This window comes from Neovison vison, chromosome 1 (assembly GCF_020171115.1).
Source record: "Neovison vison isolate M4711 chromosome 1, ASM_NN_V1, whole genome shotgun sequence".
NCBI lineage: Eukaryota > Metazoa > Chordata > Mammalia > Carnivora > Mustelidae > Neogale > Neogale vison.
Genome location: NC_058091.1, coordinates 212,494,017 through 212,782,374, shown reverse-complemented (window position 1 = coordinate 212,782,374; position 288,358 = coordinate 212,494,017). Strand labels below are relative to the sequence as shown.

At 41.4% G+C, this 288,358-nt stretch overlaps 2 protein-coding genes, 1 non-coding gene and 1 pseudogene across 3 annotated transcripts in view; 2 read left to right on the top strand and 2 right to left on the bottom strand.

The window, feature by feature from the left end:
* Window positions 1-113,436, top strand: part of SCAMP1 (secretory carrier membrane protein 1) — a 124,016-nt gene extending 10,580 nt beyond the window's left edge. The window contains exons 2-9 of the mRNA XM_044266615.1: window positions 23,377-23,454; window positions 43,977-44,075; window positions 45,518-45,626; window positions 48,284-48,412; window positions 52,467-52,626; window positions 89,043-89,144; window positions 91,903-92,020; window positions 110,069-113,436. Of these exons, the coding sequence (XP_044122550.1) occupies window positions 23,377-23,454; window positions 43,977-44,075; window positions 45,518-45,626; window positions 48,284-48,412; window positions 52,467-52,626; window positions 89,043-89,144; window positions 91,903-92,020; window positions 110,069-110,233 (960 nt within the window). The 3' untranslated portion in view covers window positions 110,234-113,436. The remainder of the gene's footprint in view (window positions 1-23,376; window positions 23,455-43,976; window positions 44,076-45,517; window positions 45,627-48,283; window positions 48,413-52,466; window positions 52,627-89,042; window positions 89,145-91,902; window positions 92,021-110,068) is intronic.
* A 10,412-nt stretch (window positions 113,437-123,848) lies between these two features.
* On the bottom strand, window positions 123,849-280,556 carry LHFPL2 (LHFPL tetraspan subfamily member 2). The gene is made up of 5 exons (XM_044266555.1): window positions 280,313-280,556; window positions 264,284-264,357; window positions 203,832-203,889; window positions 147,406-148,038; window positions 123,849-127,896 (listed from the first exon to the last, which is right to left on the bottom strand). Exons 4-5 carry the CDS (start codon window positions 147,833-147,835, stop codon window positions 127,640-127,642), a joined length of 687 nt encoding a protein of 228 aa, XP_044122490.1. The 5' UTR covers window positions 147,836-148,038; window positions 203,832-203,889; window positions 264,284-264,357; window positions 280,313-280,556; the 3' UTR covers window positions 123,849-127,639.
* LOC122897002 lies at window positions 210,164-210,243 on the top strand (annotated as a pseudogene).
* On the bottom strand, window positions 266,123-266,224 carry LOC122898270. Its single transcript, XR_006382944.1, has one exon. It is a non-coding gene; the product is annotated as a U6 spliceosomal RNA (small nuclear RNA).
* Window positions 280,557-288,358: the final 7,802 nt, after the last annotated feature.

The window sequence follows — 288,358 nt, the reverse complement described above, 5'->3', positions numbered from 1 at the left end:
TGTTTCCTGTTGCTGAGAGTATTGTCTTTATAAAGTAGAGGTCATATACTGTTCAGGGCCTGGCGCTTCAGGAAGTGTCTCCGGTGTATGCTGTGTGTGCTGTGTTGCTGTGTTTTGCTTGCTCTTTCCCTGAGGTCAGTCCTCTGCAGTGTTTTTCCTTGCCTGCAGTGGGGAGTGTTTGGACATGGGCCAGCATCTGGTAAGTTTTAACTAGGTGTGGTCTGATCTGCTTGCTAAAAGAGACCTGATGCTGTATCCACTCCAGCTGAAGCTGTGCAGAACTCTGTGGTCAGTAGATGTGGTGTGTATGTGTTGGGGGGTGGGGGTTTGTGCTGCTCTTCTGGGGGAGGGGCCTGCTGTGCTGTGACACACTTGCCTGAGAAAAGCGGCACCTGCCGAGTGCACAGGGCCAGGACTTGGTGTAAGTGATTTATGCCACTGTTGGCACTGCTGTTCACTGAAGTTAGTTTATGCTGGTAGGTGGGAGAGAGTAATAGCATCTGCCAACATGTTTGTCCCCAGAGAGGCAAACCACCTCTTTTAGATGTGCTCCAAGAAGGGGGAATCATCTCTCCCAGTGTGTCCTAGGGAATCCTCAGATGGTGTTGTCTGCCCTGGGGTATCTGTACTAGTTCTCCACAGGAGCACTGCATCACTGGCTGGGCTCCACACCCGCCATGCCGTGGTCCTCTAAAATTCTAGTGTTTGAGCCCTGTGTTTGTAAAAACTCACAAAAATCAGCCCTCTCATTTTCCCAGTCACTGGCTTTGGGGAAATGTCTTCTTTCTGTGATCCCCTGTGCACTCTTCTCTCTCGCTCTCTCTCACTTCTCTCCATGACAGTGTTTCCTCCCCTCCGAGGCACCTGTGATCCTCTTCTCCCCCCAGATCATGTCTCCACATCTCCAGCCTTGCATGATGTGGTCTTTTATCTCCCTCTGTTTTTGCAATTCTGTTCTTAGAATGATTTCTTGGGTATCCAAAATGATTTGATATTTATCTAGCTGAGTTTTAGGGACCAGGCAAGCCTGGGGTCCTCCTGCTACTCTGCCATCTTAGTTCCTTTGGGCTTTACCATTTTTAATGAATGATCAGATTACCAGTTAATTATGAGGGCTACAATTCAGGAATGGCCAAACAGAGGAGATGCCCAGGGCAAGGCCTGAGGGGTGAACATCTGGCCTCCAGGCATACCTGTCTCCCAGTACCTCCATAAGTTTGACCTGGAAGCTCTCCAAACCCCATCTCATAGGGTAGGCAGAATGAAGTAAATGATCAAAAACTATTTGGTTTCTATGGCTTTTTTAGTCTTCAGCATTTCTTTTCCTTTACTTTTATGTTAGGAGCCCTTTTACCAGCATCTTCATTTGAACTGTCATGAAAATAATTTCTGAGGATAATCTTCTTAGATAATGTTAACTGTAATGGCTTACTTGTTTTTATCAGCTGTTGTAAAATAATTTTGCTGGATTCAGTTTTTTGTTTTTGTTTTTTGTTTTTTTAGCTCCTGCTTGATTCTAGTGGTTGTGATAGGCTAAATGAAAGAGTTTATGGAATTTGAATAGTTTTTATTGTGTATCAAGAAACTTGGAATAAGTGGAAATATATAATCTGCAAAATAGATTGTTATGTGGATGTTTCTGAGATCCACTCTTGAGTTATTACAGTGTGGCTGTAAAGCTAGAGAGGAAAAAATAGTTTTCACATAGTCAACATTTATTAATTATTTTATGCCCCTTGTTCCATTCAGTTACTCATTTATTCAGTAGATAATGAAGAAATTTATATCCTGAAGTTTATTCATCTAACATGTAGACAAAAATGTTTAGAATGTAAAAAAAAGTAAAATAGTCATCAGACATTAGTTATATAATTTGGCTTTTATAAGTCAGTATAAATACGAATAAGTGCCAGAATGAGTGCAGTTTACTCAAAGGATAGAAAAATTAATAAGTGATAAGAAAACCTTCATACCTTTTAATATGTTTTAACATATTAATATGCTTATTGGTTGGATTGGAAATTCATTTTGGAAATAATGTTTTATGTAGTTTTGAGAAATGGAATCAAATTTTTGTGGCTGGGAAAGGAAAATCTTATAATGGATTTATTCAGAACTCATTCTGTGGATGAAAAAAGCCCAGAGATAGGATGATTGCCAAATGTGAAATAATTTCTTCTTGATTAAAAGCTATTTCATTTTCATTGCTATCTTGCTCAGTATCTTATACCCAGGTGTAGGTGGTACAGAATTGGCATTAGAATTTAAATCTTATTCCTAGTCCATTACTGATGGCACTCTGTTTGCTTGTTGATTGCATTTCTGACACCAAATTCTTGTTTTGTATTGGGACTTTGGACTTGAGGCTCTCATACAGAGACAGCAGAGAGTAGTAGTTAAAGGTTTCTGCTCAAAAGTTCATTTTTTTTTACCCCATGTATCTTTTATTCAGATTCCCTGAAAGTTACCATTTTGACATTTTATCATATTTCTTTATCATTCTTTCCCTCCAACATACACACATACATACACACATATGTGTGTGTATATATGCATATCACACATTTGTATTTTGCAGGCATTTGAGACTAAATCACAGATATGATGCCTCTTTACCCCCCAATACTTCGTATATATTTCCTAAAACACAAGAATATTCTCTTACAAAATCTGCTCAAGAGTTAAAAAAAAAAAAAATCCTACATTTGATCCTGGCTTTGCCACTAACTTGCTGTAAGACCTTGGAATGTTACTTAGCCTCTCCATATGTCTGTTTACCCTTCTGTAAAGCAGGATAATAGGACCTTCCCCATAGGGTTGTTAATCGGATTAGATGATCATATATTTAGCATGTAATAAGTGCTTGATGCATGGTGGCTTTAATTAGATCATAGTAAGTAGAGTTCATAGTAATTCAAGAAATTGATTTAATTACAGTGAACCATATTCTTAGCTTATTAATTTAGAGAAGTTTATTTTTTTTTTAAATTGATGTATAGTTGACACACAATGTTATATTAGTTTCAGGTGTACAACATAGTGATTCTATAAGTCTATGTTACACTTGTGGTGAGCATAGTATTAGCTACCATCTTTCACCATACAACACTATTATAACATGATTGATTACATTTCCTTTGCTGTACTTGCCCAAGACTTACTCATTTCATAAAAGTTTGTGTTCCTTTAGCTTCTTCAAGGGTGCTAGTATTTGTTGGGCCAGTCATAGTTGAGAAGTCAAGGCCAAACATAAGTGGTTTGCCCTAGACCTGACCCTGGTTGTCTGAATTTTAGTGCTTTGTCACTGCAAAGGCTTCCTCCCTAATAACTCCGTTCTTTTATTTTGGGCCTCAAAAATTCTACCCTTTTAAAAATAATCTCTTAAAAATGGGCTACAGTTCACCGCTCTTATTTATGATATTTAAGTTAGAATAATACCAGTGGTATCCTAAGAGTTTAATTGGAGTTGAAAATTGAAAACCTCATCATTAAAATTCATTTATCCTAGATGTCCATCAACAGATGACTGTATAAAGAAGATGTAGTATGTATGTATATATGTATGTATGCATATATATGTATTTACACACACACATACCATGGAATATTATGCAGCCATCAAAAAACAAAAATCTTGCCATTTGCAATGTGGATGGAACTAGAGCAAAAAAAGTCAATCAGAGAGGGAGAATTATATGATCTCACTGATTTAAGGAATTTGAGAAACAAGACAGAGGATCATAGAGGAAGGGAGGAAAAAATGAAACAAGGTGAAACCAGAGAGGGAGACAAACCTTAAGAGACACTTGGTCTCATGAAATAAACTGAGGGTTGCTGGAGTGGAGGGGGAATGGGAGGGATGGGTGATGGGCAGTGAGGAGGAGGACATATGCTATGGTGAGTGCTATGAATGGTGTAAGACTGATGAATCACAGACCTGTACCCTGAAACAAATAATAAATTATATGTTAATAAAAAATTGACCCATAATTCAAGAATGTTATCAAAATTGTTTTTAATATTTATAATAAATGTTATTTTTATTATTTATTTTAAAAGAATAGTTTTCATTTACAGTTAGTTGATGTCAGTCTTGCCTCCTCCGTTTAAAATTTGTGACTGGAGGTTGGACAGCACTAGGAAAGAATTTTGAGTATTTCTTCTGTGGTAGTCTAACATTGCAAACTTTAGCTTTCAACATTTATCTGGGACATAGTAGTAGTAATTTGTGGTCTATGTTATTTTATGGTCATGTCAACTGCATAAGTTCATACTGTCTTCCTCAAGTTGATATTTTTAAAAAGCATGTGTTTAGTTGCCTGTTGTATTTCATCAAATTAAGATGCATCATTATTTTATTTATCATTGTCTCAGTTACCTAATGGTGTATAACAAATAATCCCTAGATTTAGTGGCTTAAAACAACAATTATTTGCTCACTATTCTGTTATTCGAGTTGGACTAAGTTGGGTGGTTTGGTTTTGAATGTTATTGCCTGGAATCACTTATGTCTCTTCAATTATCTGGCAGCTTGACTGGGCTAGATAGTTTAAGATGTCCTCAACTCAAGTATCTGGCAATTATCTGGGGTTGTCTTTGGGGGCAGCAGTTGGTTCTCTTCCACATGGCCTTTCTAATAGGAATAGCATGGACTTTTTACAAAGTGGGAGTAGTGTTCGAAGAGGTCAAGAAGGGATGCTAAAGGCTTCTTGAGTCATTTCTTTTCTGCTACATTGTGTTAGTCAAACAAGACAAAAAGCCAGACTGTATTCAAAAAAGAATGGGAAGGATTAGATTGTACTCCTTGATGGGAGGAGCTTATGTTCCTTCTGATACAGAGCTGAAAAGATACACCCAGCATAAAACGGTGAGACAAGTACAGGATAACCCCAATAGACATTCCCATTCAAGTAGGGGAGGAATGGGAAACAGTTAACAGTTCCTGGTCTGTGGCAAGTCTGAAATCCATCCAGCCCCATTTTTGAGGGTCTCCTAACTGGAACAGTGAGTGTTCTTTGAATAGGGCGCAGTTCTGCTACCTGGAGGTCTTTTCCTTAATCTATTATTTTCTTCTGGTTTTGGTACCACTCTGTGGTAAGTCCTTTTTTACTTATAGAAGTGTTTGCAGCTGAGGAGAAATATTTTCACGGTGCTTTTTATGCACTGAAATTTGGGAGTGCAGAAGCTTCTTTTAATTTTGAAGTATCACTGTTCCTTTTAGTCCAGTGTGGTTCATTTCTCTTAACATTTTTTTGTTAATTTTACCAGGGTTCAAAGGATCCCTTAAAACATATCTGTAATTCATTTTGAGACCATCTTTTTTTACTTAAAGTAGAGTGTTAGTGTGCTCTGCATCAGTACTATTTTTTTTTAATTCTTTTTAAATATATTTAAAAAAATTTTTTTTTATTTGTCAGAGAGAAAGCACACAGGCAGGCAGAGTGGCAGTTGGAGGCCGAGGGAGAAGCAGCCTCCCCGCTGAGCAGGAAGCCTGATGTGGGACTCGATCCTAGTACATTGGGATCACAACCCTAGCCGAAGGCAGCTGCCTAACCAACTGAGCCAGTCAGGTGTCCCTGCATCAGTATTATTTAGCCATGTAGGAAACTTTTGTTCAGCTTGAGCATCTCCTTTGGCTACCGAAGGCTCTCAGGCAGGTTCAGTGGGAGGCTGTTAGTGTAGTGGAGTACCTCTTAGAGATGCTAAATGGCAAAACTAATATTTGAATGTGATTTTATTTTGGTATCGTGATTTTAACAATCTTAATTGAGATGGTGATGGTAAAAATTTTGAAAGTAAACAATTGCTGATATTAAAAATGATTTTTTTTGGCATACAGTTAATATTTAGTAGTGCTGAAATGCAGATCCAGGAAATTTATAGGGTATTTTCTTAAGATAAATCACTGGAGTCATATAGTTTCTGAAAAATTTATATTGGATTAATGAAATAAGTGATGAGTTCTAGCGATGAATCAACAATATTCTGTTCTTGTCCATCCCATAGGTTTTGTCTTCAGTTCCAAGTGTGTATTTAAAGAGTGGTTTGAACAAAACAGGATGTGCCCAAAGAAGTGAGAATGGCCATGGGTCTGGAATCAGGTCTTGGAAGAGTAATTTAAGCTTAAATTACTCTGGGGTGTAGTCTTCTGACAGAAGGCTAAAGAGAAGTATGAGATATTCAGATACTTGAAGGGTCCTTGCTGAGGTGAATAAACCTGTTTTTGCTTCAGGAAAAAAAAGGTTAATTGGCAGAGTTTACATGAAGGTAAACTTTATCCAAAAATTTTTTTAAAAAGATTTTATTAGAGGGGTGCCTGGGTGGCTCAGTGGGTTGAGCCTCTGCCTTCAGCTCGGGTCATGATCTCAGGGTGCTGGGATCGAGCCCCGCATCGGGCTCCCTGCTTGGCGGGGAGCCTGCTTCCCTTCCTCTCTCTCTCTGCCTACTTGTGTTCTCTGTCTGTCAAATAAATAAATAAAATCTTAAAAAAAAAAAAATTTTATTAGAGAGTGAGGGAGAGAGAGAGAGAGAGAGAAGGAGCAGGGGCAGGGGCAGAAGGAAAGGGAGAAGCAAGACCCCTAGTGATCAGGGAGCCGGAAAGGGGGCTCTATCCTGAGACTCCAGGATCATGACCTGAGCAGAAGACTGACATTTAACTGACTGAGCCACCCAAGTGCCCCTAACATAGAGATTTTTAAAGATCTATTAGAATAGCCTGGTGATGCTTTTTTTGGTATGGAGATTTCAGCAGTTGAAGGAATTCAAGCAGGATTTGATATACTAGAGTTGCTAAAGTAGGGTTTTTTGCGTCGCAAGGTTTTTTTTCTTCTTTGAAACCATATAATTGTTGCATTTTTATACCTGTATGGATCATTTTGTGAGTGCGTAAATTCTCTCCTGTTGTAATATATTAGATATTGGGATTGCATCTGATCATAAAAGCTGGAGAGGTGGCTTTATATTTCAGGAGCCTGCTATGCTCTGAGCCTCAGTCCACTGAGGAAGCAGCCCAAGTGGTTGCTTAACATGGTAGATGATCATGTCCTCTGTTGTGTGACCCTTACCATGCTGTCCTTACTTGACGAATCTTAGCAAAGTTACTTGACCCAAGGAAAGCCATTCTCTGAGATGATCAGGAAGAGATAAGATTGCTTGGTGCAAAATTTTGCTCTAACAGTAATGGTGATAGTTAAGTGAACTATCTGTCTCAGGAACTTGAGCTGAAAGCACAGAGAAAAAAAATCCTGTAGTTATGGTGGGAATAACCATGGAATGATAAGGGGAAGGGGCCAAATTAACTAATTATAGAACACTGGAGTACTAAATGACCAGGGTTTTTGAGGTTAATTTTCTATAATTCTTATTTATTATTAGAGCTGCTCTTGAACTACAAGAGAGGTTACCACATTTTGAAGAGTTCTAGTCTTTGAAACATGGCACCCTTTTTCCTGTATGTATCTTTAAAATATCCTCCCTTCCCCCAGCATTCGAGGTGACTTGAGTCTGTTTTTTTCAGTCATAATTGCCAAAACGTTATTGCGAAGTAACATTTATTTGACAAAAGCATGATAGAGTTAAACCTGTATTTAGATCAAATAGAGATCTAAATCTATATTTAGCTTTCCTTGGGCCAAGTAACTTTGCTAAGATTAGTCAAGTGAGGACAGCATGGTAAATGAGAGAATACAGGTCTACATGATATAATTAAAACTGTGCGTAGTTTTTGGTAATAGGTAATGAAAACCCAAACACAAGGAGATGTTTTTAAATCACGAGGGGGGAAATTTCCCAACTTTCAATAAGTGAAGGAACTAAAAGATGATTTGTAAGGGTACCACTTCGTTGTGTCTGTTGTACCACTCAGTTAAGTGTCTGTCTTTAGCTCAGGTCTTGTTCCCAGGTCCTGGGATCAAGCTCAACATTGGGTTCTCTGCTTAGCAGGGAGTCTGCTTCTCCTTTACCTCTTTCCCCGATTGTGGTCTTTCTTTCTCACTCACAGACTCCCTCTCTCTCTCAAATAAGTAAAACTTAAAAAAAAAAAAGTGTAAAGGTTGGTTGGATTTGACTTTGTACCAAGTCCCCTTACCACTTTTATTCCATTTCATCTGTTCCTACCAAGACAGCCTGTAGTGCCAAATAGCTTTTGCCTTCACACTATAGACAAGTGTTAGAGGCCTGTGTTCCCCTTCCTTGTGCAAGAATTGCCACAAGAACTCTTTGTAAACCTGTATGAAGAGAGCAATCCAGCAATCTCTCTGGCATTTGGTTTTGAGTGCTTTTTTTTTTTTAAAGATTTTATTTATTTATTTGACAGAGAGAGAGGGGAGGAAGCAGGCTCCCTGCGGAGCAAAGAGCCCGATGCGGGGCTCCATCCCAGGACCCTGGGATCACGACCCTGAGCCGAAGGCAGAAGCTTTAACCCACCGAGCCACCCAGGTGCCCCTTGAGTGCTTTTAAGAATTAGTAATGCCAGGGGCATTTGGGTGGCTCAGTCGGTTAAGTGGTGTCTTCAGCTCAGGTCATGATCCCGGGGTCCTGGGATCGAGCCCTGCTTCGTGCTCCCTGCTCTGCAGGGAGGCTACTTCTCCCTCTCCCCCACCTGCCACTCCCCTTGCTTGTGCTCTCTCAATCTCTGTCAAATAAAATCTTTAAAAAAAAAAAAAGAATTAGTAATGCCTATTCATTACTATTTGATAGACTTTTGGGTAGTTGCCACTTTTGACTATTAGAAATACTGCTGCTGTAAACATTTCTGCACAAGTTTTCGTTTGACACTTGTTTTTCTTTTTATTATTTTCTTTAAAGATTTTTATTTATTTATTTGACAGAGAGAGACACAGCTAGAGGGGGAACACAAGCAGGGGGAGTGGGAGAGGGAGAAGCAGGGTTCCCTGTGGAGCAGGGAGCCTGACATGGGATTTGATCCCAGGACCCTGGGATCATGACCCTAGCTGAAGGCAGACACTTAAGGACTGAGCCTCCTACGTGCCCTGATGCTTATTTTTTAAATTGAGTATGTAACTAGGAGCAGAATTGCTGGGTCATATGGTAACTATGTTGAATCATTTGAGGAACTGCCAGACTGTTTTCCACACGGGTGCTCTATTGTATATTGCAACCAGCAGCAGATGAGGATTCTGCTTTATCTACACTCTCCTCAACATTTGTAATTATTTGCTTATGATTCTAGCCATCCTAGTGGGTTTGGAATATCTTATTGTGGTTTTGATTTGCATTCCTCTGATGGCTATGTAGTGTTAGAGCTTTTTTTTTTTTTTTTTTAAGATTTTATTTATTTGACAGAGATCACAAGTAGGCAGAGAGGCAGGAAGAGAGAGAGAGGAAGGAAGCAGGCTCCCTGCTGAGCAGAGAGCCCAATGGGGGCTTGATCCCAGGACCCTGGAATCATGACCTGAGCCTAAGGCAGAAGCTTTAACCCACTGAGCCACACAGGGGCCCCGGTGTTGAGATTTTTTATGTGCTTATTGGTCATTTATATATCTTCTTTGGAGAAATATCTATTCAGATCCTTCGCCTATTTTTAAGTTCAGTTTTTTGTCTTTTTTATCACTGAATTGTAAGAGATTTTTATACATTCTTGATACAAGTCTTTTTTTTTTTTTCTTCAAGATTATTATTTATTTATTTGACAGAGAAATACCATGATAGAGGGATAATAAAGGGGGAATGGAAGAGGTAGAATCTGGCTACCTGCTGAGCAGGGAGTCTGACGGCGGGCTTGATCCCAGGACCCTGGGGTCAGTACCTGAGGCAACGACTGAGCCACCCAGGGGCCCCTCGATACAAGTCTTTACTGAAGTATAGTTGACCTTGAAGAACAATGTTTGAACTACATGTTCACTTATCTTTTTTTAAAAGACTTTATTGATTTGACAGAGATCACAAGTAGGCAGAGAGGCAGGCAGAGAGAGGAGGAAGCAGGCTCAATGCTGAGCAGAGAGCCCGATGCGGGGCTTGATCCCAGGACCCTGGGATCATGACGTGAGCCGAAGGCAGAGGCTTTAACCCACTGAATAACCCAGGTGCCCCAGTTCCCTTATCTTAAATTAAATACTATATATATTGTTACTATAAATGTATTTGCCCATCCAAATGATTTTCCTAATGTTTTCTTTTCTCTAGCTTTATTGTAGGAATATAGTATAAAATATGTATAACATACACAATAAGTATTAGTTGACTGTTATCAGTAGGGCTTCTGTTGTTAAGCTGTCAGTTTTGGGGATGTCAAAAGTTACATACTGACTTTCTATTGTCCCTGGGGGTGGGACCAGCCCCCTTAAGTTCCTGCATTGTTCATGTGTCAACTGTAATGATTTGTAGATAATTTCTGTTTTGTCAATGATCTTGTCAATGTCAATGACATTTCTTGTTAATGTTTTTGGAAGCACAAAAGTTATAATTTGGACTGAATCAAAATTTATATTTATTTTCTGGTTTGTGTTTTGATGTTGTATCTAAGAATCCTTTGCCAAATCTGAGGTAATGAAAATTTACCCTTATGTTTTTTCCTTAGAGTTTTATAGTTTTACCTCTTAAATTTATGTTTGTGATTCTTTTTGAGTTAATTTTTGTATATGGTGTGAAGCAAGGTTGGAGTAAGGTTGAACTTCATTCTTTTGAAAATGTGGGTATCCAGTTGTGTTGAACAGATTGTTCTTTTCCCATAGAATGATTTTGGCACCCTCTTCAAAAATTTCTGTATTCTTTCTTAATCTTTATTCTTGCACAAGAAAGACTTTTATCTAAGAAAGCCCTCATACTTTATGCAGAATTGCTCCCAATGACCTGAGTGTCTGTAGAGTATATATAGTAAGCTTGCCTACCTTCCAGAGTTGCCAGAGCTAGTGTTGCAATTGCTTGTAAATCTGTGCTTGCATCAGTATGTTTTTAAATATATAAAAAAAGTTTAATGTAATGGGTTTATACTTGTTTTTGGAATGCAGTTAGGAACACATTTATCAATATTATCAATTTGATACATTTTCTTACATATATTTTATAGAATATAGATGAATTATTGGATTTATTTTTGCAGATAAGCAAAAAATATTAGAGCCTCTTTAACTACTAAACTAGGAATGTATATGATAAGATGCATTTTGAGTATTTTTAAAGTGACTTTACCTAAGCACACAGGGAAACAATAATATTCCAAAGGATGGACACTTTACACAAGGGACTTCCTTCTCTGTTGAGCAGTTAGTATATATGAAGTCTCATGTAGACCCTAGGAAGAAGGTGGAGGGGGGTGGACTCAAAGATAAGGTAGACTTTGATCTTGCCTTTCTTTTTAAAGATTTTATTTATATATTTGACAGAGATCACAAAAGGCAGAGAGGCAGGGAGGGTGGGAAGGGGAGGGGGGAAGCAGGTTCCCTGCTGAGCAGAGAGCCCAATGTGGGGCTCCATCTCAGGACCCTGAGATCATGATCTGAGCTGAATGCAGAAGCTTTAACCCACTGAGCCACCCAGGCACCGCAAGATTTATGTATTTTAGAGAGAGCAAGAGCAAGTGTGGGTCGGTGGGTACAGAGGGAGAGAGTCTTCAAGTAGAATTCATGCTGAGTTTTGGGCTCAATCCCAGGACCTATGAGGTCATGACCTGAATTGAAACCAGGAGTCAGACCCTCTGAGCCACCTGAGCCACCAGGTGCCCCTTCCTTTGGCTATCTTCTAATGGTGGTTAGAATCCTCATGTGGTGATTTGGAATACATGTGGAAAGTGGTGAGAAATGAAAGTAGGAGGTACAGGAAAACAGCATCAGGAATATTGGTTAGAGATGGCCAAGGGCTAGTGTTCTACTATAATGTTACCACCATTTAGCAATTTTCTAAAGCTTTTGAGGCTTGTCTTAGATTGATTTCATCAGTCTTGTGGTTTTATATGGCATAGCACGCTTAATTTTTGGCTCTGAAGTAATCATAAATTTTAGTGAATTGTTTACAGGTCAATGGTGTATTGTAAAAGTGCAAATTGATGTATTCCCCAAGGTTAAAAGAAGTATATTATATACTTGTATTTGATTAAAAATTTTTTAAAAGATTTTATGTATTTATTTGACAGAGAGAGATCACAGGTAGGCAGAGAGGCAGGTGGCGGGGTGTGGGGGGAGCAGGCTCCCTGCTGAGCAGAGAGCCTGATTCAGGGGCTTGATCCCAGGACCCTGAGATTGTGACCTGAGCTGAAGGCAGAGGCTCAACCCACTGAGCCACCCGGGTAACCCTAAAAATCTTTTCTTTATGGAAACGTTTGTGTTTGAGTCTCAGGGGAACTTAATCACCATTTAGCATTGAGTTCGTAAGAAAATGTTCTGTGAAGTACATATTTTACAGACAGGCATTTCTGTATTTTTAGCCTGGTATTAGGGACATTAGAGGAAGGAGTAAATCAAATTTGTGGAGGTTTGTCCTCACTTGTTAAGAGTGGGTTTGGAACCAGGCTATCTCTGTTTGCTTCTCTATCTCTTCCTTGAGTGACCTTAGGCAAATTACTGAATTTTTCTGCCTTCAGTACTTTTTTTTTATATTTCTTATAGGAATATTTCTTTTGAATTAAGGCAAAGATGGGAAGTTCTTAAAATAACAGAGGAAATAATGGTGTAAGATTATCTTTGGTTATAGCATGTGATTATTCTTCTTTTATTTTATCCTTAAATTCCCTATATTTTCTCAGATGAATTTTTATTAACTTTTAAACTTTTTGTTTTAACAGAAATAGTAACAAAAATAAAGCATACAAATTACTGGTTGTATTACCAAGCTTAGACATTTCAGAGGCTGTTATAGATCAGAACATGAACTGAGGGTAATAAGGAAAGGTCATTGTATTTTTATGACTTAAGTTTTGTTTAAATGTTAGAAAGTTTTGCATTTGTTTGCTTAATGTTGATGATTTTTGGAGAGGACATCTGTTTTATTTTATTTATTTATTTATTTTTTATTTTTTATTACATTAAGACCTAATAGTTTTGAAAGCTTATGATTGCTTTTTGAAGTCATGGGACACTAGCAGGAGATGAATCCCTTGTGTCACAATTGGAACTTCAAACATTTTCCTCCCATGGAATATTGTTGTACAGAATGCCTGGCTTTGGTGGTGTTTTGATTTTAAGTACTGGCCTGGGTTTTAAGTACTCTTAACAAGAGTTGGTGGTTAACTTGGTGGTTAACAAGAGAAGTTAATTTAGCCAGATTTTGTTTCATAAGGTAATGTTCTATGAAGTATACATTTATTCTCAGATGGAAAAATTAATTTAAAAGTTCACTGCCCATAATATGACAAAAAAAAACCCCAACAAACAAACAAACAAACAAACAAAACCCAAGACCTTTTAAAATTTGTTCATAGGTCTTCGGGTGTCATGTTTAGTGGTAAATTGTTCTGGTAATTTCAGTATTTGGTATGTTAAAAGATAATGATCAAAAACTCATTAGTCTTTGTGAAGAACTACTGGGTATGATAAATCAACTTTTTCTATACAAAAATCTAACAGTTCACTGAAAAATGAGGGCTGTTTTTGTGGGAAGAGTGCTGTTCGCTGACTACTAGGCTATCATAGTCAAAGGTGATTGAACTTGTAGGTCATTGACAGAAATATGACCAATTATTTTCCTGTTCTTCATGATTACCTTTTTTTCTTCTTAAGTCTCTAGATTTCAGTGCATTAATACTGGGGCACATAGCTGTATTAGCTACCCAGTTTCTCAAATATCAGAAGAAATTTTGGTGATTTAGTATAACAGGAAATTCTGGTGCTCTTTTGATCCCTGATAGCTAATACCCCTACCCCCTCTATCTTGATTTCTTGACTAATGAGTATTTCTCTTTAATGAATGATGTGGTATTTAGATTTTGAAGACTTGGAGATTTATAGCTGGTTGGCAACATTTATTCTAAGAAATATTACATCTGATTATCTTTTTAAAAGACAGTTTTGAGATATAATACATATACTGCACAGTTCACCCACCTAAAGTATACAGTTTAGTGGTTTTTAGAATATTTGCAGTTCTGCAGTCATCACTATCAACTTTATAAACTTTCATCACCACAAAAAGAAACCCCATTGGCAGCAATAATTCTCCATTTTCCTCCAAATTCCACTAGCCCTCGGCAGCCACTAATATGCTTTCTGGGGATTTCTCATAAATGGAATCGTGTACTATGTAGTCTTTGATTGGCAGCTTTTACAGAGCATAATGTATTGAAGGTTTATGCATATTGTAGCATGTATCAGGACTTCATTTCTTTTTGTTAGCAAATAGCAATTTTATTGCATGGATATACAGTATATTTGTCAGTTGATATAAATGAGAGGGTTATTTTCACTTTTTGGCTGTTAGGAATAGTGCTGCTAGGAATATTTGTGTACAAGTTTTTGTGTGGGCCCAGGTCTTCATTCCCTTGGTTATTATATACCTAGGAGTGGAACTGCTAGGTACTTTGGTAACTTCCAAAATGACTGTACCATTTTACATTCCCACCAGCACTTAGTCATTAGTTTTTTCCTTACCACCACTTGTCTCTGTCTTGTTTGTAGCTATTCTAGTAGGTGTGAAGTAGTATCTCATTAAATCTGCTTGGGTGTGATTGCTTCAGTTATTTTAATTTACTAAGTACTGATTTGGGTTCACAAAAATTAGTCTGTGAGTTGCTTTTAGATTTGAGTAAGACTGTCAGGACTTGTAATGAAAATGGCAACCAGTTTTTAAGTCATGATTTACTGAATAATTTCTAGTAATTATTAAGTACTTTTTTCGATCTCTTATAAAAGATTTGCCAAATGTTGTTTGAGTCTTGCCGAGATTTTTAATGGCTTCTTATAGTTCCTTTGGTTTTTAAAGAATAATTGGGGCATTTAGAAATAAGTAATTCTCCAGGTAAGTGGAATTCTCAGTATTTGTTAAATTCATGTGGTTATAGTAGCTCTGAGAAGTACAAAGTAGGAAAAATTAACTCTCTGAAGGCAGGGCCTCTCATAACCTCTAGGTTGGGACTTTTATTTAATCAAGTTGCCTAGTGTATAATATTGGTTGGATTAATTAGAACTATTGAAGAGTATATTAATTAAGTTTTGTGGAGCAATGCCAAGTTTAAGCCAGCCTTTTTCTTTTGAGGAGATATTGTTTTAAACATAAATTTGTTTTCTTTATTACATTTTCTTCTGAGAACTCAGTTTTGGGGTCAGATTTGAATTTGAAAGTTACATGACTTTGGCCAAATTACTTTTAACATGTGTGAGGTGGTAGTGTTAGCAGTGAAGGAAAGGACATAGAATTTAAGTCATATGGCTGTTCTGAGGATTAAATGACATAATTAAATAGTCTAGTAGTGTGCTAAAATAGATGAATTCTCTTTTTCTCCTTGAATCTGTCTTTGCTTTAGCCTTTAGTTTTCACACATGCTTGATAGAATTAAAAATATGCATTTTCTTCTAAATGTTTTTAATATTCAAATTATTGACTTCTAGCATCTCATGTATAAAAAGGTATGAGGTAAGTGAAAAAGTGTAGCAAAAGCCTGCTGCTGTGTTATGTGAAGACAGTGGATTAGGAAGCTTCTGATCAGGTCTCTTGTCTTTTTTTTTTTTTAATATTTTATTTATTAAAAAAAAAGATTTTATTTATTTATTAGTGAGAGTGAGAACGTAAGCAGGAGAGGGAGAAGCAGACTCTCTGATGAGTGGGAAGCCTGATGCAGGACTTGATCCCAGGTCCCTGGGGTCATGACCTGAGCTGAAGGTGGATGCTTAACCAACTGAGCCACCCAGGTGCCGCTCTTGTCATCGTTTGTGATTTTGAAAAACTTACAGGAAACTCGGCTTTAAATATGAGTTTCTTTTTTTCTGTTTGACTAACACAATTGAATTTGTCCACATGGGTGAAAGTGAAATTATAAGCCAATCTTGAATAAATTGCACTGCTTCACTCAGAACTGTCCAGTGGAGGGGTGCCTGGGTGGCTCAAATTAAGCATCCAACTCTTGATTCTGGCTCTGGTCATGATCTTAGGGTCATGAGAGAGAGTCTCCCAACTAGCTTCCCACTCAGCAGGGAGTCTCTTTCTAACTTTTCCCCTACTGGTGTGCTCTCTTATGCTCTTTCTCTAAAATAAATCTTAAAAAAATTATCCAGTAGAAATATAATTTGTGCTATGTATGTAATTTAAAATAACCTAGTAGCCATTTGGGAAAGAACCACGTGAAATTCATTTTAATAATATTTTCTACCCCGGGGCGCCTGGGTGGCTCAGTGGGTTAAGCCGCTGACTTCGGCTCAGGTCATGATCTCGGGGTCCTGGGATCGAGTCCCACGTCGGGCTCTCTGCTCAGCAGGGGGCCTGCTTCCCTTCCCCTCTCTCTGCCTGCCTCTCTGCCTACTGTGATCTCTCTCTGTCAAATAAATAAATAAAATCGTTAAAAAAAATATTTTCTACCCCATACATACAAAATATCTTTTCAATACATAATTAGTATAAAAATCATTAATGAGGGGCACCTGGGTGGCTCAGTGGGTTAAGCCTCTGCCTTCGGCTCAGGTCATGATCCCAGGGTCCTGGGATCGAGCCCCACATCGGACTCTCTGCTCAGCAGGGATCCTGCTTCCCTTCTTCTCTCTGCCTGCCTCTCTGCCTACTTGTGATCTCTGTCTGTCAAATAAATAAATAAAAAATCTTAAAAAAAATAATTAATCAGATACTGTACATTGTTTTGTGCCAGATCTTTGAAATCAGAAACATGGTGTGTTCTATACATACTGCATTTGTATATGTACATATACATATGTATATATATACATCAACATCAGTTTGGATTAGTTATATTTCAAGAGTCATGTATACTAGTGATCGATAAATGTTCATACTTAAATCTTTCTTATTGCAGATTTTATTGAAATATAGTTAGTGGCAGTAAACTGTCTTTACATAGTTTTAGCAGGAACATGAAATGACAGAGAACATTGATATCACCTGTTTCTGTTTTAAAGCATGGAGACATGCTCAGGTTACCTCAGGTAACAGAGATTTATTGAAAGGATTGTTGAGGGAGGAAAGGTATCCAAACAGAGTCCATCTCTGCAGTGGTAGTGAAATAGTCTCTGGAAGCTAACCATGTGTTTCTTCAAATAGCCTCTTCTCCTCCCCCACCATTCACCGCCCTCCCACCAAGGAGTGGAGGTCATTTTCATGTGAAATCAGCGTTTATAAAACATAAAAATTGTACTGTACTGATGTAAGTGAAGGTTAGGGGGCTGATCTCTGCCATCCTCTTTTCCCTCTTCTGCTCTTCTCTTACTTCTTTTTCCTTCACTTTGAGGCCCTTCTGAGATCTTCTGGACAGTGAAAACTTCTGTAACACCAAGTCATTCCTCACCAACTGGAATAGCAGTAACTCTGTTGGCCTTGTTTTTGCTTTGGTCACACATTGGCAACCCTAGTAATTGCCATTCCCCTCAGATTCTGTTCCGCTGTTCCCTTTTCTGGTCACCTTCTTTTTAGCTTCTATTTGTCTTTTTACCCTAACTAGTGTCAGCTTCTTCTGCTGCTACTAATTACCAGTCTTTATGTCTCCTATTCAAGTAGCTCAAGAAATAGCATCTAATTGATCAGCTATTGTCTGATATAGAATCACTTCTGTTGGGGTCTACCAGGCTTCCCCCTCTTCATCTAATTGATCAGCTATTGTCCGATATAGAGTAATTTCTGTTGGGGTCTACCAGGCTTCCCCCAATTTCTAAAAATGGCTGCCTTTGGCACAAAAGCCTATTCCTCACCCTTTAACATGCAGCTGAGATAACAGGGTCACATGACACAAAGGTGAGCAAAGAATGTCTGGTTGCTTTCCTCACAAGGTGTCTGTGGGTATTTTGGCCTATTCACCATATATGATGTACTATACTTTCTTAATATCTCAGTTAATTATAAATGGAAAGCTCTTTTTGTTTTATCTTTAGCTTGGTAGTAGTGGTAATGATAATAGTCTCAACTATCACTGAGGACTTTCTATGTGCAGGAATAGTAGCAATCATTTTATATGTAGCAACTCATGAGCTCTATGATACATTTTACTGGTGAAGGAACTGAATCACATTGATGTATGAATTGCCTTGTTCAAAGTTTACAGCTTTTCTTTAGTGTGAGTGGGATTTGAATATAGGCAGTCAGCTTTTTTCCAAATGGGAAAGACTTAAAATCTATAGCTTAACATTTCAGAGCTTCAGCTGATCAGGACAATATCTATCAGAATTTTCCCCTATTTTACAGATGAGAAAATTGACAGGTTAGGTATCTTGCCTAAGGTCACAGAGTCTAGTCATTGTTAGGAACTCAGAATTTCTAATTCCTAGACTAGTACTCTATTACAGAGCAAGTACCTATGATACGTGAAGTTTTTAGTGTTGATCTTGAAACTCAAACCTGTTAAGTGTCAGCAGATACGGTAAGTGGATACATAATATATGGTTGTACACAATCGTTCATGTAGGCTATTATGTTATTAAACTATTTAGCTTGAAGATAGTGTATATATGGAGAAGAGAAGAATAAGCAAGGTATTGAAGTTGATTAGCTACAAAACTTTTTTATTTACTTCATCTCCTTGCATCTAGCTGAAGTTGAAAGTACTTTTTGCTAGCTTAGAATCTTCCTCAATTGGACATTTCTCCATCATTCCACACATAACCTCTCAGGAGGATGTTATGTGTTATGTGTGGAGTGATGGAGAAATGTCCAATTTAAGGCATGGTGGATGAAATAATTTGAAATATAATGAAGGCACACTACCTTAGAAGGTTTGGTAAAGAACCTCGGATTAAAGATGTAAAATAGCTAATTATGCTACATGTGAAATTTTACTCTCTTTGAAAAAACATTTATTTTTATCAGGCATCTCAATTTTTAAAAATATTTTATTTCTTTATTTGAGAGAGAGAGAATGAGAGGGGAGAAGGTCAGAGGGAGAAGCAGACTCCCCATGGAGCTGGGAGCCCATTGTGGACTTGATCTCAGGACTCTGGGGTCATGACCTGAGCCAAAGGCAGTGGCTTAACCCACTGAGGCACCCAGGCATCTCAATTTTTAATGAAATACGACTATGAAGTAATTGGCTTACTAAGGTGTTAGCAGAGTAGCCTTAGCTTAGGGGTGCCTGGGTGGCTCAGTAGGTTGAGTCTCTGCCTTTGGCTTGGGTCATGATCTCACTGTCCTGGGATCAAGCCCCTAGTTGGGCTCTCTGCTCAACAGGGAACCTGCTTTCCCCCCTCTTTCTGCCTGCCTCTCTGCCTACTTGTGTTCTCTCTCTCTGTCAAATAAATAAATAAAATCTAAAAAAAAAATTATTCATTATTAAATCTTAAGCTTTGTTGTTTTCTTCCAGTTTACAGACTATCACTTCCTTAATACTGTTTACATGTATTAAAACAAATTTGAAAATCATAGTCATGTAGTAATTCAGAGATAGCAGTTTTTCCTAAATCATTCTTGGCAAATCCTGTACATATTCTATTGCTTTGTCACCTAATACTACATTGAGGAGAAATTCCAGACCAACTAGAAGTGAACTCAGTTCAGTTGACACAGTGATTTTGTTAAACTGCCCATTAACTCTCAGCCTGGATTAAACCCTTCTAGAAAAAAAATAAAATAAAAAAAAAAAACCCCTTCTAGAATCTAGAAGGAAACCAAGTACATTTTCATTATGTAGTTAAAAGTAGAAAATTGGAAGAATGATTTCATTCTGCATCTCTTTGGAGCTAAGTTATACCTTAGGTAGGAGTTAAAAAAATTTAATGTGAATTTTAGGACACTTGATAATTTGCTCTGTGTATTTATAAAATGAGAATTTGGACTCCTTGGACTCACTGTATTTTGCTAGTATTTTTTTTTTTTTTTTAAAGATTTTATTTATTTATTTGACAGAGATCACAAGTAGACGGAGAGGCAGGCAGAGAGAAAGAGAGAGAGGGAAGCAGGCTCTCTGCTCGGCAGGGAGCCCGATGTGGGACTCGATCCCAGGACCCTGAGATCATGACCTGAGCCGAAGGCAGCGGTTTAACCCACTGAGCCACCCAGGCGCCCTATTTTGCTAGTATTGAAAGAATGACATCTTTTCATTTTTTTTTTTTTTAAGATTTTATTTATTTGACAGTGAGAGAGGGAACAGAAGCAGAAGGAGTGGGAGAGGGAGAAGCAGGCTTCCCGAGGAGCATGGGGCCTGATGTGGGGCTGTATCCCAGGACCCCGGGATCATGACCTGAGTCAGCAGATGCTTAATGACTGAGCCACCAGACACCCCTGATTTTTTTTATCTTGTTAACCATTTAAGTAAACACATACACATTAATTTTTTTCTTAAATAATAAGAAGTAACATTTTATTTATATTGTTCTGCATCTTTTCCACTTATTCTATGGCAGTGTATAGATGTTCTTATAGTATTTTACAACTGTGTAATGCTCAACTGCATAGCACTTTATCATGTACGTGTACCATAGTTTCTTCAACTATATTCTATTGGTAGACATTTAGGTTGCTTCCAGTCTTTTGCTAAATTCCTAGAAGTGAGATTGTTGGTCAAAGTATAAATATAGAGGGTGTCTTGGTGGCTCAGTGGGTTAAAGCCTCTGCCTTTTGCTTGGGTCATGATCCCAGGGTTCTGGGATCAAGCCCTGCATCCGGCTCTCTGCTCAGTGGGGAGCCTGTTTCCTCCTCTCTCTCTCTCTGCCTGCTTCTCTGCCTACTTGTAATCTCTCTCTGTCAACTACATAAATAAAATCTTAAAAAATATATATATATATAAATATAGATGTAATTTTGCTGACTGTTGCCAACTGTCCCTCCATAGAGTTGTAATAATTTCTCTTTCCATTAGTAATGTAGGAGAATTCTTATTTTTCTTACACTTTTGTCACTTGGCTATGTTAGACTTGTAGATTTTTTCTAGTCTGATAGATGAGAAATACAATGTTAGGGTAGCTTTAACTAGTATTTCCCTTATGAGTAAGATCATCTTTTCCCTTAAATTTTTGAACTAGCTTCATATTTGTTCACTCCCCCACCCGGAGTATTTTTTTTTTCTTTTCTTTCTTTCTTTCTTTTTTTTTTTTTTTTTGGTAAAGATTTTAATTTATTTATTTGACAGAGAGAAGCATAGCCAGAGAGGGAACACAAGCAGGGGGAGTGGAGAGGGAGAAACAGGCTTCCCACTGAGCAGGGAGCCCAATGTGGGGATGGGGGGTTGGGGAGTGGGGGAGTGGTAGATCCCAGGATGCTAGGATCATGGCCTGAGCCAAAGGCAGACACATAATGCCTGAGCCACCCAGGTGTCCCTCAGGGAGTATTTCTTGATTAATACTGTTGTTACTATCCTGAGAATTACTCTTTGGATTTTTTTTTTTTTCTCTTTGGGAGTGACAATTATCACTCAAGCAGTATTACTATGCATGTATGATTAAATAAACAGGACCTAATAATGTATTTTTTGTATTTAAAGAAGTGACCTTCTAGTTTGGGCAAGGGGACTTGTATGAAGATCATCATGAGTCAATGAAATAAATGCTGGTGAAAATAAATGCCAAGCTCTGTTGAAGCACTTAGACTGGAATGCAGTTACTTGGGTATCAGCAATTTTATTAGTTAGCTTGTGAAGTGTTCTTCAGATTATGTCTTTAAGGAAGAGGAGATCACTAGGGTTATCCTACCTTTGTGTATTCCTGCCAGAGGAAGCAATGCCAAGGAGGAATATGGTGCTGAGGACTCCTAGGTCACCTGGTTTTGTGGGTAGGGATAAGAGGTGTGGGCATTGAGACTGCATCTGGACCAATGGGATGTGGTAAGTCTCTACCTGTTGATCCTAAACCCACTTCTTAAAATTATTTTTTATTTTATTTTATTTTTTAAGAAATCTCTGCACCCAGCATGGGGCTCAAACTCAAAACCTTGAGATCAAATATTCGTGTTTCTATTAATTTTCTCCCTGAGGCATACATTGTCTCTTGATAATCTTCCTGCTCCTCACGTTTTTGAATAAACTTGGGAAAAGAATGCTGGGAAGTAGAGTGATTGCATTCCCTCCTTCCCTCCTTTTTGAGCAAGCTTAAAATTTTTACTTTTGTCTGTGCCATACTTGAAATTTATTATTACATCTTCCTTTTTGCCAAGTTTAAGGCTCCTTATGCAGTAGCTTGTTTGACTTGGTAGAGAGTGAAGATCTGTCTAGGGGAAGGACCTTGTGGCAGAGTTTATTAGTCTGGAAAGTTTATTAGTCTGGAAAGCTCGGTGGTCAACTGCTTTGTATCTCATTTTGAGGAATTTGTATTTTGTCTTGGGAGAGCCTCTAAAAAACCTGAAATGGGTGGGGAACTGAGGAGAGGGGTTGGAGGAGGGGAATGACAAGATAAGCTTTTCATTTTGGGAGGTAATTTTGATGACTGTGTTGAGGAAGATGGATTGGAGAAGGTGCAGCATAGGTGAGAGAGCAGTGCTTCTCCAAGCAGAAGCAGCATCACGTGGTAACTTTTTAGAAATAAAGATTCTGATGCCCCATTCCAGAACCCTGGGGGTGGGTGCAGCAATCTGTATTTGGTTCTGATGCATGCCAAAGCTTGGAACTAGGGATTGAAAAGTCTATGAGGCTGTATTAAAGTTTGCAAATGCTTTTTCATGTTAATTATATAGTTGGTTTTTGTTGAGATGTTCATTACGTTTGTGTCTTACATTTATTCACAAGAAAAGTAGATGAACTCTCTAGGATTTGGGGACTTATTTGAAAGCCTAATTCGAAAAGCTGGGATAGTATGGTAAAATATTATAGTTGGAAAAGGAGAAACAGTACAGGACAAAGTAAATGATAGTCAAACAAAACTGTTGGGTAGAATTCAAGTAAGTGGTGCTTAATTTTGGATGTGGTATATGTTGCCTGTATATGACATTGATTTGTAATATGGTGTTTGTATTAGCAGTAGGGAAAACTGATAGAAGATATTTACAAAAAAAAAAAGGGGGGGGCGGGGGCTGGGGGGAACATGAATTCATTGTGGAATCCAAAGGAAAGGATGGTGGGTGTGCCCAAGATTTGCTAAGATGCTGTGCAGTCAGTTCCACATAACTGTCTTCTTTCTTTATATAATAGCAGCTGATTTACATCTAACCCAGTTTTTTCACTGAGGGTATGAGGGCTGTGGGTATAAATTTCAACCTTGTTGGAATGGGACTGAGTAAATCTGATAATCTTCTTTGTTCTCCTCTGTTAGCTTTGCTTGTTGACCAAAAGTACAGATAGAGCAAGTTCTTTGTAACTATCAAAACTGTGCCTTAAAGGGTAAGTAATCTTTTTTTCTCCTTTGAATTTTATTCCAGGACCCATCAGTTACACAAGTGACAAGAAATGTTCCACCAGGACTTGATGAATATAATCCATTCTCGGATTCTAGAACAGTAAGACTATCTTAATTGGACTACTTTTAAATATTGAAATTAAATAGAAATTTTATTTTGGTTATAATTTTTTAGTCAATGGATTAAACTTGTATAAAATAAGCTGTTAGTGTTTAATTTATAATTTAGAAAGTTAAGTTTTTTTAAACAGAAAGGAATATCAGTAATAATTGGAAATTACCATGATGATCCCAATGAAACACTACAATTTTCTTTTATGTTCTACATTGCTATTATTCCCTCTAATAAGTCAATATTACTATAGTTCTTTAAATAGGAGAAGGAACTACTTTTTGGTGTAAGTGGTGTCTTCATGGTAAAGTAGGGGTGATGTTTTCTTATAAAACAGAACATTCTACTCTGTGGTGACAGAATCTCTGGAACTTTACCTGGCTTAGGAACATACTCTCCTCAAAATTTAGTCTTGATTTATGTAGGGGTATGAAAAAAAGCCTTTAGAAACAGGGTTCCTCAATCCTGGGTGCATACTAGAAGCACCTGGAGAATTTTATTACATTTCTCATTAGGACCCTACTCTCTCACTATTAGGGCACTTGTGTTTTTTGTTGTAGCTGTTTTGGTGATTTTATTCACCAAACTGAATTCAAACTGATTTTATTCACTCAAAACTGAGCCAGTTTTGAGAACTATTGAGGTAGGTTCTGTTGAGAATTCTTCCCCAAAATTTCTTTGGCAAATAATTTTGTTACTGTATTTTGAGTCTTCATTGTAATTCATATTCTCAAGAGGTCTCATAGTTTAAACACCATTGACTTTTGAAATATAACTCATTCTGGTAAAGATACTGAAGTTTTTTTTTTTTTTAAAGATTTTATTTATTTATTTGACAGACAGAGATCACAAGCAGGCAGAGAGGCAGGCACAGAGAGAGGAGGAAGCAGGCTCCCTGCTGAGCAGAGAGCCTGATGTGGGGCTCGATCCCAGGACTCTGAGATCATGACCTGAGCCCAAGGCAGTGGCTTAACCCACTGAGCCACCCAGGCGCCCCGATACTGAAGTTCTTAAGTTGCATACTTGGTTTTGCAGATCAGTGTAATTATTGTTACTTGATCATCTCTTCCTGATGTGTGTTTTCCATAGTCTGGAAAATAATTCTCAAAGATATTGTAGGTTTTAGCTTAGAAATTTATTCAGAATGTTTTATATTAACATTTTAGTTTAGGAAGAGCTTTGTACAAAGTAAAAGCATTAAAATAAGAATGAACTTTTACATTTCACTTTATTTCACAGCCCCCCCTTTTTTTATAAAAGATTTTATTTATTTATTTGAAAGAGAAAGAATGAGAGAGGGCGAGCGTGAGAGGGGGAAATCAGAGGGAGAAGAGAACCTCCTGCTGAGCAGGGAGCAATGGCAGGGTCATGACCTGAGCCAGGGTCATGACCTGAGTTGAAGGCAGTTGCTTAACCAACTGAGCCACCCAGGCGCCCTCATAGCCCTTATTTAACAGCCTTTGCTTATGTATAGCAACTACCCCCCAACCTGGGTTTACTAAAGTGTTCATTGAGCAAGTAAATTTCAGATTGAACCACTGGAGATAGTCAATAAGTTGACCAGTTTTGACATGTAAAAATGGCAATTTCATATGATTCAACAATATAGTAAATTTGTGCTATGAATGGAGAGTGCATTTGGTTGTAGTTGAAAGGAAGAAAAAGAAGAGTGTATATTTTATTCCACCATATGTAGTTCTCTTTTTTTTTTTTTTTAAAGATTTTATTTATTTATTTGACAGACAGAGATGACAAGTAGACAGAGATGCAGGCAGAGAGAGAGGAGGAAGCAGGCTCCCTGCTGAGCAGAGAGCCTCATGTGGGGCTCGATCCCAAGACCCTGAGATCATGACCTGAGCCGAAGGCAGAGGCCTTAACCCACTGAGCCACCCAGGTGCCCCTGTAGTTCTCTTAATATGATTTTGTGGATTGGAGATGGGAACCAGACTCATTAAAATTTGTTGGTAAAGAATGAAAAGATGTTTTCATGTAATTTTTTGTAAGATTTTACAAGCAAGAAGTATTGTAAACCTTTTGAAAGTAGCAACTGTAGGTTGTTCTTATCAGTAGTATTAATACTTCATATCAAGATGTCTATTCTGTGTCTTGTGCTTTTACCTATTACTGAATTCCTATTCCAAATGGATATTTTTTATTTCCGTTTTATTGGCAAAGAATCTGAGACACTTGTCATCCATATAGTAAGTGGCAGAATTGATTTAACTGACTCATCTATTTTCTCTAAAACTTTTACCTTTTTACATTTTGCTAGTTCTGTCTTTAGGAAAGTTGCTGAAGAATAGAAGGTACAGTCCTAGTCTACGAAAAATTTCTCACCTAATTGGAATTTAAAACAATTACACAAAGAAGGTCCAGGAAAAATAAAACACAAAAGTGTAAAGTATAGTTTGAAACATAGTTCTTGCAGTCAAGAAAAGATTTTCTGAAAGAGAATAGTCTATGTATGTAGCTAGGCAATATGGACTAAGCCAATTTAAAATGAAACACGGGCGCCTGGGTGGCTCAGTGGGTTAAGCCGCTGCCTTCGGCTCAGGTCATGATCTCAGGGTCCTGGGATCGAGTCCCACATCGGTCTCTCTGCTCGGCAGGGAGCCTGCTTCCTCCTCTCTCTCTCTGCCTGCCTCTCTGCCTACTTGTAATCTTTCTCTGTCAAATAAATAAATAAAATCTTAAAAAAAAAAATGAAACACAGATTTGATAGAGTATCAGAACCAGGGAAATGTAAATTATTGTAACACGTGCATTTTCCACTGAACTTTTTTATATGATTGAAATTGTAATTGAAATAATAAAAAAAAATTCATTTGTTTTCTCTATGGTATCAGAAACTTGCCTTTTTTTCTTTTTTCTTTTTTTTTAATGGTTGTGACTATTTTCCAAAACAGTTTAGGTCTATTTGGATAATTGACTTAAGTGATATGTTAGAACTCAATCTAGATACTGTTTTAGTTGATTAGTGGTATTCATATTTGTTTTAGAAAAATATTAGTGAAAATTAAGCTTCTGAATTGTTGCTTGGTGTGGTGAACTACTTAAGGTCAGGAGAGAAGATCTATCAGCAGATTCAATGAATGTATAAACTATAAGATTTAGAAAAAGTTTCTGTTTTATGTTTCTTACTTAGGTTTCCTTTTATATTTAGTTTTATGTCTGAATGGAACCTAAGGTATTTAATGAAGGCAACAAATAACTTTTTAAAAAAAAGATTTTATTTATTTATTTGACAGACAGAGGATCACAAGTAGGCAGAGAGGCAGGCAGAGAGAGAGGAGGAAACAGGCTCCCCGCTGAGCAGAGTTCCGGATGTGGGGCTTGATCCCAGTACCCTGAGATCATGACCTGAGCTGAAGGCAGAGGCTTTAACCCACTGAGCCACCCTCTAAAAATGAAAACATTTTTAGAAAGAGTTTTCATTTATTTATTCATTTGAGAGAGAGTGCAATGAAAAACACAAGTCTGGGGAGAAGCAGAGGGAAGGGGAAAGCAGGATCAGTGGGATCATGTCCTTTACTGAAGGCAGACACTCAACCAACTGAGCCACCGCAGGCATCCTGTAAGTATTTTAATAATAAATTACATACTCACTTGATGTTACGAATTCAGAGAAAGGAGTTGTCCCAAGATACATGACAATATAGACTGGCTAGTGTGTTGGCAGTATAAAGGAGGGCTCTTGAGCACTTGAAATGTGGCTAGTCTGAATCGAATGTGCTTTAAAATGGAGTGCAGTCTTTTTATTACAAAAATAAAGTTACAAAATAATTTTTTGTGTGAACTCAAAATGCATTTCCTGCTGAAAATTATGTTGAACATGGTGGGTAGGTTTCCTGGCCTACCTTCTAAAATTTAGTGAATAAAATACTAGAAAAATTGGCTTATCCTTGAGAACTGTTATGTATTTATGGGGGAATGCTTTCCTTTGAAACAAGGTAATAGTTTAAAGTGTCTACTACAGCGTGACTGTCACTAGTTTCAGTCACTGGTAATGGCATTTATAGCTTCAAACAGAATTTCTTCTGGTAGGTATTGAAACATAGGAATTAGGGCCACCTGTATGTGTGTGGAGGGGAGTGTAGTGCTCCTTAATATAGATTCTAAGTGACATATCTCAGGACCTAGTACACTGTAACATTTTTATTTTCTTCAGGAATATGTTGCCTCCTTTTCTTTCTGTTCTACCAGTTGTTTCCATATATGATTTCAGTCACGTAAACCAGCAACAGGATCTGTATCTTCTGGATACAGGGGAAAAAATTCTAAGTATTGGCATGGCCATGTTTTTTTTTAAGTTTTAAGTTTTTTAAGTTTTATTTATGACAGAGAGAGTGAGAGAGGAAACACAAGCACAGGGGAACTGGAGAGGGAAAAGCAGGCTGTCAGTAGGGAGCCCGATATGGGGCTCTATCCCAGGACACGGATCATGACCTGAGCCAAAGGCAGACGCTTAATAACTGAGCCACGCAGGTGCCCCACATTTTTTGTTTTTGAAAGGCTAGTTTTTAGAGTAAGCTCTATGCCTAATAGGGGGCTTGAACTCCCCATTCTGACCAACATCAGGTCACATGCTGTACTAAGCCAGCCAGGCACCCCGGCATGCTGATAATTTTGACCATTAGGAAAAGTAAATAATTGGTTTATATAAGAACTGCTTCTAACATAATCCTGGACATTAGTTAGACTGAGAGTCATAAGACCTGGATTCTAAACTAGACCCTACCACTGATAAGTTGGTGACTTTAGGCAAACCACCTAGTGTCTTTGGACATCCTTTTTTTTTTTTTAATGGGTAATGATGGGAGAGGAAGATGTTGAGTTAAATAGTTTTAAGATCAGTTTCTTTTGAAAATGGATGAAACTTTTAGCTCAGGGACTAACTGAATATATTTGTACACAGTAGTTATCTTTAATACTGTAAAAGCATTTTCTACACAGTAATAACTGTATTTTCTCTTGCTCTTCGTTTCTTTTTATATCTTTTCTCCTTTGCTTCTTACTGTCTTGTCTTTATTGGAGCTGATTATCTGTCCCTTATGGAACCAATCTTTGTTTCTCTTTTTATTTAATGTAACTATTGCCTTCTATCGTCCTGTGTAGCCAAGTGTCATTGGCTAGAAACATCTGAGTCTTCTTTGGCTCAAATAGCTTCTTTTCCTATCTGTATTTGCCACATCCTGTCACTTGTATCTTCAGGAGTTATTACCTGTCTTTCTCATTCCTACTAAACCACCCTAATTCAAGTACTCAATGTGAAATAATACAATGGCCTATCTACTTGACCTTTCTCCAGTTTCTCTCCTTTCAGCTTACATTCTACATTCAGTCATTATTATCTTTTTAAAAAAGATTTTATTTATTTATTTGACAGAGAGAGAGAGATCACAAGTAGGTGGAGAGGCAGTCAGAGAAAGAGAGGAGGAAGCAGGCTCCCTTCTGAGCAGAGAGCCCGACTCAGGGCTCAATCCCAGGACCCTGGGATCATGACCTGAGCCAAAGGCAGAGGCTTTAACCCCCTGAGCCACCCAGGTGCCCCACATTCAGTCATTATTATCACTCCCTTGCCTTCCCTTCTCTTCCTTACTTTGACATAATTTCTGGGCTAAAACACAAGTGGTGCTGCTTATATATAGTTCTGTCTACTTCTGCTTTCTACCCTAGCGACTAAATATGGCTGGAGAAAGCGTGCCAGAGGGTCTCACTTTCGGTTACTGACCAGCTCAGTAGAGTACTAGAACACTGAATATTCTGGTTATGTAATTGTCCAGCTTCTTCCTCTCTCCTCATCTGTAAAATCTCTTCCTTTATGCTCACTCTGAGATGATGACCTTGCTTATTTCACTGAGAAACTTGAAGCAGTCCATAGAGATCCACAGACTCTATCACTGCACCTACCTATCAGCATTTTACCATGTTTTCTTCTTGCCTGTTATTTATAGATGAGCTACCTATTTGTGCTTCTGTCTGATGTTATCCTCTCTATTTCATGGTAGATTTCATGCATTCTCACCTTGGAACTTTGCTTAATTGCTCCCTCCTACATCATTAGTTTTTTTCTTCTATTGGATCATATCTTTGTAAAAATATGTTGTGTTTTCTTAGAAAAAAATTGCAAAAGTTTATTTAACAGCTTCATTGAGATAAAATTAATATGTCCATTTAAAGTATATAATTATGGTGCTTTCAGGATTGCCCAACCATTGTCAAATTCTAATTTTAGAATATTTTTGTTTCATCCCAAAAGTTGGACCTTTCAGCCGTCACTTCATGTATCATTTCCCTCTCCAGCTGTAGGCAACTACTAATTTACTTTCTGTCTCTCTAGATTTGTCTTTTCTGGACATTTCATATAAATAGAATTATACAGTATGTGGTCTTCTGTAAATAGTTTCTTTCACTAGGATATTAGGGTAATATTTTAAATATTCAACTGTGTGGTGGTATGTATCATCAGTACTTTATTCCCCTTCTTTTTTGATTTTTATACCACATTTTATTTAGCCATTCATGTGTTGATGGGCAGTTAAGTTGTTTCAGGTTTCTGGCTCCCAGGAGCTTCTATTACTTTTTCTGCAGTCTTGTGTTTCCATTCCTCTTGTAGATAAACACATCACAGTGTAGTTGTAGTGTCATATGTAGCCCAGCCTGGTTTCCAAAGTGGTTGCACCATTTTACATTGTCATTGTTAGTGTGTAAATGTTCCACTTTCTCCACATCCTTGCCAACATTGGCTGTTGTGACTTTGTGCTTAAAACCATCCGAGTGGCTGTGAAGTAATTTCTCCTTGTGGTTCCCTGATGGCTAATAATATTGGCCATTTTTTTCCTGTGTGTATTTTTGTTGTTGTTGTTTTAGAGAAATGTTTAGATCTTTTGCCCATATTTAAAGAATCGTCTTTTTATTCTTATTTATTTATTTTTTAGAATTTTTCTTTTTTTTTAAGATTTTATTTATTTATTTGATAGATCACAAGTAGGTAGAGAGGCAGGCAGAGAAGGGGGAGAGGCAGGCTCCCTGCTGAGCAGAGAGCCCATTGCAGGGCTTGATCCCAGGACCCTGAGATCATGACCTGAGCTGCAGGCAGAGGCTTTAACCCACTGAGCCACCCAGGCGCCCCAAGAATTGTCTTTTTAATAGTGAATCGTGAGCGTTTGTTAAATATTCTAAATACAACTCTCTTATCCAATACGTGATTTGCAAACATTTTCTCTCATTCTGTGAGATGTCTTTTCACTTTATTGATAGTGTTCTTGGCATGGAAGTTTTAATTTTGATGTCACATTTGTTTATTTTTTCTTGGATTCTTGTTATTGGTGTTCTAAGAAACCATTGCCTAACTCAGGGTCCTAAAAGATTTTACCCCTATGTTTTCCTCTAAGAGTTGTACAGTTTTAATACTTACATTTAGGTTAATGATTGATTTTGAGTTAATTTTTGCACATGATATGCGGTAGTTGTTTAACCCCATTCTTTTGCATTGGATACCTGCTTGTTCCATCACCATTCATTGAAAAGACTATTTTTTTTTTTCCTATTGGATTATCGTGGCACTCCGGCTGAAAATCAATTGATAATTTAGGGGTTTATTTTTGGACACTTTTTTCGGTTGATACCAGTGTCTGTCCTTACTCTAATAAATACACTGTCTTGATTACTATAACTCTGTAATAAAACTTAAGATTATTTCCCTGTCCAGTTCATTTATGGCATCTTCTTTCTTGCAAAACTTTTTCTGCTCTCCATTGCTGCAGAAATCTTCTGAAGGATACTCTACTTATTTTAGTTCGTTAGCCCTTTCTCTTGAAAGATAGTTCAGTAAGGGTTTTGCTTCTAACACTCCACCAAAATGTACTTGTCAGGGTAGCCAGTCTTCCATATTGCGAGATTCAATGGTAAATTTTCATTCTTAATCTTAATCAGCAGCATTGAGAGTTGATCACTATCTCATTCTTTTTTTTTTTTTTTTAAGATTTTATTTATTTGACAGAGACAGCATGCATGAGCACAAGAAGAGGGAGCAGCAGAGGGAGAGGAGGAAGCAGGCTCTCCACTGAGCAGGGAGCCTGATGTAGGGCTCAATCCCAGGACCCAGGACTCATGATCTGAGCTGAAGGCAGACACTTAACTGCCTGAGGCACCCAGGCACCTTCATTATCTGATTCTTAGAACATTTTCTTCATTTGGCTTTCAGAGTAGTTCAGTTTTTCCTTCTCAGTCTCCTTTGTTGGCTGTCTCCTCCCTCCTGCATTTTTACCTGCAGTATTGTAGGCCACCTGGAGTTAGGCTTTGCTTCTCTTCTTCATCTGCGTTTGCTCAGATGGTGACTTCATCCAGTTTTATAGCTTTAACTTGTATCTACAGCTTTAGATACGTGTGGGTGACTTCTAAATTTACATCTCCAGTACAGACCTCTCTTCAGAACACCAGGTTCATACTAGATATGTCTACCTGGATGTCTGAAAAGTTGCAAATTCAGTGTCATGAAAATTGAACTGAATCCTTTGATTGTAAACCTGCTCATTTTCAGTCTTTTTCTCTCTATCCTACTAGTTGCTTAGGCCAAAACCTTGGTAGGATTTCACTGTTTGCATTTCCTTGTATCTCATGTCTTTCTGTCCGGAAATCCTGTTGGCTCCCTTAAAAATATATCCAGATCTGATCCTTTTTCTCCATAGCTGCCACTTGGCTTGAGCTGTGATGTGACCTTGCCTGGATTACTGCAGGGGTGATTTCCTAACTACTCTCTCTCCTTCTACCTTTGTCCTGTTTCAGTCCTTTTTCAACTCAGTAATCACATGACCCCTTGAATTTGACCATTTCAGTCTCCTGTCAAGAACTCTTCACTAGCTTTTACATTTTTTTCAAAGTAAAGCCAAGAGTCCTTAAAAGAATCTGGCTCCTAACAACTCTCTATTCTTTATCTCCTCATATTCTTTTCCTCATGTATTCCTGTATCCAGCACACTGGTTTTGGTCATATATGTCAGGCATTCTCCTCACTTTGTACTGACTGTTCATTCCCTCTTCCTAAGATGGTTTTCCCCCAGATACCTACAGGGTTCGACTTCTTCACTTCCTTAAAGTGTTTACTCAGATATTGAGTTCCCTGATCTCCTTTGTAAAATTAAATCCACTCAACCTTTATTCGTGATACCTTTACCCTGTTTTTTTTTTTTTTGTTGTTGTTGTTGTTCCATAACATTTACTGCTTTCTGAGATATTCTAAAAATGTGTTTGTTATGTAAATTGTTTATCTTCCATAGCTAGTATGTAAACTCCATGAGAGGAAGGATGTTTACTTGTTTTCTTCATGAATGTATCTCAAGTGACTATAACTGTTGGATGTTGTAGTTGATCAATAAATATTTGATGTATGTATGAATATGTATGGTCATGCTTCTCTTCCTTCATTTACACTTTTCTACTTGGAAACTCCCACGCATGTATATTCCTTCTTTCCTACTGTAGTACACCTCTTCCACCAAGTATTCTAATCTTTAAAAGCTTGTTTTAAAATGGTTATCTATTCTGATAAAATTATTTGTCTTGATTCTGCCATTAATGTGTGTAATTTTCACCACTCTTAATAACAAGAAAATCTGTGTTAAGCATAGCTACAGTCTGTTCTTGTTTGGTTAGAGACTGAAAAAGTCAATGAAAGTTGCAAAAGTTTTAGGTTTCTTTTGGCAGTCTCTTAAACTTTGTTGCCTTAGAGAGCTGTTTTAAAAATGCACATCTTTTCTTCTCATTCCCCTGAGTTTTTGAACCTGCGTGTCCATAGTGGGGACCAGAGTTTGCATTTTTAAAAGATTTATTTATTTATTTATTATTAGAGCGAGAATGAGTGAGCTGGGGGTTGGGGGCAGAGGAAGAGGGAGAAAGAAAGTCTCAGGCAGACTGCCTTCTGAGCACAGAGCCCAGATACCATGACCTGAGCCAAAATCAAGACTTGGATGCTTAGCCAGTTGAGCCACCCTGGTGCCCCAGGGCCTGCATATTCAATAAGCATCAGGGGTTTCTAGTGCAAGGTATCTATAAACACATTAAGAACGCTTTTGCTTTAGACCCTGAGTAAACTTACGAACTTTGTTGGTTCACAGATGGAAGAGAAAGAACAAGAAAAAACAAGGAGGAATTTTCTTCAATAGGTGTTTAGAATATGGAAGAAAGCCAGAAAGGAGAACATACATTTGTTTGTGCATCAGAAAGATAATTCATGGACCAGTGCCTTGAAGGGATCTTATTTATTTAATAATGAAACATCTTGAGAATTTTCAGTGCAGAGAACTCATTAGTTTACAGAAGAATCTCTATACAATTTATTGCCATGATTGTTACAATGTTTTTTTATTTTTTAAGATTTTATTTATTTATTTGACAGAGAGATCACAAGCAGGCAGAGAGGCAGGCAGAGAGAGAGAGGAGGAAGCAGGCTCCCCGCTGAGCAGAGAGCCTGATGCGAGACTCGATCCCAGGACCCTGAGATCATGACCTGAGCCGAAGGCAGCGGCTTAACCCATTGAGCCACCCAGGCGCCCCTGTTACAATGTTTTTAATTCTGTTGAACTAAAGTATGTTTTGAAATGAAAAATGTTGAACATTTTTTATTTATCTGTTAGCTGTTTAAATGCCTTCTTTGGAGAAACATCTGTTCACATCCTCTGCCCATTTGTTGACTGTTTTTTTTCATTTTTTGAGTGTTGAGTTTGTTGAGTTCTTTATATGTTTTGGATACTAGCCCTTTATTTTTTATTTTTATTTTTATTTTTTTAAAGATTTTATTCATTTATTTGACAGACAGAAATCACAAGTAGGCAGAGAGGCAGGCAGAGAGAGGAAGAAGCAGACTCCCCGCTGAGCAGAGAGCCCGATGCGGGGGCCGATCCCAGAACCCTGGGATCATGACCTGGGCCGAAGGCAGAGGCTTTAACCCACTAAGCCACCCAGGCGCCCCAAGGATACTAGCCCTTTAGTGATAAGACATTTGCAAATATCTTCTCCCATTCCCTTTTAGTTTTGTTGACTATTTCCTTTGCTGTGCAAGAGCTTTTTATCTTGATGAAGTCCCAATTAAAACACTAATTTTTTAAAATTGAGGTTTTTACAATTTTATTTTATTGTATTATTATTATTTTTTTAAGATTTTATTTATTTGACAGAGATTACAAGTAGGCAGAGAGAGAGGAGGAAGCAGGCTCCCTGCTGAGCAGAGAGCCTGATGTGGGGCTTGATCCCAGGACCCTGGGATTATGATCTGAGCCGAAGGCAGAAGCTTTAACCCACGGAGCCACCCAGGCACCCCATAATTTAATTTAATTTAAATATTTTATTTATTTATTTGATAGAGATCAGAAGTAGGCAGAGGCAGGCAGAGAGGGGGAAAGCAGATTCCCCACTGAGCAGAGAGCCTGACACGGGGCTCGATCCCAGGACCCTGAGACCACGACCTGAGCCGAAGACAGAGACCCAACCCACTGACCCACCCAGGCACCCTGGTTTTTACAATTTTAATTCCAGGATACCTAGTATACAGTGTTATGTTAGTTTCAGGTATACAATATAATGATTCCACATTTCTGTACATTGCTCAGTGCTCATCATGATAAGTGTACTCTTTAATATCCCCATCACCTATTTCAAGTATTTTATTGTTTTTGATGCTATTGTGAATGGGTTGGTTTTCTTTTTCCGTTGCTTCATTATGAATGTAAAGGAGTGCAACTGATTTCTATGTGTTTGTTTTTTTTTTTTTCCCTGCAGACTTATCTTTTATTTATTTATTTATTTTTAATTTTTTTTCCAATTTATTTATTTTCAGAAAAACAGTATTCATTATTTTTTCACCACACCCAGTGCTCCATGCAAGCTGTGCCCTCTATAATACCCACCACCTGGTACCCCAACCTCCCACCCCCCGCCACTTCAAACCCCTCAGAGTTGTTTTTCAGAGTCCATAGTCTCTCATGGTTCATCTCCCCTTCCAATTTACCCAAAAGCACATACCCTCCCCAATGTCCATAACCCTACCCCCCTTCTCCCAACCCCCCTCCCCCCAGCAACCCACAGTTTGTTTCGTTATGTGTTGATTTTATATCCTGTCACTTTATAGAAATCATTGATTCCAAAAGTTTTTGATAGACTTTTTAGGATTTTTTGTATGTAAGATCATAACATCAGTAAAAATGATAATTTTATTTCTTCCTTTCCAAATTGGATGCCTTTTGCAGAAATGAAAGTCTCAAGTGGATGGTTTCATTAGTTTTCTTTTTACTATATATGCAAAGGTGAAAAGTAGAAATAGAATTAGGAGCCATCATCAAATAGGTCTTTAAAAATTATGTCTAGGGACGCCTGGTGGCTCAGTGGGTTGGGCCTCTGCCTTCAGCTCAGGTCATGGTCTCGGGGGTTCTGGGATTGAGCCCTGCATTGTGCTCTCTGCTCAGCAGGGAGCCTGCTTCCCTCTCTTTCTCCCTCTGCCTGCCTCTCTGTCTACTTGTGCTCTCTCTGTCAAATAAATAAAAATCTTAAAAAAAAATTGTATCTAGGGCTTTACTTGTTTGGAGATGGCTAATCAAGTAAATTGTGGCTGAAGAAAATACTGGGTCCCAGAATTGGACAATGATCTAGCTAACATCTACAGATTTGAAAAAAATTATTAGGAAAATAGCTAGTGGGTTAATATAACTGCTCCCAGAGATTTGTATCTTTCCAACCTTTCTCATCATTGCTATACTACAAGCAACTATGACCTCACATATATCAAATTACTATCTCTAATCCAGCCTTCATCTTTATCTTATGAATTGATTGTATTTAATGCCTTATTTGTTATTTATTTATTTTTAAAGATTTTTTTTTTTTTTAATTTATTTGACAGATCACAAGTAGGCAGAGAGGCAGGCAGAGAGAGAGAGAGGAGGAGAAGGCAGGCTCCCTGCTGAGCAGAGAGCCCGATGTGAGGCTGGATCCCAGGACCCTGGGATCATGACCTGAGCCGAAGGCAGAGGCTTTAACCACTGAGCCACCCAGGTGCCCCCTTATTTGTTATTTAAAGCAGTAAAGAATTTATAGTAAGTTTTCAACTTGGGTGAATTTTTGGATAATTTCTTATGTAGTTTTTCTGAAGCGTGCTGCCAAACTAACTTTGCCAGTCTTTTTTTTTTTTTTGGTCATTATTCTGTTGTCTCAACATAGTAAACCAAGAGAGTGAAACTTAAGGGCCAATCTTTTCTAGTCAGAGAACAGTTAAGATTGGTCAGCTTGTTTTGCTGCTTCTTAAGAGCTATCGAGTGAGGGGAACAAGAAATTGGAACAGAGAATTTCTAACTTTTGTGATAACAAAAGATTATCATGGAGATTTAAAAAAAAAACCCCAAAGATCTTTTAATCTCACTATCTGGAAATAATCACTATTAATATTTTGATGAATTTAATAAATTTTAAAATTAAAAACTGACATAGTTTTATAACTTCTATCACTTATTATTGGTACATACTTTTCCGGTTTCATTAAATATTTTTTCAAGCCTTTTAAATAGATACTTAAAATGGTCTCCTATGGATAAAACAGTTTATTTTCTTATTTGGACATTTGGGTTATTTCTAACTTTTTGCTTTTGTAAATAATGCTCTGGTAAACATCCTTGGCAGACACACATTTGTGCCTATCTTTGATCATTTCCTTATGATATATTTTTTTAACACTATTTGTGAGTCATAGATTATAAATACTTCTATGGCTATTGTACATAATACTGAATTAAGCTCCAGGATTATTACATGAACAAGTTTATACCTATTATCAATGTGTATAATTTTACACCCATTTTACATCTTTTCCAAAATGTGATGATCTTATGGTAGTAGTGACCAAAAAAATAATTAGAAGCTTACATGTTTTTGGATTACTAATGAGGAGTTAACATTTTTAATATGTTTATTTATTATTATTATTTTTTTAAAGATTTTATTTATTTATTTGACAGACAGAAATCACAAGTAGGCAGAGAGGCAGACAGAGAGGGGGAAGCAGGCTCCCTACTGAGTGGCCTCAATCCCAGGACCCTGAGATCATGACCTGAGCCGAAGGCAGAGGCTTTAAACCACGGAGCCACCCAGGCGCCCATATGTTTATTCTTTTGTATGTATTTTGTAACCTGCTTGTTGAAGGCTTTTTAAAATGCATTTTCCTCAATAACATGTTCATCTGTTTTTTTTTTACTGATTTCTGTGGAATGAAGTGTATTAATCAGTTGACAGTTATATGTGTTACTAGATTTTGCCCTTTAATATTGGTTTTGAAATATGTTATATCATCCAGCTTCTAAGTATTTACTAGATATATTACCTTTTCATTATGATTTCTTTCCCCTCATCCCTTTTAAATATTTAGAATACCTTTGCTCCAACCCTAGATCAAAAAGTCAAAAAGTCATCCACAGATGCTATATCATCTGTGTCCTCTATATTATAGAGCTATGCTATGTTATAGTGTTTTTATAGTTTAACAAAGAATATCCATTTGAGATTTGAGAATGTTACTAGTGAGCTTGAACCATTAATTAATATTTTTATTGACCATTCCTGTTTTCTTCTTTGTGTTGCCTGTTCAGATCTTGTGCTTATTTTCCTATTTGTAGTTTAGAGTTCTATGAATTTGTAACAATTCTTTTTGTATTCTATGTGGCATTATATATGCATTATAACCAATTTTCTCTAGTCTGTGATTTGACTTTTCACTCAATGTTAAGTTTGATTATACAGGTTTCCCCCATTGTTGAAAAGTAGAGCACACCTATGAAAATTTTTGTAAGCCCAGATGATATAAAGTGAAGGGTATTCCCTGCTTTCCCAAACTTGATGTTACACCACTTTACTTTTAGAAAGACCTACATTTGTAGCTGTTTTTGCTAACTTACAGAAATCTGATTTTCTTTGATTTTACGAAAAAAGCTGTCACTGTACTAATATAGGTCTTCTGAAGTGGTATAAAAGAAACTTTCAGAAAGTGGGGGATACCTATAGTTGAACTTGTCTATCTTTATTGTTTGTCTGTTTTCCTCATGTTAACTTAACAAGTACTTAATGAGCATTTACTGTGTTCCAAGCATTGTTTTAGGCACTGGAGTTACATCAATGACAAAATGTGATTTCTAGAGCTCACATTCAAGAAGCTCTTATATACCCTAAGTTCGTAAAAATATTCACCTTTTTTTTTTTCTAGAAGTGTGTAAGTTTTGCTTTTTCATTCGTAGATCATCTACCTGGAATTTATTTTCATGTGGTGTTAAGTAGGAAATCTAGTTTCACTATTTTACATGTGGGTGGTCAGTTTTCCTAACATCATTTATTGACTAATACGTTATTTCTCCACTGTTGTATAGCGAGTGTCCCCTCTCTTGGATATCAAGTTTCTGCATTTGTGTGGGTCTGTTTCTGTGTCTCTTCTGTTTATTGGTATATTTCTTTATCTTTGCCATCTGTACCACCCTCTTAATAACTGTATCTTTACAATAAGCTTTAATATCATAGGTCTGCTCTATTCTTTCTCAAAATTGTTTGACCTATTCTTAGCCCTTGGCTTTTTCATGTGAATTTTATAATTAGTTGTATTCTCCAGTTATTTCTTCTGTTGTGTCTGGCTTCCTTTTCAGGACTGTTACTTGCTGTGTCAGGGTAAAATCCTGATACATTGGTGGGGTGTTCTGGCTTTGACAGTTTCAATCTTCGAACCTCCCTTTGCAGCCACTTGCTCATGTGCTCTCTTTCTCTTTTCCTTTTTTACCCCCTTTCTGTTTTCCTTTTCCTATGGCCATTTAAAAGAATACTTAAAAATATGTATTTTAATTTTTAAAAAATATTTTTATTTAATTTAGGGAGAGAGCAACAATCAGGATGAGGGGCAGAGGGAGAAGCAAGCTCTCTGCTGAGTTGGGAGCCTGGTGCAGGGCTCAGTTCTGGGATTGGGATCATGACTGAGCTGAAGGTAGACGTTTAACTGAATGAGCCACCCAGGTGCCCCTAGAAGTATGTATATTTATTTATTTATTTAAAGATTTTATTTATTTATTTGACAGACAGAGATCACAAGTAGGCAGAGAGGCAGGCAGAGAGAGAGGAGGAAGCAGGCTCCCTGCTGAGCAGAGAGCCCGATGCAGGGCTCGATCCCAGGACCCTGGGATCATGACCTGAGCCGAAGGCAGAGGCTTTAACCCACTGAGCCACCCAGGTGCCCCTAGAAGTATATTTTTTAATTTAAAAAACAAGTAATATATTGGGAGGTAGGTAAATAATAGAAATGTATATAAAGCAAAAGGTGCAGATTTCTCTGATACCAGTTTGCTGAGAGCTTCTAGGTATTTTTCTGGGTGTGTACAAGTATGTGTTTATTATAGCAGAAAAATGGTCATATGCATTCTGTAGTTCACTTTATTTAATTATTTAAAAGGTAGTCTTCTGTAACTCTAAATCATTCCTTTTGATGGCTGCATGTTATGTTATACAGTAATTTAACCAATTCCCCTTTGATGGACTTGTGGGTATCTATTTGCTCTTTGATCCTGAAGCTGCTTTCAAATACTCCTGGATCCAACTGGAAAAGTGGAGGTTTTGCAGTTTATTTTCCATCTCCCTAAGGACTTCCCTCTTAGTCTTTCCAAAGGGTATTAGTGGAGTTCTGTCAAAAGGATTCCTGTTTACTTTTTTTTAAAAAAACCATTTTTAAAAAAATCATGATAAATGTTCTCTTTAATCCCCATCCCCTGTTTCACCCATCCTTCCACCCACCTCCCCTCTGGTAACCATCAGTTTGTTCTTTATGGTAAGGGGTCTGTTTCTTGGTTTATTTCTGTCTTTTTTTAATCTGCTTATTTGTTTCTTAAATTCCACATACAAGTGAGATCATAATATCTTTGTCTCTTTGACTTCACTCAGCATTATACTCTCTCGCTCTATCCATGTTGTTGCAAATGGCAAGATTTCATTCTTTTTTATGGCTGAATAATACTGCAAATACTGCAGTGTGTGTGTGTGTATACACATCTTTATCTATTCATATCTCAGTGGACACTGGGGCTGCTTCCATAATTTGACTATTGTAAATAATGCTGCTATAAATATAGAGGTGCATGTATCCTTTGAATTAGTGTTTAGGTATTTTTTGGTAAATACCCAGTAGTGTGATTTCTGGATTGTAGAGTAGTTCTATTTTTAATTTTTTGAGGAACCTCCAGTTTTCCACAATTGCTGCATGAATTTGCATTCCCACCAACAGTGCAAAAGTGTTCTTTTTTCTTCACATCTTCCTCAAGACTTGTTGTTTCTAACGGTTTTGATTTTAGCCATTCTGACCTATTTGAGGTGGCAACTCATTGTAGTTTTGATTTGCATGTCCCTGACAGTGATTTCAAACACCTTTTCATGTGTCTATTGTCAGTCTGGATGTCTTCTTTGGAGAAATGTCTGTTAATGTTTTCCCATTTTAATCAGATTACTTTGTGTGTGTGTGTGTGTGTGTTGAGTTGTATAAGTTCTTTATGTATTTTAGATGCTGACTCTTGATTGGGTGTGTCATTTGCAAATACCTTCTCCCATTGTGTGGGTTGCCTTTTTGTTTTCTCTGCTCTGCATGATAAATGTTTTTCTGTCCCCTCGCTTAAAATCTGCAAGTGTCTTTCCGTCTGAAATGAGTCTTTTGTAGGCAGCATATACGTGGGTCTTCCTTGTATATCTACTTAGTCACCCTGTGTCTTTTGATTGGAACACTTAGTTCATTTACATTCAAAGTAATTATTAATAGATATGTGTTTATGCCATTTTGTTAACTTGTTTTGTGATTGTTTTTTATAGATTTCCTGATTCTTGCTGACTTTCATGGTTCATTGGCTTTCTTTAGTGATATGCTTGGATCCCTTTCTCTTCAGTCTTTGTATATTTATTACTGGGTTTTGGTTTGTGGTACCATTATATTTGTAACATCTTCTGCATATAGCAGTCTATATTAAGTTGATGGTTACTTAAGTTTAAACTCCTTTGTTCCTTTTCTTCCCACCTTTTACGTATATACTATCATATTTCACATCCTTTTATTTTATGAATCTCTTCAATGATTTTTACAGAAATATTCACTTTTGCTGCTTTTATGCTTTTTACTTTTCATACTCTCACTTGTGGTCTTTATTTATTTTTTTTTGTGGTCTTTATTTTTAACTTTAAAAAATTTAAAAAAATTTTTAAAAATTTCTCTTTAAAATTTCTTAAAGGGCTGGTTTAGTAGTCTGCTTTTTGGAGGAACTCTTCAGTTCTCTGTTCTGAATGATAGTCTTACTGGGTAGAGCATTCTTGGCTGCAGATGTTTCCCTTTTACCACTTTGAATGTATCATGCCGCTTCCTTCTGGTCTGCAAACTTGCTACTGAAAAATTCACTTCGAGCCTTATGGGATTTTCCTTGTATATAACCATTGTCTTTTCTCTTGCTTTAAACACTTTCTTCTTTATTCCTATTTCTTACTATTTTATTTGCTTTGTGTCTTGGTGTGGACCTTCTTGGGTTGAATTTTTGGGGGCTTCTCTCTGCCTTTGGAATCTGGGTATCTGTTACCTTCCCCCCATTAGGGAAGTTTTCAGTTACTATTTCTTCAGGTAAATTTTCTGCCCCACTCTTCTGAGATCCCTGTAATGTGAATGTAACTACATTTGATGGAGTTGCTGGGTTCCCTAATAATATTCTCAATTTGTATACTTTTTTTTTTCTTTGCTCAACTCGGTTTCTTTGTATTACTCTATCTTCCAGGTATTAATTCATTCCTTGGCTGCATCAAGCCTACTGTTTATTACATTAAGTGTATTTTTAATTTCACTTACTGTGTTCTTGCCTCCACTCTTTTCTCCAGTCCAGTGTGTATCTTTGTGATCACTATTTTAAATTTTCTTTCTGGTATCTTTTTTATATCCATTTTACTTTGGTCTCTTGCTGTGGTTTGAGCCTGTTCTTTCACTTGGGAGATGTTTCTCTGTCTTCTCATTTTGTTTGACTTTGTGTCTGTTTCTCTGTGCTAGAGAAATCAGCTACTTACCTTACTCTTAATAATAGCCGTTGAAGAAGAGGGATTATAGTGCCCTGTAGTGCAGTGTCCATGTTCCCCAGGTTATGTTGTGAGTACTCTGCTGTTGAGTTCTGGCATCTTTTCCCTTCAGGCCAGATGTTTGCTAATGCTGTCTTTACCTATTGTGAATAGCAAGGTGTACAGTGGTCTACTTGTGAAACAATACCTGCCACTGCTGGAACTGCAGTCCTGCAAAACAAGCAGGTCACAAGGTGTGGTATTGGCAGGGTGATCTTCTGGGGGAGGGACTCCACAGCACCAGGACTCAGGGGAGCATGGCTGGGAAGGGCTGATCTGCCAAAACACATGTGGCAGGTTTGGTTCGGTGTAAGCAAGTTAAGCAGCATGTGTCCACACAGTGCTGGTTTCCACAGGTGGCTATTATTTATGTTGGGGAGCAAGGGAGGAGAATGTCACCTCCCAGCTCCTTTGTACCTGGAAGGGTCTCCCCATGATCCCTGTCTCCCCAGGCAATGTTCTGAGATGAGCAAATTTCTCTCCTCCTTGTCTGCCCACGGCATTTTTTGAACTGCTGGTTCTGCCTGCATCTGCATAGGTTGTTTTTCATGCTGTCTCTTAAAGATGGGGGACTCTTGTTTCCTAACACCTTCTGGGTTCACCCAGAGCTGAGCATGCTGGTTTTTAAAATTCTAGGTTTTAAGTCCTGGTGGTTTCATGAAATTTCAGAGGCAACTATGGAGATTCATCCTTCCTGTTAGCAGTTTCCCCAGTCTGAAGGTCTGTTTGCCGCTCTTCTCTGTGCCACTGGTGCCTTCTCCACTGTGGCTGACTGTGGTCCCTTTTGCTCCCAGGCTGTGTCTTCGCCCTTCATATCACCTCTGATGTGGACTCTTCCTTGCCTTTCATTGTGGAGTGTGTTCTGGAAGTCCTTGGGCTGTTTCCAGGGTTATTTCCACTGCTGTGGGTGTTATCTAGTTGTATCTGTGGGAGGAGCTGAGTTTAGGGTCCTCCTACTCTGCCATTTTTCCAGCCAACCTTTCCTATTAACTTTTTAGGTGGAAACTTAAACAATGGTGGACGTACCTCTCTTTGGTGGAAAGATTAACAGTTAACCTTGATGTAAATTCTTCGATTTGGCACTATATTTTACTAAAAAGCAATCCTTCAAGGTTTTTGTTTTGTGTTTTCACATGTGGCATCCTCCAAGAGAGTGTTTGTGATCTAGTGGTAGAGGTAGCAGCCAAATTGGAGAGTTGAGGAATGAGTGAGTTTGAGAAAATGGAGATGGAGAGCTGAAGCAGTACTTTACTGCATACTAGCAGAGGAAGAGAGGGGTTCTTGGTGTTTTGTTTTTTATTGGGGTTAGGCCTTTTGAAAGAAGTTAAAATTGGATCTCTGTTATATAATCTGTCCATTTCTTAATTTTCCTAGCCTCCACCAGGCACTGTGAAAATGCCTAATGTACCCAGTACACAACCAGCAATAATGAAACCAACCGAGGAGCATCCAGCTTATACACAGATTGCAAAGGTTAGTTGATGTTATGTGTGTAAATTTGTATTGGAAATTATATTATCAATAACATCTTTAGAGTAGAATTATTTATACGTTGGCTTAACTTTTTTTTTTTTTTTTGCCCTACTTAATTTTTAACTTACTTTTGAGTCTGAGTTAGCTAGTTTTCAAACCTATTAACATAGTTCTTTTTTAGCTTATAGTATTTATTCTTTTATTAACAGTTTTTGAATTTACTTATCCTCTTGAACAATTTGTTTTCTGAAATTTTTGTTGCCTTTTGTTGGTTTCACTCTTTAATGCACGATGCTATTATAGTACCAATAGAAACCATTGGAAAAGGGTTGTAATGGCTAAGCAAAGGACTATGGTAGGAAGTGGCAGGTGGTAAAAATATGAGAATAAAGGAGATGAATTGTATTACATAAGGCAGATTGTATTATGTAATTGTATTGTATTATGTAATTGTATTACATAAAGGCAGATGAAATTACAAACCAGAATTTCTTAATCGTATTCTTCTTTCATCTCATTATCTTCTAAAATAGAAGAGACTGTATATTCTCGCATTGGAAACCTAGGTACCATTCAAACCAATTTTTAAAAAAGATTTATTTATTTATTTGACAGAGAAAGACAGAGAAAGGGAACACAAGCATGGGGAGTGGGAGAGGGAGAGGGAGAAGCAGGTTTTCCGCCAAGCAGAAAGCCGGATGTGGGGCTTGATCGCAGGACCTTAGGATCATGACCTGGGCTGAAGGCAGATGCTTAATGACTGAGCCACCCAGGCACCCCCCAAACCAATTCTTGAGAGGCAATTCAGTGGTCATTTTCTCCCTTTGTCTGTTTTGCCTCAGTTGTTCCCTTTGTTCCTCATTCTCATTTAGCACAGGAGTCACCTTAATTTTATTTTCCCAAATAGGACTCTGACTACTCTTAATGAGAGAATTTTGTCTTGTTCTAAATGTGCCCAGTATTCTCACTGACACTTTTCATAACCAAAAAGCCAAAATCAGTCAAATAGCTCCATAATAATCTTCTGAAACTCTAACCTTGAGTGAATTCCTATAACCTTGAGTGAATTCCTATATAAATTTTTAAAGATTTTATATATTTATTTGACAGCGAGAGACAGAGATAGTGACAGAGATAGCATGAGCAAGGAGGAGAGGAAGAAGCAGGCTCCCCACTGAGCAGGGAGCCTGGTGATAGTGACCACTCAGACGCCCCTGAATTCCTGTAATTTGGAAGAGCATTTGAATGGAGATTCTGACATTGTATGACTTTTGATCTTAGGATCATAGTTCAAACCCCACATTAGGTGTTGAGATGACTAAAAAATTAATAAACTTAAAGTTTCTGGCATTGTAGAGGAAGAGGTAGGGTAGATAGCATAGTCATATAGGATTTTCCAACTCTGACAACCTATTCATTCATTGGTATTTTGTTTGTTTAAGGAACATGCTTTGGCCCAAGCTGAGCTTCTTAAGCGCCAAGAAGAACTAGAAAGAAAAGCTGCAGAATTAGATCGTCGAGAACGGGAAATGCAAAATCTCAGTCAACATGGTAGTATCCAAAGAAGTTTGAAATAAAAATAACGTTTAAACATTTTAAATTATGCCTGTGCTAGCTCTGATTCATTTGGTTTATGGATAAAGCCATGCCATTTTTTCCTGTTCTAGCAAGATCAGACAGCAGATTTCCTACTTGTTACTCTGTAGTTCTCTGATCTTGGCTGATTTGCATGTCTTTTGGTAGATTATAACAGTGTTAGCCTTATCACACAGAAAGTGAATGTGAATATGATAATTTTGGGGTTTGGCCGGGAGCCTTTGATTCTGCACTTGGGCCCTCTTTGAGTCTATTGAAGCCTTAAGAGTACATGGCAGTGTGCCCTAAATTTGACTCTTTTTGTTTAGTCAGCCCAGTTTGTAATTATCTGCCCCTGTCCTCAGAAATACAACCTACTTGTCAAAATATTATTAAAAAATGTGTGGCATGATTCTGTGAAGCCTTGGGTTTCTCAGTTATATCAAATAAATACTGAATTGATCATTTGCTATGAAATCTGTTTAGACTGTGACTACCAAAGGCCACTTACAGGGTGTATCTTAGAGAAAGATAGCAGTATCTGGCTAAGGGGTTAAAGATCTAGACAAGTCATTGTTACTCTGTCTAGGATAGTGATGGAATGACAGGGCTAGGTCAGCAACAATATACTGAACTATTTTTTCCTTATCTTAGATTGTGTATGCCTAAGTCAGAGAACAACAAATACTGCATGATTTCACTCATTTGTGGAGTTTAAGATATAAAACCAATGATCATTGGGAGAAATGAGGGTAAAAAAGAGAGGCAAACTAAGAAACACACTCAACTGTAGAGAACAAATTGCTGGTTACCGGGGGGAGGTGAGTGGGGCTGGGGGTTAAGGAGGGCACTTGCTGTGATGAGCATCAGGTATTCTATGGAAGTATTGAACCATTATAATGTACCATTGAAACTAGTATTACTAGTATGTTAGCTAGCGAATTTAAATAAAAATGAAAAATAAAATTTATATATTCAAAGACTATTAAAAGAAATGTGTAAGCCTAGGGCCTCATGAGGACGCATTCATCCTTGGCTATTTTGTTGGCTTGTGACATCAGAGACAACATCAGTAAAAGGAGAAACTAAAGGTTTATTTGAGATCAGTGTTTCTGTAATACCTATAATAAAATCTGTCCTATGTCCTTAGTATTGACTAATATAAGTTATTTCTATGGGAGATATTTTAGAAGTAAAGATAGTAACAAACAGTGAGAAATTAAGAGTTAGACTTTGTGGTGTGTTACACATGTAAGTACTTATCATCTGTTAACTCACTTAATTGTCAGTATAATTCCCTGAAGGGTGGTATAGTTGTTATTCTCTTGTTATTTCTACTCTTAAATTTATGAAGAAGTGTCAGATTTTATAGATAGATGTCTTCAGATTTTATCAAGTCTTCAAGAATTTAAGGTACCCGGCGCCCCCTAGCCAATAAATGGCTAGGCACTTTTGTTTTCAGATCCCGGTTCTTACATTGCTATTCTCTGCTCTTCTCAGATAGTATGAGACTTGTATGAGAAATGAATACGAAATTTGGGAAGAATTATAAATAGCGCAGACATGTTGGGAAGAATCAGACATAGGTCATTCTTTTTTTCCCACTATAAAGTTTTCTTCTATACAAAGTATATAAAATAGAATTTTCAAAAATTGTGGCATATTATTTCTAAAATGAGAAATGGCCTTTAGGTGTTGTGTTTACCTTCTGGTTTTAATGTTTTGACTTCTTTAACTTTAGTGTTTTTATTGCTTCCACTGCTTCCGAAGCCCTATTTTCAGTTTCATTTCTTTATAAGGACACATTTTCCCTCCTGATAGTTTGAATTTATTTCTCCTGTAGGTTTATTGAAGTGTTATAATTTCTTAGCTTCCTTCTTCTGACTGTTTCATATTTTCTCCTAGTTTTATGGTTTTCTTACATGGATATTTAGAGTGTTAATTGTTCAGACTTTGGGATTTCCAAATCGATTTCTTGGTATTAGTTAATCATGTGTTCCTTCATGGAGTTGGCAGTAGAAAACTCAATATTCAGAAGCTGGTCTTCCCTCTCCACTTGGGCTAGGAATTATATTCAAAGACTTAAGGTCCTGAAGAGGAAATTGTAGATAATTAAAAAATGCATGACTTCTCATGACAGACTCTTGGGACTTTGAGAAATAAGTCTGTTTTCAGGGTAGAGTCACAGGGTATGTCTTTGTGCTCTTTTTTTTTTTTCTTTTGCTTCTTGTATCAACTGTACATATGTGGTTCCTGGTAAACATTATATGACACTGGAAAAATATTTTACCATCTAATGTTTTCTAAAGTGATACTCTGGGGAAATTTTTTTTTTTTTTTTTTTTTTACGATTTTATTTTTAAGTAATCTCTACACCTAAGGTAGGATTTGAACCCACAACCCTAGATCAAGAGTTGCATGCTGTATCGACTGAGCCAGCCATGTGCCCCTACTTTGGGAAAATTTTTAAAAAGGCAGAGCTTGGCTTTCAAAGCTGTACAAATACAGGAATGTAGAGATACAGCATTCAATTTATAAAACATTTATTAAAAGAACAAATAATGTTCTTTGTAATGAAACCAAAAATAAGAATAGCCCATATTGGTCCTAATATATATTTTTTTAATTTGCAGGAAGAAAAAATAATTGGCCACCTCTCCCTGGCAATTTTCCTGTGGGACCTTGTTTTTACCAGGATTTTTCTGTAGACATTCCTGTAGAATTCCAGAAGACAGTAAAAATTATGTACTACTTGTGGATGTGTAAGTATAAAATAAATTGTATATTCAACAGAGTGTATGTTTTATTGTCAAAAACCACCCTTTTTGGAATTCAGATATTAAGGATAGTATCACAAATGGGGTTTTTTGTATGCTCTTAATTTTCAGAATGAAACATATTTAGGTATTGCAGAATTAAACTATGTGACAATCTAAACTGAGGAAAGCATATATGAGAACTGGCATTCTTGAGGAAAGGACTTCTTTGTCACATATATAGTATTTTTTGAGGAAAAAGGAATAGTCATAAAACATTATCTAGGCTATATTTGTTTTGAAAAAATTATTCTATTTTTATGCAATGAAGGCTGTTTAAAAATTCTTTAAAGCATTATGACTTTTTAAAAGGGCCATAAAATAGTATTTTAATTTTCTTAGAGATTTGAGCACAATTTACTTTTTATTTTCAGGTGGTTGATAAGTACCTTTATTATTGGGAGTACCTAGTTAATGTTGGATATTTTACTAAATAGAACATTAGGACATATATTTAGGCTGTGGTGCTTGCATTGTTTTGAGTATAATTACAACTCATGTAATAACTAAAATAAAATGTAAAGCTCTTTAACAGTTTGTTCTATGTACACAGAATTCCAGCTTATTGTCTTTCACTTTTACTCCAAACAGTAGTCTCAGCCCCTTTTAATGTTATTATGTTAGTAGGAGAGGTGTAGCTGTCATAACCTCTCACCTGTGTAACTGCTGGGTAATGAAGAATTTGTAGTGTGCGTTCTTGATGGAGGAAATTTATATGTGTTACTGTATATTTGGGGAGCTGTTTTTTTTCCCCCTCCTAAATAAATGAGACTATTTTCCTCAAAATTATTTGGAGCATTCTTCAAATATGTGAAGCTGCTTTAGAATGTGAGTAGTGATTTCTTATGGATAGTACATTCTTAACTCTTAGTTTTTCTTTGAGATTTTGTTGTTGATCTAGTATCTTGCTAAATCTCCAGTGTAGGTAGTATTGTATATTTTTAACACTAAAGGTTTTGATTTTATATTTGTACATGTAAAAAAGCATATATTTTATTTAATCAATATATAATATGTGCATATATATAGTAATTATTTCTTAATGGGCAGACCTGGCCTAGCATTTTAGGTGTAAGTCCTTTGACCTAGTGGAAAAACAGGCTTTGTATGGGAGAGATAGGGGTTGGAAGAAAATTCTATAAGGAATTGAGTAAATAAAGATTGATTGGGAAAGCTAATTAATTTTAACTGAATGGCTACTTTACTATTGCTAATTGTTTCAAAATAGGTCTGTTTTGTTTTAGAAATATATAACTTTCTGAGGTTTTTAGAATATAGTTTTTCTTAATCCTGTTGCATTGACAGATTTAAAGTATTTAAAGAGGTCTCATTATTTAAAGAAACATTACCTGGAATAAGGTAAGATCTAGTTCTAGCTCAGTGATGTTTCTAAATTTCATAGAATGGAGATTGTTTTAATAAGTTATTTTTAGGAAGTGTCAACCTGTTAATGATTTCAGAGTTGATGAGTGCTTTCACCCTGTAGTAATAATTATGATGAAAAAGAACATTTATTGAGGATTTATTTGTGCCAGGCACAGTACTAATCACTTTATATACATGATGTTATTAACTCCTGACTACACTATGAGCAGGTACTATACTACCCAAGATACGGAAACCAAAGCTTAGAGAATTGGAGTAACTTGTTCAAGAGTACACAACAATTAGGATTTGAGTTGGATAGCTTGGCTCCAGAGCCCAGAGTCTAGATTTCCATGTTGTACAACCTACAGAGTACCAAAATGAAGAAGTAATTTGTGCTTTAAACCCAAATAAGATGAAGATATACTTTCAAAGGTACCTTACTTGAAATAAATAATTTACTCTGTAAAGGAACTGAAGCAATTATAACTATCAACTGTCAAATGAACCTCTTTGAGTGTATTCTTGAATTTTAAAAAAAACCAAGCCATTTAAAGATGAATTAGTGAAGAAGATAATTATACTGTTTAAAATCTGTTTATGTTAGGTGTCTGTGTTGTAATGCAGAGCTTATCAAGAAGAATATTATAGTGATAATTGCAAATTTAGGTCCACTAATAACAGATTTGAGTGCTTAATAAAGCAAATGGAAATTTCCTGTGAAGTTGAGTCATTCAACTTACAAATCATGTAAACAAAATGCCCTAAAAATTTCTTCAGTGTTATATGTACACCTGGAATCCAATTCAAGTAGATTGGAGTGGGATTGATATTAGTAACAGAGAATCATGTGTTTCACATTACCTTGCCTTTCTGGGTATTTTTAGATCTGTGTGTAAGTGGACTGATAGTTTAGTAAGTAGGCCCGGACATTATGCTTTTCTTTGGGGTACAAATAAATTACTTATTGATCATGGTTTTTGGTTACTTGACAACATTTAGAAAGGAATTTGAATAGATTACACAAAATTAAATTGATATTTTTATCAATTGTTGGAGGAATTTTTAATGAACCTTAAATACATATCCATATTTTTCTTTCTTTCCTTAGGCAAATTAGGAGATAAACCTTTAAAAATTCTCTTAAGGTTGAAGTTTGAAGTATAATGTGAATACATAAAACTTTTTCAGGCAGTTGGATCCCATTTAACGTTAAAAAATAATTTCTATTTTATGGTCTTTTGAAATCTGTTTTTAAGCCATTGACAAAAACTACTTTTATTGTGAGGCAAAAGATCGTGAGTAAATTTATTAGTAAACTGGCTTTCGTGAAAGTTAGAAATCCTATTTCTAAATAAATTTAATAAGGAAGAGTCTTCTATGTGTAATATAATGGAATGAAGTTTTAAACGTGGAAGAGCTCCTGTATTATTATAGCTGAAAAATTGAAATGTAGAGGTTGATTAGCTCAATAGTATATTTCTATAACCCAGGTGTTTTCATTCTTCCTCTGGTGCCCTTTCTCTTACTCTCTAGAGTTTGTATATTTAGCTAGTCGTTAAATGAAATTTAGAGGTACCCTATAATGTATGTCTTCATCTTGTTTCGTTAATTACTAGTTTTATTTTATCAGTTGAAAAGATTTTAAAGTTTCTAATGTAAGTTGAGATTTCTGTATTTGGATTTACTAAGTTTTTCATTTATTTTTAATTCAAGTAGGAGTTTGTTGGTATATTTTTCTTGTATTTACATTGAACATTATTTTAACTTTTGAAAAGTATTTATTTCTTTTAATTCAGCCTGTGAATAAATTTTTAAAAAATCCTTTAAAAAGGTTACTAATTATAATGAGTAAGTGTAGTTCTTTAGGATCAAAGTCTAGTTAGATGGTTCTCAGATTTCTGGATATGTAATTATTAACAACATATGAAGAGTTTTCCATTAACTGTGTGCATTAATTAAAAGAAAGTTCTGCCACAGCAGCTGAAATGCATTATTTTCTTTCTTTAAAAGTAAGTTTGATCCTTTACCAAAAAACTGTATTTGTCCCAGCACTTTAAAAAATGATAACCCTATGAGGATGAATAATCCTGAGAGATTGAATATATAGTCCCTGAAATTGCTACTGTATTAGTATTTTTAGTTCAGTGATTCTAATTAATTGCTTAAAAATGTTACAGTGAGATTGCACAGAGCACTTCTCCAGTTTTCTCCTCCTTGTATAGTCCACTCTGGGAGGAGTCAGCAGCTACTCTGTAAAAATGTAATTCAGTGTATAGGCTCTTTTTCCTCCCAAGACTGGTCCTTTTCCCTGCAGGGCCTTGAATCAGGGGCCACATCAAGTATTTTCTTCTCAAGGAGGAATCCCTTAAGGCACTGCTTCTCTGATAATGGCCCATTAGGAGAGTATCAAACGGATTGTTGCTAAACACTGCATAAGTTAGGACTCATTTTCCTGTATATACTGTTTTCAAACCAAATGTGTAAAAAACAGCAATGTTTTTTGAAAGATACTAGCTGGAAGCAAGGGGTAGAATACATTTGCTCTAAAGAAGAATTTTTTCATTTACAGTTTTTGTTGAATGAATTCATAACTTGAATGTAAACATTTCTATTTTGTTTTTTGATTCCACAGTCCACGCTGTAACACTCTTTCTAAATATCTTCGGATGCTTGGCTTGGTTTTGTGTTGATGCTTCAAGAGGGGTTGATTTTGGATTGAGTATCCTGTGGTTCTTGCTTTTTACTCCTTGTTCATTTGTCTGTTGGTACAGACCACTTTACGGAGCTTTCAGGTAAAATGTGTGTACTTTGAAATATACTCTTTAAAACCTGTGAAGTAAATAATTGGTAATTAACCTTAAGGGGGAAATTGATACATTTTTACTAAAATTTTTTTGTTATTGTGTAGCATACATTCTGATAAATTCCTATGTAACATGTCTTTGTAGTAATAAGATTTTGTTTGACTATCGGTCTCGTGCCGGTATTTAGCCAAAGTCACAAAATCTCATTCTTTTTTCCTACTTGAGAAGGAACAAACATGAAAATAGAGAAATGACAGTAGTCTTATATCTTAATATTTGTAGAATAAATATGCCATTTTGTATGATACACTTGACATTAAGGAAAATTTTGCTCTTCATTCCCCTTTCAAACAAAAAAATCACAAATGGTGATTACAGTCTAATTCTTAAATGAACCTAGGTAAGATCAATATAGCTATGATATTTAAAGTGAGTCACTCTCACCTAGCCAGTAGTTATTTTCTGTGTAAATTTTTGGCTCTTCAAATGGTCTTGCATTTGAGAACCATTAAGATTATAAGATAATAATATTTTGCATGATATATTTTAATCATTGGTTAGGATTAATATCTCCTAAATGCGTGTTCTATGAGGTATTAATAAATGTTGCTGAAAAAGGGACTCATTAGCTTAAGTTTGGAAAAAGCTGGACAATAAAGTTAAATTTCTTCAATTCAGGATTGCTTAGATTCTTTTTTTTTTTTTTTTTAAAGATTTTATTTATTTATTTGACAGACAGAGATCACAGGTAGGCAGAGAGGCAGGCAGAGAGAGAGAGGAGGAAGCAGGCTCCCTGTTGAGCAGAGAGCCTGATGCGGGGCTCGATCCCAGCACCCCGGGATCACGACCTGAGCTGAAGGCAGAGGCTTTAAACCACTGAGCCACCCAGGCGCCCCAGGATTGCTTAGATTCTTTTAAGAGCCTCATGTGATTTGTGATTTGACTATGAAACCATTTTTTTTGTGGAACACCTTGTTGGACTATTGTTTTAAGAAGTAAATGTTGGAAGGTGCTGATTTAGATAATAGTTCTCTATGAGTCCATATATTTGATCATTTATCAACTTATTTTTGAGTAATCTTGTTTATGAGTAATGAACCTTTTTCAGCTCTCATGAGTGAGGGGCAGCATTACTAGGAAATAGGTATGTATTGTGCAGATGTTATATTGGGGAAATTAGAGGTCCACATTCAGGTGTTTTTTTTTTTTTTCCATTTCAACATAGAATTTCTTTGATTAATCACAGTGTGTATTCCTTCATCATGGAATTAGGAACCCAGATATGTAAACAGATGAAAAAAAAAAAAAACGGAAGGAAAGGGGCAAAGATGAGGGAATTTGGGGAGAAAAGTGGTCATTCAACAGAAAACAAAATTGGTTAAAATTGTAATGAAGGCAAGAAAATGGATGGAAGGAGGGAAGAATCTTTGGATATATTATAATATGGAGATTAGTTATCAAGGAATGGGGAAGAGGTGTCCCCTTTGGGTGTGGGATGGAGAGGGATAAAAGGGACCTATTTATTCTTTCCATGATCTAGGAAGACAGTTACTGGTGCTCTTTTCCTTGTCATCTAAGCCTGGTATACAAGCTTTTTACATTTTTTTATATCCGGCTTTGGCTTCTGCCTGTCTGCTTCTATCATGTTACTAATATATTTGTAATGATGCTGCTGGGTAGAAATGGGGTTGTTCTTGAGACTTTAAAAGTGACGAGAGGAGGTGCCTGGGTGGCTCAGCTGGTTAAATGGTTAAGCGTCTGCCCTCAGCTCAGGTCATGATCTTGAGATCCTGGGATTTAGCCCCACATTGGGCTTACCTGCTCAGTGGGGAGCTTTCGTCTCTCTTTGTACATCCTCCTCCCCCTCCACCACTTGTCGGGGTGTGTGTGTGCATGTGCGCCTGTGTGTGTGCACTCTCTATTGCTCTCACATACTCCCTCTGCAAATAATTAAAATCTTTAAAAAAACAGTGATCTAAGACTAATGACCTGATTTTAAACCTTCTATAACTAATGTAGCCAAAACAAACCACTAAAAAAGCTAGCTTTTCTGCCTTTTATTACTTAAAGTCACTCGGTTCCTTTTATTTCCTTTCTCTGCCAGTTGAAATAAAAATGCTTTGTGGAACATTTTTACTTCTGTCATTATTAATCTGTAGGTTAAGTGCTTAGCTGCATCTCAGTCCTTTAGAGTTTATCACAAATGATTAATTTTCTGGGTTTCCCTGTTCAGAGCAGAACTGAGAGGAATATTATTTAATGGGGAAAGTTGAAATTAAAGTATGTTACATCATTATTGTTCCTTCTCAGTATGTAACTTTGGCATTTCTTTTATCCACATTGCCACATGTTTCTGAGCCTGTCTTTCTCGCTGTATCTGGTAGTTTGTTAAACCTGTATTGATGACAGCTTTTTCCTTTAAATGTGAAAATCTCAAACACAGATACAGTGGGTGTGATTCTTGATATTAAAAATAGGGCTTTAGGGGCGCCTGGGTGGCTCAGTGGGTTAAAGCCTCTGCCTCCGGCTCAGGTCATGATCCCAGGATCCTGGGATTGAGCCCTACGTCGGGCTCTCTGCTCAGTGGGGAGCCTGCTTCCTCCTCTCTCTCTCTGCCTGCCTCTCTGCCTATTTGTAATCTCTGCCTGTCAAATAAATAAATAAAATCTTAAAAAAAAAATATAGGGCTTTAAATAGCCTTATTCACATAAATGCTTTATTTTAGATCAGTTTTGATAGGGATTACTGCCTTTGAGAAAGGGCAGAGTCAGGATATGCAAGTGTTTCATATTTTGTTTCAAGACTGGTGATTAAGAAATGAAAACAAGCATATGGGGCACCTGGGTGGCTCAGTGGGTTAAAGCCTCTGCCTTTCACTCAGATCGAGATCCCAGAGTCCTGGGATCGAGCCCCACATCGGGCTCTCTGCTCAGCAGGGAGCCTGCTTCCCTTCCTCTCTCTGCCTACCTCTCTGCCTACCTGTGATCTCTGTCTGTGAAATAAATAAAATAAAGAGATGAAAACAAGCATCTGAACATACTATGTAAGTCAATAGAAAATGGGTAGCTAAAACCTTTTTAGGCCAGGTTCACAGGTTTCTTGAGAGAAGTTGCTTTTTAAAGTAGATATTTAGTTTTCATAAATCAGACTCTGGCATGAAGCTAGTATGCTTTTTAAAAGTTTCAGGTTTTCTTGTTTTAAGATTACCTTTCTTATCTATTAATTTTAAAAATATTTGATAGAGACACAGTGAGAGATTTTATTTATTTGACAGGCAGAGATCACAAGTAGGCAGAGAGGCAGGCAGAGAGAGAGGAGGAAGCAGGCTCCACATGGAGCAGAGAGCCCGATGTGGGGCTCGATCCCAAAACACTGGGATCATGACCCGAGCTGAAGGCAGTGGCTTTAACCCACTGAGCTACCCAGGCGCCCCCCTTCCTTACTTATTTTAGAGCAAGAGCGCACAAGCAGAGGGAGAGAAGTAGCCACCTAGGTGCCCCTCACAGTTTTCAAGTTTTACTCTTCTTTGGCTAATGGTGTATTTGGCTCTTCTGCCATAAGATTATTTAAATATCTCCTGAATTTTATTTCTCCAGGTATCCCCCTAGAAGTGAAGAAAGACTAGTAAGCAATAAGGTGCACCTGGGTGGCTCAGTTGTTTAAGCGTCTGGCTTAATTTTGGCTCGGATCGTGATCTCAGGTTTGTGAGATCAAGACCTGCCTCCAGCTTACAGCTCACACTGTGGTTAGGGAGCTTCCTTGAGATTTTCTCTCTCCTTCTCCCTCTACCCTCCCCCTCCCTCAGCCAAAAAAAAAAAAAAAAGAAAAGAAAAAAGAAAAAGAATGGTAAGTAGTAAGAAAAACTTGGCTGGATTGTTTTAGAATAAACTAGTTATTTTTTGGGGCACCTGTGTGGCTCAGTGGGTTAAAGCTTCTGCATTCGGCTCAGGTCATGATCTCAGGGTCCTGGGATCAAGTGCCGCATTGGGCTCTCTGCTCAGCGGAGAGCCTGCTTCCCCCTCTTTCTCTGCCTGCCTCTCTGCCTACTTGTGATTTCTCTCTCTGTGTGTCAAGTAAATAAAATCTTAAAAAAAATTGCATGCATTTATAAAAAAAAAAAGATGGTTTTCAAACTGTGTAAAATACTGTTCTGTATGAGTTATCTTAGTTTTCCACCAAGAAACTGGTTTTACTGTTACACTTATAGGACTTTGTCCTTCATAAGGTTATCCCTCCACCAGAATCTGAAGGACCATGTAGAGAAGTTTCAGATATATGTTTTGTTTTTTTTTTTTTTAAAGATTTTATTTATTTATTTGACAGAGAGAGATCACAAGTAGGCAGAGAGAGAGAGAGGAGGAAGCAGGCTCCCTGCCAAGCAGAGAGCCCAATACAGGACTCGATCCCAGGACCCTGAGATCATGACCTGAGCCAAAGGCAGAGGCATAACCCGCTGAGCCACCCAGGCGCCCAGATATATGTGTTTTTAAAAGTTAAGTTTAATAGCTGTCAAAATTAAGTCTGCACTTGTTATGTTGTCACTTACATATTTTAAAGAGATTATAACTTTGATCTTAATTTTGTGCTTCTGCAAATGACTAAGCATTATGTAAATAATTTAAGATATTAAGTCATTATTATTGAGGCAGTGTTTATTGGAAATAGACCGAAAACGGGTAAGAATCCTGGCTTCTCTGCTTAAAAGTGTTGAGCTCCTAGGAAAATGCAGAACAAAACTACTGCCTCAGTTTGTTGAATGTAAATAGGGGATAATATTTGCAGAGTTGATAAAAGGATTAGAGATAATATATGCAAAATACTATATTTTATAGGTTGTCAGTGATAGCTGGAATTAATGTTTTGGTTTTGTGTTAGATTTTATTATTTACTTTTAGTCCATTAAAATGTTACTTGTTATAAATCATCTTTTGCTGCTTTTAGTTCATTGTCCTCTGGTGCCTCAGTCTAAGCTAGAGGAAATCATAATTTATGCTAGGGTGTATGTATATCCTTGTGTTGAGAGATAAAAATAAACACTAAAAAACCCAGTATGATAATCTAGCCTTTTAATTGGAGGTTTTTTGTCTATATTTAATATAATTACTTATTTATATGGATTTATATCTGCCTTCTATTTTTTTTGAAGAGAAATAATTCTTATATTTAATTATGAAAAGTTTCAAAAATAGCAAAGTTGAAAGAATTTAACATCGAACACCATATATACACTGTCTAAATTCTATCCTAACATATAGATGCTTTATAAGGTAAATTGACATCAGTAACTAGAGCTTAGTATTTGTTTACAGTTTTGATTTATTCTTGTGTGTTTTTTTTGGTGTGTGTAAAATCTAAATTTACAAACTCTGTCAATATATAATGCAGTATTACCATCACCCCAGAAAATTTCTTAGTGCCCCTTTTCTTGAATCATCCAGAGGGTACCTTAATTTTTTTTGTTATTGAATTTATTTTTTAAATTTAAGTTAATTAACATATAATGTATTATTGGTTTTAGAGGTAGAGGTCAATGATTCATCAATCTTATATCATGTATATCATTTTATCATGTACCCTCCTTAATGCCTATCACCCAGTTACCCCATCCCCCCACTTCCCTCTGCTCTGGCATCCCTTGGTTTGTTTCCTAGGATTAAGTATCTCTTATGGTTCATCTCCCCCTCTGGTTTTGTTTTGTTTTATTTTTTCCTCTCTTCCCCTATGATCTTCTGTTTTGTTTCTTAAATTCCACATATGACTGAGATCACATGATAGTTGTCTTTCTCCGATTGACTTATTTTGCTTAGCCTAATACCCTCTAGTACCATCCACATCATTGCAAATGGCAAAATTTCATTTTTTGATGGCAGCATAGTATTCCGTTGTATGTATACCACATCTTCTTTACCCATTCATCTGTTGATGGACATCTGGGCTCTTTCCCTGGTTTGGCTGTTGTTGACATTGCTGCTGTAAACATTGGAGTACAGGTGCCCCTTTGGATCACCACATTTGTATCCTTGGGGTAAATACCCAGTAGTGTAATTGCTGGCTTGTATGGTAGCTCTCTTTACAACTTTCTGAGGAAACTCCACACTGTTTCCCACAGTTCTGCCTTCTATTTATATGTACTACTTACTGTATAAAACATACCGGCTATATACCTTTTTCTTTCTTTGCCTTTTGGATCAATAAGTTATACTTTTTAAATATATTTTACTTTATTTCTCTGTGATTTTTTCTTTTTCTTTTTTTTCTTTTTCTTTTTAAATAAAAATAAATCTTATTTTTAAGATTTATTAGAGCGAGCTTAAGTGTGAACAGGAGGCACCGAGGGAGAGAGTCTTCTGCAGATTTCCTGCTGAGCTCAGAATCTGACTTAGGGATCAAGTCCACAACCCCGAGATCATGACCTGAGCCGAAGGCAGAGGCTTTAACCCACTGAGCCACCCAGGCACCCTAAGCCAAAGCTTTTTATTTGTTGTAGTCTCACTTGTTGGTTTTTGCTTTTGTCACTTTTGCTTTTAGCGTCAGATCCAAATAGTGCCAAGAATGATGTCAGGGGGCTTACCACGTGTATTTTCTTCTATGAGTTGTATGGTTTCAGGTGTTTCATTCAAGTCTTAAATCCAATGTCAATTAGTTTTTGTGTATGATGTAAGATAGTGGTCTAATTTCTATTCTTTTGCGTGTGGCTCTCCAGTTTTCCCAATAGAATTTATTGAAGAGACTCTTACACTCCATTGTACATATTTGGCTCCTTTGTGTGGTACATTAATTGACCAAATATGTATGGATTTTTTTTGGGGCTCTCTGTTCTGTTCAGTTGAACTGTGTTTCTGTCGAATTAATCTTGTATTAATTAGTCTTGTGTTTGTATGCCATGACCATACTGTTTTGATTACTGTAGCTTTGTAATAATAGTTTGAAATCAGGAATTGTGATGCCTCCAGTTTGGTCCTTCTTTCTCAAAATTGCTAAGGTCTTTTGTAGTTCCATACAAATTTTAGGATTGTTCTATTTCTGTGGAAAATACCACTGGAACTTTGATAGGGATTTTTTGAATCTGTAGATTGCTTTGAGGAGCGTGGACATTTTGACAATATTTTTCCAGTCTACAAGCATGATGTATCTTGCCATTTATTTGTGTTTTCAGTTTTATGTGTTTTCAGTTTCTTTAATCAGTGTCTTACAGTTTTCAGTGTAAGGGTCTTTCATTTCCTAAGTTAAATTTATTCCTAGGTATTTTACTCTTTTTTATGCAGTTGCAAGTAAGATTATTTTCTTAATTTCTCTGTTTAATAGTTTGTTGTAAATGTAGAAAAACAAAGAATTTTTGTGTATTGATTTAGTATCCTGTAACTTTACTGAATTTTTTAGTTCTAACAGGTTTTCAGTGGAGTCTGTAGAGTTTTCTATATATAAAATCATGTTATCTGCAGATAATGATAATTTTATTTCTTCCTTCTGTTGTGGATGCCTCTATGATTTCTAGTTCCATATTGAGTAAAAGTGGTGAGAATGGGCATTTTTGTCTTGTTAGAAGAAAAGCTTTCAGCTTTTCACCACTGAATATTATGTTAACTACGGGCTTATCATATGTGACCTTCATTATGTTGAGGTATATTCCTTCTATACCCACTTTGTTAGGAACTTTTTTCTTGAAGATTTGTTTATTTATTTTGGGGGGTGGGAGGGGCAGAGGGAGAGGGACAGAGAGTCTCAATTAGTCTCCACACAGAGCACAATGTGGTGCTTGATCTTAAGACCCTGAGATCATGACCTGAGCTAAAACCAAGAGTCAGATGCTTAACTAATTGCACCATCACCCAGGCACCTCTTTGTTCAGATTTTTAATAAATGTATGTTGAATTTTGTGAAATACTTTTTCTGTATCGAGATGATCATATGATTTTTGTCTTTCATTTTGTTAGCATGCTTTATCACTTTGATATGTGGATATCAAACCATCCCTTCATCCTTGGAATAAATCCCACTTGATCATGGTATATGATCCTTTTCATGTATAGTTGAATTTGGTTTGTTATTTTTTTATAAGATTTTATTTATTTCTGCGAGATAGGGAGAGAGAGCACAAGTGGGGACAGGGTAGAGGGAGAAGCAAACACCCTGCTGAGCAGGGAGCCCAAAGTCGACTTGATCCCAGGACTCTGGGATCATGACTGGAGCCGAAGGCAGACACTTAACCAACTAAGCCACCCAAGTGCTCTGGTTTGCTATTTTTTATTATTAAGCAATTAAAAATAAATTATTTAAACATTTTGCAAACTGGATGAGCCTCAAAAACATTATTCTAAGTAAAAGAATACAGCAAAAGACTACATAGTCTAATTCCATTTCCATAAACTGTCCAGAAAACAGAAATGTGAGAGACATACAACATATCAGTAGTTACCAAGAAGTGGTAATGGGACTGATTGCAAATGAGATCCAGAAAAATTGAGATCCAACTAAATTGATTTAGTTTAGAACTTTTGAAAAAAAGTTCTAAACTGATTATGGTGACGATTGCACAACTCTATAAATTTACTTAAAAAAATCAAACAGACCCACAGAATGATCTTGATCAAAATGTGCACACAAACACATCAACAGAATTTCACTAGAGAATATTTTTTAAAGTGTTACTAGTATACATGATAAAATTGAGAAAAACTAACAAAATTAAGAATTCAGTACACAAGATTCTACTCCCAACAAATTAGATAACAGAAGAAATAAATTCCTGAAACATACCAATTATCAAATCTGAATCATGAACACACAGAAAATCTGAACAGACCATTACTCACAAGGAGACAAATCAGTCCTCGAAAACCTCCCAACAAACAACTCTAGAACCACGTGGCTCTACTAGCGAATTCTAACATTTAAAGAAGAATTAATACCAATCCTTCCAAAAAGTAGCAAACTCTTCTAAAAAAAAAAAGAGAGAGAAGGAAACGCTTTCATATTCACTTTATGAGGCCAACATTATTCTGATACCAAAATCAGACAAGTACATTACAAGAAAATTAGACATCAGTATCCTTGATGAACACAGGATTATTTTGGCTATTTAAGGATTCTTTGACTTCGTTTAAATTTTATAATCAATTTCTCTATTTTGCTAAAAGACAAATATGCCCCTTGGGATTTTGATAGGGCTTGAGTAAAATTTGTAAGCCTCTTTGGGGGGGAGAACTGATATCTTAACTATATTGAGTTTTGTGATCCACGAATATGCGATATTTCTCCATTTATTTAAATACTTTTTTTTTAATTTCTTTCAGCATTGTTCTTAAGTTTTAATTATACAAATTTTTAACTTACTTTGTTGAATTTATTCCCGAGTCCTTTATCTTTTTTATGTCATTCTGAGTGAAATTATTTTCTTAAGATTGTTTGTCATATGCAGTTTGGAAATCCAATGGGACTTTGTATATTGACCTTGTGTTGTTCTACCTTGCTGAACTCCTTCATCAAGTGTAGACTTGAGATTTATCTCCATATGTAGGATTATGTCTTACGCAGATAAAAGGTTTTGTGTTTTAATTTCCTAACTGGATATCTGTGATCAATGTACCTTTCTTTCCTTCCTTTTGTTGATTATACTTCTAGTAAAATGGGAGCAGAAGTAGAAAGTTGAAAGGTATGCTTTGTTCCCCTTTTTAGGGGGAGAGCATTCATCATTAAGTATGATATAGTTCTAGAGTTTTTATAATTGCCTTTTATTGGTTTGAGGAACCTCTCCTTTATTTGTACCTTGTTAAGAGTTTTTAATAATGAATTGTAGTGTATTTTTCCAGATGCTTTTTCTGTGTCGAGATAATCATGTGGTTTATTCCTTTATTAATATGGTACATTACATTGATTGATTATTAGATATTAAACCAACCTTGCATTTGTGGGATAAGTCCTATTTAGTTTTGCGAATCCCTTCTGACAGCTGCAGTGAAGGTGCTGATTTTCATGCCTTATCTTATCATGGTTGAAATGTCATCCCAGCATAGTATAGGGAAGGGAACAGTTTCAGTGAAAATGCTACAGACTCATGCTGTTCTTAACCAGAATAAAACTGTTTCTCAGTTATATGCCAGGGTATTGAAGTGGTTTTTTGTTTTATCCAGCTTTTAAAAATTTTGACTTTTTGGGGCACCTGGGTGGCTCAGTGGGTTAAGCCGCTGCCTTCGGCTCAGGTCATGATCTCAGGGTCCTGGGATCGAGTCCCGCATCGGGCTCTCTGCTCAGCAGGGAGCCTGCTTCCTTCTCTCTCTCTCTCTCTGCCTGCCTCTCTACCTACTTGTGAACTCTCTCTGTCAAATTAAAAAAAAAAAAATTTTTTTTTTGACTTTTTGAGGAGAGGATTTGTTGACTTTGTCACTCTGTCATGTTGGAAATGAATTTCCGCTTCTTGATTTTTAAGTTTCAGGTGTCCGGCAGTCATTTCCTACTATTCATAATGATCTTTCAACTTTTCCATAGCTTGTATGGTCCCCCTTTCACCCTCCTATATTTACTCTGTATCCCTACAGTTCTTCCATTACATGTAAGATAATTTTAGTTTAGGTTGATATTTGAAGTTCCTCGTTTACTGCTGTGTAAATAGTATTTACAACTGGACTTTTTTTTTTGTACAACTGCCATTACTGCAATAAATAGTTGCCTTGTTTTGGGGTCTTCTTTTTACACACACACACACACACACTTCTTTTTTCTGAATCTTTGTGGATTTCCTGGCATAATTAAAAAACGATGCTCAAATATGTTAGGTGGTCTGTTTCGTCATCACTCCCCCTGCTGCCATTAAGACATTCCTTATAGAGTTCTTGTTCCTCCTCTCTTCATTTGAACTGGTTAGTTTCTGTGTAATCCTGTATTTTCTTTTCTTTGTCTTCAGTATTATATTTCTATACCAGGGTCCTGTCTCCTGTCTCCTGTCTCTCCATCTCTTTCTCCCTGTCCCCGCCCTTCTCCTCCCCGCCCCCGCCCCGTCTCTCTCCATTTACTCTGTTGTTGTTGTTGTTTTGTTTTTTGGCCTAGTACATCTTCATCAGCAAAAGGGTATACGAAAAAGTGTTCTTTTTTTGAGTCTTAGCACATATGGGAGTGCTTATTTATTACCACACATTCAGCTCATAGTTCGGTTGGATATAGGTTGGAAATTACAGCTCTCAGAATTTTGAAAGCATCATTTCCTTGGCTTTTAATGTCATTATTTCTATTGAGAAATCTGATACCATTCTGATTCTTAATCTTTTCATGAAGCTCATTTTCTTTTTTCCTTTTCTTGGAAGTGTCTAAGATTTTCTTTTTATCCCTAGGTATCTTTTTCATTTATTGCACTAGTCACTCTTTGATCCTTTTTACTCTAGAGACTTAAAGCCTTAATTTCTGGGAAAATTTATTACATTGTTTCATTGATTTTTTTTTCCCTTTCTGTTTTCATTGTGTTCTTTTTAATTATCTAGCTAATCAGATATTGGGAATCTGGTGTTCTTTTTCTTTCCTTGTATTTTTCATCCTTTTGTTTTATTCTGTTTCCTAGAAATTTTTAAGAATCAGGATGACATTAATCTTCCGAATACTAACACTGAAAACTAGAAGACAGTTGAATAGTGCTGTCATTTTGAAAGAAAGATAATTTCTGAGCTGGAAATTAAATAAACTATGAAATTCAGTGTCTGATAATATGGACAACAGAATTTCACAAAGTATATCTTTCCTGTATCGTTTCTCAGGACTCTACTGGAATAATATCCCTGCCAAAATGAGAGAGTAATGCATGAAAAAGGAAAACATGGGGTCTAGAAAACAGGACTTATAATACAAGAGAGAGGACTACTTTATTCCCAAGATGATGTTGAAGAGTGGTCTCAAGATAGAAGTTAGTGGCCATCCTGAGGCTTTATCAATTCATATTTTAGCCAATCAGAAGATTTTTTTTTTTAAGATTTTATTTTTATTTATTTGACAGAGAGGTAACACAAGCAGGGGGAGTGGGGGAGGGAGAAGCAGGCTTCTCATCGAGCGGGGAGCCCGATGTAGGGCTCGATTCCGGGATGCTGGTATCGTGACCTGAGCTGAAGGCAGATGCTTAATGATTGAGCCACCCAGGCGCCCCTGATCAGAAGATTTTAAGAGAAATATTTTCAAGAAGATAAGATTGATAGAATTTTTAATAAATTTGAATGTGTTAAGAGCAGATTTTCACAAATTAATGGGAGATTAGTATATATGAATGATAGTTGCTAAATCTAGGGAAATCTAAAATGGCTGTGCAGAGTAGAAATTTATTTCCTGTCTCAGCTGTGAATAATGTTTACTTAGTCATAAAAAGTGAGCTAAGATACAGCCATATTTGGAAAATGGAAACAAAGTGTTTATGTACAGGGTGGGGCTAGAGGTAGGGAAGAAGGATTTAAAAGAAAGCAAAAACCTTATTTCTGGAATAGTAAGTTGCTATTTAATGTTCAAAGGAAAAACCAAGTAGTAGTAATATGAGTATACTGCTCAAGGTTATGGAGGTAAGTGTCCAAATAATTGAGAATTAAAAATGATTACATCTAAAGAATGGCAATGGATTGTGGAAGAATTGTGGAGGTGTTAGAAGATAGCTTGTTTTTTTGTTTGTTCGTTTGTTTTTAAAGATTTTATTTATTTATTTGACAGAGATCACAAGTTGGCAGAGAGGCAGGCAGAGAGAGAGAGGAGGAAGCAGGCTCCCTCCTGAGCAGAGAGCCCGATGTGGGGCTCTATCCCAGGACCCCGGGATCATGACCAGAGCCGAAGGCAGAGGCTTTAACTCACTGAGCCACCCAGGCGCCCCAAGATAACTTGTTTTTTTGAAACAACCATGTAGATAAATATTTGACTCTTTAAACTATTAAACATATAAACTCAAATTATTTTAAAAAAACTTTTAAAAATTGCACTATGAAATTAAATAGAAGTTCTTTGAGTGTGGCTAGGACCTTTGAGTAGCCTCTGTAAAGTGGGATGGTAAGAGTTGGACCATTCCATTCATGTGCTGCCTATATTGGTAGGTGTTTGGGTTTTTTTTTTTTAAGATTTTATTTATTTATTTGACAGAGATCACAAGTAGGTAGAGAGGCAGGTAGAGAGAGAGAGAGAGAGAGAGAGAGAGAAGCAGGCTCTCTGCTGAGCAGAGAGCCCAATGCTGGGCTCGATCCCAGGATCCTGAGATCATGACCTGAGCCAAAGGCAGAGGCTTTAACTCACTGAGCCACCCAGGCGCCCCCTGTTTGGGTTTCTTTGGTTTTGGTTTTGGCTTTTGCCTCTTGCAGTGACTTATTTTCCTCAGAAATAATTGTTTCACAATGATTTTTTTACTCTCTAACATGAGATTAATCTGGCTACTGTTATCAGAGTAGGGTGAGAAGGAGACTGGGTATCTTCTTGCCATTCAGACTATGAATGTTCACTGGATTTCTGTTTTCAGTAGGACTGTGGTTCTCAAAGATTCCCTTTGGTTCAGTTTCTCCAGGAAGTAAATGTCCAGGCTTCTGCCTTGGTTTTAGAATGGCACTTGCTCTGTGGGAATGGGGGACAAGAACCTGAGGTCAGATTGCTTTTTATATAGACTTTAAGCCAGTCTTCTTGTCTTTACCTCTACTTGCAGCAATAGCTTGTTTCTAATTTTTGAGGTTTTCTTAGGCTAATACCTTTTCAGGCAGCTTGTTTCTTAACTTTCTCTCTTGTTGACTTGAATTTCAGTTTTGTCTGTTGATCAGTTACTACTTGCCTATTTCCTTTACAGCTTATAAAATTTTGTTTACCATCATCTTCTCTTTGTTTTTGTTTCTGTGGTTTTATTTTTTAAAAAACCCTAAAATGATAAAAATTATTTACTGTCATTTTAGTGGCACTTTGGGAGAGAGTAGAGGTAAAAGTGTATGTTTAACTGGAGATCCAGGTATACTTTATTTTTAATTTTTTATTTTATATTCTAGAACAATTTTTTTAAAAGATTTTATTTGTTTATTTAACAGACAGAGATCACAAGTAGACAGAGAGGCAGGCAGAGAGAGAGAGAGGGAAGCAGGCTCCCTGCTGAGCAGAGAGCCCGATGCAGAACTCGATCCCAGGACCCTGGGATCATGACCTGAGTCGAAGGCAGCGGCTTAACCCACTGAGCCACCCAGGTGCCCCTATTCTAGAACAATTTTAAGTTCACAACCAAACTGGGAATAAGGTGCAGAGATTTCCCATATAACTCTTGCTTACACATACACATAGCTGTCTCTGTTACCTGTATCACCACTAGAGAGGTACATTTGTTAAAATTGACAGACCGACACACATTATTATCACTCCAAGGCTATATTTTATATTAGGGTTCACTCTTGATGTTGTACCTTTTAGAGGTTTGAATTAATATAATAACATATCCACTATATGTATTTCATACAGAGTAGTTTCTCTGCTGTAAAAATCCTACATGTTTTGCCTTTTCATTCTTCCCTCTTCACCACTGCCTGGCAACTACCGACCTTTTTTTTTTTTTTTTTTTAAAAAGATTTTATTTATTTATTTGACAGACAGAGATCACAAGTAGGCAGAGAGGCAGGCAGAGAGAGAGGAGGAAGCAGGCTCCCCGCCGAGCAGAGAGCCCAATGTGGGGCTCGATCCCAGGACCCCGGGATCATGACCTGAGCCAAAGGCAGAGGCTTTAACCCACTGAGCCACCCAGGCGCCCCTACCGATCTTTTTATTATCTCCATAGTTTAGCCTTCTCCAGAAAGTCCTGTTGTTGGAGTCATGTGGTATGTAGCCTTTTCATATTGGCCTCTTTATTAGAAATGTCATCTGTGTCGTCTTTTTTTTTTTTTTTTAAGATTTTATTTATTTATTTGACAGACAGAGATCACAAGCAGGCAGAGACTCAGGCAGAGAGAGAGAGAGAGGAGGAAGCAGGCTCCCTGCTAAGCAGATAACCCGATGCGGGGCTCAATCCCAGGACCCTGGGATCATGACCTGAGCCAGAGGCAGAGGCTTTAACCCACTGAGCCACCCAGGCGCCCTGATCTGTGTCTTTTCCTGACTTGATAACTAATTTCTTTCTAGTGTTGAATAAGATTACTTTGTCTGGATGCACCACAGTTCATTTACTTATTCAGTTACTGAAGGACATCTTTGTTGCTTCTAAGTTTTTGGCAGTTATGAGTAAAACTTCTGTCAACATTTGTGTGTAGGTTTTTGTGTTGATAAAAGTTTTCAACTCCTTCAAGTGAGGAAATCTATGGAAAAGTTGGAAAGAACTGACATCTGGACAGTATTGACTCTTCTATTCATGAAGATGGAATATATCTCCATTTATTTCCTTTATTTCTTTTATCAGAGTTTGTAGTTTTCCTCGTATAGACCTTGTACATATTTTGTTTTCCTTTGTTGGGTGGTATTATAAATGGTATTGTGTTTTTAATTTCAAATTTCACTTGTTCATTGCTGCTGTGTAATGGAGCAATTGATTTTTGTATATTAACATTGTATCCTGCCACTTTGCATTAATTGCTTATTAGTTCTAGGAGGTTTTGTTGATGCTTTCATATTTTCTATGTAGATGATCATGTTATCTGCAAACAAAAAATAGTTTAATTCCTTCTTTCTCAGTCTTTATACCTTTTGTTTGTTTTTCTTGTCCTAGTGCATTAACTTGGACTTTTGGTTTGATTTTGACAAGCTGTGGTGAGAGATTTTCTTGCCTTATTCTTCATCTTAGAAGGAGAGCTTTCTAGTTTCTCACCATGAAATGTGATTGCTAATTGTAGGTTTTTGTAGACAGTTTACTGAGAGCTTATATCATGAATGAGTGTTGGATTTTTCACTGCCTTTTCTCAATCTGTCAGTTCCTGGAGTCCACAATATACATGTACAACTTATCCACATTCACTTTTAAGTAACATATACCACTTCTTGGGAGTACTTTATAATATCAAAATAATCCTGGGGCACCTGGGTGGCTCAGTGGGTTAAAACCTCCACCTTCGGCTCAGGTCGTAGGTCTCAGGGTCCTGGGATCGAGCCTCGCATTCAGCTCTCTGCGTGGTGGGGAGCCTGTTTCCCCTTGTGATCTCTCTCACTGTCAAATAAATAAATAAAATCTTAAAAAAAAAATCCTAATTTCTCCTTCCTTTCCTTTTATCAGTTGCTGTCATTTTTGTTACTTACATGTAAGCATTTATCTACACATAGTTAAGTCTTTTCCCTTCATTTACTCTTTCATGCTCTTCCTTTATGTGGATCTCTTTTTCTGACATTATTTTCCTTTCCTCTGAAAAACTTAACATTTTTTGCAAGGGTGGTCTACTACCAACAAATACCTTCAGTTTTTTTTTTTTTTAGATTTTCTTTATTTATTTGACAGAGAGAGATCACAAGTAGGCAGAGAGGCAGGCAGAGAGAGAAGGAAGCGGGCTCCCTACTGAGCAGAGAGCCCAATGCGGGACTCGATCCCAGGACCCCGAGATCATGACTTGAGCCGAAGGCAGCGGTCCAACCCACTGAGCCACCCAGGCGCCCCAGATACCTTCAGTTTTAGTTGTTTTTTTTTTTTTTTTTAAAGATTTTATTTATTTATTTGACAGAGATCACAAGTAGGCAGAGAGGCAGGCAGAGAGAGAGAGAGAGAGGAGGAAGCAGGTTCCCTGCTGAGCAGAGAGCCCGATGTGGGACTCGATCCCGGTACCCTGAGATCATGACCTGAGCCGAAGGCAGCGGCTTAACCCACTGAGCCACCCAGGCACCCTAGTTTGTTGTTTTAATGTCAGTTTCTCTACTTTACTTTTGAGGAATAATTTTAGAGGGTTCAAAATTCTCGGTTAGTGGCTTTTTTTTTTCCTCTCTCAGCTCTAAATATTTTTTTTTTTGAAGATTTTTTATTTATTTATTTGACAAGGATCACAGTAGGCAGAGAGGCAGGCAGAGAGAGAGAGGAAGGGAAGCAGGCTCCCCGCTGAGCAGAGAGCCCGATGCGGGGCTTGATTCCAGGACTCTGGGATCATGAACCCAGCCGAAGGCAGAGGCTTTAACCCACTGAGCCACCCAGGTGCCCCTCAGCTCTAAATATTTTATTGAACTGTCTACTTCTTTGCATGATTTCTAAGGAGATTTTGGATGTAATTATTATCTTTGTTTCTTTATTGCTAATGTGTTTTTTCCCTCTGGCTTTTTTCAGGATTTTTTCTTTATCTTTGAGATTTTTGATTTGAATGTAATTTTCCTTGATGTACTTCTGTTTGGTGTTCTCTGAACTTCCTGGATCTGTTATTTGGTAATTGTCATTAATTTGGGGGAAATTCTCAGTCATAATTCATTGTAATATTCTCCTGCTTTCTTTTCTTTTGCATTCCTGTTTTGCATATGTTACAACTTTTGTAGTTGTCCCATAGTTCTTGGATATCCTTTAATTTTTTTTCTAAGTCTTTTTCTCTTTGCTTTTTATTTTTGGAGGTTGTTGTTAAGATGTCCTCAAGCTCACATTCTTTTCTCAACCATGTCCAGTCTATTAGTAAGCCCATCAAAGGCAATCTTTATTTGTGCTACAATTAATCGTTTCTGCTTGCTCTTTCTTAGTTTCTCCATCTTTCTGCTTACTTATATTGCTAATTTCATCTTGCATGCTGTCTACTTTATATATTGGAGCCCTTAACATATTAATCATAGTTGTGAAATTGTGAAATTTCTATTTTGATAATTCCAACATTCCAGCTATATCTGACTCTGGTCTGATGCTTGCTGTATTTTTTGCATTTTTGTATACTTTGTAATTTTTACTTGTGCTAAACTTGATGCACTAGGTAAAAGGAACTGCTGTAAATTTTGCCTTTAGTAATATGACTTATGGTTGTGGGGAAGGGGAAATATTCTTAAGTCCTAAGATTAGGTGTCTTTTAGGGAGCCTGTGCCTCTGGACTGTGAGCTTCACTGATGCTGCTGCTTCTTCTTCTTCTTCTTTTTTTTTTTAAATTTATTTGACAGACAGAAATCACAAGTAGGCAGAGAGGCAGGCAGAGAGAGGGGTGGAAGGCAGGCTCCCTGCTGAGCAGAGAGCCCGATGTAGTGCTTGATCCCAGGACCCTGAGATCATGACCTGAGCTGAAGGCAGAGGCTTAACCCACTGAGCCACCCAGGTGCCCCTTCACTGATGCTTCTTAAGATCCCTACCCCCTTAGATGGGACAGAATGGCTAGAATTGGCCAGAATTGGGTATTTCCCTTTCCTAATGTGGGTTAGGCTCTAGTAAAGCCCTCTGCAAATTAGGCACTGGTTAGTTTCTGCTGAGGGCAGACCTTGTTAAGAACAGAGTGCTCAGGAGAATTTCCAAATGGTTCCTTTTCTTCTCCTCCTGCCACAAGCATGAGGGGATTTTCCCCAGTTTTCACTGGTAGAACCAGGTTGGGTTGTTGGTAAAACAAACATGTGGGGCTCCTCCATGACTAGGTCTCCTTGGAGATTTTAACTCCAAGAGTTTGTTCACCTCTAGCAATTCAATTACAGTTGAGATTTTTCTACCCTGGCATTGGTTCCTGCAGAGATTTCTGCTCATATAAGGTTTGATCTTCTGTATTTACCTGTCTCTCCAGTTTTGGGGTAGCAGTTTGCTCTGTGACCTCACTTTCTTTGGGATTTAAGAAGAGTTGCTGATTTTTCAGTTTGTTTGGCTTTTTAGTTGTTAGGATGGATTGACTATTTCTAACTTGCTTCCAGGTATACTTTTTAAAAGTAAGCTGTCTCTGGGCATTAGACAGAGTTTTGTTTTGTTATATTTGTTTTGTTTCTTTCTAATATCCATGGGGATATTACACCTTTTACATTGGATTATTTCGCTCATTGGGATTAGATATTAAATACAATTGAAATATAACACCATTTTAACATCTTGAGAAACATATTTTAATAAAGAATGAGCCAGAAAGTTAAATTTAGCTTTTTCTGTAAACATTTGGATGCATCTATCCCTTTGAATTAGTGTTTTCGTATTCTTTGGGTAAATACCTAATAGTGTAATTGCTGGATCATGGGGTAGTTTTATTTTTAACTTTTTGAGGAACCTCCATACTGTTTTCCAGAGTGGCTGTGCCAGTTTTCTTTCCCACCAAGAGTGCAAGAGCATTCTGCTTTCTCGGCATCTTTGCCAACACCTGTTGTTTCATGTGTTGTTGATTTTAGCCATTCTGACAGGTGTGAGGTAATATCTCATTGTAGTTTTGTATTTCCCTGAGAAGTGATATTGAGCATCTTTTCTTGTGCCTTTTGGTCATCTACATATCTTCTTTGGAGGAATATCTGTTCATGTCTTCTGCCTTTTTTTTTTTTTTTAAAGATTTATTAGAGAACGAGAGGGCACAAGCAGGGGGAGCAGCAGAGGGAGAGGGAAAAGCAGGCTCCCCATTGAGTAGGGAGCCTGTGTGGGGCTCCATCCCAGGACCCTGGGATCATGACCTGATCCAACGCATATACTTATTGCATATGTTACAACAGGTGTGTTGAATTTTGTAAGTTCTTTATGTATAGCCTGGACTATGGGAATAAAAGTGTTTCTCTCTGTAAAACCAGTTGGAATAGAATCCTATGTTTAGAGACACTCAGAGGAGTTCTCTTGCTGAAAGTAAGCTCTTATAGAGGGAGAAGGCAGGAATCTGTGGATGTAGAAGAGCAGACGACGATGATGGCTAGAGGGGAGGTGAAGCTTTGGGAAGTGATAGGGACACCCTCCAAATTCAGGAGGTTTTGCTAGTCCTCTAATAGAAGCAGAAAGCAAATTATTTGCCCCCCGACAATAGCAGTGCTGACCAGACCAGTGGGAGACATGAGCAGTGTAAATACATAAAGATAGTGGTAGGGTCATAGAAGGTGGCAGTGAACAAAGAAGGGCTCAGAAGATCAGTAAACCATGATGAAAATAGGGCAGGAGCAACAGTACAATGATTAAGAGGAAAAGCTCAAGTAAGAAGAATACTCAGACTTATCCTGTGCCCATGGAAACAGAAATAGCTGAATGACTCTTTGGGCCAACTTTCAAGCCATAATCATATGTAGAGCAAAAGGAGTTGTGCAGAAGCCTTTATTTTGATGACATCCCAATAGTTTATTTTTGCTTTTGTTTCCCAACTTGTCTCAGGAGACCTATCTAGAAGGAAATTGCTGTGCCCAGTGCTAAAGAGGTTACCTGCTGCCTCTGTTCTCCTCTAGGATTTTTATGGTTTTAGGTCTCAAATGTAGGTCTTAAATTCATGTTGAATTTATTTTTGTGTATGGTATAAGAAAGTGGTCCAGTTTCATTCTTTTGCGTGTTGCTCTCCATTTTTTCCAACACCAGTTGTTGAAGAGACTGTTTTTCCCATTGGATATTCTTTCCTGCTCTGTTGAAGATTAATTGACCATACAGTTACGGGTTCATTTCTGGGTTTTCTCTCCTTTCCTATTGATCTGCGTGTCTATTTTTGTTCTAGTACCATAGTGTATTGGTTACTATAGCTTTGTAATATAACTTGAAGTTCAGAATTTTGATGCCTCCAGCTTTGCTTTTCTTTTTTAAAGATTTCTTTGGCTATTCAAGGTCTTATTTGAGTGTTTTTCTTTTTTGACACCAGAGTGAAGTATGACATTAAACTTATCTGATGGAAAGATAATATTCTTTCTGTACCTGATGAAGAACCTATTGTTCATCATATTTTCTTACATCTGTATGTGAATATATGGTGCTTTATAGTCTATGAGTCATGTTTAATATTTACAAGCATTTGAATGGGTGGGTAGTTGCTGAAATGTTCCACCTAGGCCTTCAGACTAAATAGGGCTCATGAGTTCGTTCCTAATTTGTTACATTTACATTATTATTTAATTTGTGGTGAATCCAAGTATTTCAGTGATCTCCACTCAGTGAGTTAATTTGTTTTAGAATATTGACTAGCAATGCTTATTTCTTGAATAGTTTTTTTTAACCCAAGATAGTTAAGAACTTACTATTCATTATAAAGGTCTCTGCCAGCTAAATGTTGAGAGTATGGAGAAAAATGACCTGTTACTTTTTATGCAGCTTATTTCATAGTAGTTTTTGTAGGTGTGATGTTAAAACACTTGAGTCTCTTTCAGGGATCTCAAGGTTATCTTTTTCTAACTATAGGTGTGGAGTTAATTTTCTTAATTTTCAACCAAAAAAACATACCTTGTAACAGATTGAGTACAGAAGCTATTTTGAAAACTCATATAGAATGTAGCAGTGCTAAGGATTTTAAAACTCTGAAAGGAACATCTCTTTTGTGTGCCCTTGAAAGAATGTATATTCTGCTTTAGATGGGAAGAATGTTATGTAAATATAAGTGTGCTCATGTTGGTTAATAGTGTTGCTCCAGTCTTCTGTAACCGCCCTAATTTTTTGTCTACTTGTTTTGTTAATTCCCAAGAGTGATAGGTTGAAATTTCCAATTTATTTGTGGATTTTCCGATTTCTTCTTTTAGTTCTACTGGTTTTTGTTTCATGTAGTTTGATACTGTCTTGTTTGGTAGATACATATTTATGATATATATCATTAATATATATGTGATTTATATATATAACATATATATAAAACATATATATATATATATATATATAAAGATTTTATTTATTTACTTGACAGAGATACAACGAGAGGGGGAACACAAGCAGGGGGAGTGGGAGAGGGAGAAGCCAACTTCCTGCTGAGCAGGGAGCCGGATGCAGGGCTCCATCCCAGGACTCCAGGATCATGACCTGAATGGAAGGCAGCTGCTTAGCTAGCTAAGCCACCCAGGCGGCCTGCTTTTCATTTTTCTTTTTAAAATTCCCATCCCTATTTCTGTCTCCTTAAAATTATTTTGTCCGAAGAATTCTCTTTAGTATTTCTTTTAATATAGGCATACTGATAACCAGTTCTCTGTGTTTTGCCTGAAAAAAAAAAAATCTTTATTTTCCATTCATTTTATTAAAGATACCTTCACTGGATGTAGAATTCTTGCTTCACAGTTTTGTTTATTCAGTATATTCAGTACTTGAAACACATTATTTTATGTTCTGGCTTGTAAATGTTTTCATAAGTCTTCCTGTAATTCTTATTCTTTTTTTTTTTTTTTTTTTTTTTTAATGTGTCTAATGCCCAGTGTGCTCTGGGCATTTTGAATGTGATTATGTGTGGTATGCCTATGTGTATTTGGTGGTATGTGTTTTTTGTTTTGCATCCTTACTGTTCCATAATGTTCTTGGATCTGTGGTTTGGAGTCTATTGTTAACTTTGGAAAATTCTCAGTCATCATTGTTCAGATAATTGTTTTGCTGCTTTTCTTCCCAGAGTTCTTACTGCACATAATTTGGACTGTTTGATACTGCCTTACATCTTTTGGGTGCTCTGTTACTTTTTTTTTTCATTCTTTTTTATCTCTGCATTTCATTTTGTGTAATTTCTACAAGTTCACCCTCAGATGTTTTGAACGTGTTGATGGAACTTGTCAAAGTTATTCTGTCTGCTCTCATGTTTTTCTTTCTGACATGTCTGTTTGGTTATTTCTTATAGCTCATATATATGTTGAGATTTTTCTTTTGTTCATTCATGTTGTTCATCTTTGTGACTTTAGTCTTGAACATATTATTCATAGTTATTTTAAATTTTTTATAGCACTAACATCTAAGCTATATCTGAGTTTTTTGATTGTTTTGTCTCTTGTTAGTATGTTTTCTCTTGTTTCTTTTTATACCTTACAATTTCTTATTCAAATCTGGATACATTTTGGGGCACCTGGCTGGATCAGTTGGACAGAGATTTATCTCTTGATTTTGGGATCATGAGTTTGAGCCCCATGTTGAGTACAGCAATTCCTAAAAAAAAAAAAAAAAAGAAGAAAAGAAAATTAAAAACTGAGTATGTACCAAAGACAATATGTAGTAATATCATAGATAGTAAGTATCAAAGAGACTGAGATAAATAGGGTTTACGTATGGAAACAGGCATGTCTTTTCCGTTAGTAGGGTTTTAGTGTATTTATGTGGAGGGGACAGTTCAGGCAATTCAGTCAAGAATTGGTTGAAGTTGGGGATTTTTTTGTTGGTATGGTTTATGATTGCTCACAGGTGTCTCACAGTCTTCAGATTCCTTTGTTACCTTATGTCTGGAGTGAGGCCTAATTTCCCAGAGTCATTTTTTTAGCATCTGCTCCTTTGTATCTCCTCTTTGTGTCTGTCCTTCTGAGAAGGATTTTCTGCACTCTTTTTTTCTCCCCCATGGGAGTGAACTGTTGATTCTGCTTACTAGCCTAATGGCTAGCCTAGTGGTAAGGGGGTGGAGTCTAGTCGAAGACTGGAAGATGCTCTTCTTTCTGGTTCTGATTCAGCCACAGTCTGAGGGTAGGCTTTGTCTCTGTGGTGAGGTGGGTTGGGGTTGGTGGGGTGGTTCAGTTTTACCAATGATCCTCCGCCTCTCCACTCTGTAAGGTGTTTGTAATAGTGTGGACTCTGACATACCTCTGTCCTTCCTACAGTGTTAGAGGATATTTTTTCTGTGCTCTTTCCTTACCTGCTCTCTTTCCCTGTCCTAAGGAAGATGATACTTGCTCTTTTTCTTCTTCCCCCACTGAAGTGTTTTGTGTTGAGGAAAGATAGAGGAATTTACAGGTACTGTTGCTTCTTTCTCTCAGGCTTGTATGTGGAGTGAGGCCTGCCTCCAGGCTTTCTTCTGAGCCCCTAAGGGAGTGTATGGAGAACAGCCTATAGGTGGATGTGAATCCCTCTGTGTTTTGGGTCCTAGGGGTTCATTACTCAAGCCAGTTTTCAGCCTTCAGTAATACATTTTAAGCTTTTGCTGAGTTCTTTCCTGACTTTGTCACTCATGGTCCTCTCTGTAAATAACTGCTAGTTTCTTGTCTGTCCTTGAGTTAGAGTTCTAGTTGGCTGGTTGCCTTTTGGTAAGTTGTAATACAACTGTGATTTTGCACATCATCCAGCTTTTGTTTTATTTTTATGGTTGAGAGCAGTGCTCTTTCTGTTTTTCTATATACTAAGCAGAATCCTTTCCTCACTACATTTTGGTTTTAATTTGAGAGATAGAGGCAAGTTCCTTCTTAGACATGAAACATGACCTTAGACAAGGTGAATCATCTGTCAGTGTATACGTCAATATTGTCTTACATGATAGAAAACATTCTAGATGTTTTATGTATTACACTAAATATCGAAAATGAAAAGGTAATGAAAATGAAATTCACATTTATTTATAGGTATAATAATTCATGCATTGATACTGAGGAAGCAGCAGGATGGTTGCTTTATAGTAGCCTAGCCTATGTGCTAATGAATGAATAATAATATTTTTATTGGCATACAGTATTACAGTCATATTTATAATACTGTATTAGAATTATTTACTAATTTCAAGAACAAAGCATCCATAAAACCAATTCAGAAGAAGGGTTCTCATTGTCCAGGCCTCCTTGTTGTATAACCAAAGGATTGGCAACTGGTGTTTATCTTTTCCCTGGAAGACTTGGAGGTTAAAAGCGTTATAGATAAGAGTGGTCTTGATTATAAACCTGATGGAATTTGCACAAAACTGTAGAGTTAGTCTGTCCCTTTCTTCTTTAAATCCTAGTGCTTGCTTCTTTTCCTTACTAATATATGTCCTTTGTGGCATTTTTTTTTTTTGATAGGGCACTTTCATCTGCCTTAAACACCTATTCTAGCAAATACCTTTACTTCTCAATAATTTTTTTTATTTTTTATTTTTTTATTATTATTTTTTTAAAGGATTTTATTTATTTATTTGACGGAGAGAAATCACAAGTAGGCAGAGAGGCAGGCAGAGAGAGAGAGAGGGAAGCAGGCTCCCTGCTGAGCAGAGAGCCCAATGCGGGACTCGATCCCAGGACTCTGAGATCATGACCTGAGCCCAAGGGAGTGGCTTAACCCACTGAGCCACCCAGGCGCCCTCAATGATTTTTTTTAATGGCATCTGGGATCTCATCTGCTGTCTCTTGGTAGGCAGAAGCTGCTTCTCCTGTTATCTTGACATTTTTTTTTTTTAAAGATTTTATTTATTTATCAGAGAGAGAGAGGGAGAGCGAGCACAGGCAGACAGAATGGCAGGCAGAGGCAGAGGGAGAAGCAGGCTCCCCGCCGAGCAAGGAGCCCGATGTGGGACTCGATCCCAGGACGCTGGGATCATGACCTGAGCCGAAGGCAGCCGCTCAACCAACTGAGCCACCCAGGTGTCCCTATCTTGCTTGACATTTTTAAAGCCAAACCTTTTTCTAAAATTATCAAACAAGGGGCGCCTGGGTGGCTCAGTGGGTTAAAGCCTCTGTCTTCAGCTCAGATCATGATCTCAGGGTCCTGGGATAGAGCCCCATATCCGGCTCTCTGCTCAGCGGGGAGCCTGCTTCCCTTCTCTCTCTGCCTGCCTCTCTGCCTACTTATGATCTCTGTCTGTCAAATAAATAAAATCTTTAAAAAAAAATAAAATAAAATTATCAAACCATCCTTTGCTAGCATCAGATTCTTCAGCTTTAGATCCTTCACTTTCCTTTTGCTTCAAGTTGTTTTACTTCTTGATCATGTTAGATAGATATGCCTTTATTATAGCATTTCCACACCCACAGAAAAGCTGCTTTGCAGTACGAGATAAAAAGGTATTTAGCAAAAAATGAAAGGTCTTTGCACTTGCTAGTGTAGATGCAGTGATGGCTTCATGAATTTCCTTATGCTTTATTCATTTATCTTGAAATGATGGGTAGCTGCAGACCTTTCAACCTGTAGTACATATCAAGCAATTCAACTTTTCCTTGTCATGACTTTTCTATGTTCTTGGAAGCACTTCCAGCATCACTAGAGTCAGTTTGTATGCATCCTATGGTGTTATTCAAGGTTTACTATATTGTACTACACATAATGAAAAATATGCAAGAATTGTGAGAGATTACTTTTTTCATTTATTTATTTACTTCTTTTCAGCGTAACAGAATTTATTGTTTATGCACCACACCCAGTGCTCCATGCAATATGTGCCCTCCATAATACCCACCACCTGTATCCCCCAACCTCCCACCCCCCACCCCTTCAAAACTCTCAGATTATTTTTCAGAGTCCGTAGTCTCTCATGGTTCACCTCCCCTTCCAATTTCCCTCAACTCCCTTCTCCTCTCCATCTCCCCATGTCCTCCATGTTATTTGTTATGCTCCACAGATAAGTGAAACCATATGATAATTGGCTCTCTCTACTTGACTTACTTCACTCAGCATAATCTCTTCCAATCCTGTCCATGTTGATACAAAAGTTGGGCATTCATCCTTTCTGATGGAGGCATAATACTCCGTAGTGTATACGGACCACATCTTCCTTATCCTTTTGTCCATTGAAGGGCATCTTGGTTTTTTCCACAGTTTGGCAACCATGGCCATTGCTGCTATAAACATTGGGGTAGAGATGGCCCTTCTTTTCACTAATCTGTATCTTTGGGGTAAATACCCAGTAGTGCAATTGCAGGGTCATAGGGAAGATCTATTTTTAATTTCTTAAGGACTCTCCACACTGTTTTCCAAAGTGGCTGCACCAACTTGCATTCCCACCAACAGTGTAAGAGGGTTCCCCTTTCTCAACATCCTCTCCAACACATGTTGTTTCCTGTCTTGTTAATTTTGGCCATTCTAACTGGTGGTACAGAGATCACTTTTTACTGCAGTATGCTGCTTACTAGAGAGATAAACTGCTTACCCAGAGATGCTAATGTCACATGGTATTTTAAGCAGTACTGGCAATACATGAACTCACCACAATAGCAACAGGAGGTGGGTATGAAACTATTGCAGTGGCGCAGTATGTACTACAGTTAATTATATGCAGTTATCACTTAATGCCATATCTTTATGTGTCTCTTGACTATAAATGGTATCGTGTACAATCTAGGTGTTGTATGTATAAGTTGTGATAACTTTTTATAATGGATTTGTCATTTACTACCATAAAAATATGCAAAATAATTTTGCTCCTAAAGCAATGTCTTTGGTATTTACGTTTAGTTGTGTTTGTGACCTTTTCTTCTTTTTTTTGGTATTTCTAGGCTACGTGGTTTGTCTTTGTTTTCAAATTGTTGCAAATCTTCAAAAAAAAATTTCCAATACATTTATTGAAAAAAAAAATCCATGTATAAGTGGGCCTACGCAGGCCAAACCTGTGTTGTTCAAGGGTCAAGTGTACTTTCAAATGTGCCTTTTATAGTCCAGCTGAGATGCAGAAGGTGGTGTTAGCTGTAGAGTTTTAAAATCCCTAGCACTTTATTTAATTCTAGAGATTTTCAGTAAATATGTAAATAATTTAAGGTTGGTAAGACAAATGGTTTTAAAATATCTTTTGGTCAGTTCTAGATTCTTTGTTCTCTTAGCTGATTATTTTGCACACACCTGATAATAAGAGAGAACACAAATAAGGTGAGTAGCATTGTTCCTTAAAAGGCGGTAGGTAACCGGTAGGTAAGACACATTTATATATGGTATAGTTAAGAGTAGTTTAGATATAGAACAGAGCAGAATGATACATATGCATGTATTTATTTATGTATATAAGTAGACATATGTAATGTATCTGTAACATACATAATTTATATTAAAATAGGTAAAACCCCTTTAATAAGAGATTCAAGATGAATTGATATTGGTGATAAGGTTTTTAGTTTATTTTTAATAAAAGAGTTATTTGCTTTGGGTAATATTCTATGAGATATATTATTTTTCTCTATGGCATTTTACTATAAGGAAGAAGCAGTACATACTTATTAACTTGCAATATGAAATTAAGATAATTGATTTAGAATTTAAGTGTATGTGAACATTTAAGGAAGTACTTGAAGGGATAAAAGGATGTTTCGAAGTAAATTAAGTAGTTAGGAAACTTGTAGTGTGGAAATAATAGGACTATAGGCATTAATATTAAGTTGTTTAAATGGTTAACTCCTGGCTGATTTTAGCTGTTTATGCTTTCTAAATTGAATGGCAATTCAGTTGTGAAATTTTAGTTGTTAGAAAAATTTTTGCTTAATCAAGTAAAAGTTTTAGTAAATTTCAATCCTTATTTTCTGATTAGCTACAAAATAGTATTTTGTCAGTCGTAACCCCTCAACTCTTCTTAAAAGGGATTATTCTAAAGAACCTAAATTTTTACAAATGGAAAGAAAATTTATAATCTCCCCTTATATAGAAAACACTACATAGAGGATTTGAAGTTAATTTAGAGAGTGGTATCCTATTGATAGATAATTGGCTTTCTTGTGCAAAATGGAACTGAAATAATAGCCTAGGGATAGATTTATCCCATGGTTAAAAACATTAGCTTCACAGTTACACAGATGAGTCTCAGCATTTCTGTTACCAGCTCTGCATTTGGATCACTTAACCTCTCTAAATCTGTTTATTCGTCAGTAAAATGGAGTCAATATTATTACTTCCTCACAGCGGGTATTGTAAACATTAAATGGATAATGCATGTGTTTGCTATGGTCACTGACACATAATGTTCAATAAATGTTAGCTATTATTACAAAATACATAGTTAAATGTAGAGGATAGAACATTAAGTGTAGAGGATATAGACCTTGAAGCCAGGTCTAGGTTTGAAATTTCATTACATGTGAACCTTTTATTATGCGCCTCTGCTTTTGGCATAGCATAGATGGGAGGAAGACAAAGTCTAGGGGGTCTAGACTTTCATCCCATTTTTATGCTTTTTCATTTAGACTAATCTAGTGAGTGGCTTTTAATGGTTTTTCTGTTACAGACTCCATTATGAATCTAAAATTTTTGAGTTCTCTTTTTTTTTTTTTTTTAAGATTTTATTTATTTATTTGACAGAGAGAGATCACAAGTAGGCAGAGAGGCAGGCAGAGAGAGAGGAGGAAGCAGGCTCCCCGATGCGGGACTCGATCCCAGGACCCTGAGATCATGACCTGAGCTGAAGGCAGCGGCTTAACCCACTGAGCCACCCAGGCTTTTTAAAGAAAAATACACATATGCAAAATTTTATGCACAACTTGGATGGGTTTGTGCTGTTTCCTTTAGCTTATCTGTGTAACACCTGTCCTTGGAGAAAGAATTGATTCCAGCACGAAATTATTAGAAGGAAGATGGGGTTGCATCCCAAAGTAACTAAGACAAGGGAACTGTAATTTTGTAGGTTGCTTTTTATTGCAATGTCTTTACGTTTGTAAGAATTTTACATATTACTTTGTTTTCGTAGTAGTAATGAAGTTACCAGTCATGACCCAGAAATGCCCAGGATCTTGTCAAAGGCCAGATATCACTTGTATGAGAAGAATATTCTGTGAACAAAACCGTTTTAGTGTAGTATTGTACTAATGAAGTAGAGGTACCAACAAGACATTTACTGATTGATTACTTACTGTGTGCCTGTACATTCCCTGCTAAGCCCTTTACATCCATTTCATCCATGTAAAAGTAGATTCCACTGTTAATCCCATTTTGTAAATAGAAAATCTCAGATTTAGGCTTAGATTTTGCTTGAGGTTACACAACTTTTAATGGGAGACTTTTGGATTCAAACCCAAGTCTGTCTATAGAGCTACATGCTCTTACCTCCTATACCAAGTTACCGAACGTAAAATGTTTAGTATTTTAGTTAAGTTGTGCTGTCCTCCCTTATCAGGGGAGCTCCTTTATATGTTTTACAAATGTAAAATTTTTGTTTGCTCTTTTGAAATGATGAAATACCTTTTCTTCTTTGGTTCCCCAAACTGTAGTTGTAGTTAATATCTCTGATACTGATAGGTAATGTGAGATAAACTTTTAAGATCATATAAATCTATTTTCTGAGAATTTATTATGAAAATTTAGGGGAGAATTTTTTTTTGTTTTAAGGTGTTGTAACAGGGCACCTGGGTGGCTCAGTTGGCTAAGTATCTGACTCCTGATTTTGGCTCAGGTCATGATCCCTAGGTTGGGATTGCAGGGTTTGAAACTGAGTCTTGTGTGGCGCTCTGCACTGGGTGTGGAGCCTGCTTAAGATTCTCACTCTCTGGGGACCGTGGGTGGCTCGTTGGTTGAGCATCTGGCTCTTGATTTCGGTTCAGGCTGTGATCTCATGGGTTGTGGGATTGAGCCTTATGGTTGGGCTGTACACTCGGGGGAAATCTGCTTGGGATTCTCTTCTGTCCCTCTGCCCCTCCTCTGCTTGTGTGCTTGCTCACTCTCTTTTTCTCTCTCAAATAAATACTTCTTAAAAAAAAAAAAAGGTATGTTGTAACTTGGCAGTGTATTATTTCAAGACATTAAGCCAAAACCAACTGGCTTATTTGAGATTCAGTTTTCTAGTAGACTTTGATCTGGAAGAGCTAGGATGGCAAGTAGTAGAAAGCTTTTATTATTTGATTCTGATGAGGAAATAGATTCTGTAGGTGAGTTCAGTTATAAAACATATTCACAATACCATAAATAGTTTATTGTAAACTGAATTGGATTATAATTTAAAAGTGCTTAGCTTAAATCAGTTGATAGCAGTTTTTTCAAGTGTATTTGTACTTTTTCTTCTTTGGCTTAAAATAGCTATATACAAGCTGGGTTATTTGAACAGTTTATTTCCTAATCTTTCGTATTATATAAGACCTACTGCTTTTGGTTCTGGGTGCCAATTGAAGTCCTTCTACACCCCTGATGATGTTTTTTTCTCCTGGACTTCTCATTTTGGCTCTGTCCCTTTACAGCCCTCCACCTGGGTGTCTTCTGGCAGCCTTATCTGACTTTTCCCTCAGTCATCTCAAAAGAACTTGGTATTCATCTGATAATTATATTGGTCAAATTTGTTAATTTACACTTTATAGAGTTTTCCTTTCTTCTGTGTATGGGAAGTTATTTATACTTAATATTGACTTTAAAACTGTGATTAGCTCAATTTTTTGAATATGAATTTTTAATAATTTTTAGGTTTTTGGCTGGGAATGTAACCCTGTATTGGAAAATTATTTTCACAGGATAGACTCACATGTTTAAATGTCACTTTGATATAAAGAGTTATATTTTCAGTGACTGCTTGTTTAGTTAAAAATGAGGCAACCTGGGGCACCTGGGTGGCTCAGTGGGTTGACCTTTTGATTTCAGCTCAGATTGTGGTATCAGGGTTGTGGGATTGAGACCCATATTGCATCAGGCTCTCTGCTCAGTGGGGAGTCTACTTGGGATTCTTTCTCTCTCTTTCCCTCACTCCCCCCTCTTCCCCTCCCCCTATTCTCACTTTCTCTTACTTTCCCTTTCTTTCTCTTAAATAAATCTTTTTTAAAAATGAGGCAATTTTTTAAAAATTGAGTTTGACTAATATTGCATTTGTAATAATTTGGATAGGTTATATAGAAGATTTGTGTATTCTTGGAGGTAAGAGTTTAGGTAGTTAACTAATTGCTGGTGTATGGAGTTTATATCTCAGGGAAATATGCAGTGTCTTAAAATAATCATATTTATTTGGTAGGTGTACAATGACATGAATTTTACTGTCTCCTTGTCCACAAACAGAAGAATTGGTTAATCACATAAAAGAAACAAGATATATTGAGAAAGGTATCTAGTCTGTTCGAAAAGTAGAAGTAGACTAAATGGGTTTCAAAGACTTTGGGGTTTTATTTGATCAATTTAGAATGCTAACTTTACTTTTATATGTGCTAACTGTATGTATAAAAGAGAAAGGTGAACCAGTTTTAACATTCTTCAGTTTGTATCTAAAAGCAGTATTTTAGAAATACTTGCTTTTTAGTAGGACTTTTTTCATTGGACTTGAAAACATTCTGTATTTTCTAATAGATTTCTTAACCAGAGGTGGTTATTAGGCAGTTGTAGTTTCTAGAATTTATCTGTGAGTTTGGAACCAAGAAAGAGCCTTCTTAGGGAACTGAAATCACTGTTGTGAAGCCTTTAGACATTATGTAGGAAGCTTTTATTTCAGAGTATATATTCCATATATAATTTTAACCATTTGATAATATGGTTTCTTGGTACACAGGTAATGATGTAAAAACTTAAGAACAAGAAAATTGTAAGTTAGAACCTTTTTCTACTAAAGGGATAGGGAAATATATTTCAGGAGTACCTATTTAAAAAGAGTAAAGAAATTGATTTATTAAAAATAGTATTTGTTTACCATGTATTAGCCTGGAGAAATGAAGCATACATGGGATTTCTATTTGGTATTAATAAAAATAGAATTTTATATTGTGAACTTTTTGTTGCTTGTTTGTATTTTGTTGGTGAAGTTTTCTAAGTTTTATGGTCAGTAAGTAATACCAACTTTGGTGTAATTAATATATTACTGATAAATTACTGTGAAAGGTGGAACCATTTGATTTAAATCTAGTATAGAAAACATTATTCATGAACTATTAAAGTCTGCCTTCTTGCACTTGGGAGAAATGGGTGATTCTAAAGGAAGGAGAATACAAAATGAGCAGAGATCAAATGCTTAAGCAAATAGATTCTAAAAGGCTAAAACTGAAATAATGGTAGTATTTAATTTTAACCTAAAGAATAAAATAAATATCCACGAGTCCATACTGATAGAAACAAATGATGAATAAACAGATGGAGCTGAAAGGACAAATCTTAACACAGAATTCCAAATAATAATTGTGGATTCTACTCTTGAGGGGTAGAGCTTAATTGTCCTCTATTTTAGTGTGGGGTAGACTTAGCAACTCATCTTGAAAGCTGAGTACATGTTTTCCAGGCAGAAAAGAGGACTGTACTGGGCATTTTAGACATAGTGTAAATAAAAGCATTGGAATAGCAAAGCATGTTCTTCCAGTTTCTGTTACGAAGATATACGTATGCTGGGTTACATTATTTGGATTTCATCCTGTTTTGGTGGGTCAGACATTAGAGGATACAAGACTTCCTGACAGACTGAGAAGTAATATAGATTAGAGAAGAAACAGAAATAGAAGTGAATAATATTATAGAAGCCAAGGTCAAAGAGTGTTTAAGGAAGATCTTTAGTGTGAGATTCCTTTAAAAAAAAAATACCCACATACACACACACACAATAAAGACAGACTTGAGAAATTTGGTTTGGAAATTCATAGACTGCCTGTGACTTTGAAGTACCTCTGGAGGAATAGGTGAGGAAAGGCTAAGTTAAAGTGGGTTGAGAAGTGAATAAGAAGAGGGAAGTAGAGGAAATCAAGACTTCTTATTGAAGTAGGCGGAAGTCTAGCATGGGAGATACGGTTAAAGGAGGGCTAGTTGAAGATGAGAACTGTGTTTATACACTGAGAAGATCTTAGTGGGAGAAGTTAAGTAACTACTTAAGGAGAGTGTTCCAGAGGAACTAGAAATGATGGACTGAAGATTTTTATGCAAGTGTTAATTTTGAAATGAGTGATACTGCCTCCTCACAGATAAACAATAAGGAAGGTTGGCGGTATATATAAATTTGGAAAGTCATTATATGGAGAAGAAAGTTGAGGTTTCTTTCTATGGCTTCTGTTTTTATCTCTGGGGAAGAAAACCGTTTTGAGTCTGAGAAAGTTGAAATGTTAAAGGACCTTGAAAAATGTGTTTTGGGGTTGGAATGGTCACTGCAATGAAAAGAAAAGGGAATAAATTTGGAGTGGTTGAAAATCTTGCCAAACAAATCAAAATGCAATAGTTTGTTAAAAGGATACCATGTTATAATCAAGTGGGTAGAGCTTTTCCAGGAATTCAATTTTTAACATCTAAAAATTAATTAGCATAATTCACCATATTATAAATTAAAAGAGAAAAACAGTATGATTATCTTAATGTAGAAGAAACATTTAACAAAATACAATACTCAATCACTCATAATGAAAATACTCAGTAAATTTAGAAAAAAGAGAACTTTAGCAGCACCTGGGTGGCACAGTTGGTTAAGTGTCCAACTCTTGGTTTTGGCTGAGGTCCTGATCTCACATTGTGGGATCAAGCCCCATGTGGGCTCTGCCCTCAGCATGCAGTCTGCTTGATACTCTTTCTCCCTCTCCTTCTGTCCTTCTGCCCCTCCCCCCGTGTGTGGTCTTTCTCCCTTTCTCTAAAATAAATAAATACATCTTTAAAAAAGGAGAGCACTTTCTAAACTTGATAAAGAGCATCTATGAAAAACTGTAACAGCTAACACAATACTGAATAGTGAAGACTGAGTCTTTCTACCTAAGATCAAGAGCAAGATAAGGATGTTCATTCTCAACACTTCCATTGTAATGGACGTTCTCTCCAATAATAAAGAGGCAAGAAAAAAAAAAAAAAGAAAAGGCACCTAGCCTAAAAAGGAAAAAGTAACACTGTTTTTATTTGCAGGTCATTTGGCCATTAGTGTAGAAAATATAAATGGAGAAATATACCTTGTTAATAGTTGGGAAGACTTGATGTTACTGTGATATGAATTCTCTCAAAATGGATCTGTAAATGCAATGCATTTCCAATAAAAATCCCAGCAGGTTGTTTTTATAGAATCAAATAAGATGATTCTAAAAGGCATATAGAAATGTAAAAGCCTAGAATAACCAAAACAACTTTGAAAAAGGGCAAAAAATTTGGAGAGCTAACATTACTTAATTTGAAGACTTAATAGAAAACCCCAGTAATTATAATAGTGTGATACTGACATATAGGTAGACAGGTAGAACAATGGGACGGAAGAGAGTATCCAGAAATAAATCCACCCATATACAGATTACTGATTTTTTAAAAAGATGCAGTGGTAATGTTGTGCAGAATGGACAGTCTTTTAAAGAAATGATGCTGTATAAATGAGAAACTTTAATCCATACCTCATACTATATTTTAAAGAATTAACTCAGAAAGGAACATTGATTTAAATGCAAAGCTGAAAGTATAAAACTATTAAAAAACATGAAAAAGAATCTTTGTGTTCTCTGCTTTGTCAAAGATTTCTCAGATAAATCAAGAACCATAAAAGAACAAATTCACAAATCGGAGTTCATAAAAAGGCAAAACTTTTGCTATTTAAAAGACATTCTGCAAAGAATGAAAGGATAAGCTGGAGACTGGGAGAAAAATCCTGCCAAACATATATCTGATAAAGGACTGATACATGCAAGCGCACAAAACCTAACAATAAGAGAAAAAAACAGTTAAAACATTGGGAAAATATTTTAAAAAATTTTTAACAGTTCACCACAGATGATGGATGGCAAAAGGCAATGAAAAAGTGCTCAACATTAGCTATTAAGATAATGTAAATTCAAATAAAACGAGATAGTAGTATATACCTGCTAGAATGGCTACAATTTAAAGGACTGACCATACCAAGTGTTGGTGAGATGTGGAGGAACTGGCATACTCCTACAGTGCCACTGGGACTATAAAATAGAATAACTCCATTGGAAAAGTATGGCAGTTTCTTAAAAAGTTAAACGTATACCTATCATGTGATGTAGCCATTCTACTTTTAGTTACCCAAGAGAAAAGGAAATTTATGTTCATGGGAAGACTTATACGTGAATATTAATAGCACCTTTATTTGTAATAGTAAAAAAAACTAGGGGTGCCTGGGTGGCTTAGTGGGTTAAAGCCTCTGCCTTCGGCTCAGGTCATGATCTCAGGGTCCTGGGATTGAGTCCTGCATAAGGCTCTCTGCTCAGCAGGGAGCCTGCTTCCTCATTTCTCTGCCTGCCTCTCTGCCTACTTGTGATCTCTGTCTGTCAAATAAATAAATAAAATCTTTAAAAAAAATAGTAAAAAAACTACAAATGACCTAACAGTCTATCTATAGGTGAATGAATTGACAGGCTGTGGTTTATCTGTACAGTAGATTACTACTCAGTGAAAAGGAATGAAACTCTTGATATGTTGCAAGAAAATGAGCAAATCTCAAAATAATTGTGCTGAGTGAAAGAAGGCAGACAGGAAAGTATATACTGTATGATCTCATTTATTTAGAATTCTAAACTATGAAAACTATAGTGACAGAAAGCAGCGGGTGGGATAAAAAGGGAGGGATTATCAAGGTGGACAAGGAGACTTAATATTTTGATTGAAATAGATGCATGAGTATATATATATATATATGTCAAACCTTATCAAATTGTGTATTTAAATAGTTGCAGTTTATTGTATGTTAATTAAACTCAACGAAATTGTTTAATAATTTAGAAGAAAACAAAAACTTTTTTGCCAAGGTATTTGTGATATAGTTGTAATGTGAAAGGACAAAAAAATGAGTTAAAATATTATTGAGTATTTGGAAAAAGGGATCACATACATTATCTTGATAGCCTTAAATAGTTGCCAGTGGTATTTTTAAAAATACTGTTATTTCTCAGTCTTTGAATGTCTTTCTTCATGTAATATAAAGTTACTGAGAAAAATGACACTACTCTTCTCTTTTCCCCCTCCTTTTTTTTTTTTTAAGGAGTGACAGTTCATTCAGATTCTTTGTATTCTTCTTCGTCTATATTTGTCAGTTTGCTGTTCATGTACTCCAAGCTGCAGGATTTCACAATTGGGGCAACTGGTAAGTCATTTACTTTAATTACTTTAGTTTTAATCTGTTTCTCTAGTATCTCTACGTAATTTTGGCTTCCTAAAAATAGTTGACATAGAAAAGCCAGATCAGCAAAAGTAAACAAATGTGAAAATGGTAAAAAATGCAATTTAAAAAATGTCAAAGGCATAACCTTTGGGCAAACCATTCTGAAAATTATGTTGTTGTTTTTAAAAATAGCATATTGTTGGGGCATCTGGGTGGCTCAGTGGGTTAGGCCACTGCCTTCGGCTCAGGTCATGATCTCAGGGTCCTGGGATTGAGCCCCGCATCGGGCTCTCTGCTCAGCGGTGAGCCTGCTTCCTCCTCTCTCTCTCTGCCTGACTTTCTGCCTACTTGTGATCTCTCTCTGTCAAATAAATAAATAAAATCTTAAAAAAAAATCTGTAAATATTAAAAAAAAATAGCATATTGTATCTAGTTTAAATGAAATGTGTATGTAACGGGCACTAAGAGGAAAAGTAAAAAGAATACTGAGGAACTGTCAAATAGCTGGGCCAAGGATTGTGAAAGGGAGAGAAAAGAACTTCTAGGACTTAAGGAAAAAGGTATCTATTATGTGTAAAGCACTATTTAGGTATTGTGACATTTATTTCCATACACACACAAATAACACACATATGCACATGGACACTTATCTTTGGAAAATGGGATCAGTGCAATGTTCACTCTGTGGGAGACACTCAGAAACTGAAACTAAATTATTTAGACTCAGGTTAGGAGATAATGGCAGATTGGTATCTCTCTTCATACACTTTGGAGCAAACATTCCTTGAATGAAATGGTGGGTAAAGAATACACATCTCTGAAATTAACCCTCCTCTTTTCGATTTTAATTGAGTTGCATACAGTTGAATTTTTATAAGCAAAAGCATGTACGAGGCAACTTTGCTGCAGTGTTTACAAAAATTTAAGGATGTAACTAGAGTAGAGAGGACTTAAATTTTGTGTGCTAGTTCTGAATCAGAGTGGAGAATGGCAGTCAGACTATAGGTAGCTTTGTGGATCCTCTAATGGTCATGCGTACATGCAGAGAATTTATATGGATACTTTAAATTAGTTCTAAAAAAAATACATTCTCATTTCAAATAGTGTATTTAGTCTTTGGCATATGAGGGAAAGGAAATGTTTTAAATGTTTAATTAAAAAATATACTGCCTATGTTAACAGAAACAGTTTTTTTATTTTTATGAAATTGAAGTAATTTCTTTTGCTTTTTAGCTCAAATTTAGAAAAATGTGTTAAAATTGAGCATAACATTGTGTAGTGGCTTCAAAGCAAAGGAGACTGCTAGTGAGAGGGCATTTAGGATGACCTGTTTTAAGATACCTAGACCACATAGGATTCAGCAGATTTTTAAAAAAATTTTAAAAATTTTGTTTATTTTGGGATAATTGCAGGTTCACATAGTTACAAGAAATAATACTGTTTACCCAGTTTTTCCTGTTGGTAACACCTTGCAAAACCGTGGTGTAATGTCAAAACCAGGATCTTGACATTCGTAGAGCAAAGATAAAGAACCTTTGCATCACCAGAGAATCTCCCATGTTGCCCTTTTATAGCACATTCACTTCCTCCTGTCCTCATTTACTTCTTAACCCAGCAGTCACTTAATCTGTTCATCATTTCTATTATTTTGTCATTTCAAGAGTGTTATAGAAATGGAATCATAGGGTATGTAATTTTTGTCTTTTTTTGCTTGGTGTAGTTCTCCAGAGATTCATCTCGGTTGTGTGTGTATCAATAGTTTGTTCATTTTTATTCCTGAGTAAAACTGTAGATGTACCACAGTTTGTTTAATCATTTACCATTTGAAGGACTCTGGACTGTTTCTAATTTTAGGCTATTATAAATAAAGCCTCTGTAAACATTTGTGAACAAATTTTGTGTGAACATCCATTTTCACTTCTCTGTGATGAATACCCAAGAGTAGAATTGTTGGTTCATATGGAAGTTGCACATGTAATCCTTTTTAAGAAACTAACAAACTGTTTTTCAGAATGACCCTGCCAGGTTATATCCGCACCAACAATTTATGAGTGACTCCGTCTCCACATCCTGACCAGGATTGGTGTTACCATTTTTAAAAATTTAGCCATTCTGATAGATGTGTAGTGATAGCTCACTGAAGTTTTTAAGTTGTATTTCTCCAATGACTCATAATGTTGAACTTCTTTTCTTGTGATTATTTGCCTCTTTATATCCCCTTGATGAAACATATATTCATGTCTTTTGCCCATTTTCTAATGGAATTTTTATTTTCCTAACCGTTGAGCTTTGTAAGTTCTTTATATATTCTGGATGCTAATTGTTGGTTGGGTATACAGTTCGCAAATATTTTCTTTCGTAATTAAACAGAATTTAAAAAGAACTGAAAGTAATAGTGAGCACATTTGCTTAAAAAAAAACTAAAATCTGGCGGTACACACTTAAGGCTCTGGTACTTAGTGTTGGATTTGAATTCAGACTATGCCATTTATTAGCTGTGTGACTTTGAGCAAGTTATGAGTATCTCTGACTTAGGTGCTCATCTGCAAAATAAGGATTGAAAACAGCATCTATCTTATGGAGTTGTAAAAATTAAGTGAGTAAATATAAATATGAATAACTTGAAAATTGCTGGCTTATAAGTGCTGAAAATGTATTGGTTACTATTTTTTTTTTTTTTAAAGCAGTCATTCACTTACTTGTCTAATCACACTTTTTTTTTTTTGTAATTACTTCTTAGTGGTTGGATTTCATCCCTTACTGGTCTCAACCAAAGTATTCCTGTTGGAATTATGATGATAATCATAGCAGCACTTTTCACAGCATCAGCGGTCATCTCACTAGTTATGTTTAAAAAGGTAAGTGAATTTTACATCTATAAATCTTTATACTTAATCACATTCAGTTCCCATCTTCCCATTTTGCTCTTAATTCAGTGTAACCTTAAGCTGTTCTGTTGTTGTTCTTGAGCAACTGTGCTCTCTGAGGATTGCCTTTTACAATTGTAAGTTAAGCATAAAGAAAACTTTATCACATTTTTAACTTCCTGTGAAAAGGAAATATTTATAAATCCTATTAGCTCAAGGTTTTTTTTGATAGTCAACCTCACTTAAAATTTTTCTAATTTCTTTTTTTGAATATAAAGCATATTAGCCTGATTAATACATAGAAGTAAATTTGTGTGGAATGTGTGTTTTGTTTGTATTTAAAATTGAAAGACATGAAATTATGACTATAAGCTGATGACAGGGGGCACCTGGGTGGCTCAGTGGGTTAAGCTGCTGCCTTCGGCTCAGATCGAGTCCCGCATCGGGCTCTCTGCTCAGCAGGGAGCCTGCTTCCTCCTCTCTCTCTCTGCCTGCCTCTCTGCCTACTTGTGATCTCTCTCTGTCAAATAAATAAATAAAATCTTTAAAAAACAAAAACAAAAAAAAAATTTTAAGCTGATGACAGATTTGGGCGGAATTATAACATGAATTTGTTTTTAGTGACTGCCCAGTTATCTTAGCTGTATTTCTCTGTATAAGATTTCCATGGCTGTTTTCATAGCCTTAAAAAAATAAATACATAGGGTGAGAGAGAAATCAATGGTTTCATTTGTTTATATGAAGTTTTTAAAAAAATATTTTATTTATTTATTTGACAGAGATCACAAGTAGGCAGAGAGGCAGGCAGAGAGAGAGGAGGAAGCAGGTGCCCTGCTGAGCAGAGAGCCCTATGTGGGGCTCGATCCATCATGACCTGAGCCGAAGGCAGAGGCTTTAACCCATTGAGCCACCCAGGCGCCCCTGTTTATATACAGTTTTATTGTGTCTCAGATAGATAGTTTTGATATTTTGCGTGTGTTCAAATGGAGATTCTACATGATGCAGAAACCATGGGGATAACCCCTGTGTTTTAAGATGATAAAGACCTTTTGGTGGGTTTCACTTTAAAGAAGATGATTCCTTAGAACAGGTTTTTCTTTATTTTTTACTGCCTGGTAACTTGAGAATATGTACAAGGAATACTTAGAAGTAACTGACTGTACCTTATATTTAAGAACACTTTGCGCTCTTGAAACATTTCACTTGTGCATCTGCCTTTTATCGTCTCAAAACTCTGAAGACTACATTGTGTTCTTTCTGTCTGTATTTTGCTACTCATTTTCTCTCAAAAGCTATTACTTCTTTTCTGAACTGCACACATGTACTATAGAAACTCAGCTTCCCAAAGTTACTAAATTCTGTAGCCTTTTTACAGTTACCTTTTTCCTTCAACTCTGCAGTCTTCTACACTACAGGTGGCTCCTCTTCCTCAGTCTTTGTACCTGTGTTCCGATTCTCCTGCCTTTGAGGCTGTTCTTTTTCTTCATTTCTTTGTCCAACTCCTGTGTACAGGTCTTCTTAAATGAAATCAGGTCTCTGCTCTTTGTGCTATATAATCTTTTTCCTTGGAGATTTTAATTTCTCCAAGTTTTAAGTTCCTTCTCTTCTCTATCATGGGTGACCTAGAATCTTGGAGTTGGAAGACATAATGCTTTGCATAAAAATTTACTTGCTTGGTCTGGTGAGTGTTTAGGTCAAGAAATATTTATTAAGACCACAGATTATATGATTTCATTTATACGAAGTGTCCCAAACAGGCAAGTCTCTAGAGCTAGAAAGTAGATTGTTGGTTGCCTTCAGTTAGGGTTAGGGCAGAGAAGGTTGCTGATGGTTAGGAAATTTCTGTTTGTGGTGATGAAAATTTCTAAAATTAGATTTATAGATGATATATTCACAACACTATAAATAAATACCAAACCCCATTGAATTCTATACTTCAAAAGGGTAAATAGTTTATTGTGCAAATTTTATCTCAGGGAAGCTGTTTTTGAAAAAGGAACATTTGTTAAGTACCTACTATGAATTTGGTGATGCTAAGTATTTTCTGATTATTCCACTTAAACTTATTTCAGCACTTTGACTGCTTTTGTCAGTGTTTTCATTAATTTTAAGTCACTTTCCTAGATAATTTCTTAGAATCTTTTTCATCTTTTTCTTCCCTTCCATTCCCAGCTTCAGCTAGCCCAGAATTGTTTTGTAAATCATTCATACTCCCAACTTCCTTCAGTCCATTTTGTTTGTAGTTACTGTGTTAATATAAAAAACCCTAAACCCAGCACTCTGAAGATTTTTTTTTGAAGATTTTATTTATTTATTTGACAGAGAGAGATCACAAGTAGGCAAAGAGGCAGGCAGAGAGAAAGGGGAGGAAGCAGGTTCCCTGCGGAGCAGAGAGCCTGATGTGGGGCTCGATCCCAGGACTCTGGGATCATGACCTGAGCCAAAGGCAGAGGCTTTAACCCACTGAGCCACCCAGGCGCCCCACTCTGAAGATTTTTGAAGTGGACTGGATTGGGAATGGGATTTTGGTGGTTGTGGGAAGTAGGCTACTAGTGACCTTTTACTGCTCCTGGATCCAAACTTTCTCCTGTAGCCAAACTATTTCTAAGTTTCTTTATATATATCACCAATGTTCTTTTGTCCCTGTTTTTGTTCCTGCTGGGCCTCTTGACTCCTGGGTTGCTTCATCTTCTTTGCCAGTTGAAGACCTACGAGTGTTCTTTCAAGATATAGCTCAAATCTTCGTACGTCTTTCACAGAATCTTTCTCATTACCCATGTCTACAGGACTTAAATTTTGTGTGCTAGGTCATCATCTGTTTTCTTGGGCAACATACTGTAGGCATTACTCATTGAAGCATCTGGGCACAAGCCACTTTATATAGCTTACATTCTGGGTACCAACTTGTTAAAATTCCTCTGGGTGAACATGTCTTTTAGCATTGGAATTAGGAGAGCAAGAGCTTTGGAACCATACACTCAGGTTGAAATTCTGGTGCCTTGACTTAGTGCTTCGTGAGTTGAGGCAGTCTTCTGTAACCACTCAGGTTCAGTGCCATCACCTGCCCTCTAAGCTCCATGAGAGCAGAGACCTAGTCTGTTTTCTTTGAGGTTATATTTCCTACATCTAGAACAGTGACTGACAGAAATAGGCATGTGATAAGCATTCAAAGTATTTGTTGAATGAAGGAAGGAATGGAAATAATAACCATGTCCATAGTGCTGGGGTGAGGACTGAGTGAGACAAGGAACATAGATTCCAGAGCAAAGGGCTTTCTCAATTAAAATTAACTGTTTGTTTTTTTTTTTTTTTTTTTCTGGTCTTCTTGAGCCCTTTATCAGTTATTGCAGGATCTGGTTGAGTGTCCACTTTTATTTAGTAGATGCTTGTGTCAATCGGTGTTGTATGAGAGAAACAGAATGAAGAGATTTATTGAAAGGAATTGGCTTATGTGGTTGTGAGAGCTTGCTTGGTCAGTCTAAAATCCATCAGACAGGCAGTCAGGCAGGGTTTGAAAATCTCAAGTAGAAGCTGAAGTCCAGTCCAAGGTGGGATTTCTTCTTCTTCAGAGAAACCTCAGTTCTGTTCTTAAAGCCTTTCAACTGATTGGATCAGGCCTACCCAGATAACTCAGAACACTCTCATTTTCTTAAAGTCATCTGATTAATAATCACTTGCACAAAATACCTTTACAGCAACATCTAGGTTAGTGTTTGATCCGTAGACTATAGCCAGCCAGAGAAACGTGACCATGACAACATCTCTTTGAACATTTCTTTAATTAGCCCATATGTATCATTGGGGGGTGCTTTATTAAACTAGAAATGTAATAAATTCAGAGTACAGTGGAGGGTTTTGTGATATGCTGCAGATTCCATTCACTTCTTAACCATTTATGAGCATGTGTTTTTTTTTTTTTAATTTTATTTATTTGAGAGAGAGAGACAGTGAGAGAGAGAATGAGCGAGGAGAAGGTCAGAGAGCGAAGCAGACTCCCCATGGAGCTGGGAGCCTGATGTGGGACTCGATCCCGGGACTCCAGGATCACGCCCTGAGCCGGAGGCAGTCGTCCAACCAACTGCGCCACCTAGGCGTCCCATGAGCATGTGTTTTGTGTCAAATACTGTGTTATATATGAGCTCAAGGAACTCACATTTTGGCCTGAAAGAGAAACAAGTGGCTAGGTACCACAGTTCATTGATTTAGTAGTTATTTATAGGGATAAGTATAGGGATCATAGAGGAGAGACACCTAAGTTTGCTGATCTTTTTAGTAGTGAGGGTTTTTTTTTTTTTAAGGTTTTATTTATTTATGAGAGAGAAAGAAAGAGGCAGACAGAGAGAGGGAGAAGCAGGCTTCCTGCTGAGCAGAGAGCCTGCCACGGGGCTGGATCCCAGGGCCCTGGGATCATTGACCCAAGCCAAAGGCAGATGCCTAACTGACTGAGCCACCCAGACGCCCCTGAGGTTTTTAAAAATACTATCTTAGCTGAGATAGCATGATGAACAAGAGTTATCTAAGTAAAAGAAGGGAGAGGATAAGTAGATACCAGGTAGCAGGAATACTGTTTTCTTATCTAGTTGCAGGAAATAATGTTGTATATTGGGGGAATTAAAAATAGCTCAGAATAGATGGGAGATAAACCTGGTACATGAGTTGGGTGGGGAGAAATGTAGGGTGTTGCTTGTGGAGGACAGGGAAAGAGGAGCTGTGCCCATAAGTTACATTCTGTAGAGTCTTGTAAACTGGGAAAGCTTATTAAGAAGTTGGGCTTTCTCTAGAGTGGTGGTGAGCCAAAGAAGAGGTTTAAAGAGGAAAGTAATTGAATTGGTCAATTTGAGCTTTAGAAAGTGTGTTCTCAAATAGACTTGGTATTTGTGGGGCAGAGATGTGGTACTTGGAGAAATGAAGCCTGGGAGACAAGGTAGGAAGCTGGTGAGTAATGAAGTGGCAGTGTGAAGTCACTATAGTCAAGGGAAAATGAGCAGGTAGTGATTGATTGGACCTGGGCCTAGGATTGGAGGTTGAGGGAAAACTCAAGGATTACACAGAGCTTTTTAGATGGTGAGTCATTCAGGAAGAAGAATATAGGCATCAGGGCACCGGGCTGGGTCATTTGCTAGAGCACACAACTCTTACTTTTAGAGTTGTGAATTCAAGCTCCACATTGGGAATGGAGCCTAGATACATACATACCTATGTACATAAATATTATATATGTAAGTATATATTATATGTATATCTCCAGATATGTATATGGAGAGGGAGAGAGAAGATATATGAGTTGGGAGCAAAGGAAAGAGCTTTAGGCTAATTTCTGGACTTGGGAAGTAATGACTTCTTGTTGTAAATGAAGCCTGGAAAGTGGGTGTGGTAGTGAGGTGAGGGTAGAACACACTGCAGATCTGCTGAGGAAAGAAAGTGGAGGGACTTTTAACTGGTGGGTGATGGAGGCGTGCGTGGCATAGATGATTAATACAGTCAGAGTGTGGAGACCGTGTTTATTCTCCCACTGCTGTGTACCTGGCTGCTATGTGCAGCACTCTCAAGTCTCTTACGGTACGCTTTTCCCCCAGGTACACAATTCTGTAAGATCCAGCCCATGAAAGGAAGAGTTTTAGAGCTGTGCTGATTGAAGGCCAGGCATTCAAAAGAAATATGACTGCTTCCTAAATAAATGTGTTAGTATGGGAATTGTGCAGCATACTCTTTTTTTGGTTGACTATTTTTTTTTTTAAACCTCATTGTTGAAGACATTACCAATTAACTCCTTTTATATATGTTCACTGTCAGTCAGTGCAGTTCAAGTCCCTGAACTTCTCTGAATCTCATATTCTAATGAAATAGAAATTTAGATGAGATGATTTTCTATATGACTTTATGAAGTACAATAAATGGGGATAATATAATAAGCTAAAATATAATTTGAGCTCAGATTTCATACTTGCAGTGGCAAGTATTTCTCTCTCTCGCTCTTTTTTTTTTTTTTAAAGGATTTTATTTATTTATTTGAGAGAGAATGGGAGCACAAGCATGGGGAGTGGCATAGTCAGAGAGAGAAGCAGCTCCCTGCTGAGCAGGGATCCTGAAATGGGCTCGATCCCGGACCCTAGGGTCATGACCTGAGCTGAAGGCAGACACTTAACTGACTGAGCCATGCAGGTGCCTCGATTTCTCTTACTTTTGATTGAAATTGAGATCCAGTAAAAACACCAGACAAACTGCTGAAAAAGTACTGGCTATTTCTTCTGTGCGTATGTAGCCATAGTTGCTAGCCACTAGGGGTCAGGCTCTTCATAAACAGTTAATGCCCTCCAAAAGTTCCCAGTGCACACTATTTGACTCTAGAATTGTTGCATTTTGTTAGACTATTCTGTGTCTCCAGCCCCAGCTAAACATGCTTGGTGGTTGCATATTTATTTCAATTTATAATGAATACAATTTTGAGAATTCTTTTGGCATTCTGATTTGGCCTTGCATAATTGGAGTAAGAAAGCATTGAAGTCCCCAGTATGAGTGCTATGGTATCTTTGTTTCCTCCTAGTGTCATTTTGTAGTTGACATTTGAAAAAATTGAAATGTTAGAATATCTGTCTCTTCACAGATAAGGGAACAGTTTACCTCTTACCTTTCACAGATTTCTTTAACTTTCACTTTGATTGTTTCTAGAAGTTACTTATTTTTTAAAAAGGTCTTCTTTCTTTAGTAACCAAATAGAATTAAGTAATAGTTTTGGACTAAGGGGTGGGTATTTTCAATGGGTCATAGCGAGGAATCCAGAAATTTCCTTCTTTTAATTGGTATATAAGAGCCAAAATAACTTAGTATGGAAGAGATAAATAGATGATACATAATTTGTATTCCTTTGGGGACTTACTTTTGAATAATTTTTCTGATGAAATTTAAGAAACTGTTCATAGATTTGTGTTCACATTAACAAAGTAATTACTAACTGTTTTTTAAAGCATTTCAAAAGAATTTTAGAAAAAACTTACTTCGGGGTGCCTGAGTGGCTCAGTCGGTTAAGCCTTTGCCTTCAGCTTGGGTCCCTGCTCAGCTCAGAGTCTGCTTCTCCTTTTGCCTCTTTCCCTATCCGCTCTTGTGTTTTCTCTCTCTCTCTCTCTCTCTCTGTCACTCTGTCCCAATAAATAAAATCTTTCAAAAACAAAAAAAGAAAAAACTTATTGCACTTAGAAAAAACAAGTTTACCAGGGTGCCTGGTGGCTCAGTCAGTTAAGTGTCTGCTTTCGGCTCAGATCATGATCCTGGAGTCCTGGGATTGAACCCCACATGGGGCTCCCTGCTCAATCGGGAGTCTGCTTCTCCTTCTCCCACTCCTCCTGCTCATGCTCTCTCTGTCTCTCTTACTCTCTCAAATAGATAAAATCTTAAACACACACACACACGTTTCCCTAAATGCTTCAAAAATTTTTTAAATGGCAATCTGTCCCTTATGAAAATACTTTTTTTTTCTTAAAGATTTTATTTATTTATTTGACAGATTGAGATCACAAGTAGGCAGAGAGGCAAGCAGAGGGGGTGGGGCAGGCTCACTGCTGAGCAGAGATCCCGATGCGGGGCTCGATCCCAGGACCCTGAGATCATGACCTGAGCCGAAGGCAGAGGCTTCAACCCACTGAGCCACCCAGGTGCCCCCATTATGAAAATACTTTTGTGTAAGACTATAGAATTTGGGTATTGGTCCAGAATAATGACAAGTCTCATTGATCATTAAATTGGTGTTTTAGTAAATGCTTTGTAAACATAACCTTACATTTAAGTAATAGTCTTCTTAGATTAAAAGTGATGCTTTCACTTTCCTTGAAAGCACTGCTATTGTTCACTCCCTCTTTTCTTTCTTCTTTTCTTCTTTTTCATTTCTTTCTTTCTTTCTGCTTTATTTGGTTCTAGGACAGAATGCTGATAATTTTACTACACTTTTTTTATAGTCACAAATAGGTATACTTCTTTTATCTCTGTCTTTCTCTGAATCATCCAACACTATAATTTTTCCTAATTACAAATTAATTTCAGATGATTCACACTGCCTATTAAAATGCAGGTCCACATACTAGTTCTCTTCATCTAAGGGATACATAGTAGGTACAGTGATACCTTTGAATCCCTAGAAAATTGGCACTCTAAGTTGTTTATATACTGTCCTCAAGTGGCATCCTTAGTATATTCACTTTTTTCTGATCGCACCCTATTTTTATTTTGTTATTCTTTTCTATAAGTAGTTAATAGATCCTGAATCAAGATTGATATGTCTAAATGATTGAAAACCATCTTTACTTAGGCATGTTCAAATTTGTTGGCTCTGCTAATATTTATAATGCTATATACATATGATATTTAATCTAAGTAATCTTTATATGTTAATTTTTAACAAATCATGTCCAGTGATCATTCATATATTATGTAATTACCCATTTAAAATATACAATTCATAGGTTTTTGATATTAGTTTTTCAAAATGTAGCTATATATATTTGTATATATATATATAAAAATAATATAAATTTGCCATTTTAATCATTTTTAAATGTTCAATTCAGTGGCATTAATTAAATTCATATTTCTGTATGTATAAATAACTGTAACCGTTATTTAAGACTTTTTTTATCATGCCAAGCAGTGCTCTGCAGTCATACAACAATTGCTCTCCATTTCCCCCTACACCCAGCCTGTGGTAAGCTCTCATCTCCTTTCTGCCCCAATGAATCTGACTAGTCTAGATATTTCATATAAGTGGAATTGTTCACTATTTTACTTTTGTATATGGATTATTTCACTTACATGAAGTTTTCAGGGTTTGTCATGTTGTATGTATCAGTATTTCCTTCCCTTTTCATAGCTGAATAATATTCCATTACATGTATATACTGTATTGCTTTTATTAATCTGTGGATGGGCACTTGGGTTGTTCCCACCTTTTGGCGATTGTAAGTAATGCTGCTCTGAATATTGGTGCACGGGAACCCATGTTAATCTCTTTGCTTCAGATTCTTTTGGGTTATACTTAAGAGGAATTACTTGGGGGTCAAATGGTAATTCAGCAATCAGTTTTTTGAGTAACTACCAAACTATTTTCTGCAGTGGCTGTAAATTCCTGTAAGCATTGTGTACTTACTAATTTCTCCACATCCTTGCCAGTATTTGTAATTTTCCATTTTTTCTGATAATAGCCATCTGAGTAGGTGTGAAGTATAGTATGATCACTTTTAATTTTTCAAATTTTTTTTTTCCAAAACTGAAATCACTTAAGTATGGTACAAATGATTACATATAGATTCAGGGTTTCCACAAATAGATTTATGCTGTCTTCTAAACTTATTTATTACAGAGATAGGTATTCATATTTTGTATCATCTGTATAAAATCATGTGTATGTATTAATATAAATTTAAATCCTAAAAAAGGCAGAGCACTCAACATTGAGACTTAAAATCAATGAAATGAAATATAAATAAGGAGTTAAAAATAAATAAGCATAATAATATTTTTAACATTCGTTGAGGACATTAAAATTTTTTCTGTTCTAAATACTTTTTATTTTTCTATTAACTGAATTATAGTTGACATACAATAGTATATTAGTTTCGGGTATACAACATAGTGATTCGACATTTATAAACATTATGGGGGCTCCTGGCTGGCTCAAGTGGTTAAGTGTTGGACTCATGATTTCAGCTTAGGTCGTGATCTCAGGGTTATGAGATTGAGCCCCACTTTGGCCTCTGAGCTGCATGTAATGCCTGCTTAAGATTCTCTCCCTCTCTTTCTGCCCCACCCCCTGCTCACATGCACGTTACATGTTCTCTCTCTCTTGAAAAAAAATTAAAATAAACATGATGAAATACTTTTCATGATAAGTAGTTACCATCTGTCACCATAAAAGGTTATACAATATTATTGACTATTTCCTATGCTGTCCTTTATATCCCTATGATTTCTTTATTTTGTAATTGGAAGTTAGTACCTCTTCATCCCTTTCACCTATTTTTCCCATCCCTTCACTCTGTACCACCCCTCCCACTCTCCACCCCCCACCCCCAAAAGCCATCATTTTGTACTCTGTATTTGAGTCTCTTTTGGGTTTTTTGTTGCCCGCTAATTTGTTTTGTTTTGTTTTGTTTTTTTAGGTTCTGCATGTAAGTGAAATCATATGGTATTTGTCTTTCTGAGTTCTTTCACTTAGTGTAATACCTTCTAGGTCCACCCATGTTGTTGAAAGTGACAAGATCTCATTCTTCTTTTGGATGAGTAATAATGCATTGTATATATATACCACGTCTTCTTTATCCATTCATTTGTCAGCAGATACTTAGATTTCTTCTATATCTTGGCTCTTGTAAATAATACAACAGCAATGACAGGCATTCATTAATCTTTCCCAATAAGTGTTTTTGTTTTCCTTGGGTAAATAACCAGAAGTGGAATGACTTAGTGTTTTGAGGAATCTCTATACTGTCTTCCAAAAGTTGCTATACCAATTTACATGCCCACCAATAGTTCAGCAAGGTTCCCTTTCCCCCACATTTTTGTCAACACTTGTTATTTCTCGTCTTTTCAAGGATAGCCTTTGTGACTGGTGTGAGGTGATATCTCATTGTGGTTTTGATTTGTATTTGGTGATTAGTGATATTGAGCATCTTTTCATATAGCTGTTGGCTATTTGTTGTCTTTGGGAAAATGTCTATTCAGGTTCTTCTGCCTATTTTTTTAATTGATTTTTTTTTTTTAGTTGTATTGATTCTTTGTATATTTTGGATATTAGCCTCTTATCATTTGTATTATTTGCACATATCTTCTCCCATTCAGTAGATATTGCCTTTTTATTTTGTTGGTTTCCTTCACTGAGGAAAAGCTTTTTAGTTTGATGTAGTCCCATTTGTTTATTTTTGTTTTTATTACACTTTCCTAAGGAGACATATCCAAGAAAATATTACTAAGATTAATGTCCAAGAGTTTACCTGTGTTTTCCTTTAGGAGTTTTATGGTTTCAAGTCTTATATATTATGTGTTTAATCCATTTTGAATTTATTTTTATATATGGTGAAAGAAAGTGGTCCACTTTCATTCTTTTGCATGTGACTGTCCAGTTTTACCAACACCATTTATTGAAGAGACTGTCTTTTCCTCACTATATATTCTTGCCTTCTCTGTCACAGATTAAGTAACCATATAAAAATGGGTTTATTTCTGGGCTCTGTATGATGTTCCATTATTCTATGTGTCTCTTTTTGCACCAGTACTGTACTGTTTTGATTACCATAGCTTTGTAGTAGAGCTTGGATCTGGAATTGTGATACTTACAGTATCACAAGTTTCTTTCTCAAGTTTGCTTTGTCTATTTGGGTTCTTTTGTGGTTCTGTATAAATGTTAGGATTATTTTGATTCTGTAAAAAACACTGTTGGTATTCTGATAGGGATTGCATTGAATTTTTTTAATTGCTTTGGATAGTTTGGACATTTTAACAGTATTCTTCAAGTCCCTGAGCATGTTCTATCTTTACATTTGTTTGTATCAGCATCATTTCATTTCCTCTGTGTCTTACTGTTTTCATTATATGGGTCTTTTACCTCCTTGATTAAGTTTATTCCTAGGGTTTTTTTTTTTTGTTTTTTTGTTTTTGTGTAATAGTAAATGGAATTACGTTTTTAATTCTCTTTCTGCTAGTTTATTATTAGTGTATAAATTTCCATATATTAATTTTCTGTCTTGCAACTTCACTGCATTCATTTAATCTAACAGTTTTTTGGTGGAGTCTTTAGGATTTTCTATATATATTACCATGTTATTTGTGAATAGTAACAGAATGGATGCCTTTTTTTTCTTTTGCTTGCCTGATTTTTGTGGCTGGGACTTCCAGTACTGTGTGAAATAAAAAAGAGAGGAATGGACATCCTTGTATTGTTACTCATCTTAGAGGAAAAGTTTTCACTTTTTCACCACTGAGTATGATGTTAACTGCAGGTTTGTCTTATATGGCCTTTATTATGTTGAAGTATACTCTCTCTTTACCCACTTTGTTGAGAGTTTTTAATATGAATGATGTTGGATTTTGTGAAGTGATTTCTCTGCATCTATTGAGATAATCATATGATTTTTATCGTTCATTTTGTTAATCTGGTGTATCGTGTTGATTGATTTGAAGATACTGAACCATCTTTGATCTTGGGAATAAATCTTACATGGTCATGGTGAAGATCCTTTTAATGTATTGCTGAATCTGGTTTGCTAATTTTTTTTTGAGGATTTTTGCCTTTATGTTCATCAGGAATATTGGCCTGTAATTTTCTTTTTTTTTTGTAATGTCTTTGGTTTTAGGTACCAAATGAGTAATGCTGACCTTATAAAATGAATCTGGAAGCATTCCTTCTCCTCAGTTTTTCAGACTTTTTGAGAAGACTAAGTATTAGCTCTTTCTTAAATGTTTGATAGAACTCATCTGTGAAGCCACCTGGTCCTCAACTTTTGTTTGTTGGGAGTTTTTTATTATTGGTTCATTTTCATTACTAGTAATCAGTCTGTGTCTGTTCAGATCTTCTCTTTCTTCCTGATTTAGTCTTGGAAGATTTGTATGTTTTTAGGAGTTTATCCATTTCATCTAGGTTGTCCCGTTCGTTGGCATTTAATTTTTCATAGTAGTCTTAACAATCCCTTCTATTTCTGTAGTGTTGGATATAATTTGTCCTCTTTTGTATTTTATTTTTTTTAAATATTTTATTTATTTATTTGACAGAGAGAGAAAGAGAATAAGCAGGGGGAACAGCTGAGGGAGAAGGAGAAGCAGGCTCCCTGCTGAGCAGGGAGCCCGATATGGGACTCAATCCCAAGTGCCCGGGATCATGACCTGAGCCAAAGGCAGACACTTAACTGTGCTACGCAGGCATCCTGTTTCTGATTTTATTTATTTGAATCCTCTTTTTTGCTTGATGTGTCTGGTAAAGATTTATCAATTTTGTTTATCTTTTCAAAGAATCAGTTCTTGGTTTCATAGATTTTTTTTCCTTGTTTTTGTCTCTACTGTGTCTGTTTCTAGTCTAATCTTAATATTTCCTTGATTCTACTAACTTTGGGCATTGTTACTGGGCTGGTTTTTAGTGCCTTTACGTGTAAGGTTAAATGGTTTGAGACTTTTTTGGTTTCCTTGAGGTAGGCTTGAATAGCTTTAAACTTTTTTTTGAGGTTTTCTTTTGCTTTGTCTGAAAGATTTTGAACTGCTTTGTTTCCATTTTCATTTGTCTGAATGTATTTTTTTTAATTTCCTTTTTGATTTCTTTGTTGACACAATGGTTGTTTGGTAGCATGTTTAGCCTCTGTGTATTTGTGTTTTTGCCTAGTTTTTGTAATTGATTTCTAGTTTAAAACCATTGTAGTCAGAAAAGATACTTGATATGATTTCAGTTTTCTTAAATTTATTGAGATTTGTTTTATGGCTTAATATGTAAGCCTGGAGAATGTTCCATGTATACTTGAAGAGAATGTGTGTTCTGCTGTTCTTGATGAGGTGTTCTGTGTATATTCAGTCCATCTAGCCTAATGTGTCCTTAAAGCCATTCGTTCCTTGATTGATTTTCTGCCTGAATGATCTATCTATTGATGTAAGTGGATTTGTTAAAAGTTCCCTAGTATGTTCACTTTTAAAACAGCCTGTATGTGCAATTTACTTTGTAACACAGTTACAGCCAGCTATAGCAGTGTTGTACTTCTTTGGTAACTTTGTAAGTAGGGTAATTTGGGGCCATTTGTTTAATCCCTAACAGATAAGTAATTAATTATATAGTGGCTTCTACTGCAAGTCACTATGTTTTTTTTGTTTTTTGTTGTTTTTTTTTGTTTTGTTTTGTTTTGTTTTTTAAAGTAAACTCTGCACTCAGTGTGGAGCTTGAACTAATGACCCCAAGATCAAGAGCTGCATGCTCTATGACTGAGCCAAACAGGTGCCCCGACAAGTTACTGTGTCTTACAGGGGTTATGGTAGTGAGTGGAAATTAGCCTTTTCCTTCAAGGAACCAAAGTCATGTGTCATATAAGACATGTATACCTACAAGCCCTACAAAAGAAAAAGCATGCTATGCATGGTATTAGAGGTGCTCATAATAGGGAGAGCCAGAGCTAGATCAGGCAGAAAAAGGACAGCAGTAAAGAGATAGGCCTTGAAGGATGAGTGTAATTTCAATAGTGTGAAACTAGACCATTAATTCAGGAGGTTCCCAAAGGGGTATCTGACCCCGATCTATGGGCAGTTCACAGATGGTTTATAGGAAATGGTTTAATTGAAAACGTTAGACTAAGAGATTGATTTTTTTCTTTAAAATTCAAAACAAGAATCAAAATTTCAAAAATTCATTTCTTTGTTTTTTTCCCCTAATTTTTAAAAAAGTTAAAATAATTCTGGCATAGCAGGCATCTTATATTTATAAAAGCATTATTTCTTGAAATTGTATTCTGTAAGCTTTGATGGAAATGTGTGTTTGGACTATTTTAAGTACTATACCATGGTTCTTTACTTTTCATAGTATATAGTACATAATTTTTTGTGTCATATACTATCACAGTATATACTGGAATATTTTTGAAGATACACTAAGGAAGCAAGATTCCCTTCTGGAGTTGTGTGTTGGCTATGACACTTCTACAAATATTTAAAAATAAATTTTAATTTTTGTTACATATTTACATAATTCTCATTTGATCCTTAGGAAAACACTGAGAGACAGGGCAACAAATACTCTCGTTTCATGGGAAGTAAACTTGAGGGTTTTTTTTGTTTTTTGTTTCTTAAAAAATATTTATTTATTTGAGAGTGAGACAGAGCATGAGAGGGGGGTGGGTCAGAGGGAGGAGAAGACTCCCCACTGAGTGGGGAGCCCGAAGTGGTCCTGGATCCTGGGATTCCCAAGGCAAATGCTCAACCCTTCAAGCAACTGAGCCACCCAGGTACCCCTAAACTTGAGGTTTTGAGTGGTGACCAGCCCGGTGGAAGGTAGTGGAAACCGTAGATACAAAATCTAGTGTTCTTTGTGTGTTGCTCCTAGAACTAAGTATTTAGGTTAATGCAGTTCTCATAACTGGAAGGATAGCAAGTACTTAAGCTGTTTGGTTTTTAAAAATTATAATACTTTATCTTAAAGCTTTGTCTCTGATTTTATAAGGAATGTGAGCTATCAGTAGGTATCACTCCTGAAACATATCAGGGAAATGATGAGCTTTTTGAGATGGTGATACTTAAAATTAGCCTGTCATGTTGTTGGAGCACTGAGGAAAGAATCACCCTTTTCACATGGATATAATGGATTTCATACAGCATTTGAGCATTATACACTGAATACATACGTAATCTTTTCCCTCTAGGTGGCCCTCTGAGTCTGTATAGATTTGGACTACTGAGAAATGTGTGCTCTTCTACCTTTATTTTGCCCTGCTTTGGGGCCATGCATTACATTTATAAAGTAATGAAATAAGAAATCTATTGGATATGTAACAGCAGGCACTCAGTTTAAAACACATTTGGGAAAGGAAATAACAAAGCAAGTTAGAACAAATATTTGTTTATTACATGCCCAAAAACTTTGGGGGAAGGAGGAGAGACAGACAAGTGAACTGTAGTGCCTTTGCACTGTAACAGGGTCTAATAAGTAAAGGTTTATTATATTTCTACAACATACTTCATTTTCTTGGACCTAATCATATGAACTCTGTTTTGAGACCATTTTCTTGAACAAAGGAGTGGTCAATTATCTGTATCTTTTATGTTCCAGAAAATGTGGTTTTAAAAATGGATTAGGGCACTTGGGTGGCTAAGTCTGTTGAGCATCTTGCTCTAGGTTTTGGCTCAAGTCACCATCTCAGGGTTGTGGGATGGAGGCCTGCATTGGGCTCTGTTTAGCGAGGAGTCTGCTTGAGATTCTCTCTCTCCCTCTGCCCCTACTCCCACTCACTTGCTCTCTCTTAAATAATAATTTTTAAATAATTTTTATTGTTATTTAAATTTAAATTTATTTAAATTTTATTTAAATTTAATATATTATTTTTATTTAAATTTTAAATAATTTTTTAAAAGAATTAAAATAATTACTTATGATTCTGAAAATTCCCAACATGAAGAAATGCTTTTGAAGATGTTGATCACAATTACAGAGCAGGAAGTGATCATGTGATGGAATGATGTTTGACAAATTGCACTATTATGAAAATTAATATTTCAGATCTCTTTGTGTTTATAAGCAAGGATCAGCAATTTTGTTTGGAACCATTTTTGTGTGTCATAACACACAAAGTTTGAGTAATCCATAAAGATTATCCCTGGAGAGAGAAGGGAATACAAAAGAGATGTATTATAACATTCAGTTAACCAACAAGGAAAAAAGTCATTTTCTCATCATTCTCTCAAAGTATTAAAAGAATTAAATTATGATAGTGCTATAGTACCAGAAGAAAAGAATTTTAGGGTTTATCTAAAGTGTACTTGTCATTGCTCTCTTTTATTCCCTGACCCTTTTACACTTTGTCCCCTGTAAGATGGCTTTTGCCTTCACCACTATGTTAGAAGAACTTAGGGCTGTCTGGATATTTTTTCATCTTCCACCCTGGGCAGCTCTTCATTCTTTAATGTGGCTTTCTTCCCATGGCACCTGTGGAAAAAGTCTTTGGCTTTTCCCATTCCTCTTTTAATTATTCCTTGTTATTGTAGGCACCTCCTAAATATTGGTATCTTAACAGACTTTATTTGGTCCTTGACATTTTTTCTTTTTTTCCTCCATGGACCATTTTATTTATTTATGTCAGACAGAGTTGTGGCTGTCACTGATGTGGCATTGATTTTCAAGTTCTTGTTTCCTGCCCATTCCTCTCTTGAGCTCCAAACCAAATCTTCACCTGCCCACTGTACCAGTTCTAGAGTAGGTATCCAGTAAACATCTGTGGAATGAATGTACAAATATTTAGAACTTAGCGTCTCCTTTCCCTTCTAAGCCAACCTGTCTTGTCTACTCTCTGTTTTATTGAAACAACTTCAGTGTATCTAAGCTTGACTTGAAAATCTTTGATTCATTCTCCTTTTCCTCATTCCATATTTACCACACAATATCAGTTCCTATCCAGGATTGGGAAAAAGACTGACTTGGGTGCTGCCCCAATGTTCTAAACCTGCTTTAATTGCATTTCAGGCAAGCTTCATTTAGACCTCATCAAAATGCAGTATAAGTTCCCTTTGTCTCTTCCTGCCTCTCCCAAGTTTGTAGGCATGTAATTAATAAATATTCTAATTTGTTTTATTATTTCTTTTCCCAAACTTACATTAAATTGGCTGATGTTATATTGTTGCACTTCATAGTTTATGCATCTTGAAACGTATGCTAATTGAGTGTTTTTTAACCTTACTCTTGCAAATAAATCCCGAAGATTTAAGTGATAAATCAGTATGGGTGGACAGTTCCCAAAAGTTTTTCCGTGTAAATCCTTTAGAACTTCACTGTACACAAAAAGTAAAATGGTATACAGAGTGAGAGAGGATAGCAGAAGTATCTTTTTAAGAACATGAGTAGTGCTTGATATATTAAATGATAAAATCATTTCATTTTATTGTAATAGGGTTAGTAGTTTATATGTAACCAACATAGAAATAGATAAGGTATTATTCTTTTTGAATTGTCTTTGGTAGTAAATTAATAAATTCTGAATGTCTCTTGTGTTTAAACCATTCTCTGTAATATCTTAAATAAGCAGGTACAGTGGGAAACATAACCTTTTGCACTTGGTTAAGAAGTTTTAAAATTTATTTTTGGTTTGGCAAAAGCATAAGTACCTCTTCTGCATTGGGGATAAAATGGAAAAGACTGTGTTAGGAAAATACTTTAATACAATATGGTATGCCAGTGTGGTTGGTGGCTGATGTTCTTGACCTTAGGAATCGTGACTACAGTCTAGTCCTTTTCTCTCTGGATAAGGTTGAGATTAATGGAAGAGTTGCTGAAAATGACTGTATAGATTACCACTTACCTTGTCCCACTTTTTTGTGCCTCCATAGGTACATGGACTATACCGCACAACAGGTGCTAGTTTTGAGAAAGCCCAACAAGAATTTGCAACAGGTGTGATGTCCAACAAAACTGTCCAGACTGCAGCTGCAAATGCAGCTTCAAGTGCAGCAACTAGTGCGGCTCAGAATGCTTTCAAGGGTAACCAGATTTAGAGAGCCCTCCGAAAACACACTGGTACCTTCTGACTGTACTTTTCTCTAGTTACTGTATTCTATAAATATTTTTATGTTCAAAACAGTACACACGGCATGTATATTTCCTGTTCACTTGTGCATGGGCTAAAACCAGAAAAACTTTCTTGTCTTATTACTTACCTAGCAATTTAATATTTTGGTGCCCCCTGCAGAAAAAAATATCACATGCTAAATAAATATTCTCCATATTTTTTGGAGGATGAATGTTCAGCAAATTATTTCAGTGTTGACACACTGAAATTAATATGGTACTTAAGATTAAAAATACATTTAGTACTAGCTGCAGTCTTTCTTTCAAGAATCTTAGACTTAAGGATTACATATTGGAGCATTAAAGTGATACTTCATTCTGTTTTCCCCATTTATATTGGAAGAAATAGGCCATCAGGGACTTAGGGATTTTAAAAATTGGCTTGCTTTTTAGCAGTTTTAGTCACCAGTGAAGAGCCTGTGTGCATTTTGTAGTAGATCATGTAAATTTTATCCTTTTATTTTTGTTCCTTTTTTTTTAGAGTAGTTGATATTTTGATAGCAATCTCTGATCTTGCATGGGCACCACATTTCTTAAAAGAATTAGTATTTTGGCTTCTGCACTGCTTATGGTTGTAGGATTAGGGAGTGCTGATAGAATCAAAGAAGTGGTTTTCTGCAATAGTTTTTTTTTTTTTTAAATAAAAATTTATCAGGATGCAAAGTGAGAACATAATGTGCAGTGCATTATCCAAAAAAGGGTAGATAATAAATGGAATAGAATGTAGTAATGATAATACTGGTTTTTTTTTTAATTTTCAGTATTCGTATCATAGTAGAATATTACTGTATGGAAGCTTTGGTATATTCTTGTGGCTACTCATTTTAACTGAATTGAGATTGTGTTTGGCAGCTCTTTTTTGGGGAGTGTGTAATTTTTAACAGAGGTATTAAAGTCTAGACTAACTCCTTGTCCAAAAAGAACATACAGTATTTCAGGGAATTTTTCTTTTAGCCTCTCATCTGTAGTGGGATTAAAAGAAAAAGACGCTGTTGGTTCACATATACTTGAATCCCTAACGAACCTCAGTCTTTCAATTTTTGAGACAGACTGAATATATTAAAAATTTTCAGCAATAGAAGAAACATTTAACCTGCACCAAACAGGAAAATACAAATATAGATAAATGCATTAATTATGACTACAACCATATTAAAATTGTTATTATGTACCATAGGATATAATTCTTACAGTATACTTGGTTTGAAACTTTGAATCATTTTTAATACTGATTAAATGACTCAAAGACATTTGTAAAGTCATTATATACTGTGTTTTGGAAGTCATTAGCTACTTAAGGTTGCAGAATAATCACTGATTTATTCAACTGGACTTTAAATAAGGATGGTCTATTGGATTATATTATTTGAGACTGCAGAACCTTTTTAAAAAGAGTCAAATGGGCATAAATGGTTAAATCACTTTAATTGTTTTCCCCAAATCTGGAGATGAATGAATTTCATGATGGGGTGGGATGATGAGTTCTCACCATTTATGAGATAAACTTTGTGTGATACTAGGTCACATGGATTCATCTAGATGGTGTTCACATTTGGTTTATTTGGGATTTATTGAAGTAATATACTTAGAAGATATTTCCTTTATTCTAATTAAAATAGGATTCAGAATATAAAGTTAAAGCTGTTTTTATGAATATTTCTGATCAGTGGTAATCTCCCTGTTTTCTCAAATAAGCCAGGTCAAGTTTGTCAGATTCTATAATCTTACTGAAAATCTGATTTATCACAGCGTGCTTTACTGAGTGTGTATTTTACAAACATTCAAAACATTAACCAAAATATAATAGGAGTACTTATGTTCATCATTAATTTATATCTCAAGTCCAAATATTTCTCTTTTTTTTTTTTCAACTACAAATGAATATAGAGACTTGAAAAATACTGAGATACTTTCCTTCAAAAATAGGAAGGCTTCTGTCTTGTAGAAGTCCCCAAAGGTAGCATTGTTAAGTAGCAAATAATTAAAAACAATAGTACCTTTTGGTGTGTGGATAGAGATGTTTTAAAATCTATTTCCTTGGGTTCATACACATTTATGAGAGAAAATTGTTTTTTAAAAACAAATGTGCATTAAAATGATGGCAATACTAACAGTTTGATAAGGTATAGGGCTTTTAAATTCTTACATTCTTTATTCTCCTAACAATAATGGGTAAATGGTCACATTTTCCAGCAAGAGATTGACATTTGTTAATATTTTATATTCAGTACTAACGTTACCCAGTATCACAGTCATGAATTGGTCTTCATTGGTGTAAGCATTCATGTCTTTTTTCAGTTTGTAATATTAAATTGTGGCTATTTTATTTCAAACTAAAATTTGAACACTGGAAAATCATTGCTCGGTGATTTGTAATTTGGGACTTGGATTATTTATCTAGGGATGTATGTATATTTTGTCAGTGAGTAATATTGCGCTGCCATCATAATGAGCGTCATGGTTCTCTATAAATGCCCTCCATCTGTCCCTCTAATGTTGCATGTTTTCAGTGGTTTGGAAGTTTTGTATATTTATTGTATTAACACAGAGTGTCATAAAATAAAATGCTGTTTACTGGATGTTAGTTTGTCTAATTTTAAATATGATATTAGCATTTCAGAGGTAGAGATTATGCTGTGGGCTTAATGTATATAGAAATGTCACATTTAATTTTTAAAGAATCTTTGTATCATTCTATCATGTGCTGAACAAAATAAATAATATAAAAGGCTTCATTAAAAACAGCAACATGAAATGACAATTTTTCTGTTGGATTAGACTTTTTAGGTGGTAGAACATGAGCTTCACTCATATTTTGATCACTTTAGGGTCAAAATACACATACCATCTAGAAGTTAGTGAGATTCAAAATGGAAAACCTGTTTGGTGGCTCAGATTTTTCCTGTGTGTTAAAATGGATGCCTCTGTACTAGTATTGTATTGATTAGCTTAAACTTGTGTTCTGTTTCCTAACCTAGCTACCTGTTGCTATTTTATGTACTGATGAAGGTACCTATTTGTGTATTATTTGATTTTTCACTTGGGTTATCTAAAGAGGATGTAAAAATCTAAAATGTTCTTGGTGAATCTTATTTTGAGCAATATGTGTTAAATTAAAATAGGAACAGCATTTTTCATTTTCTGGGTGTTATCTAAATGAGTTTGGATTTTCATTGGATATATCTTCTATAAATCGTGTTGAACTAATATATAGTTGACATTTTATGGGGAATTTATGTTAAATTGAGTTTATTAGTTTCTATAATTTATTTGTGCTAGTATAATGCTCTCATAGCTATTGCTGTATCTTTTTCTGAAAATGCTGACACATTAACATTTAATTTTATATCTTTACTGGTAAAAATCTATGTATCTATGTTCAAACTGCCAAGTTTGTAACAGTTTTGCACATTTCCCCCCGTTGGAATTACTGTGGCCATCAAACACCATTTCACTGTATTTCCTTACATTTTTCTTTTAAAGAAAATGTTTAGAGGGATTTTTTAATTCCATGTGATTAAGACCTTTAGAAGTGAAATAAAAGTGGTTAATGTAAAAATAATGGTTAAAAATAAAAAAATGCCTTACTTTGATAGATTTTCAAGTACCATAGTATAAATTATTTAGAGTAGTATAACACATTAGAGTTGTTTTAAATACTTGTTTATTAAACTAAAAAGTTATATCTCAGTGGTCAAATATTATGGAAAGTGAAGTGTTTCCACTAGAATTTTAGGGTACAATTTATAAAACAGCAAGCTTTTTGTATTGATGGATGTTTTAAAAACCTTACGTTAGGGCTTTGTCACAGTACATAGAGAGCTAGAAAGAAATCGATAGAAATTTCCTAAGCCAGACATTGCCACTAATCTGTACTAGATAAATATCTTTAAAGCTTCTAGGAAAATAGGGAAAGATGGATCTCTAGTGTTCTTACCCTTCCTTTTGTCTTCATATTTACAGTTATGTACAGTTTAAGTTTGTGGTTTTGGTAATACAAAGCCTTAAACCTATAGAATTTTCTTTAGCACTATTTATATTTTCAAATGGCAAGGGAGATGGGAGCCACCATGTATCAGTGTAATGAGTGTTAAATTTTATGTTTATCTAAACTTTGATTTATTTTTCAGCTTATTTATAATTTTTTTTTTTTTTTTACACTTAAGTGATGGTTACACCCCATGTAGGGCTTGAACTTAGGAGCCGGAGATCAAGAGTAACATGCTCTGCAGCCTGAGCCAGCCAGGTGACCTATCAGCTTAGATCTTTCTGGGTTTGTATAGCTGATTGTGTAGTTAAAACCTTCCTGCTGCTAAAAATTTTATCTTTTCTCTAATAGGACAAAAAAAAGTTCATCCTCTTCAACCTAATAATGTTTCATTTACTGTATAAAGTACTCTGAATATTATTTCCTCTACATTTATACAGACAATTTGTAGACTCAGCATGCAAAATTTTTTTTTTTAATTCTTAGTTATTTATAGCCCTTACATGGAATCCTAGAATTCCTCTAGAACTCATTTAATATTTTGGAGGCCAGTGATTCTCAAGATAAATCACAGTTGTGAGTAGTTGTTACTGGCGGCAGTTTATAGTATTCTTCAGCTTTATTATTCTTCGGATTTATTCTTCACCAAAAATCACTGTCCTTTAGCTGGTCATAGTAGTTCTTACGATATTATAGTCTACACAGAAAGTCAGTCCACTGGTCATATTCCTCAGACTAATTTTTTCTAGTTTGAAAGTCATATATACCTGTTAGAAAACAATTAGAAAATAATGAACGAGGAAAAAAATACGTAATTCTATCATCTAAGGATATCACTGCCAATATTGTATTTTTCCATCCTTTTTTCTATGCATACATTTTTGATAGAACCATGGGGTATAATACTGTGGATTTTTAATCCAGTTCTCCCTTATGTAGCATTATGTCATAATGGCCTAATAGTTTTAGCTTCTACAATTTTTTAATTTATAAAATTAATACACACTTGATAAATTTTAGAAAATATTTATAAACAAAAGAAGATAAAGTTCTTCATAATTTTATACCAATAAATAACTGCTATTAAAATTTGGCTTATATGTTTCTATTAATTTTCTAGGAAGACAACTTTTATCCAAAAATTAAAAAGTAAGTTTCCCTTCCACATTCTTGTATTAGGTGCTGTGGGGATGTTTATCTAGCTCTCATATACCTCATCTCTTTGGGCCCCTTAGACCACACTGGTATAAGATGTCATCTAGTCATAGCCGATGTATACTTGGCTCATTAAATGATTAAAATGCCCAAGTAGAATGAAGCATATAAAAAATAGCCTAATAGCTTTCCATTTCCTGTATGAGGTCCAGCAGCTTACCCATATTTTGTCCCATTATCCCAGTAATACTCTTACTTTATTTTTTCTCTGAGCTGTCTTGAGTTGGTCTCCTATTACTTTTAAAAGGAGAATTTAATGGCTTGTAATCTTTTTTCAACTATGATGACTATATGTTGAACTTTTTTTCATAGTCTCAATATATTTCTATAACATTTAATACTTGTATATCTACCCTTATATGCATGTATCATGTTATTAAATTTTAATTTATATAAATTATACAAAATTTTAATTAAATAATCAAAATTTTATTGAGGCATAATTAAAATAGTTTCAGGTATACAACATAATGATTCAGTATTTGTGTACACTGTGAAATGATCACCACACTAAGTCTACTTACCATCACCATACATAGTTAGACTTTTTTTCTTGTGAAAAAAGAGGATATTTAAGATTTATTCTCTTAGCAACTTTCAGATATTCAGTACAGTATTACTAACTGTAGTCACCGTACTGTACATTACATCCCTGTGACTTACTTATTTTAATACTGGAAGTTTGTACCTTTGACTCCCTTCACCCATTTCACCTACCCTCTATACTCTTCTCCTCTGGCAACTACCAGTTGGTTCTCTATCTCTGTATCTATGAGTTTGGGTTTTATTGTTTATTTTGTTTTGAAAAAAAAATTTTTTTAGATTCTGCATATAAGTGAGATCATACAGTATTTGCCTTTCTCTGATTTATTTCACTTAACATAACGTGTTCTAGGTCCATGAATTATACTGCAATGGGAAGATTCCACTTGGGGGGGGCTGAGTAATATTTCAATATTCCAAATGCACATATTGCCGGTATTTTCTCCCATTCAGTAGGCTGCGTTTTCACTTTGTTGATGATTTCCTTTGCTGTGCACAGGCTTTTTAGTTTGTGTAGACCCACTTGCTTATTTTTGCTTTATTGCCTTTGCTTTTGGAGTCAGATTCAAAACATTGCCAAAGTCAGTGTGAAGGAGCTTACTACCAATATTTTCTTCTAGGAGTTTTATGGTTCCAGGTCTCACATTCAGTTCTCTAGTCCATTAATTTTTGTGTATAGTGTAAAATAGTGGTCCAGTTTCATTCTTTTGCATGTGGCTGTTCAGTTTTCTCAACAGCATTTATTGAAGAAACTGTTCTTGACCCATTAATGTCTTTGCCTCCTTTGTCATAGATTAATTGGCCATATATGTGTGAGTTTATTTCTGGGCTCTCCGTTGTGTTCTGTTGATCTGTCTGCTTTTATGCTATTATCATACTGTTTTGATTGCTGTAGCTCTATAATAGAGTTTGAAATCAGGGAGTATGATGCCTCCAGTTTTGTTCTTGAGTTTTCTTTGGTTATTCAGAGTCTTTTGTGGTTCCATACAGACTTTCCTATTGTTCATTTCTTTGAAAAATGTCATTCGAATTTTGATAGGGATTGCATTGAATCTGTAGATGGCTTTGAGTAGTATGGACTTTTTTTTTTTAATTTTTATTTTATTTGAGTGCGCATGAGCAGGGGAAGGGCTTGTGGGAGGGGGAGAAGCAGATGCCCCACTGAGCGGAGCCCAATGTGGAGCTCAATCCCAGGATCCTGGGATGATGACTTAAGCCAAAGGCAGACTCTTAACCAACTGAGCCAACCAGGTACCCCTCGTGTGGACATTTAAGCATTATTAATTTTTCTAATCCACGAGCAGAGACTATCTTCCTACCTGATTGTGTCATCTCTGATTTCTTTCATCAGTGTCTTACTCTATTTTTTTTAATGTAATTGTAAATGGAATTGTTTCCTTGATTTCTTTTTGTGATAGATTGTTGTTAGTATATAGAAACACAATGGATCTTTGTATATTGACTTTGTATCCTGCGATTTTACTGAATTCATTTATTCTAACATTTTTCTTAATGTTAATTAAGTGAAGTTAATAATGTGAAGTCTTAAGGGTTTTCTATATACAAAATCATGTCATCCACAGATAGTGAGTTTTATTTCTTCCTTTCCAGTTTGGGTATCTTTATTTCTTTTTCTTGTCCTCTTGGTTTGGATAAGATTTCCAGTAGTGTTTCGGATAAGAATGGTGAGAGTGGCATCCTTATCTTATTCTTGAACTTAGAGGGAAAGCTTTCAGCTTTTCACTACTGAGTATGATGTTAGCTGTGGGCTTGTCATGTATCACCTTGTCATCTTATTACCTTTATTATAGAGGGTATGTTCCCTCTATACTTACTTTGTTGAGAGTTTTTCTCATAAATGAATATCGAATTTTGTGAAATGTTTTTCTGCATCTATTGAGATGATCATATGATTTTTATCATTCATTTTGTTAATGTGGTATATGAGATTGATTTGTGTTGGTTGAACCATCTTTGCATCCCTGGAATAAATCTTACTTCATCATGGTGTATGATTCTTTTAACGTATTGTTAAATTTGGTTTCCTAGTATTTTTTGATGACTTTTGCATTTCTGTTTATCAGGGATATTGTCCTGTGATTTTCTTTTCTTGTGGTGTCCTTATCTAAGATTCATTAGGGTAATGCTGGCCTCCTAAAATAAATTTGGAATCATTCTCTCCTTTTCAGTTTTTGTTTTCATTTTCTTTTCTTTCTTTCTTTTTTTTTTTTTTTCTGAAGAGTTTGAGAATGATCAGTATTAATTCTTTGAATGTTAGGTAGAATTCACCCATAAAGCCATCTTGTACTATGCTTTGATTTGTTGGTGGTTTTGATCACTGATGCACTTTCCTTACTAGTAATTAGTCTATTCAGATTCTCTGTTTTATTTATGATTCATTCTTTGAAGGTTGTATGTCACTAGGAATTTATCCATTTCTTCTAGGTTATCCATTTTATCTGCATATAATTGTTTATAATAGTCTCTTAACATCTTTGTATTTCTGAGGTTATCTTTGTAAAGTCTTCTGATTTTATGTATTTGAGCCCTCTTTTTTTCTTGATAAGTCTAGCTAAAGGTTTGTCAATTTATGTTTATATTTTGAAAGAACCAGTTCTTAGTTCCTTTCTTTTTAGTCTCTGTTTCATTTATATCTTCTCTTATTATTTTTTCCTCCTTCTACCTTTGGGCTTTGTTTTATTCTTCTTTTTCTAGTTCCTTGAGGTATGAAATCAGATAGTTTGAGATTTTTTTGTTACTTAGGGTAGGCCCATATTACTATGAACCTCTCTCAGAACTTTTTTTGCTGCATCACATACATTCTGGTGTATTGTGTTTGCATTTTTGTTTATCTCAGTATATTTTTTGTTTCTCTTTTGATTTTTTATTAACCCATTGGTTCAGTTGTATGTTTAATCTCCACACTTTTGTGAGTTTTCAGTTTTATTCTTGTAATTGGTTTCTAGTTTCATATCATAGTGGTTGGAAAAGATGCTTGATATGAATTGTTCTCTTAAATTTATTAAGAATTGTTTTTTTTTTTTTAAAGATTTTATTTATTTATTTGACAGAGAGAAATCACAAGTAGATGGAGAGGCAGGCAGAGAGAGAGAAGAAGGAAAGCAGGCTCCCTGCTGAGCAGAGAGCCCGATGTGGGACTTGATCCCAGGACCCTGAGATCATGACCTGAGCCGAAGGCAGCGGCCCAACCTACTGAGCCACCCAGGCGCCCCAAGAATTGTTTTTTGTAACCTTACATATGATCTGTCCTGGAGAATGTTTCATGTGTACTTGAGAAGAATGTGTTTTCTGCTGCTTTTGGATGGAATGCTCTCTATATATCTGTCTAGTAAGTCCATCTGGTCTAATGTATCATTCAAGGCCAGTGTTTAATGATTTTCTATATGGATGATCTAATCATTGAATGTCCTCCTGTAATGTCCTGCTATTATTATATTACATGTGTTTTGTCTCTCTTTTCCTTTAGATCTGTTAGTAATTTGCTTTATATATTTAGATGCTTGTGTGTTGGGTGCATAAACATTTGTAAATATTATGTCCTCTTGTTGGATTGACCCATTTATCATTATGTAATGTCCTCCTTTGTCTTTATTTAGTGTCTTTATTTTAAAGTCTATCCTGTTTCATGTATTATTATGCCAGTTTTCTTTTGGTTATTTTTACATGGGAGATATTTTTATACCTTCACTTTCAGTCTGTGTGTGTCCTTACATCTGAAGTGAATCTCTTGTAGACAGCATAAAATTGGGTTTTGTTTTTTTATTCCAACATTCAGCCACTCTTAAATCTTTTGATTAAAGAGTTCAGTCCATTTACATTCAAAGTAATTACTGATATTTATATACTTATTGCCATTTTGCTAATTGTTTTTAGTTCTTACTGTTATTCCATGAAGTTCTGATTTTCAGGTTTATGTATTAGTAATTTATCAGGGAATGTACTGTTTAAGTTTGGGACTTTTGTTCTTTCTCTAGGACAAATTGCTGGGTCAAAGCGTAAGCATTTTTTTTTTTTTTAAATAAACTGTACCCCTGGTGTGGGGCTTGAACTTGAAACTCTAAGATCGAGTCACATGCTCTACCAACTGAGCCTGCCAGGTGTCCAAAACAACCATATTTTTAAAGGCCTTTGATGTGCACTGCTAGATTGTTCCAGAAAATTTTATCAATTTATGCCCCATCCATGTTGTCTGAAATGGCTTCTCTATCCACACTCTGCAAATATTGCATGTTCCTTTTCTAAAGGAACATGTTTGCCACCATTAGGTTTTGATAACTAATTGGGTTTGTTTTCTTAGATTCTGGTGTCCCATAGATGATGGGCTAAGTCAACACTAACGTTTTTATCTTTTTGGTTTTGCTAAATAGGAGTATACCACGTATACTGCATCCACAGAGAAATCTTCTTCCTGAAAGCACTAAGTTATAGATGATTAGGATGGAAAAAGAAATGGTGGTCTCAGGTAGCCAATCCATTGAGCCTCTCTTGGTAAATTCAGATTGGCTTTAGCAACTACTTATGTTATTCTTTATAAGTTTTTAGCACAACTCTTAATCTGTGAGAATAAATGACAGTCTGGGCAGACAGAACTTTCTCTTTAATTTTCTTCCAGTAACTTTCACTTATTGAGAACTTTATACCAGAGAGTGTACTATCTCACTTAATCATCACACCAAACCTATGCTGTAATTTCTTTTATGGGCCCCATTTTTATAAATGATTAGAACATTATCCCAGTCATTCAGTGAGCAGTGGTGAAGGAGCAGCTAGACCCATGTCCTCTGACTCCTGCTACGTATGGGGTTGCCTCTGCCCCATCATACCCATGGTATCACTTCAACTCTGTTCCCTTTCCATCTTTCTACATTCATATCCAAAATTCATATCCATAATTCATATCTATCCTTTAGGGACAGTGGACCCAAGGAAAAAAATCAGTACCCAAGAAAATAAAGTACAGTTTGTATTTGAAGTCTCTATACCAAGGCCTAGCTCTACAGCGTGTGGGTGAGTACCTGCCATACCATTACCAAATAGTCTTTGGCATTTGTGTGTATGTTTGGAGAAACTTTAGTTGAAGTCATATCTTTATTAGATTAACTATTAGGTTAAGAAAGTAGGCTTTTTAGCTAATAAGAGCTGTTTATCCTGGATGAGGGATTATTCATAGTAAAATAATAACTATCCAGTCATCGTCTGTTTAACCACAGTCATATATCCTAACCTGATGACTTTTTAGTGGCACTTCCAGGATTGAGTTGAGACAGGGTGTCACCATCAAAGGTAGGAAAAATGAGGTCTTTCTCTGAAAGGGAGGAAAGAGCAGTTTTCATCCGTAATCATCTTACGGTGTGTGGTCTTTTTGGAGTTGTACATAGAAGTTATTCTAAGATCATCTTTTTTTTTTTAAGATTTTATTTATTTATTTGTCAGAGAGAGAGGGAGAGAGAGCGAGCACAGGTGGACAGAATGGCAGGCAGAGGCAGAGGGAGAAGCAGGCTCCCTGCCGAGCAAGGAGCCTGATGTGGGACTCGATCCCAGGACGCTGGGATCATGACCTGAGCCGAAGGCAGCTGCTTAACCAACTGAGCCACCCAGGCGTCCCTGTACTGGCCATCTTTTCATCATGTTCAGTTTAGGTACAAGGAAACTACCACTGTTTGAGAGTACTTGAGACTTGCGTGTCAGACCCATCTTTGAGCTTGACTTTGCCACTTACTAGCTTTTTAATCTAGGGCAAATTCAGTTTAGTTTGGTTACTTGAGTAGCAACTTATCTGTAACATGAGGATAGTTTTCTGTTCATTGGGTTTTGATGAATAAATGAATTAAGTGCTTAACACAGTATGTGCACAGAGAAAGTACACAGTAATTAAGAACTCTGTCTGTCGTGCATACTGATGACTTCCTCATCTCTTGGTCTAACCTGGTCTTCTCTCCACAGTATATTCTAGGTTGCACACATGACTTCTGGCAGCCTAAGCTGAACCTTTCCACCTTTATACTGTTTCTGCTCCTCTTTGATTTCTGATGTTGGGGTGATACCATCACTTTCCACCCAGTCTGCCCAAGCTAAATACCTGGGAATCATTCTGGATTCTTTGTTCTCTTTTCCTTCCCTCCCACCCTCAATAACACCCTTCCCCCCACTCCCCACTTCTAACTAGTCACCAAACTCTCCATTCTTTTTCCACAGCATCTCTAATTTATCTCATGGTCTTCACCATCAAGATGGTGAAGCTTTTTTCAAGTTTTCTTGAGAACAGGTCTTAGTGGTTTCCCCCAGAGGCACTTGGTTGACTGCCTGCCTTGTAGGTGTTAGATTTTTCAGGATATCTGACTATAAAAAGCCAAAAAGCTGCTAATATCTTCATGTTACTTGATTGGCTTTTCCTTCCCATGTGGTTTTACTGCTTCCTTTTACTTATTTATGCTTTTATCTACATCCTGTGTACCTCAGCTTAAAGACTTATCGTGCAGAACTCTCCATGGTGAGGAAGAAGCTGCAAGAAGAAGATAGTAGGAGGGACAGCAGCTAGATGGCCTCAGCCAAATGATTAAGCTGCTTGATAGGGACTCTGAAAGAAAAGACAATTACTGGTTCTTGCTGCTTTGAAGAGTAGGCTACATGTTGGTTTTGATGCCATTATTCTTTAGTGTTTGAGAGTTGAAAAGGTAGTGAATTAATGGAAACTACTTAAAATACATGTCCACTTAAATAACCCACTTAAAATACATGTCCAGTTTTTCAATAGTCAAGACTGTTCTTAAGTGGTTGTATGTTAGGAAAGACTAAGGAGAGCTAGGAGTAAGTTGAATGCAGTGTTCCAGGGAATATCAGTCATGGCAAGTTGATCCAATAGCAGAATTGCCAAGTAAAAACTAGGGATGAAATGGGAAGCACATGTGAGGGTTCTCTAGCCTCTGCTGACATGTAAAGCCAGGGTCCCTTCTCTTTTGGTTTAAAGATGTGATAGCTGAAAAAGCAAGTGAAAATTTCTGATTTTGCTTGGACTACCTATATTGTAATTCTTTCAGAAACTTTTTCTTTTGTGATTTGAATAGTTTTGTCAGCTTTTAGTTTGGGTTTCTATTAGAAACTTAGCAGGTGTCAGGTATCTTTAGAAGACAAAGCATAAAAGTAGTTTCAGAGGTTACAGGCCCTTGAAAGAGCCATTTTTGTTTATTCTGTCAGGTAAGTGCTTTATGTGATATGCAGAGTTGAACAAGAGTTTATGAGAAGTCTTAATAGTGTCCTCTTCGAGTGTCTAAAGTAGAATTCTGCTTCTCAGTGAGGCTTTCTATGGGGAGGATTACCTTCAGGAAAGATGGATGTGCACCTGCCCCACAACTGGCTTTTAATTTTGGTATTTTTGTTGGAAGAGATTGTGCCCTTAGCTGACTTTTTTCTTTGTCATTATACATATTCCTTTTAAAAGTGTTTTTAATACTTGGAAGCATTTTCATAGTTCTTAAATTTACTGCAAAATTAAGATATTTGTATAATATTTGAGAGTTCTTCCCTCCCCATTTTATGTTGATGCTTCTCCAAGAAAGAAATAGGTACTTAATCTCGAAGTTAAAGCTAACCTTAAGATATATAGATACAGATATATAACTAATGAATGGAATAGTTAAAATACCTGAACATTTCCCCCATCATTAATATTATATATCAGTTAGTGTTTAACATAAAAGTTGACTTGTAGGTGTTTTCTTGAGAAAATTATGTAATTCTGTTGAAACCAATATACTTAGACTTGAAAAAAATCAGAATGAGTTTCCAAAATCTGGTTTAATTCCAATCTGGGGAGGGGAGGGCATTGTGAAATACATATGCACAGGAACCTAATCAATGCTAGACAAACAACGTATTTAGTTTACAATATAATAGGATAACCATAAATTTGAAGGCTCAAATTGAGTCCATTAGCGGTAAATACAGTTTTCTATTTGGCTCAAGTGGCTACTGAATATCAAGTGATGCTGAGTTCCTCCAAAGCACCTAATGACCCCCCGGCCTTGGAAGGAGTTTCACCACAGTCTCAGAAGAAATCCCAGTCATAAAGGCCTTTAACGCTTTTGGCCCTTGGGAGTCATTGCTGCCCAAATAAAAATGCAGGCCAGGGATTTCTAGTGGCCACATGTTATTGCACAGAGAGGTCTGTTCTAAACCAGACTCTTATGGCGAAGAAGGTGTGAGATCAGCCCTTAAATAGTGGTCTAGCATTAACGTGGTCTATCAAAGCATGTTAAGAAAAAGCTCCTTAGTGATTATGTACCAGCTACTAGTTTTGCACTAACAGAAAAGGTAATGTGGCAGCTTCACATTTCATATGAAAGACTAGCATTAACTGGGCCTGGTGCTGGCTTAATTTTCACATAAATCTAGTGATTATTTTAATTTAGACCCAGGAATCAATGATTTCATACCAGTCTTGTCTTCACATCGGTTTGTGTAGCATTTAAATTGTTATGGGTTAATGACTAGAGAAGGCAAAAATGTTTAACTCTCCTTTGCCAAAACAGAAACAATCCCTGTTCTGACTCCTGTCCAGTTTCCAAAAAAACAAAACATACATACACCTGTTATTGCACATCTTTCACACAGACTTGTGTATGTATAATATACATATATATATTTTAAATATGCTACACATAAAAAAAGGCTATGGCACTTTACATGTTTAACAAAGATCATTACACCACAGATGTTTGAAAACTATACAAAAATCCTTACACAATGTAACAATTGTTGAATTAGCACACAGGTTTAAAAAAAATCCACAGAATCCAAGGCAAGTATTTTTGCCTTCTTGGAGTTCATTGAGAAGCCCAACCTGTCACAAAACTTTAAGCGCAGATGCAGGCAAAAATAAATAAGACTTTTCTGGTAGTATTAATGGTCCAGGTGTATTAAATTTTTGGATTGAGGTGATTAGGTGATTGATATTTATTAGGAAAATGTGGTTCAACAATCAGTCCAATTATTTAACATATGTCTAATACATTCCTCATATTCAGTGGTTTTTAAACAGCGATACAGTTTTGGTGTAGACTAGCACGATTTTAAGGTTTCATTTTTTCCAAAGCCTGGCTAACGGATGGAAGGTTTAAAAGGTCCAACATTAGTTCTTACTCTGTCTCTGCTACAGAAATTCCATCTCTGCTCTGCTTTTAATTCAATCCGTGTTTAAGTACTTTGTAGGAGTTTGGGGTGATATGTGTGCATGTGCTTTGTTGTCTGTAGCATTCGGAATAATGGAATAAAAACACTGTCGGGTGAATTCCTTCTGGCCAAGAGAAGTAACGTTTTCACTTGTGACTACTGTTTTATCAGGTGTTCTGGAGCTACACCACCACCTTAGCCAAAGAGCAGTCTGGGAATGAAGATGATGGCCATTCTCAGAAGGTCCTCAGAGCTTAGGACTTTAACTTGTCTGTGAAAAGGGAGTCAGAGAACCCATTTCCTAACATTGATTTTGGAGCCAGTCTGCTGATGAAAGGAATCCCCCTTGGCTGCTGTTTTTTGGAATGAAAATTATTGCTAAGGGTTAAAAAGTAGTGACTTTGGGCATTGGAAGTGGTTAGAGCATAAAAATACACAGCAGGGATAGGAACTCTGTCCTTCGGCTTCCATACCCTATTTCTGTGTGGTGTTAGGATTAATGTTTCCTGAGCCCCTACAGTAGGCCGCTATGAGGCTATTTACTCCTTCTCTTTTCAAAACAAAACAAGGTTGTAGGACTTAAATCTTGCTAATTCTGAACTTCGGTCTAAGAATGGTGAACCAATTAAGGCCTGGCTCTACACCACCACCCCTCTTGCCCTTAGCTCTTAATCTGTGTGATAAGATGGTTTGTGGTATAGGCCAAAGGCCAGAAGGGAATAAAACTTCAGTTGCCCCATTCCATCCACACATAAAGCAACTGTTTGTTTTGCACCAAGGCATGGTTTTAGACTCAGCCTGGATATGATTCACTATGGGCAGTGTTGTAAAATCTGAATCTGGTTTCTGTGCCTGGTGGCCCTTAGCATACAATACCTTACCCAAAGAAGGTACTAAGTCATTATTTGTTAAGCTTTCAACACACAGCAAGCTCTCAGGGAACAGATTCATAAGCCCAAATAGTCCCGTACTTTTAATTCTTCCAGAAATCTCAGAGGTCCACTCCACTTGCTTACACTATGTGAAGGAGTGTTTCTGTATCATTCTGCAATTCGGAAGCTCTGGTAATACCAGCTAGGTTCTTGCCACTGAGATCATTCCAAAGTAAATCTGAGGTGGTGGCTAATTCCATTTTTCTGAATCAATTTTACTGGCAATTCATAGAAACCAGATTTTAAGTTCCTGAATCCCTTTTAATAATGGTGTTCCATTCTTTTTGTAAATAGGCATAGACAGGTGCTAGGCACTCTTGTTTTTGCATTAAAATTTCTACTCTGTACTTCTCTGGGTATGAAGGTTTGATGCAACTCACCTACTGAAGTAATTTAATGCTGCAGTCTGCTTTCAGAAATAACACTAGTAACTGGAGAAACTTAACTCTCATGACTAGCTCCTTTTTTCCTGCAAAGGTCATTCTGCACTGCTGGGGTTGGAAATACAGCTGACTACCCCATGGTTACCAAACAGTGGGAGAAGGTCTCCCCACAAGTGCTGAGATTCTGGTAAGTTCTCCCAGTGAACATCTGAATGAGCCACAGTTGGCTTGGAGACCTCTGTTCCTGGAATGAGGAAACAGGGTGAGGTTTCCTTTTGGCAGTCAAAGCTCGATCCTAACCCTAGGAGGAAAAACACAGAATCTCCTTTAGACAAGGAGACTGGACCAGTACTGGTGCTAGCCTGACTGCTGGGCAGTGCAATGAATTTGTCTTCCCTAGCAGGACTTTTGACTTTCATTCCCATGATCCTATCGGTCCTTATTCTTCCCTTACTCAGATTTCTAAAATCTTGGAGAGACAGTTCAGTCAGTCCAACCTTACCCCGGAATTCAGCCTAGAGCACACTCCACAATGGGATTCCACACTGACCTGCTGACCCCTCTGGTCATATTATGCCCTCGAGCACATAAGCTATCCCCCGTAAGTATGCAATCTTCATTTTAGTCTCAGAAGAACAACTAGGAGGAGACCAAAACTCCAACCCCAAAACCTTTCTGAGGCAAGGATGCTTACAGACATGCACCCTGGTGGCAGAAATAATCTCAGAATAAACTGCATATGTAGCTCTGGCCTCCTGTTACCAGACGAACTGCTGCCTCGATGGTTTAGATCATTCTCCTTTATGAGCCCCGGAGAAGATGGAGTCGGACAGACTTGTCAACTGTGTGTCAGGGTTTGTGCAGTAGTTTCGTATTCCACCTCCGAGAGTTTGAACTGCAGCCCTCGAGTGCAATCACTTAGCTGGACGTTGCCCGGCACTGGTCCTGTTAAGGCTTGGGGCTGTGGAATGTAGGCTTTGGTAGATAAAGGCTAGTTCTTCACCTGACTCAGACGATGAAACCAGAGGAGTACTGTTTCACAAGGTTACCCAGGAAGAAAATGGCATGTAGGTCTCTTCCAAACTAAAGGAGGCAGATAAGGTTTTTCCCCTCTTCGATTTCTTCCTGTACTTTGTCACTGGAGGTTGCAATTTCTGCTTGGGCGGAGAAGACAGCACAGATGAAGGTGAGGACCGTGCCCCCGATGGCGGTGTAAAAGGCCCAGCCCAAGGAGCAGTCTCCGGGCTTATAGGCTGACGCATAGTGTCCACAGTAGCTTACGGCCTTTGGGCAGCCCCAGCCGGCTGGGTAGAGTATCAGACCCAGGATCAGGAACAAGCCTGTGAGGCAGGAGAGAAAACAGGTGAAACCCCCTGGCTTTACGGTATACAGCAAGTAACTGGAGAGGCTGGAACTGCTCCTCCTCCTTCCCCCAGGCAGAGGCTGGCAAACTAAGGCCCCTACAAGTGAAATGTGGACTGGGCTCTATAAAGTTGTTTTTCTTTTAAGATTTTATTGGAGAGCAAGCAAATGAGCACAAGCTTGGCAGGGGGCAGCTCTGAGGTAAGGAATCTAAGCTCTTGCCACTTATGAAGTGGGTGACCTTAGGAAAGTTTCTTAACTTGTCTGGGTATGATTCTTCACCTGTAAAACTGGCTACTCCTTAACTCCTGAAATGGTTGTGGATATTAAAATGGGTAAAAACATATATAGTCTGTAACAGTAACAGCCATAACAAAACTGGAACATAGCCTAGCAACTGGTAATAGGTTAAAGCCTTTGGCAGACCACTCCCATATATAAACACAAGCAATTTAAAGTTTACCATTTATGAGTAAGCAAATCAGGTCTCTTTTAAGGGTATATTTTAGTAATTTGGGGAGAGGGGAAAACCCAAACTACAATTTAATACCCTTGGAAAAATAAACTCTTCTCCATCTGAACCTATCTTACTCAGCTGGGGAGATCTATATCTACTCAGCTAATTCTTCTGTATTTCTAAGGCCTATGATAAAGCTCAATTAATTCCCATCTCCCTCCCTAGGAAACCTCACCTAGACAAGGTAAATGGCCCTTTGGTAGTCTCCGCCCTCAGCTCCTCAGTTACCACCCTGGAAACAGTGAGGTAGCATCCCTGGGACTTCCAGAAGGATTGAGAGGCACTCTCTGAATCTGTCAAGCTCTGGTGCCTGTCCCAGTCAAGGGAGCATTAGCTGCTTGTCCCTTTAAAAGCCCAGAGTGTTGGGTGCCTGGGTGGCTCAGCTGGTTAAGCATCTACCTTCAGCTCGGGTCATGATCTCAGGGTCCTGGGATTGAGTCCCAAGTCGGGCTCCCTGCTCAGCAGGGAGCCTGCTTCTCCCTCTGCCTCTGCCACTACCCCCTGCTTGTGCTCTCTCTCAAATAAATAATACTTTTTAAAAAGATCAGAGGATTCATATTTAAATTGTCTCCAATTAAATATTAATTGTACATGGGGTGCTGGGTGGCTCAGTGGGTTAAAGCCTCTGCCTTCGGCTCAGGTCATCATCTCAGGGTCCTGGAATCGAGCCCCGCATCGGGCTCTCTGCTCAGCAGGGAGCCTGCTTCCTCCTCTCTCTCTCCCTGCCTCTCTCTGTCAAATAAATAAATAAAATCTTAAAAAAAAATTAACTGTACATATCATTTGTATTATGTGACTTAAGCCGAATAAGTAAAATGAATGTGTTTTTTTTTTTAAAGATTTTTACTTATTTATTTGACAGAGATCACAAGTAGGCAAAGAGGCAGAGAGAGAAGGGGAAGCAGGCTCCCCACTGAGCAGAGAGCCCGATGCGAGGCTCGATCCCAGGACCCCGAGATCGTGATCTGAGCTGAAGGCAGAGGCTTAACCCACTGAGCCACCCAGGTGCCCCGAAAATTAATGTGTTTTAATATGATTGGGACCAAAGACAGAAAGCATGGAGTATGTGCTCCCCCAGCAGCTCTGCTCCCCAAGCTGGGATCTAGCTAGTCATAGGACATTCAGAATAGCTTAATTTGGCTGTCTCAGACTCTTCCGGGAAGTAGGCAGTTTTAAAATAAATAATATCATCCTTATGTTCACAGCATCAGATTGCTTTTCACAGCATTGTCATGAATGTTCACTCCAGCACCACTGCTCAGCACCCCTGGCTGTCCCCCTTTCTAATAGCTCAGCCAAGGTTCCTGAGGTGCTTCAGCCCATCTGAAAATCCTGTGGTAGCTACTGGCCAATTAATTTGTGAATAAGGACAGCAGGGAGACTTTCAATAACCTAGAGTTTGTCCAAAGCTTCAGCTTGAGTATTTATAAGCCCACAGGGCAGTCCATGTGGGAGGGTAATAAAATGTGGGCTAGTATGTCTGCAAGGCCCAGTGGACATGATCTGTGTTGACACACAGGCAGCCAACCTAGACAAACACCAAGACTGCCTTCTCCAAATCTGCAGAGGGTCAGTGGGTCAGAGGGAGGAAACTGTCCCTGTCTACCTTGCCCTAGCTGGTCACCTCTCCTCCCAGCACTCAGCAGTTGTCATTAACACCACTGATACCATGAAAATGCAAGACCTACGTCTCAGTGAGAGAAAGAAAACAGTGGGCCTACAGGTGAGCAAAAATAATTTCAAAATATTTTTCATCTTTCTAGTATTTAGACAAAGGCTATCTACTGAAGGAATTCCAGTAAGTTTAACAATTCAGGTTTTCCTCTCCAGCAACTGCAGGAGTCCTTACCTGGTAATGTCCTGATTCCACTGCTCTCGGGCCCAGTGCAGCTTACGAGCAGCCTGGGCAGTGGTAGTTCCTGGGCCCTAATAAGCATTCCTTAGTCGTCAAACACTACCTGAACAGAGTATTTTTGCTTCTTAGTAAAAGTGGGAAGAGAAAAAAACCATTAAATTTCCCCAACTCAGGGTAAAATCCAATCTTTTCTTTGTCTCATGCCCTTCAAAGCCCTATGATCCGCTCGTTATTAGCTACGCAAACTCCCCTCTGCCGTTCTCCCCTTGCTCTCCACTCCTGCCTTCTGCTAGCTAGGGGACTTTTCCTTGCACACAGTACCAGCCGCACTCGGGCCTTTGCTCTTTCTCTCACCTGCAGTACTTTCCCTCCAGACAGCTTTTAGGCCACACTCAAATGCCACGTCGTAGGGCATTCCATTCCACTCTACTTAAAATTCAATCACCTACTTCCTCCCCCTTTCCTTGCTTTATTTCTCCTTAGCATTTATGACCAACAGAATGTATTTGAGTCATATGAAACTTGCAATATTTGACCATTTTTGACCTATAAAAATGGACAGATCCTGTAGTTCAACCTCCTGTTTTACATCTTTGGTTATCCATCTCCACCCTAGACTTGAAACTCCATGAGAGCAGGGATTTTTGTATTATGCATTTACCACTCTAATGCTAGTACTCAGAGGAGGGCTTGGAACATAGTTAAACCCATAATAAATCTCCCATTTATGATGGGTTTATGATATAAACCCAACATAAATAAAATCTCCAAACTACAGTGTCCCCCGTGAAAACCAGTAAAATAACTTGACAGATACCAATCAGTGAGAATGAAATTTGTCAGAAGGTAAAGAAGTAGAGACTCTTAGCTGGCTGGTTTAGCCTGTCACACTGTCCTGTTCCAGGGCTCTGATTCCCAGTGTTTAGAAGCAAACTTAGGCCCTGAATTCCAAGTAGGATTAATGACACCAACTCATGAGACAAAACTGAAGTCTTAAATAGGCATGTCAAACAACAGGCATTATAGTCAGACATACCAAGTCTGCTACAAACTTAGCATGGTTTCTCTGGTTCTCAGTCTGCAGTATACTTAGGGACTCTCAGCTGGAGACCAAAGGGAAGGTGAAGTGTGCTCTGGATTAAATTTCACAAAGAAGCCAAGCCAGAAAATGGTCTGATCTTCCTATGTACTTATTTAAAAGTAGTTTCTAAAGTTAGGCCAGCCTGTAGTGAATGGTCTCTGGGGTCTTTCCACCACCTTGCCCTAATGCAGTATTGTTTTGGGAGGGGGACATCATTGACAAAGTAAGCGACTCGGCCAGTAAGCTTTGACTTTTCTGACGGGCATCTCTTCCCATGTGCCTGATTAAGCAACAGTTGGCCCAGCTAGGAGGAAGGAAAGCAGGGAGAGTGATACTGGCCACAGCCCAAAGAAAATCATCACCAGCGAAAGAAACAGTGACTCAGAGCTGTAATAACCTCTGCCATGGGTCTACTTGATGGGATGGCACCCCAGAAGATAACCTCTGCTCATCATGGAGTCACGTGGGCATGACCACCTTACCTGGGAAAGAAAAAAAATGAAGAACTGATAGTTACTTGGACTACTTGAGATGCCACCACCGGCTGGAGAGACAGTCCTGTTGACCTCGATGAGGCTGGCCATGTGAGTTAGATACCAGCTATCACAATGCAATGCCCACTGTGTCTCTGTGCAGTTTTAATAACATTTTCCCCTGCCTGGGTGGAGCTTTCAGACTCAACCCCAGATTCTCTGCAGTTCAGTCTTACTGTACAGGAATCTTCAGCCTCTGTGGACAACCTAAGCATGTGGTATGGATTTAACTCAAATAATTAGACTCCATGAGCTCCAAAAGGGCAGAAACTATGTCTTATAGCATTTCCAGTGTCTAAAACTTAGAAGGTTCCAAAAAAAAAAAAAGTACCAAGAAAGATAAAGTCTTAGTCCTCTTGCTTTGTGGTCCACATTTATTGACTCCTGTAATTAGACCACAGAATTGTACATCTTAGGTTATTTTCTTGCTACTGCTCTGGAATGAAGTAATGTCATCAAATCTAAGTTTTAAGCAAATCCCTTAGGTAGGAAGATAAACCTCTCCGTGATCCTGCCAAGCACCCAATTTTATAAAGACTATGAGTTTCTGAATACAACACATAGTATTTTACTTGGTCTGAAGATGACCATCTCAAGCCTCATGAGATGCCAGGCATGGGGGGAGTCAAGTCTGAACCACAGCTCTTCAGTCTGTGAAGGAAATGAGGAAAGGCTCCATGGCCGTTTCACAGTGTTTTCCTGGCTGTTAGAGCATCACCTCCTTCCCTCCAGATCAACCACGCAATCATCACTCTTTCACCTCCGGCTGGCCAAGGGAATGGACGCACAGTTTCTTGTCTTTTGTGGGTCACCCACCAGGAGTACAGAAGGAGGCCGTTTTTCCTGGCCTGAAAATGTGAGAACTAAAGTCTGGTTCCTGTCCCAAAGAATAATAAGTGGTCTTTGGACATCAAATTCCTATTTCCTGGGACACCTGGATGGCTCAGTCAGTTGAGCATCCGCCTTGGATTCAGGTCATCATCCTAGTGTCCTGGGCCCCACATCTGGCTCCTTGCTCAGCAGGGAGTCTCCTCCTCCCTGCTCATGATCTCTCTCTCTCAAATAAAATAAATAAAATCTTTTTTTAAAAAAAAATCTTATTTCCTCTTCAGACAGGCTTTCAGACCAAATAGCAAAGACTAACTAGACCTCAGTTTGCAAAGCACTCTTCTAAAGACACAAATAAAACAAGGCCAGCTGATACTGCTACTATCATCCTGTGGAGAAGCTTCCATTGAGGGACCCAACACTCAGCCTTCACTAGATTATAATCGAGAAGCTCACTCTAAAGCTATCAGATATCCTCATCTCTTTGGAGAGTGAGTGCACAGCAGACAGCTGACAGCAGGCTTAATAGTTTCTGATAAATTTGGGTTTTATTCCAGTAATTCAATTCGGTAATTCCATGAGGTGAGTCCCCTGACTGTATACTGTTTGCCTTCCCTGGGTGCCAAGCACAGCAGTAAGTGGCCACAGCGGGGGTGCAGGAGTGGCTTCATGTGGGGTTTCACAGGCTTTAAACACACAAAGGCTAGTAACACTCAAGGATTCTGGTCACACAATCCCCATTCCCTGAACACGGGGTTCTTATTCATGCTGACCCCTGGGGAATTCATCTACCTGGAATTTTCCCCCCTCAAGTCAGGTGTCCCCTCCATGAGAAACACTTGTCACCACTTCCTGCCAGAATGGTCTTCTGTGTGCTTCCACTACCCTGTCTCTCTTCAGTTCTTCATCACACTGTTACTTTTGTAGACTTACTCAACAACTGTTTACTGAGTTACCTAAGTGCCAGTCATTATACTCCGCTCTGAGATGGAGCAGTACCCTAGTAGGACTCTGAGCCCCTTGAGGGCAGAAAACTTGATTTCCCTTAGTCTACATGGCAGTTTTGTCTTAGCACTTACCATACACCTGATGGGTGTGTCACAGTTAACTTTGGATAACAGAGGTCAAGAGTTCAATTCATTTCTTTGAAATAGCCACTGACTCATTTAGGAACCCAGCAGAACCCCTTGCTGATTCCCTTCAGGTCTACCCTGTGACTCACAGATCTGGGATGTGGACCTAGCTTAGCCTGCACTCCAGTTTTTGTTGAGCCGGCTCAGTTCACTAAAGCACAATGCCAGGAGGCTGCCCCAGCCACCACGCCCCCCCCCTCCACCTCGTTCCCTTGCTCCAGGAAGCCATCTCTCCAACAGGAAGTAAAGCAAATCAGATGAGAGAGGGACTGGCTTCTAGTATCCCAGTCCCATTCTAGGACACAGCTCAAAGAGCACTCCAGGCTCACTGGGAGTGGTACGTTCAATCAGCAAGTTCAAAAGAAAAGAATACTAAGTATAGGCTTAGAAGAAAACGAAGACAGGACAGTCCTCCTTGCAAGCATGTCAGAGCATCCACCAGTGTTCTAGGGGGGATGCTGTGTTGGCTTTTCCTTCTCAGTATCCTTTGCTGTCATTAACTTTCTGGTATCTTAGCACTGGAGTGCCCAGGGCTCAATCCTTGTCCTCTTCTCTGTATTCTTACTGATCACACTTGGTCCCACAGCTTTAAACACTCCAGGCTGACATCGCCTGCACTCTGATACCCAGATCCGCTATCCAGTTGCCTGCTTAAACTCCACTTGGATGTCTAACGAGGTACTTGAAAATTACATCCAAACCTAACTCCTGCTTGCCGCTACCCACTTCAGTCTTGTCTTTGCCCTGAGCACTTCATGTCAGCAAGTGGGAGTTATATACTCTTATACCCTTTCAGGACAAAAACCTTAGAGTAATTTTTGACTCCTCTCTTTCCCTCAGAGCCCACATTACTCTCACCAGCAAGGCCTTCATTCTAACTGTTTCCTGGGCCTGCAAAGCTCCTCCTGATTCCCATATGGTTGACTCCTTTATCTCCATCAAGTCTTTAAATCGGTTCTCCCTGAATCCTACCCTGACTATCCTATTTACTCTTATAACTTGTCCTCTTACCATCCCAGCATACCTCACCTCTCTTACCCTGGCTACACCTTTTCTTTATTCCATAGTCCCCACCACCTTTTGATATAATAACTTATTTAGTTCACAGTCTGTCTCCACCATCTTCAGTGTAAACTCCATAAGGAGGAAGAACTTTGTCAGTTATTCTTTATGTATCCCAGTTGCTTAAAACAATCTAGGACATGTAATAGGTGCTTAGTAATATTTGTTGGGTGAATGGAAGGACAGGGCACTGTGATGTAGCTGTTACGCTTTAAAGGAAATCAAGGTAACACACATGCCAAGTTATTAAACTGGTTGGAGGAAGAAGCTTTGTTCCTGTGGGGCCTTCCCAGGCCGCCAGTTGGGAGGGCAGCAGGGCAGGGGCAGACGTGCAGAAGTTCAGGAAAAATGGCAGGTGACAGAAAACAGAGAGGTACAAGGGTAAATGAAGAAGGAGGGGGACCATGGTATTTGCAAAAGAGGGAAGGGTGGTGTCCAGAAGCAGCAGGAGACTGGACAATGGAAAGACCAACGGAACATGCCAGCCTTGGAGGCAGAGAACGCAGAAATGCTCTCGGGCCCAGGGAAGGCCCCCTCCCAGCAGCAGCCCCGAAGGCAGGGGCGCCAATGAGCACCTGGTGCGTGCGGTCTGCATTTGGGGAGGGGAATACCATGTGCAGAGACATAGCTCTCGGGCGGAGCCCACCATGTGGCAGAGCGAGTGATGTACACAGTGGTTTACAACTAATGCAGGGATGCTAGTTAACATTTATCTGTACACTACAGCTCTCTTCATCTAAATTTCAGTTTTTCCCCAAGTCCTCTTTTATGCTGACAGCTGGAAGTCATTTTGGCAGTCCTTAATAGCTGCTGGTAGGTCATCAACTGTTGTTAGGTGGAGCCACTTCTCTTTCCCAGCACCCCCAGGCACACCTTGTCAGACCGCCTCCAGGTCCCACCCACGGAACTGGTCATCACTCTGTTCCCGCCCCAGTCGTCATGCTATGAACCTACATACGCCTCACGTGCAGGGACTTGGTGAGGCATTCTGTAGCAATCATTCTCAGTCATAACACAAGGCTAAACCAGGTTCTCTCTAATCTTTTAAGAAAGAAGAAATGTACTTTTTATTTAAAATTTTTACCTGTGAAATTCTAAGGAGCAAGTACAACTATCTGAAAAACTTGATTAGAATAGTGAGAGTAAAAACCAGAAATCTTAACTGTGACATAAAATCCATTTGTCCCATAAAGGATCAGCAACTGTTTGAGCTCAGAGGGACTCCCATTCAACGGGGAACTTGTTAATGGTTGTGAGAAGTATGTTTCCTACTCCCTGGCTTCTATGCCTCCATCCTTATCCCAAATCCACACTCAGGGTCTACACCACAGTCCTCTACACGGGTTGTGTTGTGGGCTGACTTCACACGTCAATTTTGATTCCTATCTTCTTTCTAGCCTTTACATCTTCACAAGAACCTTTTGGAAAGGTCTTCTATGACAAAAATGCTAGATTCTAAGTAAAGACGACATGGAGCTAAAGCTATAAATGCCTTCTCCCAAGTTCCATTCACAACTAATACCTTAAACCTGGAAGGTTATACAGATGATTAGAACCTTTTAATGGTCAGAGTAACTTAAACTAACAGTGGCAACCCCTGATGCTTCCTGAGCACTACAATGTGCCAGGCACTGGGGAAGCCCTTTAAATTTAGTTGGTTCAGTCCTTTTCACAAGCTTTGGAGGTTGGTACTATTCCTCTGACCACCTGATGGATGAGGAAGCTGACGCCCGCAGGGATCCAGTGAGGCCCCACACTGATCTGAGCCGGGCGGGAGGGCTCCCGAAGCCACTCCCGAGCCATTGTGCTCAGTTGCTGCTGCTTCACTGCGAACCGGACACCAGCTTTTAAGGCAAAGGCATCTGTGCGGTCCAGTGCTGTGAGGGGACAAAGGGAGGGAAAGGCTGCACCAAAATAAAAGGTCACCTATTGTTCACTCAGGCTGGTTTGCTAATGCCACAGCAAGACAACAACGAGTAAAGAAGTTCTATCCACACCTCTTTCACTACAGTCCAAATGTCACCGGCCTCCTCACTTCACTACATATGCCACTGTGGAATGGCTGCCCCTGGCTAAAGAAATTTCTAAAAAGAAAACCTAGGGAACAGGTCAGAACAATTTCAGGTTTGCTAGGATGTCCTCTTCTGCAGGATGCGGACCATCTGGGAGCAGAAAACTGCAAGCAAGCCTGAAACCTACTGTACTAGAGGGAAAAAATGTAAGCCATATAATCCACATACATTTTTGCCTTTGTTCAGATTCTGTGTGAATGGGAACTGTCTAAAATTGCACATCCACAAGCAAACATACCCTGTGTTCTTACCAAAAGCATTCCCAGACAGCCCCCAAATTACATCCTCCACCAGCAGCTCAGGCCACTGTGCTACCATCTCACTCCCTTCAAGTGGCTTTTCTTAATTCACAGAACACACCAATGATCTCCGTTTCTTGCCACCCCCCTCCCCGCCACCTCCTCCTGCATCCTTCTGCCATTAACTATGCAGCACGGCCGTAAGTCCCTCAGGTGTTTGGGAGAGATGTGCCTGTCTCACATCGCACATCAGGGATATCGCCCTGAGTCTGTGCCATTGGGCTGGAGTGACACTTTGCTTATGACAACTGCAGACACCAAGATGGTGGCTCTCAAGGCCCGTCCCTCCACCCAAGGAGAGTCCTGGGCTGACATCTCCCAAGCTGCAATGCCATCTGGCGATGGTATTCCAGCCTGCTTGACTTCTCAGATGCCAGGCAGGCCACTGTCCTCAGTACCAAAACATCAGGTTCACCATTCAGAGTCAGGAATATTTCAGAAGTAATACAACAAAGTATTAGTTATAACATGAATCAAGGATTTCTGCCCAAGAACTGCCATCTTTGGCTAATCTATACCTTTGACATCACTTTGCCCATTAAGGATTTTCAATTTATCAATGAAAATTTATGTAAAAGCCAAAAAGAATTTGGTTTTCGTGGCTGCCAGTTAGTTCTGTGGGTAATAGCTCCATTAATCTATTTATGCCGTGTCTGGGAGGGCAGAGGTCATGTCACGATTGAGGCTTAGCAGCACTGGAGAACACTTTACTCTTTTCCAGACACCTAGAAATTTATGGCTGGGCTTGTAGAGATCATCATAACACAGATCGCGTTTTGATCAATAATATACATTGACTGAGGACTTATGTATGTAGGTCATTCTGAACAGCGGAGATAGAAATGTGAAAAAGACACAATCTGCACCCTTGCTTACATTCTAGAAGAGTGATTCCCACGCTTCTGGACTTTGCACACTAGTACAATCACCAGAAAAATTACTAGAAGGCCAATATTTTTTATTTTGCTGATATAAGGACACTGAAAACCATCTTCTCCTTTCCTCATCATTTCATAAAAGGATATTTTAAAGGATATTTTAACACAAAAATGGTGAAGGATGTAATCAGAATCAAAGACAGTTCTTTAAATGGAATGCATTCAGCTCTATGAAATCTCACATTGTCGGGGCGCCTGAGTGGCTCAGTTGGTTGGACGACTGCCTTCGGCTCAGGGCGTGATCCTGGAGTCCCGGGATCGAGTCCCGCATCAGGCTCCCAGCTCCATGGGGAGTCTGCTTCGCTCTCTGACCTTCTCCTCGCTCGTGCTCTCTCTCACTGTCTCTCTCTCTCAAATAAATAAATAAAAATCTTTAAAAAAAAAAAAAAAAAGAAATCTCACATTGTCCCTGTCTTTTCTTCTTTTTGCTGTGGACCGCTGGAGACCTCAGCAGAATGGATGGACCAGGATTCATTCAAAGGCAGTAAATGCTGGGCAAGAGGCCCCTCTGAGGAGAGGGGAGAAGAGGGCAGAGGTGGCCTGTGCCAGGCTGGGGACACCTTTCTAAGAAACAAGTAATAGCGCTGAAGAGTAAGAAGGCTCTTTGGAATTCTCTGTCTCTTTGGAATCCAGAATCTAAACTTGCTTTCGCTGAACCTCATTTCAAAATCTCAAGAGTTGGTGGACAAGCCAGAGTGGGCGCAACTTTGACATCGAGTAACTCTGCTCTGATAGGCAGACCAGGAACTGGAGGGCCGAGGTTCGCTGGTAATCAGAAGTATCTTCGGATGGTACCACATGTCTTTGTTAGGCAGATTATTTCTACATGTCATCTTCATACATGATTAATAACAGAGGTTTTTAACCAACAAGATTTTCTGATGGGAAGGAGAAAAAAAGTGAAGGATCAGGTGTCAAATTTTTTTTTTTTAATGTTTGTATTAATGCTCCTATCATCTCCCCAGAAGAATCTTGTATGGTACTGATTTCCTACTAAAAACACTCCCAGGGAATTATAATTGGCAAGAAAAATACTTTTCCAGGGTCGGGGGTGGACAGCGGATGATAGAACAACATAAAAAGAATTCTTTGGAAGACAATCAGAGCACAATTGTCATAAAAAGACTTTACAACTAAGGCCCCAAGAGGAAGTTTCTGATAGAATTACTCAGAATTAATGACCATCAATTACGAACTGTCTGATGCCCTTAAAATATACAGAGAAACAATCTTTAAGAAAGATGCAGTTTCTCCCTTGTTGAAGCCTCCTGAAGTCTTTCTCAGCAATGATTTATGTTTATATGCAAATTATTTCACTGACAGTATCTAAAGCCTTAACTCTCTAACAGTTAAAATGCATCCCATAAAATAATTTAGCCAGAGTATCCCTTCCTGTGAATTGGTGGTACAGTTTCCTTCTCATTCCAAGTGAGAAGACTTTTTCTTTTTTCTTTTCTTCTTCTTCTTCTTTTTTTTTTTTTTTTGAGAAGCTGTTTTTTAAACTACATGTAACTGGGAAGGATTTAGGAAATCTTTTCTTGATAAATTATTCATCTAACATGCAAAATTAAGATAGAGCTTCTGTTTGACTATAACCAAATTACACTGATCATTCAAAATAAACTTCCAAGATAAATAAAATGCAGTGTGTAGCAGAGTAAAAGACATTTGAAAAAAAAAATCTAGTTTTTGAGCTATGAAATTTTTAGGACAGTAAGCAAACTTCTTGCCTGCTGAAGTCTTAGTCTTAAGGTCCAGATAATCTTAAGATAATCTTAAATAACTCTTCCACTAAAGCAGGTGTCTTTTCAACACAAGACCCTGAGGTTTGAGGTTGGCCTCAAAACTTTCAATACACAGCAACTTGTGCATTTTGGTTTGAAATTCTTAATACTGGCTTTGCCTTCTCAAAGTTTAGTTTAGATTTCATTGGTATTGGGGGTTATCTTTTAAAAAAGAAAGTCATTCATGGGGGGGCCTGGGTGGCTCAGTCAGTTAAGTGTCCAACTCTTGATTTCAGCTCAGGTTATGATCCCGGGGTCCTGGGATCGAGCTCTGCATCAGGTTCCCTGCTCAGTGGGGAGACTGCTTCTCCCTCTTCTTCTGCCCCTCACCCTGCTTGTACGCTCGCCCTCTCTCTCTCAAATAAATAAAATATTTTTAAAAAAATAAAAGATAAAAAAGAGAGTGAGTCCTGGATATTTAATAAAGCTACTGGAAAGCCCATATACAGTAATGGAACTGGTAGCTAGCTCTAGCTGGCTGTGCTGGAGCGCAGTTCTTCATTCCTGGATGTAGATTACTTTCCAAGTGGCATCATAGCTTAGAATACGACCCATGCATTAAGCTCTTAAAGCAGAGTGCCTGCCTGAACTGCTCATGGAAATATTCAGAGCCATACTTAAGTGATTATTTGTTCATGGAATCTGAACCTACATCATCCATGGCTCCATGATAATTTACGTCTGTAATTAAGTGGTTACCATGGCAAACCGCTTTCCACATTTTATTTGCATATCAATGGCTGTTTCTGAATTTTAAGAAAATTTGCAATTTTCTTCTGGACCTTCCAATTGATTCTTTAAAAACAGATCCTGCTCCCTGGATTTACTCAAATCAATGCCTGCACTTGCTTTTAGGGAGTAGTTTTTGATCTAATGATATGGTTGAGTTCTCTGTTCCCTTTATATATAGTCATTTAGATACGTATTTTTGCCTCTCTAGGGTACAGTTTATGAAACAAGGGCTCTCTAATATGGCTGGGAAGCAGAAACTCAAAAGAGACTGGAGACCTGAGTCTACAGGTCTTTGCAATTAGTAGGCATCCCATAAAAGCTCCTTGAACTGGAATTTAATTCTGGCCTACTGTACAACATTTCTTCAGTTTTTACTGAAGGGTAAAAACTAGGGATACTAGGGACTGATGAATTAGTAAATGTGTCATAATTGCTGGTATTCTTTTTTTTTTTTTTTAAGATTTTATTTATTTGACGGACAGAGATCACAAGCAGGCAGAGAGGCAGGCAGAGAGAGGAAAGGAAGCAGAATCCCCGCTGAGCAGAGAGCCTGATGTGGGGCTCGATCCCAGGACCCTGGGATCATGACCCGAGCCGAAGGCAGAGGCTTTAACCTACTGAGCCACCCAGATGCCCCTGCTGGTATACTTAAATAGATTCAGACACAGAACTGTCAGACCTGACCTCTGCGGGGAGCCATTCTCTGTCTGGAGAGCCAGAAATGAAGAGCCTCCCTTTGACAGCCAGAAGCTTCCAGTGCTTTGTTCTAAGAAGGAAAAGCACAGGATGCTTCCTCTATTTTCCTCTTGCTTTTTCTCTGAGGGGATTTTGAAGTTGGGCAATCAGGGTCACACTACCTTCTTGGACAAAGCCAGGTAAGTTTTTCAGGTGTAAAACTATAGGACAAGGTCACTGCAAGAGTTAGGAATCTCTTCCTCTCTCCCTGTGCTTTGCAAGCCCCTGTTCTTATTTTTCTCTTCTGCAGTGGCTGATCTTTCTGGCCCAGAGATGAATGGGTAGAGCAAAGGATAAGTCAAAATACATGCTGAGACCAGGTTGAGTCCTTAATACAAAATACATGCTGAGACCGGCTTGATGCTAAGGTTATTGTTCAGCCTATGAAAAACAGCAACGGCAATACCCAGTCCTAGACAGTGACCATGGCACCTTTCATCAGCCTATCCATACTCCCACATACGTTCTGATTTCTGACAAAGCAATTCTACAAGCAGCAAAGGCAAAACCCTCCAGCTGTCTCGTCTCTCAGATGCTGCTTTTATTCCTTGCCCTTTTTTGCATATTCTTCTCCTTCATCCTCCATCATTGCTCACTTCCCAGAAAGCTGAGCCCGCACACAGCAGGTGGAGCCATGACAACAGAGAGGGAGTCCCATGAGCACACCCTCTCTCCCAGACCAGCAAAGGCAGAGCTCAGCCCCACAGTGATCTATCTGGTCAGACTGGTGGAGCAGCTTGCTGAGGCAATCCTGCTGGATTGAAATGGATAGAGACAGGGCTACGGGGAGCAGAGAGCGTGAGAGCCAGGCAGACATAAAGAAGCAAACAAGCATAGGATGAAGACTGAACAGACAGCAGCAGCCAGGCCCAGCAGCTCATGTGCTAGTCCAACCCTCATAGCAACCCCAGTGGAACAGTCCAAGCCAAAACAAGTCAGCCAAATCCTGAGCTCATTTTAATGGCTTCTGTCCCAAACCTGAGTCACTGGGGATTCCATGGGCTTCTAAGAGAGCCCTACATGCATTTCTAAAAACAAACTGCCTGATGCTGTCATGGAAAACCTGGATCTTTGCGTTCTATGGTTTCATTATGGATTACATCCAGGTCACAACCTAAGGAAGACAGCTGGCAGCGACGACCCTGCTGGCCGGTTACCCAGCTTTTGTAATGAATCCCAGAGGGCTCCGGACTGATGCGTGTTTCTGGCTCTGCCAAGTTCTGGACAAGTCTTCACCTCATGAAGACCAATCAGCCTGTGATTTAGTCTATGGAGGGAGCCTGCAAAGCCACCTGCAGTCAAGGCTCAATGGCAAGGAGCTGCCTCCAGTAAGGAAAGAAACGAGAGACTGTGTGTGTCAGGCGGAAGAGCAGTGAGAGGAAGTTCTTGGTTTTCCTTTCAACTCAACTGCTATCTTCTGCTTTAGAAAAAAATGCCCCAGGGACACCCACAGTCCCCCCAACGCCACTCAGCCCCAACACAAGCAGGCTATGAAGGGGCCAGGAATGGCCCTATACAACATAGTGATGCTTGATACCCAGCAGAACAAGCTCAGTTCCAAAGACTAGAAGAGAAACCACTCTTCCTTAAAATGAGGCAATTCTAGGAAACAAAAAAAATACTAAGTCCTGCCAAGGAAGCAGATAAACTTTAATAACCACAAAGCTGCCACTTACTATTTACTATGTGCCAAGTACTATGCTTAAACCTTTCTTCTCACATATGATCTTATTCAATCCACAGAACAACCCTGAGGTTTGTATTATACGTCATCATGCCCATTTTACAAGTGAGAAAAGAGGTTCAGAGAAGTGAGGTCAAACCGGCTGCTTCACAGCCACCGGAAGGGGAGGTCAGGGCTGATGCCGAGGCAGGTGAAGCCTGACCTCTCAGGCGAGAGAGAGAAGTACTGAACTCCAAAGGCGTCTGTGCTAAGTATTTAGAAAATATGAGAGGGGTGCCTACCAGCAGTCTAGATCTTGAAGGCAAATCCCATATCTGGGTTAACTTAACAGTCAGTAGTTGTATCTTATTATTATTTTTAAGTAATCTACATTCTGAGAGTTCCACTGAAGTATCAAATTCTTTCAGGGGCGCCTGGGTGGCTCAGTGGGTTAAGCCGCTGCCTTCGGCTCAGGTCATGATCTCAGGGTCCTGGGATCGAGCCCTGCATCGGGCTCTCTGCTCAGCAGGGAGCCTGCTTCCCTCTCTTTCTCCCTGCCTGCCTCTCCGTCTACTTGTGATTTCTCTCTGTCAAATAAATAAATAAAATCTTTAAAAAAAAAAATTCTTTCATATCCAGTTCTAAAATCAAAATACCCAGATTTGGATAATTTATGTTACACTTTCTGTAGGCAAACCCAAGGCCCATTTACTCTGTAAAGTTAGTTGTACTAATCGGGGTGTCTGGGTGGCTCAGTGGGTTAAGCCTCTGCCTTCGGCTCAGGTCATGATCCCAGGGTCCTGGGATCGAGCCCTGCATCAGGCTCTCTACTCAGTGGGGAGCCTGCTTACTCCCCTCTTTCTGTGATGGCTGTCAAATAAATAAATTTTTAAAATCTTAAAAAAAAAAAAAGTTGTACTAAGGAATGTGCTTACAGTATCTTGTAATTTTTCACCCAGTTATATTTTACAAAAATGTTACTTTTGCCAAAATGAAAGCTTTAAGAGCAAACACAGTCTGAGTGTATTTCCAAAGAATGCTCTTGTTGCACTGGCAACAGTTCCTTTCTCACCATTTGTTCCGAGAGATCCAGGGCTGAGAACTGGGGGGTAGGGGAGGGAAGACTGATGCTCGCAGCTGCACCGAGTCCTTGGCTGAGGCTGGGGCCGCCCAGATGCTATTACATATTGGCCGACAGGAGAGAAAGCAAGTCAGCTGTTTCAGACACTGGTGGGGCAACTTTCTCAGCCATAGATTCAAGGACCATGGCAGCCATTTATGTTGGTCTGAACTACCCAGCATAGGTCTCCATTCGGAGAGAAAGAGCCCACCAAGCATCCCTTACAGATGCACCCCCCACTCCGAACCATGAGGGAGTCACTGCGTAGTCAGTCTCACCCACGATTTCTGCTCGAGGGGGACGCTGCTAGGCTGGGCCGAGAAACTACTTCTTCCTGTACTTCCATTCTTATCCTCGGATGAGTGGGCTCCAGAGAGGTGGTCTGACTACATAGGAATCTCTATCTCTTGCCAATTCGAAATTTTAAGTAATCTCAGACTTTCTGGGATGCTGTATGTATTCACAGGGAACATAACTGAGAGGGGTGGGGAGAAAGTTCTCTTAGAAAATCTAGACTTGGGATGGACAGGTGACCAACAGACTAACACCTCAGGTATGCTACTATTTTCTTCTTTTCAACCCTTCTTCCCAGAGACCTGATACAGAGAGAGAGAGAGGGAGGGACGGAAGTCAGGAATAATTCATTGGAGTGTATGAATAATTCCTACGACATGCACTGATCTTTGTGCCAAATGAACACTTGTCATTTATGTGAAATAGCAAACAAGAGCACCAAAAGATTTGCTGGACTAATCTTCATTCTTCGAGACTGAGTTCATTAGACTAACACCTTATTAAAAACTGCGTGGGGGCGCCTGGGTGGCTCAGTTGGTTAAACATCCGACTCCTGATTTCAGCTCTGGTCATGATCTCACAGTCAAGGGATTGAGCCCCATGATGGGCTACATGCTGCGCCTGAAGCCTGCTTCAGATTCTCTCCTTCCCTCTCCCTTTGTGCCCCCCCTCCCCAACCACGACCCTTCAAAACCTGCATGTAAATAGTAAGACTGACAGGGTGTCTGTAAGTTGCTTCTGAATGACTAAAAGACAGCTTTAGGTGTTACAGCCCAAGATGCCCCATTCGGGCTATAGAGGGCTACAAGTGTTAGAAGGCACAAGTTTCTCAAGATGAAAAGCATTCTTAGGGATGACAAACCAGGAGTTTTGCCTGCATACCAGAACTTTGATAGTAAATTTCCTCGTAAAGGCATGAATCACCAAGGATGAGGACATACACACAGTAAAGAAAAATTACACAGAAATCCACTTCTGTCTTGTCAACCAAGGCTCTTTGACGGGATTAATAAACTGTGCACACTGCCTTCTCTTCATCCACCTGTTTTTTCTGGCTTTTCAAAAGCCTTTGGTAGTACTTCTCAGCAGAAGTTTTGCTATGCACACAGCATATATACACATTCCTCTGAGGCACTGGGTGTCTCAGTGCAATAAAGTAGGGGCATTTCTCTGACAAGGAAAAGATGAATTTTACTTAACCTATCTGGGAAATAAAATGCCAAGCTGAAGGGGATAAAGTTCAGATTTCAGAAGATTTCAGAATAAAAAAGGGGATAATGAGCTTCACAGAATTAAAAATCTAAAGTAAAAGAAAAAAAATCTAAGATAAGATTATATTTTCCAATCCCCCTATTTTTCACTTGAGGAATGACAAGGCCCAAAGAGGTGGCATATTTATCTCAAGCAAAACTGAAAATCAGAATCCTGACTTCAGAAATTCTATGAATGCCTAGGACTGTCCAAGTCCTTCATCATCTGGCAATTCCTCTCAGAGAGACGGGGGCCCCAGAGGATATTCCGCATGCACACAGGTCAGGACTGTGCAGCAGGCATTCTCTCTCTCTTCTCTAGGCCCTTATCCACCAACCACCACGTATATATGGGGGCTCCCCGAAGATTGGACGAACAGAAAACATTATCTTATCAGCTGTTTGGAAAATAACTTGTTTGATCTGCTGATTTGGAAGCCAGCCCTGCTGAGCTCAAGAGTTTGCTATTAGGCAGACTACAGTGAATTCACTTGGGGTCTGTTTTCTTACAGCCCTGGACACCAGGCTCAGGGCTTATCTTCACTGTCAAAGAGTCCCATGCATAAGCCTTTAGCATTTGCTGAGGGAGGAGTCGCCTGTGGCCTTCAGTTAGGGTTGTGGGTGGATTACCGTTCTCCTGGTAGAGTTGAGATTAACAATACCTTGGTTCTAATTGTTTAAAAAGCTATTTCTTTCCCCCTGAAAAATCAAAGTGAGAGTCTACTCCTTTAGTTTCTTGAGGATATCTTGAAACTGCAGCATCTGTATCTATGTGTGCATACTTCTGCCATCCAGAACAAATCCCTTGAGCCTATACAGACTGACTGATGCCCTCCTGGTTCAGGATCCACCTTCCAAACCCATCCGGGAAAGGCTATGAAAGCGCTGGGGCGCACAGAAGTTATCCTGCGACTCCCTGCCTCCCCTCGGGATCATTGTGAAGGGTGCATACTCTCCTTTCCACCAATTTCTAAAGAGCTCATTAGTGAGAAATTGCCTGAAAGTGGAGCAGTTAGTTTGTATTTTCTGATGTGAATGCACAGAACATTCTGTCAGACTACAGGAGACAGACAATTTAAACCAGAACACTATTAAACACAGAACAGCTGATACTAATAATTCCTTCCCAGCCTGCTTCTTCCTCTCCCAAAGCTGAAATCATCCTGTGGTTGGGATGGGACCGAGCACCCAGCCGGACCCACTGCCCAAGACTGAAGGCCCCACAGTCACATGCCTTCCTTCTTAGCAGAGGGTGCCTGCTGCGGGGGGGGGGGGGGGCTCTCACCCGAATTTCCTCAACGGGATGCACTAACGGGAAAGCACGCTTTTAATTTAATGGTAAAAGCCAAAAAAAAAAAAAAAAAAAAAAGTAGGAGTAGTTACTCTAACAAAACCCATTAACTTCGAACCCAAGGAAATAAGCAATGACGAGAACATGGGGGAGAAAGATCAGGCGACAGTGCAACAGGGAAAAGGGAGAAAGCCAGTCTGACCGGACAGGAGCCGGCTCTTCCCAACCGGCAGGGAACGAGGGGTAGGGGGCGCGCCGCACACGCAGGGCAGGGCCCCGGTCCCTCTCCCGCAGGCTTACCTGCGATCCCTTGCAGCAGCCCGCACACGTTGAAAATACTTTTCTTCATGATGCTCTGCACACACATGGTGAAGACGGACACCAAGGCCACCGTGCAGAGAATGAAGATGCCCACGGCCAAGAAGATAGCGGTGGCCTGCCAGAAGCCGCTGGCGATCTCGCCGAAGCTCTCGGCGTAGGGCCCGCACAGCGTCTCCCGCTGCACGTGCTGCATGCCCGGGTTGCGGATGCAGCGGGCGTAGATGCCCAGGGTCGGGTGGTAGGGCTCCGACGGGCCTCCGCTCCGCTCGTCCGGCTCGGCGCCGCTGCGACTCTTGGCTTTGCCGATGAGCCAGTCGGCGCTCATGAAGGCGATGAGCTCTGCGAAAGCCACCACGATACTCAGGAGGGTCCAGAGCATGGAGCGACAGGTGACAATAACATGACACATATTGGTGTTGCAGGCGGAGAAGTCAGGACTCCACGGGGTGAACAGTAACAGCCGGCGGGTGGGAAGGAGGCTCAGGCGGCCTCAGGAAGCAGTCGCTGCTCCGGGCGCTCGCTCCCGCAGCCGGGGGCTCCTCCTGGCCGGCCTCTGGCAGCGCGGTCCCGGGCCGTCATGCTGCCATGTCCGAGCTCGGAGCGCGGCCTCACCTACGGGAGGGAAGGGAGGAGGGCGGTGAGCGGCCGGCCAGGCTCCGCCCCGCAGCGCGGCCGCCGGGAGCGCCCGGACCCCAAGGCCAAGTGTGCGGCGGCTAGGGCTGCTCCCCGCCCTCCCCAGCCCCGGCCGCCACTCCCTGTCCCAGGGAAGCCCGCTGAGGGAGCGGGTCCCGGTGTCGGAGCAGATGGCCGCCCTTCGCAGAGCAGGTCCCGGCTGCCTTTGTTCCGACTTCTCCCTTCCCGAGCTCTCACACGGTGTGTGGCGTGGCGGTTCCCTTATCTGCCGCCGGCCGGGGTGGGGGCGGGGGGGGGGGTCCTGCACCCGCCCCAGGCGCACCCTTTGGCCCTGGAGCTCCCGCCTCCGCACTCTTGGGACCCGGCTCCCGCTCCAGCATCTCTTACTAGAAAAGGTCAACACCGCGGAGATCCAGATACATCTAGAGAGGGCTGGCAGGCAATGAACCCTGGCAGCAGACGGGCTCTGGTTTTATAAAGCTCACAGGGACCCTCTGCCCGCCGTCTTGGTACTAGATGAAGTAAGTTTTGAAAAACGCGCACCAAAAGCTTTTGCTTAGAGAGAGAGAGAGAGCGCGCGCAGCAACACCCACTTTTATTGCCTGGGAATCAAATTAGTAGCAGAGACCTAAGAGTGAGGGTTTGCTTCACAGGTATATAAGAATATAAAAGTAAACACTGCCATGAAAAATAACAACACACTGTTCCCCAAACTTATTTTTATTCATTTCTCACAGGGTGATTTCTGGACAAAAACACTACCCTAATTAAAACTCATAGAAGAAAAAATAAGAAAGCCTTGAAGAGTTCATGACTTACTCACTTGGGGAAATCATTCAAAACAGAGGCATTAATGACCACTGACTAAGAATCATCATTACCACAGAGTAGACTTGTTGACAACAGAAAATGGCCTAGGAAGAATGCACTCCTTGAACCATCCCAATTCAGCCCCTGTGCCTCTGCTTGAGCCTCCCTTCACCCTAGGTCTGCAACTCAACATGCCCATTGTTTCTGGTCTCACAAGGGCTCATTCTCTTCCCAGGGACAAATGGCTTCATTACCAGAGGGCCTTTGCTCTAACAGCTCAAACCTCCTTGAGAGGGGACTGAGCCCTGAAACAGGGGTACCGTGCTCCTGGGCTGTCCCATCTACTGTCCCCCCTTCTTCAAGGTCAGGAAGAATCACACAGTTCACATCTGACATCTGGACACAAAGCTGTGTCGTGAATGATTAGATACTGTTAACTGAGGTCATGTCAACCTCATGAAAACCACAAAGAGCCCCCTGGTATGCTGGCAGTGAGGTGGGGCAGGGAGTTATTGAAGAGGAAGGCCAGTGGGGAAATAAGGAAGCCCAGAGCCAAAGCTTCGTCACCACTCTATTTGACATGCCAGTGAGAGATTACTATTTATCTCATAAAACATGGCACATTCAAAAATCCTCACATCATTATAGTTACCCAAGATGCTGTTTTAGGAAATTACCTAACATAGCACTAAGAACACAGGCCCTTCATAATTGTCAGTGTGCGCGTGTGCATGCATGTGTGTGTGTGTGTGTGTGTGTAGTGCAGCTCTGCTGAGCACTGGTGAAGGGAGGAGTGGGTTCCACTCTAAGAGTTTTGGGTCCTGTCGGGTCTGGGTTCCAAGCCCAGCTCCACCACGCACTGGCCAAGCGGACGCCTCAGCTTCCTCACCTACCCCCATGACAAGGCTTAGGTATCCTGCTTCACAGTGTTGCTTCGAGAAACTATAACGAATCTGTCAGAGGACCTCGGTGTCTGTAACGATCACCTCCTTTCCCTCAGAAGCCTTTCCCTGAACAAGAGGACACGGGTCAGAAAACAGTGTGACAGCCGGAAGCTGAGGGCAGGTGACAGAAACCTGGCCACCACATGCAGACAAACATTGAGCAGGTGCTATTTAGAGACGAGTGACGTCACTTGCGCCAGCCTCCCAGGTGAGCTTCACGGGTGGGTCCTGGTCTTACTTCCTACTTCCTTAGCGCCTACCCCGCTGCCAAACTCAACTGTGAAATTAGCACTAGGCCGGAAGGAGAACCTACTCGCTCTTCTCATCTCACCCCCAGCCAACCCCAAATACCACCAACTAGAAATGCCTTTTGGGAAAAGAGTTACTAGTGCAAAAAAGCTTTGGAAGAGACTGTTGAGCCCGAGACGATCATTCCGAATGAGAATAATTAACAAGCCAGTGATGACTCCCGCGAGGTCCCACATGGCGTGCCCACCTGCCTGGCCACCAGGCTTGCGCCCACCTGGAACCAGCCAGTGGAAGACCAGCCCGTGAGGAGAAGATGAGGCTTCTACAAAGTCTTTTCATTGATTAGAAAACCAGTTCCCTGATGTGCTAGCCGATCTCGATCCCTGCTCCTCTTCTGTTTAATGGACAATTTTCAACATGAACATAAAACTTCTGTGTTTTTGCGCTCGTATGGAGCCTCAGGGCTCTGCTACAACCTCTCAGGTGACCTGGAGCTTAATGAACACGTCATGTGTCCACTGTCCCGGGCAGCAAGCTCGGCTCAGAGTCAGGCCTGCAGTCAGGTCACCACTTATGAGGACAAAGGATGTGAAACTTCAGGAGGACGGAAGGTGGCACATTGAGGCTGAGCAAAATGGTCCGCGCCAAATCTAGGGCAGAATTATTTAGGGAGCCAAGTGCTTAAGTTCACAAAACATAGTTCTGTCTGTCTGTGCTAAAGCGATCCCCCCTCTACTGCACCAAGTTCTCACATCCATCCGTGGCTGGAAGGAGGCTTTTATTCACCTGTTTCGAAGAGGGAGATAACATGCTTTGGTCTTCCCAGCCTAATAGTTTGCTAATAATTACTACAAGTGGAATGGCCATACTACACAAGGCTGACTGACCGGCTTTCCTGGGAATCCAAGAAAAGTCCTCAGATCGACAGGACAAGAAATGCATCAATGGGCTTCACCAGGTGCCTATGCTCTGTAGAGTGTCCCCGTTTGGCCATGTCACATGTGCAAGGACAGAATCCTGCTGGCACAACATCCATATCAAAGGGGACACAGATCCTCATGACAGATGTTGTGAACCGTGGGGATCCCAGCACAGAGCTCAACACACGTCTGCCGCCGTCCCTCCGACTCCCTGCCTTTTCACAACTCACTCGATAAGACCAGGCCCTCCCTGACGTTCCACGCAGAGGCCGCGACATACACTTCCACTCCAGCACAGCTGACTTTACTGTCATATCCCTGACAGCTGTGGGTCATCTGGACAGTCCTCTGACTTTCAGAAAACGATGCTAGGATTCTCACAACGGTCCCCCATCAGAATGCAGAGCAAGGGGCGACTGACAAACGGCTAGTTTCCTGCAAGCCCTCCTGTTTAAACAAGGGGGCAGGTAGTAGTAGGCTGAGCTCAGTTGGGTTTGTCGCTTCCATCACAGGGGGCTATCTTTGGCAGCTTCCTGATGTCAGCGAGCAGGGAAGGAGGTGTAGGTGGAGCACGACCATCCGGGGCCAGCTGGCCGGGAGACCGCAGCAGATGCCGAGGAGCAGAGGAGCTCTGAGGACCTGACTCTGGCGTGTCACAAGCTAGGCCAAGTGTGCTGCCAGCACTGGAGCCTCAAAGCCTGGGAACGAAGCCGTACCAGAGTTTTCAAGGACACAAGCCTGCTTCTTCACCTTGGTTCTCTTTTACTTTCTTTCTTTCTTTGTTTTTTTTTTTTTTTTTTTTAAGATTTTATTTATTTATTTGACAGAGAGGGAGAGATCACAAGTAGGCAGAGAGGCAGGCAGAGAGAGAGAGAGGAGGAAGCAGGCTCCCTGCTAAGAAGAGAGCCCAGTGCGGGGCTCGATCCCAGGACCCTGGGATCATGACCTGAGCCACCCAGGTGCCCATCTTTTTCTACTTTACTATGAAAACGGGCAAAGATACAAGTTGAAAAGAACAGTCCCTGAACATTCAGCTTCGACGCTCGTATCCAGCCTCATGGTAACACTCAGACGTTTTCTCCTGAATCATGTGAAAACAAGTCACAGATGTCTTGACACTTCAGCCCTAAATCCTGTAGCATACACGTCCTAAAAATAAAGCCATTTACCTACATGACCACAATAAAATTAACACACCCACAAAACCTGACAATACCTTCCTTCTATCCAAAGCCTGGTTCGCACTCAAATGTCCCTATCCTGCCCCATTTTCTGTAGTTTTTTCTTAAAAGCATGACTCAGTCAAGGCTCATGCATTGCATTTGGTTTTGTATCTTGTTTCTTTAGTGAAAAACAATCGTTTCACCCTGAACTCTGTTTGCATTTTTTCCCTTGACACGGAGACACGTTTTTGAAGATACCAGGCCAGCTGCCTTGCAGAACACCCAACAATCTGGATTTGTACATTTCCTCCTGATGTCCTTTAAAGTGTTCTCTATGCCCTGCTTTACAGAAACGAGGGTAAATTTAAAGGCTAGTTTAGAATCAGCTTAAATATTTTTGGTGAGACTCCACCGCGGATGATGCTGTTTATTCCACTGCCTCACATCTGGGAAGAGTAACACTGAGCACACATCAGAATCAGAGTGATCATATACATATGGAGACATACACAAATACGTATATGTGTACATGTATTAATATGTATGTATTTTATGTATAGACAGAGACAGACAGACAACTCCGTGGCCCTGAAGAATCAGAATTTTGGTGAGGGAACATGCAGGAGGGCTGGCTGGACAGGGCTCTGTGTGTTTGAAAGAGCTTCCTAGGAGTTCTGATGGCGATGTTGAGAAGCCCTATCCTAAGCCATGTCCGGGAAGCTTAAAAAGTCCTTTACCAAAGGGATCGTACGTCTAAGGAATATCTGCTGTCTTTCTTTGAAATGGAATCACATTTTAGGTAGGACAGCTGAAAGAACACAGCTCTGCAGGCCTGGGGAGCAGGACAGAGCCTTACAGAGAGGCCGCCCATTCCAGGAGGACTGACCAGAGCCTGGGGATATCGTGATGAGAAGGAAGGGCCATCTTTCCACTGACTTCATAGTGACCCCCTTCCAGAAAGGACGGCCCCGGGCTCTGGCCGCCTCCCTGGGACCTTGCCCTGGCCCAGTCTGTGGGGGGGCAGTGGGCACTGGCGATACCGCACTGGGCAAAGGGCACTACATAGTGTGAGCTGGGATGGCGGGATTTTAAGAGCTTTGAAAACAGACTCCAGATCAAGCCTCAGCTCTACCACTGAACAGCTGTGCGTCCTTGGGCAGGCTATCTGCATTGCCCCTCTGCCCGCCTCAGTTTCCTCCTCTGCAAAAAAAGGGCAGCAATCTCTTCTTCCCAAGGCTGCCAGGAGAAATAAAGGCAAGAGCATAGGCAGAGGAATCAGCAGAGCCTCCTGTTCACTGTGCTCCACGTACCTTAGCTATTATCAATCATTATTAGAGGGCTTAATGATAATTTAACACATTAATTATCATCTCAATCATGTGGTCATAAGACTAAATAATGAATGTACTACAGTGACCCACGTGACTCGAATGACCAGCACGCTTCCGAGCAGACTGCATTTTGCGCCCACGTCACTGGTGCTTTCTTTGGCAGCATGGTCTCCAAACCAGGATCTTCTAGAAGCACAAGAGGATTAGGTGAGTAGAATTTATGTGCTTTTCGCCTTCCAAGGGCTGGAAAGACCCTCCAGGAGGCTGATTCTTGAAGTGTGGTCCCTGGACCACCCCCCATCTCCTAGAGGGAGATGTAGGCCATCTGTTTTTAAAAACATTCAGTCCCTGGTCCCCACATGCTGCATCAAACTTTCTGGAGGTGTTGCCAGCAAGTGTGTTTTTAACAAGCCCCCCAGAGGTTCTCTGCACAGTGATGTCTGAGACCGGGTCAGGGCGGGGGGCAGGGGAAGCCTCATAGTCGGGGAGGTCGCTGGCCCTGGCAGTGACTTGGAGCTGGGGAGGGGGCCAAGGAGAAGAGGCAAGGCGGGGGGGTTCGGGGGGTGGTGGTGGTGTGTGTGTGGGGGGGGCTTGCCCAGCTCAGGAGGACAGAGCCAGACCACCTGTCCTCAGCACAGCTCCTGACGTCACAGAGGTCACCGGGCCAGTGAATCTGCAGGGACCCAAGCTGCTTCCCCACTCACATGCTGTCCAGTGGTCCTTGAAGAACATCCAAGAGCTCAAGCGCCTGGGGCCTTCTCTGCAGAGCCCACCGGCAGCTCTCAGAACTGATGGACCAGGTTGGTCCAAAAAGCTCAGCACCTTGCACGGCTTTCAAAAAAAATTACCTACCAAAGGAGGTTTTGCGAACTCTCATTTGCCCTGGCCACTTCCCCAAACACGCGGCCCATGGAAATGTGATCCTCTTGACAATGTTTAAGAAGAGGCCCCACTGCACTAATCCTTACGCTGGCCTGGCTGGCCTTGGAGTTCCGGTCTCCGTGTGCTCACATCTTCCCGCTCACGGCCACAATTCCTTCCTCGTTCCCTCCCCATCTCTGGTCTGACTCCACTTGGGGAAACTCTTGCCCTGGCTCTCAACCAGGACAATTCTGCCCCCTCCCCCTTGCAGGGGACAAGTGATGAGGTGTGGAGATATTCCAGGCTTGTCACAACTTGGGGTGGGGGTGTGTGTGTGTGCTGCTGGCAGCTAGTGAACCAAGGATGCCGCTGACTGGCCTGCGGGGCACGGGCCAGCAGCCACTGAGAGGCAATGCCAGCAGTGTTTATGGTGAGAACCCCTTTCTGGAGGTTCCTGCACAGAGCAGGCTTGACATTTGTAGGTGCAACATAAAACAGAGTGCGAAAGCCACTGCTTTTTACGAAGATCTAATGAGTAAGCCAAGTTCTACAATCTGGATGGACATTCACAGTATTTACTACATTAAGTATATTTTTATTCGTTTTTCTGAATTTCTGTTTAAGGTCCACGCTAGTTTGTGTGTCCCAAGATGGCAAGCTGACAGGATGTAGATCCCAACTTGCCGGAGTGAACACACTCAGGACAATGCCCTTGACCCTGCCTCTGCAGATCACACACACAAGTCAGCTATTGTTTTCAGGCATCTCTCTCCTGCAAATGGCAGAATGGGGCTCTCGGGAGATGAAGAGCAGGAGGTCACCCGCTCCTGTCTTTTCCTCCCCGAGGGTCTTACACTACCGCAGACAACTGCAAGTGTGGCCACAGGACCTTTAATTCTCTCACATTCCCCACCTCCAGAGCTGGGCTGTCCACACCGTACAAGCTCGGGTGGCCTTGGCCACTCCAAGTGCCGGGAAACCTCAAGGACCTTCCCAAGCAGAACTAGGGAACGCGCAGGCATTCTGGTTACCCCCTCACCCCAGCCTGGCTCCCCCTACCAGATGCCTTCCTCTCCGGCTGACCCTCTTAGCAGTGTCTGGTGCCTGACGGCCCCTCCAGGGCAGCAAGGGCCCACCTCCGAAAGCAAGTGAACCAGCCTTTTCTTTCCTAGGCTTGGAGCACCCAGTGAGCTTGTGCGCACTGTCAAGTGTGTCCTTTAATTCCCTGCTCCTCACAACTCCTTCGTGATGCCCACTCTCACTCCTCCTGTGTCTAATCCATCTGCTTGCTAAGCACCCATTTCTAAAGGTGCCATTTTGATACTTCCTCCTTGAGACAACAGCAGCCAGAGGGAGCAGGTGTACTTGTCTGGTCCTGTTCTCTACATGACTCCTTCTTTAAGAGTTCTGAAGCCCATATACCTTATTTCTTAATTTTATTCCTTGTACAAACTTCACCATCTAAAAATCTTTAGAAAGCACGTCTTTCTTTACGGGTCTTCAACTCTGTCAAACAGGAGGGACCGAAGAATCCACCTCCGAGGCAGATGCTTATGTCTGATCTCTTACATGCTGTAAGCCGGGGCCATCTGCCTGGGGCCTCCACGTACTGTGCGGTCCACATGTCTTTGGTTTGTTTCAGTGGAATTAGAGCTTGCACTTCAAGGGTTGCCTTTTAATGCCACTGTTGTATATCATTTTAAACTAAAGGTGTTTCTCAAGTTCATAATGAATTCTGTGACACCAGGCAAAATGTAAGTCTTAAAGTGAGCTTTTTGAGTTTTTTCAGGATCAATAAGGAAGTAGAGTGTTTTAATGGAGTAAAGTAACAAGGGATGGAAAACAAATAACTTAAAAGAACTTATGCATAAAAATCAAGATATATAACTTCCTTCTTCACGAACACCCAATGAACACCAGAGACTCCAAATGCCCTCTGTTTAAGTGCCTCAACTCTGAGAATAAATAACCCTTAGGAAACAGGCTTCTGGCCTGTCTAAGTGGACAGCTGGGTAGCCTCTCCCAGCACGGGGGAGCATGACGTTCATTCTCACAGCAACTGCAGGCTTTCTAGTCCCTTCCGTACAGAGGCAGAAAGAATCACTGCTGTTCACAAGACACAATGCCATCAGTCAGGTTCCCTTCCAACAGCTTGCGAAAAACCAAACATGATAAACGGAAAGGATTATGCCATCTGTTATTTCTGAGTCTCTCACACAAACCCAGAAAACCCAAGAATCAACTAGAACAAGAGTCCCATTCTGACTGGAAGCTTCTGTGGAAGCTTTTGTTGAAGACTGTATTATTCTTTCCAATACACTCTGTCTGTCCTTGGAGGAGGGCCCTATTTTCCTGCCCCATCCCCATGAAGCCTGACCAGAGCACTGCTTCGACAAACCACTGTGAGAAGTGACACATGCCATTTCTAAGCAGAAGAGTTTAGGAGCTGGTGCTTTGGTCTCCAGCTCGCTTACCTCTCCCCTGAGATCAAAAACCATTCAGACAGAGGCCTCCGCATCAGCCTGGGTCCCTGACAGCATGAAGCACGGGCCCTTGATCCTTGATAAACAGGCAGTGTGGGCCCCAAACCAACCCTGTTGTTGCCAGTGCTGAGCTGTGAGGGGTGTGCTCCTGCTGGAATCCCAGTAGTTGCCTGTCCCAGCACTCCCTGGGGACAGGTTCAATTTCATTTCACCATCCTCTACCATATGCATGGCAAAGAATTTCTGGCAATTAAACAGTTAGAAATGAGAAACACTAAAGCTTGGCCACTGCCTCAGGAGTGCTCACTGTACAATTCAGCGAGGTGAGCTACTCCAATACAGGATTTGCTCTTACTGTATTTATTTTAGGTTAATATATGGAAGTACTAAGAAAAAAGAAAAATTCCCTTGTGAATAAATGAGGACATTTATAAAGTGACTCAGAGGACCAGCTTGAAGACTCACTTCCCACATCAGGCGCTTCCCCGAGGTCTCTTACCAAAGAGCCCTGAATCACTTGGCGCTGCCTCAGCGTTCCCTTCTCTGCTTCTATTTCTTCCACCCAGGGGGGTGGCTCCAGCCACCTCCTTGCAGCCACCAGCCAAGACAAAGGCTAGTCTGCTCCCTTCAAGCAGGAGAGCTCTGTGCAGAGCCTGAGAGGGAGGCTGGGTCAGAGCGCCCTCGGGAGAGCGCTGCAGAAGTGGTCCAAGCCAGGGCATAGGGCTGCCGGGCTGATGTGCACCCTGCGTCAGGGTGGGTCTCTCTAAGGAACTGGAAGCCACAGGGCTGGAGCGAGGCTATCGACTGACTCACGAGACCAGAGATCCTTGAGGGGATCAGAGGGTAGGACTGAGACCCTGAGGCTACAGCTGCTGAACAAGAGGTCAAGGCTACCCAGGATGCAGAGCTGTCGAAGGCGAAAGAGAGAGAGAGAGAAAGAGAGAGGGAGGATCAGGGAGGCATAAGGTGGACACAGTGAGTCCCCAGGGTACAAAGAGCCATGACCACACTTGACATTTTTTCAGGTAATCTCTCCCTTGAGAATCAGAATATTCCTCCTAGGAATGTGGCCATTTTGGAGATGGCATGAGGGTGAAAACCAGTGGCTTCCACGAGGAAGACTTCTAACAACTCTTGAGAATATCTGTCATTTTAAAAATGAAGTTTTTAATATTTCAGTATTGCCTCTTTTTGAACCAAGTCCTTTTTTTTTTTTTTTTTTTTTTAAGTAGGAATATGGTATCATTTTATGAACTGGAAACAGTCACTGATCGTTAAAAACCAGCAAAAACAGTTCTTTCCTTGAACCTCCCACCCTCCCACTGGCACTAGCGTTATTAAGACAAGAAAACCAGGGCGGTTAATGTTCAAGCTGGGCCTCGGTGCCAAGGTTCTGCCAGCCATTAAGGAGGTGATGGTGTGAGCGGAAGTGCCACAGAAAACTCCTCATAGAGGCCAAGGGGATAGCGCAGGTGCATGACTCAGAGAAAGGGCTCCCCCTGTGGACCAAAACTCCACCCAGGAACTTCCTGAAGGGCACAGGGAAGGAGCTGCTCCTCACCGCGGCCAATTCACCCAGAAACCCCTTGAAACAAGCCCATCACAGCTCTACCAGCTGCCATCTGGTCTGTGTGCAAAGCCCTCAGCAGAGTGATGCTATTTCTGTTTAGCCACTAAAAGATATTATCAGTGAACTGGGCCTAAAGATGCAAGACAATCCACATCCTTAAAAACCAAGAGGATAGTCTGGGATTTACCCAAAGACCAAGACAATGCTAGTCACTGCTCACCTTTTCAATGCAGACTTTTCTATTCTCACTGAAGTTACTTCTGTCTCTAACTGGTATTGCTAAACAGCAGTGGAATTTTAAAAAGTTTTTGAAAAGCTGCCTTCGGCTCAGGTCATGATCCCAGCGTCCTGGGATCGAGTCCTGCGTCGGGCTCCTTGCTCTGCGGGGAGCCTGCTTCTCCCTCTGCCTCTGCCTGCCATTCTGTCTGCCTGTGCTTGCTCTCTCGCCCTCTTTCTCTGATACATAAATAAATAAAATCTAAATAAAAAAAAAAGTTTTTGAAAGAGTTGAAAGAAAAGGCCAAAGGCTAGTGTAGTCCACGCTCATATTTCCAAGAGCATCACCGAAAGGCTCACACTCGTTTTGTATTACCTCACTCACATCGACACTGGCTTTCTGCAGCTGAAGATACAATCTGCAGCCCATGGACTGAACTCCTGCCCCCTGCCCCGCAGCCCCAGTCTGGTGTGTACACACCTCCTGAGTGCCAGCGAGCTTGGGCAGGGGATGGACACCAGCATAAGGCTTTACGTACCCAACACACACGCAGTTTAGACTAAGACGTGCAAGGCAGGTGCTCACCAACACGACTGTAACTCTAGGCATCAAAAATCTCCACTCTCTAGAACCTTCCTTCTCTCATATACTTACGACCCATGAAATACTGTGTGATCGCGAATGTGCACACCTATTTGCAATGTCAGATTTTCTGAAACCTCTAAAAAACTCAGCCAGCCAGATCTGTAGACTGCAGCCACACCCAGTTCTTTAACCGCTGTCCAGTTCAGTGACTTCACAGCCAGAGATCAAGCTACCCAGCATTTTTCAACTTTCCCTAATGAGAATGCCAAATTCAAAACCATAAGCAGGTTTAAACTTCCTTCATTTATTAACTGGAGGAATTCCCCAGATATTTAGAATTCAAACTGTTTTGGAAACAGATGGGCTTAAGCATAGCTCCCCAAGGGATACACACACTTTGAGGAAAAGTATGCTCAAATACACAGCTGCCAGCAGCTTCAGGTACTTGCAAAGGGAGAAGAGTCCCGAAATGCAGGCAACAGCTTTGGCCTACACTGCCGGGCTCGCCTAACGACTGAGGAATGTACCAGGCGGAGGAGGAACCAGGAGCTTTCCTCGCTGCACTCTAGGTGGAGACCGTGCAGACTCAAAGTTCAAGATAGGCCGGGCAAACTCCCGAGGTGGGAAGTCCAAACCCTTGTACTTGATCATGTGACCCGGTACTTTCTTTCTGGAAACAGGGATTTACTGTTATAGTTTCTAACAATAGTGAGGCATAGCGAACAGAGAAAATTCAATGGGATGTCTCAGAAAAGAGTATGCGTCGGAAGACCAGGCTGCTTAAAAAAACAAAAGCAAACGTCCTGGAAAGACTGGGAGCAGAAATGGCTTTAGGGTCACTTCTAGAAGACATGCCCCAGCCCTCAGTTCCCCAGCTTCTCCCCTCGAAGGGCTGATGACACAGGGTGGGCCAAGAGGAAGCCTGTCCTGGTTTACACACCTGTCCAGTGCGATGGACACTGGGTGCCACTGTGGGCTCCTGCACCAGAGTCCCCGGCACAGGTCGGCGGCAGAGTATGACTCACTGAGAACCGACAATGCTCTGTGAGAAAAAGGTACAAGGCAAGAGAGCCTGGGGGAATCAGCGGGGGGCGGGGGGGATAGACTGTGTTTGGCTAGGTAATAAAATGGGGCATCCCCAAGATGCTGACACATATTCCGCTGAAGTCGTAAGAAATGACAGACTTCATGACAGTAAACCATTCCCCACAGACCTGATCACCGCAGGCCTCAGGAGTACACACCCTCACCTGGCAGAGAAAGTTCCTTCCCGGCATCCCCACTGCCAAGCTCTCCCGTAAGCAGGGCAGCTAACAGTTCCCGGTTCCAGCATAAAATGGGGGGCTGCACAGTGTTTTGGGGAGGGTCTCTCAGGCTCACGCACAGCAAGAGGGTGGGCTCACCCACTCAGAGCTCCTACAACACCCGTGGCTCGGCCCTTGCAGACCAGTGAGATCCCCTAGAAAGGCAGCACCAGGGAGGGATTCGGTCTGGGGCCAGACTGCCTGGATTTAAATCCTGGTTCTGCCACACCCTAGGTGGTGACTTCAGCAAGCTGTGCCTCTAATGCCTCAGTTTCTGTGACTGCAAAATGGGGTGCCGACAGAACCTACCACAGAGGCTTGTCACGAGGCTCGGCAAGCTGAAAGAAATCACGCGCTCAGACAGTGCTTGGCTCATGCTCCGTGTTCCCGGCACATGGCCCACCCTCCTGAACAGGATCTGCACACCCCTCCCCCCCCCCCCCCCCCCGACCTGCACCAGAACGGCCACTTCTGGGGTTGTGCCTGAGGCATTCCTTTGGCCATTTAGGGCCTCCTGTTCTCAAAAGCCCGCCTGGCGTGCAGCCATTTGCGTCACCTTCAGACAGCAGCCTTTTCCTCGTAAAAGTAGTCGCAGAGCAGGCAGGGTGCAGCAGGGAGCCAGGTCTGCCTTCAACGCCATCACCCTGACCGTGACCAGCCCTGTGCCCGTGGAGAGTGAGGTTCACGTCTCTAAAGTGGGCTGATCAGAGTATCTGCCTCACGAGGTGTCACAAAGGGGGACGAAACCCATGCAGGGAAAGTGAGGCAGAACCGCAAACCCTCACTAGGGCGTAGGAAGCATTATTATTATTATCATCCTATTGGTCAACAGTTATTTTTCTGCTCTCAAAAGGCTCTTTGTCTCCACGAAGCCACCAAAAATGATCTTTGAGCACCAGAAACTCTCTATGGGTTGAAGCTGGTCCAATGGCAAAGTAAAAGATGGGAAAAAAAGCACTGGACGGGAAGCCAGGAAAACACGGGTGCTGGTGTCGGCCCCCGCCTAACTGGCTGTGAACACACAGTTCGCACTGTGTGTTCACTACTCCGGCTTCCGCAGCTCAGGCACAAAGCGACAAGGGTGGGCTTGCAGACCACCACAGTCCTTTCCAGTGCCATAAGGCAATCACTTTAAGCACCAGACCACCTCCTACCACCTTCTCCCAGACCAGGGGCTCCCGTGGAGCAGGCGGCTCCCCGAGTCCAACTCTCCTCTAGTGGGAGGCCAATGGGGGACTGGCAGAGGGGAGACGCGGCAGGAAGGCCAAACACAGTGGTTTAAAGGTGGTAGGAGAGGGGCATGTGGGTGGCTCAGTTGGTTAGACGTCCCGACTCTTGATTTCAGCTCAGGTCATAATCACAGGGTGGGGAGGGCAAGCCCCACTTCCGCCTTCGTGCTCAGCAGGGAGTCTGCTTGGGATTCTGTCTCCCTTTCCCTCTGCCCCTGCACTGGCTCGCGGACAAACAAACAAAAAAACGGCAGAAAAGAAGGTCACATCCAATCACAGTGCTGAGTACACTCGGGGCCGGGGGACATGCTCTTGGGCAGCACACAGGGACTTGTCCAAGGGCCAAGGTTGGAGGGTGTGGACTAGACTGGCTCCCTCTTCTCATTGACTTGTTTTCTCCATTCCATGGAGGAACCCAGCAGCTCTGGCCTTTCATTTACAGCTCCAGAGTATCTCTCTCTCTTGGAAACACAGCAGAGCCGTTCCCACTCCAGTCTTTGGGCTAACAGCTAAACAAATGAGGCCCTCTCCTGTCCTTAGCTTCAGAGAGGGATCCTGTAATCAAAGCCCCCTTATTCAGTTCTGAAAATCCACGGCCATGAAAAGGGTGCTTTCTTTCTTAGGTACTTTTGCTACCCGTCCTAGACAAATGAAACACTTGATCATGAAGAATTTCTTGGCCATACAACAATCAACACGATAGAATACAAAGTTTTCATCGTTTTGAAGTATTTATAAGCTGGTTTCTTACCTATTTTAGGGAGGGTACCAGGTGATTCACCAATGCTCCTTAGTATGAAGTCTCCAGCTGGAGAAGCCAGCAACAGGAGACGCTCCTTTGGAAGGAGTTTAGTTTCAGGCAGGAGTCAAAAGTCACATCCCTTTTATTTCAAAACATAAACCATATGAAACTGTCCTACAAAATTAATGTTTGCTGCTGTTTATTCTCTGTTCTTTGGTGAATTATTAAAGTCAGGCAAAGTAATTCTCCCCTCAGTTATAAATGGCCCCAGAAGGCTGATTTGCATCCATCCAGGGGCACTTATTTCTGATAAGTACTCTTATTAATGATCTAATAAAATGTCTTGTTTTGTTATGATCAACCAAGTGATTCAAATGATGTTTAAAAATTCAGCACTCCAACCCAATAGCCTGGTGATGAAGCTGCTAAGCTGACATTAATTTAAAGTGATTTTTAATTTTCCTTGGTATTATCAGTGAGATCATGGATGGATAAAAAAAAATTTTTTTTTTTTTAAATTTTGGTCCCATTGCTGTCAAAGACAATCTTTTACCAAGGTTCAGTAAAACTGATCTGATTAGAAATGATAATCACAGATCGCAAAGGCCAGGGGTAAGAGGTGCTAGTAAGATAAATTATTTGATAATCACAGATAGCAAAGGCCAGGGATAAGAGGTGCTGGTAAGACAAATTATTTGGTGGTCAACCACAGACATCCTACATTGGCAGGCCGACTGCACAGGCATGGGCAATGAAAATAAAGCCATGTCAACACCAAGAATAACACTCACGAGAAGAACACATTCATTTTCACGCGTCCTAACTTCCTGACCTTTGTTCCCAAATGCCCTACAGCAGAGGTGGCCATTCACAAAGCAAAGGCTAAACCCTATCGTGCCTCCGTGATACGGGAAGGAATAAAAAACGCCCTGCCCATCTGGAAGGCCAGCTACGTGTGGGTGCCATGAAGCTGATGAATGAGTTGGAGACACACACACACACACACACACACACACACACACACACACACACACACCTCCCAACCCTGTGGAGAAACCCAGGGCCCGGAAGCTTAACAAGACAGAAGTAATGGATTTCGGAGGTAATGCTGAACCTGTCTATATTCTGCAAAAATAGCTCTTCCTTCTCCTGGAACCCAGAATAGATGGTTGCCTGATTTTTTTTTTCCTTCACCCTTCTTTGAAAATAATGCTCTTTAATCTCTGCTAAAACTAAAGCACTTAATAAGGAGTCTCATTCTGCCAGCTCCCCAAACCGGAGAAGTCATATTCATATGCTTTTATTTATCCTCTTCTATCACTGGGATTAGCAGCCGGGCTCACTCAAGCTCTCAAGAGGTAAGATGAGACGGTTCCTTCTAGAAACTAACACTGTGTTCAAGGTCTGACGTCCAAGATGTGCAGAGCAACATACTGGGTCACGGAGTAAGGGCAGGATGGGCGGAAGGGGACAGAGAGAGACACTCGCTGCTCTCAAGGGGAATCAAGAAACAGAACACACACGCTCGGGCCACCGAGGGGCAGGACCAGCTCTGAGAACTCACCGTGGTGGACCAGGGTGGGCAGTACTGGACGAGGAGAATCTGGAGAAAACTAGGATAAGGTTTTATCAGGAACATAATGACTGGGAAGGGAATCGAAGGGAAAACTGCAGCTGGAGAAAAAGAAGAGGAGGGTTATTCCTGCTTCTGCCGGACAACCCCAGATGGCTGGAGAAGAACACTTCTGAAAGGAAGGCTGAAGGGCTGGACAGCGTGGACACTCCTCATATTCTGAGCAAAATCGAAGTGGCGGATAACCTTCCTGTTTGGGGGGCCATGGAAGCAGAAATGGTGCCTAAACGGGAGAATGAGGTTTCATCCTGGCCTATCTGCCAGCTATTTAGCATGATGAATTTTAAACAAAAGAATTAAAATTAACCTCTATGTTCTAACAGCCCCCACTTCCCCATTAATTCATCTTTTCACAGACAGGATTATTTGTGAACTTTTCATAATGCTTTCAAGGAACTAGGATGAACTCCGAGTCTGGCTTACGCATCCAAATTCTATCAAGAAACAGACTCGTAGAACACGTTGGGTTTAGGCAGTTTCAAGAGACAAACACGCTCTGTTGGACATCAGGCCTGTAGTGTTTTCGGAGGCTCGAGCGGGATGTCCCTGGCAAGTCTGCTCTGCCCTCACCTGCTTCTGCTCCAGAGCGCGGGGCCCCCCCAGGCCCGAAACACCCACACAGGTGGGACTCGTCAGTCACAGAAGCAGCTTGCATTTGACAAAGTGAGTGCATATTTATATTTGGCTCAGGGAAAAACAAATGACATTAGGGGAGGAGTTTGTAAATATAAAGTGTGATCCCAAAAAGGAATTTGCAACCCCTTCGACAAGCTGTCCCTTCCTGCTAAGTTCTCTAGGAGCTCCTGACCACACAGGACACTTTCAGGAGAGGAAGAAAGAAGGAGACATCAATGAATATGATTGAGAAAACTAGGAACTTTGTATCTTATGTAAGACACAATTTAATTGGGGACCAGAGTCCCCAAATTTCCTCATCAGAAAGAAGAGAAGTTGTACCAGTCTGGTATTCCTCAGAAACCACGCAGCCAAACCCCAGACCAACGGGTGAATTGATCTCGTTTCTGAGAGTGAAAGATCCTGTTCACACACCATCAACATTAACTTTGTCAGTCTGTGCATGTGCCTGGATCTGAGCCATGGCTGGGACACCGAAGCAATTAGTCCTCTTCCTCCACCTGGTCATGGGCTCGTGAGGTGAGGGGTGGGGGTGGGAAAGCCAGCAGGGAACTCAGCCCCAAGCTGTCAGTGAAGAGGGTGCCCCGTGCTCAGGAGGCAGGCGAGGCCACGGAGAACAGTGCTAGCACATTCACTGTTGTGTGACACAAGGGGTGCAGGCAGGAATGGGACAGGAAAGACAGCAGGACCCAACTAGTGAGGGGCTGGACAGGTCTGGGATTTGGAACTTTGTCCTCCACATGATGAAGAGGAATAATTTCACCATCAAAGTGACCAAACCAGATTTGTGAAATGGGAAGGATTTCTTTTAGAAGATCACCTCCAGGATACCTGTAAGGGTTAAGCCCTGAGTGTGTCTGTGTATGCATTTCACTCGCTCGCAGGCAGAGGGGCATGCAGGGTCTGGGGAGAGCTGGTGATCACCAGGACAGTTCCGAGGGGGCGGTGGGGCCCCGGATCTCACAGACTGCCACCAAGAGGCCAGGCAGAGCCTGTGCTCCAGTGACCACCCGCCAGAGGCCACAGAGGAAGCTCGTGCAGCGAGCCAGGGGACAACAGCTCAGAGCCGGGGAGCTCCAGCAGTGAGAGGGGCAGGTCGGAGAGGGAGCGCCAGACGTGGCCTAGCAGAGTGTGGAGAAGAGGAGTCCTGGAGGACTCCCAGATTTCTGCCCAACCACCTGAATGCTTCCATTCCTGGGAGCAAGAACACAGAAAGAGGGACATGCGGGCAAGACTGTGCATCTAGTCTGAGTCAGGAAAAATCTGAAATCTCGGGGGGCATACAGCAGGTGCTGAGAGACAGAGAGACATGGAGCAGTCCGAGGAGGAGGAACGAGGGGAGCATGTGTCCTGGGGAGAAGACCATGTGTCCTCAGCAGGCGCTGAGAGGAGATCTCAGAGCAAGGAGAGTATGGGATGCTGGGAAGGTGCCCTGGGGATCTGAGGAAATGGCCAGAGAGACAAGGAGCAGTCCAAGGGGGAGGAGGGAGGGGACCATGTGTCCTGGGGGTGTGGTGGTCAGCAGAGACCAGAGGCAGACACTCTGCCATTCGTGTCCCACCAAACAAACATTTCATCCTAAAAAGCAGCAAGGAGATGGCTGAGCAGGAAGAGAAAGTGAGTCTCACCCTGGTGTGACTTGCACTTCAGAATGTCGCACACAGCGTATTAGCTACATGCTCAACATGCCAGCTCCAAGCATCTACTTGAGAGAAAAGAAAAGTCCCAAGGAGTAATTTATCTGAGGAGTGATTACAACAAACAGTCAGTACAAGGTCACAATGAGGAAGAATGGGAACAATACAGCCCTGTCCATGCGGCTGGGGGGCTTTGGAGTGGGGGGGGGCTGCAGGGAAGGAAATGAGCTGGACAATGCACAGATGTCTACATTTTCGCTGCCAGCAGCTCAGACAAACAGGAAGACCTTAAACTTCTCCAACTGGGAACGCTCGGTTTTGCCTGATGAGCAGGGGGGCCGAGCACATGACTGGAACACAAAAACAGACGGTTGTGATTAAGGCTGCGCTCCACACAGAACCTATATGCAGCCTCGCTCACCCAGAAACTCGAGCCCAGCTCCCCCTGTGCCCAGACCACGTTCCCGTGGGCCTCCTCCCCGGGCTGGTCCATGGGGCTTGGGGGGTGGGGGGCTGTGAAGTCCTAAGAGCAGTACCGACCCATGGGACCTAACCAGGCCGACATGCTAAATATCACAATTTCAAAATTTCCTGCTGATAACTAGCAGAGAACCTATGTGCATTAGGCTGTAAGCAGGATCTGACAAGAAAATGGCTGGCATAATCATCCACGCGAGGGGCTCTGTGCCACTGACTGTATCACAACACAGGTATAAGAACTGTTAGAAATCCTTCCCATTTCACAAGTTAGGAATCTCACGAAATATTTTTTTCCTTGTAGAAGGTTCTATATTTTTTTCTCCCTCTTGAGTAACTATGCAAACAAGGAATATTTCTTGAAGTAACTGAAGTTTCAGAGCCTCCCTGGGAAGGTGCCCCTTACTGTTAAACAGAAACGCTGTCTGCTCAAACCAAAGCAGGGTTTCTCAAGCTCAGCACCTTTACTATTGGGGGCTAGATAGTTCTTTGTTAGCAGAGCTAGTCCTGCAAGTTGTAGGATGTTGAGCAGGGCCCCTAGCCTCCTCCCACTATATGCCAGTAGCACTCTCCCAGTTGTGACAGTAAAAAGTGTCTTTCGAGACTGCCAAACACCCTGGAGGGATGTGCTCTAGAAGATACCCATTTGTGTTAAGGCCCAAGACCTAGACTGAGATGAGGTTCAAGCCCTAGGTATGGCACATACTAGCAGAATAAAGTAGGGTAAGTAATAACCTCCCTATGCCTCAATTTCCCAGCCATCAAATGGGGTAATACTACCTACTTCACAGAGTTGATATGAAGATTAAATGAGAAAATGCACACAAAATGCTTTGCACAGAGCCCAGCACGTAGCACACACTCAGTAAATGATATCAGCGGCAGTGGTTAAAGAAGAGAGCTGTAGAGCCATGACTTTGGAAGACAGAATTGAGCATGCCACTCATATGGCCATAAGGTAAGACAAACCGCCCACAGGCAGACTCTAAAGACTCTAAAGAGTCTGTATGAGGGCACTTAGGGCAAGTATGCTAGAAATACAGCCACTTATTAATACTAACCTTCTGTGATGGGGGGGGAGAATAAAGAGAAAAGAAATGAAATAGAAAAACTGCTATATACCAAAGACAAATTACCTGACACAACGTGGAAAAGGTAAAACTTCACACCTTTGAAAAATTACCTGCGCCACCAATTCAAATAAAGAGCAATCTGGGGTATGGGTAGAATGGTAAGAATGAGCACCTTAAACAGCTGAAGATGGTGGCCCCTGGGAGACCAAGGGGATGTCCTCAGTCAATGCGGCCAGGAGGACAAACAACAAGGAGGCAGGAGGGTGCCTCCTGGACAAGAGCAGTCTCACAGCTTGTTCCTGTCAGTACCGCGGGGCCTGCTGCCGAGGGTGGCAGAGCCCCCATGGCCTCCCGAGGGTCCACCAGCATCGAGGGCCGCGATGTGGAGCTGCAGACAAGGATCTCGCCTCCTAGACATTCCTTGGCCCTCAGCAGGGCTGGCAGGACTTCACGCTGCCGAGTGGGAACCTTCCTGGATCGGGAGAGGCCTCCCTCAGCCGCTGGCCCCGCAGCCCAGCTCCACCAGCTCTATACACACGCACAAGCACACACACGGACACGAGAGCACCCCTCCTGCTCAGCCAGCATGGCCTCTGCTTCCCAGGCAGGCTGGCTTTGGACGCAAGAATCAGAACGCAAGCACAGAGTCAACCAGCATCCGAGCTTTCTAGGGTTTGGCAATAGTGACTTTATCCAGTAGCTGGAGTCCGAAAGAAGCTGTTCACAACAGTCACCTGACTCACTGAGAACGCAACACTAAATTGGAGATATCTCCTAATTAACCATTCAAAAACACAACCGAGCCTTTCTTTGGGGGACAAAGCCTGCAAGTATGTGCTCAAAGACCTCCTTCACTGCCTGTTTTCTGACCGGGGTTTCCCATGTATCTCAGTGACACACAGTTGTCTACTCTGTCATTCAAATGCACCATGTTTTTTTCTTTTCTCATTAAAGGAAACTGCATAACAGTAGTAGGCTTGTGCGCAGAGTGGAGGGCTGCGCCCATTAACATTCAACAGCGTGCCCACACATGCATCATCTAAGCCTCGGTCTTGTCCACTCAAAAACCCAGTGAAGGCAAGGGCCGTTTTACCCTGATATACTATGATGTTGTTGTCAGCTGAATGCACTCTACGAACCAAATGAGGAAAACAAGACAACCCTCCATTCTTTCCTGAAGGAAGGCCACACAGCGCCCTCCGTTTGACCCCAACATCCAAAGACATCACATGGCATTTACATCCCAGGGTAATTTGTGTAAGATTAAAACTTCTCCAGCACAACTTAAAAAGCAAAATATTTGACCTCAGTACAGTACCCAATGCACAGGAGAGGTTAGAAATGAGAAAAACAGTCAACAAATGGATAGTTAACTTGAAATATCCTAGGCAATTTTGACACACTCCCGAAAGTCGAATGCTAAACTCACTTTGTCAGAATTAATTTGGGAAACATTTAGCCCTGCTTGAAGGAGAACTGGACTTCCCCAGCCAACATTTTGTCAAGTCACCGTTTCCATAGTTTGTTCCTGTCAGTGTTCCATCTGAGTAACTAAGTATTCCTCTCCCGCCTTGGCTGGGAGGACTAACATGGGGCCAAACACCTTGGAGACAGAAAAACAAACGAACCCAGTTACTAGGTTTTAAACTCAGTTCTGTCTGGAAATCAGGAAGCAAGATCAAGCTTCGGGGACGCTCTTAGGCTGATGAGATTTTTTTTCAAAAGTTCAAATGAGAAGTCGTCCAGAGCTCAGAAGTGCAGAAGGCTAAGAAAAGGCCATGAGGATGGCCTCCTGGGGACATCCCGTGGAGGTCGGCCTCCACTGCTGGGGACAGTTTTTGATTCCAAAGGATCAGATATTTGGATCAGTGTTCTGCCTTGCTATTTCCCCTGACTCTTCTGTGTTTGCAAATTTTATGTACGTCTCTGCCTGAACACGGATCTAGAGGGTTAATTTCACTGTATTTCTTAGTGGAGCAAAGGAATGGAAGATTTTAGATTTTACCTCATTCATAGGGAAAGAAAGGAAAAAATGTTGTGAAATGTACAAATGTCCTTATTACAACAGAACTGAAAAATGTCATTCACTGGAAAAATCAGCTATTGGCAACCCCCCACCCCCACCCGGCTCCCTCCCACCCTAGCTTTATTAGTTCACATACGCGAAGCTTACTGAGCTGCCCAGCTACGAATGTGAAGTCACAGTGCTTCCAGATCTGAGTCCTGAAGAGAGCAGACAAAGGACGGGAGCTGGGGTCATGAAGAGTAACATCTAATATTCACTAGTCTCAGCTTTTCTGTCCTCCTGTTCCTCAGTCCTGATAACCCTCTGAATCCGACAGCGGCCAGGACTTTCCACTCGTTTCTGCTGATCTCTGAACCACAACCATCTGTCTAAAACGCGACTTCCCTCTAGGGTACCTGCGCTCCCAGAAACAAAACCCCGAATGTTTGAACCTACGCGCTTCATGTGGTACACCTACCGGGCAGACTGCCTTAACTTGGTTTGCACACTCCCTCCTTGATGCTCTCCGGCTGTTCTTACTGTCCTTTACTGTGCGTTTCAGTTCAGCGTCACGTCGTGCGTGTGCAGCAGACCACGCTGATGGTCCTCACAGAGGGGAACGAGCCATGCTGTGTCTGGCGCGCCCAGCGGCCGGACTCCTGCGTGGCTTCCAGACCCGCATCGCAGACGCAGACCCTAAGCTCTGGGCCGTGTGAGCAAATCAATGAACACAGACGTTTCCACTCAACATCCAAGAGGGAGCTTGGATGAGAGAGATGTACTTCTATTTTAACAGTGTCCTATTAACATAACCTGACAAACTACTTCAGAAATGTGTCCTTCAACTGGACACGACCAACCAAATATTAATTAGCACGGTCCTGTCAAAGGCTAGCACCTTCACACCTGAAAATTACATGTTTAACCGCACACACACACACAAAAAGTTTACTCATACCGATACCTGGAATCCTGTAAGGACTGAAAAGTACTTTTCCTGGTGACCTCATTTAACTGCCACAGCATTCCTGTGAAAGTATGGAAAGAACTGATAAACTCCAGCACTCTTCCCTAAAGCGTGAAGCTTCCAGATGGCCTCGGCCAGGTGCTATATGGTGTGGCTAACCAGGCCTTGGTGCGGAATAGAGCCCTACCTCAGCTGGATGACGAAATGTTCACAGGTTTAAAAGCAGAAAGCATGACACAAGGAGACAGGTGAGAGGATTTGTGACACAAACCACTGAACTTTCAAAATACTATATATTCTCAACAAGGGAAATCATCTGACAGACTGAATCATGAATTTGTGCAGTGCAGAGAATTTACAAAAGCAGCAAGGTATGACTCATAGCCACAAAGTGTTTTGTAACATCCTTGTAAAAATCCGCCTTACAAATGTTGCGGCTCTTCCAAAAGCACTTGTCTTTTTGTTTTAGGTATTCACTCACTTAACAATTTGTCAAAAATAATTTATAAAATCTACCTGAGGTATAATTTCTGGAACTAGAAGAAGAAAGGGAGAAAAAGAAACAAAACCCCAAACAGTGGACTGTTTGGATCCTATTTTGCCTACATCAGCAGTATTACCAAAAAGAGAGATTACCATGTTATTCCTTCTGATGCTACTAAGTCAAGTCATAAGATCTTGTTTTTAAGCACTTTGTTTTTAGTATAATTACTCAAGGGCACCCCAATTCATAGCTCAATACCATCAGTAGGAACTTTCTAAAACTACAAATAATTTTGTCATGAAATTTTATTTTTTAATTTTTTAAAAAAAGATTTTATTTATTTGACAGAGAGAGAGAGAGAGAGAGAGAGAGAGTAGGCAGAGAGGCAGGCAGAGAGAGGGGAGAAGCAGGCTCCCCGCCAAGCAGAGAGCCCAATACGGGGCTCAATCCCAGGACCCTGAGACCATGACCCAAGCTGAAGGCAGAGGCCCAACCCACTGAGCCACCCAGGCACCCCTGTCATGAAATTTCAAATGGGTTTCTCAGAAATGCCAGGTGATTGTTAAAAGTTACCCCCACCCCAAATTCTAAATTCTCTGCTCAAATTGTATCATTAGTACTTAAAAACAGCTAATTAACTGATTTTGGTTTTACATACACATGTGACCTTAGTCAACTGTTTCTCCAGTACTCCTTTTGTGGAGAAGGTCATAACCGTTAAGGTCCACATGAAACCAAGCTGAAAGATAAGGAGTCATTCTGAGAGGTATGTCTATAAATAGAATCGGGAGCTGGAGAATGTCATCTTGGTACGATGTCTTCATCAATCTCTCTCCTGATAAGGACCCATCGTTTAGTGAGATCATGTGCCCTGAGTTCTAGAGCAACTGGTAAGATGTTGAATCAGTGGTTCTTCGGGAAGTTTCCAGCTGCATGGTTGTTGACTCTGTACTTACTGGGCCAGACATTATTAACCACTTTTATAGCATGAACCCCAAACTGACCACAACACTCACACGGTCTCACCCTTGGTTACGAACCACACCTAACCCTCCTGAGAATTTCACATGCAGATACGAAGATGCTGGTTCATGGTGACTCTCACAGGACTGGGGTTGTTTCTGAGTAGTTCTTGTGTATTAGGAATAATGCCCCCACAGCCCTGCCTGTCAATGGTGTCCCCTCAAGTGACTCATTTCACAATCAGCAGCCATGGATAAGGACTTGAATAAGCAATAGGTCATTTTTCGTTGGCAGACTATCAGGTTCCCTCCCAATATCCATTCTCCTCTTCTTCACGTGGAATACCTATGGCCAGGAAAGTAAGATACTCTCCTTGAACTCAAAATTTAAGGGGATGCCAAAAACTGATTAATCATGATAAATAATATTTTAATATGCAATCTTATAAAAACAAATCAATTAATTTCAAAATCCACAATGTACTAATATAAAATTAAAGACTAGGTCAGCATTACCAATTTTTCCTTTTACCTCAGATGCCAATATGGCACTATAACATTGTATTAAAATATCATTTATCTTAATTATTAAGTGTTTTGGTGTACTTTTAAATTATGCACAAACGTGAGTGGCTTACTTACCTTACCATATTCGTTTGTGGCCCTGAAAGGAATCATATCTCAATGGTAGGGGGAGGGTAGGTTGGCAACTGTGTCCAGCTTAAAAAAAAAAAAAAAAAATCTACATTTCCTTTGCAGATGGCCAGTGAGACTTAAACGGACAAGATGGGGAGAAGTTTCTGGGAAAGCTATTTAAAAGGACCTGCTCTGGCACACAAATACACATACACACAAAAGCAACTATGTGAGGCGGAGAATGTGTTCATTAACTTAGCGGTGGGAATCATCATGCTGTAACCTTAAATTTATTAACTGTCACTTATGCCTTGATGAAACTGGGGGAAAAAAAAAAACAAACACCCATCAGGGTGAACAAAGGACCCGATTCAGCTCTGATACTAGCTTTTCCCCTTTGGGGAAAATGACCATGAAATCTCTGCTGGGGACTTACCAGATGATACACCTGGTACTAGTGACTGTGGAGCAAGAGGACAGAAGGCACCTGCATCCGTGACAACATCCTGGTCAGCCTGTCTTAGGACTCCTTATTACCCGAAAACAACACAACTCCTAGTTCGCTTAAAAGGACTATAAGTGGGCCTCCGTTCACTGGTTAGTGCCGCTCTCAACGGACTGACTAGGACTACTTTAAAAAAAAGAAAAAAAGCTAATCACAGTGACGAAACCATCACCTTCACTTAAATGGGACTGTTCTGAAGAGATAGACCAACATCTCCAATACTTCTCTTTCCATCTTATTAACTAAAGCCCTAGTGTTTCCACCCAAACTATTCCAATGTCGGTTTATTATTAGGAAGTCCATGTGCTTGCCTCCTGAATAATTAGAGGCAAAGATGAGGGAAGGCTGTGGATCAGAGACACATCCCCCCTCAACCCCTACACCACTGGTGAGGGTCTCCTGCTAGTTGCCAGCTGCCAAGAAGACAGAGCAGCCAAACCCATGGTAACCCAAGAGCCCGATTCTGGGAGACTGGGCAGTGCACCGAAGGATCTCAGAGACTCCTCTCCTGCCCTCTCCTTTATGGAGTCTGCTTCCATCTGCACCAACGGGCTCCCGGAGGCTGAAACCCTCAGCTGCCTTGGGCCATTAGGGCTTCGTGGCTCAATCACAGGAAAAAGTACAGCAATCATCTTTTCAAAAACCCAAACTTCAGAGGGCGCCTTGCACATTCTTGATATTATGTGCCCACAAAAGGGTAACACCTCCATATGGAAGATCTATCGGGAAACACTGAACATTAAGCCTTAACATATTTTTAAATTATATTCTTAAACAAATGAAGCTTTGTTCCATCAGGTATGGCAGTAATTCAAACCAGATGAACAAAGTGTTGCCTGGTGACATTCCTAGAAGACGTGTGACAAATATATAGGAGAATAAATCAGAAGAAACATCAGTGTTCATTTGTAAACGTACTGCTAACACTGTGGGAGCCAGGGAGGGAGGTGTGGGCCTGGGGGGCTTGTGGGGGAGATAAGTAAAAGCATAACTTTTCAATCTCCCTGAACAAAGGAAATGGGGGGGAAGCCCTCTCTGGCTAGGAAGATGTTAGTGCAGGAACTAAAGGCTCCTATTCCAAGGTCAGAGCCCCCTTTTCAGCAGAAGAAAAGAAAAGAAAGCGTCATTTACATTTCTCCCCGCTTATACGGGTTGTTAAGCAATAAGCCATGTGCCAAAACCTTAATCTGCAGGATCAGCTCTGAAAAGAGGAAGAGAATTCTGCCAAGCATTTATCAACACCTAAAATTGTTTCTTTTCATTCCTAGAACTAACGCTGTTTTATTAAATTTATAAACCTGAGGTCCACTGCTCCCTCCAAACCTGCAGGCACTCCTCAGATTTTAAGCCATTGCTCTCAGAAAGCAAGGCTGGGGGGGTGGGGGAACCCCAGGCCAAGGAGGCTGTTAGAACAAAGACTGGAGGCCCTGTGGGGTGCAGACACCCCTGCTCCAGCTGTGACCCTTGGCAGGGTGACTCCCCCCACAGCTCTTCTGGACAACTCTGAAGAGTAGCACCCAGATGGTACCCTAGGAAGGAGAAGCTGGGCAGCTGTGGCCACACCATCATGTGACCCCTAGGGACTGGCAGAGGGGGAGGAGGGAGCAGAGGGAAGGGATGGGCAATGCTGTGGCTGCCATGCCCCCAAAAGCCGTAAGTGGGGGATCTCTGAGACCTGGGAAAGCAGAAGCAGCATCTAGGAAACAACGGCTAAAAGAACAGGCAAGGGCAGCTTCCTGGGCCTGGACCCAGCAGTGTGCTGAGGCCACAGAGAGGAACAGGAAGTCTGTGGGATCCTGGGAAGTACACTGGTACAGAGAAGAGAGTACTGGATGGGGAGTCCGGCAACATACTCCCCTAGCCAGCTGTGTGTCCCTGGACAAGTTGCTTTGCCCTTTCAGGGCCTTTGGCTGTTCCTGACCAAATGAGGTCATTAGAAAGCCAAATGTCAAGGGACCCTCCCAGCTATAATGTCCATGACTCAGTGATTCCTTATCCTCAAGCCTCACCCATCCCTGGTGCTGACTCACTCCTGTTGTGACTGCTATGTTTTCTTTTCTTGACCATCCTTCAGATTCAAAGCAAAATAGGAACATAAAGGCAGAACTCCAGATGTAGGGGCAATCTTCCCTACTTCCCATGTTACTGAGCAGGCTGCAGATCCTTAGGGGAGCAATGGCCTAAGCTTTGGCTCCCAGGGCAACTTTGAAGCCTAGGGCCTCCTCTGCCCCATCAGGCCTTTGCCGTCCCCCCCACCCCCAAACCCTTGGCTCTGGCAAAACTCCCTGTTCCTGCCAACCCGTGCTGGGGGAGGTAGGGGCTGTGACGAGGCCCAGGGATTTCATTTAGAGAAACCTGCCAAAATCACACAGCCGCCTCAACTTAAGCTTTTCAAATCTTAGAAAAATTTTTTTTGCCCTGTACTGTAAGTCCATGGCAAAACTTAAAAGCTTTAATAGCATTTTTGTTTCAAGTTGAACAAGTTTGCTGGAATGTAGGAAGAAAAACCATCAACTTCTTAGGAGTAACTGGGAAGAAACCCCATTTTTCAGTGTCCCAGGACTGCTCCCCATTTCATTTCAGTTCTTTGTACCCCACAAAAAGGAAATCAGACTTCATCTGAACCTTAGCACACACACAGGTGAGACATAAAGGAGTGGTTTTGCCAAGGAATCAGAGACAGCTCTGACTTAGAACACCACACTTAGCATCCAAGTGGATGGATTTCCACTGAACTCTGACCCTGAGTAAATCACTGTGGGGGAAACAGAGATAAAGATAATCCTCAGAAACCCCTTCTGGTGCAGAGATCCCCCCACCCCCATCTCAGTTTTGGCCCAGCTTGTCTCAATGCCCCACAAAGGAGAGAGGGAAATGAAGAAGTGCAAAGATCTAGAGCCCCCTTCCCACCAGAGCCAACAGCCAGGGGAGAAACGCCATCCATAGGGGCTCCTCCCAGCACCACCCCCACCCCAGGGCCCTGGGTCCCTGCTCTGCCTATAAATTCCCAACCCCACCCACTCACTGATGCCTTCCCCACCCCAGAGCCCCCTGGAGAGGAAGTGAGGGAGGTCTAGTGCTTGCTTCCCTGCCAAGCCTGGCTGGGGATGTCTGTGGACTCCCATACTCTAACCACAGGCACATCATGACTGCCAGGCCTGGACTCCATTACCGCCGTCCCTCATCCCCAGCATGGCCGGCTAAGGGCTCCTCCACAGGCCTGACTGAAGACAACACCATTTCCACAAGACAACAGGCTCCAGATTCTGACACCAACTGCTAACAATCTCTAGACTACAATCCAAATCACAAACTGGAGCCTCAGTTTTAATCATCAGACTGTCTCTTCAAAGCCTTGGAGCCCATGCCAAAAGCAGACCAGTGCCACAGACCCAAAACAGCCCAGGGACCAAATGTGATCACGTGGTGAGTGGTGGTGGCCCGCAATAGCATGGGGGATGAACTCCCATGGGGGGCAGGGAGAGGTGTCAGTATTCAAGTGGAAACTGGCTAGGGCTCTGCCAACTATTGTTGCCTCTACGGTTCACTCAGCCAGAGGCCCCAGCAAAAAGACACCCTCCACCCCCACCCCTGCAAGGAAGTCTTTCAAGGAGACAGAGGAGGACAGTTTTCTCCTCGCTTCCAGAAGAAACTCCAACAGCTTACAGAGCCAGCCCAAGTTTTCCCCCCAATCTCAACCAGGGCCTGTCATACTCATTCTCCTACAGATGGAAACAGAATCCTGGCCTCTCAAGGAATGGTTATTCCCCTGCCACCTTGCAAACTACCTATATGCTCACGAAGGCTTTAAAATTATCAAAATGACTTTAACCTCATCACTTCTGTGTCTGGAGTATTCTTTTGCCCTTACAATTTTGGTAAAGTCTACTCCGTTATTTTTATTTTTTATTATTTTTTTTTAAAGATTTTTTCTTTATTTATCTGACAGAGATCACAAGTAGGCAGAGAGGCAGGCAGAGAGAGAGGAGGAAGCAGGCTCCCTGCAGAGCAGAGAGCCCGATGCGGGGCTCGATCCCAGGACCCTGGGATCATGACCCAAGCCGAAGGCAGAGGCTTAACCCACTGAGCCACCCAGGCGCCCCTACTCCATTATTTTTAGAGGAGTTCTCCATACACATCAACTAGCTCAGGCCTGGGCTTTACTGAGTTAGTCATTGCATCTAGGTCAGAGTATGCCCAAATCTATGCATTTTTTTACCAGCAAAATTATATGACACAACACTCCTAGTCTCATTGTTAGGGTAAAGCAGCATCACTACTGCCAGGCTAGGGAAACATAGTCAGTATAATCATCAGCAGCTGTCATTTATTTTTATTTAGCTTAGGCCAAATACAACATGATCAAAATGGAGTGGGGTAATTCCCCTGTGTGCTTCACCCTTCCTCAGAGGCCTGAAGATCACAGTGGACTCGAACCCTTTGCCACTCCAAGTGTGTCCCCAGGAATAGAAGCATCAGCATCACCCGTGAACTCACTAGACATGCAGAATCTCGGACCCCAGCCAGACCTGAATCAGAATCTGTATTTAACATTCACAGGCATAGTAAAGTGCAAGAAGCCCTGCTCCCAGGCCTTTCTGCTCCCACCTCCACATTCCCCCAGCCATTGTCTACTTGAACATACACTCTGGCCTCAGATCAGAGAGCAGCCTATGCTCCCCTGAGGCCACTGCAGCTTTCTCCAAGGGTCTGAGTTGCCATGGCAACCCCCCTCTGCAGGCCTTCCACCCACCTGGCTGCACCCTGCCCCGCTGGCCTCCTTCTCCCTTGCCTTGTCTGGGATGGTTAGAAATGTGCGAGGCATTTCTATCCCCAACAAAATGGTTTAATCGTGAGGAAAAGGATCTATTTTTAAGTGTCAACTGCTGGCCCATCCTAGCTCACCCAGTCCCTCTCCTCCTACTTGTTCAATTAGAAAGATCATATTGTTTCCTGGCATACAGTTCCAAGGGCATGAGCACAGGCAGGGGACCTGGAGAGGGCTCCAAGAACAGCTCTTAGTGAATGGAAACAAGATGATTTCTACTCAAAGCAATTTCCTCAGCACCCACCCTTTCCTCCCACCATGAACCCCATGCTGAAGGGACGCCAAGGCCATGTGGAAGTAACAGAACACCAACATATGCAAGACATATTTTTTTTACCCTCCAAATACAGCAGAAAAAAAGGAGAGCCAATCCGTTCACTCTCCTTTTATCCCACCCAAGTTGAAACCTTAATAGTCTAATCCCAATTTCCCAGATGATAGAGAGATGAATCCAAGTTTTTCTTATACGGAGAAGTGTGCCCCAGAAAGAAGGATGCAGTATCAAAAGCTTCTGAGCTAGCCCTGATATTCCGACTTTTTAGGGGGATCTGGAAGTGATCGTAAACAGCTCATTTACCTTACTGTCCTGATGTACTACAGGGATGGCAACTATGTCAGGCCATTTGCCTTTCCTCTGCTCACAGCAGATGGCACTAAGTCATCACAGTGCTTTTTGCCACTGATCCTAGATATTGCCTTAGAATCCTTCTCAACAGAGCCCCTGTTCCTACAGAATCTCAGAACCCACCCCAGAACTCCTCAGTCAGGATGTACACTGGAGCAGGACCCCAGGAGACTTGCGTGGTGAGAAGCACTGGTGGAAGCTCCTCACATGGGGTCATGAGGTGAGATCTTCTTGCTACTCATGGTCTAGTGCCCTAGGGTTTCCAACCTCTACGTTCCCAATTCTGTTCCAACGTTTCCAGAGGCTTCAGAAACTGGAGGCTTAGAGACAACAGTTGACCCATTAAATTTTTGGGGGGGGGAACCTGGGTGGCTCAGTGGGTTAAGCCACTGCCTTCGGCTCAGGTCATGATCTCAGGGTCCTGGGATCAAGTCCCGCATCGGGCTCTCTGCTCAGCAGGGAGCCTGCTTCCCTCTCTCTCTCTCTGCCTGCCTCTCAGTCTACTTGTGATTTCTCTCTGTCAAATAAATAAATAAAATCTTTAAAAAAAATTTTTTTTAATTAGTAGGGTTTAAAAATTGCAAGACAATGTAAAAATCCAGATTTCTGGCTTTTCTTTGGGAGGGGAAAAAAAAAAACCATACACCTGGCAATACAGGGCTTATATTTCCACCTGACAGAGACAGCTAGAGCTAAGAAGTGGCTGCTTGTGGGGTACTTGGGTGGCCTAGTCTGTTAGGCATCTGACTTTTGATTTCGGCTCAGGTTGTGACCTCCAGGTGGTGATGTTGAGCCCACTGGTGGGACTCTGCTCGGCATGGAATCTGCTGGAGATTCTCTCCCTCTCCCTTTGCCCCTCCTGCTTGTGCTCTCTTTCTCTCTCTCTCAAATAAATCAGTCTTTTTTTTTTTTTTTTAAATAGCTGTTCTTTTTAGAAAGGACTTAAGGTGTTCACTTTACCCCAGTCTCCACTACTCCTCATCTTCTACTCCACTCCTTCCTGCTGCCTACCTGAAAGTGTGGCTATACCACAGCAGAGACTGTCGTGTTTGCCAAGTCAGTAAGAATAGCTGCCCATGACACCAACCTTCACATTCAACCCTTTTCACCAGTCCTGAAGGTGAGCGGCCACATCTGCGTTGGCACACTTCCCCTTTCCCCACAGGAAAGGAGCACTACCGTGTATGCTGCCCTTTCTCAGAGCTCCTATCCAGTCTGAGAGCCTCAGGTTGCCCGAGGCCTGCAACCAACACTGAAAACCCTTCCTGCTGTCTCGTGCCCAGCACCACACGCACACCAGGAAACATGACCCTCAACAGCAAGAGCCCTGTCTGCAGCCTGCTTCAACTTCCCAGCTGTGCCGCTCAGGAGCGGTGGGAGGACCCCGGGCCAGCCCATAAACTCTCTAAGCCCATTTCCTCCTCTGTGAGGTCAGGGAAAGCACTTAGCTCAGTGTACTACGGAGTAACCCGGGGGAATGAACGGCAGAGCGTCTTAAGTGCTCTGCAAAGGGCCTAGTTTATCCACGTGGCTCAAGAAGGGTGGTGACTTGGGGCGCCTGGGTGGCTCAGTGGGTTAAAGCCTCTGCCTTTGGCTCAGGTCATGATCCCAGGGTCCTGGGATCGAGCCCCGCATCGGGCTCTCTGCTCAGCAGGGAGCCTGCTTCCTCCCTTCTCTCTCTCTGCCTGCCTCTCTGCCTACTTGTAATCTGTCAAATAAATAAATCTTTAAAAAAAAAAAAAGAAGAAGAAGAAGAAGTGTAGTGACTGCTGTCGTGGAACATGGATGGCGCTCAACGAAGACCCGTTAACTGATTGACTTTCTCATCACCTTTGACTTGCACACCCTCTGCTCTGCCATCTGGGTTGGGGATGAGGCGCTGTAGCCCCCAGGGGGTCTCCGAACCAACTGGCCACATCAGCGTCCGAGGATGTGGGCTGGCGGGATAGAGACCTGAAACCACACAGCCAGGCAAAGCATCTTCCTTCCCCCCACTCACAACTTCTACACAAACCAGCCAACTTTTTGTCTTTTTTTTTTTTTTTTTAACAAAAAGTCATTAGCATTTCCGTATGTCTCCCTTTGAAGTTAATGAAAAATATTTTTAAATTCTATTCCAACCCACATATAACTCTCATCTCACAATGATCTCTGATCTCACAATGCACTTGGGTAGGACCACACATTTTAGCATTTAATGGTCTCTCAATATTTCAAAGAGACTGTATAACTCTCTAGAAAAACTGAGCGGCCTCTAAGGTGATTAGCACCATGTGTGGCAATCAGAAGGTATTTTTTTAAGTACACATACATGCCCACCACATCCAACAATTTCCTTTTCAGGCAAAACGATAAATGTTTTTGGATTTATTTTGCATCAGCAAAGTGCTAAGCAATGTAACAAAATATATGCCATGCCCATCAATATCCATTTCCTTTTGCGCTAAGAGACATGTTTCATGTTAAAAACTATGAAATGGAACTCTTTCAGTTTTCTTTGGAAATGTTTGAATATGTAACAATGAAAAGGGACTGGATTAGGTCACTATCTTGTTTGTTCCCTTAAAAAGAGATGGGTGATGGTCTCTGGGCTGCAGCATTTTATCTGCCAACGCTGCAAAATTGACGGAAGAAACATGCTTTGTCTTTCTAAAAACAATGGTTTCCATGTTAGTTCCTCCTTTCAGTTCTAACCTCTCTGTCACTGATTTCAACAGGCCAAAGACTTTGGTCTTGGCCTTCCCTTTTAGGAACCATGATGGCCTCACATTCACAGCCTGCAAAATGCAGAGGGCCTGGTGGTCACCTGCACAGACAGGCAGGAGGAGAACCACACTGGTCGTTTTCAGTCTCCCTAAGATGGGGAGGAAGCAGAGGGGTCTGGGACCATTTTGTCCTTGCCCTTGATTCAAGCATCCCAGTGCTCCTGCTCCACAACCAGCTTTGACTCCAAAGTGGCGCATCAAAACAGCTGCAAGATTCACCATGTTAATGGCAGCCCTGGACAGCAGCTCCTCCTTCACGGGGCAAACAATGGTCTCACTGAAGCAGCTCTCTGGGCTGGATGTGGAGTGATCTGCTTGTCTGAGCAAACCGCACAGCCCTGCCGGGAAGCTGTCACCTTGCCATGGAGACATGGAAAGTTGTCATCCTACCCTAGACCCTTAGTAATAAGGAACCCCCTGTGTTTTCAGTGAGGAAAGAGTGCTGACCTCTAGCAGTGCCAGAGGGAATCCCACAAGTGTTCCGAGAAGACCCTGAGGTCTCCAGGAGGGAAAATGGCAGGGATATTAGCACTAAGAAGAAAGGAATAGAAAAAGCCCATACCTCCCAGGGAGAGAAAGCAGGTCCCTTAACTAATGGCCTGATGCATCACCCGTGAGCGGCAGCCCCATGTCCCCAACTCTCAACCACCCCCACTCAGCCCAGATCTGCCTGGCACTCGCTCTCCAGACAGATGCCAAATCACCCATTTTGAAACGAGTTGTCTAACAGGACTTCTCAGTTGATGGGTAGTGAAGGTGGGGGAGAGGTACCATTTGGGGAAACAGAGCGGTCAGGAAAAAGTGGGGAAGAAAACTTCCATGTATCTATCAATAACAGAACATGAACACACACTGACTGAAGGCCCAAAGAGCTTATGAGTGCTTCCCCTGTGGTTTCCCATCCGAGTACCCCCAGTGAACTCGTGACATGTGGGAGCCCACTGAAGGACACTACAGAGCTCCGATTTCAAATGCAACTGCTGCTTGCAGAAGCTATTTCGCATCTCTTGTTGCATGGAGAACACAGAGGCAGCCCATGGCCTGTCACACCTCACCGGACTCATGGCTGGCCCAGTCACAGAGTCCTTGGGCAACGAGGGGTCGCCTTTCATAAACTCTTACACCATGACCAGCCTGGCAGCTGACAAATGAGTTACTGAAACAGATTTGGGGAACTCAGGAGCACTCAAAAGGGGTAGGGGGGACATAAAAAAGAAACCCATGAAATACTACTGTGCTGCAAAAACCACACAAAAGAGAACCTGCAGTTCAGGAAAATGGTAATAATTAGGTGCCTGGGCACCTACACAGGAGAGGGCAGTCATTAGCTTGTGCCCACCCAGCCTACAAACAGTAAAAGCCAAAACCACTAAGGCTAAGTTAAACTAGAGGGGAAAGAAAAAAAAAATGTATCTCCACTGAAGAAAGGCATCTCTGTAAAAATAACATTAGGATGTTTTGAGTTTGAATAATGACAAGGGTCCACTTTAAGAGGGAAGCCATTTGTAATTCTAGAATCCTTGAGCTATTAAGCTACAGCAATTTAGTAGCTCCGTGACCTTTGGATTTTTTTTTTTTAAACCATTGTAGTTAAAGTTTTTGGGCAACTACCTCCACATCCTTGGGAAATAAATTCTCCAGCATTGTGTGATGGCTCTGATTTGCCATCAGGAAAAAAGAAGTGAACAATCTCTAAGGGACCTCACGTTACCCCAGAGCATGCTTTCTCTGGTAGGGTCCCCTGAGAGGCTCAGGTTTCTGAACAGCAACCACTGCTGTGGGCCCGGCAGGGCAGTCTTTATGGAGCTGCCAAACCCACTTGCTTTGTCCCTCTGTGGAACCTACCAGCAAAGGAAGCTTGCAAATCGCTTCCTGAGACTTCCAGGAATCCCCTGCTGGGCTCTTCCTTGCTGCGGCCTGTGTGTGTGTCCTGGGAAACATAGAACACATCTCAGCCTCTCCCTGCTGCCCTTTGAGCTCCAGCCAGGTGGGCTGCCAGCAGGTGTCCACCTCAGTGCTGTGGTCTCTGCACCCTTCCCCTGCACAGGGCCACCACCCCTCTGTCCTTCAAGGTCTAGCTCTGGTGACATCTTTTCCACGAAAGACTTTCCTTTCAGACTATTTGATCCCACTGAATGGGATCCAGTCTTTATCTGTACCCCTTCAAAGGCACAGCACTTTCTACAGCATGGTGCGTTTAAGAGAACATCTTCCCTCCCTTCCTGGAGAGCCTCACGAGCTTCTTGAGCTCTGAATCCTAACCGGACTCATTAACATGCCCATGGGATTGCACACTCAGCGCCTGCTCAGTAAGTGCCTTGGGGACCTGCCTAGAGCCCTGTTTCTGCCTGCAGCAAGGGCAGTAGGTATCCACAGACCTTGCTGGGGCACTGAGACAGTGGGATGGCAGTTTCCCATGCTTCCCAGTGAGGCTCTCCATGCTTCCCACCTTCCTTTGCTGCCCCTCTGAGAGGGCAGAGAATAGCAAGACAGTCATGGCCATAGCTTTGACCTTGAGACATAGGCCTCAGACTCCAGGGCTGGCTTCCCAGATACAGGGGGAGAAAGCCTTTCTCCTAGGCCAGAGAGTCCCTTTCAGACACACATAGCTGGGGGCCCGAGACAAGAAGATCAGCACAGTGCCAAGAAGGACAACGTATCAGGAGGTTCAGGAAAAGGCAAGAAGCCATTGCTGTAGGTATACTGAGGATAGAAAATGTGACTGGGGGAGGGGTTAACGGGGCAGGGAGGGAGAGGGTTGAGAGGGAGTCTGTCAACAGCCTTTGTCTCTTTCAATTCCAGGCTGGGATGCTAAGGGCAGACCCACCTCCAGGGGGCAGGCTGCAAGCACTCTGCCCTTGGTCTTGCAAGGGGCTGAAAAGGCAGCACAGCGGACTGGTCTGGCACCAGGTGGGAAGCGCTGAGAGTGGCTGAGGAAAATCACTGACCACCCACCAGTGCTGAAGTAGAGATGAGGGGGAGACGTTTGTCGTGCCAGTGGAGTTTCCTGTTCTGGGCTCTGCGCAGCCCCTTGGGTAGCTCTCTTCTAGACGCTGTGCGACTCCCTTGCTTCACGCCCCCACGCTGTGAGGGCCTCCTTCTCGGTCTACTGCAAACAGCCAACTCCAGAGGGCAGGGACCAGGAGTGTCTCCTTGACTCGATACCACAACCTCCCCAGAATCTAGTGCACACAGCAGGGGCCCAGTAACGACCCACTGAATGACACCTGGGAGGTAAAACAGAGCTTAGACTTTTAGTTTTAGTTTGGAATCGTCACAGGTAGCACATTTTGGATAGAGAGCAAAGAGCAACTCATCCTCTCCATTCCTGGATTTACGTCATAGGGCACAGGGTGGGCATGTAAAATCTCCAAATCAAAGTCGGAAGCTGCCTTCTTATGTATGGGGCTACCGTTTCCCAGAGAAGAATTAGTCAGGAAAACCTCTCTTAAGACTTTTGTCAACAGGATGAATATGCAACATTTGTCTGAACCCTCAAGTCACGGGCACGTGCAGATGCAGTGGGGACCCGTGACTCTGCTGACTATTGCAGTTTCAGAGTAGCTGGTTTTGGCGAGGCCAGGCCACCTTGGTGGGGGAAGTCAGTCCAATAGCAGAAAAGTGTGTCAGGAAGCCCTGGGCCGTATTCTGGCATGCGTGCATGCACACATGCACGCACGCACGCACACACGCACGCACACCACAAAAACAAAGACAACCACTGAAGCCACTGTTTGGGCAGCCAGTTAACTAACTGCCTCTTAGTCTGCTTTTCAGTAACTGGGTCAGAATCTGAACTTTTCTTTGTCTTCCTTTTTCTAAAAGAAAACATTCCCTAACCAAAATATGGAATTCATCTGCATGATAATCCCAAGTGGAGAACAGACTCATTTCCTCCTGATCTGTGTCTCACTCACACCCACTCACTCTTGTTTCTCATGGACAATGAATGGAAATACCCCCCTGTAGGAATCTCAACCGCCCTCTTTGGAACAGATGTTTTGGAACCCCCGACAAGCTGCCCGTCACCGCGATACAGATCGCACACGTTCACAGGCCGCGAGTCCGACGCTTCTGCGCGCCCAGCTCCAGCAAGTCTCACAAGAGCTCAGATCACTGTTCCATGAGATCAGATACAACTCTGTAGTTCAGCAACTTTTTCTCCATGTCCCCTTTCAGCAACATGTCCCATCAGGAGGCCACTTCGAAGGCCCTCATTCAGCAAAGTCATTGTCATCTGCTACAGAATCAACAGTGGGATTTCTCGGCCCCATCTCTGCAAAGATTAGTACGGTCGAATCCTTCGATGAAAACATTACTCTCAGGAAGTGAGCCGGGCACTTGGGAAAGAAAAGGAACTTGTGTAAGCCACCAGGGCACTGTTCATAAATTTCTGCTAGGCTAACAGGGCCCTCGTGGCCTGAGAGAGTTATTGCTCAATACTTCCTAAGCACCCACAGAAGTTCATGTTTCTCCCTGAGGGCCTTACTTGCTCCAGGAGAGAAATGCACTACAAGCTCTCGTCTTGTTTAAAACTGTGATGCGTGGAGGCAGACCATTCAAGCCACCTGGATGTGCTGTGAAATGGTCTTGCCAACAGTTCTAGCTTTTCCAAATGCACCTATAAAAACAAAACTAAATGCTTGTTATATTCACTCTTTAGGGGACCTACTTTGCTCCAGAGTCAACGGACCAAAGAGAAGTTTCAGCAGAACCCAACACACTTGCTTGAACAATCTGGTTATTGGCCCAGAGTAAGGAATAGTTTGTGTGTTTTTGGAAGGCCAAGAACTAAGGCAAGAGCAGACACCTGGAAAGAGACCTCTCCTTACCCAGAGTTTGTGAAGGCCATGATACAGAGGATGAACCGGAGAAACTAAGGAATCTGAGAGAAGCCACCTGCACTTAAAACCTTAAAACCTGTGAAACATTATTCCCATCTGTCTTAGCAATGGGCTTCAATAGTTCTGATCTCTACTGCACCAATAAAACTTTGCATGAGTCTGTGAGCCACTAAATCCAGGCACAAACATACTTCTAGAGCTGCACATGCCTGCTCAGTATTAGTACACACTGTTAGGGTTAGACTACTGGCTCCTTTCCTCTCCATTCTTTTTTCCATCAATGAGGATTGTTTACATGTAACACTAAATTTCAATTTTATATGGAGTGAACTTTGACTGAAATGACCATAAAGTTGTAATTATGATTAAAAAAAAAAAAGACATTTTCTCAAACCAGGTATCCTTGCATACTCCATTCACCAAACCCATTAGGAAGAAAAAATATGCATACATGCATACACATGCACACACAAAAGATAAAAATTTTAAAAGGGATTAATAGAACAAAGGCAATATAGTGAAACATTTAAGGACATAAACTCTAGCCCAAGGGACCCCTCCTCAGCACTATCACTTTATCAGCTATGTGACCTTGGGCAAATTAGTTTCTGAGCCTCAGTTTCCCCATGTGTAAAATGGGGATAAAAGAATATACATTTCCTAGCATGGATGATTCATCTTGAGGAACAGTGTCCAGTTGCTTTTATCATGTGGTTCTTACTAACCTCAACTCCAGGGCCCACTGGTCCTTACTTACTTAAGAATGACACAGTATGGTCATATGTGCAGTCACCTACACATATGACCATAACTGGCCTCTTGTTCCCCTTGCCACTTTGAGGTCACAGTCTACACGTTCTGTTTATACTGACAAAGAGTTTCCTGATGACACAGTAGTTACACAGAAATGTCTATTTGTTTAGTTCTTTGCTTTTTGCTGCTTCCAAATGTCTGTGGATTGATCTATGTGGATCCCAGAAATGTAATCGTTAGTTGCTTAGCTAAAGAGGCTTCTCTCTGTGTTTGTTTTTACTAGAAGTCAGTCCTCTGAACCTGTGGTTTGCAAACTTTCTTTTTGAGCATGGAACGCTGTTTATCAAACAGAATCTGACAGGCAACCCTAGATGCGTTCATGAACCAGCTAGAAGCAGAGCTGGGGCTGATTATAAAACAGGAGTCGACCAGGGCCACCTTGCCCCCATGACCACCATCACCTCCAGCAGCCCCTAAAACGCCTCTAGGAACTGTAGCAACAGCCAACCTCTGTGGAAGACACTCAGTGAAAGCTTGGATCCAAACCACGCTTCCAGTTTGGATCTCAGAGCCTCTAAACACCACGTGGCCTGAACTTGAGTCTCCCTGGTGAGCTCCGGCTTTTCATCTCCTAGCTCTGTCAGTAACAACAAAGTCAGAGACCCACAAAACCACGATCCCTTGCTTACTAAATGTTCCTAACATGGCTGTGGTCTGTGCAGATACACAGACTCTTACTGTCTTTGACTAGACTGTACGCTGACTTACAGCCACTCCCCAAAAGAAACGCCGTAGGACCACAGTGCTCGCGTGGCTGTGCTGACAGTACGTACGATGCACGTTGTCATTATTCCTGGCTTCTGGAGGAGCCATGTTCCACTTACATTTGGTACCACCCTTTAGTCCATGACATATAAGCCAAGGTCAGTTCCATCTAGCAAAGATTCAGAAGAATGTTTGGAAAAATGTTCAATGAATAGGCCACTCTCATGCTGAAATATACACCCTTACAGGGCTTATGAAGTACCACATGGTCTCCACACATATGAAATGTTACAGGGAGGAAAAAATTAGAGAGAAATTCAGAGTAGGGGAATGGGAACGCTGAAGCAGCTGGAGAAAGTCATCACTTGGAAGGCGCCAAGACCGGGAAGCAGGCCCCTCCTCCTCAGTTCAGCAGCAGCGGTTGCTCAGCGGAAGCATGACATAGATTTAACTGTGGGAAGGCAAGAGGTAGAGGGAGACTTGCTCAGGGTGGTCTGAGGGAGACCAGCCAGAAGCGATGGGGTTGGAGCCAACGAACAAAAGATCCCAACCAATAGGGAGAAAATACTTGCTCCACAGAAAAAGCCGCTCCATCTCCCAAGGGAATGGCTGGAAGACTCCCAGCCTGAGTCATTCGGAAACAGATTTTACAAACCGCTCCGGAGTATCCCAGGGGGAATGATTAGGCCATGACGGAGGAAGAGGCTTCAAGACCAAGTGGGTCTTTTCCAGCTCCAACTCCCATGATTCCCAGAACCTTCTGCTTCTCCCCAACTCACTGCGGCCAGTGTGGCCATAGCCTGGTGGCAACAATCCTCCCCTGCAAGCCTGTCAAGGCCTGGGGCGTAGCTACTGATGTGGCCCTGCCTGGCTGGGCCTGGTAGTCCTGGCTGCCACTGTGAGCCTGAAGTCCCGGCTTCCATGTGAACAGCCCGGCCTGGCCCCAGGGCATTAAAGAGATGGTGGAAGTGACAGCCCAGGATGCAGGGCTGCAGTCCACCCCCTGCCCACCCCAGGGCACTCAGCAATCAGGCCTCAGCCAGGGACACTGCCCCAGGCCTCTTAGTTTCTTCATCTACTGGGGCCTTCGACATCTGCTAATCAGATCTGCTCCTGGGAGATTACACCTGCTGGATGGCTGGAACACTGGCAAGGTCTCCCATCCCCACAGCTGGCCATCGAGGGGAGCAGATGGGCTGCATCCAAAGCTGTGTCTGCTTGGATCTAATTATGAGGCTGAAAGAATGAGCCCCAAGTGACCCTGGTCACCTCAGAGATAGCCATCAGACAGGCCTCAGGAGAATGTCGCCAATAGCATGTGGGATGGCTATGACCTCCCCATCATCCTCTCTCACCTTCTTCCTGAGGAACCAGCTGCGCAGGGTCGCTCACACTGGGACCGGGTACCACTTTCTGGTGGTGTTAATCCTACGCCAAATACATTTCTTCTTGGTGACTACTCACTTGACTCAGGTTTCTACAAAATCCCTGTTCTGAAATTTCATTTTAAGCCAGAAAAACCTCACAGAAAGCATCTGATGAGATAAACCACCACATTTTTTTGGTCTTGTTTCAGTTTTTAATTGGGTGGTTACTGTTAAGTCGGTATCCCTGTTAACTATTGCTGTGTGACAAAGCTCCTCAAAATGTAGTGGCTTAGAACAACGACCTCTTATTTCCCATGATTCCATGCGCCGTCAGGCAGTTCCTCTGCTGGTTTTGCCCCGACTCAGGGACGCGCTGCTCTCAGCTGGGTCAGCCACGCTAGAGGGCCCACTGAGACTTCATTCACACACACGGCTGTTAAGGCTGCCCCTGGCAGCACCGCAGCTCTCCGCCATGGGCCTCTCATCCTCCTGCAGGCCCAACTGGCTTCCTTCCATGCAAGTCTCAAGGCAGAGTCCCAACAGGGCAAAGGCAGAAGCTGCCAGACCTCCTGAGGTCTAGGCTCTGGAACTCACACAATGCTTATGCTGCATCTATCACTCCGAGTTAAGTAAGGCCAGTCCAGCTTCAAGGGGGAGGGAAAGAAGGCCGCAGTTATGCGCGAGAAGAGCAAAAAAAGGATTTGGGACAGTTTCAAATCTACCACATGTCAGCATCCTCCAAGGGTGTCAGAGTGACATGACTTGTGGACAGTGGTCACAGGTGGAATCCTACAGACCACCCTTGAAAAGCTGCAGTATAGGTTACCATGTTAAAGTCTCTGAAAAGTCCCACAATAAAAATAAATCCTGCTTAACAATGAACAAATGACCTCCTAGAAGCCAAAGAAACCATGGTCACGAATCCTGAATTTTGGGAATAGTTCTGGTTTTGCCTGCTTTGTTCTTGATGACCTAAGAAACATCCCAGAAATATCACATATGTTTCCAGAACACCTCCTAACACATGGAAGGGGCACCATGACTGTGAGTCCTGAGGTGGGTTATAAAACTGAAAGCCACAGAAGGTGATGAAGAACTATTCTACTTCTTACCTGCCTATTGGTCACCAACCTATACCCTCCCATAAATCTGTACCCTCCTGTATCATTTTCTGCTCAATCAGAAAGAAAAAGCTCATCCATCCTCAAAACCAGGTTCTCCATTGGCAGTTTCAATAGCAATGATACAGGGGAAAATGGTCCCCAGTGCTCTGGCCATGAGACCACAACTGTTCCAGTGGTGACTGAAGACTCACACGGGCGGGCCAAGTCAAATCACAATCTAGGACCGTTGAGATGCATGCACTTGTGAGACCAGGAGAAAGGGCGTTGTCCGCAAATTCAAGAACCAAACCCCTGGCACAGTCCCTGCACACAGAATACAGTGCACAGGGAAGGCACATGGCAATGCTGGATTACAAAGTGCTAAATACAAAACTGAAAAAATATCCTATTTACTTTTGTATTTTCTCTTGTATCAGGGAGAGTGAATGACAAGGGGTAGAGAGAAGAATCCACACATCTGGCTGTGAGAAGTTTCTTAGAACTGATCATTCTTATATTCATTCACTAAAGGACAGTGATTCACCCAAAGACACACAGCTGTCAGGGGCCAATTTACTAAATCGGACTCAAGACAGCTCAGGATTTTCTTTCTTTGGCATCAGAAGCTTGTAAGTCTTTGTCTTCTGCTGTGAAATCATCAGGGAAACATCGCCTGGAAGCCTGAAGGTAGTTTCAAAGGATGGGATAAAAGTGAATCTACAGACAAATGAGGGGAATTCCATGGGAAAAAAACACTCCATGTGTGATGATAGAGGAAGGCAGAATTCCTAAGGGAGACAGAATCCTGAGCACACTGGTCAGTCTAAGAAATAAACAAGGTGACTGGCCAAAGGAGCTCCACAGACAGCACAGCCCCTTGGAGAGCCTTTCTGAGAGTGGATGGATGACATGCAAGCTTAAATTTTAACAGCAAGAGGTCAGTGCAAGGATCTGGCAAGAGGGTAATGGACCAACTTCCTCAGGGTTCCTAGAGATGCATCTGGGAGTCCGTTTCAGCTTCTGCTCCTAATTCACCCTGAGAAACGGCCCCAGGATGTGGACACACCACACTGAATGCTTTCTCTCCACCAACGTAGCTACTGCATTAGAAACAAAGGACAAAAATGACAACCACAGGGTTCAGCTGCTCCATGGGATATGGGAGAAAACCTGCAGCCAACTTACGACTCTGTTCCCTTACTCAGTCCATGCACTGAGGGATTCTAAGAGCAGACAGGCCCCTGGAGCACAGCCTAAAGCACCAGCACACTAATGCAATGAGATAGCGAGAGCAGAGAAGGGGGGAAGTTAGGAAAAGATAAGCACTAACAATTCTATATTCTATTACATATAGGGAGGTATTTTCAGAAATACAGAACACTTGGGTTTGCTGGAGTGAGAGAAAATACATGGCCCAGAGAGGACAAGGATAGATCTGATTCTGACCACCGGTGTGAAGCAGGTACATTTCCCCATCGACAAGGCATGCACAGGCATGCCATTCAGGATCACAGATCAGCCACCAAGCATGACATCTTCGTTTCACGTTCAGAAGGCTGCATCTGTGGAACTCTGAGCCCCATACAGGTTTTACCAGCTCCGTTCATCACCGTATGTTATTTCTATGATGGCAGGATGTTTGCTAGGGAAACTGAAGGGGACATAAGAGGTTCGGCTGTAAATGCCTTCTGTGTTCTGATGGTATGGGAGGGAGAGTGGAGGCAGCGGCAAGGCCCCCAGGACTTGGACAAGCTGCCTTCTCCTGCCTGCAGGTCCAGTCTCACGACATCGTGTACCACACCACCACTCACCGCGCCCTGGCCATACTTGGCACTTCCAGGCCCCTGGCCTCCAATCACACTCGTCCCCACCTGGAAGCCAATCCCTTCCTTCATGCCTTAGTGAAACCTCGTTATTTTTATGGCCCAACTCAAATGTCACAGCTTCTGGAATGCCCTCCACAAAAGTCAGAATTAATTGTTCTGTCCTCTGTCCCCAATATTATTCATTTATCGTAGAAGCAGTGACTTCTCTGCTCATCCTCTCATGGCTGGAGCAGGAACTCACTGAGGACAGGGACACCGTCCTCCTCTTTGCTGCTCCACTGTCACACAACAGGTCTGAATGATTAGATATCAGACAGCTCCAAGATCGTATCTACTCATCCCCTATATGACAGTCATAGAAGAGCCAGCAGGATATTAGAAGGTATTTGCCATTTTAGGATGTGTCCTCAAGACTGTTGTGTAACAAAGAGGAATCAAAAAAATAACAGAGAAGTGTTGTTTTTAAGGTGCACTAATAGCTTGGATTCCCCTTCTTTCCTTCCCCAGGAATTTCCCAAAGTAATGTAGATGGCTCTGTTCAGACTTGGCTGGCCACAGATTTCCGTCAGATTTGTGTTTTCTTCCCGATCTGAGTGCATGGAAAAAATACATAATTTCCTCGTGGGCCTAGTTATAATTCTACAGGCGGATTAGCAATGAGGAAACCTCCGCCCTGTAAGAAGCCCTGACAACCCAGTAGTTCCATCTGTTACTGCGAAGCCTTATCAGCGTTTTTTACTGAGGCACGAGGTATCATTCTAGGATTAACATCTAGACTCCTTCCCTTCCCTGTTTCAGGATTAATGGTATATCAAATTCTCAGTATTTTAAATTCACTACAGTATCTGTCAGACACGGATATAATTCACACTCTACTAGCAATCGCTGCATGTGCTTTGTTTCAGTCCACCTGCGATGTCTCCGAGGGAACTCGTCTATCACTGTTAAAAATGCTAAAGCAGTGCGTTCTGCAGGTACAGTGGTGGCTGTGCATACTCCTCATCTCCCCAGGGTACGTGCTGACAGCAAGCACCCGGGACCACCGCCCATGCAGAGAGCAGGCCTTACGTGTTGGCCTCAAGGGCAGCCACCAGCCAATGATAGAAGTGAGGTGGAGGCAGCCTCTCCCCCCTTGCTGGGCCCTCCGATGGGCTGGTTCTGAAGGATGCCCTCTAGAATTCACCAGGAACTCAGGCCCAGGTGCCCACAGCCCAACTTATTCAAAATCATCCCTTTGTTGTTTGTCATCTCCTCACTAGTTCACAAACCTATTCCCTTACTAATGTTTTCCAGGATTACCTCCCAACAACCTACTTGTGCTTGAATCCCAGTCATAGGATCTGGTCAGGACAAAGCCAGTCTAAGGAAAGTCCCAACACAGAAGCAATTTGATAACCAATATGGGAAGGCAGACGTACAGGGACACCCCGGATTCAAGCGGAGTAAATCTTCACAGTAAATAGAACACTATCGTGGCATCTTCGTGCTGAAGAACCTTTCCGTGTCAGAGTCATAATGAACCCAATAGCCTCAGGAAGCGAACAGAGCTGTCTCAAATCTGGGAATTAGTGTGTTATATGTGTTCTAAAAACAGGCTGGATTTCAGTGGCTGTTTCAACTTCCATGGCATTAAATTTCCTTTCATTCTTCCCAGCACCATATTTCCAATAAGCCCTGAAAAAACGTACCCCTGGGGAAGGATATTTTGCTATCTTAATAAAGTCTTTCAATCCTTAGGAGACAACTCACCACATTTCATTCTCAAAAATATTAATTTTACTCCCCCAAAGAATCTTATGAAAATATTTGTTTCTTGCCTGAGTTCCCAGGGAGGTGAAGTTGAAAAGCTAGCTAATAAAAGATAATCCCAATATTACAAAAAAAAATACATATTGCAATATGGAAATAATTAAGAACCAAAGAAAAAATGTCAATCCCTCAAATCAAAAGCCCTTTCGCTAGAAAGTAATGTCCAGGGGCTCTTGTTTGACTAATATGTATTAGACATTATTTGAGGCAAGCTTTGCTTTAAAATAAGCAAGTAGGTACCAAATTCAAGTTTCTAGAAAAGGTAAATTCATGGATGAGGATTCACGTCACACAAAAAAAATTCATAAATATTCCATTAAAATACTATACTCTGTAAAATACCAATTTTAGAAAACCTGTTTTTGTTTTGTTTTGTTTTGTTTTTAGACTACATCTAATTGGGAAAACACACATTCCTTTCTTCCAGGAGTGTAGCCTGGACCAGGGCAGAAGAAGAGGAATGCAGATGGAGTGTTATGAAAAAGGCAGAACTGAAAGGTCGTCATGTAACTCGTGGGATGTGGGCAGTGAGGTAAAGAGGGGGCTCAAGATGCTGCCTAGGTATCTGGCTTGGTAGATGGACTGGAGGCCTTTTTACTGGGAGAGAGAATTCAGGCCACAGAACCAGGGGGAGTGAAGGAATAGGTTTATTTGGGGGCATGATGCATTCTAAGTGCCAGTGGGACTCCAGGGAAAGACCCTGGGCCTGCAGCCTGAGGAGAGGTTCGACTGGGGGGAGGTCTGGCCCATGAGTGGCAGCTGAAGTCACGGGGTGCCAGATAATTTGGAGAATGAAGGGGAAAGACAGAAGAAAGGGGCTAGAGGAGTCCCTGGGAAAAATAGTAAGAAAGAAGCAAGGAAAGTCAGCTAAGCAGTCTGAGAAGAAACACCAGAGAGAAGCAGGTATAAATCAGTTCATGGGGTCTGTGAACACTTTATTAGGAGCCAGCATGTGGTGTTAATTGTTATTATTCCATGAACGTGAGCTAGACCATGTGCCCTGACTAGGCAGAGGGGAAGGAGAAAGGCAGGAGGCAGGGTGATGGCTGGTGTGCCCACCAGGTCTGGTGCTCCATGGGTACAGCTGAATTTCCAGATGCTGACAGTGCCAATTGAGAAGTCACTTTAGAACTTCCAAGTATGTTTTCTTTGACACTGCCACACCCAATTTCATCTCCCATAAAGGACAATTCTGTATACAATGAACTATTACTGAGATGACAGTAGGTGCGAAGTTAATGCATCTTAATAAAAACTTTCTAGAACACGGGTCAAAATCATATACATCCCAACAGTCAGAAATGACAATTTCACCTAAAAAAAAGGGGCGCCTGGGTGACTCAGTGGGTTAAAGCCTCTGCCTTCAGCTCAGGTCATGATCCCAGGGTCCTGGGATCGAGCCCCGCATCGGGCTCTCTGCTCAGCGGGGAGCCTGCTTCCTCCTCTCTCTCTGCCGGCCTGTCTGCCTACTTGTGGTCTCTGTCTGTCAGGTGAATGAATAAAATCTTGGAAAAAAAAAAAAAAAAGACATCATCATAAAAAAGAAAATGGCTATTCTGTTAATGAAATCAGTGAATTTCATTAATAATAAAAAGAGCAAAAATTCAAGTGAGGTGCCATTCTTACTTCCCAAACCAGCAAAGATTCGATAGGAATTCCGACAGTGTGCTAAAACAATCACTCTCTCTTACTGCCAGATAGAGCCCAATGTTCCTGGAGCTATTTTTAAAACTGAACAAGTATCTATAGAAGGACAGTAGAAGTTTATATTCAATGATTTTAAAAAATCAGAAAACTCAAATGCTAAAAACAGAAGGTCAAAATGATATAAGTATGTACCACAGATACTGTGGTATGAACATAATTGAGTTCTTACTCTGCATACAACTTTACAGTCAGTTACTTTTTTGTTTCATATGATACCATCTGTATTCATTAACAAGAAGCTTCTTGTTAAAGTTACTTCAGTGGCTGCAAATTGATTCCTATCTTGTTGCCTCATCAACATGTTTCTCGGGCCATGAACATGAGCAGAAAAATGGATAGAATTTCAACTTAATCAGGGATTCAGTTTGAGGATGAAACAGGAAGAGAGAAACATATTGATAAGGCAACAAGACAGGAACCAATTTGCAACCACTGAAATAACTTTAACAAGAAGTTTCTTGTTAATGAATACGGTATCATACAAAACAAAAAAGTAACTGACTGTAAAGCTGTATAGAGAGTAAGAACTCAATTATGGCAAAAAAAACAACATACATACAAGAAGAGACACTCTTTGGAGTTGGGCCACCAGAGTGGAAGCAGTGACCTCTAAGGAAATGGATTTTTTTTTTCTCCTGCATACGTATACTTTTCTGTATGAACCTGGATTATTTTGATAATCTGTAGAAAACACAAATAAACATCTTCTGGCAATTCTAGTCCAGCAATGACAGCACATAAGGCTTGCTGCCCAACTTCACAAGTATACCAGTGTCCCAGACACTAGGGAAGACTGAGTGGCTGTCAAGAACAACCTCTGCTTTGAGGTATGTAGGTAATAGAAATACACATGTGTAACAGCAGCTGGAGAAAAACACAACTCCTGGGTGTTTGCCCAAGGGACCTTTTCTACAACCACTTTACACCGAAATGCCTGACAGTTTTCCCAAAGTAAAGACTTCAATGTACCCGTCATGGGGTGTAAGTTGGCTACCTGAGCTTGAATAACAAGGAGAGGTCCGTGAAAGCAGATGACCACCATGCCAGGCTGGCTGTGACTTTGCAGGCCATAGCCAGCCCATGAACTTGAGCAGAAAAATGGATAAAACTTGAATTGAATCAGGGATGCAGTGTGAGGATGAAGCAGGAAGAGAGAAACATGTCGATGAGGCAACAAGACAGGAACCAGCTCTTTCAGATTAGTCACACTAGATTTCTAAAGTGAATTCTCAGTCATATTTGCCTTCATTACATGAAAGAGATGACCTAAGCTGTGAGTTAATGACAGGAAGAGCCCATTTCCTAAAACAACTTGGCTGCGTATATAGAATAATTTGGATCAAAATCAGGTACATTTCTAAGTCCATCTGAGCTTGCCAATTAGCTCTTAAGACTTTTTCACAGGCTGTTCTGGGCTGGTAACATGAGGTGCAGAGACTGGGGGCCAATCCCATCTTTACAGGCTGCCTGGCACCTAACCCTATGAGACGTGGTGAGTGGCTAGCCCGTGGCACAGGGGATGCTCGCGTCTTGAAGGACAGGACCACCGTATGAAGAGTGGTTCCTACTGGTATGAGAACACAAGAAAGGGAAAAGATTACAAAAACTTAATTTTGGCTCTTGAATTAACCCCAAACGGAATGTAGATTAAATCATTATTTCATTGAAAAGAATCTGGTTTGGGTCAGAAAGTCATGATGAAATCTCAAAGAGCAAATAGAGTGTTTATGGGGGCAGGATCTCGGGGCTTAAGAGCTCTCCTACTGCCTTCTTTAGTGATAAGCAGGGACTGCTGTGGTGTGACCTGAGAAATGATGAAAAATCTATACAGCTATGACTTACCTACATTAACAAGCTTCATGTACAAGCACACATATGTTTTAGAGACAGCAAGAGAAATCCCTCTATGACATCCCCAAGTATATTCACTCAGATGAGGAAAGGTCATCCCCTTCCTTTTGAGGAGCAGCTTATAAAGTGGATCATGAAGATCAAAGCGCTTTCCATGTCAGGATCATGGCATTTCTTTGTGTAGATGAAACAACAAGAGAAGCACCAACAGGAACCGCATCTACCTGACGGAGGAGCTACAGATAGCCTTTTCCACAGACTTGAGCATTTGATCAGAGCAAAACTCTATGTTTGCTGATGTGAGATCCAGAACATCCTTGTGGACTTACTCCCTCAGATGAGGGGCCTGAATTCTCCATCAAATACTCCTTTAAAGAGGCCCAGATTTCACAGGGAGATGGATGTTTTCGCCATATCAGCACTGAGAAAAGCTCCCTTCCACACGGGGAAGCATAAGAACCCCCAGCTCCACCTATCCTCCCCGACAAAGATGACTATTTCTACTTCTCCAAAGAACTCAGGCCAGCACATGAGAATTCTCTTAACATCTATCCATTCCTTATAGCTGAAGCTTATTTTTGGCAATACTACCCAGAGGGCTGCCCCAGCTCCTCTCCAAAGCTAACCCCACAGGCACCCATCCCTAGGACTGTGCTTCATTCTGTTAGCTGCAACCCTGCCCACCTGACCGCCCGAAGCCTCCCTCCCCACCTTCATGAACCTTTCTTGCCAGCGGCACCTTCCTACTGATTTCCTAGCCTCTGGCCAACCCATTAGCCATGATGCCTTTTTAATATCTAACTTCACTTCTCTACTTAAAAGAACCTTGGTGGATTCCCAAATTAAAAATGGGTTGTATTCCCAAACTCCCTTATAAACTGGAAGTCAAACTTAAGCCTACATTCACTCCTCCAATTGGCCAATATTTAGTGAGCATATAACATTCAAGACACCATGCTGTGTATCCCACAGCATGCCCGAAGTCAAGTTCTTGTCAGAGGATGTTATAAAACTAGCTCTATAGTCTAAGCACAGACATTTATCTTCCATCCATTCAACCGATATTCACTGAGCATCTACTACACACTAGACAGTGTCCTGGGCCCTGAGGGTATAATAGAAGACTCAGACCAGCTCTCAGAAGTTCAGAGTCCACCAAGAGAAGCAACTTCTCATTCTGTCCCTGCTGAGAAGAATCCTTAGGACTTTCCTGTCAAACTGCACAGTCCAGCCAAACTTATCAGAAAAAAGGCAAGCCGTCAACATACAAGCAACAAAAGTGGAAAAAGAACTGCTTTCACTTTAAGTCTTTAACATATCCAATTCCTTTGATTTGCTTTTTTTAAAATCTTGAAAACCACAATCTTATTTTTACTTTATCGTGTTCCTATCCAGACATCATATATTTGATTTAATTTATCCCCAGTAAAGGAAGAAGGCTATTACACCCTCTCCTATTAGCTACTTCCAAGCTCTGGTGGAAATAAATCCTATACTCTTGTTCCTGGAACTTAAAAACCTCAATGTCATAATAAACTCTGTCCAAGGAAAAGCCACTTTGGGGGGGGCTACAGATTCTTCATGAAATGTGATAAAGCCTTGTATTTAATACAGACATCTCAATCCTGTTTAATTCCTGAATACAATGATACTGGAAAGTAAACTCTCTCATTCATTTACTCAGCCTGGGAAAGTCTGAGGATGGCAATGCATTTACCATGTTTATCACACAAAGGCATGTAGTCACAGATCAAGTACACACAACAGAAGAATGTTGACAAGGAGAGTGACTGGTGTTTGCTGGCACCAATTACACAGGAAGAGCATCAGAGGTTAGGAAAGCTCACCACCATCCCCCTGTGAACCAACCAGGATTCAAACCCAGACCAGCAGGATTCCCGGTCAAATACTCTTCCCCCTCCCTCAGAATATACTGATATACTTCAGTGTCACCCAGGGCATGAATGAGAAACAAACACACGGATGATTCCAAATGGATTCTCTTCTCGTGTTTTATACATACACATCCCTTGAGAATACATCTCTATATTTCTGGTACCAAAGTAAGAAGAAGAGTGCTAATTCTCTAGGTGGTTAAAGGTCATTTTCTTCTGGATGACAGTTCCTAAACTTATCTGCTGGGGCATGTCAAAATGTGACCCTAGGAACATCATACCTGCATCAAATGTCAAAATTAACAATCATCAAAGAAGCAGAACATCTAGCTGGAAAGTTGTGTTTGGGTTCATATCCTGGGGGGGGTAGTGGTGAATGTCTCCCTTGGCACATTCCAGAAGGAAGTGGAGCAGAAAGGTATACTGCAAAGACATCAAAATGGAGCCTTGGTCTCTAAGACATAAGGTCCCGATAACAAAGCAGCTATGTGTCTTTTCTTTTTCTTTCCTATTTTGAATATTTAAAAATAGTCCTCTAAACTGTAGACTGTGAACAAAAACTTTTTAAAAAGGAGAAAAAAACCCTCACTTTCATAACCTTCACAATCTATTGGAAAAAACTGTATTTTACTTAATAAATTAGAGATCACCCCATTTTTTCAAGGATCTTCTAGAGCATCGATGCCCAATGGAAATATTATGTGAGCAGGTATGGCATTTAAAAATTTTAGTAAAAACATTTAAAAAGAAGAAATTAATTTTAATAATATATTTAAATCTATATATCCCAAATATTATCATTTCAACATATAATCAGTGTAAAAAGTATTAAAAATATTTTACATCCTTTTTTCCTAACACTAACACTTCAAAAATCTTCTATGTCCTTTGCAGTAATGTGTATCTCAATTCAGGCACTAAGTTTTCATCAGAAATACCTGATCTGATTAAACCATATAAAAAGCTGAAAAAATAGATCTAGATGCCCAAGTTGTCTCCGTTTTTATTTTTTACTTTGTGACACAATGAGTTACCTTTATGAATACTCAAATGTTAACCCAGCTTTTCATTTTAAAGGCAAAATCCACTTAGTAATCATGTGTTGTCTTTTTCTATTTTTTTTTTTTTTAAGATTTTATTTATTTGGGGTGCCTGCGTGGCTCAGTGGTTAAGCCTCTGTCTTCAGCCCAGGTAATGATCTCAGGGTCCTGGGATGGAGCCGGGAATCAGGTTCTCTGCTCAGCAGGGAGCCTGCTTCCCACCCCGCCCCCCCGCCCCGCCCCACTCTCTCTGCCTACTTGGGATCTCTCTGTCAAATAAATAAAATCTTTAAAAAAAAAAAAAAAAAGAAAAAATTTAGAACTGTTAGTTAATTCAGTTATTGGAAAACTTTTATGCATTTCTGAGACAATTTCATTGAAAATTTAGAACTGAGGGGAAAGATTCATTTACTCGTGAAAACCAAAGAAGACTAAAACTCCCAATGCTTCAACCCTTCTGATGAGGGAGTCCCACATTGGAGGATAAGGTCACTCTCAACTTATTCAAGAAAAAGGTGATCCTTGCTGATCTAAATAACTTAACTTGAATGGAGTCCCTCCCCACCCCACCCCAAAAAAGGCGGCTCAATAAGGCAAAGTTCAAACTCAAAAGAGATTTTAAAACCATGGACATTTTTTCAAGTCAGATTCCCTGCCTCCCTTCCTGTGTCCTGGTGAATTTATGAGCATATTTATTGAGATTCACTAGGTGTTAGTTCCATATGGCTCACTCTACACACAATACATCATTTAATCTCCCAGCAATCCCATGAGACAGGTGAGAGCCAGAGAGGGTGTTAATAACTTGTTCAAGGTCATACACCTAATTATAAGGTGTAGAGCTGGGACTCAAGCCCAGAAAGTCTGTCCAGATTTTTTTTTTTTAAAGCCTGCCCAATAGAAGCCCCCTAATACCAAGTACACACCCTCAATTCACGCTTTTCAAAGATTTCTCACAATTTGCACAGAGCAGACAGGCCCTAACAGAGCAGGTACGACCCCACCACTCTACCAAGGAGGCAGAAGAGACAGCTGGCAGAGCAGTTCCTCCATCCCACACCCAGTGCACCTTCCGAGGTCCCCAATGTCAGGAAGACATGCACAAGGTACTTGTGGCTGCTCTAACGCTACACACATGTCATCTTTACCTCACTGAATCCTCCAAAGCATTCCAGGGAAAAGGGGTATTCCCACATAAAGAGATGGACATTCCATCAGGTAAAGGAACATGCCTGAGGTCACACAGTGAAATGGCACCATATCTGGAATCCCAAGCCAGGTCTGTGCCCAGCAGAGATGGACTCTCAGCCTTGAACCACCTCGAGGCAGGCTCTCCTCAGACTGTGGTGACTGTTCAAGAGCAACCTTTCGACAAGGTGGTATCATATGAGGAGTCTGATTTCTTCATAATTCACATGCTGTTATTTCAGAAAGGCCACTCCAGTGTCTGAGTTGGTCAAATTTCATTGCATTTGTATGGGATGAACTCACAATTTAAAAAGAGAGAGAGAGAGAGCTGTTTTATCTGGCTAAATCTTCGGAGAGGGGGATTTCGAGGATGAACAAGACTTAGCTCCTAAAGGCACTGGCAGAATGGAACTGGCTTCTCCCCAGAGCTGGATTAAACAGGCCACCCTGGCAGTGATCCAGGGTGACAAACCCACAGTGGGGGACTAAATCATCATTGGAATACATGGGAAATATGGAGCCACTTAACTCAGGGGTTCACAGGCGACTCCTTACATAATGGACAAAATGGCAGCTGGACCTGTTTCCACTCAAACAGACAGTGCCTGGGAGTTGGAATAAACACACTCCTCACCAGCACAGATCTGTCTCTGCTGAGAATATTTTCCCTTGTAGATCTGTATGAGTGAAAGCAGGCCTCACTACCAGCCCCAATGTCACCTGGCTGACAGGCATCTGAAAGTCTGGACCGGAACAATGCATGGCAGAGTGTTATTATTAATCAAATTTTAAACATATGTATGAACACCTGGTTCAGAAGGTAATAAATAATAAATCCCTTATTTTCAACATACAGGAAAATATATGTATTTTTTATTAATAGTCTTTATTAACAGAAAATCAGTTTCACCTACTCCCAGTAAATAAATAATGGAACAGATATTTCAAGATTATCAGTTTGATAAGGTGCCAATGATTAACCTTCACAAGACACCCACCCATCTTGGGTCAACCCTGGCTTTCCCATGAAAAGGAACTTTGCTCAAATTATTTCATAACTCACAGGTGTTTACAGTTCCCATTTAAAAAAAAAAAAAAAAGAACCCAAGCTTCCTAATCTAACCCAAGCAATAGTAGCTATTAAAACAAGTTAATAACATTTCAGAAATCAATAGTTCAAATCATGATATAAGGGCATTTTGCCTTCCCCAGAATCTATAAGCTAAAAAGATCTCCATTCCACAGTTGAGATGGCATCTGTGAAAGTAATCTGTGAATTCATTGCATATGGCAGAGCCTTCTGGACAGGATGTCAGTGGGTCCCACATTCGAACCACATACTGGCTCCGTTGGCCTGAGCCGTTCATTACAAGGGCCTTGGGGGACCGAGTTGAATACTGTCTGCCTTTTTAGAAGCAGAGATGGATCAAAGTCTTTTAAAACAATTATTTAATTGATTTTCCTGAATGCATACTGTAGGAGATTACTCAAACCCTATTTGTTATTACTAACATTTTCCAAAAGAAACCTTTATAAATCAGAATTGACAGACTCCATCACACATCACCTATTAGTCAACTTTTTCAACTTTTATTTAGGCAATTCCTCTACCTGAGCTGTCATCAAGTAATAAAACTGGGTAATCTGAATTGGCCATCTTTACTTCTCCTTTCACAGAGAGATGGTAAAAATGGTGAAATGGTCCACAGAGAACTCAGAAGGAAAGACAACTCAGAGTCAGCTATGCCCATTATAAAGAGCTTGGAAATTTGCTTACAAATGGTCACAGAACCTTTACAGGGTCTTTTACAATCAATCATCTGAGAGGTATTTCTAAACAAAAACAAACAAACAAACTAGTGTTACCGTTCAAGATCTAAAAGTTTGAAATACTGTACCTTTTTCAAGAAGTAATTTGCTACCCCCCTGGAAAATGTATCCAAAGAACTGTTATAATGAAGGTATCTGATTTCTACTACTTACCTATTTTATCTGCAGAAATGCTGGGAAGTGTCAATGAACAACTTCAGAAAAATGCCACCTGAAAAAACAAATTGAAAAAAAACTTGGATTTTTTTTTTAAACATAAAGAAGACTTAGCATACAATTTTTTGTCTCATTAAAATAGATATTGTTTCAAATATTGGCCCCCAGGCAGCCTATAGTTCAACTTGCATTAGAATATAGCCACCTGTTCATGGGAACAGCCACAGGTTCGTAGGAACACTAATGTACTAAACATCGAAACCTAACCAGCAATGAACCAGAAAAAATAAAAGAGCTGTGGGGAAGGTGCAGCCCATGAACACATCCCTTACTGCATCCTTTCCTTTTCCCTCACAAAGAGACCAACTTGAAAACACAATTTGTGTCTGTCAGGGCACTTTATAAACAGTCTCAAAAGGCTCAAATACTCCTGAAACAAATTAGAAATGACATATTTCATTGTGAATGCGGAAACTACCCTGGCAGTACTCTATATCCTTTTCAGTAACTTTGCTAACTTTTTTTTTTTTTTTTTTTTTTGCTACCTTTTTTTAAAGCTAAACTCACAAGGATGTCCAAGTCTGGAAATAGGGGAAAGTGGTCATTACAACTCTAACATAGTAAACAAAGGAATCAAGAAATAAGAATCTATTAATGATTAGTTTACTCAGAAATGAAAAATTCCTTTTGGTGTTCTCAAAGTCTTCTGGTAATCTTATAAAATTTTAAGCCTAGTAATATGTTCAGAAATCAAGTACTCTTTTTGGTATTCTTAAAGTTTTCTGGTAATCTTAGAAAATTATAAGCCTATTAATATAAGCCTACTTAAATTAGTAGGCTAATTAGTATTAATATGTTCAAAACAAAGAATCCCAAAATGTCCATTCAGCACTGCTTTGAAATATTAAACATAAATGGAACAAATTTCTTTTTTTAAAAAAATTTATTTTATTTATTTGTCAGAGAGAGAGAGAGAGTGAGAGCGAGCACAGGCAGAGTGGCAGGCAGAGTCAGAGGGAGAAGCAGGCTACCTGCAGAGCAAGGAGCCCGATGTGGGACTCGATCCCAGCACGCTGGGATCATGACCTGAGCCCAAGGCAGCTGCTTAACCAAATGAGCCACCCAGGCGTCCCAAATGAAACAAATTTCTAATACAAAATATCACAGTTACTATTTGGTGGAACTACATTATATATCAGCATAGTGTGGTATCAGATTATAACCTTTCCAGATACACAGACTGTCCACTGATAATTGGGGAAACTAATGTTGAAAGAAGGAGAACATTTCCCCAGCATCACAGAGACCCAGGGTTTCCAAACGGCAATCTTTTCATTCTGTCATGTGGCCCCTTGCAAACACTTTCTACTCTACACCTGCTAGTCTACTCAGTACTTCTCCAAACAGAATCCTGACTTCCTTAACACGAAAGCTCTGGAAAACAAATCAAGTAGCAGATAAAATTAATGTGTGCTTTTTGTATTAATAAAAGTAATTTGTTCGTTTCAAAATGGTAGCCCAATCATGCTATTGGACTATATGTAACACTGCAAATAAATAAAAATGTAGAAAGAAGGCATCTGGCATTCAAGAAGTAGTAAATACACAACTAGGTAACTCCAGGTAAGACAGATGAAACAAAATATTTGACAGCCTCAATTCTACTGATAAGCAGAAAAACAGGAAAAGCCTACGTGCCCATTTTCTCTTAACGACTTCCAAATATCCCATCAAATTTTGTAATGAAAGTCTATAATATCAAGCCACAAATATCCATACTCATATCCAAGTAACTAGTGTAATAGCAGCAGCATCAGTGTTAATCTAAACTGGACCTGAGTTTGAAAAGCCAGTATGGGGCTCAAAGGCTCCTCTATCTAAAAACATCATTTTATTTATTTTTTTTTTAAAGATTTTATTTATTTATTTGAGAGAGAGAGAGACCATGAGAGAGAGCATGAGCGAGGAGAAGGTCAGAGAGCGAAGCAGACTCCCCATGGAGCTGGGAGCCCGATGTGGGACTCGATCCCGGGACTCCAGGATCACGCCCTGAGCCGAAGGCAGTCGTCCAACCAACTGCGCCACCCAGACGTCCCTAAAAACATCATTTTAGTTCAGTAACAAAGTTAAAGATACTGAACAACAGTCACTGGGTTTCACTTTATAAAAAATAAATACACAAAAGAATTCTGAATTCATAAGGTTCTTTGTTATAATAGCTTAGGAGAGTTATGATTTTTTTAAATGGTTCTTTATAAGTTAATTACCAGTTAAATTCCAAGCATTTCCCACAATTTAATTTTACCCCTTTAGGGAAAGTCACAGGAAGTCACGATCAGTATTTTTATCTGAAAAACTGCCTTTGTGAAATAAACCACTAGGATTATTACAAATGGGTCTGTTGTGGTGGAGCTCTTGATCAACATTTCATTACCTTTCAAAGCTGAATGGGTCACAAAAACACTGACTTAGCATACCTCAAAATCAAAGATAACATTTAAAAAAATTTTTGTCACATACAACATAAGCATAGCTCTGGACAGTTAAGAGCTCCAACCTCTAACAGTAATAGACAAAGCAAGGGTCATATCCTGATTCCTACCTAAAGCTTTCCAAACTCACACTGCCAGTAAAAGGCACTTCCTAGAATAAATAAATTTGGTCTGAAGCTCTGAAGACAAAAGGCATTTTGGGAAGAAGTTTTCAGTATCATGAGCACTGACAACATAGACCTATCTTGTGAAACTACCAAAATGATCAGAAAGATAATACATGGTAATAGGGCATTAGTTATTTTTATATATATATTTTAAAAGTCATTGCAAACTTTCAGTAGACTAAAACCATATTAAGTCATAGAGCCTTCAAATTTCACAAAAAATAATTACTGTTAGGCATTAACTGTCAGGCACTGATCAATGTACTTGATGGGAATTAACTCACTTCTCCCAGAATGCGGAAGTAGGTACTAATATTATTTCACTTGAGAGATGAAGAAACAGGCACAGAGAAGTCTCTCAAAGTTACATGGCTTGTAAGAAGTGAAGATTTAAGTCCACATACATGCCCACATTTAATCCTAAACAACTCTATTAACAGAGGCAGGGAAAAAAAAAAATTAGCCCCATTTTGAATCTGAGAGAAAATGAAATTCTGAAGAGTAGAGACAGCTACCCCCCCAAATCACACTGCCCACCAGCAACACGGGCAAGAAGAGAACCCAGGGCATCGAACTCTGTCATCGGGGCTGTGGTGGTGTTTGTTTGTTTTGTTTTGTTTTTTGCTTGTTTTGTTTTAAATTCTGTTAATTAACATGTAACTCTATGAGGCGAGTGTATCCTGCCCTTAATCTCTGAGAAGACGCTTCAGGGTCCTCAGGGGCTGCGGGGACTCTAGGAACACCTAGCACAGTGCACACAGGAGTATCACCATTCTGCCATTTCACCAGTTTCCCTTCCTCTAGGTGCAGTTATGTTTTTCCCTTACTGGTTAACAAACACAGAGCAGCATATAAAAATCAGAAATAGATGGCTTTACTATTTATCATTCTTTCATCTTCATTTTTATAGATCAGTAGTCTGCTTAGCCACTTGCATGAATTATAACCTAATAAACGCAGGTCTGTACTCAGCAAGTACCCTAAATGAAATCAAAACCGCTGTTATTTTTGCACATTAAGGAGTTAAAAGTCTGTACTTCCCATTCATCTCCATTCGGGTTGCATGCCCTTCGGCTGCACTTCCGGAGATCTGGGACCAGAGGAGAAACAATGGTGCCTTTAGTGTCCAAGCGCAGCCCCACGTGACAGGCACCAGCTCTTTTTTACTGAACTGAACTGCCAAAAACAGGAAGCTGCGTTGTAAAATCCCTCTCTCACTTATAAATTTCTATGACTTGAAATGTGCTGATTTGAACTGTTTCATGTTAACTCTAAAACTAGAACCAAGAAGTGTAACTAGTTTGGGAAGTTATAAGGATAAATCCCAGGTCAATTGAAAAAAAAAGGTCATAGTAAACAGAGTGGTCACACAGAGGTCCAGGTCGCCGAGGGTGGGGTGCAGGGCCAGGGCATAAGGTAAGAAGCAGCGGCTCATGATCACAGAAGCCAAAGAAGGGTAAAAGTCTCGACTGCAGTCCTATAACAGAGAGACTCGTTCCATGCACCCTGGGAGAGCTGACTACACCCATCCTCGGTGAGAATGTGAATTCCCAGGGCAGAGCACCCTGTAAATTAAATGATGCTTTAAAATTCAGTTTCTCCTCTGACCCACATATTGAGCAGAAGGCGGTTGGAGTGGGGTTGGAGGGCAGACATCACTTGTTATTTCTACTTTACAGACTAGGAATCTGAACCACTTAAGGTAAATCACGCAGTCAGTAAATGGTAGATCTTTGCAACAACCAAGACGTGTTTTTCAGCCATCATACCTATTCATCAAGGACAAGGGCAAGGGCAAGGATGGGCCCCAAAGACTTGAAGCATGAAAATGAAACCAAAGGAGATGAGCTGAAAGCAAAACATAGTAAGAGCCCTATTACTCATATACCACTCTACTTCTACCTAAGAAGTACTCTGTATTTTTAGTGGATAACTCTCTAGGTTATGTTTACTTTGTTGACTAAAGGAACAGTTGTTGAAATCCTACTTCACTATGCTCTGCTGATACAATATATGCTTGTATATGGTTCATAATTTAAGGGGAGTTGGGGGGGGCGCCTGGATGGCTCAGTGGGTTAAAGCCTCTGCCTTTGGCTCCCAGGGTCCTGGGATCGAGCCCCGCATCAGGCTCTCTGCTCAGCAGGGAGCCTGCTTCCTCCCCTCTCTGCCTGCTTCTCTGCCTACTCGTGATCTCCGTCTGTCAAATAAATAAAATCTTTAAAAAAAAAGGGAGGGGGGAGTTGGTAGCAGCAGAAGAGACAAAAAGAGCAGTGCCCCATTTCTGCATCCAAAGCTTAAGTTATTGTTCGAATACTAGGCTGAGAGTTGTTTTCTTTTCCCCCCAAGTCAGTAAAATGTACAGTCTCTTCTGACAACAGGTCCAAGAGAACCTCACAGGTGGGTCTGACAATAGAGTTTAAAAGACTGCTGAACCTTGCAAGATTTTTTAAAGAAAGACATGAGAGTGTCAAATTTCACAAACTTGTCTGCAAGCAGAGGGAATGGCAGGTTGCCAAAGGCTGAACTGTGTTAACTCATGTGAAATGCTGGGAACTTGAACCTCTACAATGTCCTCCCTGCCACTCAGCCACACAATGAATGACTGAAGGTCAAGGTTCCAAGAGACCTCACAGTCTATAAGCCAAATATCGTCTATCGCAAAAACTTCCTTTTACTCTTAAGGAAGGAGAAACTACTTGAGTCAAAAATCACATCAACATGATGCTGTTAAAGGGTGAGTTATTAAATATCTGAGAACAACAGAGTAACCTACCCATGTGCCAGCAATAAGTCAGATTCAATTATACTGCCTTTTAACATATCAGGTTTGTGTGCCATGTTCATTCATGTGACTATTAGCCTTTCCCCAACATTTTAGTTACAAATATACTGGACCAGAAGCTCCTCGAGACTAAAATTAATTCTAGCTTAGTCCCTTATCTATCTCCTGTATTTAGCACAGTACATGGCACACATTTTGTAAATATTTACTGAATGGATGATTTCCTACAGATAGAAAAGGCAGGATGGGGGGAGAGAGAAATATGAGGTAGACAGGATGGAGAAGAATCGTCAAGCAAAGATGACAGCTGGAATTCCAGCAGGAGAAAGCACAAGAGGCAAAGGATGAGTCAGCAGGCCTGGAAGGAGCATGGGAGTGGTGGTTACCCTGTCCACACAGGGGGAGTCCTCAAGTGAGTGTGTTTCAAAATACCAGTCTGTGTCTGGACCAACCTCCATGACATCCTTGAAACACAGGTGGTAGAAGGAAGCAACAGGGGCAAGTGTATATAATTAAAGAGCTCTTTTGGTAATCCTGCAAAATGCTCCTTAGGGTAACAACTACTCTTAATATTCTTGGTCTTTTTTTTTTTTTTTTTTTAAACCTTGAATATAGCTATGTGGTCATTCTGCGATACAGAAACAGTTGTGAATATTGCTGGGTGCCGGTAATGAGGAAACCTCATCAAATACCCCAAGCACGTGTTCAGGAGTAAGTCATTTAAGCTGGACAGACACAGGTCGCTACAGGCAGACAGATGAGTGCAGCCCCCTCGGAGCGTGCGCCAAAGCTAACCAGTGGGCCGTGCAGGTAGCTTGGACCAGAAATGCTGACAAGCCCTTCCTCTCTGACACTTCTTAGCAGTTTGCCTTCCAAATCTCGGCATCGAAGACTATACTTTCAGGGATCATTTCTATAGTTTGTTTCCAAATCTCGGCATCAACTTAGTAACAGACCAATGTTTCTGAAAAGCAGATGCCAAGATTAAAACTAGAAAAAAAATGAAGGCTACACAGTAAAAACCTTTCCAAGGAGGGTAAAATGGACACGCTCCACACTCAGGAAAAAGCATACAGACGGCAAGTAGAAATGCTGCTCCCAAGCTAGCTATGAGTTATAACCCCCTTGTCGTCCAAGAACGAGCCCGTGCGTGGTCTGTGGAAAGACCCAAAGATCCTTGTAGAGTGTCACCTTCACACAGGTGAAGTTCACTGAGGGGACACGGCCATTACAACATCAGCACAAGCTAACTCACCGTTCTGGAAATGTCTTCTTTAAAGATGTGCAATGTCCTAAAAATGAAGGAAAGGATTCTGAGAGTCCCTGCAACCAAGCAAGGATGATTCTAGTGGTGAAAGACAGTTGGCTCTGGGAGCCCTGGCTCCCCTATCTAAAATATTTCCCCTTATCATTACCTTCCATATGCAAAAAAAAAACATTTCTCTGTCCAATAATTTATCCTCCCCTAGTCAAAAAATATCTGTTGGGCACCTATTCCCTGCCAGGCACCAGGGAGACCAAAACAAACAAGGCATTATTTGCTACGTCCAAGGAAGTACTGTCTCCCCTACCCTGCACAGCAGTCCTCTGCCCTGGTGCCTCCTGGGACTGCTACCGCATGAGGGGTCTAGTGGCCATCCTGTACACAACTCGTCCCGTAGCTGCTGTCTCTTTCAGGCAGACTTACACAGGTAGCTTCTGTCTCCGTCACTTAAGGCTTTGAGCTTTTCTAAAACCTTGACAAGTGTGAGCAAGTAACGGGATTTTGGTAAAGCAGGAGCCAGAGAAAAGGAGCTCTGATTACCGCCTGGAGAGCTGGGAAGGCCCGCATCATCTCAGGAGGAGTGGGGATGTCTTCTGAATACATGTCAGGGGCATAAAATCACTTCCACAGAAATTGACTGAGGACAGTATGATAATACACTTCTACTGCTTGCCAGGGAAGAGTTTCAAGAAATTTGTGAAGAAAAAAAAAATCTGTATCACAGTATAGGACACCTGGGTGGCTTTGCTGGTTAAGCATCTGAATCTTGATTTCCGCTCAGGGCATGATCTCAGGGTCGTGAGATCGAGCCCCACATTGAGCTCTGCCACTCAGTGGAGAGTCTGCTTAAGACTCTCCCTCTGCCTGCCTCCCCCCTCTCAAATAAATAAGTAAATCTTAAAAGAAACAGAAGCAAGCTGTTTGTCCACTGGAATATGTGTTTTAGTCTGCGTTATATAGCTCGCTAATACCTGGAGTGGCACTTTAGAGTACGTTCTTAGTGAGGATCAGTTGGTGAACACATGTGTGAGCAGATGATAAGGTCTGGACCAAAACAGGAAACCAAGGTAAAAAGAGAGGTCAGGTGAGGGTTTGGAGGAAAATTCGCTTGTTGAGGCGTTTAAGCTTGAAGAACCTGGTTGGGCAGATTCCAGGAGGCACGGTGAGGAACTGAGGAATGGAGATTAGGGAAGGTGATACAGTGTGGGAAACTCACACCACGTAGGAGGCGTCTGGAGCCATAGGTAAGGGTGAGATTACCCCCAGAAAAGCAGTCAACTGAGTGAGGTAAGAGCCGGCTATTGCATAGCAAAAGAAGTAAATAAATAATAGCATCTACTTCATAGGGGTGTGTGTATGAAGGAAAGAGTTCATGTGAAATACCTGACCTGTCTAGCTCTCTTAGGCTTAGCCAAATCACACAGCAGGTGCTCAATTAAATACTTACTGCAAATGTGCAAACAGCTCTCAAGACTGCTCAAGACCATTTTTAGCACCATCTTATCCTCACAGCATTTGGGCACAGCACGGACGCAAGAGCTGTATGTTTATATGAGGCTGTGTTTTTCTTTTGGAAGACTCTGACGTACTCAGGTCTGATCAGAGATTGAGATTCTCCAGCATTATCTACAGCATAAAATAATGCTGTCTTCCTTTTTATTATCTAGTGGTGGAAAGTAAACAGGCAGGCACACAATTACCAGAAATGGGGTATGAAAGGCTAAAACTCGTTCCTATAAGGCCCATAGACATGAATGTCTACCAAGGTCCAAGCACTGTAGTTACAGATTTAAACCGAAATACACAAGGAGAAAAACTTGCTGCCACAGACTTAAAAAAAGTAGTGACAAATGTGGCATTTGAGTTAAACTCAAAGGATGAGTTAAATGTAAAGGTCCGATTTCAAGAAAGAAAAAAAAATCACTGGCTGGCTTAGGTGGTTTGCTTTTAAGTTCGTGACTAACTATAGCTTAACTAAAAATAAGCATCCCAAGTCAATGATGGGAAAACAAACATCACTATGAGTGCCTCATTTAGAAAAGCTGGTCAAGGAGGTAGAAGTCCAACACCAATCAACCACTAAAGCAACTGGGTTAAGTGCCCGCTGTAAATACTGCTGAATCTTTCTAGAGAAGGACCCTGTGGTTTCACTGGTCGGGGCAGAGGAGGAAGTGAGCAGAATTCGTCCCAAATTACAACTTGATTGTCTCTGCTTTTATCTTTTTTTTTTTTCCTATATTAGAATTCCACTGAAAATTTTGTTTGAAGAAAGCACTCATTAAAGACAAACATTTTGAAAGCCACTAACCTGGTAATAATTAATTCTGGGGCTAAAAATCAACAGAACTTTTAAATTTCTAATTTTTATACCCATTTTCAAAACTGGCTCACGAGTATCCTAAGGGTGACCTCTGTGGGGGCTGGTGCAGTGATCAGGAGATGCAAAGCTTTCATCATTCTGTAATGTTTGAATTCTGTTTAATAGAAATGAATACTTTTCTCACCAAAAAAGTGTTTGAGATACTTTACTTCAGCCTATTTGTCTTTCCTATTTTTCAAAGAATACAAATTATAACTAAATGTAATGCTTCCCTGGGTAAAGATGAAATCATACAGAGGCTTCATACATTGCTGTGCTTATACTAAGAAACAAGAGAAAATGTTCCATGTTTCATTAATAGTAAAAACCTAATGATATAGAACCATTCTCTAGGGGAATGGTGTACATAGGAATAATGTTTTTCTCAAACAACTTCCATAAGATTCCTGTTCCTTTACAAATGCAAATCAAGTGTTTCAAATTTTAATTACAAAATGGTGTTTAAAATGAAGAAAAGAGAACAAGAAGAGAGAGTGAACAATGGTCTTAAGGAGTTAGAAGCAATTTCTCTTCTAATGGCAGCCCTTCTCCCAATTCCAGAAAAGGACAGTATGTTCATGTTGAGAACTATGGAGCAATCTCTAGTCAACTCTGTGTAGCAATTTTTGTCCTAAGACTGGAGAGACCCACACACCGCAGGCAATGAGACTCTGCCTCACAGGGACTATTTCAGACTCCACAGGGACTATTTCAGACTCTTCTTTCAAGCTGTTAAATACACAAGCAGGGTGCTCTCCATCCATGAAGATGAACACAAAGCCCTCCCCTACCAGGACAAAGGCCCTGTGAGATCCTGGGAGGAAAAGCTGAATCTGGACATCCTTCCACACTGCCTAAGCCTCCCTGGGACCCGTGGCATGCATGTGAGAGGCAGCTGGTCGGGGTTAAAAGTACAGTCTGGCTGCGCAGCCCCACCCAGCTAACTGGCCCACAGAGCAACTGAACCCTGACCTTGGCCTCACCATTCCCATTCTCTAAGCAAATGTGTTAACTGACTGCAGATTCTTGAACTATGCCTCAGATGCATTCCCAAACTAACACACACATGCACGCGTGCACACACAAGTGATAGGACATAATTTTCTCTAGTGAGGAAAAACTGATGTATTAACAGCTAACCACTTACCAACAAAGTCAACTACAATCAATGGTAAACAAGAACCCATAACTTGTTTAAATCCCTTTCTCCACAAGATTCTTCTGTGTCAGAGGGTTACAGATGCCTCACTGCAATCTTCTGGAAAACATTTTCCTGAGATGATTCTGCTGATGCATCAGTTCTGGCTCCCAAGCTCTCATTTGCATGAACTGGAGACCATTCATGCTGGGACAGGATGAGTCTTCCTTCAGCCAGGCCTTCTGCATTCAGTCACCTAAATTCCACCACCCCAGGGCTCTGTACGTGTAACTCAGGACTGCTTAGGGCAGGAAGGGCATCAGAGATGATCTAGCACAATGCCATCATTTCGCCAAAGCGGTCCAGAAATGGGAAGTGACAAAAAAGTATTGGTGGGAGCCTGGGAACAGCAAACTGAGGCCCTCCCCCCAATCCTGTGTTCATGTCAGGGGATTAAACACCAGGTTCCACAGGGATCCCCAGGGCTCAGATGTGCCTCAGAAACCACGGAGCAGGAGGTGGCCGGGGCCCAACTCTCCAGAACAGCTACGGTTTATCTGTTTAATATATTAGGGTTAAAAATAAGATTTTATTTGAAAGAAAGGGTTTCAGTGTAAATACACACACATCTTGAAAACCACCACATGGCAGAACTAACTTCAAATAAAAGGAAAGTTAAAATAGTGAAAGAACTAAAAACACAGGGTCTTACTTTAATGAATATGTCCTTTCTTAAAAGGAACAAGGAAAGAAAACAGTACCAAAACCAAATGTTATAGCTTGGAGCTCTCTCCTTTATTTTTGACTGCCCGGGGAAAATAAAACAAACAAAAAAAGACAAAGAGAAGAAAAACAAAGGGAAGATAATATATTTTAGTTTCTAGGTCCTTGGGAAAAAGTCTTAAGTCCATATTGCATTGACTGGACAATTTCAAAAATGGAGTCACAGAGGGCATTAGACTCCTAACTTGAATTCCTAAGATAAATCTTTACTTTAAAAAAAAAAAAAAGGAAAATTTTTTTTCATAAATTGCCTGTGGGCTCCCAATTTCACATTTTGCTTTCCTGTCTGTTGAGCCCCTTTAACGCTTTCAATTTCTCCATTCCTAAAAATCCTTCTTATAGGTGTTCACAAGCCTGTGAACTATGTCTCTTTAAGGTAATTGGTTTGTCACTATGTGGCAGGCTAGAGCTAGATACAGTTTGCAGGAGGGGAAAGCCCTGGGGACACTGGGAATCCAGCAAGTCACCAAGAACTAGGTTCACTGTGGTCTGGCATTCCACAAAGAATCTTTTCTTTGACTTTTTAAATTTTTGTCATTCTAGACTCATACTGGATCCAGATGATTTAAAAATCTTGCTTAAGACAGTCTTCTTAACTTTTCACAGTCTATAGCTTCCAGTGACAATGAACCAAACAAACTTTTTGCATTTTATAGACCATTTAAAGCCAGCCATTTAGTAATGTAGTAATTCTTTACAGGAAGTGTCCTCACAATAAGTACAGTTCTTTGGGGACTTTTTGTTAATATGCTCAGTCAAGTTAGCCCTGCTTAAGCCAAGTATTCCCCCCACCAAGCCATCCTCGGAAAGGATTGAATGTCACTTTCTAAACAGACAACCCCTCTTACTTCCTCCCTTCCACTCACTCCTAAATGTCCACAAGCAACATTAGCATACAATGCAAATGAGAGACACAACCATTTGTAGGCAGAGGGAGCTCAATACATTTTCCAGGAGCTCAAAGAAAATGTAGCAAAGTACTGACTTTCCTTATGCTCTACGGATATATGAATATTAACACAAGTTGTTTTATAAACTTGGAACGCTGCAGGAGGCCATCTTGGTTAGGCTCCAAGCAGACTTAAGTGACCTAATTTTTATGTTCTACTTTTGAAGATCTCCAGCACAGAAATTCCAAATCTTCATTGGTAGCCTGACTTATGGTTTAATTTCCTTCAGAGTCAAAGGGGATTGTTTCTCTCAACGTTCTAAAAAAAAGTTAAACAAGAGCTTAAACCTTGTGAAAGATGTTATGTGGACCCCAAAACTGGTAAATACAACAACAGAAGTGAACCACCAGAACGAGGCTATAGGCTACAGCACAAGCTGATGGGTCGCTGCCTTACTAAAGACGGTCACGCTGCTCTGTCCTGCCCAGGCAAGTCTGCGTGCATCGTGGACATCCACACTCACAGCTCAGACTCACAAATTTAAGAAACGACTCTACAGTGTGCAATTGCTGAATTGCTGTATTAGACACATGAAACTAACAGAATACTGTATGTTAACTAACTGGAATTAAAATAAAAATTTAAAAGAAAAAAAAAAAAAAGAAATGACTCTACAGCTCCTGGAAGGAAAAAAGCTCATGTGCAACAAAGAAGTATTTCCTAGTCACTGGGGAAAATCTTTCCCAGGCCTTCCACACTTTCCAAATGGGAGAAACTTTGCTTTTTGGTTTCCTTTTCCTTTTCTGTTTTTCTAAGAGTCCCCTAAGCAATATCATACTCAGGTTTTCCACATTTTTTTTTAAAGATGAACTTTCCACTGAACTCCACTCCTTGAAACAAGTCTTCCGGAGATTTTACTCATGGCCTTCTGGAACTTTTCAGTGAAATTCGAAAGAGATGTTTACCTGACCCCAAATGTTACCCTAATGAAGACTCTGTTTTTAATTCCTTGAACTCTTCTCTTTCTCTTTACTTGTCATGCCCTTTGTGAAGAAAGACACATACAGATGTTGGCTTGACCTCTACTGGCAAACACCAAGATGATAGAGTTCTAATAGTTTCTTAAGAACTTGGACAATATCACAGAGATTAAGTATGCCTCCTTATCTGGCGTGAACCTCCACACTTCACATCTAAGATAGAAAATGCCAGCATACTATCTTTGTGACAAAAACAAGATGCCCATCACTGGAAGAGTAAAAGGAAAATTATGGTTCTCAAAAGCAATGTGAGAGCAGAAAACAAAAACAAAAACAAAAACAGAAATTATGACCGAAGTGGTAAGAGGAAAGGGGTGTTAGAACCATTTTCTGCCATTATAGAGTCCAAATGAGGCTTAATGCAAGCCCTCTTTGGCGGGCAGCATCCAAGGACTATAGGAATTGGGCACCTACAATCAGGGTTTAGTTGACAACTTCCTTTTTTTGCAAGAAGGAAGGTTCCTGGCATGGAGGCTTGGCAAGTCCATTTCAAATGGTCACATTTCCCTCTGTTTAGGAATAGCTTGGGCTGTCACACGTACATACACGGACACATCATATGCATTTCAGGATCTTCCTCCTTCTTCTTTCCAGATAGCTTCCTCTACCAAGAAATCAAGGGGTGAGATCAATGGCTTCACTGTACTACCAATTTCCTCTGAGAAATATCTTCCAGAAATCATTTAGGTACAAGGCTTCAGAAATGATTCTGAAACCTGCTCCCTGTCCTGGAATAAGGCCAAATTACCACATAATCCATCAACGGTACGCAGGCGCACTGGGGGCTCAGAGATGCCAAGGCCAGCTCTTGCTGCCTAGAAGCTACCATTCAGTAGCAGGACAAGTGCCGATTCACACAGAGCTTGTTTCAAACAGGTCCTTCTGAGAAAGTACACTTGGTATAATTCCGAAGATGAACTCAAAACCAGTACAAAACCACTGTAGTTTATTTCCTCTACCTTTTTGAACCTGAGTGTGCAAAAGAGATGAAAACTACCCTAAAACAAAGGAAAAAAGACTTCACATGGCCTATAAAGTACCCCGAGTTCAGTGATTTGGTGTTCATTATGGTCTGGTCGTTCCCTGGCATGTGTAGGGTCAAACCGGTGAAATCACCTGGAGCCATGGCTGGAACCTTCTCAGATTTCAGGACCAAGCCAAGTGTAAAGATTAATCTACACAAATACCCACCATAAGGGAGTAGTTCACACTAGCTGACTGGCTGGACTGATTTGTAGGAGTTGAAAATTGCTCTTTGGCATCTCATTTAATAAAAATTTCATTTATATTTCATTTATATTCCAGCTCCGTCTATCTAGTCAAGGACTTTAATGGGAATCTCTAGGTAAAGGGGAAAAACACACACACAAATCACTATAGTCTCCTCATCTATAGGAATCAGAAGCAAGATGTTTGAGGATGGTGATGGCCAAGGAATTCATATGATTCACAATAACAGGAAGTAAGTGAGCAAATAAGGACTTTTCAACCTTTCTGTTTATTTCATCCCGCTCAACTCCAACTGGCTCCTGCTTTACCCCTGGGCCACTCTGCATAAACAGGAGTCCCAGGATTAGAAACAAGGGAACTTAATTTTGTTCCATTCCATTCAAAGTTTCACTGACTAAGTTTAATATCAATGGCTTTTTTTTTGTTTTTGTTTTTCATTTTTTAAAGGATGAATAGGTCTAAAAATGGTGTTTCTTCGAGATGCTAAACAAAGGAACTTTAGTCTTAGTTCTTGTGGAAACCATCTGGCCTAAATGATGATTCGAAGCTCTGGGCAAACAGCAGATGATGAGGACACTGTACATGTGACAGCATTCTAAGCCCATCCTAGGGGGAGGGAAGAAGCTAACTGGTCTAGGATTTTTAAAAAATTTAGCTTAAAACTAAAAAGTTAGAACAGAAGCATCCTACAGTCTTTCAGGTTTCCCTTAGGACATGAGTTAAGAAAAGACAACATGGATGAAAACCTTAAGAAACGTCAGAAGAAGAGTGAGAACATCTATAGTTCTCATTAGCACTGAAAATGAAGGAAGTGGTGTGACCCGAGTTTTGCGGTCCCTGTGTGGGCCTCTACCTGTTTCTAGGAAATGAAATAAGATGATACTTGCCAACCCCTGGTTTGGTAACATTGAGAAATGGGAAGTCCCTCTCTGGTTCTGCCTGGGATAAAAATACTCCATAAATCTTTAAAGGATGAATTAAAAGTTTAGCTCTGGACAGAGGCTCTCGGCGCCACTGGCCTTGGGAAGGCGTGGGGGTCAACATGTACCACAGGCCCAGCTGTCTCTCTTGCTTGACGAGGCAGAAGAGTCTTGAAAGTTTAAGCTGGAGTATGTGGAATAAATAGGAAACATATGACGACAGAGGTTCAATAGCTGTTCTCCATGGAAACCAGCCCCCAGGAAGCTGTTATGGGCGTGTGTAGCATGGGAGGGTCAAGAGTGCAAGTTTAGCCCGGAAACAGCCCAGCCACGCATGGGTCCAGGGAGACAGAACCTTCTGTAACCAAAACCTCAAGAGCACGGGGAACCTTAGCAGTAACAACCGTCTTCCTCCTCTTCATTATCATGCACGGACTGAGGCCTTGCTAGGTGCCACAGTGTTAACCACTTAATAACATTTATCTCCACGGAACACTCACAACAATGACATGGGACGGTCTATTAACTCCATTTTACAGATGGGGACACTGGGAGATGGGGTATCTTGCCCAAGGTCATACAGCCAATAAGCAGCACACAGCCTTCTCACATTACCTCCTAGTGGTCTAAAAGGCCATGTGACACCAGAGCTAAAAGCAGGGAGAATGATAAGGCCATTTTTATCCAGTGCTTTTCCCTCTCTAAAGGACTTGAAGAGAAAGAGCACCAACTCTGGAGTTCAAATTCTTGGGTTTAAGTACCAGCCTCAGCATTTGCTGTCGGGGGATGTAATGACCCCCAAGGGTGGCCAATACCTGCCCATTTTATTCCCCTTTCCCTGGGGCAAGTTACTGAGACCTCTAAGAGCTTTTGTCCCCCTCTCCACCATGCAATCACCATCAGGTCGCCGCTTCAGGCAACTGTGCGCATTCAGTAAGATGATCTTAGGATGTGGCAGTACGCAGAGACACACCGTTGTTCTTCCATTTGATTTTCGTGTTGTCTCTCTTGCAGAAAGTGCTAAGCCATCTGGTTTTTGCAGAAGCACGGTGTGAAGGACAGAATGGCGCTGTCCTCATTCCACGAAGGTGGTAACTGAAGCCCGGCACACAGGGCCATCACAGAGCCACGTGGCCCTGCGACCCATCTTCTGCTCCTTCCTCCACCCTTTATCTCGGTCACCACAAAACCACACATGCTCCACCCATGAACAGAACTACCACTCAGCACAGTGAAGTGTCCCAACAGTGGCCCTTGCAAGGCTTACACCCTCTCCTGCTCCCTGCTCCCTCAACACACACAGGAGATATACACATTAAGTAAAACAGCAGCAAAAACTTCTGGATTTTGTAGGAAAAGAGTTGGTCCTTAAATTCTGTCCCACTCCTCAGTTTAGGGTTTTCTAGCAATTATCTGAAAAGCTCTGGAAAAGGACACTTCAATACAATAAGAACGAGAATGTTACTTTTATATATACCAAGACTTGGAATATTCTTTTTAATTGTTTTTGCTGCCTAATAAAGGTTTCGTGGATTTTTGAACTCAGTTAAGTGTATTTCTTTACTGGAGGTGGGGAGAAACCTACCACCTTTTGCCTCAAAACGAACAACTGTTAGATTACTATCATTACTCCTATCATTGCAATCTTGTTCTTCATCATCAATAAAAAAGGCATTTCTTACAGTCATTAAAGCTTTTGCCATATGAATTGAGAAAAAAACAGATACAAAACAAGGCAAACCTAAATACCCCAAACTTTGCTAATGTTTTAAAATCTGTTGCACGGCCAATTAAAGTTGGTCACAGAGAATCACATTTTTCACAGTCTATCTGTTGGCATGGTTGATGCCTGTGGGCAAAGAAGCCCATCAGAGCCATCTTACTAAACAGGACAAACAAAAACTATATTTGACCTTGCAAGCTAACTGTTACGGAAGATTTCCACTGCTCTGAACGGCCTGTGGGCTAATAATAAACAATACTTCAGGAAAAGACCACCAGAAAACTCCTACATCTCCAATCTCGGCTTTTGTCCCTGCATCCCACACCTCTTGGACACAGGGATTTGGGTCTGAATCCTAAATACCCTATACCCACATGTAAGCCATTAGGAGTCGCTGTTCTTGAAATTTAATTCCACATCTGCTCTTCTCCAACCTTTAGAAATCTTATAAATTTCTCTGACAACTGTTTGCAAAGGCCATAATCACAGGCATCTGTAACTAAATCCCCAGCTACAGGGCAACACACCACATAATTCCAACAGGCTTTTGGTTCAGCCTTATTTGGTGTCTCATCTCTCTCGCTTTCTTTAAAATTGTGCTGAGCCTTCAATTTGCAGAGAGAGCTGATTAGCGCTGGAAGGAGGCGGCCCAGGTTCTCTGTACCATCCGCAATCCTAGACATCTCCCTTTTGGCTGTAGCTGCTCACTCACCTTTCGAAAGAGCCCTCGTGACCATGGAGGAAACAGTGGAAGCCAACAGAGTCCCTGTCCCTCCTGCATTCCTCCCTAGTGTCTCCCAACTCCCAGAGGGTGGCGTAAGGATGCACCCTGGCTCCAAGTAGCCTAGACATAGAAGCATCAGGATTTCAACTCCCACACGTGGGTTGCTCAGAAGCCGTGTGGCGCTGGAGCTGGGTCTGCCCTTCCTAATTACAGCTGGCCACTGACATGACATTATGTTGAGCAACATAATGAACCTCCCTGTGCCCGTCAGACATTTTAAAAATTTCAGAGCATCCACTTGTTGACAGGATTGCCATCCTGTCCTTTCATTCCATGAACGCTCCCAAGAATCAGGTGGGGAAAGCTGGTATGTGCCTACTGGGCCACATACAGATTTGGTAATCCTGGGCAAGTCAGCTCCCCTCTAGGAAACCTACACTTTCTATCCCAATTTCTAGCCATCTCCTGTTGTTTATGAGGAACATATGTAACAAAGTAAACAGAAGTGCTCTTCAAAGGATGAAAAATAAAAATCTAGGGGCATCTGGGTGGCTCAGTCGGTTAAGTTCCTGCCCTTGGCTCAGGTCATGATCTCAGGGGATCAAGTCCCGCATCCGGCTCCCTAGGAGCCTGCTTCTTCCTCTCCTTCTGCCAAATGCTCTGCCTCCTTGCGCTATCTCTCTATCAAATAAATAAATAAAATCTTTATAAAAAGAAAAAAAAGGAAAGAAAAAGAAAAATCTAGGCCTGATCATCACTGCCCTCCTCGTGATCCTCTTCAAAAACTCTACTCCGGTGGCGAAGAGCCCTGGGGCCGCACAAGCAGGGTTAACTACTCGAGCCTCGATTTTCTCATCATTGTTATGGGGATGAAATAATAGCACCTAATTCAGAATTCTTGAGAGGATCAAATGAGGGAATGTACAGAAAGCACTTAGAATAGTGCCAGAAACAAACAAACATGGTGCCTAATATTAGCCACTGTCAGTACCCTGTGATTAACCCTGCTCTCTTTCTTGTTTCACCAAGCACCTTTCAAAATAAATTATCTTTTTCAAGGTGTTCAACTTCAGTGTGCCAAGGGAAGAGGAGGAATTCATCATTACTGTTACCTATGCTATCGCATACCGAACCCACACATGGAGGTTATCTTTTTTTTTTTTTTAAAGATTTTATTTATTTATTTGACAGACATAGAGCACAAGTAGGCAGAGAGGCAGGCAGAGAGAAGGGGGAAGCAGTCTCCCTGCTGAGCAGAGAGCCCGATGTGGGACTCGATCCCAGGACCCTGAGATCATGACCTGAGCCGAAAGCAGAGGCTTTAACCCACTTAGCCACCAGGTGCCCACATGGAGCTTATCTTATTGTTCCCTTTTTATGTGAAGTTCAGAAAGGTGGAGCAGCTACTAGGTGGCAGCCTGTATTCAAGGGCAGGTCTAAACAACCCAGGTTATGCTTTCCATTGCCTTGTTTCCATGTTTCCATTAGATAGGAAGTGGGAAGAATATAAAAAAAAAAGTCCCCCCCCCAAATTAGAATGTCACCTAATTTACATAAACAGTGTGGTTCAGAGTCTATTATTAAGAAACAGCTTTTGATATGGACTTGAGTCAACACTCAGTTCAAAGGGCACCTACTCCTGCCAACCCCCTGCCCTTCTGGGAGCACTGAGGTGAGAAAGAACCCCTGCTCCATGTCCCAGCCTATATGGACCTGGACATTGCCCTTGTCCCCCAGCAGTACACCTGCTGGTTGGTCCCCTCCAACGGACCCTGGGTTGGTTCCCCCAGGCCCAGCACCCCTTCTTCACCTCATATACCCAAGGCCCTACGTGATGCGCAGCCAGAGAAGGGGATAAAACTGTCCGCGAAATAAATCCATGAATGCTGTCCATCCATGGAATTCTTGCTCCACTCAAGTTTGGTTTGGTTGACAATTCTGAGAAGTTAAAAGGTCCCAGAATTAAACCTTGTCACTGAAAAACATAATCTGTGTAGTATCCAAGACCACACCTTACAAAGAACATCTCATAAGTCTATGTTATTCGAAAGACACCTAAGTAAAACACATTTATATCATTATGAAACTTGGCTTGTATCTGCTAGGAAATGTTCTCGTATCAAATACAAAGGCACAAAATTTCACACAAGACTAGACTTATAGCAGATAATCTGGTCATTTAAGGTTATGTCCTCATCTTTTGGAGGGTCATCCAGGAAAATCCATTCAATAATAACCAAAAAATGGGGGACAGGGGTGCCTGGGTGGCTCAGTGGGTTTAGCCGCTGCCTTCGGCTCAGGCCATGATCTCAGGGTCCTGGGATCGAGGCCCACATCGGGCTCTCTGCTCAGCAGGGAGCCTGCTTCCTCCTCTCTCTCTGCCTGCCTCTCTGCCTGCTTGTGATCTCGTTCTGTCAAATAAATAAATAAAATCTTAAAAAAAAAAATGGGGGACAGGTTTAAAGGTATGTTGGTATGAAATGACTAACAGACAAATGAAAAAATGTTCACCATAATTAGCCATCAGGGTAATTCAAAACCACACTGAAGGGTGCCTGGGTGGCTCTGTGGGTTAAGCCTCTGCCTTCGGCTCAGGTCATGATCTCAGGGTCCTGGGATCGAGCCCCACATCAGGCTCTCTGCTCTGCGGGGAGCCTGCTTCCCCCCACCCCCGCCTGCCTCTCTCCCTACTTGTGATCTCTGTCTGTCAAAGAAATAAATGAAATTTTAAAAAAAACCACACACACACACACACATACACACACTGAGATACCATCTTATACCAGTTAGAATGGCAAAAATTAACAAGGCAAGAAACAACAAATGTTGGAAGGATGTGGAGAAAGGGAAACCCTTTTACACTGTCGGTGGGAATGCAAGTTGGTAGAGCCACTTTGGAAAAGTGTGGAGATTCCTCAAAAACTTAAAAATAGAGCTACCCTATGACCCTGCAATTTCACTACTGGATATTTGCCCCAAAGATACAGATGTAGTGAAAAGAAGGGCGGCCATCTGTACCCCAATGTTCACAGCAGCAGTGTCCACAACAGCCAAACTGTGGAAAAGGCAGAGATGCCCTTCAACTGATGAATGGATTAAGAAGATATGGCTCATATATATAATGGAATATTACTCAGCCATCAGAAAAGATGAATACCCAACTTTTGCATCAACATGGGCGGGACTGTAGGAGATTAAGCTGAGTGAAATAAGCCAAGCAGAGAAAGTAAATTATCATATGGTTTTACTTACTTGCGAAACATAAGGAATAACATGGAGGACATTAGGAGAAGTAAAGGAAAATTGAAGGTGGAGGGAAATGGCGGGGGAGACGAAGCATGAGACTGTGGACTCTGAGAAACAAACTGAGGGGTTTTGGGGTGGGGGAGCCTGGTGGGGGTATTAAGAAGGGCATGTATTACATGGAGCACTGGGTGTTATACGTAAACAATGAATCATGGAGCCCTACATCAAAAACTAATGATGTACTGTGTGGTGATTAACAACACACACAAACACATGCACGCGCACACACACACACACACACACAGTTATGTTGTAATGAAGGCCCACCTTTGATCACTATGTTTCCTTTTCAAAAGAGAACAGATACAAACCTACAAACCTAGATAAAGGCATTAACAGATTATATTAGTAAAATAAACTCTGAGTTCTTTATACTACACCCACAGCCCACAAAGTCAATCTGCTTTGCCTCTTGGTTTTTTATTTTTAATGACTATATTAAATCCATTTTTTTCCTTCTCACCTTATGCATTTTTTCAGTTTATAAGTGAATCTTCCTCCCGAAAAGGTTGAGAATCGGTGAGACACACAATTGCCTTGTGAAAGTTAAGGAACTGTTTAAAAACCTCTATGACGTTTCCTCTTGGATTTGTTAAAGATCGATATGCTTTTGTTACAAAGAGTATTTAACATGGAATAAGTTTATACTTCATTTAATAGTCATACAAAAGCTAGAAATAGTTACATCCACACTGGAATTTTTAATCTTACCAAAATAATGTAGAGCATAAGGTCATAATACCTCCAGGATAATTGTTTACGAATGATAATGCAGATTATGCCTTATGTTACCACAGTCAGAGCCAGGGACAGTTCCTCTTCCCTCATACCTTTGATTCTACTTAGGGATCTGTGACTCTTCATACTCCTGGGTGTTTACAATATTTCTGAGAAAATCATACTGCTTACTAGTAAAAATTACCCAAGCTACTTCTTGGTGCTAACCTAGAGACACATATTATATGCTATTTTGTGGAAGAGGGAAATGATATTTACTGTTTTTCATAAAATCAACTCAATTCATACATAGTCCCTATCCACACAGGCTACAGAAGTAAAACACCCAGGACTTACGATGTATGTATAAATTTACAGAAGAGAATTAAGATGAGGACATAACCTTAAATGACCAGATTATCTGTTCCCATGACCAAGCAACAAATGAACCGCCCAGAACAAGGGGAAGTAGTTGACCTACAGAGCCCTAACATTTTTCTCTCTGCAGCTTTTGAAACAGTTTACAGTTTCTTTATCTTTATTAGGACATTTTCCCTCATCAAACTAACGAGTCACTAAACAAAAGGCTTACTAAAATGTTTACATTTGGGAATAAACTATCTGTTAAGGCTTTAGCAGAAAAGACAAGTCATACTTTGCCACTGCTTTTCAACAAAATTATCTAGGAAAAGCCAGGTAGAATTGCTGGGATAGAAACACAGGATGAGGGACACTTGGGTGGCTCAGTGGGTTAAAGCCTCTGCCTTCAGCTCAGGTCATGATCCCAGGGTCCTGGGATCGAGCCCTGAGTCAGGCTCTCTGCTCAGCGGGGAGCCTGCTTCCTCCTCTCTCTGCCTGCCTCTCTGCCTACTTGTCATCTCTGTCTGTCAAATAAATAAAAATAAAACCTTAAAAAAAAGAAAGAAAGAAAGAAAGAAACACAGGATGACCATGTAAAATTCAGTGAATCCTGAGACCAACTCAAAGAAAATGTTCACAATCCTTTTTGCTCCATAATCCTTAACATCTTTATTTCCACCCTCCTATCTTTATGGAGCTCTTCCTTCCTTCCTTTATTTTTAAGAATTTATTTTTCAGTAATCTCTATATCCAATGTGGGCCTCGAACTCACAACCCTGAGTTTGAGAATCACAAGCTCCAAGGACTGAACCAGTCAGGCACCCCTAAGCTTTCTTTCTTTCTGACGACTATTAAACAAGATATTCTTTGGAAATAATTTATATTGTTATAACCAAATACTGTGCAAGGCTAAGCGAGGGGAGAAGCCAGTGGAAATCTTGTGCTGTGAGGACTTAAAGGAACAACAAAAAGCTTGTTAGTTGAAGTAATAAAAACATAAAATGGGCAGTAAATAATAAAGGGCAACACATACATTCATCAAATCTTCTTATGGTTCTATCTGGGCAGATGCGACTGGATGACTATGTGATTGACGGGTATGACGAGAGCCAGTACAGGGCAGCTGTGAGGTACACCTGGGAAGTTTCTGGACAGAAATGGCTCCTTTCGAGCCATTTCCATTTGGTGGCCTTCTCACAGCGGTCAAGAACACATATTCTTGAATTAGCAAATAGTACAATATTCTTATTAACAGCAACACAGACCTACAGTTAGAGATCAAAGGGAAATGACAGAATTCCATCCAGGACACTCTGGAACGACCAGAAGTACTCGGAGGTGGCAAGGCACTCTGCCCCAGCAGCTCGGGAGAGGACCACGGAGGACCGCGGTCTCACCCTGCGGAAGGAGCCTCCCCAACCTGGTGGCCAGTCCTGTGTCTAAGAGACATCGGTGGTTCCACCAAGGAAGAGCTAACCTGCGTTTTTCTCCTAGGCAGCTTCCATGTCCCAGGGTAAGCTGCATAAATCCTCCACTCTGTGGGGGCAGTAGAGTTCTTTCTTCCTCTTCTCTAAGTCTCACAGTTATGTACCACACTGACCCTTTCTGAACATCCTTTGCTTCCTTGGCTTCTCATTTCCTCTACATTAAGTTCTGCCTGATCCCTCCTCAAGCAGTGTAAACCCCAGGTCTCTGTTATCAGATAGCCGAATTACACCTAGAGATCCAGGTTGTTCTTCTTCCTTCATTTCCAAAAAATTCAAAGCTATACAGAGGTCCTACCCGCAAAGAGGCAGAACTGGCTCTACTCCTGAATCCCTAATATCTCCGCAGAACAGAACCAACAGCAATATACCCACTGTCATAGCAGCACTATTCACAATAACCAAAAAGTGGAGGCAAACCAAGTCCCTATTAACAGATGAATGAATCCATGATATGTGGCATATACACACTGCAATCACGTACAGCCTTAAAAAGGAAGATGATTCTGACACACGTTCCAATACGGATGAGCCCTGAGGACATCACCCTAAGTGAAATAAGCCAGCAACACAAGGACAAACACCATACAATTCCTCTCAGGTGAGGCCCCTAGGGTAGTGACATCCAGAGAGAGAGAGAGAGAGAGAGAGCAGAAGGGTGGCGGGCAGGAGCAGATGGAGAAGGGACGAGAGAACTACTATTTAATAGGTATGGAATTTTAGTTTTGCAAGATTAAAAAAAAAAAAAAGCTCTAGAGATGGGCAGTGGTGATGGATGCACAACACTGTGCATGTACTTAATGATATTGAACTATACAGTTTAGAAAGTAACAATGGCAAAGTGTGTTATGTGCGTTTCACCACAATGAAAACAAAATGAAGCAAAAACCAAAAGGCAGTTTCCGTATCAGTTTTTGGCAGTTTGTGCGTCATCTCCATCACTGAGGCCTTCGGGGCGGGGAGTGGTCATCTACAGCATGGTGGGGGTCACTACCTGCTTTTGACATGGGCACTACGCCAAAGACCAAGGGGAGGCTGCGCTGGGGGTGTCGGTGCTCCAGGGGGAGTCCTCTCCCAGGCAGTGTGGTTTCTGCATCAGGAATGCCTGACTCACTTCCCTTCATCGTGGGAATCAGAAGGGAAACATTTCAGGCCCTGAAGTGGGATGGATAAGAAATCCTCCAGGTTCCCTAAATTAAGGAAGGGGAAAAGGATTAAAGCAGTCAAGAGAGCAAGTCCCAGAGACCCCTACCACTATCTATCCACCTTCCGGGTTTCTTCCTCCTCCAAGTACTTCTCCCTTCCTGTTCATACTCCTGGAACGTAGCATTTTCATGATAAAAAAAAAACTTTTCAAAAAACAATAAAAAACCTGCTCTGCAAGGTCCTCACAGAGCCAGCCTTGCCTCCAGGAGGTTATCATTTATGATACACCCTTGTGGCCATACCAGCTCAAATCTATGGACAACAGACTAGGATAGGAAATCAATGTTTGAATGTGCAATGATGTATTCAAAACACCTGTGGTAAGGATGGGGGCTGTGCACATTTTGAAAACAGGCAACCAGACCAGAGACCGCCCAGACCAAGTATGTGCAGATGAACCCGGGAGCTATGCCCACAGCCTAGAGGGTAAAGACTGGACCATGGTTCCAGGAGTGCCTCATTCCCAAAGTGCCAGGTCATGACCTTCTTACTGTGCTGCCCTACTCCAAAGCATCCCACAAGTGGACCCGGGGCGCCTTGCTTGCTGAGAGAAGGAAGAGAGGAAATGGAGAGGCCATCTCATGCCTATCAGTCTTCACAATAACATACAGAAATAGCAGATACTTGCATAGTGCTCATCACAAGCTGTTCTTCTAACTCTTCACACTGATTTCTACCTCACAACTTCCGGTACTGTCTTATCCACTGATGGAAAAAGCAAGACATAAAAAGGGTAAGGAACTTGCCGAAGGTTTCAGGGCTACTAAGTGTGAGAGTGAGACAGCTGTCCTTGCTCTTAACCATGATGCTATCCTGTCTCTCTGAAGGAAGGGCTTTTTACATATCACTAGATAGGCAGAGAGGCCGAAGGATATTCAGCACTATATAGTATGGTAGTTCTGCCCACCCCTGCCCCCAGTTTTAGCAGGGTAAAGCAGCAGAGCTTTGTGTAGAGACATCCTCCAAGTTGGGATGATGTAAGAGGTCAGCATTTACGGCTCTTAAGTATCAGCTCTGTGGTGGTGGACATGTTATTTAACCTGAGTATTTGCTCTCCACGGCACCTGCAGTATACGCCCTCTAGTCTATGTACAAGGATAAAACCAAGTTCCTAACACATCTTCAGTAAACAGAAGCTATCACAGGCCGAACCAAAGACTCTCAAAACAAGCATGTGACAGGGGCACCTGATGGCCCTGTGGGTAGAGCATGCAACTCTTTAGCTCGAGGTTGAGTTTGGGCCCTAGGTTGGGTATAGAGATTAAAATGTTTGTTTGTTTGTTTGTTTGCTTAAAGGATCTGACTGTTACCATCTAACAAATTAATCAATATTCTATATTAAAGTAGTAACAACGACTGGAAGTCTAAACTGTTCATAGCCACAACTGTACAAATCTTCAACAGTCCCTTTACCACAGTGTTTGGGGAGGGATTTGGTCCTTTTTCCTGAGTGTTCCCCTGGGATAGTTAAGAACCAAGACACAAGAAAAAAGAAAGAGCACAAATTAAAGTGAGCAGAATGTTTTACTTACAAACACGGCAGAGAAATTAATGATTTTTTTAAAATGACTTTTTAAGTCTTTGATTCTAGAAAGCCAAACATTCCATCATTAGTAAATCACGTATAAAAAATGAACACCCTTCAATGACCAAAGAAAGAATATAAATTGCTTGCTGCATCTCAAACTTCAGAGAGAAACCGCCTGAGGAGGTTAGCCCTCTGAAAGGCTGTGAGCCCTGCGTGCCTTCTCTCAGGATGGACCCTGGTGACTGGCACCCAGCTGGCCTATCCTCAAAGTGCATAGTGATCTCTCAGGGACCAGGACAGCCAAGTTCACAGCCAGCATGTTCCCAGCTCATGTACAAGAACATGAGAATTTTCTGCCACTGCCTCTATATGCACACTGATGGACGTTTCCCAGGATTGTGCCAAACCAGGACCTAAGGTAACACAACAAGCCAGACGAGCCAGTGCAGACAGCCCACCTCTGGCCAGGACACAGGGATTCTCCTTCCTGGAGACAGACGTATTTTTACAACAAGCTCTTTTATTTTCCTTACAGACTGCTTCAACTATAACAGCACAAACCAAACATCTGAAATAATGAGTCACCTATTGGCTTGAATCCGAAGCACCAGGTCAAATGCAGTTTAAGCCACGTCAGTGCTTAAAAGCAACCCTAGTACAGTGAGTGGACAGATTTCTGCCACCCACCATCTGCACGGCCTTTCTACCACGGTACACGATGTCTCAGTAAAGGAGGCATGATGAGCAGTCCCAGATCATCAGGAGAGCCCATGGTGTTCCTTCCTTCTGAAAATGTGCCTTTTTAGAAGGTATTCCAGACAAGGATAAGACAGAAAAGAAACTCAAACTTAAAGCACTTTTTCCTGACAAACACTCCTGGCAAAGGGCAGTATAAGAGAAAGGGGTGGTTAAATTAACAGTAATGGTATTAAGTAATATCACTCTTATTTGCGGACTTCGGTTAAATTTGTTCTGGATTGGGTAATGAAGTTGAGACACGTTTTCATTAGTGTGGGGGAAAAAAAAAAAAGTGCCCTCTCAGTCCTCCAGCTATTGTGAACTAAACTGAAGAAAAAGATTACAAGATTTACAATAAATTACAAGCAACTTCATGTGATGCCCAAATTATACATTTTCCCTCCCTTATGATATCATTATAATGTCTGCGATTAAAGCCAGGCAGATACTACTTGAAATTAAATTGAAAAGATGCACAGCTATGAGATTACTTCTCGAGAAAGATGGAATGAGAAAGAGTCCTCACTCCAAAAGGCTGGGCTTTCAGGAAACACAAGCCTGTTAACACAGTCCCACATCACCTCAGGAGATGAGCAGCCGCCTGGAGGAAGAGCACAACGAGAGAGTAAATGAGCGAAGTGAATAAAGGTCAAATGAACGCAGGCATGAATGAATGGTTTGACTGTACATCTGAGTAAAGCAGCTCTGGAACTGCAAAATTTCAGGAGTACTTTCCACAAGTCTTCTAACGCCCAGTCTTCCTTCAGCCTAAGTTGGTCTTCTCTTGGAAATATACCAGAAATGTGGTAAAGAGAAAAACAGTAAAAATGACTGACCTTCCTTGGCTAATCCTTATGATCCTTATCTAAGTCACTCCAATTCTGCTTAGGGATGAAGGTACCATGCACCTGCTGGAAAGTATTTACTACAGCTATGTTCGGACTGTCCAAAGTCAGGCCCCTAGATCCCCAATCACTCAGAATCTAGCTAGGAACCAGAAAGGAGAAAGGGGCCCTGAGCAGGGACATGCTGTCCAGAGCACAACAAGCCACATTCAGATACTGACAGAATACAATTTATAATCATCCAGAAAAGACAAATTCCTCCTTTCATGAGAATCTTGATGGTTTCTTCTGCTCTTTCAAGTTTTTGCCTTCTTCCCATTAAACCACAAAATTAAGTGACTCTTAAGTTGCCCATGTTTCAAAGTCTGTAAATTCACAAGAAATCAAAACTCAAACATTTAAAAAGAAATTCAGTTTGTAAATACTGATTAAATAAATTGCAAAGTAATATTTAACACACCAAATATGTTAATTTTGTGGGTAAAATGCCAAGCCCAGTTCTTGGCCCTTGCTCTGTATCAGAATCACCTGTAAGACTGGAAAAAGTAAAAAATAAGCCACTACCGTGCCCCAAAGATCAAGTATGAGGATCCAAAACATCCCCCCAGAAATCAAGTATGATCTAGGATGGCTTTCGAGAGATTAAATATGATGACCCACACTGCCCTCCGGAGATGAGGTGGGCCTGGAATGGAGTGGACACAGCCACCAGGCAGGAAGCCAGGCAGTAAAGTTTCTAAGCCTGGCTTTTCACTTGCCATGTGACCTTGGGTACAACACATCTCTTCTATGTGTTTCCTCAATTCTAAAATGGAAGCCCTGTATCAAATAACAACGAAGTCTCTTCTAGCCTAAGACATATAAATTTTAAAAATTATCTCCCAACCCTAGAAACTTACATCTCTTAGTACCACCTGTAAACCAGGAGAGGAGGGGACAAATGTACCAAGCGCAGCCCAGGTACACAAATAGACTGATTCAACAGGCTCGAAGGATCTGTGTGGAAAACTGAGGAACTGACCATGGACAGGAGGCTTAGAAAGTCACAAAACTCTAAGAACCCTTCCCTCCTTTCTTTTGCCTTTTAAGGAACAGAACAAAAGGAAAGCTGGAAGGAGAGAGAAGTGACGTAAGGGACAGTAAGTTTAGCGCATTCCATGAACATCTGTCAAATGTACATCATGCTGTATTACAGGAATAAAAAGGAATAAGAAGATTAAAGTGCAGAGCAACAAGTCCCTGAACTCCAGAGCTTTGTGATGGAATTCAGCAGCTCTCCAGCTACATATGCATCAGTATCTCCACGCAAGCTTGTTAAAAAATACAGATGTTTGGGTTCCACCAACTCATCCCAAACATAGTAAGTCAGAATTACTGGGATACAGAGCCCAGAAATGTTTCTGCTGCTCACCAAAATTTGACAACCACAAACTAACAACGAAAGCCAATTGTTAGATAATGCTGTAAGTATACTGGCCCCTGAAGGCAACTCTGACTTAATTATGGAGAACAAACAAAGGTTCAGACCCAGGTTCCCACACCATGTGCCAAAGTGCCCTGGAGAGTCACAGAGAACTCACAGGAGGACAGAGGGGATTCCAATTTCTCAAAGAAAACACAGTGAAGTTTAGGACACTGAACAAACTACTAGTTCATGTTAATTCACAGATTACATTACATGACATCATCCATATGTTTGTGAAAAGGTGGTTTTTGGCTTTTTGGGTTTTGTTTTGTTTTGTTGCAATTCCTGATAAAAATCTTATTTGGAAATCAACATTTTTTGTATTACTTGAAAATATTTGAAAGGTTTTTTTCTGAAAATCAATACGGAGAAGAAAATGTGTGTGGCAGTGTCTACTCTAATTCCAAGGTTTGGCAGCTGTGCAATGTCCAACAAGTAGACACATTATTAGTAAATACTGGTACTTAAGAATGAGATAAATTTTTAAATCTTAAAAGAAAAGCATGTTTTATTTATAATTTATAGGGCTTACTTTTTCAAATGGCAGCTCAGTTACTAGGACATAAATATTTACCAAATTGTTTATGTTTAACTACTTAATAAGCAAAACCGTTAGGTGTTTCTTTTGAAAAAACTATCAAAACACTTAAAGCACCATGAAGAGAGAAAATCTGGAAACCTCTGGGTCAATACAACTTTACAATGAGATTGTTTTCACCATACAACTTAATTTACTTGATCAAAACAGATCCAACATTGCATTCTGACAGAGAAAGCATTCTGGAGGAGTTCCAGAATAGTGCTTTTCCAAGTATTCTCAATGAGAACAATGGATAATCATGAATGTCTATCCACTGATTAGCCAATAACTTCTTAAACTATTTTCTTCCATGTTATATTTCAAATAACATTCCAAAGAAAAACATGGTAAGCATTATCACATTTGTGCTAAGCCTTCAAACATGAGATGGTCCCATTAGGGCAAAATTGGAACATACAGACCCCTTGGATAATTTAAGTATGGTTATGCCTGGTTTTTCAAGCAACAAGTCATAGGAAATGCTGAGCTCATTGTAACTGTTGGTATCATACTGCTCTCCAGTACTTTTTGGCACAGCAGTACTATTTGTTTTGTTATAGTACACCATTCTTTTGTCCTCCCAAGTGTTACAGATATGGTTTTCTTTTTTTAAGTTTATAAAAAGATTTATGTATTTGAGATATTGTGAGCACGTGCATACACATGCAGGGGGAGGGGCAGAAAGGGAGGGAGAGGGAGAGAAGCCCAAGGAGACTGCATGCAGAGTGCTGAATGGGGGGCTGGATCCCACAACCCCAAGACCACGACCCCAGCGGAACCAAGAATCCGTTGCTCAACTGACTGTGACACCCAGGCACCCCACACTTATTTTTCAATTAATGTGAACTGGGTTTTGAGTCTGCCTGTCTATTCAGGGATTCAACGAATAACAAACATGCAAGGCTTACTGCCTAGCCTGGGGATCCTGTCTACTTGTGACCTGGCACAGATGACGTTATCATGGTGAGTGCTTCTGAACCCTCAAATTGGAAATTTTTCAAATTATCCCCCAAATTACTAACAGTTTTTGGAGCTCTCTTTGGGAAAGCCTGGCTCTCTCAGTCGGTGGAGTATGCAGCTCTGGATCTCAGGGTTGTAGGTTTGAACTCCACGCTGGGTATAGAGATTACTTAGAAATCAAAGGGAGGAAGTAAGGAAGGAGGGAAGAAAGGAAGGAAGGAAGGAGAAAGAAAGAAAGAAAGGAAGGAGGGAGGGAGAAAGAAAGAAAGAAAGAGAGGGAGGGAGGGAAGAGAGAAGGAAGAAAAGGAAGAGGGAGGGAGGGAGGGAAAGAAAGGGGGAGCAAGGAAGGGAAGGGTTAAGGGAAGGGTAAGAGAAAAGCAAAGGAAGGAAAGGAAAGAAAAAAGAAAATGCCTGAAAACACAGAATTTCTGAAGGGGCTGTTCAGAGTCAAATCTCTGACTATAAGAAAATTTTAAGTGACAAAGCAAATCTTAATTGTGTCCCTTAACAATTAATCTTTCTCTCAGATGAATAAGGAGCAAGCAGTACCCTCTTTGGAAAGAACTACTTCCTAGGGAAACAGACATCAAATGATGGGAGCTTTATCTTGTGTGAAAATTACACTGAAAGACTAAAGTTGATAGCGATGTACCTACTAAATTCCTAAATAGTTTTGAAAATCTCAAGGGGGAGGTTTTTCATTAAGATGAGCCTTTTAAGACAAAAATTTACAGAGCTGTTCTTGTCAAGCGAGCAGACTAGATACTAATTCTAACAAAGCCCCGTTCTTTCACGTTATGCTCCCAGCAAATGGCCATACCAGCTTCACATTAGGAGTTAATCAGTAAGCTCTTTCAGGTTGCGGCTGGGGCTGATGAGAAGTTAAAATTATGACCTGGGTCAAAAGATAACTTCTCTGCTAAATCAAATCATAAAGCTTTCAGAGAGATAAATGACTAATGAATGCATGCAAACAATATACTTACCCCCCAGAGAGATATTATTAACAAAATACTATTAAGTTGGTAACTAAAGTGAATGTTCTGACTGAGAAAATACTTTCCACAAGGGAATATCAATAGCAAACAACCAGGACAAATCTCCCTTCTGGCCTGTGTCTGAACCCAAATTTACCAGTTTAAAGGAAAAAAAAAATTTCACCAGAACTCCGAAAACACTAAAAAATAAAAGGAAACAAACAACACTTGACCAGCATGTCTGCCATTTGCCCAGTCTCAACACAGGAGTGACCCTGCAGGCCAGGGAGGCACTCGAGTCTGAAAGACCCAGTAACAACAGGCAGAGAAGCCTCTGAGGAAAAACTGTGGAAACACAAGGAAGGAGAACAACGCCTACCATTTGGTCTGGTGATGAAAGGCAAAATGAGGTGTCACTTCGGATGATAAATATTTGTGAGGGTAAGGTAACTGAACAGATGCCTTTTCTTGAAGCAGCGATGTGGTTTGCCTTGAGATTTATGATGCTGAGGTGATTTTACCATGTTCACAAAACCACCACTGAGAATTCAAATCCCAGAGCAGAGGGTCCCTAGAGTGCAGAGCCATGGATTGTTCCCCGAATTCTTCTGCTCAGAGGAAGTGCTCAGTAGCCACACACATTATTCTCAGGTGTGTGTATGAATTAATACCCATGGGCAAGAGTCCTGTGAGGTAGGCAGATTGCCTAACAGGGAGATGTTGGTTCTTTAGGAACAGATGAGGAAGAAATTTAGTAAGAGTATTGACTCTTTATTTAGTAAGAAATTTAGTAAGAGTATTTACTCTAAAGTAAAGAGTACTTTAGTAAGAGTAAGTATATCTCTATGTAGCAAACTTATGCCACCCATCAATTCAACAAAAGAGAAAAACAAAACAACTTTCCAGCCCCTCACCTGTGTTCCCCAGGGCTAGAGTAATCACAGAATAAGAGTCCCCATGTTGGCTACATTCTCACCAGGCCACCCACTAACCTGCTGGAGAAAGAAGAGAAGCCAGAGGCTGAGGAAGGGTGCAGGGAGCTAGTTCTCTGACCCATCAGTCTGCTCTCCAAAAGTCATTTGCCTCAGAGCCTCAGTTCATCATCCAGCAGATGATGGAGATGGAGACCATCTCATCCCTAGTTAAACACGGCTGAACAACTGTAAACGTCGTGGTTGAACTTCAATATGAAAAAGTCGGTGAGTGGGGAAATTTAACTCTTTAAAATAAAAAAATTAAAAACTTTTAAAAATAGATATTTATGTAGAAAACACATAAACACCCTCCCCCCCCAACACACACACATTTAGATTCTTGAAAAACACTGATGGAATATGTTACAAATTTAAGAGAGGTTCCACTGGGGGCCCCTGGGTGGCTCAGTCGATGAAGTATCTGCCTTTGGCTCAGGTCATGATCCCACGGTCCCAGACTGAGCCAGTGTCAGGCCCCCTGCTCAGTGGGGAGTCTGCTTCTTCCTCTCCCTCTGCTGCTCCCCCTGCTCATACCTGTGCATGCTCTCTCTCTAATAAATAAATACTATCTTTAACAAACAACAGCAACAAAAAGGTTCCATTCAAATTTCCAGAAAAGGAAGGCCTACCCAATACATACTCTGGAGAGAGGATGTCACGTCATTGATCCCAAAATACACACATGGGTAAAAGAAATGATGATGGCAATGAAGAAGGGAAATAAGAAAAAAAAAAATTAAGGCCCACATGATGTCGATGCTTCTTTAACTTTTTAAAATTAGGTGGCTATAAGACAGAAAAATTTCTATTAATGTCACAGGAAAGGAGAAGATGCAAGATTTTCTTACAATACCCAACAAATTAAAATTTCCATCCCCCACCTTCTCTAAAGGCATTTTATTCAAGCTAAGGAAATAGGATTGAAAGGAACACATCCTTCTCAAATTCTACTTTTATCACCCAAACAGAAAAAGTATAATGCCAGAAAAAAATGGTATGTTTGCTGCATAGAGATAGTTGATATTCTTTTTTTAATGTTTTTCTAAAATATTTATTTTAAAAGAGCATGAGTGGGAGGGACAGAGGGAGAAGGAGAAAGAATCTTAAGCAGACTCCACACTGAGCACAAAACCGGACACAGGGCCCCATCTCAGGACTGTCAGATCATGACCTGAGCCAAAAACAAGAGTTGGATGTTCAACCAAATGCCCCACCCAGGTGCCCTGGGATGGTTGATATTCTTATTAGATTTGTTCTCTTATTTGTTCTTGAAGAACAAGCATCGACCCTGGGGCCGGGGATGGAATCACAGAAACCCTTGACCATATCCACTTATATACAAACCTGAGAATGAACGCATTGCAAGAACCAACCCCAGGGAGAAGAACGCCGACCCAGAATTCAGTCAACACACCCAAAAAGCATCCTAGAGCCCAAGGACTTTGGGGAACAACTAGCCAACAATGCATAAACCCAACTCAGAGGCCTGCTACCACAGGGCCCCCCAGTCAGAGTAAATCACGGCATCTCTCCACTCACTGAGCATCCAGTAACAGTGAGGCCTATGCCAAGTAATGGCTCTGCAGCACGCTACTGCAGTTAGAGCTCACCACCACCCACAATGAGGCAGGGGCTACTACATGCACAGTAGGAAGCTGGAGGTTCGGAGGGGTAAAGCAGCAGATGTGACCCCACGCCTGGCTAAGTACGCAGGCTGGGCTCTTCAGCACCACACTGAACTCACTAATTGACCAATGGACAGCACACAAAGTCTCACTGTAGGTATCTGAAAACCTGGTCTCTTGCCAGTGAAAAGGTTTCCAATCTCGGAGACAATTCTTTTCGCTTGTGGTCATTTTCTCCTTTCTTAGAGCATCTCTTCAGAGGACCCCTGAAGTAGGAATATGGAACAAGAGTGACATGAGGCCATATTCTTTACCAGGGATTTCTCTCAGGGGAAATATATCCCTAAGAAGAACCCCGAAGTAGGATGGCGGGGGGGGGGGGGGGAGGTGCAATCTACTTAAAGATGTTTGCAGCAAGGGCACCTGTGTGGCTCAGTCAGTGGCATGTCCACTACTGATTTCAGCTCAGGTCATGATCTCAGGGTGGTGGGATCAAATCCTGCATTGAGCTCCGTGATCAGCAGGGAGTCGGCTTAAGATTCTCTCCCTCTCCCTCCCAGCTTGGGCACATGTGCACGTGCTCTCTCTCCCTCTTTTTCTCTTTCTCAAATATTTAAAAAAAAAAAAAAAAAAAGTTTGCAGCAGGATTATTCATACCGGCCTCAAAAAGGAAAGAGTATGAATGTCCTATATATGGGGCTAGTCAAGCACACCATGACACCTAAAATGATTAAATGCTAAATGGACTATTCAAAATGAGAATGTAGTAAATGCAGCTATAGGGAATGTAAAATTACAATAACGTTCAATATTTTAAGTGCAATAATATGTACCCACCACTGAAAACCATTTAATAGTCCCACTCGGATACAATTTCAGAACCTAATCAGAAAGTGATATGTGAGAATTCAATCAATCACAGTTTGTTATGGTGGTTTAAAGCTGCTAAAGAAATAGAAACGATAGAAAGTCAAAACAGAGACCAATAATAGGCTGCCATGTGATCAGAGAAATTTATATTCATGCCAACAACACATACACATTCGGATCATGGAAGTTAACTTTTTTAAGAAATTCATTTTTAAGTAATCTCTACACCCAACGTGGGGCTCAAAACCACAACCCTGGGATCAAGAGCCGCATGCTCCGCCGACTGAGCCAGCCAGGGGTCCCTAATTTCTTTATCTCTGTTATTAAAATACCTGTCTACTCTATAGCTTTTTTTAAAAAAAGATTTTATTTATTTATTCATGAGAGAGAGAGGCAGGCGCAGAGGGAAAAGCAGGCTCCCCACAGAGCAGGGAACCAACATGGGACTTGATCCCAGGACCCAAGATCACAACCTGAACCAAAGGCAGACACTTAACCAACTGAGCCACTCAGATGTCCTACTCTACAACTTCTTGAAAGCTGGCTTTAAAATAAAGTCAACAGTCTCCCCAGGGAGAAAGAAGGTATGAGATTCTGTATCAGTGCTGCTCAGGAAACAGTTCCTTTAATCTTGTTTATTTCAGTCTTTGCATTTATGAACTCTCTAAATCCCTTTTATTTAAATCGTAGCACTAAGCCTAGGATTAAAGATGCGGTGAATTTTCTGATAGAATGTGCTTAATGTTATGTCTAAGCCATGTGCTTACAACAGTTCTGTACTTGAGTAATTTGCTAAATGAACCTGTATGAAATAATGTGTCTGGAAATTCACCTTTTAAAATGTGTTTTATCAGAAAATGGAATAGGAGGTTTCTATTACTTCTGGTAAGAAAAGGATATCCAGCCCCATTGTGGACTTTGTATGTGTTGCCAAGCAACAGAAGCCATGGAATGGCTGGGTTTAATTATGTCTTCAACTGTACTAGGAAGAAGGGTTTAATGAGAAGTATTTCAGGGCACCCGGGTGGCTCAGTGGGTTAAGCTTCTGACTTTGGTATGGGTCATGATCCCGGGGTCCTGGGATCGAATCCCGCATCGGGCTCTCTGCTCAGAAGGGGGCCTGCTTCTCCCTCTCTCTCTCTCTCTCTCATGACCTCTGCATCTCTGCCTACTTGTGATTTCTCTCTGTCAAATAAATAAATAAAATCTTAAAAAAAAAAAAAAAGAAGTATTTCAATTAATTGTCCATAGCTGACAAGAGCAAATCTTCTACAGGACAACCAGGCAATCATGCAACTTTGGGCTCTGTCAGGTGTTAGGAGCAGAAAACACTGATACATGGCCCAGCCTCGGAAGAGGAGGACATGTGTCTGGGAAAGAGATGGCACCACAGGGTCCTTAGCCATTCCAGCAACCTGTTTCACGGACCCCTTCTCCATGCTGTAGGCTGTCAGTCCTTCCTTCCACCACCCTTCGAAATACTCACCAGGATTTTTAGGATCTTTTTACATCATCATTATCACCACTTTGACCAGGATACTACCCATGCTGGACAGAATTCAGACAAGTCACCTTATGACACACTTGGTTTCTACAATAAGCAAAAATCACAGAAAAAGCAGTGCCTTTATGCTTCTATTTTTAAGGTAATAATTTTAACTAAATCATCTTTACTGAGTCACCTCCTCCTTTGATCTGTCACAAATTTACCTGAGGAACCAAGACACAATAGCCTGTATATCAGTTGTCTTCAGATTAATCAGTTCCACATCTCAGAATTCCCCCAGAACTTAATATAATGGAAAAATTAATCATTTCTGCATAGTATTGTCAGCAGACAATATTAATTACCTTACGTTTACCATCTGTTTTGAGGTCCTTCCAGTTTTCACATTTGCTGTTTAACTCTCACCACCCCTGCATACAGTGAAATCCCTTTAGTCGGCCACACTGGCAAATACATTTTACAAAACCAACATCTCCGATATGAGCTCTGATGAAACAATTAAAAAACCAAACTGGGTGTCATTAACAAAAGTCCTGTCCTAGAACACGTAACTTAATTCAACTCAACTAATATTTACCAAATGCCTACCATGCCCTACCCAGGCAATGTGCTGAGTCTGGCTTCTTGAAGGGAACAAAACCACAACATAAAAAAATCTAACCACCTTATGTATGTCCCCAAACATTAAAAAAAGAAAATGAAAACAAAATGGGGTCCATGATATCCACAAGTCTGGCGACCGTTCATTTCAAAAATTTTATGGCCCCTTTACACTCCCTATGCCTCAGCAACCATCTGGTTTCAGAAGAGTATCTCTAGAAGCAGCCACCAGGGACGGGGCCATGAATTGCTGCTCAGAGCTATTTAATGTACAAGACAGAAATGTATTAAATGGCAATGAAGGAGTAATTACTAAATGGTTCCCCTGGGGCTCAAAGAGCCAGTAATTAACTGCCATTTACTACACTAAGATTGTGAGTTATTAAATGGCACTAAAGGAACAGTCCATTAAATGGCACCTTAGTGTCCTGAGGAGTCATTGCCATACAACTCAACACCAGTATGCTCAGACACTGGGGGAATCCGCTGTTTGCTGGAAAACAATGTGCACTGTCACCCAGTACCAGCTCTAGCCAGAACCCCAACATGTGGTTAGATGGCTGATCACGTACTTCATTCAGTGACCCCTCCGAGAAGTCCCTGGCATTCACTCTGCCTGCAGCCTGAGCGCAGGGAGTGCAGCCCCACTGAGTCTATCACAGTCCTGTCTCTGGTAGCAATTCACACCCAAAGTTGTGGTGAATCTTTTCACAAAGGTTTATAGTCTAACATGAACAAAGAACATTTATTTATTTATTTATTGAACAAAGAACACTTAAAAATAAGTCATGATCTAATTACAAATAAAATTTGCCATATTTACTGTGCCAAACTCCTCTAAAATGTCTTTTTGTGCCTCCTACTCCCTCTTCTCCTCTTGGTTCCCACTTCTCGTTCCCATTTTATTCAACGTTAGCCTCATTCCCTGGCCATTCCTTTCTTCCAGTTAGTGAAGTTACTCCCAGCCTTTTAAATCAAAATTCAACAGGAAAGTCTATCCCCTCTAGAAGTCTTTACCTGATGAGGAGACAAGCCACTGAAAAACTCTTCCAAACTACTTCGAAATCATTCCCTCAAAATCCAAATAAGTTTAAAAAGAAAACTAAGTTGGGGCACTTCGGTTGGCTCAGTCAGTTAAACATCCAACTCTTGATTTTGGCTTGGGTTATGATCTCAGAGACATGAGATCGAGCCTGGCATCAGGCTTTGCACTGAACGTGAAGCCTGCTTCAGATTCTCTTTCTCCCTCTACCCCTCCTCTGCTCCTTCTCTTTAAAAAACAAAAAACAAAAACTGAGATGGTGTTATTTTTTTTCCCAAGCTAAAGCTGCCTCCATCTTGTTATTGCAATAGTCTCAACAGGGGAAAATCTACCTTTCTTTGATCTATGGAACACCCAGACAAAGGATGTTAAATGCAACCAATGTTAAACATTGAATCAGTCTGGCCTGTAAAAGAATACACACTACAAAAGCATTTTAAGATGATAGATGATAGCCCTATCATTAGATGAACTCAAGAAAGTGTGAAAGAAAGATAAGCAATTAACCAATGAACTGGTCAAAGTTTCAGGTGACACAGAGGATGGAGAGATGAGATCAAGGAGATAAAGTTCAAAGAGGTGGAACAACAGGTCATTAATCACATGGGTCTGTGGAAGTTTCCCCAGACTGAAACAAATGGAGAAAACATTCTAGAAGAAACCAGAGATAAGTCATGAAAGTGGTGCTTCCATTGAAGAAAGGCCAGAATATTCACTTTCAAATAAGAACTCAAGAGTTATTTTTTTAAAATCCCTATCGGATTACAAAGTCAAATCTGCTACTTTGTCAAAAGCTCTCTTTAAGAAAGTTTTAGAAGCAATATGAAAGGACGAAGCATGACAGATTGCCACAACAGAGACTGAAAAGGGGCACTGGCATTAATTGCATAACCTCCAATATGATGACTAATTACGATCAAAGTCAAAAGACATTTCTATGTAGGAGCCTAGGGCAGGCTGCCCCAAATGTACCACAATGCCATACTGATTATTTTGAACTGAAGCTACCTGCAAAACAGCCAGTGTAAGGACACGCAAACCTTCCCCTGTCCCCCGGAAAGTGGGACATAAACCCCCCATTTGAAAGGTGCCCTCACTAGACTATGTACTGAAAAGACCTTCTTGTCACAAAGATGGGGACTTTAAAGCTGAGAAAGCTATAGAAACAAACTAGGTTACTTTTTTACTCACCTATTACCTCAGCCCAAATTCCAATTAGAATAGTTTTCTAATTAAAGCTCCCAAACATCTGTTTTCTTTATCCTGTCAATTCCCCGCCAATTTATTGTCTCTTTGTCTAAAATGTTTAAGATCTGCCTGACTTTGGTCATTTGCTTGGGTCCCAATTTCATTATCGGGCCTCTGTGCACACATAATAAAACTTGGGTTTTTCTCTCCTGTTAATCTGTCTCATGTAAAATTTAATTCTCAGTCCAGCCAGAAGAACCTTAGACTGAGGAAAATTTCTTCCTCCCATTTAACTGCATACTAGAATGATGTAAGGGGAAATACATATTGGATATATATTTTAGGTTCTTAACCAGTGAATCTACATCCAACATTAAACCTCCCCTTAATTAGTTATCCAAAGTCCATTTGCCAAGGAAAAAAAAATGGTAAGAGTTCGGGAAAATTAATCATTTAAAATACATTAAAAGAACAGTATTAAAGAAAGTCAGCAACAGGTCTCCTTCATTATGGAACAATAAAAATGGTTCAACATTTCTGTAGGTAGTCTGTCAGACTGCGTGAAAACCCAAAATAGTTATTATATTGTTTCTCAGTAGTTCTAACCCATTTATCCTGTGAGACAATTAGAGTGGTACAAGGATGTTTAATGAAGCATTACTCATAACAAGGAAAATGTTCCATCTTTAAGAGACCAGTTAAATAAATCACAGCACATTCGCACAATGGCATTTATATCAGATATTTAAAAAGGAGGAGTCTAAATTTACTGAAAAGACTACCACAATCTACTGTGAAGAAAAAAACGAGAACAATGCCTTATAATATGATCTCATATTTAAGACTGTAAGTTGTACATATGTGCATGGTGATCCCAAAACATAAGGGGAATAATTATCTTTAGAAGGTAGGTACTTGGCATGGTTTGCCCTTTACTTGTACTTTTATATGTTGTTTAATCTTTCCAAAAGAGCATTTCTTTAAATAAGAGGGGGGGGGGGCGGAAAAACAGAGAAAACTAAGTTTCTTTATATGGGGAGTGGAATCACTGATAGATCTACTTATTTTTTTTTTTTAAAAGAACCTTTTTGTAGAGAGACTAACAGTCCTCCTTGAATATAGAACGAAAATTCACTGTTGCCCATCAGCAGCTCGTGAGAGGAGCTGGCCTGAGCCTCAGGCTGGGCGAGCAGACCCCAGTATAATTGGAATCGACGACTCCCACTGCCATGGACAGAGCTGGCAGAGAGACCATCCGTGGTCCACCTGCCTCCTCATTATAGCACATGCTTGCTTTCCTACTCTGGGACTTCGGGAGAGGCACGGTGGGACAGCAGGTACGGGCTCAGAAAATGCCGGCTGGGCCCTCTGGACTCGGCCCGTGGACCTGAGCGGGGAATGGCTCAAGGCAACTTCACCGGAAGGAGGAGGGAGGAGAGAGAAAACGAGCAGTGCTGGGCCTGCTCCACTTCCCCACCGAAGCAGCCAAGTGGCCGCTGGGAAAGACAGTCTGGTTAAGATCAGTAGGCATGCCCACCAGACACCGGCAAGATTCCACCAAGGAGCAGAGGGTTGAAAGCACCAGTTAAGAGGTCCCTAAGAGGCCCAGTGTGGATCCAGAAGAGCAGTATGCCCCGGAGGAGGTGGGAGGAGGACGGCACCAAGCAGATCAAGACCACTGTGGGCTGACATAAAGAAAGACTTTCAAAGAGGACCTCAGCCTGGGCCTGAATTCCTGTTCCTTGTCAGTCTCTATACCCAGACAGGCGGAGAATCGTTCTCTGGTCCCCGCCCACGGAGCCTCTGGGCTTCCTTCACAGTGACATACCACAGCCTGAGGAGGTGATGAGGCGCTGAGCCTTGAGCAGAGGGAGGCATGCCAGAGGCCTGAGGCAAGAGTGTTTCAGGCAGGGGAAATGGCCCTGCTGAGGGCCCCGAGTGGGACAGGAGCTCAGTGGCTAAGGAAGGACCAGAAAGACAAGTCTCAGGGCTGGAGCAGAAGGAGCACAGGGAAAGCCAGAGTGGGGGCTGGTAATGCTGGCAGGATGTGTCTCGATAAGGAATTTGGTTTTTATCCCTAGTGCAACAGGAGAAGAGTGTAAGATTTTAAGTGGGGTGCGAATGTAGTTGAATTTGTAGCCTAATTCACATTTTTAACAATCCTGACAGCTGCTGTGTGTATGTCATGGATCATGTGGGAGGTCAAATGTTTCGAATTTTACTGAAAATCTATTGTTAAAACTCAGAATGTACTGAGGCCACAAAGCAATCTTTTTCTAATCCATTTCCCCATGGGTGGTACACACAAGCTCCTAGATGCACACTCCCACACTCCTTAAAAACCCACAGTACATTGGAAGATGGTCTTTTCTAGGGAATGGATTTCTCTCTGAAACAACTTAACGGCAATTTTAATTGGGGTGTTTCTCCTCCAAAAGCAAAATAGAAGAAAACAGGAAGACAGAAAAAATATACAGTTGATCCTCAAGCAATTCAGGGGTTGGGGTGCCGACCCCTGTGCATTCAAAACTCTACATGTAACTTTTGATTCCCCAAAACTCGACTACTAACAGCCTACCCTTGACCAGAAGCCTTATTAAAAACAGAGTCAATTAATACATATTTTTGTGTCATATGCATTGTTACTGTATTCTTACAATAAAGTAAGCCATAGAAAAAAGTGTTACTGGGGCGCCTGGGTGGCTCAGTGGGTTAAGCCGCTGCCTTCGGCTCAGGTCATGATCTCAGGGTCCTGGGATCGAGTCCCGCATCGGGCTCTCTGCTCAGCAGGGAGCCTGCTTCCTCCTCTCTCTCTGTGCCTGCCTCTCTGCCTACTTGTGATCTCTATCTGTCAAATAAATAAATAAAATCTTTAAAAAAAAAAAAAAAGTGTTACTAAGAAAATCATAAGGAAAGAATACAGGGAACAGGGGCACCTGAGTGGCTCAGTGCGTTAAGCCTCTGCCTTCAGCTCAGGTCATGATCTCAGGGTCCTGGGATCGAGCCCCGCATCAGGCTCTCTGCTCAGCGGGGAGCCTGCTTCCTCCCTCTCTCTCTGCCTGTCTCTCTGTCTTCTTGTGATCTCTCTCTGTCAAATAAATAAATAAAATATTAAAAAAAAAAAAAAAGAAAAGAAAAAAAGAATACAGGAAACAACATAGTACTGTACTGTGTTGACTGGAAAACCACGTTAAGCCGCCAAGCCATTCAAACCCAGGTTGTTCAAGGGTCAACTGTATTCTTTTATAGCAAAGGGCTGTGCTTTCACTAGACATTTTGTTACCAATTAATGCAAAGTTAGCTGTTCATTGACAGTGGAACACTTCCTACCATCCCCTTACTATTCAAACTGATACTGTGAAAACATTTCCTCTCAGATTAAAGAAATTTTTTTAGCCGGTTTAATAATGATATGGAAATAGTCTTTTGCAAAGATTTTGCCTTAGAAAGTAAAGATAGGAAAATAGTCACTAAAGCAAATGTTTAGTAGAGTATGATTTGCATCTTTTAGAACTGGAATGCCCTTATAGAATCACTCCTCCAAAACTCATGAAAATATGACTACTACTTATCTAGAGTCTTCCGTTAAGCAGTTAAAGTGCTTTACAAATATCATCCTCATAATAACCCCATAAAGAGAGGAGAATTTGCTATAAAAGTTCATTGGGCGTGAAAACTTGGCTCAGTTATTCAACAGCTTGATCCTAAAGCAATTATTAATTTTTAACAGCAACAAAAATAATTTGCTGAAAGAGTAAACTAATAAGCAGTCAACTAGTTACCCATGGAACATTTCCTCTACACAAAGGCTGTCATTCGTTACCCCAATACCCAGAATTACTTCTATGAAAACAGCTCCTTTAAACTGCAATAGCCCAGAGGACCCGTGTCAGGGACTGGACTCCATTTTATAGTAGTACTTGGTCCTACATTTCAAGTGCCCTTACGTGTGGCACCAAATGAGCTAGGGAGACAGTGATTTCCTAATGAATTAATGCTGAGCAAAAGAGCCATCCCTCATTGTGCACGTGGGATAGTCCACTAATTGCTCAAGAACATAACAGATTCATCCCACCCTCTCCTCCCCAGCAAGCTCCACCATGCACACACCTGGCAATCCTGAGGTCCTCCTGGCAGATAAAACCCAAAAAGGATGGGGTAGCTCTGTGGAGCAAGCAGTTGTGCATGGATGTACTTGCTGGTGCAAAATGCCAACTGCCATAAGCCCTCTTCCAGATTCTGAGAAGCAGAGGCCACAGGAAGGAGGTCATGTCCTTGGAATCTACTACTTGGAGGCCAATGCCTCCTTTGCCAGCCTTCTACCTCCACTGTGGGCTATTTTTCTCTTTAGCCATGGGCAAGTTCAGCGGATGAGAATGAATGCAGCATAAAGGCAGCTGGTTCTGTAAGATGAGAGGCTTAAAACACTCAATTTTCCTGGGTCTTAAATCCAGGATTATCTGATATACCCTAGAGGCAAACAGAAGTGACTAGACCTGGAAGAAACCTTCCCCGACTCTTTGCAGCATGGCATGGTGAAAAAAGGTTCACAGTCCTCCTTTGCCACCTACTTGTATTATTTACACAAGCGACTTATATTCACTGAGCCTCTACTGCCTCCTCTGTTAAATGGGTCTAATACCCCACAGGGAGACTGTGAAGATTAAATATGCTAATGAATGTGCAATGCCTGGCATAAAACAGATGCTAATTATTGCCCTCTTCTGCTAGCATGAAGTCAACCTCCTCCTGTTTTCAGTGATTTCCATCATTTTCTGCTTGCTGCTACTCTCATCGGCAAATTTTTTAAATCCATTCGAAATGGACTATCCATACTTTCTTTACACTAACAGAAAAGCCAGAGTAGTGATTTAAAATCGGCTTTGGCTCAAGCAGAGCTGTGGTCAAAAACCCACTTGTACTACTTATTGGCTGTATGATCCTGGGAAAGTTTATGTAACCAGGGACTCAGTTTCATCAAACGCAAGATGAGGACATTAACATCACTAAGATAGCTGCAAGAAGTAAACAGCTGCCTTTGTCAGAGAGCCCTGGTCAGTATACTTCCTAGGCACCCTAAGCGAGGTACCCTAAGCAAATTCACTTCACAACACTTCCTTTGCTTGGTCATGAGACACTGGACAGTAGCCCACATGAGTTGAAGAACAGACTTTAGAAATAATGTTTGCTGGGGCACCTGGGTGGCTCAGTGGGTTAAGCCTCTGCCTTCGGCTCGGGTCATGATCCCGGGGTCCCGGGATCAAGCCCCGCATCGGGCTCTCTGCTCAGTGGGGAGCCTGCTCGCCCCACCTCTCTGCCTGCCTCTCTGCCTACTGTGATCTCTCTCTGTCTGTCAAATAAATAAATAAAATCTTAAAAAAAAAAAAAAAAGAAAAGAAAGAAAGAAATAATGTTTGTTGACTGATGTTGATTTGGGTGTCCATGCTATATTTGAAGTATCAGCAGATAATGGGGTTTAGCTCTAAATTTTAAAAGCCTTTGTGGGTAAAATATCCATGAATAGTCCTGGCCCTGAATCTTGGTCTGGGCATACTCAATGGCCCTGGGAGGACAGGCCTGGTGTGCCCGGGCACGTGGAGAAGAACCAGGACTACTTCCAGCCAGCCCCTTGGGAAGCAGGGTCTGGTGGGGAAATGAACAACTGTACCCACCTTTTCTGGCCAGGGAGTCTCCTCACATCTCCCTCTGGGTCTCAGGAGGGAGGGAGACAGCAACAAAGCTCCTTCTTCCCCCTACTCTGAGCATCTGGCTAAAAACCCATTCACTACAGAAAGAATCTACTTTTGAAGTCTACCTCTAATATTAGAAAAGCCTTCCTTTTTTTTTTTTTTTTTAAGATTTTATTTATTTATTTTACAGAGAGACAGCGAGAAAGGGAACACATGAGCAAGGGAAGTGGGAGAGGGAGAAGCAGGCTCCCTGCTGAGCAAGGAGCCAGATGTGGGGCTCAATCCCAGGACCCTGGGATCAGGACCTGACCCAAAGGCAGACGCTTAACCAACTGAGCCATCCAGGCATCCCTAGAAAAACAGTCCTAAATCAGACTATTACAAATGCTTCTCAGCGCCTGGAACACAAACCTATTGTCTTCTATTGCAAGACTCTACCCATTTTATTGGAAGTCTTTCAGAAATACTCTAAAATCATTTTGTTACAGTTGAACTTAAAAGTGTGGTGAAATCTATATGAGCTCTACAAATACAAAAATATGACCACTGATATAGTTCATGTTTAGAAAAAGAAAAAAAAAAAGACTAAAAGATTCAGGCATAGGGAGATGATCTTGGGACCCATTAGAATGATACTTGACCAAGAAGATACAATTATTGAGTATATTTAAAATATGCCCAGTATCGATCCATTTGATCATCACAAAAATAAAAACCCCAATTCACAGATGAGGGAACTGAAGCAAAGAAACTAACTTTCCAAAGAGCCCCCAGCTATGTAAACGCCAGAGCTGGTTTCAAACCCTGGCAGTCTGGCTCCAAAGCCTGGGCTTTTAACCACTCTATTCTTAGTCACAGTTTATAAATCCATCATAATTTGCAGAAGAGCCTTTGCATTCCATCTACAACGTTGGCAGTATTAACATTTCAAGAGTGATTCCCATGTAGGCATTCAGGATCCCGTAAACTCTGACCCCTCCCAGATCCAAACACCCTGGTATATGGAGGACACAGGAGGGGAGGACAGGAGTCAACCTCGCCCCTACTGAGAACCATTACAGTAAAAAGAAAAGGAAATCAAAAGAACATCAAGAAAATTTAAACAAGAAATGGCTGTTAGAAAGCAAAGGAAGATAAAGAAATGAGAGACAAAGGGAAGACACACACACCAGAGTTCCTCCCTTTTCCTGCATTGTTCAACTGGTAATTAGACTAAAACAATCCAAACTTCTGAGAAGTCATCAGGACTGGGCAGCTAATAGAGAACTGTTCTCTGAAAACAAATCCATATATGGTAGGCATTTCTCATCTGTTCCTTCATAAACTCTAAATCCAAGATTTCAAATTAACTTATGACTGGCCAATCTTCTTTCTACAAATCTGACCTCCTGGTGGACTCATGGTGAAAGTCCTCAACTGTGTTCATCCTAATCTATGAGAACTCAGGTGGTCCCAGAATAAAAAACTGAATTTGGATTCAAAACCTGGTTGCTATAATTAATAAGAACCTATATCCTGACAAGGGCACCACTCATTTGGCTCCAAAAAGACAGACAGCCAAGAAGGTCAAGCTCATAGATGCACAAGAAACAGAACACCCACGTGCCTTCCTCAGGCTGCCCTCACTCCTCTACCATCAGATGGGGCTCCATCCTGTGGAGACCATCCAAAGGCACCCCCCCCCAGCTGACTACAGAGAGGTTGACCTCTGCAGAGCTGGGGTTTGGATGTGGGATTTGAAGTGCCCCATGATGCTTATGCTTCTAAAACTCCAAACACCTGCCATACAGCTACACTGTTTCCTTCACCACCGACTTGCCACTCCTCCTCCTTCATTCTGCCATCTACTCTCTTTTCCCTTCTTCTATTCCCTTGGCAAATCCAAATCTCTTTGTTCAGACTTCCTTTGTAACTACCCTAACAATGGCTTGATTCTGAGAATATACTACACAGAAATCACAAAGCCAGTACGGGACTTTGGCAAGAATTCCAAAGCAATCATATCCAGATTTCAGAAAACCATGCCAGAAGATGATCAGCTCCCGTAATCCCCCGGCTGTGTACTGACATGGCCCAAAGAGAACAGGAAAGGATGAGGATGCAAGGGACCCTAACAACGCCCCCTAGGGAGGTCTCACTTACACGGGCAGTCCTTCACAGCCTTGGCAGAAAACATAGCTCTCCTTGCATATTACAGCCAATAATATCCCGTTTTAGCCTGCCTCTTCTCGCTGACATCTGCATGAACAGTGACATCCCTGGAGCTCCACGCTGCGAACAAGCTGGACTTGTGTGCATTTTGGCTTCCATCTACAAAGAGGCAGCTTTCCTGGCCCACCTGTCCTCATTCAGGAGACGCCATCCCTGCACACGGGCCGTTAATTCTGATTTTCTTGAGGCGCATCCTGGCTTCTGGGAGAGCTCCCTCTGCGGGCCTCAAAATGTGAAGTGTCAAGTCTCCTCTAATGGTGGTCGTAACGTCATTTTCAGGATTTCTTAAAAGTGCCAGGCACTGTACATTTACAAGGACACTATTAGATCTCCTGTAAGATAGAGAAGAGTTGGGGCACCTGGGTGGCTCAGTGGGTTAAGCCTCTGCCTTCGGCTCAGGTCACGATCTCAGGGTCCAGGGATCGAGGCCCACATCGGGCTCTCTGCTTAGCAGGGAGCCTGCCTGCTTGTGCCTACTTGTGATCTCTCTCTGTGTCAAGTAAATAAATAAAATCGTAAAAAAAAAAAAAATTAAAAAAAAAAAGAAAGAGAGGAGTTCAAATAACTGTGTATCTTTCCTCCCTAAGCAGCTAAACATAAAGAATATTCTGTCTTGGGGCGCCTGGGTGGCTCAGTGGGTTAAGCCTCTGCCTTCGGCTCAGGTCATGATCTCGGGGTCCTGGGATGGAGCCCCGCATCGGGCTCTCTGCTCAGCAGGGAGCCTGCTTCCCTCTCTCTCTCTCTCTCTGCCTGCCTCTCTCCTACTTGTGATTTCTCTCTGTCAAATAAATAAATAATAATAAAAAATCTTTAAGAAAATTCTGTCTGTTATATACCAAAAGTGCAATTTTTACAACCTACATTTTAATGCTGTTCATCTCTAGGAAACGTACCTTTTAGAGTGCCTACAACCCCAGTACAGGATTCAGGACCAACCGATCTAATCTTCTAAGAACTGGAAAGCTCCTTCAATGTGTACGCCTCTTTGGGACTTGGGACATCAGAGCAATAACCTGATGCAAAGGCTCTGACCCTAACCTCCAGGTTAAATGAGAGCAACTTCGCATTTGTTGAATAGTTATTATTAAATGTATTTATCAAAATTACAACATTCAGTTACAGTTTGACAGACTATGCCAGAGAGGCATTAAAGGCTGTCAGCCAGCAGGTGAGGCAAAACATGACCATGATAACCCTGGAAAAGTTCTTCCGGAGGAGCAACAAACCATGATCTCAAGAAGCTTCTAGAACAAGTGTTTTGGTAGCACGCCAGATGAGACAACTGATTTGTTTGTTTAGGGATCATTTAAAACCACAACTTTTTAGAGTGTTTCACATTTTGTGGGTCAGGAATTTGGACAAGGAGCAATTTGGGAGATGCCTCCACTGCACGGGACAAGGTCAGAGGAGGCACACGCAATGAGTTAGTCTGCAGCATGGAGGTGGCGACCTTCCCATTTCAGCGGGGAGGGATGGAAGGCTGGCTTCAGCGGAGACTCTCCACTGTAGCACCTGCCACAAGGGCTCCAGGGCAGACCTCCTCAGTGGCAGTTCAGGGCTGGAAAAGCAGTGTTCCTACAGACAGGCCAGAAACTGCATGTCCTTCTCCGACTTAGCCTCGGAAGCCCCACGAGGATACCTGCTGTCCTATCTGACTGGTTAGAGTGGGGACAAGCCCACCTAGATTCAAGGAGGTGGACCTTGTTTTAAAATCCAGATGCTACCCAGGCACCTGGTATAAAACAGAATTCAAAGACCCTGACATAAAGATAATGAACTTGAGCCTGGATGCAAACACTCAGAATTGCTTGTTTCAGGGGCTGAGCCTGACAAAAAGGAACCAGAGTGATTGCTTTTCAAAACACTAATCAAAAACGGCAGGGAAACAGCCCTGATGGCACTCTCCCAACTTGATAAACAGACCTGAGGTTGAGAAACTGGCCATGAGCCCTACTATTACCAAGAAATCCTGGCCTGACAAGGCAGACGTTTGTGAAACTGGACGAATCACTCTTCTCTCTATGGCTTTGGCCTTTAGAAACCTCCAGGAGAGATTTCAGTGAGGCTGCCTTCCCTTGAGAAGTAAATCCCTAAGGCTTCATACCCCTGGCCTCTGAGTCACCCCCTGCGCTTCACACTGCCTTTTTTATTTTCTCTTACTCCCTCAATCATCCTCATAAAGGCAAGAGGATGTATGAGAGGACCTTGACCCAAGACCACCTGAGGGAACCACCAACAGAGAGCACCTCGGAGCACTGTCTACAGCAGCAGTTCTCAGCCAAGACCAGCTGGCCCTCCCCGCCCTCACCCCACGCGCCTGGCTGCTCACCATTCTACGAGGCACAGAACAGCCCCACAACAAGGAACTATCCCCCACAACATGTCAAGAGCCCCCAAGGCTGGGCAGCCCTGCTGGAAGGGACACACTCTGCTAGAACAGACGGCTGGGCAGACGCCTGGTAGAGCCCTCAGGATCGCTCCCTCTGTTTCTGAACCATGCACAGACAGCTGACTGACTTTCCAGGGACTACATGGATCCACAGATTCACAGCCCCTGTCTCGGTAGTGGTACCTGTGCACTGGGGGAGGGTCCTGGCTGTCTGTCATCCCCCAGCAGGACGATGGCAGCAGGGACACAGACGTGGCCCAGGCTGGCCAAACATGCCTTCGCCCTCTGCCACCGGTAGCTCTGACAGCACTGATACCTGTCCCCGGGAGCCGCTCTCTCCTCCCCGCCGTGGTCCACTCTTCCACGCCCTGCTGTGTGTGTGGCAGACTTACTATGCTTTCCCTTACAGATCAAAGGCTGTCCACTTACCAGACAGAAAACACCATTTATAGACTCTGACGTTCACCTTTGGGGAACTCCTGGTCGTCATTTTTTATTGGGTCTCTTCCATCACATGTTTGTAAAGCTACTTCCTACTCCAAACATTAATTGCTATTTTCCTCTTAAAACAAGGTTTCGGTGACACCACTACATGGCACGTAAAACCACAATTCCCTCAGTGAAATAAATTACATCGCTGGGCTGTGCAAAGAGCACAGCAGACTATTAGCAGGCCAGGCCCGTTAATGGTGTGTGATGTGTTGCCATTCTCCCAAGACAAACATAAACACTTTCTGTACAATTTCTGGCTTTGCATCCTCCTTTCCAGCTACATTTTACCCCAGAAGGTCACATCTCAGCTGTCCCACAGGGCAGATGGTCCCTGGGCATGGCCCTCACTCAGCGGGCATTCCTCCCTGCAAACAAGGACTCTCAAAAATACCTGCCGCTGAACTAATTTAATTTCTAAAGGACTATTAATTTTACCTCCAGTCAAATACATGCTCTAGAACTTTTGATCCTAAAGGCAAAGGAAGCCCTGGGAAATGCCTGTGTCCAGAAGCTGTGTGCTGCAGACAAGCGTAAACACAGGCCCTGAGTGCCAGGAAACTCTGTCCCCAGCAGGCTGATACAGAAACAGTGGGACCTGTGCTGAGGAGGGACAACAGCCCCCAAAACATCAGCTACAGGGGCGCCTGGGTGGCTCGGTGGGTTAAGCCTCTGCCTTCAGCTCAGGTCATGATCTCAGGGTCCTGGGATCAAGCCCCACATGGAGCTCTCTGCTCAGCAGGGAGCCTGCTTCTCCCTCTCTCTGCCTGCCTCTCTGCCTACTTGTGATCTTTCTCTCTGTCAAATAAATAAATAAATAAATAAGATCTTAAAAAAAAAAAAAAATCAGCTACAAATATGCTTTGAGCACCTCAGGTGGGGAGGGTGGGTAACAACAATTAAGAAACTTTCAGCAATGACTGGATCACTCAGGCCACCGATAGCTGCAATTAACAATCACCACCTACTAGGTAGGCTTTACCTAGGTCATCTCAGTTAATTCTCAACAATTCCATACGTGGGTATGATTATCCCCCTTTTACGGAGAAGGAAGCTAAGCCCCAGGAAGCCTAGTAACTTGCTGAAGGTCAGAGAGCCTGGGTGTACAGAGCAGAGACTGGAACACAAGCCTCCCTGAGCAAGGGTAGGCCTTCCCCACTACAAAACCTGCAGGGAAGGCCTTCCCCACCACAAAACCCGCCCAGACACCGACTCCGTCCTGGCCTGGCCCCGGACTGGCTCCAGCACTAAAATGCGACTGGACAGGGTTGTCTCCCAAACATTCTCTTCTCCCAAAAGCCTGATATAGAATAGCTCTCAAGTGTTTACTAATTGGTAAAATACCTAAAGAGACTGCATAAACAGCAAACAAAATCCAATCCTATGTATTTAATCATTAACATTTTTAGGCTATAGAAAATGCATACTCCTTCGTTTCAGGATGGGCTGGGCTACTTGTTAGGTACAACTGGGCTCCATCTGTAAGGACCAGAAGACAAGGATCAAGACATCCTTGGCACCTGCCCAGACTGGAAGAAAAACTCGGTCCTCTCACGAAGACCCCAGGTTCAGACGTTACAAACAGAGGTTGATTAAACTGGGGTGGAGATCAGGGATTTAATCTCAGTTCCTGGGAAAGAGCACAGCAGGGGAAGTTATCAGCTAAAAAATACAGAAGGAATAAATGGAAGAAAAGACAAGGCACATTAACGACTTCGAATTTTAAAGTTCTCTGATTTGTAAAACCAAGAACAAGATACTTGTAAAATAATCACAGACTTTGATTTTTACACCCCTACTCTCTATAAAACTATACTGACATAATTTATACCTTATATGGAGAGTAATCAATGATTGAAATAGTATATACATACTATTTCACTTTGCAATAAGAAAATCATGAACATGAATCAATCTTCTAACTTATTAAGATTAAACTTATATAAACGAGTTAGAATCCTATGAATACACAATTCCATCACATTTGAGCATTTAATTTTGTAAACATGAACGCTAATATATAAACCTCCAGTAACTTCCCTTCTGCCACTGTGGTTACAGACCTCTATAGATGGCTTTAAAAAAGACAGAGAACTACTGAAATGAAACTATACCACATGCAGTACAGTAAGTAAAGAAATATAAAGTGTGCCTTCATGAATAGGCAATGACACTACACTTTTCCACTAAAAGGTCTGCTTTCTAAATTATCTTTCATAAAGGCTCAGGGCTCACAGCTGGGGAGTCAGGCACTCCCACCGCACGTTTGCTTGTACTTTTAAGAATCCTGAAGAGACCAATCAGGTATTCCCCACACGTAAATGATGTCAAGAAACTAGGTATTCCAAATAAGCTGCTTTTGTCGATGTAACTGTAGTATTAAAAACTGAATTTGTTTCTAATTTGCATGGTTTTGCACACAGCATATTTTCACTTCAAGTAAAACATTTCCCATTCCCTTGCGAAGCCCCAGGCAGGCACTGCACATGAGGACATGCTCACCAATAACCCCATCAGCACTGGCAACAGCCCGCAAGACAAGTTCACATACCAGACTGGGGGCACTACCAAGAGATCATTCCCAAAGCCTGATTGTCACCAAAAGACAAAGTAATGATTTATGCCACTGTGCAAGATGAAGCTTGCTCTTTTTATTCAAGCTCTTAATCTAGCCAATGGTCATCATTCTTCGTCCTGCTGCGGAGACCAGTCAGACCCTGTTCTGGCCTGCAGCACTCCTGCCAGCTCTAGATCAGTAAGACCTGTGTCCTTTAATACAGAACTGAAGCCGCTCACCCGGCTGACTCTTTCTGTGGTCATCAATCAGGGTTAGACTACAGCTTGTCTTGTGACCCACGGGGAGATGGGATGTCTGCCACTATTTCCTGGAGAGAAGCAAGGAGACGACCCAAGAAGTCACTATCAGCAAAGTCAGGTGACCCAGTGAAAGGGCCATCAGGGAAGAAGAATTTCCAGAAACAACAGTGTTCTCTGTCCCTGAGGGGGCACAGAACACTTCACAGAAAGTAGTCAGTGCCCAGGGTTCCAGAGGAAGCACACTCACCCAGGACATCAACACCACATAGTGAAGCCCAAAGGTCAATTTAAGGAGACACACACACCTCCATCCAGGCTAGGAGGGTGGGGGGATGGACAGATGAACCAGGTTCTGGGGGTCAACACAACTTACCAAACGGCAAACAAAAACATGTCCTCACTCAGTATTTGTGAATTTAGACAAAAACTCTTGACCTTACAAATTCTCTTCAGCAACTTTTTGAATTTTTTTTTTTATTGTTAAGTAAAACCCTATCCCCAACATGGGGCTCTAACCCACAAGTCCGAGATCAAGAGTTGCTTGCTTTACTGACTGAACCAGCCAGGCGACCCCTCTCTGGCAACTTTTAATCCTGAATTAACCTCCAAAGCAATTCTAAATTTTAAAACTCCGTGTAATGGTATATCTTTTCTTGTGAATTAACTGGGCAGTTCAACCAGGGAGAAGGGCCACGCTGCTGCTTCCCACTGTGGGCTTCTGGGTACAGCACATGGTAGTGACCCCATTTATGTGCTCGCGGCAGTGCTGCAGTCTACGAAACGAGCCTGGGCAGTGGCAACGACCCTGACTTGCTGGCTCCCGGTGTCTTATCAGTATAGAGAAGGGAGTCCTCCTTCCATCACTGCAGGGCCCTCCCCCCACAAACACACCCACACCAGCCTGTACACACGCACTTGCACAGCAGACTGAAAAGTTCCATGACTCCCACGGAGCATGTCCCCCCTGGGCCACAGAAGGAGGGTGGGCCCCCAGCTGTGGGTACTGTTCGTGGGTGGAGGGGCCACTTCAAGCCTGTTTGTTCCACAGGTGTCTGGATGCCTCCAGGGAGGCTGAGGGGGGAGCCATCACCTCTCCACAGCCCAGGCTCTGCCCAACGCCACAGGGTCCCATTCGCACACACAACATGGCAGTCCTTCCTCCCGCCCACCCCCAAGCCTCAGAAGGCCTGTCTCCCCCTCAACTTCACTACCAACTTAAGCAATCAAGTTTAATCTCAAATTAAATCTCGCCAAGTTTAACCTCGCCACCTCTCGATTTTCTAATCTACGTGTAATCACAATAAACTATATACAAGCTACTTGGCACCTCTTCTTATACTTTTTAAGCCTATATAAATACCTCAGAGAGCACTGGACTAGGAGTCAGAAGCCCTACCTTCACTTATACCATTCATTCACCTACCAAGTGCATAGGAAGCACCTACTGCATGCCAGGGACCAAAGTTATAAATGTGAATGGGCATGACAGACAGGACTCCTGCCCCCATGGGCTTTTGGGCAAATCATTTGCTGTCTTTAACTGAAATCAAAGGACTTGGACAAGCTCTTTTAAGTCCCTTCCAGCTCTCCTACTGCACTCCCTACTTTACTGCCAAGGGGGGCCTGAAGCATTCTGGAATGTTCTGCTTCCCTGAACAGATGCTATTTATACTTCATGTCCATATAGCTCAGGCTGCAGACGTGTGACTTATCTCAATTCTGCCAAGCACAAACGACTCGTTTTCATCCCAGAGTGGATTCGACTACGTGGAGCCCTACGCTAGAAGGCCTACTGGCATGCATATCTCAGCCTCCTTGGCACGGGGACCCTCACAGCCCATTCCCTGCACACAGAGGAAATCTGCTCCCTTCAGATCAAAACTACAGAAAAACAGGAGCAAGGCTGCCAGGGCTTCCTTGCATGTTGCCTGGGTTTGTTTATTTCTTCTTCATCAACTCACATCATTTCTGACACTGCACTTCAATTTCCTGGACACAGGAGTAAAGCTTTTAAGAGGCACTGAAGTCCGGCCAATTTCTGATTAGCCACTGTAATGAAGGGAAGGAACAGCACACCGCCAAGGTAAGAGGACTCTTGCCTCTAAGTAGTACAGGGCAATGATTCTTGAACAGAAGGTTGAGATGCATTAGGGAAACAAGTTAAACTCCCTCCCGCCCCACCCCACCCCCAAATTACGCTCAGCTAACATTTCAGGAAAACACGAGGCTGGAGTTTTCTTTCTGGGGAGTTCCCAAGAGCACCACATCTACCCGAAAGGGAGATGCCTTCAGCTTCCATGATCACTTTATAGGGGGGAATATCAGCTCCTGAATCTAGGGGAGGTAGAGATTTTGAGTAGAAGTCTACACACTCCATCTATGATCAAATGCACTTCACAGTGGTGAAGGTTTTTGTTAGCACATTTTAATAGAGGTTTTCTGTTTCTCAGAGCCAAGCTCATAAACATTAGGCAGAAATGCATGCAGTAGAGAGGGAGAAGCTAGAGAAGAAGGCGATCAGACATGAGACAGAGTATGAATGAAGAGCGACATGGGAAGAGCTGGGCCCCAGAAATAAACCAGTGAGCAGCAGCGATGTGGACACTTGATGGCACTGTCCTTCCTTATCATACACCTGGGCATTCCAGAAGTTGACTCAACATTTCATGACTGTGTCAGATACACAAATCACCCTCCCCATCCGCCCCTCTCCCAACTCGCCCAGTGCCACCCTGCCTTGCCCTGCCCTGCCCACCCTGGTCACTTCACTCCCCTTCCGAAAGAAACCAGGCTGCCTTGGGGAATGGTGCCAGCTGTGACTGGTGCAGAGAACTATCTATTAACCACTACTTTTCTCTTCCTTCTCTTGGAACAACCTTTATCACTATCTTCTTCCTCCTCTCTCCTCTGTTTCTTCAATAATGATCACAGAGAACCTAATTTGCAAGTTAGAAGCCCAGGATAGAATCCCAGCTCCCCTACTGCCCTTTGGGAAACCAAGAATGAGTCCCAGAACTTCTCTCCATCCACATGCGAAGGGATCCACGCCTACCGAGCAGGGCTCTAGGAAGTGGCAGACATGAACATACGCTAGGGACAGAACAGCACTAAGCAAACAGAAGGCACAGCTCTCCCTTTCTTGCCAAATCCCCACTGTAAGATTTAACACTTGGAACAATGCTCAGCTTAAAGGAATGTGATGACCATCAGGCTCCAAATAAATCACATCAAGGGTGACTGGCCAGCCTTCCCAGAAGTAAAAGACATGATCCCAATTCTAAAGGAGCTCTCTTGTCTGGTGGATTCCCCTCTTTTCAGTGTGAATGCCATGATCCTGAGGAACTGGCAGAGAGCTCTGTAGGGACACCGACCAACTGCTTTAAGTCACTAACTCTAGCGTAGAGCAGGGAAAGCTATGTTCCTGCCCAGAACAGTGACTGTGCCTCCCCAAGCCCTCCCCTGGTCCATGGAAATGCAACTGTAGGGCCACTGGCAGGCAACAGGCCAGAGCTCCTGGGGCCCTGCTGCTCCACCCCCAAGGGCCATCTCACCGTGATAAAGACCTCAAAAGGGCTAATGAAATTATCTCCTCTGCCTTTTATTCCTCAGTAACAACCACAAAATTAGACGAAATGACCCCCTGCTCCTCCAATTTAAGGCCTATTTTATGACCTCCAACCCCAATTCTCTCTCTTTTAAACGGATATAAGACCCTGAAGACCCACAAGCCAATGGGATTAGTAACTAACAGCTCCCTCCTCCAGGCGGGTTCTCCAGAGGGTGATACTCCTTCCCCCAGGGTGGGGTCACGATCAGTTCAATCTTCATGCTTCAGAGACAGCCCCTTTGAACAAGATCAGATGTTTCTCCACCCCGGCCTGGTGCTCTGCTCAAAGGAGCAGCAGCCCCTTCTCAGTCATGGCATTAATGTCAACTCAGCCAGAAAAGCAAAGGCAAAAGGAAAAGGTCAGCATGGTTAATTGTCCACCAGGCTCAGATGCAGGCCCCCTCAAACCAGCACCTTGGGAGGGCTCATCACCCCCATAAAATGTGAAGTGCACTTTGAACCCAAGAACAAGGAGAATGAGGACTATTTACCCCGGCCTGCTGGGCTGCAATGGGAGCTTGGGCTATTTGTTTTCTTTTCCAGTTTGCGACCAGAAAGGGGAGAAGGACACCCGGCAGCAACCCTAGGCAGGCAGGGGGAAAGGGCAGGGAGGTGAGCACCAGGCATGGCTGTCAGGAAATAAAAGAGAGAAGAGATAAGCATCAACAGAGGTGGGCTGAAGGGAGCCAGGCAGGGGTCTGTCCAGCTTTGAAAAAGGGATTTGAGAGAACAGGATTCCAGAAGCCTCGGAAACTGTGCCATGTAAGAAATGCTTTCAAGAGAAATGGAAACATTTAAAATGCACCGTATTTACTCTTCACCATTAAAAGAGAATGAAAGAGCTTCCTCTCCTATTTGGGAAAGTTATTTTTATTAACTAGTTACCCGAAGGCCTCCTTCCACCTCGGGTCCATAATTGTAAGAAGATGCTGAGGAACAGGACACATCCATTTCTTAATTGGCAGGCGAGAATTCTACCACTGAACCACCAATGTGCCATTTCTTAACTGGAAGAGGACAGGAGAGTGATCACAAAAACAGTCCCTTCATAAAGGAGAAGTCCAAGAGCTTCTATTTACAAGCAAGTCATCCTGGAAACTACTTATAAGTTATCTTGAAATCAACAACAAACACCCACAGTGGATAAGACAAACCAGCCAACAAACCACAGCTGACAAGTCACCTGATCAAAGCACAAAGTGGCTCCTAAATAACGCATTGACTGTGCCCTGGACATGGAAAAAAAAAGCAAACTCCCCCTCCCAGAGCTGTCAATTCCTGGGTACAGCTTTGCAATGAAACTTGAAAGCCTATATTGGAGACTTTGCTTCTTCCTTAAGAAGAAGAAAAGATAAAGGTTTCACCTGAAAAACAAACAAACAAAAACCCCAGATACCTGAGGGGAGATGGGCCATTTCTTTTCTGTGTTCTCTAGAACCACATGCAGTCTGGGTTCCCTGCCATTTCAGCAAGAAAGGACAAGGTCAATCCCCGCCCACTAATGACACTGGGGCCTGAGACCGGCGGCACAGTTGCTGTGTCCGCTTGTTGCCTTTGCTCTGATGGCTCCCAAGTGTCTACCCTGGACACAAGGGGCCCATGCTGGACAGAGTCTTTGGATCAAGGCCAACACACCAAAATGGCTATATTAAACACACACAGAAACACACACACAGGCCCTGATATACAAATTCTGCTGAGGCACCAGCAGGCCCATCTTTAGAAACAGTAAACATTCCATGAAAGAAGAACCACCCCTCCCCCATCCCAAACAAAGTTCAGAAGCTCTAAGAAAATCCAGGAACTGTATCACTTCTTGGGCTACTGAAAATGATGTGGGGTGGTCAAAGTTTGACTAGGGAAAGCTAGTGAATTGTGTCTGGATGCAAACCTCTGTGTGCCTGTGCCGCATGGAAGAGGACCAGCTCAGGAGAAGCTGCTAATGCTTACCAATTGGTAAGCACTCCCCATGTATTTGGCAGCATAAAAACCAGACACACAGCCACCATCTTGCATATGGCCTCTGCAGGAATAGTGTAGAACACAACAGGCAATAATATCTCAAATTCCAAAACCTAAAAAGCTAAAATTCACTCATATCTTACCATCTGGGCTTTTAAACTGCAATTAATTTCCTTAATTTATTCTTCAAGTATGATAGACAAACTGGCTTCCATGGAGACTGCAAATTCCTGGGCAAAGCTCAAGTCCTCACTCTACCCAAGCCCCAGGAAATTTTAAGAACATGAAAAAGGTCAGCTGAGATTCAGACTTCTTGGGCTGCCTTGTCTTTCACTAAATTCTTGCACGCAGCTGTGTATCTGGGGCTCAGCACCAGGTAAAAGAAACCACAGCTGTGTGACTGCTTTTATGTGCGACTCATCGACCAGGACCTCTACTAGGAATGCAGAAACCAGAAGAAGACTCCTTTCTTTTTGCTTCAGTGCTCCACACACCTCACCAGAGTAGCTGAAAAGGCCAAACGATGAGTAGTGTTCTTGGGGAGGCAGGAGAGGAAGGGAACAGCAAAGACTCAAAACCATATTCTCCTGTGTGAAGACCCAGGTCCCATGCTGGTTTCAATACTCCGTGAACCACCAGCCTGGGGGCCGCTACTCCCAATACCCAGGGTCAAACAAAACAGCATCAAGCCAATCAGCCCACATCTCAAAGAACCCATCCTGCGGAGAAGTTTGGGAAAGACAGATGCAATGACTTAAGGTTTTTGCGAACCTTATTTAAACCTCAACTGTGTTTTAAGAGCAATTGCTCAAATCACTCAGAAATATTTTTATTTCGTCTTGGTTGTAAACTGGGCAAGTCTCTTATTTGCTCCCTTACCGCCTACACATTTAGACACATGTTCAGTGCTGGGACTGACCACGGCTCCCGGGATCTAGCTGACCATAGTCTCTCCCAAGGCAGCCAGGAGGGCTGGCTGCTCATGGTCACAGGCTGTCATTTAGCACCTCAGTGCTCCATGACCTAGCTCCACTTATTATTCCATAGAAAGACGATGACATGAAAACGCCTTTTCGTTGCGGGAGGAATCTAAACTCCTATTGACTTATTATGGTAAATTCTCAATTATACATGGTCATATGAGCAAAGAGGCACTCTACAAATCATTTAATTGGCTTAGAAATACATTATGATGTTTTTGTCACCAAGAATGTTTTCTTCATCAAACATATTTATTCATTTATTGAAAGTCTGCTCCATGCCAGGAAACAGGCTAGGTGGGAGATGGCAGCAAAGGAACTCACAGACTAGAGGGAGAAGTTGTGCACGAACAAATACATCCAGCTCACAGGGTGAGCAAGAGCGCTGTGTGAGCAGACAGGCTGTGTTTGGTTCTGCTGTAAAGCCGAGAGGAAAGGCTAGACTCCAACAAGCCTCTCGCTGAAACAGTCTGATCAATAACATATGATATTTGGGCTGGGTCTTAAATGAGGGAAAATAATTCTAAAGGACCAAACTCCCATGGACTGCAGAAGGGAGCCCTGCTCAAAGTAAAAAATGTTGGTAATGAGAAGGCCAGCAATGCCCAGGAGAAAGCCAGCCAAGTAAACACCTTCGCCCTTCAATTCCCCACAGGGGCAGGGGACCACTTTTCTTACAGGACCACACCTTTCTTACAGGAAATGTCACCCTACATAGAGGATTTTCTTTTTAATGAATGAGAACTCTGGGTGGTTATCAGAGCACATCATCAGGACCAGAGTTTGCCTACATCCCACCTGAGCGCGAGCAGGTCTTTACCTGTGTGAGTGCTCTGTAACAAGAGGCAAAATCATAAGCCAGCTGTGAATTCAAGAGTCTGCTTCCCCGCCGACCTGAAAAACAATAAGAAAGGGCCATTTTGGTTAATCTGGAACAAGCAGTCTTTTAATGCGCTCAGGAAAGGCCTGCAGACCACGCCTAGGCTCCTTGGTCTCAAAGCAGAAAGTCTGGCCAGGAAGGGGGGTTGGGTCAGGGAGCCCTGGGTTAGAATCCCAGTGCTGGAACTCAGTGACAGGGTAACTGTAAGCCAGGTAGGTACTTAACCTACCTTTGCCTCAGTTTCCTCCCCTGCAGTACCCTTCTCACTGAACCACCATGCCATGCCCAGAGTCACATGACTGAGCACATGATGGGTTGGCGGCCCTCTGGGAGCTTACAATCCAGAGAGACACAGACAGACACAGCGAGTAATCAGGACCCTGATGCAGCTGATAAGAGGCAAGTAAGAAAAAGACAAGGTGATGTGAAGCCTTTACGGAAGTACTAGCTGGTCCCAGAAGGGTCAAAGGGAGCTCCCCAGAGCAGTGATGGCCAAGCTGAGGTCTGACAAGCAGGAGTTGGCCAGACTAAGAGGACAAGCAAATAGCCTGCCTGACAGACGCACCAGCCAAGTTGGATGCTCTTGAAGCAGGAAGAATAGAGTGAGCTCTCCCAAAAAAGGGGGTAATGAGCACTGGAGTATTTCAGGGGCCAAGAGGAAGACTGACAAGACACGAAGCTATAAAGGGAGGGAATCACAAAAGGCCCTGCAGCCATTCTAGGAGAGTCTGGACTTTACCTCAAGGCCAATGGCACCACTATGAAGGGTCTTACAGAGGAGAGAAGCATGGTCCAGGAACACCACAGAAAAGAAGGTATTAAAGGAGGTCATGGGAGTCCCACTGATTGAGAATCCCCTGAATGCCACCTCGCTGGCCTGTTTGCAGAGGACTGAGAGAGATGGCTCCAGGCTGGGGTCCCCCTGGCACTCCAGGCAGACCACGGCTTCCCCATTACTGGCTCCTCCAGCACGGGGCCATTACCCAGAGGCAGACACCGCAATGGGAGTGGAGCCTGCCTGTCCCAACACAACCTCCAGAAGGTCAAGGCGTGCCTGGTGTTCCTGTGGTTCTCAAAGTGTCCCCCCAGACTAGCAGCATCAGCATCAACTGGGAATGTGTTAGAAATCCAGATTCTCAGCCCACCCTAGACCTAGCAACTCAGAATCTCTGAGGGTAGGGCCCAGCCATGTGTGTTATTAAAAGCTCTCCAGGGGGCGCCTGGGTGGCTCAGTGGGTTAAAGCCTCTGCTTTCGGCTCTGGTCATGATCCCAGAGTCCTGGGATTGAGCCCCACATCGGGCTCTCTGCTCAGCAGGGAGCCTGCTTCCTCCTCTCTCTGCCTCCCTCTCTGCATACTTGTGATCTCTCTGTCAAATAAATAAATAAAATCTTAAAAAAAAAAAAAAAAGAAGCCCTCCAGGTGATCCAGATGCTCTAAATGGGGGCAGTGCCAGGAGTGGGGTTGGGGAGGGTGCAGAGTACGGAAGAGCTGGCCTGGCCTATTACCTATGGTGTCCATTTTTGTTCTCATGAAAATGCCCATCCTTGTTGATGCTCAGAACTCCTCCCAGCCCTGCAGATTGATGGGTAGAGAGCCCAGGGCCCAACACTGCAGGAAGATTTCACTTCCCCAAGAAACATTCATCTTTATTTCTTTAAAGACTTTTTATTTTTAAGTAATCTCTGCACCCAGTGTGAGGCTCAAACTCACAACTCCAAGATCAAGACCCGCATGCTCTTCCAACTGAGCCAGCCAGGCACCCTTCATCCATTCATTTTTAAATATTGAATGCTTCACAGATTTGTCTGTCATCCTTGCCACAGGGCCATGCTTATCTCTGTATTGTCCCAACTTTATTTTACTTTTTTTTTTTTTAAGATTTTATTTATTTGAGAGGGAGAGGAAAGATAGTGAGAGAGAACACAAGCAGGGAGGAGAGGGAAAAGCAGGCTCCCCCCTCTGCAGGGAGCCAAATGAGGGGCTCGATCCTAGGACCCTGGGATCATGACCTGAGCCGAAGGCAGATGCTTAACCGACCAAGCCACCTAGGCACCCCTGTGTGATTCCAATTTTAGTGTATGAGCCACTGAAGCAAGCACACACTTCTTCTCTCAGACAATAACTTTCCTCCCACCTAGATATAAAATCTGACTACTCGAGAAAAGAAACAGGCCATCCAGAAAGCTCCACGTGGTTTTATGAGAGGGTCAAGTTTCTTCCTGGAGTGTGGAGCACCCTCTGTGGTTACAGAGATGCCAAGGCCCAGGAGCCGTCAAGTCATTCGGGGTTGAGAATAGCTCGCTTCAGCTGCCTCTCACTTTGAATATCTGTCTTCTTTCTCTAAGCAAGAAAAAATTACCGCCCCCCAAAAAAAGCATATTTCTGTAAAGAGCAGGTAAAACCTCACATTGTTTCTATAGTTCTCACTTGCCTTTACAAAAGGGGGAAAATGGGGTCCAAAACATAAAAACAGTATTCGGTCGGATCAAGACAGATCATGGTGACACAATGCACACCCCAACCGCTTCCAGATTTGACTCAGCTTCCAGAGTATTGCTCTCTTGGCCAAGCCACAGAGAGGGTGGCCGAGCTGCAGGATCTCCTAGCAGGTCCACACACCCACGTAGACCAGGGGCACAAGCAGGGCCGCAGATATCCCTAGCGCCCTCCCTAGACTGCACCCCAAACCTGCAGAGTCTCCCCACCCGCTCTGGGCATGTGAGGTCCACACCTTCTAGAGGCCTCTACACGACCCACGTGGCTTATCCACCCCGCACTGGGCACCTCACTACCCACAAGAGAGACAACGACTGCTCTGCCATCTCCAGACTGTCGGCTCCCTGAGGGGTTCAGTAAGCTTGTGCTGCATAAATGACTGAACATGGAGACTCTCCTAGAATAAGAATTTCAGGCCTAGATTCACCCCCTTACCTTCTCTAGCCCCAACAGGTAAAATGACTTGTCCAAGGTCACAGAGCAAGCGCATAGTCACACCACGGAACGGAGGGTGGGGCGGGAAGAAATGGTTCTCGGTGTTTTACAACAGTCACAGGCTGTGTGTTCCCACCTCTCCTGGGTACCAGCAAACCAGTACCCCTTGAAGACAAAGGTATTTTATTTGTAATAGAATGGATTCGTTTTCTGTGTGTTTTATCTGAAGACCCTGCCCAAGAACATGAGGAACACCTTGTGAATCTTAGAAGTAGGAGCACTAAGCTCAATTGGAAAGACAGGGAAAAAAACTAAAAAAAAAAAAAACAAAACCAGCCATCAGTGAAGGTGTGGGTTGGTCTTCAAAAAAATTTCCAGGGCGCCTGGGTGGCTCAGTGGGTTAAGCCGCTGCCTTCGGCTCAGGTCATGATCTCAGGGTCCTGGGATCGAGTCCCGCATCGGGCTCTCTGCTTGGCAGGGAGCCTGCTTCCTCCTCTCTCTCTCTGCCTGCCTCTCTGCCTACTTGTAATCTTTCTGTCAAATAAATAAATAAAATCTTTAAAAAAAAAAAAAAAATATATATATATATATATATATATCTTTAAAAAAAAAAAAGAATTTCCAGAGTTCTGGTCCCTGGGATGTACTTCTTGATCACTTCCCTATCAGTTCAGTCTTACTCAGCCAATAGGGGCAAATGTAATCTCCCAACCCATCATCATACTATTCTGAAAACACACTATACCACTCAAACAAGCTTTGGCTTCGGTAATAGGATGTCCAAGTTCAGAGTTCAGCCAGGAGCTTCGCAGATAAGAGAGAGAAAGCAGGCACTAACACACACTTTCTTTCTTTTTTTTTTTTTTTTAAAGATTTTATTTATTTGACAGAGAGATCACAAGTAGGCAGAGAGAGAGAGAGGAGGAAGCAGGCTCCCTGCTGAGCAGAGAGCCCGACGTGAGGCTCGATCCCAGGACCCTGAGATCATGACCTGAACTGAAGGCAGAGGCCTTAACCCGCTGAGCCACCCAGGCGCCCCCTAACACACACTTTCTAAGTGGCACAGCCTCTCAGAAGAGTCAAGCCCTTCTCAGAACAGACTAGGAAAAAAGCCCCTACACAGGAAGTTCTCTCCTACTGGCCAAGTTCACCTGTTAAGCAGGTACAGAACCTAAATCATTTCCTCAGCTTTTCTCTCAAAATCAAACAGACTTATAAAAAAGAGCAAAATAATCCCAAGTACAATTATAATGTTTAATCTTAATTTTCTTAAATAAACCACCCAGCTTTTCATCACAACTGGTCAAGTGTATGTGAAATATGCCACACACATCATCAAGGCTCTCCAAGTCCCCGAACACACATACACACACATGGGGGCTCTCTGAGTCCCCCGCACACACATACACACACACACAAAGTGAACGAGAACCAGTTCTGCCCACTGCACTCCCAGCTCACTGTGGCCCTTGGTGAGCGGCCCCACACACCTCCTCACATACCTGTTGCCTCTAGCCATCCCCTGTGGCACTGCTCTCCTCGTCCAGGCCCCACACTTCACCCCATCAAGTCAGAGTCCACTCTCCCCCGATCCCAGCCAACTGCTTTTGAGAAGCATTTTACGAAATTATTCCTATGAAGGTACAAATAAAAAATGTATTCCCTGTTCTATAGATGCTTACGTGTTGAAGAAGAGGTTTAAAGAGAATTTCTCCAGTGATAAAATTTTAGGCACAAGAGTTAAGTGAATTCCAAATTATTTTTTTTAACTTTTAATAGACTAGCTTATGACTTGCACTCAGCAGTTCCTGGGGACTTTGATGCTGTCATACATAATTGCAGACAGAGCTGCAATCTTCTTCATCTCAGTGACCATGGTTAACACCCCGATAAGGATGTCCCTGCCAGATTACAGGTGTTCCTGTCAGGAAATCACTAATAATTAAGTGTGGTTCAAATAACCACACATCTCTGGCATGAAGCCTGCTTCTAATTCAGTTTCTGATGGAAATGTAACACTATGAGAATCACCAGGGAAGAACCCTTTCTCCATCCCTCCAATCCCATCACAGCAACCATTTCCTACTTCACCCACTTCATAAACTGACTTGGTCCCTCCGGTGGGGCTGAGAGGAACCCTGCATTTGTAGACAGGGAGGTCAATGTCAATAGAATGATATGGAAAGCCCAACTCCTCAATCTGTCAGCTTACCTGGATCAGAACCAAACTGGTCTGTGGAGGATGAGGGGTCCTTCCTCATCCATGTCTAGTCAGCATTTATTTAGAAAGGGGACACTATTATCCCCAGCTGTCTGTCTAAACCAAAGTGGGAGAGGGTGTGGGAAAAGTCAGCTGCAGGACATTCCTTAGACTTCTCCACAGAGGTCCAAAGCTTAGAGCCTAGTATTTCCAAGAAGGCCCAAAAGTGTTTAATAGTCAGTGTCTATAAAACCTTCCTAAAAATAACAGCCGCACAGAACTCATGTCTTATGTTGTTCAAAAAGGGCTCTTTCATTTGGTCCCATCCAAGATAAGGGTCTCTCTGTAAAAATGAAGCATGTGTCAAGATAAAAATTGAAGTGATTCCATGGGACAGAAACCAGTACCCAAGAGGCCAAGAAAAGAACATGTAAGGGTGTCCCTCAGACATGGTCAACATCACAGGCTCAGAAGGATGGGTTTCTAAATCAATGTTTCTCTACACTGTTGTTTCTAGAAACTGCCTGACCATAAGAACTACCTAGAAGCTTGTTTAAAAACATACAGATCCCAGGACCCTCTCCAGTCTTATAAAGTTAAAACTTCAGAGGAGGGGTATATACCTAAACTACATCAGAAGCAGGCTTCATGCCAGGGGGAGAAGTCCCTAGTTGGAGCCTTCTATCCAGTTAAAATTATAAATATAAATAAAATTATAAAATATAGGGACACCTGAGTGGCTCAGTCTATTAAGCATCTGCCTTCGGCTCAGGTCATGATCTCAGAGATCAGGCCTGCATCTGCTTCTCCTCCCTCTGGCCCTCCCCTGCCTTGTGCTCACTCTCCCTCTCAAATAAGTAAAATCTTTTTACAAAATTATGAAATATAGGGGCACCTGAGTGGTTCAGTCGCTTAAGCAGCGACCCTTGGTGTCTGCTCAGGTTGTTATCTCAAGGGTGGTGTGATCAAGCCCGGCCAAAGGCTCCACCCTCAGTAGGGAATCTGCTTGAAGATATGCTCCCTCTGTCCCTGTCCCAACATGCGTTCGCACATGTGCGTGCTTGCTTCCTCTCACTCTCTCATGCGTACGCGCACTTTCTCTCTCTCCCATAAATAAATAAACATTTAAATAAATAAAGTTATGGAATACAGTCAACATGTAATGGGGAAATCAATTTAACTAAAACTTAGCAGAAATAAAACCTGCCCTTTAGGTTAATCATATCCCACCTAAAGGACTAAAGGAAATACTACACAGCTGCTCCTGGTGGTCATTACAGACCCTAATGGAATGAGGAGGCTGAGGGCCTTCACTCTCATCCCAATACAGACCAGCTCTAAGTAGCAGGCAACCCGTGCAAAGTCAGACCCCACAGGTGCCTCTGGTTACCAGACTTTACAGGTTTCAACCGCCAGCTGACTAGCTCATAGTCTTATTCAGGTCCCAACATTGTGTGAGGCCTGGCTATTCAGAGTGTTTTCCACAGAACCATCAGCATCAACGTGGCAGGAAGCAGCTAGAGATACAGAATCCCAGGCCCCACCCAGGCCTGCTGAAGCAGAATCTGCATTGTAACAAGATCCAAGGGATTCTTGTGCTCACTGACGTTTGGGGGTGCCAGTGTAAGACTTTCATCCCCACCTGTGGGACACCCAGATCATCAGCCTACCCTCTAACACTCCAGACTCTCGGAGGCCTTCTCCCCCACACTTTTGTCAGTCTTGGTTTGTCCTGGGACCAAATCACCATCAGCAGGGTACAAAACTAGCTGGTAATCCAAAACCCAACTTTTGGGAGTTAGAAAGAGACAATAAGAACTGATAATCTCCTACATTCTTGTCTCGATCTTATATTCCTTAGAAGGCTGAAATACGGACCCTGTGACTAAAAATCAATAGAGACAATCCAAAGTCCAACAATACCATGGAACGCTGACTCTCTTGGTTCCAACACAGTGTTAATGAGGGCAAGGTCACAAGTATTAGTAGGCTCCTCTATTCATTGGCACAGATGCCAGCCCTCTACCCCCTGGCCACCTACAAAGGCTGACACACCCCTGGATACTAAGAGCACTCAGAAGAATGACAAGGGGAGGCTTAGCAGAGTGGCACCACTGAGTGACTCAAAGAACTTCAGGGACTGGTGAGCAGAATGTATTGCAGAAGACAACATGCAGCCCAGAGGGATGGCTGCCATGACAGATGACCAGGTCAGAATTCAAATTATCTGGACAGAAACGGGAAGTCCCACGGCCAACCTTTAAAAAAAAAAAAAAAAAAAAAAAAAAACTCACACATATATAGAAGCAAGAGGAAATCTAACCTGGCACTTCTCATTCCAAAAAATTTTCAAAACCTGCCAGTTGTGTTGACTAAAGTGGGTGCCAAGAAAGCTCACATAGTCTTAGGGTCCATGAGTCTAGTTTCTGGACCAAGGATGCAGCAGTCCTTCTGCAGCAAAGCTCATCCGACTATCCTCAGCAGTCCCCCAACCACTTATCCGCACAGGTGACCCCACAACTGCCGCACTTTTTCATCACCACCATCACTTGGGTTCTTGTAATTGAGTGTGGCCTCTGTACCTGGCTACAGCTCTTTCAGGCTTTGGGTTATAGTTAGGACATTCCACGCATCGGCCTGGCTCCCTTTGATGCTGCCCTTTCTTTACTAATGGAGAAAAAAAGTACAGACCTCAGCACAAACTGAAAAAAAATACATAGGCAGACCAGCACGCTCATTTACCAACAGAATTCAGATCAAAAAGACCCCGTCACCTGTTTAAGCCAGTGCACTATGCTACAGAGTACAGGATAAATCCATGCAGAATTAGTAATTAGGGGGCAAATTATGAGCTCCCAATTCAGAAAAACCTTGAAATGACTACTATAAAAATGAGCAAACGACAGAGTATGCGTATCTGTTTATACATACTTCTCTATGCCAGATCATCTTCTGGGAATAGACAGCCATTTAAAAAACTGGATGGAATTTTAGGCTGTTTTTAAAGTTGTGACCCAGGTTTTTCTTAAGTGTCTATATTGAATACCCAAGTGGTATACATTTATGAAGACAAAAAGGCTATTTCCTGCGAAGTTTGCAGATCCCAGACTACCCAATCCATTATTTTTTTTTAATTATTTGGCATTGTATCAGGCAAGTCCTTGAGTTTTTTCTTTCTTTTAGATTTTATTTGTTTATTTGACAGACAGAGGTCACAAGTAGACAGAGAAGCAGGCAGAGAGAGAGAGAGAGAGAGAGAGAGGGAAGCAGGCTCCCCGCCGAGCAGAGAGCCTGACGCAGGACTCGATCCCAGGACCCCGAGATCACGACCCGAGCCGAAGGCAGCAGCTCAACCCACTGAGCCACCCAGGCGCCCCCCAATCCATTATTTTTAATTTCAGAAAATTTTGTCTCCGTAGGCAAGGGAAAAAAGTTTTAAAAATTTAAGAGGTTAATTTGCCCTAAATAAGTGTCTGCCATGTACCACTTACCTCAACATGAAAAGAACCATCCTTCAACAACTGGCTAACTGCCTGAGAACTGGAACACAACATGTGAAATTCGGCCCAACTGCAGCCTGCCCCAGGAGAAAGGAAGCTTGAACTCCAGGTGCCCTTGACAACACAGCTCAATGTGGAAAGAAAGAAAATGCTGAACAATAGAACCAGTAGAGGAAAAAGAGCCCCTCTAATTTTCCAGGCATGCGGAGAGGTTGCTGCTGAAGAAGTATTTAAGATCTCACTGCTGGGCTGGGTTCTAATGAACACTGAAACAATTTTTAAAAAAGAAAGAAACCTAACATATCGGTAGAGTACATATTTAATTGATTACTTTTCAGATTTAATTCAAAAGTCCTGATCAATTAGAAAGACATTTACATGCTTAGCTACGTAAGTGAAATACCTCTCAAATCACATTTACAATGTTCAGGAAAACATGGAAAATATAGGGTCAGGAATGGGTTCTTGCCTAGAGTTCAGAGGAAGCTGCCCCACTCTGGCTGGGGGGAGGGGGGTCACAGCACCCAAGCTTGGTTGTATTCCCAGCCTCCCACTATGGGAGGTGTTTACCATAAACAGGAATTGCAATTCCTTTTTAAAGCAGAAACCTGCTTTATTACAGATGCATCACATATTTAGGATGTACAGTGCTGTGGCCAAAACTATTTGCACAAGCACACACACCCACCAACTGTTCTGCTCTGATTTTAAAAGTAACATGCTATTTACAGAAAGCCTGAAAAATAGGAGAATAAAGAAAATAACTGGTCACTTTTAATCGTACTAGCCCAACACGAGCAGTCAAAAGTTCAGTCTCCATCCTTCCAGACTGTTTACGGCTGCCAGCTTTCCTTTCCGTGGCACCCCGGTTAAGCAGGCAAGCGTGAGGGGAGGTGTTCTTGCTGGTTACACAGCCTGACAATGGTTAGTAATCCCTGCTGGTCTTACCCTAAATCCACAGCAGTAAGGGGAGTCACAGTGTGCACAGATCAAACAGCATGCCTGCAATTTAACAGGCATTCACTGGGGTCTATTTTGCACACTTTTAATTATTCCACAAATGAATGAAATTCAAATTAACAACAATAGCCCTCGAGGGCCATATGGTAACTTCAAAAAAGAAGGCAGATAAGCCTCTCCTTCGTAGACATGAAAACAAACCTTAGTCATCCCAGTACAAGTTCTCAAGACACCTACAGATTCGGAGCCTCCGTCCTGTGTCACAGACGGCGGCCTCCTCACCGCGTCCTCACACGGACGCCTCTCTAAGGGAAGAAAATTCGTGTTGCGAGAAAGGGTGTATGGAACAACCGACCTGGAACCACAAGCATGTGTGCAGCTCCCTTCCAGACATCCAGCGATCCCTGTAAGCCTGTGCACTTGTAGGATGAGAGATATTCAGCCCACATGGAAATATCCTTAGTTCCATAGACAGGGAGTGCTTTAAAGGCCCCTTATTTACTGTTGCTCACACCTGAGCTTCATATTACTAGCTTGGGCTGCAAATCCTCAGAGTGTTACCCTGAAGTTGCCAAAAGCCAGGAAACCTGGTGACGCCTCATGAACTCTTCTCTGTCCATATACAAGAAACAAGCAAAGTACTGCTTTTCTCACTAAAGTCACTTCAGTAGGTGTTAAACACTATTTGTTATGGACCTGCTAAAACCCTCAATAGTCTTCATTCAAACACCATAACTGACTACAGAATTCAGTACTTAATGTTTTAGAAACCACATGAAGATCTTAAAAGCTAGTTTGGCTGCACTATCCTCAAAGGAACCTCAAAAATTCACCCAAGTAAACACCTCAGAAATCTTACTTAATTTTGACTAAAATATTTTTTAAATACTCTCCAAAGCACCACTTAATCAACAAACATGGGATTAAATCCAAATCAGAACAAAGCCACAGGAGGAAAAGTCAAAATACAGTGAGGTTCTCCTTTCTTACCTGGCCAAGTCTCAGAGTCAGAGTTGGGTACTTCTCTTGACCTAGCTAAGGGTATTACAGTTTAACTAAGAAAATGTGCAGATGACACTCCTCTTTAACTGTATTTGGTATTTTCTAGATGCACACAAAACTACTTTCTCAGCAAGTAAATGTCATCTTGCATTTTCTGAAATACAACACACACCTGTGTAATAGTCGGTCGGAGCAGCAATAACAAAATACCATAGACTGGGTGACTTCAGCAGCATTTCTTTCTCACTATTCTGGAGGTTGTGAGTCCAAGATCAAGGCACTGTCAGGTTTGGTTCCTGTTCCAGGCTTGCAGATGGCAGCCTTCTCTGTGGTGGAAAGGGAGCTCACAGGTGCTTTGGTCTAGCTTTCTCACCTCCTGAGGACACTAATCCTCCTAAGGAACTCCACCCACATGACTCATACAAACCTAATCACCTCCTAAAGGCCTAACCTCTAAATACTACCACACTAGAGATCAGGGTTTCCACATATGAATTTGGGGGGGGGGGGGTGCGCGCGCGCGCTGGGGGAGGGGAGGTAATCAATTTTACATCCTAGCTATTAAGTTATACATTACACTTAATAGCTAGTTATATACATCCTAGCTATTAAATATGTTCAGAGCCATTCTACATCTATTCCTCTTAATTATTTCAGGTCAAAATAACATAAACAGATCTACCATGTATGTAAAATAACACCAGTAAGAGACTGGTCATTTAAGGCCAAGGTCAAGAGCCTGACTATCCCCAGTTAGGCCTGCTGAAAGGATAAAAGGGAAAAATTCAGTTACAAGGACACCAATTACTGTCACCTGGAGCACTATTTAATAAACCTCCACCAACCAGGCAACCACTTGCCACTACTATAAAAACAACTCCCTCTTTCATCTCTAGCTCCAGACCTCTCTTCCTGCTTGTGTCTCCAGCTCTCTGTTGGGCATCTCCCCATGGAAGGCTCACAGTTCAGTCTGGGGTTCAGCTGAGCTCATTAGTCCTCACTGTCTCCTCAGACTGAGGGTCCCCACAGCTGCTTACCTCAGTGAATGGTCAGTCTCACTAAGTGCCCACACCTAAAAGATGACCAAGGAAGGGTGACCCATCTCTCCCGGCCTCCTCCCTCCTCTCCCCTTCTTCTCCAAATTCCTCATGGATTCCTGCACTAGCCTCCCAACTCATCTTCGGTCCCTATTCTGGTCTCCTTGTCACCCTGCCCACGTCACAGCCACCAAGTTCTTCTAAAGCACAATAAAGCAAGTCAACTACCCGCTGCAAATTCTCCACCATTCAACCAGCTTTGGAGATGAGGTTCAGACTCCTCAGCTCTGCCCTCAACCCCAGTACCCTCGGGGTCTTCCCTATACAACCTTGCCTCCAGTCCACACAACTGCTATCAGAGCCCTGACCATCTTACACCTTTGCAAGTCTCCTAGACCCCAAACATCCAATTATTATTGCATCATGTATTACACTTAGCCAAAAGGCCAAGAAGCGATTACTGCATCATGTATTAATGTTATCTAAAAAGTGATGAAAAAAAGAAAACCTGGAAGGTGCATAAGGAAACAAGTATCCACTTTTCTTTATTCCTTCATTCACGCCTTACACAGCGAGAGAGCAGGAGAGAGCAAGAGAAGTTTTTTAAGTGCCCCACCAGATTCTTCCCTGGACACATCTGGGTTTTATAAGTTGATGATGAAAACTGACCTGTAATTCCTTCTTTGCCTCCCTGAGGCTGAGAAATCTCACCTCTGAGAAAAAAAGTATTTATTTTCATGGCATGTGGCTGTTGGTTCTACTCACCCACTATTCAAACCAGACACAGACTTTTATATATCTGTTCTCCCTTATTCCTACAGAGAACCCACAGGACTGGCTGCCCCTGTCACTGTTATCCACAGACCGATCACTCCCTCTGAGCGGGCGGGCTTGTGGGAGGGAAGCACACCCAGCCAGCTCTCTGCTCTCCTAGCACAGGCTCTTCTAAATAAATTTTAAAAAAAAGAAAGAAAGAAAGAAAGAAAGAAAGAAAAAAGAGAAAAAAGTAGTTTCCTGGGTTTATGGAAGTCCTGTGCACACAAAGTTTGCTTCCCCAACTAGAATGTGTACTCTATAAGAGACAAGGCCTCCTCTTGGTTCTTGCTGTGTTACCAGAGGCCAGAACAGAGACCGCTCCATGGAACAGGCTTCATAAGTATTTGCTGAATGACAGGATAAAAGAATTGGATGAATGAGCAAAGAGGCAGTCCTCCTCAATTAGAAGAGTGACACACAGCTCATTCCCCTGCTCAAGAAAGTGTTTTGCTAAGAATGCCTTTTGTTCACTTTGTGTTAGTTACAACCTTAATAAAAACTGGGCAGTGGGGGCACCTGGGTGGCTCAGAGGGTTAAGCCTCTGCCTTCGGCTCGGGTCATGATCTCAGGGTCCTGGGATCGAGTCCCACATCGGGCTCTCTGATCAGCGGGGAGCCTGCTTCCTCCTCTCTCTCTCTCTGCTTGCCTCTCTACCTGCTTGTGATCTCTGTCTGTCAAATAAATAAAATCTTTAAAACAAAAAACAAAAAACAAAACAAAACAAAAAAAAAAACTGGGCAGTGTATCATTAACCCCAAAGCGGACTTTAAAGTTGCTTTTTGGAAAAAATTCTAGAAATTAGATATTTACTTACTGCTTGTAGCTTTCCAACAGCAGTAAGCATTGAGTAAAACGTTGCTTTTAGGAATCCCCAAGAAGTATACACTTTTGTCCACCACTAAAGTTTTCTTCCCCACCTCAAACAAAATTTGCCTATTTACTTTCATGGGACTGGAAACCTGAGGACCTGCCACAGAGTCAGTGAGGTTGCAACCCATACCTGTGCTCTTGCCCTCGGAGCCACATGGAACTTCTACCACACACTCCCTAGGACTGGAGTCCCAGAGAAGGCTGACCAGAATAGGCCAAAAGGATGCAGCGTGTATGTTCTAGAAAGATCAAGTGTTTCTGTGTGTGGGCTGCCAGAGGGCAGAGGGACAGCCTCAACTCAGGGTCTGCCTTAAGCAACCACAGCTCACTTTCAGGTATACATTCTGACGCTTTGCATGGCTCTGCTTCTTCCAGGGCATTTGAAATAGTTGACAACCAACATTAACATTTTCTGAGCACTCAGGACAAGACATCACCCCAAGCTCTATACAAAAGTAATCCTGGTTAATCTTCAAGATTAGTCTTCGACTTGAACTCTTACTACCACCAATTTATAGATACAGAAACCGAGGCTGAGAGAAATTAAATAACTTGTCCAAAGTTCAGATAGTAAGTAGGATCTCTGGGAACTCAACAGTGCCAATCTGGGTCTCATTTTCACCTATTTTGTCAATTCTTTGCAATAAAGAAGTTGAGAAGCTGTACAAAATGTTCATTAAAAAGGACTATGTACTTTTCCATACATTGTTTTTCTGTCTTCCACTATGGAATTTTCCTTTCTGCCCTGTCCCCTATATGCAGTGAAATCTCTTTAATTAACAAGTCCACACATCTTTGTAGGCAGGTGCCATCAATTCTGAGCCCATCTACATCAATGAACAGTATACATTCCTTTTTCCAGAAGGCACTGCTTTGCTCTCATCTACAAAGATCCTTTTTCCTTCCTAAAGACAAATGACTAGTTCATGTACCATGATTCAAATTACATTTGAGAATGTTCATTTGCAGAGTAATTATTCTTCGAAACTGGACTGCTCCAAAGACAAATGATTCTCCCTCCCCGCCCCTATCATCCCCTGCAACATACCATGTCTTCCCTCCTGGCCTAAAATGTTTGCTGCACCCTTTGCAACCACAACCAGCCACACTACCTGCTCTATATGTGACCACTTAGAAAAAATATTATCATACGGTAATAGTGGTATTACTTCAAACCCCTCAAATATTTCATCAGCATCAGATTTCTGACAGATTAATAACAAACCTGTCACAGTAGGATAGCAAAAAGAAATGAGAGTCTAGGATTTTGTTTCTTTCCGCTACTTTAAAACATTTTATCTTCCCACTAGCATGTGTTCCCTATCTCTTCAATTTTTAAAGAAGTCAGTTTTTAAAAAGACCAGGAGCAAAGAATCAGAAACACCCAGGAAAGGGCCACGCCAAAGTAATTAGCACCCATCCTCGCTTAAACCTGTTGGGGGTGGAGCTCTCAAGCGAGTGAGTGTAGGAAAAGCAACGCGCCCATAATAAACGGTCCTTCGAACTCATAACTCAGGTTTAACTCTCTGGGAGGAGGCTCTAACCGCTCCCCTCCCCCCTCGCACTCATCCCTCTCCTCCCTGTGGCTCAAAAACAGACTGGTCTACACAGGCTACTTGGCGATTGCAAACAGAAGTTGTAGTTTTACATGTGGGTCACTGATGGCAACCTACAACTACGCACACAACCACAGGGAGAAAACGGGAAATACAGGAAATGGCCCGGGGTGGGGGTTGGGGGGGTGGTGAAGATGGGGGTGGGGGATGAGACTTAGTCTTTACTCTCATTTACTCGCACTGAAACAGCTCAAGGACTGTCCTGAAACTCAGGACCCTTCTAGATTAAGAGAAAAGTTAAACGGGATGAAGGAAAATCCTTTTGCTTTTTTCAGTTCAAAGAACACTAGACCGCTGAATGGATGGGGGGAAAACGGGATGAGGGGAAACTTTGTGCCTAAAAACATCCAGAATCACTCAGAGAGTCTTCCCCAGCCCTTGACGCCATCCCATGGGCTCAACCTCCATCCCAGATGTGGTCTTCCCCGCTCCACGCCCACCTCCTCCAGCCCGCACCCCAAATCACTGCGCTGCCCACAAAAATGCAACCCAGATTTGAAAAGCAGCTGACGTCTGTGGCCGGCGTGACCCAACGCCACACACCAAGCCCCACGGGGGCGACCATCGCGAGGCTCCCGAGGCGCCGTACCAAGCGCGCGGAGTTCGGCGCCCGGCTGCGCCCAAATCCGCGGGCCGCGGTGCCCGCGGGAACCGCCGGTCGGAGCCCGCCAGTGGCGGCGGGAGAGCTAGGCTCGCGCCGGCTTCCCGGCAAATTGCCGTTCTAGGAACAATTTTTCCATTTCTGCTGCCGGCGGCGGCGGCGATGAGAGCCGAAGCAGCCGCTTCCTTCCATGCCCAGCATCCGACACCCGTCCCGGTCCCGGGGACTGTCCTCTTCCCTCCCCGTAGGCTCCGGGGGCGCGGGAACCAGGTTCCCGCGCCAGCCGCCGCTCACGCAGCCCGGGCTCCGCCGGCCGCGACGGTCCCGCCAGCGCCGGGGCGGGGTGCTCCCCGCCGGCGCCGCCCGCCCCACCTGGCCGGGGCTTCGGGCTCTCCCTCCCGCAGCGCGCAGGGGGCCCGGCGACTCCAACTCACCCGACCCCGGCTCCGCGTCTCCGGCTCCGAGCTCGCAGCCTTCCCCACGCCGGGGCTTTCCGTTACGCCTCCTCGCAGCTAGCCGCTCGGACAAGGAGGAGGAGGCGGCGGCGAGAGGAGGGGGCAAGGGAGGGGAGAGGAGAGGGTCCCCAGCCGGGGGAGGAGACGAGGCGAGAGCGCCGACCTCGGCGGCCGCCGGCGGGGCTATCAAGGAAGGAGAGAGAGGGGCGGGGGCAGAGAAAGAAAGAAGCCGCGGAGCCTCCCTGCCCAGCACCCGGCCCCACGCCGCTGCCCAGTCACCATCGCCGCCCCAGTCCCGCTTTCGCGCCGGGCGTTCAGGGGGAGGGGTCGGGGCCCCGGGCTCTCCCGGCGCCTGGCGCGGGGCGGGGCGGGGCGGCCGGGGGCGAGGCGGGGGCGGTGGCGGGACAACGAGGCCCGGCCTCCGGAGGGGAGTGTCCTGCGGGGCCAGCGAGGCTGTTGGCGAAAGGGGATCCCCGGGAGGAGGGGCAGAGGCCCGGGGGCTTGGGAGCGGGTCACTGCGCCCGCCCGGCGGCGGCGGCGCCTCCTGAAATCCTGCGGAGAGAACCCCGGCCGGCTTCGGGGAACCTTGGGGGGCAGTTTCGGGCAACTCAGGAGCGCTGAGAATGCACACGGCCCAGGCAGTGAGCGGCGAAGTCGGAGACGGGGGTGATAGGCCAGACTCCTTCCGCGGAGCGCGGGCCCTGGAGCGCCCGAAGCAGCTCCCAGGCCCGGGCCGGAACGGGAAAACGGCGGTCCCGCCAGCCCCCGGAATCGTAAGCGGGAGGATGGGTTTGGGGGCTGCCGGATCCCCATTCTCAGCTTCTCCCGGAGAGGAGGAGGGCTCCAGGCACAAGTTTTTTTGCCCTGTGATTCTTTAGGTGAGGAAACTGCAAGTAGTCACAAATATTCGTAAATAGATTAATTGGGGTTTTGAACCATCCTCTTCTGTCAAAATACAGTCTAAGGATGAATTCCTATGGCACTTTAGCCGACACTCTGAAAAGGCATATCCTTCTTGTCTTTTTTTCTTGTCAGACCTGCCCATGTCCCCAGCTTCTCTGTCTCATGTCTGGAAAAACTTATTCCACCGGTTGCTTGAACACAGACCCTATGGTCCAATTCCCCAGCTCCTTCCATTGCCATAGCCAGTCTTACTAATTATTCATTTTAAGGTCTTCTCAGTTGTCCCGTCCTTTCCAAGTCCAGTGCCACCTTCCGGATTTTCGCTGTTTGGGTACTTAATGGTTCCAGTGCTCTCTCCCCCATTCCTTGCACGGGGTACATCTGCACATGCCTACTGGGTAATGATTCTAGAACAAGGCTCAGGCAGGCCACTTCCTGTTCTAAAAGCTCTGGGAGGCACTTTACCACAGAAAATTCTGAATTTAAAACTCTTGTGTTCAAAACCACCCACTTACCCACTCCTCAGAGCCTGGCTTGCCAGCCGAGACTCCTCCCCTCCGCCCAGAGGTTTCCATCCTGTATCCACTCGGGAGTTGATGATGCTTTCGCCAGAATTGGAATGCTCTCTTTTATCTTCTCCCACAGCCAAATCCTACTTATCTTCATTGAAAAGAAGTTTGTAGTACATTTCTTCTATAAAAGGATGTATGTGTTCTTCCCATTTTGTGAAATCATACACTAGAAATAACAAGGCTTATGGGGAAAATAGGCTTAGCAACAAAGGATTCCAAATCTTTTTTAAAAGATTTATTTATTTTAGAGAGAGTGTGTGCATGTGCACTAGGAGGGGATAGGGCAGAGGAGGAGAATCTCAAGCAGACTCCCTGCTGATCTTGGAGCCAGACCTGGTGCTCAGCGTCACCACCCTGAGATCATGACCTCACCCAAAACCATCACTCGCACCCTCAACCCACTGAGCCACCCTGGTGCCCCCAAGTGACTCCAAATCTATGTAACATTGCAACTAGAACACTAACAAAAACAGTAACCATTCCAAAAACCATACTAGCAGAGTTTATGAGCCATGTTAAATTCCTAATATTACGGTAAATATAAATATAGGACTTTTACCTTTTAAAAAAAAGATGGCAGTCACTGATGAAGGGACTGGAAGGAGAGTTGTTGGATGGAGGCTGTTGGGTTTGGAAGATAAGCACAAAATGTACAAGTATAAGAGGCGAATTCCCCCCCTCACAAGAAACCCTTCCAAGTTAGAACTCATGGCCAGCTGACTCCAAGAGAAAGAACATGGGGTGGATGGGTGTGGGCACAGCACTGTGTATTCTCCACAAGCAGCAGTCTGCTGTGTTTTGCTTGGAACTGCCAATACTTGCGGATGCAAAATACTAAAGTGCTGGGAACAATTGCTTGTGAACCAATACAACCGTCCCATTTTATGAATACCCTTTCCCTATATATCAGTGAGTTCATTTGCGTTACCTATATTCTCATTACAGAAACAGGCCTTTAATAGAATAGACTGTACTTTTTTAAAAAATTTATTTATTTATTTATTTATTAGAAAGAGACACTGGGAGAGAGGGAACACAAGCAGGGGGAGTGGGAAAGGGAGAAGCAGCCTTCCCGCCTAGCAGGGAGCCATCGAGGGCTCAATCGGGGGACTCGATCCCAGGACTCTGGGATCACAACCTGAGCCAAGAGCAGACGAGAGCAGACTCTTAAGGACTGAGCATCCCAGGTGCCCAAGAATAGACTGTACTTAATTCTGCACTTAGGAAGTAGGCTGTACTTCATTGCACACATGGGTAGAGCACTTACTATATATGCCAGGAACTCTTTCGGGCACTGCGGATTCATCAGTGAACAAAAAGAAACACAAAAATCTCCATCCTCGGGGACTGTAGGTACTTGAACATGGTCTCACAGGGTGGTATTGCATATTTCATATGGGTGTAATTTACATTAGTGCCTCATCTAATACTTTGGGTTGCTGTGTCTTTCAGAATGTCTGACAAGGTAAATATCTACTGGGCCATGTAAATTAGTCAGTTCACAACCATTTTATGCCTTGTGTTACTGAGGTCACAGGAAAATCACCTGAGAAATCTAAAACTCAGGTTTCCTCAGAACTGTTTGTTGCTATTTGGGCTAAAATTAACTCAAGTTACCCAGAGGGGATCATTTGGAGCTGAAGAGTAGAAAAATTACACTTGACAAGAAGCAAAAAATTCAGGATGGGCAGGGAGAATAGAGAAGAAGAGAGATGCTAAAAGGTATAGTTCAAGAAGAAAGTACTTCTAAGCTTTCTGGAAATGTAGCTAGAGAAAGAAGGATAACAGGAACTCTGGGATACTGCGAATGCTTCTTCTTTCATGTGTTTCAGCCAAATGTTCAAGAAACACTTAATGGGGGATGAGTGAGGATGAAATTATAAGAAATTAAAGGGTACCTGAGGAGTTTGGTCAAATGACAAGGAGGCCTTGGCAGAAAATAATTATGAGCCACTAGATAGGTCACAAGGAAAATTACAGTGGTGCCTGGCTACAATGTGATTCTGAATTTACTTGCCTGTACAAATCACTCATTTCTCTGAACATTATACTCCACCTAATATAACTTGCATCAACAGGGCTAGATATTTTTCAGGTGCAAACGCTTTGTATCCTATTCTGATTGTGAATCTGCTTGGAATGCAAGTAAAATATGCATTTACAACAGATATATTTGATATATTTTCACGACTGTCAGCATACTGAATATAGATTAACTTTAAATTTGCCTATTCGTCTTCATAAAAACTACCCTCTCAAATCCACTCCTCCCCTCCCCCTTCTTAGAGATTGATATTTCCTAAACTGTGATCATAGAATTCCAGGGCTAGACACACATTCAGAAATCAACGTCTTTTGAAGATCACATAAAAAACAAAATGACTTAAGCAGAGAATCTCCTTAAGGAAGCTAGCAAAATTGCAGTTCACCAACTTGAGGTCCTATGAAAAATCAGTCTCTGAAAAATTATCATCCTGCCTTTTTATCCATGGATCTAGTCATACAAAGAAATCATCTGAAATTCTAAGAATCCATTTTCCTTGACAAATACAGATGGAGAAAAGGCAGTTTTGAGCACAAAGACCTGAAGAGCTTTCCTAATTAAAAAGTCTCTGGGCGGGGCGCCTGGGTGGCTCAGTGGGTTAGGCCTCTGCCTTCGGCTCAGGTCATGATCTCAGGGTCCTGGGATCGAGCCCCGCATAAGGCTCTCTGCTGAGGAGGGAGCCTGTTTCCCTTTCTCTCTCTCTCTCTGCCTGCCTCTCCATCTACTTGTGATCTCTCTCTGTCAAATAAATAAATTAAATCTTTAAAAAAAAAAGTCTCTGGGCAATTAAAATCAGTGTTCTGATCAACGTGAGACAGAGCATTTTGGCCACAGCAATGACCTTGCCACAGTATCCAATGGGTTTAGTCATGTCATATTTCTTTTTTTTTTTTTTTTAAAGATTTTATTTATTTATTTATTTGTCAGAGAGAGAGGGAGAGCGAGCGAGCACAGGCAGAGAGGCAGGCAGAGGCAGAGGGAGAAGCAGGCTCCCTGCCGAGCAAGGAGCCCGATGTGGGACTCGATCCCAGGACGCTGGGATCATGACCTGAGCCGAAGGCAGCTGCTTAACCAACTGAGCCACCCAGGCGTCCCTCATGTCATATTTCTTTTGTCTGCTTCCAATCCTCAGTTTTTAACTCAAGGTTGAAAATGGCACTCTTAAACACACACACACACACACACACACACACAAAAATCCCCTATTTTTCCTGAAATCCCATTAGGCTATTTGTTGAATGAGGATGGCAAAATGTCCCCAAGTGAGAACAAATACTATAAGTGCAAACAGGCATGTAGGATTTTTCAAGAACCATGTTATAGGAGGGCAGTAGGACCCAGTCAGATATTAAGGACCATAAGCTCCTGATAAAGAAAATCTCAATGACCTGTAGAAAACACTTTCTCAATTTTCACACATCTATCCTGTCCACACAGAAGCCAAGGGAAGACATGGCACTAAAGATACACTGTTGCTAAGTCATGAGAGAAATGAGCGCACAGAATTTTGAGCATTTGCTCTCTTCTGACAAAACTAAGGGTTGTGGGCCGCTTTTATCTTCAGGCCACAGTCTCTGCCTTCTGGCCATCCTTTATTCTATAAATGAAGCTCTAGTTTTCATTTGCTACTGACTCCTAAATAGGTAGTTTGCTTTACTGCCTCTAGTTCCAAAAGTTGATTCCATGAGACTCCAGCAAAACTCAACTCAAGAAGGTACTCGGTTCATTTCCTCCTATTATATCACCACCACCATAAACAAGTCCATCTGGCCCTCGTCCAACTGAGCTTACCCCTGAAGTGAGGTGGAAATTTCCATACAGTGAGAATGTTCTACTGCAATATTACTTTATATGTTGCATGTAAATTCTACAACAATACTAGCTGCCCGATAACGTGTAACTGGCAAATTCAATTCATTCCAGGTATTCACCTGACATTTTCCTGGATTACAAACTTTCCTCTGAAGAGGTACAAAATACAAAGAAGCTTGGGGGATTAGCTGTCTTACAGTATTCATGACAGGCATAAAACCATCCAAAGAAAGCAGGCTTTAGCCCTTTATAACAGCAATGCTGTGCATCTGGTCCTTGACTTGTGCTTTACCTTTTCTATTATGAATTATGTGTTACTCTCATAACTTCTAAGAGGAAAGATTTTACTTGTACTCTCATTAGTACCTACAGTAAAATTTGGAAAATACTCAGTGTGATTCAATAGCAATGCTGAGATGAGAATTTGAGGAAACCATTGCTGTTTTTTGCATTATGAGTGGGTGCTTGTCCCAAATCTGGTCCAGACTGAAAAACCCAATCTCTAATCTAAAAATCTTGCCTTCAAGGCACTTTTTTCTTTTACTCTCTTTTAATTGTCTTCTGAAAACAAGAAGTACAAAACGTAAATCTACAAAACCAGCAATTATTGGGCACCCTATTTTCATATAGTGTTAGAGTTAGAAGATACAATATTTTCTATTGATAATATAATTATTAAGTATTATTGATCATAATGTGTATTCTTTTTCCATATGGCCCTGGGGTGACTTGTTATTAAAAATAATAGGGGCGCCTGGGTGGCTCAATCGGTTAAGCATCTGCCTTCGGCTCAGGTCATGGTCCCAGGGTTTTGGGATCGAGTCCTACATCAGGCTCCTTGCTCAACTGGGAGCCTGCTTCTCTCTTTGTCTGCCGCTCCCCCTGCTTGTGCACTCGCTCTTTCTCTCTCTCTGACAAGTAAATAAATAAAATAAAATCTTTAAAAAAAATAAATGGAAGAAGGCAAAAAGTTCTCTTACCAGTGTCTTGATTTACCACAGTGGAGCATTAAATTTAGCTCTGGTTTCCCAGAACCAAGGCAAGAATGACATACAGTGAATAATACAGTTCTCATGGTCTGGTAAAAGAATCATACTTGTTCTTCAAGTTAGACAAACTTTTTCCTGGCATTAACTTCTAAGAGGAATTGAATCATGGGAATCCTTACATAAGAACCACTAGACAATCTAAACATCTGGGTGCAGCATCTTCACTGAGAAAAAGCAGTAGACTCATGCCCTGCAGAGCAGAGAGGGTAAAAAGGTCACAAGAGATGACAGAATTGTCTAGACCGTGTTTCTGTCATGACTGAAAAGAAACTACATTATCTAAATTGAAGTTCTATCTGGACCCGAGAGGATGCTCTCTATGTCCTCCATTAAGAAAAGAAAAATAAAGGAGCTTTGTATTAAATGAATTATGCCCCCTAAAATGCCATTTCTTCATTGACTTCACATATCTTTCTCAGTTTTAAACACTCTATTATTTCACATAAACTCATTTGACAACTATGACCTGTGTTCATTTCTGAACAACCTTGGGAAGGTTCTTAATGAAAACAAGAATTAAAGACAAGGCCAAACCACACAACTGAGATTCGTTCTAGCTTTTCTTCCAACAGAATGATACTGTGCTATGCTAATTATACAAAATAATGCTCAATCACTTTTGAGGTCATATGAATGAGAATGACATAAGCTGTGAAATTAAAATGAACCACAAAACCATTATTTTTATAGTTGAAGAATGATTTCTTTAAATATCTTGTGAAACGCTGCTATTAGACAACAATCTTAAAATAGTTTAAAGAGCCTCTTTAATTTTAGATGTTTATTCCCTCCCCTCGACATCCATACTACAAAAAAGAATTTTCTCCCAGTTTAAGGAGACCAGTCTTCCCAGTTTGCCAGTTACACAGCTTTCCTATACTATTTCTAAAAAATGACATAAGAATCAAAACACTGAGGTACTGGCGTAAGGATAGAAATACAGATCAAGGGAATAAAATGGAAAGTCCAGAACAAATTCACATTTATGGTCAACTGATTTTCAACAAGGGTGCCAAGACATTTCAGTAGGGAAAGAAGAGACTTTTCAACAAATGGTGCTAGGACAACTGGATAAACACATGCAAAAGACTTAATACGAACCCCTGTCCATACAAACATGGATTGCTCAAAATGGATTAAGACCTCAATGTAAGAGCAAAAATGATAAAACTCCTAGAAGAATGCAGAGGAGTAAATCTTCATGACCTTTAGTTAGTCAATGATTTCGTAGCTATGACACCAAAATCACAATTAATAAAAGAAAAAGTAAATAAAGTATACTTTATTAAAACAAAAAAGGTTTGTGTGACAAGAGGACAGCATCAAGACATTGGAGGGAGCCTGGGTGGCTCACTGGTTAGGTGTCTGACTTGGGCTCAGGTCATGATCCCAGGGTCCTGGGATCAAGTTCCACATTGGGCTCCCCACTCAGTGGGGAGTCTGCTTCTCCCTCTACCCTTCCCCTCTGTTCAAGATCTCTCATTCTCTCTCTCAAATAAATACATTTTTCAAAATCTTTAAAAAAAGAAAATGGGAAAAAATACAAAATTATTTGAAATATTTGCAAAACCTGTATCTGATAAGGGACCTGTATCCAGAATATATAAGGAACTCATACAAGTCAAGAACAAAAAGACAACCCAAT

Excerpts from the sequence above, each read along its gene's own strand:
- LHFPL2 (XM_044266555.1), bottom strand. The coding sequence starts at position 147,835 with ATGTGTCATGTTATTGTCACCTGTCGCTCCATGCTCTGGACCCTCCTG. Across the intron at positions 127,897-147,405 it reads GCTGCTGCAAGGGATCGCAG|GCTTGTTCCTGATCCTGGGT; the intron begins GTAAGCCTGCGG and ends CCTGCCTCACAG.